This window comes from Vipera berus (assembly GCF_964194415.1).
Source record: "Vipera berus genome assembly, chromosome: 3".
Lineage (NCBI taxonomy): Eukaryota > Metazoa > Chordata > Lepidosauria > Squamata > Viperidae > Vipera > Vipera berus.
The window spans coordinates 34,359,631-34,628,920 of record NC_138204.1 but is presented as its reverse complement, the minus strand read 5'-3'; the positions used below and the strand labels follow the sequence as shown (position 1 = coordinate 34,628,920).

The 269,290-nt window shown below is 38.1% G+C and overlaps 8 protein-coding genes and 1 long non-coding RNA gene across 17 annotated transcripts; 5 read left to right on the top strand and 4 right to left on the bottom strand.

Moving 5' to 3' along the window:
* Positions 1 to 4,553: 4,553 nt before the first annotated feature.
* On the top strand, positions 4,554 to 45,429 carry IPO9 (importin 9). 2 transcript variants are annotated; one of them, XR_014025998.1, is made up of 25 exons: positions 4,554 to 4,979; positions 7,957 to 8,018; positions 9,950 to 10,036; positions 10,262 to 10,463; positions 11,867 to 11,955; positions 13,418 to 13,504; positions 15,199 to 15,322; positions 16,770 to 16,866; positions 17,986 to 18,044; positions 18,403 to 18,554; positions 21,780 to 21,878; positions 22,610 to 22,716; positions 24,430 to 24,569; positions 25,233 to 25,392; positions 25,556 to 25,782; positions 26,352 to 26,500; positions 27,283 to 27,411; positions 29,124 to 29,399; positions 29,594 to 29,760; positions 30,437 to 30,570; positions 34,677 to 34,796; positions 35,395 to 35,496; positions 36,351 to 36,427; positions 37,537 to 37,777; positions 42,966 to 45,429. XR_014025998.1 is itself a non-coding variant. In XM_081324308.1 (24 exons), the coding sequence occupies exons 1-24, from the start codon at positions 4,829 to 4,831 to the stop codon at positions 43,074 to 43,076; spliced, it is 3,108 nt and encodes a 1,035-aa protein (XP_081180434.1). In that variant the 5' UTR covers positions 4,554 to 4,828; the 3' UTR covers positions 43,077 to 45,429. The 2 variants fall into 2 exon arrangements, 1 of the variants encoding a protein (XP_081180434.1); XM_081324308.1 differs by lacking the exon at positions 37,537 to 37,777.
* Positions 45,430 to 47,117: 1,688 nt separating this feature from the next.
* On the top strand, positions 47,118 to 72,268 carry LZTR1 (leucine zipper like post translational regulator 1). 3 transcript variants are annotated; one of them, XM_081324310.1, is made up of 20 exons: positions 47,118 to 47,575; positions 47,867 to 47,929; positions 49,793 to 49,849; positions 50,918 to 50,997; positions 51,413 to 51,521; positions 52,592 to 52,675; positions 53,530 to 53,587; positions 54,104 to 54,243; positions 56,312 to 56,513; positions 57,297 to 57,407; positions 58,740 to 58,832; positions 60,344 to 60,439; positions 61,661 to 61,844; positions 63,781 to 63,950; positions 64,751 to 64,907; positions 66,374 to 66,500; positions 67,006 to 67,155; positions 68,374 to 68,479; positions 69,769 to 69,922; positions 72,070 to 72,268. In XM_081324310.1, exons 1-19 carry the CDS (start codon positions 47,409 to 47,411, stop codon positions 69,919 to 69,921), a joined length of 2,307 nt encoding a protein of 768 aa, XP_081180436.1. In that variant the 5' UTR covers positions 47,118 to 47,408; the 3' UTR covers position 69,922; positions 72,070 to 72,268. The 3 variants fall into 3 exon arrangements, with proteins under 3 accessions (XP_081180436.1, XP_081180437.1, XP_081180435.1); XM_081324309.1 differs by having other exon boundaries at positions 47,120 to 47,575; positions 69,769 to 69,849; XM_081324311.1 differs by lacking the exon at positions 58,740 to 58,832 and having other exon boundaries at positions 47,119 to 47,575; positions 69,769 to 69,849.
* A 5,765-nt stretch (positions 72,269 to 78,033) lies between these two features.
* On the top strand, positions 78,034 to 119,924 carry MMP24 (matrix metallopeptidase 24; the record flags this gene model as incomplete). Of its 2 annotated transcripts, none has more annotated exons than XM_081322446.1 (9): positions 78,034 to 78,156; positions 92,802 to 92,950; positions 95,260 to 95,376; positions 102,585 to 102,889; positions 110,742 to 110,903; positions 113,284 to 113,498; positions 115,290 to 115,428; positions 116,843 to 117,109; positions 119,369 to 119,924. In XM_081322446.1, 9 exons carry the CDS (start codon positions 78,034 to 78,036, stop codon positions 119,704 to 119,706), a joined length of 1,815 nt encoding a protein of 604 aa, XP_081178572.1. In that variant the 3' UTR covers positions 119,707 to 119,924. The 2 variants fall into 2 exon arrangements, with proteins under 2 accessions (XP_081178572.1, XP_081178571.1); XM_081322445.1 differs by having other exon boundaries at positions 78,034 to 78,189.
* Positions 119,925 to 122,280: 2,356 nt separating this feature from the next.
* Positions 122,281 to 133,782, bottom strand: EIF6 (eukaryotic translation initiation factor 6). 3 transcript variants are annotated; one of them, XR_014025803.1, is made up of 8 exons: positions 133,579 to 133,782; positions 132,804 to 132,889; positions 132,139 to 132,168; positions 131,267 to 131,442; positions 129,549 to 129,725; positions 128,642 to 128,823; positions 127,872 to 127,963; positions 122,281 to 124,456 (listed from the first exon to the last, which is right to left on the bottom strand). XR_014025803.1 is itself a non-coding variant. In XM_081322615.1 (7 exons), exons 1-7 carry the CDS (start codon positions 133,683 to 133,685, stop codon positions 127,954 to 127,956), a joined length of 768 nt encoding a protein of 255 aa, XP_081178741.1. In that variant the 5' UTR covers positions 133,686 to 133,781; the 3' UTR covers positions 122,281 to 127,953. The 3 variants fall into 3 exon arrangements, 2 of the variants coding, with proteins under 2 accessions (XP_081178741.1, XP_081178742.1); XM_081322615.1 differs by having other exon boundaries at positions 122,281 to 127,963; positions 133,579 to 133,781; XM_081322616.1 differs by lacking the exon at positions 132,139 to 132,168 and having other exon boundaries at positions 122,281 to 127,963; positions 133,579 to 133,780.
* A 120-nt stretch (positions 133,783 to 133,902) lies between these two features.
* LOC308665024 lies at positions 133,903 to 146,688 on the top strand. Of its 3 annotated transcripts, XR_014025804.1 has the most exons (5): positions 133,903 to 133,937; positions 135,551 to 135,624; positions 143,879 to 144,157; positions 145,594 to 145,735; positions 146,570 to 146,688. It is a non-coding gene; the product is annotated as an uncharacterized lncRNA (long non-coding RNA). The 3 variants fall into 3 exon arrangements; XR_014025805.1 differs by lacking the exons at positions 135,551 to 135,624; positions 146,570 to 146,688 and having other exon boundaries at positions 133,909 to 133,937; positions 145,594 to 146,103; XR_014025806.1 differs by lacking the exons at positions 133,903 to 133,937; positions 135,551 to 135,624; positions 146,570 to 146,688 and adding an exon at positions 143,642 to 143,737 and having other exon boundaries at positions 145,594 to 146,103.
* On the bottom strand, positions 141,774 to 158,785 carry FAM83C (family with sequence similarity 83 member C). The gene is made up of 4 exons (XM_081322613.1): positions 157,951 to 158,785; positions 152,053 to 152,220; positions 149,227 to 149,351; positions 141,774 to 144,187 (listed from the first exon to the last, which is right to left on the bottom strand). The coding sequence occupies exons 1-4, from the start codon at positions 158,470 to 158,472 to the stop codon at positions 143,323 to 143,325; spliced, it is 1,680 nt and encodes a 559-aa protein (XP_081178739.1). The 5' UTR covers positions 158,473 to 158,785; the 3' UTR covers positions 141,774 to 143,322.
* Positions 158,786 to 169,534: 10,749 nt separating this feature from the next.
* Positions 169,535 to 199,232, bottom strand: UQCC1 (ubiquinol-cytochrome c reductase complex assembly factor 1). The gene is made up of 10 exons (XM_081322614.1): positions 198,992 to 199,232; positions 195,617 to 195,718; positions 194,845 to 194,946; positions 192,737 to 192,838; positions 190,691 to 190,763; positions 188,488 to 188,545; positions 184,261 to 184,369; positions 173,785 to 173,862; positions 171,452 to 171,565; positions 169,535 to 169,905 (listed from the first exon to the last, which is right to left on the bottom strand). The coding sequence occupies exons 1-10, from the start codon at positions 199,013 to 199,015 to the stop codon at positions 169,771 to 169,773; spliced, it is 897 nt and encodes a 298-aa protein (XP_081178740.1). The 5' UTR covers positions 199,016 to 199,232; the 3' UTR covers positions 169,535 to 169,770.
* A 14,097-nt stretch (positions 199,233 to 213,329) lies between these two features.
* On the bottom strand, positions 213,330 to 217,411 carry GDF5 (growth differentiation factor 5). Its single transcript, XM_081322798.1, has 2 exons — positions 216,544 to 217,411; positions 213,330 to 215,449 (listed from the first exon to the last, which is right to left on the bottom strand). The coding sequence occupies exons 1-2, from the start codon at positions 217,235 to 217,237 to the stop codon at positions 214,587 to 214,589; spliced, it is 1,557 nt and encodes a 518-aa protein (XP_081178924.1). The 5' UTR covers positions 217,238 to 217,411; the 3' UTR covers positions 213,330 to 214,586.
* A 9,569-nt stretch (positions 217,412 to 226,980) lies between these two features.
* Positions 226,981 to 267,922, top strand: CEP250 (centrosomal protein 250). Its single transcript, XM_081324552.1, has 32 exons — positions 226,981 to 227,203; positions 227,652 to 227,708; positions 229,707 to 229,789; positions 230,123 to 230,288; positions 231,008 to 231,114; positions 231,344 to 231,604; positions 232,619 to 232,715; positions 233,282 to 233,380; positions 235,329 to 235,481; positions 235,597 to 235,775; positions 236,060 to 236,242; positions 236,959 to 237,103; positions 237,946 to 238,092; positions 238,249 to 238,479; positions 238,942 to 239,135; positions 239,588 to 239,715; positions 239,889 to 240,058; positions 241,144 to 241,311; positions 242,661 to 242,795; positions 244,541 to 244,684; positions 245,179 to 245,954; positions 247,244 to 247,403; positions 248,220 to 248,571; positions 254,129 to 254,256; positions 256,569 to 256,689; positions 257,561 to 257,715; positions 260,155 to 262,539; positions 263,069 to 263,197; positions 263,640 to 263,792; positions 265,281 to 265,388; positions 266,455 to 266,502; positions 267,030 to 267,922. The coding sequence occupies exons 1-32, from the start codon at positions 227,021 to 227,023 to the stop codon at positions 267,321 to 267,323; spliced, it is 7,839 nt and encodes a 2,612-aa protein (XP_081180678.1). The 5' UTR covers positions 226,981 to 227,020; the 3' UTR covers positions 267,324 to 267,922.
* The last annotated feature ends 1,368 nt before the right edge of the window (positions 267,923 to 269,290 follow it).

Here is a 269,290-nt window from a genome sequence, read left to right as displayed (position 1 = left end):
GCTGTCGCCAGGGAAGCTTTTGCACAGCTTCATCTGGTGCACTAATTTTATTGTATTCAAATTAGGATGCTGTTCAGATGGCCACTTGTGCCCTGGTTATCCTATTGCTTGATTATTACAATGTGTTCTACATGGGTGATTCTTGAAGACCGCCCAGAAGATTCACTTGTCCAGAATGCAGCAGCACAGGGAATAATAAGCATACTTCAGTATTCCTTTGGAACATCATTGTTTCCGGGTGTAATTGAAGATGCTGGTTGTTACCTATAAAGCACTAAATGGCATATGATCTGATTACTTGAGGAACCATCTATCTCTTCTAATATCTATCTGGCTGCAGTGTCAATCAGCAGTGTTGATGTTCTCCAGGTTCCTTCTATTAAACAATTCCACCTATCAGGACCTGGAAGCCTGCCTTCTTTGTCACATTATCTGTCCTTTGGAATGAGGATCCCTCCCAAGAGGTGAGTGACTTTTCACTCTACTGGTGTTTTATGGAGGGCTTTGAAGATGACTCCTCACCCAGACACTTGGCTAAGAAGGGTGTAGCTATTTTTAAGGAGTGGGTGCATTTGTTTCTGCTTTTGCCATATATTTCTTTTATTTCTATGTTTTATTGTTTTATACATGTTTTTGTGGCCCTCCCAGAATCATCGGAAGTTGGGTCATATACAAATTAAATAATAACTAAAAGAAAAATGTCTAAGAGTAAACCAAGGAGCAAAGATAAAATGGATACTTGCACATAACTAAAAAGCTTTGTTATCCTTTGAAAGCATTGGACTAATTTTGGAGAAAAATTTTTTACTAGTAGATGAGTGCATTTGTTAGTAATATTTATAATCCAGTTGAAAAGTAGTGTTTTTTAAAAAAAGATTTAATTTTTTAACTCTTAAAAACAACATATAATATATATACAATAGGATCAAATCTATGGCAAATGTTAAATCTAAAACCTAAGATGAATGCACTTTTATAAGGAAAGAAATCTCATCAGATGTCGTTCCTAATTATATTAAAGGCTTTGTACTACTATTGCAGCATTTTAGAGCTCAATTTCTCCTGCTTATATTGGATTATATTTTCTGCATCCGTGTGCATGAAATATGCTTGTCTTCTTCCTCTTATTATTTGGTGTCTTCATACTTTATACTGACCTGTAAGTAAGCAGCTTCTACCCAACTGGGACACAAACTATTCAAGTAGCAGCTGTGATCCATTCATCTGAGGTGAAAAGCAGAGATAAAACTGCCACTTAAGAAATCTGAGCTACTAGATTGTTGAGAGCAGGAACTTTCCAACAATGCAAGAAATATGTGAATATGCTAAAAACTGATAAACAACAGAAAAGGCAAAAGATTTAAACCCTGTACTATTATTGCCACACAGGAATACTATTTTAGTCACATCCCCATAAACAACATCTTGGAAAAAAAAATGTAATTTCTAATTTAGAGATTTGTTTCTTCCACAAATTCTATGCACTTTGAAGTGATAGTATTTATGAAAGTGGCTATTAAATATTTTAGAGATTCAGCACTTTGAAAATCCAAGGTAGTCATTCTTCAATTCTATTAATATTTTAGTTCTCAAGCAATACTATTTTTAAGCTGTGATGTCAAGACATCTTAATTTTTTTTAGGGAAAGAAAATTGCTTCTAGTCCTGGGGGGTGAAGGGTCTGGCAAAGGAAAAATCCTATTGCATCAATAAAGAAAATAAATATAAAAATGTACAATCAATATTAGAACATTTTATTTATTCATTTTACCAAGTATTTGATACTCCTAAGCTCTTCCAGAGCAGCACTATTTCAAAGGGAAAACATTAATTTTGTGATCGCTACAAAGAAATACTTATTTGCTTGAGGCAGGATAATACTACTGTAAAAAGTCTCTCTGATTCTCTGTATTTGTGTAAGGGGACACATATTGCAGAATTTTGAATGAACTGCTTGAGTATTGACCATAAGGATGCTGATAAAAAACAAAATTTGAAAGTTATCACCCAATGGAATTTTAGTTTTACTATAAAATCCTTTCAGTGCTTAATCATATCCTCCTGAAATATGGAAAAGAGTTGGGAAAACAACCTTTCTGGAAGGAAGAATGTGTATGAGGATAAGGAGAGAGACATTACTATTTTTACTTTTTTCTTTATAAAATCTTATTTCCTTCAGGAAACCCCTGGATTACTACATCTTCTCAATCAGCAAGAAAAATTAAATGTTAAACATCCATACACCACATACACCATACATTCCATTATGGTTGCTCTCATTTTTCATTTAAAAAAAATCAGGACAAATCAAGAGGGCTACGTAAAATGCAAGTAGATAATAAACTAAATCTATTCATTGATGAGAGTTATTAGCCATCTATATATCTAGTTATATAATATTTCCTCTATACCATGTCAGTCATCATCTGGCTGCAGCCTTCTTTTTGGTAGAAAGAGTGTTTGGGACACTCCCATCTGTATAAGGAAAGCAAGCTCTGATGCTCAAGGAATACGAGGTGTAGCTCTTCTATCCTTATTTTTCAAGTACACAGCATGTACAAGTGGAGCCATTCATTTTCCCACCATCTTCCATATGCCACATTACTTTGTGAAATGGGCAACAGGCAGATGCCAACCTGCAGCCCAACACATCATCTTTCTGCCTTCGACTCAAGTGTGGTCCTATCAGCGCTCTATCATAGCTCACTGTTAATTAGGAAGGGGAAAGGTAAAACTGGAAAGGACATTTTTTAAAAGTACCAGATAATTCAGTCTGAAATAGTTTCATTGCTTATGAAAAGTAATTTTACACATGTAATCTTAAGGCTGCAAATAGCATAAGGAAAAAGAATCACAATAGTCCCATCAATTTAAGCAGGACTGATCAGTAGTCAAATTAGTAACTCATGCTTTACTTTCTGGAAAAATATCAAGAGGATTTCCATAGATAGTAATGTCTTGGGTTTATACTTTGTCAGGCCTGGCCAGCAAGAGAATCACTAATGATGATTTTGGTGACCAAATAACTAAAGATTAAAAAGAAACAGACGCCTCTTTATCATACCAATACCTAAGTTTATCCTATATTCTCTAAGCCATAACCATTATTTAGAAATCATATTAGCAAGAATACATAACACCCAAGCCAACACCAAATTGTACCATGGTTTGTAGTGATGTGCAATCAAGAGTCTGTTTTATTGCTAGTCAGCTGACGTTCAAAGTTTTGAAATGGGCCTTTAAAACACGACTTGCGAATTAACACTGCAATTTTATATAACTTTATATACAGTAACTACTTTGGAATAGAGCCATATAATTAAGGTACCAATCTGTCTGAAATGCTGTGTGTTCCTTTTTTTTATTGTTTTCAGGCCAATTTGTAAGCAAAGGGAAGACATTTCCCTGTGTTTAAAACACAAGTCTGTTCAGGGTTGGAATATAGTTCCAGTGTAAGACTTGTTAATTGGGACAATGGGAGTTATAATTCATCTAAGGAGAGGACCTCATGTTATAGAATTCTGAGGTAAACAAACGGACAATTTTTTCAGTGGGCTACTGAAAAAGACCAAAATAATTGGATCCCACATAGCTTCTTAGATTTCAGTTTCTGACAATTGATTTAAACAATTGTTAGGCCGACATTAAGTAGGGGTCGGAATAAAAATGCTTTTAAACCTCTGCCTACTACCAATGTAGCCAACAGGCCCAGCATTCCCAGGTGATCACTTCTAATCAGAGGAAATTTTGCTCAGCCTATGAATTCGATTAAATGGGTCTGCAATTCACTATACGCACACATCCTTAACAGCAGCTTTGTTACAATCAGTGTCTTTTACAGGTAGTCCTGGACTTATGAACACCACTGAGACCAAAATTTATAGTGCTAAGTGAAACATTTGTTAAGTGAGTTTCACCCCATTTTATTACCTTTCCTGCCTCAGTTCTTAAGTGAATCACTGCAGTTGTTAATAACAACAGTTAAGTGAATCTGGGTTCCCCATTGACTTTGTCAGAAACTCACAAAAAGCTGTTCACATGACACTGCAACTGTCATAAATAAAAAACAGTTGCCAAACGTTTTAATTTTGATCACATTGACTACATGGATATTACAATGGTTGTAAGTGTGAAAAATGGTCATAAGTCACTTTTTTAGTGCTCTTCTAACTTTGAACAGTCTAAATCAGGGATCTTCAAACTTGGCCCTTTTGACTTGTGAACTTCAACTCCCAGAATTCCTCAGACAACGTGCCTGGCTGAGGAATTCTGGGAGTTGAAGTCCACAAGTCATAAAAGGGCCAAGTTTGAAGACCCCTGATCTAGCTAGCACAGGGGTAGGCAACCTCGGCTCTTTTGTGACTCATGGACTTCAACTCCCAGAATTCCTGAGTCAGCTGACTCAGGAATTCTGGGAGTTGAAGTCCATGAGTCACAAAAGAGCCGAGGTTGCCTACCCCTGAGCTAGCATATTACCATGCAATAATTGGTGGAGAGCCGTTTTCGAGGCAGAATAAAAAACTCGGGCGATTTTTAAGCTCTTTTTAATGCGCATGTAAGAGCCTCAAGGGGCGCTCTTCAGGAATCTTTCCGGCTCTGATTTTTGCAGGCGTCGCTCTCGGAGAGCGCGTCGTTGCGGACACGTTTGGCGCGTGGCGGCACCACCCGCGACCCTCCGGTGCCGCCTCTTTTTCTTTCCACATTCTCTCACTCTCTCTCTCTTTCCTTCCCTCCCTCTCTTAATCTCTCTCTCTCTCTCGCTCTTCCACGGGGCTTCCTGCGTGCCTTTCCTCCCGCCCAGCGCGGGGCAGCCTGGCGGATACGGCGGGATGTCGGGAGCGGTGGCGGGCGGCGGGCCTGGACCCGTGGCTCAGGGACTGAAAGAAGCCCTCGTGGAGACCCTGAACGGGATCCTCTGTCCAGTACAGGGCGTCCGGGCTGCAGCTGAGGAGCAAGTGAAGGTGCTGGAGGTAACGGAGGGTAAGTATACCGGAGCTGGAGGTACTGTCTGGGCTCTAGGACAGAAGGCCGCGGGGTCCGGCTGTGGGCTTTGGCCTTCTGAGCCTCGAGTCTTTGCAGTGGTAGCTGACCTCCCCTTTTTACTTCGGCGAGGACAAATGCTGTTGCCTCAAGCTAGGGTGGAGCGAGAGATCCCCGTTCGGGGCGCGAGTGATTCCTGAAAGGGAAAGTGAAGTGAGGGAGAACTCGCCTCTTTTTTTTTTTGGGGTTCCGGGTTCATTTCAGGATCCGGTAGCCAATCATTTCTTTTCCCCACAATCTTGGAAATAGCAGGTTCCTATTCCAGTTTTTTCCCCCCTGAAAAAAATTGTCTTAGATATTTATACAGTATGCTTAACTTGGTAACTGAATTAGCCCTTTTTCTGGATTTGCATAATATCTTGAATCATAATCTTACGTTGATCTGGTTTGCACGACACACTAAGCCACAAAAGAAACGAGCTAAGGTTACACTAACCCCAGATCTCTCATACAACCTGCATTTGTATAACCAAGCTGCCTGCCTTCCCGTTAATTCATCCCAATTTATATCCTAGAACATTCTACCCCGTTTGCATCTGATAAAATGAGATATAAAAAGTTAGCTAATTTAACTTTGCCTCTTAATAAAATTTGTTAGTCGCAAAAACTGTTGCCTTCCAATTCCCAGACTAAACTATTGTAACTAATTAAAGAAACAGAAAAAAATCCTAAAATTGCAGCATGATGTGTGTGCAAACACATATAATAGAGGTAGATGGAACAATAATGAAGTTGCATAGTGTCCCTTCCATAATACTGTACACATTGTTAAAGACATGTCACGTTTCCATTTTTATTAGCAATCTGATTGTACAGCATGGTGTTTTTATGTAATGGCATAGCATAACCACAGAAACTTTGGTATATCTAATTTATATGTTCACAACAGCTATCAAATGGTTCTGCTATTTCTAACTAGGTAATTTATTTTTTTGAGCTGTATGTTAAATATATTGTATTCGCTCACTAAATTTACATTTGTATTATATTAAAACTAGAAATACAAGTATAAATACATTATTGATAACTTGCTCCAGCAGTTATAAAGAACTTTTCAGAATGCATGACATGCATTATCTAACAGATTGGTTTACTGTGGGATAAAAACGGGAATATCCATTATAGGAGTCCAGTGATGGAATTAATCATCCTCCAAATGCTCCCTGAAAGACTTCAGTTTTCACAATCACTTGGAAAAAATAACAGGAGACACTTACCTGTGTGGGGTAGGGTGCAGACACATTGGCTGCAATTGAAACACTATGTACTATCCTCTTAACCTCACAAAAATGGGGAAATGCTAGTCATTTCTTTCAGATGGCACACACTAGATAAATCAGTTTTACTCAGCCTGAAGGAGCCAAGTGAAGATTGACAAACCTTGTACAAATGCAGACGGTGACAAAATTTTCCATGATGTAAAAAAAATGTGCTGTGTTGTTTTTTACCTTACTCATTACTTGGTATATTTAAAACCAATAGAATAAATTAAGCATAGTAGTAGTAATTATTTGAGGAAAGAAGGAGACATTAGTCTATGTATCAGAATTAAGTATATGGTTTGCTTTTCATTATTGAGTGTGAGTATTCCTGAAAATATGATTCTTGAGATTATTTGTTCAACAAAACAAATTTGTTCAACAAAACTTGTGTGTTTGGTGATTCATGCATGCAGTTGTTATCCTTATTATCACCTGATTCTTTTTAAAGAACAGCAGTTATAGAACTGAATTATTCTTTCAGAGATTTTATGAATAAAAAATGATAACATAGTTGTGAAAATTGTAATATACTTAGCAAATAAGATCAAAATCAAAAATTGTTTTGGATATTTATAGTTGATTTTACATACAGTAGTCATGCTGGCCGCATGACCATTGAAGTGTCTGAACAGTGCTGGTTCCCTTGACTAAGAAATGGAAATGAGCACAATTGGACAGCAATTTGATTATAGATTTTAGAGCTTTACTAGTTTGTCAAGAATGTGTTCCTATGATAGGACCTATATGGCTACACATTAGCTATCTTGAAATCTAAAAACTATAGGATAATTACTGATAACATATTCATAATTTTAACATGAATTTCAGCAGATTATTGTAAACACTTTCAACCAGGAAATAATCCACTTTGATTTGTTTTAATTTGGGTTTTTCTGTTTTCTATGCACTCATGTAATAAGAATGTAGCAATACAATTTTAAAATTGGAGGAATTATTTATTATGTGCTTTTGTTCTTTGGTTGTAATTTTACTATATTATTTTTTTAAAAACTCTGATAAAAGATCTACCCTTGAAAGTCAGGGTAAACACCAAATAAATGAAATCTATATTTAGAATTACATTCTCAGTGAATATATGTACTTGCCCATGAAGTACCATTTTTTCCTTTTTTCTAAAAGCATATGCTTTAAATATAGAGCCTTAATATGCACTAAAAATACCACTAGTCCAATACAATTGCAGGATGTCCATTTGGGAAAGACTGGGTAAGAAAATTCATTACTGCTGCTGTTTCATCTCAAGGATTGATTATATAGCTTAGGGGTTTTTTTAGTTAATGACTGTGGATGTTATATCATTGAAGATATTTTTTCTTTCATGATTTGTTCAGCATTGAAGAATATTTCCTCACGTGGGAAAGCATTACTTTCCTTAAATAATTCATAGATACTGTTTCTATTCTGTTTTCTGTAAGCTTTCTTTATTGTCTATGAGGTGAAAAAAAGTCATACGAACAATAGGGAACAGTCATAAAATCAGACAAAAACTGTAGGGAATGAATTGCATAAATAATAAAGAGTGGGTTGTGAATAAAGTCATTATACTATAATTTCTTTACCATTACATGACCCATGAATTGATGGTGCTTTATTATTGGTCCTTAGGGTGTCGATTTTTATTTTTTCCATTTCAGAATTTGGTGTTCATTTGGCAGAGTTAACTGTAGATCCCCAAGGCGCACTGGCTATTCGTCAGGTCAGTCATTCCAAATAATCAGTACAAAAGATTTAAACAATTTATATATTGAACAATTTTCTGTGTATTAGTGCATTATGCTAATAGCTAAAACTGGAGAGAATGAGTTGATTTCTTTGCACTATAGGTTCAGTCTGGGCAAGCAAGGCAATTTCACTGTCCAAACTAGTACAAATCTGTTTTAATTTGGAAAATATTTTTTTAATAAAATAAAAATAAAGCTTGTATAAAATGAAACCAAATAAATGCTCTAGCCCAACATCTGTCTGTCTGTCTATCTATCTATCAGCTGATTAATATGGCCACTCATCTCACGTGATTCGGGTAGCAAGTTTAAAGCAATAGTTAACCCTCTAGATGGCAATGCCAAAGATAAAAGAAAAATAACTCACACAAAGAGTCCTGCCAGTAGAGTTTACCTAATCTCCTGGGTCAAATGCTTTATGGAAGGTTAACAGGGCCATCTGGATTTCTGGAGGTTCCACAAGGCAAATGCTGTCACAAGGAAGGCACAACTCCTAAGTCCAACATATTGGCACTGTTGATGGAAAAGACCTGGAGCCTTCCCTACTACGTCTGGTGGGGTGAGCAGAAATAATGGGAGATAATAATAATAATAATAATAATGATGAAGAAGAAGAAGAAGAAGAAGAAGAAGAAGAAGAAGAAGAAGAAGAAGAAGTTGTTGTTGTTGGAAGGGACCTTGGAGGTCATCTAGTCCAACCCCCTGCTCAGGCAGGAAACCCTATACCATTTCAGGCAAATGGCTGTCCAGTCTCTTCTTAAAAACTTCCAGTGTTGGAGCATTCACCGCTTTTGGAGGCAGGTTGTTCCATTGGTTAATTGTTCTAACTGTCAGGTAGTTTCTCCTTAGTTCTAGGTTGCTTCTCTCCTTGACTAGTTTCCATCCGTTGCTTCTTGTCCTGCTTTCAGGTGCTTTGGAGAATAGCTTGACTCCCTCTTCTTTGTGGCAGCCCCTGAGATATTGGAACACTGCTATCATGTCACCCCTCACCCTTCTCTTCGTTAAACTACACATACCCAATTCCAGCAACCATTCCCTATATGTTTTAGCCTCCAGTCCCCCAATCTTCTTTGTTGCTCTTCTCTGTACCCTTGACATCTTGTCTTGACATCTTTTTTACATTGTGGTGACCAAAACTGGATGCAGTATTCCAGGTGTGGCCTTACCAAGGCATTGTAAATTGGTATTAGTACTTCACTTGATCTTGATTCTATCCCTCTGTTAATGCAGCCTAGCACTGTGTTGGCTTTTTTGGCAGCTGCAGCAATAGCCAATCCCACAAATAGCCTGACCCAAAATATGCTGGCATTGCTCAGGAGTCAGTTTCCAGAAAGCTCTGTTTAGACTTAGTTTAACTCACAGTTATGTGTCATACTTAAGACTTTCTTGAATTAGAATTGGCAGACCAGAGTGAATACATTAGCTCACATTTAAATGGTTAAGGTAAAATTAAATAGGCTAGCTAGCCCCTTAAGTATAGGGCTACATTTCGTTACAATAAAAAAATCTTAATGTCAAGTCAGTCATATTAAAATACAGATATGAGACAATAGACAATTGTTATCAATAAAGTTCAAGCATATAAATATTCTTTCATTTAACTATGTAATAAAGAATTTTTAAAAATAATTTTATATTAGCATTAAATAAATCTTTGTATGTGTTTGTAAAAGGTTTCTTGTCTCTGTCAGCTTCAAGTTATATCTTGTTTCATGATATAATGTAATGCAGTCTTCTGGGCAGGTATAATTTGTTAAATAATGACTAATATTTACTTTAGAGCCTAAAAAGCAGCATTCCTATGTAACTAAAACCAGTCATGTCTGTTCTTTGAATTTTTGAAGAAATGAAAGATCATATGAAATAATAAATCTGGGAATCTTTATTCTATTTTTTTTATTCATAGCTAGCATCTGTGATTTTGAAACAATACGTGGAAACTCACTGGTGTTCGCAATCAGACAAGTTTAGACCTCCTGAAACTACAGAAAGGGTAATGCCTGTTTTTAAAAATTTTATTATACAATTCCCAAGTGCAGAAGAAGAAAGAAAACTGTATTTCCTTTTTATGCAGTTTAAAGGACATTTAAAATCAGAGAGCAATGTTTCCTTAGGACACCTTTTTCCAGGTATTTAATAATCTTTGATTAGTAATGAGATGGCAATGTCTGTTCTGGGCAGACATTGTTTCTAAGTTCATCTCTTTTTTCCTCCACAGGCAAAAGCTGCCATTAGGGAACTGCTCCCCAGTGGATTGAGGGAATCAATTAGCAAAGTTCGTTCAAGCGTTGCTTATGCAGTTTCAGCAATAGCACATTGGGACTGGCCTGAAGCTTGGCCTGAACTTTTTAATCTCTTGATGGAAATGCTGGTCAGTGGGGATCTAAATGCAGTACATGGAGCTATGCGGGTGCTTACAGGTATTTGTGTCTTATATGCTATTAGCTGGATAATTCTACTACCTTGGCTTGGCTTTTTGCTTTGATTTTTAAGATAGAAAATACTTCCTATTTTGATGTAGTTGTAGTAAAAGTACACAGTACAGTGTTTTTAATATAAACAAAGATTTTTGACACTCTAGCCTTTTATGAAAGTTGTGCAGTATTGGGGTATATAATTATCAACAAAATATGTCATTGCATTAAATCATTAGGAAATAATATTTTCCTTAATAGACGGTCACTAATTAATCTGGCATTAGATATCCAGTGTGACATGATCTTTATTTCTACAATTGAAACAAAAGGAAAATGGCACTGGAACTCTAGAAAATCTGCCTCTGTTGGATCACGTTGTGTCATTTGTATGTCAGGGATGGGAAACATTCAAATGATTAGAACACAATTTGGCCAAAATACTGTATTTCATTTCCTTTTCAGATTTAAAAGGTTGGAAGTGGTATGGAATGCAATTTGTGTGTGTATATGTGTTTATGTGTTAAGGATGGGGATGGAAGCAGTTTTACTTTCAGAGGTTTCCTGATCATATTCCCATCCTTAAACTCTTAAAAATAGTGATTTGGAACAAGTTGTATAGGTTAGGTGGGCATGAAAAGCCTCCTATTTTTCCTTCATTTAGGAAGGAAGAAACAAAAAAAACCCCATCTGCCTTTGAAATTTAACTAGATTTTATCAATGTGTTAATGGGCTGTATGAGGCTTGTATGTTAGAGATTGCTAACCCATGATATGTCTGTTCAAAAAATGATTTTTTAAAACAATGTATCAGATTACCGTATATTAATAGAAATTATACATGTTAAAAATTGTATCTAAGAAACCAGGATGAATGACAACTACTGATGATAGTGGTTCATAGACTGCAGTTCTTAGTACCTGAGAATGTTCATATCAAATATAATAGTCTGTGTAAATCTGTTTTACGTTAACCAGGAAGCTGATGGCTATAAGAGAATAGTTTCACCGCTCTTTTATGTAAGAGATTCAATACATAATAATAAATTATGGATATATGTCTGGTTCTCATGAGGCAGATAATGAATCAGTTCAGTTAGAACTCTTTAGCTTGGCTATATGATTTTCATTGTGCAAAAAATGCATACATGTATGAAGATAGATTTGAACCATACAAGCCCCCATCTATAATTTCAAATAATGGAGGCTAGAAATACAGTAAATTTGTTATTTAGAAGAGCTAGATTACAGGTAATTACAAAGGAAAGTTTTATTCTTTTCTTTGCCCATTTGGGCATAAATATACTATTAAAATGGATAAACAGCATAGAAATAGGGTGTATTCCTTGAAAATATGTCAGGGAAACCATAATTTAGCTATGTTATGTGTATATGTATAATATCTTGTAGAGTTCACTCGAGAGGTAACAGACACACAGATGCCCCTTGTTGCTCCAGTTATTCTTCCAGAGATGTACAAGATTTTTACAATGGCTGAGGTATGGATGAAAATTGTTTTCTTCTATGTCATAGGAATAACATAAAATGTTAACATGTCTACATTTACTGTATTTTTAGTGATACGTCCTTTGAGAGTTCTTCTTGTCCTATTCAGATCCAAAAACAGAATATCTCCAGTAAGCATGAAAGGAAAAGGGCTGTGGGTAGACATTATTGACCAGACTTCACTAACCATTCCAACAAACATTTGTTGATACTGTTCTGAGGATGATACAGTTTAATCCAATTTATACTGTAAAAAAGAAGAAATGCGTGGATTACTGAAACAATTTTTCCTTCTGTTTCCAACAACAAAATGGGTTGATAGAGGCTTCTGTGCTAAGGTCCAAGCAGTAGGAAATCTATATGTGCATAGCCGTAGACTATGATGAAATCCAGTGAGTTCAGTTATTCTTGATCTTGGGTAAATATGCTTGGGATACAGGTAGTCCTCAGCTTGTGACCACAGTTAAATCCAAAATTTCTGTTGCTAAGCAAAACATTTATTGAGTTTTGCCCCATGTTATGACCTGTCTTGCCCCGTTTGTTAAGTGAATCACTGCGGTTACGTTAGTAATACAGATGTTAAGTGAACATGGATTCCCCATTAACTTTGCTTATCAGAAGGTCGCAAAAGGGGATCACATGACCTTGGAACACTGCAACCCTCATAAATATGAGTCAGTTGCCAAGGACCTGAATTTTGATCATGTGACTGTGGAGATGCTTCGGTGGTCATGTGAAAAATGGTCATAAGTCACTTTAAATGGTCACTAAATGAACTGTTGTAAGTTGAGGACTGCTTGTATTTCACTTTCTTATTCTTCTCTATGTATAAATGGTGATTAGAGAGCATCACTATCCATGGAGACTCTACTAATTACATTTAGGAGGATTTTCTTGAATGCTCATTCACATGAGGAATTTTCATGGATATCCTGATTAAGGTTTTGAGAGAAAATCTCTCAGAACTTTAAAGCACACAGTAGAATCCACCTGCCTTTGTCACAAATCATTTAGTAGATCCCTTTCTTTTGTGTGGGAAAAAGGTGCAGGAACCAAGTTATAGGATAACATATATATGTTATATGATGCATAAGACTAATTTGCCACAGAAAGCCACAAACGTTTTCTTTTTTGTAAAATCAGGATACCAATTCTGAAATAATTTAACATCTCTGATTAACTTAATAAATCAAATCTTTTCAACTGAGGGTGTTATATCATTTGGTGGTTTTTATGAAAATAAAAAGTTATATTTAAATCTAACAAAATTAGGTTCTGAACAGATTTTTTTTTAAAGCAAACTGTTTTTGTTAGAAAACATTCTGATAGGTATTTAAGGGATTACATGGTTGTAAAAGGGAATATTAAGTAACAGTAAATATTGGGAACACAATTCCTATGAATACCCAGGCTTTTTCACTTTTTTTTTTCCACTTGTTACTTTTTTATTCTTAGGTGTATGGTATACGTACAAGATCACGTGCTGTAGAAATCTTCACCACTTGTGCACAGATGATTTGCAATATGGAAGAGTTGGAAAAGGTAAATTATTAATTTCCTTATATGTAACATTGTGATACCATAAAAACTGGTAACATGATCAAGAGTGCCTGTAAGTGTTATGATTGAAAAATATTTATATCTTAATCACTAAGTCACTCAGATTCCTCTGTTTTGTATAAATCAGCTTTGGTAAAATATATTTATGAAACAGTCAACCAAAGAAAACTTTTAGCTTAGGTACTAGCAGTTTTTATTGATGTTAAGTGGTGTTTCTTTTAATTTACCATTAAGTTTAGTCTAGTGGTTAAGGAACCAGGTTACAAGTCAGGAGACTGTGAGTTCTAGTCTCACCTTAGATATGAAAGCCAATCATTGGGCAGTCACTCTTTCAGCCCAGCTCATCTCACAGGATTGCTGTTGTGGGGAAAATAGGAGGAGGGAGTATTGTGCCTGTACACTGCCTTGAGTTAATTTATAAAAATAATAAAATATAAAATATATAAACTATAACAATAATAGAAGTGGGACATAACTAAATATACATATAAAACAAACTTCTCAGTTGTAATTTCTAAGATAGGCAACTATATTCTGGGTTTTCATTCTGAAACCTATTTATTAAACTGTTTACAAATGTATAAACTGATGCACAATGTAAAACAACATAAAACACAACAATATAAAATTCCAAACAAATCATTACACTAATGTAAACTTGAGATTAAAAGTCTGGGATTACTATTGCCAGATTTACTTGAATACAGTTGCCAGGTATTTCGGCGTGGTTTAAGTAAGTGATCTGAACTCTATTTGAAATTCTTGTATTTATTTAATTCGTTAGCCACCTGATTCTGATAGAATCTGGATAGAGTACAAAGCTAGAAAAAACACAAAATAAAATAAAAAGCCAAGAGATAACCCAGACTGAATAATATTGTAGAGAACAAAAATGGGCCCTAAACGAACCATAATACACCAGCTCCAGGCTTGGAACCAAACTCATGTTTTCAAAGCTTTCTGGAACTTTAGGAGAGAGAGTGTAGTCCTTATCTCTGGGGGATACTGTTCCAGAGGGGGACCACAACAGAAAAGACACACTTTATCTGTCCCATAAGATTACATGTTTAATAGAGAGGACATAGAGGGCACCCCCTCTGCTGGAATTACAGAGCACGAGCATATACGATTAGAGACAAGAGGTCCCTCAAGGTATCTACAATCTCATCTTATTATCTATTCTAGAGATTTCGGGTACTCAGTTTCTTCTAAAAAAACAAGTTCAGTAAAGGTTTAATTAAAAGCTATTTGAGTCAGTGTTCTTTATTTTAAACATGTATGTTTTTCTTTGGACTGATAAGATTTTTGTGCTCTGGGAATTATTTTTGTTTAGTAGCATTTGTTGAATAATGAGAGCATCCAGTTTATGTAGATGTAAGGCCTTTGCAAGAACCATTTCTCCTGGTTTCTTAATATTTTATCAGCATAATTCTGATTTCACAGAGCGACTTTCCAAAATCTTGTTTAGTCCCTAATAGTTATTAGTTGGAGGCTTTGAGTTTATGTAAGATACTTGAATGTCAAGTAAGGGAAACTTATGGGATAATGTGTGACTTTGAAAATCATAATAATTATATTCAATTATATTTTCCTATAGTAGAGATATAAAAATGGAATTAATAAATATTGAATCTTCCCTTTTCATTTTTGAACTAATTATACTTTTTTTTTGAAAGGGAGCAGCCAAAGTTCTGATTTTCCCTGTGGTGCAGCAGTTTACTGAAGCCTTTGTTCAGGCCTTGCAAATGCCCGATGGCCCTACATCAGATAGTGGACTTAAAATGGAAGTTTTAAAGGCAAGTACAATATCTGATTGTATATGAGTTTGAGGTTGCCATGAGCAACATAAATGAGGATTTTGCATATTCTTGTCAGTGTAATTTCAGATGTAACAGCAACATTGGGTTTTATATAATATAATATGAACAAAGAATAATAGGAATTAATAACACAGAGATACCATTGATTTGAAACAAAAAAAATCACTATAAGAAAAATTAGAGGAAAACGTTTCGTAGCATGAAAATATTTCTTTTGGGATGAAACATGAATATCTTATCATAAAATAATATTACTGGCAAATGAATTAAATAAATCTGGGCATACAGTCTAGACCAGGGGTCCCCAACCTTGGCCATTTTATGACTTGTGGACTTCAACTCCCAGAATTCCTCAGCCAGCCATGCTCTAGCCCAGGGGTCAGCAACCTGAAACAGTGAAAGAGCCACTTGGAACCGGTTCCCTCACAAAAGGAAAAACTGGGAGCCACAAAAAATGTGTGCACATGCGTGTACATGCGCGCATGCGCAGAACAGGGTTTGACTGAAGAGTGGAGCCAAGGCGAGATATGCACGTACCCTGCATATTTGAATTGATTGGTTGAACTTTTTTAGTCCCACTTTTTTTTGGGGGGGACTGCACATGGCAGAGGACTGGGAGCCGCAGGAGACGGCTGAAAGAGCCACATGCGGCTCTGGAGCCGCGGGTTGCAGACCTGTGCTCTAGTCTAACCCTGTGCTCAGGCTGGTTGAGGAATTCTGGGAGTTGAAGTCCACAAGTCATAAAGTAGCCAAGGTTGGGGACTTCTGGTCTAGACTATTTATTGTACAATAAACATAAAAGCATAAGAACATATCATGTCAATCTAGATGATTCTATATTCTAAAAGTCCCCTTGTGTATTGAGAATTGTTAATGCATAAAATTGTTAGAGATTTTATGGAGACTCTTCAGTAAGTTTCTCAAGAATTAATAAACCTAACAACTTAGTTGTGCACAGAGCATCCACAGCATTCTATATTAGATCAAAATGACAAGTACATGGTGGTAACATGATGCAAATCCTGACCTTATGCACTTGCATCCTTATATCTGATGTAAATAAGTAACTTAAGGTAGTCATCATTTGCCTTCACCCCAATGTGGTCACTTACTACTTGTAATATAACATGCCTATGAATATGTGTATCTATATTCATTTATTTAACAGAGGTTGGTTATTAGTAATGTGCAAAATACTTTGAATTTGTAACACTCTTGGTTGGTTTTCAAATTCAAAACAAGTTGCTGTGATCATTCCTGAAGTGTGCTTAGTTTTGCATACATCCAATGGCTACTATATGGCAGAGGACTTTTCTGGAAAAGAAGAAATATAAATACAGTGGCAGAGTGGTGCTTAAAGAAAAATGGTAATATTATATATGGAAGCATTTTATTCATTCTAACACTGTTTTTCTTCTTCCAGGCAGTGACAGCTTTAGTAAAAAACTACCCAAGACACATGATATCTTCTATGCAACAGATTCTTCCTATTGTTTGGAATACACTTACAGAAAGTGCAGCCTTATACCCTTTTTGCTTTGGTTTGCAATAAGCACGAATTTCTTTAAAAAGAAATTAGAAGTGGGGAGGAGAGAAAAGTTGAGAGATACTGATTTACAAAAAATATTTCAGCAATATAGTTTAGAGATTATAAATTGGGTATGTCTAGTTTAATGAAGAGAAGGACTAGGAGTGACATGATAGCAGTGTTCCAATATCTCAGGGGTTGCCACAAAAGAAGAGGTAGTCAAGCTATTCTCCAAATACCTGAAGACAAAACAAGAAGCAATGGATGGAAACTAACCAAAGAGAGAAGCAAACTGACAGTTAGAACAATTAATCAGTGGAACAACCTGCCTCTAGAAGAGGCTGGACAATTGGACTGGACTGGACAACCATTTGTTTGAAATGGTATGGGATTTCCTACCTGAGCAGGGGGTTGGACTAGATGACCTCCAAGGTCTCTTCCAACTTTGATTATGATGATTATGATTATTATTATATCCCTTGTGACTTAGTGAATGCTGCTTTTCATGGAAGGCTGCTGTTAGCCTTCCATGTTGATAGTTACTAATAGTTGATAATATCTATAAAAGTTGATAGATACCAAATTTCATAGCCTGGGTCTCATCAGGTAATATTTCATAATAGAAAGAACCTGAAACATACCTCTGCTGTAACTGATGAGACTGAAAGATGTAATCAAGGAGAAGGTTGAGAGAGTTGAGTTGAAGCTGAAGGCTGATATTTTTTGATAGCTTAAATGAATACATGGTATATTTTTGCTGGAAAGTAAAATATGATTAGGTTGATATTACTACTTTTAGACTCTATTGCACTATTGATATATTTAGATCTTTTTAATAATGGTTTGTACATAGAATATTTTGCACATTTTCTAATGTTGATAGTCTCATTTATAATGTATAATGTTTCAGAATGATTTGCTGATAAAAATAAATACTTAGGAGAGGGCAATTTTTTTCCTGTTAGTTCAGTTGATATTCTTTTTATTGAACCTTTTTTAATAAATGAAAGTTTGAATTGTTCACTATCTGGTTCTCTTTCATAACAGATGAAATAATTGCATTGCAATCTAATTGTATGGTAGCTATATTTATTTTCCTTAATTTACTCAATTACCTATGTGAGAACAGAAGTAAATTATACAGAAGAAGTGGAAGATCCAGTGGATTCTGATGGTAGGAAAACTCTTTATTAGAGATGTAATGAAAATGAATATTTTAAAATATACTCCTTGTAAAGAAAGAATAGCAGACTTTAATCGATGCTTTGAGTGGTCATACAGAGAATAAATTGGCTATAGATATTTTGAATGTCAAATGGTTTCTGATGTAACAAATTTAGATTGCTTTAATAATTTTTCTTACATATATTTTGGGATATTTTTAATATTTTAAATGTGAGTAAAACACTAATGAAAAATTAGTTAAGCTATTGGCAATAGTATCAAATTTGAATTATGTAAAATATAATTGTCAGATACTGAAGTAATGTTGAAAGATCTTTAATTTTTTTCATATAATTTTTAAAATTTAGGTGAAGTTTTGGGCTTTGAAAACCTAGTTTTCAGCATATTCGAGTTTGTTCATGCTCTATTAGAAAACCACAAGTTTAAAAGCACAGTGAAGAAAGCATTGCCTGAATTGATATATTACATCATTCTCTATATGCAGATAACAGAAGAACAGGTAAGCACATTTTTCATATTTTATATTGTAGAAAATTGGAGAGATGAAGGGAACGTTTAATGCAAAAATGGGCATGATAAAGGACCAAAATGGCAGGGACCTAACAGAGGCAGAAGAGATGAAGAAGAGGTGGCAAAATTACACAGAAGAACTATACAAGAATGAGCTTAACGTCCCTGATAATCACAATGAGGTGGTCACTGACCTCAAGCCAGACATCCTAGAATGTGAAGTGAAGTGGGCCTTAGAAAAGCTGAGCAACAACAAAGTTAGTGGAGGTGACAGTATTCCAGCTGAGCTATTCAAAATCTTAAAAGACGATGCAGTAAAAGTGCTACACTCAATTTGCCAGCAAATTTGGAAAACTCAACAGTGGCCACAGGATTGGAAAAGATCAGTTTACATTCCAATTCCAAAGAAAGGCAGTGCCAAAGAATGTTCAAACTATCGCACCATTGCACTCATTTCTCATGCTAGTAAAGTTATGCTTAAAATCCTACAAGCTAGACTCCAGCAGTATGTGGATCGAGAACTACCAGAAGTACAGGCAGGATTTCGAAGAGGCAGAGGAACTAGAGATCAAATTGCCAACATACGCTGGATCATGGAGAAAGCTAGAGAGTTCCAGAAAAACATCTACTTCTGCTTCATTGACTATGCTAAAGCCTTTGATTGTGTGGATCATAACAAACTGTGACAAGTTCTTAAAGAGATGGGCGTACCAGACCATCTTATTTGTCTCTTGAGAAACCTATATGGGCTGCCAGAAAGAGGAGGGACTCAAGCTATTCTCCAAAGCGCCTGAAGGCAGGACAATTTAATTTAATTTAATTTAATTTATTAATATTTCTATACCGCCCTTCTCCCGAAGGACTCAGGGTGGTGAACAGGGCAAAAATAAAAAACAGAATTACAAAAGTTAAAAAATAATTAAATACATGCCCACTAAAAAAACAATTAATACATAGTAAAGAACCCCGATAAAATACAATAAAAACCCCACCAATCCCCCATCAGGCCAGGCCGGCTTGTTCGAACAAATATGTTTTTAGATCGCGGCGAAAGGAGCGAAGATCGGGCGCCATCCGGAGCTCAACCGGTAACTGATTCCATAGTACCGGGGCGCCCACAGAGAAGGATCTCCCCCTGGGGGCCAGCAATCGACATTCTCTGACCGGTGGCACCCTGAGGAGGCCCTCTCTGTGGGAACGCACAGGGCGGAGGGAAGTTGATGCCGGCAGCAGGTGTTCCCTAAGGTACTCCGGACCCCTGCCATGTAGGGCTTTGAACACCATTACTAGTACCTTGAATCTCACCTGGAAGACAACTGGTAACCAATGCAGCTCACGGAGCAGAGGTGTAACATGGGAGTATCGGGAGACTCCCAACACGACTCTCGCGGCTGCATTCTGTACCAGTTGGAGCCTCCGGGTGGTCCTCAAGGGAAGCCCCGTGTAGAGAGCGTTGCAGTAGTCTAGACGAGAGGTCACAAGCGCTTAGATAGGGCCGCAACTGGCGCACCAGGCGAACCTGGGCGAAAGCCCCCCTAGTCACAGCCACTATGTGATCTTCCAAGGTGAGCCGTGAATCTAGGAGGACTCCCAAGTTGCGAGCCCTATCTACGGGGGGTAATAGTTCACAAGAAGCAACGGATGGAAACTAACCAAAGAGAGAAGCAACCTAGAACTAAGGAGAAACTTCCTGATAGTTAAAACAACCAGTGGAACAACCTGCCTCCAGAAGTTGTGAATGCTCCAACACTGAAAGTTTTTAAGAAGAGACTGGACAGCCATTTGTCTGAAATGGTATAAAGTCTCCTGCCTGAGCAGGGGGTTGGACTAGATGACCTCAGAGGTACCTTCCAACTTGTTTTTATTGTTGTTGAGATGATTGGGGCATGGTATAGCTTGGTTGTTCTGGGAGGAGTTTGAGCCTATAGGTTTTGAAGTGAATAGGTTCCCTGGGGCTGTGAGTACACCCACCTATCTACCAGATCCATTTCCTTCTGACATCCTCTCCAAGAGCAATAGGTAAGATAAAATACAAATAGAAACTAAGCTAAGAAAATTTAAAACAAGAATTGGAGAAAGGAAGAAAAAAAGTATGTTTTCTGACTTTTCACTGTAAAAAAGTTACAATTGCAACCTTTTGCTTTACATTTCTAAATGATTTCAAGCCATTTCTATAACTACAAAGTCAATCTAGTTGTGAAAACCTAAAATCACTGTTTCATTTTTTTCAGTTTGGTATTCCAGAATGCAATAAACCAGACAATCTATAAATTAGAGGAACAACAAATAATACAAATAATAACAATCGCAAGTGGAATACTTACAAAAATGTTTAATAAAACTATCACTATTGTAGTTTTATGTTATAACTCTGGACTCCATTTGGTCTTATTACAAGGATATCAAATTATATAATCTATGACCAAAAATAATTTTTAAAAATTAAATCAGTGAAGTGCCTGGAAGGTACAAATATTGTTCTGACAAACATTTCGTCTAACAGTTGGTAGCAGCTTTTCCCATAGTGGCTGACATTGGGTGAGATTAATGTTTCAGCCAGGGAACTATTTTGTTATACCTTCCTTTTTCAACTGAAGTTCTTGGGGTCTGTTATGATTATAATCTTCAGAATTAGATGGTACCAAACCCACCATTCATGCTGATTAGGAAGTGTGGAAGTTGCATCCATTTGGTAGGCTAGGAAAAGATTGATAGACTATATTCTTTCATCATGCATCTTTTCTGAAAGGTAATACTTCATATTTGTTGTAGTTCATAAAATATTTTTTCATTGATATGATTAAGGGATAAAACTGAATCCTTCTAATATAAGCACTCTTTGGTTAACAATTGAATTTCCATCATTAAGCAGTGCAGCATCATTTCACTGTTGCTTAGCAACAGCAATCCTGGCAGTCCCTGTTGCCATCATTAACCGAATCACACCTGGTTGTCAAGCAGAGACATACCCTGATCAAAGCCATGGGGGTGAGCTGTGAACTGCCCATATTTTGATTTCATGACCATAGGGCATTGCAATAACTGTAACTTCAGGAACCCCATGTAACTACCATTCATTCAGCACTGCTGTAACTTTGAATGATTATTAATGGTCATTAACTGAGGACTACCTATATGTGGTAGTTTAATTATGTGTAATCTTGTGTAAGCAAAGGTATTTATAAATTATTGAACTGCTATGATTGCTTTCCAGATAAAAGTCTGGACTGCTAATCCGCAACAATTTGTTGAGGATGAAGATGATGATACATTTTCCTATACAGTTAGAATTGCTGCACAGGACTTGCTGCTGGTAAGAGAGAATTTACAATGTTTTGAAAAATATAAACCAAGAGTGGGGAATTTATGGTTCTTCAGATGTTGAAATATGTTTCAAATATGTCATTTGACCAATGACAATGATGGCCTGTGCTGATAAGAAGTTGGAACCAGTAATAAGTGGAGAACTGTAGGTGTTTTTTTTGATCTACACAATAGTGGCAAATGGGAAATGTTTTTAATAAGTAATATATTGTATGTGACTTGACTCTGAATGCTTGCTGCCTGAGAATGTGTGACTTGTATGCTGTTTTATAAGAGCTACTCTGCTCTCATGTTTTAAGTTGAAAGTAGAACGAAGCAATTAATGGATAGTTTAAAAGACATAAATGTTATGAAGGACAGAAAGCCCGCTTAATAATAGAACTATGTTTATTTAGCATTTATTCTTTTTTAAAATGTGTTCCTCACTGTTTTGAAAATAAGATACACACAAATAGTATTAGATTGCTTTCAAACTCTTCTGCTGTTTCATATGTTGAGCTCCATTCTATTCCCATTCTTGGCATCACTGTAGTTCATGTGAATATCTAAAATATTTCAAAATGCTAGGAAAAGGACAATTTTGTTGGTATTTTTTCTTAACTAGATTGTTTTGAAGCTATTCGCTATAACTGCTAACTTCATTATCAACAAAGAATAGTGATATGAAGGTTCCCTTTACCTTTTCTAGAAAATGTGAGCTATTGTCATACTTCTGTATAGGCGGTGGCAGCTGATTTCCAGAATGAAAGTGCAACAGCTTTGGCTGCTGCAGCTACAAGACACTTGCAGGAAGCAGAGCAAGCCAAAAACACTGGTGCTGAACATTGGTAAGAAAGCAGTTTCTACAGCTGACAGTATCAGAATATTTAATCCATAATGAAAACAAACTAGTACTATATGCACCTTATAATCAAGTTAGAAATGAAAAATCTAGAATTAGAGTAGCTGCCATCTTGTTGATCGTTATGAGTGATTCTGAGACACTAATAAATAAGCTATTTGCAAGGCAGAATAAATGTTAGTTTTCTAGGTACTATTTGCTTAAATTACAGGAAAGTAAAAATCACCTGATTTATTATCATTTTTCATATTCATCAGAAGCTAACTTTTCTTCCGTAGAAGAAGGGCATTGGCAATAGGAGATCGTATAAATGCTGCTGGAGGATAATGATAATAATGTTGGTGATACAAGATTCCATAAAACTCAGCTCTGATATTTGTTTAACAAAATAATTATACAGGTTTTGTTACATAACAGTCAGCAAAAAATGCAATTATAAATAAGGTTGGTCATTGATTAACTGTCAGTTTGCAACCTATTTTGATAACGGCTATGCTGTCAGTTTCTATGAAATCAAGATTTATTTATTTTTTGCTTTGTTTTTCCTACAAAATAGTGAATTCTGTAAGCAGTGGCTGTTGTAATATCCACTTACTGATTCGCTCTGCAGGAGTAACAGAAACATAAATCTATGCTATAGATCTCATTTAGTTAAAGACTTATATTCTCAATTGTCTACCCTTTCCCTTAGTTCTCTTAGTTATGTGCTAGATTTGAAAGCATGCATATCAGAACAGAAAAATGGGATTTAAGATGAAAATGGAAATGAACCTTTATGATCATCATAATGATCCACACCATATGGTAAAATCCACCAAATCTATGGCATATTTGTTATATTTACTGTTCCTAAAATAATCACAGGATATGATACCGTATGTACATACAGTATATAAGATATAGAACATGTAAAGTTTGACCAAGAGTCAGTACTTGTCTTATTGCCCCAGATAATAACTGGTGTTTCCCTGGTTCAGTGCCATTGAGAATAATTACAAAGAATATTATACGTTAGTTTCTTTAAATAAGAAGTTACTTTCAATAAATATTTTTGTTTCAAATTTCTATACATAAATATTCTAGCTATATTCCACTATTGATCAGATAAGCCAAAATACTTTTAAATCTTAAAGCATTTGATGGTGGCTACCAACTTGGCTGGTTTCAGAAAAGAGTTGGACTAATTCAGGGAAGTTATGGGGTCAATGGATATTAGTCTTGATAGCAGTTTGATGGCCTTCTGGGTAACTACTGTCTTCTTTATGCAGTTGGCTGGCCAATATGACTAGATGAGCCAGAGATCCAATTCAGTATGACACTGCTTATATTTTTATTTCTTGTTAATTTAATTAAAGTTACTACTAGAGAAGATTACCACTGATACATGAAGATAAATAGTAAAACCAATTCATATGAAAATAGTATTTATACTAATCCAATATACAAATTACCTGTTATAGAGTTAAGTTACCCTTATTAAACTACACCTCTAACAAACCATATCTCAAATATTCATCAGAATTGTTAAATAATATAATGAGCTATATAATAGCTCATATTTGGAAATAAAATTGTACAACCACAGTATTATTTGTGTTATGTATGGTAACCCAACTATTTTCTTAGTTTCCTTTTGCTTTTTTAGTTATCAAGTTAGAAAATTTAATATTAGAAAATTTAAGTTATTTATTCCTTGCAGGTGGAAGATACATGAAGCTTGCATGCTGGCTCTGGGCTCCGTCAAGTCTCTTATCACAGACTGTGTAAAAAATGGAAGGATACATTTTGATATGCATGGATTTCTAACCAATGTTCTTCTTGCGGATCTCAATTTGTCAGGTACTTATGGTTGCCTAAAAATAATAAAAAATAGAAATTCACAAATCTTTTCAAAGTAATGTATAGATTTTGGATAAATTTTATGAGAATACTTGTGGTTATGGACAAAATATTTGGCATTTAGTAGGTGTGAGTACTTTTATATAGAAACATGATAAGATTAATTCAGAAACATTCTTCCAGACATAAAATCAGATTTACAATTATTTAACAAAAATTTCAAAGCAGAAAAGGAAGTCATTTCAACTCTGGTCTGCAAATAGAAGCTTGTTTTGATTCATTCAAAGCCCTGGGAACATTACAAATGTCTTCCCTTTGTGAACAATCAAAAAGTAAGGAATACTAACACATTCTTGGTAACACAGTGGTATCTTGTCCTTTCTTTTATATCCATAGAATAAAAATGATCATGTACATTCATTAATTTGCTGCAAGCTGCACTTGGAGAATTAAAGAAGTAAGCTGTATTACAATGTAAATCAGGTTTGCACACTTCATAGCACTAGGCTACAATACCTGCCACGTTTATGGGTAAAAAGATAACTTCTTTTTTACTGTCTCCAAATATGTAAATGTCTCACTAATATATATAGGGCCTGTTATCGAATGATAGTTTGAGAGAGGACTACAATGGCAATAACATTTTGGTTTTTTTCCTTATAGTTTCGCCTTTCCTTCTTGGTCGTGCTCTGTGGGCAGCCAGTCGGTTCACAGTTGCAATGTCTCCAGAGCTCATCCAGCAATTTCTACAAGCAACAGTCAGTGGCCTTCATGAAACGCAACCTCCTTCTGTACGAATTTCTGCAGTAAGAGCTATATGGGGGTATGTAGTGCAAGACCTGTATTAGTTGATCAGTAGCATAATACCATAATTTAATTTTGAGAATGTATAATACTTAGAATGGTGGAGACATTGAACATATGATTGTAAGAAATGTGACAATTATAATATTATAATTTTTCTTCTTAAAATATTTTTTTCCTAGCTACTGTGACCAACTGAAGATTTCTGAAAGCACCCATGTCCTACAGCCTTTTCTTCCTAGTATCCTTGATGGATTAATCCATTTGGCAGCTCAGTTTAGTTCAGAGGTTCTCAATCTTGTGATGGAAACTCTTTGCATTGTCTGCACAGTAGATCCAGCTTTTACAGCAAGTGTGGAGAACAAGATTTGTCCCTTCACCATTGCAATATTTCTGAAATATAGTAATGGTATGTGCTCAGACGTGCTCTTGATTATGATTACAGATGATTATATTCGAAGAATGCTGCTGATTTCAAATATTTTTAAAGAAAGAAATTAGACAGATATTGGTTTTTTTCAGTATTTTATTAAAAGGTCATAAGGATATCTGTCTTGGTTAAAAAAAAGCTTATCAGAAATATTATGAAGCTGATTTATAGAAGATAGCTGCTTTTTCTTATGCTTGTTTCATACTGTGACAAGTAGCATTTTAGCACTCAGAAAACTGTTCAAATGGTGAGCAGAGCCAGTTTCAGAACACCCATTTATTAGAAGGAAAACTGATAAACTGCTCGTTTCTTGGTGCCCAGGATGCCCTCTATTTTTTATCTTTGCATTTTTTCTGAATACTATTTGAACAAAACAGTTGGCTGAAACCACCCAGCAGTGTAATATTCTAAGAACACAAATGAGTTGTGTGTTGGCCAGAATACTTGTTAGTAGATAGGATGATGCTAGAGACTACTTTTTCTTAGTATAACATGATGATTTTACTGAGCTATTTCTTTTTAGTAATTGAGATTATTTCTTTATTTAGATCCAGTTGTTGCTTCTCTTGCCCAGGATATTTTTAAGGAACTAGCACAAATAGAAGCCTGTCAGGATGCAATGCAAATGAGATTAATTCCAACTCTTGTCAGTATCATGCAAGCTCCTGTTGATAAAATTCCAGCAGGGCTTTGTGCAGTAAGTATACAGACATTTTTCTCAAAATATAAAAAACATTTATATAGCCTGACTACTGATTTAAAAAAATAAATATTTGTTCTTAAATTCCTAATGAAAAATACATTAAAGCTGAGATCCTGCACAAGGCCGAACAATATAAGTATTAAAGAAGCTTATATATTCCAGAAGTCTAAAATGAAATTCTAATTAAAGCAATTAATATAATCTAGTATAATGCTTAAATTAATGGCAAAAAAGACAGTCAAGGAATAATTTGGCATTCCATAGTTACAATTAGCAATTTACAGGCTAACATAGTTTTAAGTAATTTCTTGGAAACTTAATATATTAATTTAAATAAAAGATGACAAGTGAATTCAAAGTAAAGGAACAAAAGTGCAGAAAATTTAAAAAGTTATTCAGTTTAATGAAATTTTCCATTTTAGCTGTAGATGTGGAAAGCAGAAAAAAATATTTAGTTACTTTAAAATATTTATATAGCCACTTGTCTTATAACTCTGGGCAGCTCCCAAAATAAAAATAGAGACTCAGTATTCCACAAGATTTCTCATTGAGGCAAGTGAGCAAGACATTCAGAGAAAAGCTGAAAACAATATGAATCTTCTTACCAACCAAATAGTAGGAAGGTGGTAGAAGTGTCATCTTGAACAAGTTGCTTCTAAGTTGCTTGCTCATTAGTTTTAATTACTGTTGAATAAACTAATTGTACTATTGTACCATATCATCTCCTCCCCACACCAGCTCCTTAGTTCCTACCTCGGATTTCTTTTCTTTTTCAGACTTCAATAGATATATTAACAACTGTTGTAAGAAATACTAAACTACCCCTTTCGGACCTCTTAATTTTTCAAGCTTTTCCAGCGGTGGCTCAGTGTAGCCTGCACACAGATGACAATGCTACCATGCAGGTAATGTTTTGTGGGTGGCTGTTCATACTGATTAACATGGAGGGATTAGTTGACTTCAAATGGCAATTGATTCCATTAATGAAATTTAAATGGCTTTTTAATTTTTATTATTATATTATTTAGACACAAAGCAAACTTTCACAACTGAAATTTAGTTTTTTCTAAATTTTGCTAATAGCAAAAAAAAAATTACAATAATAGCATAGGTATCTATGCAATGGGACTGACAAAAAAGGCAATGAGCATTGCAACAGCACAGCACAAGCCTCAGCCTATTGTACTTGCATCTTGACGTTGGATGCAAATATGTAAATTATGGTGTGCATTATCATGTCTTAATGTAGTTTTCATTATTTCTCATTCTTACAACACTTAGGAATGTTACCAAATTTTACCTGTTTTGCTCTTTCTTTTTTGGTAATTGGTTTGCTACAGTATCTGCCTGACTAGATATAAGAAAGTGGAAAATTGAAGGTTGATATATGGCTGAGAAATGCTGTTTGTAGACAGGCTATTTAATTTCAGATATACTTTGATATACTTTGAACAAAATTAATAATAAACCTTTATTGTCAAAGTACAACATGTGTACATTGAGATTAGCTGAGCCTGCCCCCGTGCTCTCTCCCCCCAACACACAGTGACAACAAACCCTCCATCCTACCACACCATGTGAACCAACTACACCACACACCGGCCTCCCAAGTCAATTCTGCATAAGTTCACAGAGATTATATCCCATTTAAAAGCCTAACAGCCCACGGATAAAAGCTATTTTTCAGCCTGTTGGTACGGCTAGCTATACTCCTATATCTCCTACCGGATGGTAGGAGAGTAAAGACATACCGTCCAGGGTGTGAGTCATCCCTGAGAATCTTCCTCACTCTTCCAAGGCAACGAGCCCTGGCGATGTCATCCAGTGGTGTCAGGGGACAGCCCACAATGTCTTGTGCTGTGCTCACTACCCTCTGTAATACTTTCCTGTCCGCGGCTGTCAGACCAGCATACCAAACCACAATACCATACGAGAGGACGCTCTCTATAGTAGACCGGTAAAAGAGGGTCATTAGCCGTTGTTCTACCCTGTTCTTCCGCAAGACCCTAAGAAAGTGAAGCCTCTGTTGGGCCTTTCTAGCCACCTGGGTTGTGTTAACTTTCCAGGTCAGATCTTCACAGAGGTAGATTCCCAGAAATTTAAATTTACTTTCACTAATCTTACAGCAAGGAAAAATAATTCTTGTTTGAGCAAAAAAAATGATTGATCAAATGTGTTTCTTTAAATGCAACAAGCATTCTAGAAAACATAAATTCTGGCTTTATTTCTTTATGTACCTGTTTCTACAATGCCTGCACTTAAATATAACTAATGTCTATGAATAACGTTTTCTAAATGATGCCTTTGGTCCAACCGTTTGGATCATCATAGGAGTTAATTTCATCCTCTAGATGTTTAGATTGGGAGTCTAAACATTGTAATTTTCCAAGAATTGTGCCAAATAAGGATTATTTTCTCTCAGGCTTAGTATCCTAGATCTTTACAGGGGTTTGTGAAAAAGCGAAGCAGAGTAAAGTCATCTGAAAAGATTTCTTGTGCTTTTTTTCCCTTTGATCACCAGTTATTATTTCATCCTTTGGGGTAAGAAGATGTTTTATTATAACATCTGAATTCTTTCCAGAATGAAATATGTGCTTTATTATTATTGTTTATTCAGAATGGTGGTGAGTGTTTACGTGCATACATCTCAGTCGCTCTGGAACAAATTGCACAGTGGCATGATGAGCAAGGCCACAATGGACTGTGGTATGTGATGCAGGTGGTGAGTCAACTTCTGGATCCACGCATCTCAGAATTCACAGCTGCCTTCGTAGGCAGGCTAGTTTCTACATTAATTTCCAAAGTTGGGAGCGAATTGGGAGAAAATCTGGATCAGATTCTCAGAGCAATTCTTAGTAAAATGCAGCAAGCAGAAACACTCACTGTAATGCAGGTAAGGACATTCTAAAGCAGATGAAAACAATTGGAATATTTAATGATAATTATCAAAATAATTGTATGCACATGCTCTACATATAAAATTGATATGCTATAGATATTTTATTCATGAGATTATTTCTTAGAAATTATCCAAAAATAAGAAAATAAATAGAACTTATAATTATTTACTTTTAATTCCTTTTGCAGTCTTTGATCATGGTATTTGCTCATCTAGTTCATTCTCAGCTGGAACCACTACTAGAATTTCTTTGTAGTTTACCTGGACCAACAGGCAAGCCTGCTTTGGAATTTGTAATGTCAGAATGGATGAGTCGACAACATTTGTTCTATGGACAGTATGAAGGGAAAGTCAGGTAGGGTTTTCTGTCATTGCAGTCTATATTTCTATAGATTGGAGCAAGTATATAATTGTTTTTTAAAGAACATAAGAAGTAAGTGTAAGAAGTAATGCATTTTATCTTAATTTTATTATAATGAACTGTTTAAGGCAAATTGACCTTATATGTAATTTACAGTCCTTTATATACTGTACAAGGATTTGTACCTTGTTTAGAATACAAACATCTCTTATATAAAGGAGTGGGAATATACCCATCTACAGTTGCAGAGGGCTGCATTTTGATAAGCATTCAGCCCACCCATTCAAAAAGAAAGTAGAAGTGTTGTCCTGTGTTGGCTAGTAAACTTGGTAGTAGGGATTTCAAATTGGGTGGGAAAGGAAGAAACACTCGGGGTTATGGAAAAGCATATTTGAGAGAAAAGCCAAGAGATACTCAGAGAACAACACACATACAGTCATATGGACAAAGTCTTAAAGTCTTGCCTAAACTTTGTTTTTAAAATGCAGTAAAATAAATAAATAAATAAAAATTATTAAAATAGTTATATAGGCTTTCATGATATACGTCCTATTAAATATTTGGTTATACATCCAAATAAAATGTGTAAGTCTTCTCTTATGCTTTTACATATATGTCTTGTAGGTAGGATAGTTCTAAGAATGAAATATATTATTTTTAAAAATTTCAGTTCTGTAGCTCTATGTAAGTTACTCCAGTATGGTATCAATACAGATGACAAGCGCCTCCAAGATATCAGGGTAAAAGGGGAAGAAATATTTAATATGGAAGAAGGTATACGTACACGATCAAAGGCAGCCAAAAGTGAGTATTTGTATCTGAATCAACAGGATGTATCCTTAAAAGTAATTTTAATCTTTTGTTACCTTTATTAAACAATTAGCATCAGGTCCACTTTGTAACTGGTACCAAAAATAATTTTTTCATGATAAATTCATCTGTTGGAATTTTGGATATAGATAAGAAGACAGTTTTCAGTGAAAATTGGGATCTTCTATTCATTGTTCTTTAAAATTTGCATACAAACTGCACTTTCCAATAAACAAATATTTATAAACAAATATTTTAAATATATTATTAACAAATATTTATAAAAGCTAATAATGAGATTTTTAATTTTATAAGAATAAATAATTCTGAACACTTAGAAATAGGTTCAAATTTCATGAAAAGCAATGTAACTTTTTGACAGGAAAAAAAATATTTTGCCATGTGTGTTACTATTTTTCTGAACCAACTAAACTATTGTGTACTGAATACCTTATACAAAATATTTTTTTAAAAAAAATTATGCCCTGCTATGTTCTGAAATATGTAGCCTGCAAAAGGTTAACTTAAGAGACAAATGGTTAAAGAGTGATATTGACAATGTTTGTTCAGACACAGTAAATATTAACTTTTAATAACAGATATAACAATGAGTGTAGAAAGAATCTGCATAAATAGATAATCCTTATTTATCAACTATCTCATATGGCAACCATTTGCAGTTTTCCCAGTGATAAAAAATTAACTGCATGGCCATCCTCGCATTTACAGACTTTGCAGATCTGTAAACCAAAGGAAAGCTGAAGTACCGTATATACTTGAGTATAAGCCGACTCGAGTATAAGCCGAGACCCCCAATTTCACCCCCAAAAACTGGAAAAAGTTGGTGACTTGAGTATAAGCCGATCCGCCGTTCTGCAAGCCTCCGCCGCCGGCTGCTTCGTTCCGCAGCGGAAAGAAGCAGGCAGGCTGCTTCGTTCCGCAGTGGAAAGAAGCAGCCTGCTTCGTTCAGGCTGCTTCGTTCCACAGCGGAAAGAAGCAGGCAGGCAGGGGGCGGAGGAACGGAGACCCGGCGACGTTTGGGGAGGTTTGGGCGCCTCTCCAAATATCCCCAAACGTCGCCGGGTCTCCGTTCCTCTGTGCCCTGCCTGCCTGCTTCTTTCCACAGCAGAAAGAAGCAGGGAGGCAGGGGGCGGAGGAACGGAGACCCGGCGACGTTTGGGGAGGTTTGGGCGCCTCTCCAAATATCCCCAAACGTCGCCGGGTCTCCGTTCCTCTGTGCCCTGCCTGCCTGCTTCTTTCCACAGCGGAAAGAAGCAGGGAGGCAGGGGGCGGAGGAACGGAGACCCGGCGACGTTTGGGGAGGTTTGGGCGCCTCTCCAAATATCCCCAAACGTCGCCGGGTCTCCGTTCCTCTGTGCCCTGCCTGCCTGCTTCTTTCCACAGCAGAAAGAAGCAGGGAGGCAGGGGGCGGAGGAACGGAGACCCGGCGACGTTTGGGGAGGTTTGGGCGCCTCTCCAAATATCCCCAAACGTCGCCGGGTCTCCGTTCCTCTGTGCCCTGCCTGCCTGCTTCTTTCCACAGCGGAAAGAAGCAGGGAGGCAGGGGGCGGAGGAACGGAGACCCGGCGACGTTTGGGGAGGTTTGGGCGCCTCTCCAAATATCCCCAAACGTCGCCGGGTCTCCGTTCCTCTGTGCCCTGCCTGCCTGCTTCTTTCCACAGCAGAAAGAAGCAGGGAGGCAGGGGGCGGAGGAACGGAGACCCGGCGACGTTTGGGGAGGTTTGGGCGCCTCTCCAAATATCCCCAAACGTCGCCGGGTCTCTGTTCCTCTGTGCCCTGCCTGCCTGCTTCTTTCCACAGCAGAAAGAAGCAGGGAGGCAGGGAGGCAGGGGGCGGAGGAACGGAGACCCGGCGACGTTTGGGGAGGTTTGGGCGCCTCTCCAAATATCCCCAAACGTCGCCGGGTCTCCGTTCCTCTGTGCCCTGCCTGCCTGCTTCTTTCCACAGCAGAAAGAAGCAGGGAGGCAGGGGGCGGAGGAACGGAGACCCGGCGACGTTTGGGGAGGTTTGGGCGCCTCTCCAAATATCCCCAAACGTCGCCGGGTCTCCGTTCCTCCGCCCCCTGCCTCCCTGCTTCTTTCTGCTGTGGAAAGAAGCAGGCAGGCAGGGCACAGAGGAACGGAGACCCGGCGACGTTTGGGGATATTTGGAGAGGCGCCCAAACCTCCCCAAACGTCGCCGGGTCTCCGTTCCTCCGCCCCCTGCCTCCCTGCTTCTTTCTGCTCTGGAAAGAAGCAGGCAGGCAGGGCACAGAGGAACGGAGACCCGGCGACGTTTGGGGATATTTGGAGAGGCGCCCAAACCTCCCCAAACGTCGCCGGGTCTCCGTTCCTCCGCCCCCTGCCTCCCTGCTTCTTTCTGCTGTGGAAAGAAGCAGGCAGGCAGGGCACAGAGGAACGGAGACCCGGCGACGTTTGGGGATATTTGGAGAGGCGCCCAAACCTCCCCAAACGTCGCCGGGTCTCCGTTCCTCCGCCCCCTGCCTCCCTGCTTCTTTCTGCTGTGGAAAGAAGCAGGCAGGCAGGGCACAGAGGAACGGAGACCCGGCGACGTTTGGGGATATTTGGAGAGGCGCCCAAACCTCCCCAAACGTCGCCGGGTCTCCGTTCCTCCGCCCCCTGCCTCCCTGCTTCTTTCTGCTGTGGAAAGAAGCAGGCAGGCAGGGCACAGAGGAACGGAGACCCGGCGACGTTTGGGGATATTTGGAGAGGCGCCCAAACCTCCCCAAACGTCGCCGGGTCTCCGTTCCTCCGCCCCCTGCCTCCCTGCTTCTTTCTGCTGTGGAAAGAAGCAGGCAGGCAGGGCACAGAGGAACGGAGACCCGGCGACGTTTGGGGATATTTGGAGAGGCGCCCAAACCTCCCCAAACGTCGCCGGGTCTCCGTTCCTCCGCCCCCTGCCTGCCTGCTTCTTTCCGCTGTGGAAAGAAGCAGGCAGGCAGGGCACAGAGGAACGGAGACCCGGCGACGTTTGGGGATATTTGGAGAGGCGCCCAAACCTCCCCAAACGTCGCCGGGTCTCCGTTCCTCCGCCCCCTGCCTGCCTGCTTCTTTCCGCTGTGGAAAGAAGCAGGCAGGCAGGGCGCAGAGGAACGGAGACCCGGCTTCGTTTGGGGACTTTTGGGGAGGTGCGCGCGCACCTCCCCAAACCTCCCCAAACTTCGGCAGGTCTCCGGACGGCGGTGGCTTGGGAGAGGTGAGCGCGATCCCGGAAGCTCCAAAGCCTCGGCCGCGCACAAGTCCTCAGTAAGTTTTTTTGTTGACTGGAGTATAAGCCGAAGTGGAATTTTTCAGCCCAAAAAGTGGGCTGAAAAATTCGGCTTATACTCAAGTATATACGGTAAGTTTGTGAGAACAGTTTCTCTTAGCGACCTCTTCACCTAACAACAGTTTCCAGCCCCACTTGTGGTCGTTAAATGAGGACTACCTATAGCCAGGTAGTTATTGTCAGGATCCCAGAACAATAGGTTCTCTGATCCTGTTGTATTTATGTGTGTTTGTGCGTGCGCACATGCATACATGCATGTGTCTCCATACGCCAAGACAAGTTAAACTACTGTTAGCTTTATAATAATAATAATAATAATAATAATAATAATAATAATAATAATAATAATAATAATAATAATGATGATGATGATGATGATGATGATGATGATGATGATGATGATGTTGGAAGGGACCTTGGAGGTCATCTAGTCCAACCCCCTGCTCAGGCAGGAAACCCTATACCATTTCAGACAAATGGCTGGCCAGTCTCTTCTTAAAAACTTCCAGTGTTGGAGCATTCACCACTTCTGGAGGCAGGTTGTTCCACTGGTTAGTTGTTCTAACTGTCAGGAAGTTTCTCCTTAGTTCTAGGTTGCTTCTCTCCTTGACTAGTTTCCATCCGTTGCTTCTTGTCCTGCTTTCAGGTACTTTGGAGAATAAAATTATAAAATATGTATTTCGAAAACATAATGCGGAGGCTTATGAAACATGGAGCACTTCTTTAACTGATTATGAGAATACTTTTTGCATTGTGCTTTTCCGAGAGTTCTTAATTTCTTTTAAAAATCCTCAATTTTTGGTATCTTTTAGATCCTGAGCGCTGGACCAACATTCCTTTGTTAGTTAAAATCTTAAAGCTGATAATAAATGAGCTTTCAAATGCAATAGAAGCAAATGCTTCTCGACAGACTGCTGCAGAATGGAGCCAAGGTACTATGTTGCTAGGTATCTTCTGATCCAACTTGCATGGAATACAAGTTTGGAATTAGTTAGGTCCAAATGCTACTCAGCCATGTCTGTTGTATTGTTGTGCTGATAACTTTCAAGACTAGTGGTTATGGGTTATGGGGATTACAGGAGAAAAGAAGCTGGTTATGGTGGTTACGGAAGAAAAAGCTAGAATATAAATTTAATAAAATATATAAATATGTGACATGTTGCTGTAGTACATAATGTGAACAATGTTCACAACATTGCGTGAGTACCAACAGGATGTGAGCAAGGTTGCAAAAAGAAATTACTGTATTGGGCATTCAGATTAGTATTCATGTGTTCATAATGTGAACTCTTCCTTTTACAGTCTCTTTTTAAAAAGTTTCCCTTATGTTCTGTCATTTTACTGATTTAATGTACTGTAAACAAAAATGTTTACAGTAAAGGAATCAATTTTCAGTGGGATTAATAGATTATTACAATGTTTAAATAAAATGTACTTGGGGATAAAAATGTTAACATTTGTTTCCCAGACAATATTACATAAAATTAAATAAATCTGTTCTGCTAGTTAATTAATTATTTCAATTAACAGATGAGTCCAATGATATGTGGGAAGATCAAGAAGATGAGGAAGAAGAGAATGAAGGGTTAACAGGTCAGCTATTGTCAGATATTCTTGCCACCAATAAATATGGTAAGTGAAGCAGTTTTAAATTTGTGAAAAGCAAAAAAAAGCTTATTAAAAATTATTTTGAAATCAAAGCAACAATAATGTATATGACTAAACTGTTAGGACTTGTTTATTCCATATTTCAATAAAATAATTTCAGTATGGGTAACTAGACACATTAGTTCCATTTCTAAATCAGTTCCAAGAAACACGCAAATTGAGCAACTCACCCATGATGTCTACATATACATTTTTTGAAATAAATTATGTTCAAAAGATAAATAGTAAGTGAAGTGGCTGACCTATATCTGGACAAATGAATACTTTCATGACTCAGTGGTTCTGCTTGCAAAAAATATTTCTATTTAGCATGTTAAACAGAAAGTTTGGCTAGGATTGTTGATAAACATGATGTAGGAATTCATTCTTTTGTATTAAAAGCAGAAGCACTGAATCATGTTTGTTTCTTATTTTATCTACTATTTCTGAGAAATAAACTTTAGAAGTAGATTGAAAATTGGATTGGAGAAAAGAGTTTGCAGAAATGTGTATGCTTCTTACTGTTGCACTGTTTTAGGAATGGAAATAAAACTTTTGCTATTATGCCATAGGCATGGTGATCATGGATATGCCACTTTTATATATATTGTTACTGTTAAATAATAGATGGTTAAATAAATAGAAGAAACAGAATTCAAATACATTCATTGTACAATTTGGAAATATAATTATTATTAATTCTGGTCTGTTTTGTTACTGATTTATTCAACCTCTAAAAAGAAACAGCAGTTTATTGTAGTGCAAAGAAAGTATAAGAAATTTAAGTCTTCAGTTCTTTAAATGTGCATCAAATTTACTTTGAAACATGTGTTTGACAGATGAAGATTATTATGAAGATGATGATGAGGATGATCCAGATGCATTGAAGGATCCTCTGTATCAGATAGATTTACAGGTGGTGTATCTTGCAATCCAACTTTGTTGTGTATTCATTTGTACTTTGAAACTTCACTGCCTAGAAACGGGTGTCAAACTGCTGGCCCATGGGCTGGTTTCATCATGCCAAAGCCGCACCCACCCCATTCCCAGCAATGCAAAAAGAGTCGCGATACGTCGCGTCACGTGATGTGGTGAGTTTGACACCCGTGGGCTATAATAATAATATATATTATTTATCATATCTGTTTTTAAAGTGGTATCACAAATGGATTATTTAAAGCAACACCATGATAAGGAGCAGTATCATTAATGAATCCAAAGATATTTCATAGTATTTACAGTAAAAGGCAGAGATAGGACAGTGCTCTGTTATTCTTTAAAAGTAAAGCAGTTTAAATCTTGTACCAAAAAGCAATTGGAGAGCCCTTTCTAATGGTTGTGGTAACTAAGCCAAGAAAAAGTGTTATTCCGAATGCAGTGAGTCTGCACTTTAGGACTCAGGATTGCTTAAAATCAGGTATTGTAAGGCCTTGAGTGTTATTTGTTATTTTTAGATAAGGGAGTTAAACAAGAATCAAATAGCCTAGATTCAAGAGGCTCATTAGCAAAATAGAAAGATGTATCGATATATTATATAATAAAAATCATATGTAAATGTTTAACTTTGCAGCTAATGAGGAATAATAATAATAAAGTTGGAAGGGACCTTGGAGGTCATCTAGTCCAACCCCCTGCTCGGGCAGGAAACCCTATACCATTTCGGACAAATGGCTGTCCAGTCTCTTCTTAAAAACTTCCAGTGTTGGAGCATTCACAGCTTCTGGAGGCAGGTTGTTCCACTGATTAATTGTTCTAACTGTCAGGTACTTTCTCCTTAGTTCTAGGTTGCTTCTCTCCTTGATTAGTTTCCATCCATTGCTTCTTGTCCTGCCTTAGGGCGCTTTGGAGAATAGCTTGAGTCCCTCCTCTTTGTGACAGCCCCTGAGATATTGGAACACTGCTATCATGTCCCCCCTCATCTTTCTCTTCATTAAACTAGACATACCCAATTCCAGCAGCCGTTCCTTATATGTTTTAGTCTCCAGTCCCCTAATCATCTTTGTTGCTCTTCTCTGTACTTTCTAGAGTCTCAACATCTTTTTAACATCGTGGTAACCAAAACTGGATGCAGTATTCCAAGTGTGGCCTTACCAAGGCATTGTAAAGTGGTATTAATACTTCACGTGATCTTGATTCTATTACTCTGTTAATGCAGCCTAGCACTGTGTTGGCTTTTTTGGCAGCTGCAGCACACTGCTGGCTCATATTGAAGTGATTGTCCACTAGGACTCCGAGATCCCTCTCACAGTTACTACTATTGAGCAAGGTACCACCTACTATACCTGTACATTTGGTTTTTCTTGCCTAAATGTAGAACCTTACTTTTTTCGCCATTGAATTTCATTTTGTTAGATAGCGCCCAGTGTTCCCTTTGTGTAAAGACAGATGCAAAAAACGAGTTAAATAGTTTTGCTTTCTCCCTGTTGCTTGTCACCTTCTTGCCACTTTCACCCACTAATGGACCAATCATTTCCTTCACTTTTTTCTTCTTTTTTACATGTTGAAAGAAGCTTTTTTTGTTATTGTTGACTTTGGTCGCAAGCCTTAGTTCAATTTGAGCCTTAGCTTTCCTCACTTCATCTTTGCAGGCTCAGTCTATTTGCTGATATTCTGACTTAGTTATGTGCCCCTCTTTCCACTTTCTATACTTGTCCTTTTTATCTTTCAATTTGGCAGAGTTCTTTATGCAGCCACGCTGGTTTCTTTTGAGAGCTGTTATTTTTCCTCTTCGATGGTAATGTGCTAGACTGGGCTTTTATTATCTCACTTTTCAAAATTTCCCAAGCTTCTTGATTTGTTTTTCCCTTGAGGATTCTCATCCATGGAATCCTTCTCAAGCCCTCTCTAAGTTTATTGAAATTAGCTCTCTTAAAGTCCAGGACTCTAGTTTGACTGTGTTCTATTGCTTGTGCTTCCATAATGTTGAATTCCAATATTGCATGATCACTTCCTCCCAAGGTTCCTCCCCTAGTTCCCTTCTCTACTTTTTGGGAGAGAAAGTTGTCTGCTAGGTTTGTCAGGAATCTGTTTGATCTTCCACTTGGTGCGGAGTTTGTCTCCCAGTTGATGTCAGGGTAGTTAAAGTCCCCCATTACTATTGTGATGTGCTTCCTACATACCTTAGTTAGCTGACTAGCAAAAAGTTTATCTATTTCCTCTGTTTGGTTGGGTGGCCCATAGTATACATCTATGGCAATGTCATTTCCCCCCCCCTTTTATATTGACCCAAATGCATTCAAGTTTACAGTTTTCATTATTGTTGTGCTCTATTTCTGTAGAGATGTAGTTATTCCTTATATAGAGGGCAACTGCACCTCCTCTTTTATTTGGTCTGTTTCTTTTAAATAATTTAAATCCCTCTAGCTGTGTGTTCCATTTGTGGGCTTCATCCCACCATGTTTCCGTAATGGCAACAATATCATATCTGCCCTCATTAACCTGAATAGACTTTAGTTAGAAAAGAATTTAAATAACCTTGAGGATAATTCAATTGAGCTTCTTTGACTTCTTTAGGATTGAGAAGTTATATAGAGAATCTCTCCCCATCTTAGGCATGGGAAACCTCAGAAAATCTTCTACCTTTCCCTTCTCTGTATTCTCTTTCATTTGAATGTTTGCTTATTAATTCTGGCAAGTGTATTGATAATTTCACATACATTTTGGTCTAGTGAGTAAGGCTCCAGGCTAGAAAGCGGAAGACTGTAAGTTCAAGTCCCACATTAATGATGAAAGCTAGCTGGGTGACTTTCGACCTATCACTTTCTCTCAGCCCAATTCACCTCACAAGGTTGTTGTGGGGAAAATAGGAGGAGGAAAGTTTATTAGATATATTCGCCACCTTGAGGTATTTGTAAACATAATAAAGGTGGAATGCAAAGAAATCTTAATATTGGACCTATTGCAGATAAGAAAATTTACATTTATTCGAATCAAAAGTTTCCAAATGGAAGTTAGTTTATTCTATTCTGTTGAATTTTAAGAAATGAATAAAATGTTTAAATAGCATATACGTAATTCTCAGAAAAAGAAATGCAAGAAAGCAAAATGGCTGTCTGAGGAAGCTTTGCAAATAGCTGAGGAAAGGAGGGAAGCGAAAGGCAAGGGAGAAAAAGAAAGATACGCCCAATTGAATGCAGAATTCCAGAGAATAGCTAGAAGAGATAAGAATGCCTTCTTAAATGAACAGTGCAAAGAAATAGAAGAAAACAATAGAATAGGGAGGACCAGAGATCTTTTCAAGAAAATTGGAGAAATGAAGGGCACGTTTAATGCAAAAATGGGCATGATAAAGGACCAAAATGGCAGGGACCTAACAGAGGCAGAAGAGATTAAGAAGAGGTGGCAAAATTACACAGAAGAACTATACAAGAATGAGCTTAACGTCCCTGATAATCACAATGAGGTGGTCACTGACCTCGAGCCAGACATCCTAGAATGTGAAGTGAAGTGGGCCTTAGAAAAACTGAGCAACAACAAAGCTAGTGGAAGTGACAGTATTCCAGCTGAGCTATTCAAAATCTTAAAAGACAATGCAGTAAAAGTGCTACACTCAATTTGCCAGCAAATTTGGAAAACTCAACAGTGGCCACAGGATTGGAAAAGATCAGTTTACATTCCAATTCCAAAGAAAGGCAGTGCCAAAGAATGTTCAAACTATCGCACCATTGCACTCATTTCTCATGCTAGTAAAGTCATGCTTAAAATCCTACAAGCTAGACTTCAGCAGTATGTGGATCGAGAACTACCAGAAGTACAGGCAGGATTTCGAAGAGGCAGAGGAACTAGAGATCAAATTGCCAATATACGCTGGATCATGGAGAAAGCTAGGGAGTTCCAGAAAAACATCTACTTCTGCTTCATTGACTATGCTAAAGCCTTTGATTGTGTGGATCACAACAAACTGTGGCAAGTTCTTAAAGAGATGGGAATACCAGACCATCTTATTTGTCTCTTGAGAAACCTATATGCGGGTCAAGAAGCAACAGTGAGAACTGGACACGGAACCACTGATTGGTTCAAAATTGGGAAAGGAGTCCGGCAAGGCTGTATACTGTCGCCCTGCCTATTTAACTTATATGCAGAGCACATCATGAGAAAGGCAGGGCTAGATGAATCAAAAGTTGGAATTAAGATTGCCGGAAGAAATATCAACAACCTAAGATACGCAGATGATACCACTCTAATGGCAGAAAGTGAAGAAGAACTAAAGAGCCTCTTGTTGAAGGTGAAGAAGGAGAGTGCAAAAGTTGGGTTGAAACTTAACATTAAGAAAACCAAGATCATGGCATCTGGCCCTCTCAATTCCTGGCAAATAGATGGGGAAGAAATGGAGGTAGTGACAGATTTTATTTTCCTGGGCTCCAAGATCACTGCAGATGGGGACTGTAGCCAAGAAATTAAAAGACGCTTGCTCCTGGGGAGGAAAGCCATGGCAAATCTAGACAGCACACTAAAAAGCAGAGACATCACCCTGTCAACAAAAGTGCGTATAGTCAAGGCTATGGTGTTCCCAGTTGCAATGTATGGCAGTGAAAGTTGGACCATAAGAAAGGCTGAGCGCCAAAGAATTGAGGCCTTTGAACTGTGGTGCTGGAGAAGACTCCTGCGAGTCCCTTGGACTGCAAGGCGATCAAACCGGTCAGTCCTAGAGGAGATCAATCCTGACTGCTCTTTAGAAGGCCAGATTCTGAAGCTAAAACTCAAGTACTTTGGCCACCTAATGAGAAGGAAGGACTCACTGGAGAAGAGCCTAATGCTGGGAAAGATCGAGGGCAATAGAAGAAGGGGACGACAGAGAATGAGGTGGCTGGATGGAGTCACTGAAGCAGTAGGCGCGAGCTTAAATGGACTCCAGAAGATGGTAGAGGACAGGAAGGCCTGGAGGAATGTTGTCCATAGGGTCGCGATGGGTCGGACACGACTTCGCAGCTAACAATTCTCAGCTTACAACCATTACTATGACCATAATTAAATCTGGAATTACAGTTGTAAATCATGGCAATCGTTAAGCAGATAATCCAATTTTATGACTTTTTTGTGGTGATCATTAAGTGAATGCCATGATCGTTAAACAAATCTATTTCATCCAATGGGCCATTTTTGCTGGAAACTGGCAAAAAACACCAAAAAATGTAGTCATGTGACTCTGGGACGCTGCACATGGCCATAAAGATGAGCTGGTTGTCAGGCACTCATAATGCAATCAAATGACCTGTGTGTGTGTGTGTGTGTGTGTGTGTGTGTGTGTGTCAGAACTTTGGAACTGAGTCATGAATACCTTTTAGGGTATCTATCATAAGTTAAATGAACACTATCTGTATTGAAGAAGAAAATACATACAATAAAGCAGTAGAGAGATTAAAACAGAGAACATTGAAAACATTTTTACATTTCTGGGGGGAAAAACCAAATAGGACATCATAGCAGTGTTCTGGTAAATGATTTGGAAAGAGAATCTAGGGAAAAAAACACCTGAGCAAGAAAATATCGTTATTCATGACTTGCCTCCAAGAACAAATACTATGGAAAAGAATTTTACATTCCCTATATAAATTAACCAGAGATAAGTGTTCTTCTGAAATATAATCTTTCTTTGAATTACAACAGGAAATAGACTAACAGTTAACATTATTCCAAAGCTGATGAGATTGTTCTCTTGACACTACTCATATTTTTCATACACTCGACTGAAATTAAAGCTATAACCCTGGGCACAGTTTGAACTGAGTTTCTGATGCAATTCAGAATAAATATGCTCTGCATTACAGATAGTCCTCAACTTACAACAGTTCATTTAGTGACTGTTCAAAGTTACAACAGCACTGAAAACATTATGTATGACTGTTTTTCACACTAAAGACTGTTGTAGCATCCTCATGGTCACATGATCAAAATTCAGATGCTTGGCATATTTATCATGTTTGCAATGTCCCAGGGTCATGTGATCAACTTTTGTGACCTTCTGACAGGCAAAGTCAATGGGGAAACCAGATTCACTTAACAACTGGGTTTCTAATTTAATAACTGTGGTAAGAAAAGTCATAAAATGGAGCGAAACTCACTTAACAAATGTCTCTGTCAAGTTTCCGACGTATGGAATGTTATTGCTTGACAGTCTCACTAAGCAACATAAATTTTGGGCTTAATTGTGGTCAAAACTAAAGGAATACCTATATTGAATAAGCAGATACGCTGCCATTGACTGCAGGTGATTGAGATTAAGTCAGTTAATCAATCCCAAACTAAAAAAAGTTTGTTGCAAAAATTCTGTAGTCATTCTTGAACAAATGTTAAACCCATATTTTGATTCTGCTTTGTATTTCACAAATCCTTTGACAACTTTAATAAAAACTACAACTCCATTACCCTGGATTAATTATGATGTTTTCAATTAAGTATTAACCATGTATTTCTCTTCTATTCAGGTATTAACAATGTATTTCTCCTTCTCCTAGGCTTATCTTACAGAATTTTTATGCCAGTTTGCCCAGCAGCCTTGCTATGCAATGTTCTCAGACCATCTCAATGAAAATGAAAGAAGAGTTCTTCAGACCATTGGCATATAAATCCAGAGTATCTTGATAAAATCTAGGCAACATTTTCTGATTTAGTTCACATTTTTGACCTAAACAGGGAATACTTCCTTTATTCACAAAACATTACAAATATGATTAATCTTTATTTGGAAGTACTGCTTGTGATTTAGAAGGCGACAAAAGGCAAATATGCATGGAGTTTCGCATATTGAATTCACACAGTGGGAACACTATTCTTCTGATAAACTTTCCAGTTTGGCTCTAAAAAAATTTCCTCTACTGAAAAGGCACTTCACTGACACTTTTACAGCACAGTTTAATGAAATGAGGAAGGAGCTGTTATCACTAGCTTGTTTATCTAGAAATTGGAAGTTTGTCCTGCTTCACACTTTTGTTACGCAGGGTATATTATCGATCTAACCAGATGACTTTTTTATATAGACATTTGGAATGAAATGGAATCTGCTTCCAGTCCAATACTTTGAATTAAAACCTGGAAAAATAAAAATGTTAAATTGTTTCCATTTATAGAAAACCCTTGGAGTTCTAACATTACATAATTCTGTAATAAAACTATCATGCACCCATATTGAGCAGAATTGCTAACTCAGTTCCTGTGGTTACTGATGACTTTTGTTTAGAAACCAAACTTTTTTATATGAAACTGATTGTTTTTAACTTGTTTATTTACTTCATGAATCCATTTCTCCAATACTGTTTGCTTTGTTCACACAGGATTATACAACTGGCTAAACCATAGTTCACAAATTAGTACAAATATTTTTTATAGGGTAGTAAAATTAATATTGCTAATTACTCTAAAAGTCAGTATACCAATGCATCTCCCAACACCTTTTTGCCTTTTTCTCCCTTTTTGGGAAATGAAATAAAAGTATTCAAAAATAAATTGGTATTGTCTTTTTAAAATTCAGGAAAGAAAATGGTATCCACTGAGAATGCTGTATTTCTGTATACATTTGGAATGCAACTTTCTGCTTAATGTGTAACATTAATTAATCTATGTTAATTTCAAACTGCTTGAAGTGTAATACTATAAGAAATTTATTTTTGTGAAATGCCAATTACATGAATATTTCTGGCTCATCAAAAAGCCAGGACTTGCACAGAGTTACAGATAGTATATCCCTGACTTCCTTGAGAAAGATAATATGTATGAAAGTATCTTAAGTATTTCCCTCATATGAATGAAGTAAATCTAAGGGAAGCTAATTTTTAGCATACCATAAATTTAGCCCTAAGAAAGTTTCTTTAATGATTTCTGCTTTAGGATGTTTAATATAATTAAATTGCTAATATATTTTTATGTGGACATTAAAAGAGAATTCTTGTCCATTATCACTTGAATTAGAACCCTTTTAGCTTGATTGGAAATGTTATTTATAATGATAATTTAGAAATACCTTTTAACTTGAAACTGAATTTGGAATATTATATTTTAGGCAAGTAATAAATTATCTGATGTGCTGATACTATTTTTATAGGACATTTCCAAAAAACTATGACATAAATTATTATTTTTTTGTTTCTATTCTCTCAGCAAAATATTTGGTCAAATAGATAAAATAGATACCTTAAGCTTTTTTCTTCTCAAAGTGGACAACTTGGGAATTTTTAATGCAAAAGTCCAAATATTATAAAATCTTTTCAATTTAAAATTGTCTGCCCTTTTACTCCCTAATTTTCAGAATTTCAAAAGTATATCCATAAATAACACCTATTTTAAATAAAAGAATAGTAAAAATAACTTTTCATCTTGGATCTGAAGTACATAAATGTATATATTAAAATCATTACTTAAGGATAGCAGAACAAGTTTCATATTTATCATTTAACCTTACTAATATAAAAAATTTTATTTATTAAGTTAATTACCTTTATTTACTAAGATGGACATAAGACTACCTCATTATTGCTATAATATATACTGGATACTTGAATAAATACATCAATCAAGAAAATGCAAGCAGCTTCCCCTTTTTTAAAATTAATAAACTATACTGTTTAAGGAAAATTCTTGATTTCATATACACAAAGCAAATATTTCATTTTATCAGAAGTAATTTTAGATACTATAAATGTACAAACATTGCCCTTTATTCTATATGCATAGATCATACCAGTACATTTAGGTGTTTAAATAATGAGAAAAAATGGCTGCACCATTCATAAGATTACATCATTGATTCAGGTGGTCTAGAAAACTATTTTAACTATCAAGTCCAGCTTCTGTTTCTACATACCCAGTAAAGTGAAACTCCCCAGCTCTGAGTATTTGGTTGTCTTTTACATGTACTTTGTAACTTGATGCCTTGTCAGTTTCCTATGCTGCTAATTGAGTTGTCATATTAAAACAAGTTGTGGGTGAATACATTTATTCCTTCTGAGTTCTATAGTGCTTCTGAGTGAGAAGTCTGCAATTTTTGTCCCATAGGTTGTTTCATACATAAATAGACTTAAGGATAGCTGTGTACAAAGTCTATATATAAAATAAACGTATCTACAGAATGTATACTTAAGATGATTTGATAGCTGTCGGTAAGGATCAAGACTAACAGATCTACATAGAAAAATATTTATTTGTTTATTTGTTTCAATTTATATACCGCCCTTTTCCCAAAAAACTCGGGGCGGTTTACAGGGCAAATTAAAACAGTGCAATGTACAAATTAAAATAAAATTAGATTAATAGCCCCAAAACAGTTTAAAATTTAAAACCATTAAAACCCCTTAGTCCAGGCCGGCTAAATCAAATAGCCAAGTTTTTAGGACCCGGCGAAACGAAGGAAGGTCGGGGGCAATCTGGAGTTCCACAGGCAGCTGATTCCATAGGGCAGGCGTGCCCACCGAGAACGCTCTCCCCCTGGGGATCGCCCGCCGGCACTCCCTGACCGGCAGGACCCTGAGGAGGCCCTCCCTGTGGGAGCGCACAGGACAATGGGAAGTGGATCCTGGCAGCACGTGCTCCCAAAGATAATCCGGACCCATGCCATTTAGGGCTTTATAGGTCATATAAACATATGACCTATAAAGTATAGAAAAAGATAAGTAAGCAAACAGCACAATATTGATTGCAATGTCTAGTGTCAACTTGGTTTTTATCGTTTTCTGGCCTAATTTATTCATAGTTTTACTTTACTACTGTTTGATGAAAAACATTCCTGGGAAGAAATGTCCTTGGGCTTATATACCTTATTGATGCAAAATATGAAATTCTTGAATGTACAATTTTTGAGAACTATCAGGGGTTCTAGCAAATCCCATTTCGTTTTCTTGAAGAAAGCTACACAAATAATAAATACATGTCCATGCTGAATCCATTCACCATACTTTGTAGTGAAAAGTAGTAGGCACTCGTGTTGTAAAAAAAGGTATAGAGGGAGATATCAGTCAAAACATAGATAAATTAGTTATCTTACTTGTGATCATTCCCTTTAATTTCTGTTCAAATTGTCTTTTAAATGCCTTCATTTGAAAAGTCAAACTAAGTTTTATGTCTTCACAGTCAACATGGTCTTTGGCATCTTTTATAAAAGTTGAGAAACTGAACTGTTTCTAATAGTTTAGTCTATTCTATTCTATTCCCATAATTCTCTATTCTATTCTATTCTCATAATTCTCTATTCTATTCTATTTTTATTCATTTTCTATTCTGTTCTGTTCTATTCATTTTCTATTCTATTCCCATAATTCTCTATTCTATTCTATTCTATTCTATTCTATTCTATTCTATTCTATTCTATTCTATTCTATTCTATTCTATTATTATTTTTATTCATTTTCTATTCTGTTCTATTCTATTCATATTCTATTCCAGTGCTTTTTTTGTAAAAGAAAAAGGTGCCGGAACTCACACACGTCATACAACCCACCTTGCCTACCCTACAAAGTTCCATCCAAAAAAGGTGCTGGAACTCCGTTCTGAGCGTTCTATGACAAAAAAAGCCCTGCCCCCTCCTATTTAACAAAATGCTCTCTTAATATTGAAACGACTATCGTTATACGTTCATCCTAGGCTGCCTGAATCACAATTTTACTATATAGTTCACAAGCTTTTTTTTTTTTGTCTTGAACGTTTGGCTGCCGTTGCCACGTTACAGCATAATTGAAACACATACTTCGAAAGGACATATGCGACTCAATGATCAGTACCACGTATAATTAGAACACAAGCTATAAAACGAAATGATCACCCTTGAAAATGCTACCCCAGGAAGCATATGGCATGCTGGGAATTGTAGTCGGAGTTCCGAATAAGACTCGGTCTCGGCGGGGCCGTGGGATGTCGGGAATTGTAGTCGACGTTCGGTCCTGGTCGATGTCCTCGGCAGCAAAAGCCGGGCCATGGCGGCTGCGGCCAACTCTGGCGGGCGGTCCAAAGTGGCGCCCAGCGTAGATTTTGATCATAGCTGCTCCGACAGCGTCGAATACCTGACTCTGAACTTCGGGCCTTTCGAGACGGTGCACCGGTGGCGCCGCCTCCCGCCCTGCGATGAGTTCGTCGGGGCTCGGTGAGGCGTCTCTGGGGATCTGGGGTCTGCGGGGGGCTCGGCTTGGTGTGGGGCTGAACAGCTTGTAGGAGCCACCGACGAAATCCCGGACCGGAGGGCAGTTTAGGGCAGCGTTTCCCAACCTTAGGAACTTGAAGATGCGTGGACTTCAACTCCCAGAATTCCCCAGCCAGCTATGCTGGCTGGGGAATTCTGGGAGTTGAAGTCCACGCATCTTCAAGTTCCTAAGGTTGGGAAACGCTGGTTTAGGGAAGGGATGTAAACCAAGGTTGTCTTCTCTTTTCTTTCCAGCCGTAGCAAACACACCGTGGTCGCTTATCGAGATGCCATCTACGTCTTTGGTGGGGATAACGGGTGAGTCTCCCGACGTTCCTCCTTTTGGTTGTAGCCCCTCCTATGCCCCCACACAAAACAAATGCTGGCTCCTTTTGCGTTTCCCCGCTCCCTAACATGGTTCACTTTAGTAAGAGCACACATAAAGTTTTTTCCAGACAAGGTTTTCTAAGATAAGGATGCAGAGATTGTGATGGGAGTAAAAAGGATTATTTAGGAAATAATGTCCATTATGCAATTCTTACCATGATAAAGAAAAGAAAGAAGCAAAGGAAACTGGAATGTTTACAGTGATGGAGGTTCCTCTTAAATATTGCCTGTCATGAAAATATTGCTAGGCAAGCACCTTCTTTTCTCACTGCATATTAAAAACAAGTGTGGGCATAAAAAGGCAAACTGGACTTGAGTAGTTTGCAAGAGTATTTCTAACCACTTGAAACTGGGATGGGAATCTCTGGATGTTCTGGCTGCAGAATCCCAAAGGATTACATGAGGTGACTGGAATTTCTTGTTTTTCTTTGAAGATCTGGATGACTGAGAATCTCCATAGACGTCTGGATGCAGAGGTTTCTCTTCTCTGTTTGAGATATGTTAACTCTATTTTGCCTGCTCCATGACTTTCTCTTTAGGAAAACACTTAAGGGGCCAAAGACAGTGAGGATCGCCTTGGAATGCCTAACTCATTTCCCTTGAAGAATGCCATGGCGTACCAAAAGTGATGAGTACATCTATAAGCCTCCTGGCTTTTCCTTCCACCTTCCCCACAATCTTTCTCCTCAAGAAAAGGCTGGGATAAACCATCTCACTTTTATGTGACTGACTCTATGCAGCTTGCAGTAAAATACATAAAATGCATAATATGAAAAATAAACCAGTCATCCACACAGCCACTAGACTGGCTCTATCTTATGCGCAGGGCCCAAGTCTTAGGCACAGGAACCAGGTTTTCAAGGTCTTGAAAAAATGTGAATATAATTCAACGGACTGGAAATTGTGATCATATCCAATATATCTATGTAATATGAAAGCTAAAAATTGTGACAGGAATATCCAAGACGGTCAGTCAGTCTAGAATATGAACAGTCTATCTATCTGAGTTTCCACTTAAATTGGAAATTTATTTAATTTAATTTGTATACCGCCCTTCTCCCGAAGGACTCAGGGCGGTATACAAATTAAATTAAATAAATGTCTCCATTCAACATGACAGTAATAGATCTTTAGCTAGAATATATATATATTGTTTCAGAAAATGCATGCTTAAGGATTTACCAACATATAAAAAATTTCTGAGGTCATCTCAATGGGAAGGGTCAGTGCAATAGCAATTTTATTTACATCTACTTTGAATATGCTTTACATTGTCTAGTGCACAGTGGTTGCTTTTATGATTGTTATAAAAATAATTCCTATATAATTTGCAAATGAAAGAACTTTTGTTAGCCCTGAAAATATAACATTTGAAGATACTAAGATAAATTTTAGTAAAAAGGGGTTTATGTCATCCTACTATTACAGCTTTCAAAGAAGGGAATTTTAGTGTTATTACCAAAAACGTAGTCTTTACTGAGTCAGTAATTTTCAAACAGATTATTAAAAGCATAAATAAGACATTTGCTTGAGGCATTTAGGAAACAAGTATGAACAAGCAAAGTTTTAAGTTATAAATATTCTGTTTCTATTAATTATATTTATTTGTAAAATTTATTCTAATATAATTGTCAAAGAAGTTACTGTTTTTCTCTCATTTGATTTAAAAATGGTTAGAAACCAAATAATAGGTAGATTTTAGCTGAGTAAATTTCTTTCATCTATGAAGGTTCTTTAATAATATTTTTGTGACTTCTGAATATACATTTATATATTGCTTTCCTTACTTTGAAGGAAAACTATGTTGAATGACCTGTTAAGATTTGATGTGAAGGATTGCTCTTGGTGCAGGTACATTTCTATTTTTAATAAATGTCCCATATTACCAATATTTGAATGAATTAGAGCTTCTGAATATTTGACAAAATGAGAAATTATTTTCATGATGGCAATATACTTTATTTTTATGTTCTGATTTGGAGTCAAAATAAGTTAAAGTCATGTTAGAAAGAGAAAAACAATTTTGAACTTTTTAAAAGATTTATAGAATGAGCATGTAACTTTAAATATATTTACTATAGTTTGTTGTAACTAAATATATTCAGGATTGTATGTTTTATAATAGTAAAATGATAAAATATACTATCACAGAATTTTATCAAGTGCCCAAATTTCTTCTGAACAAATATTTAAGATGTTCATAGATTATATAGAGCAGGGTTGTGAAACTCACAACGTCACATGACGTGTCGCGACGTATCCCGACTTCTTTGCCATTGCTGGCAATGGGGTGGGCACGGTTTCGCTATGATCCATTCGGCCCACAGGCCAGCAGTTTGACACCCCTGATACAGAGGAGCAATTACATATAACTGGCAAATTCATAAAATATGTAAGAATGTTGCTAATTTAAATATGAAATACGGTGCTCTACCTACCTACCTACTTAACTATCTTATTCCAACCCAGTAAAATTATTTTAGTAGAGCTGGAAAACAGGCAAAGCAAAGTATCTACACCTTTGCCCTTTTGTAGACGGTGGTGGCTTCCAAAGGAGCTACAGTCATTTGGAAAAAAAGCACAACAGCTTTAATATTTTAAAAATATGTGCTTCATACAGACTGCCTTTCATCTTTCAAAGGATGTCTGTATCTCTATTTTATTACTAGTGTTGTTAAGTGAAAATATTTCCTTTGTTCTAAGATGTAAATTATGACCTCCAAAGAACTTTTTTGTTATATGGCAGGCAGTCTAAAAACCCTTGCTGATCTATACTTGTTTTGTTTTGGCCACTTTTGCTATGAAAGACATTAACTTAAAAATACACACAATCAACATTTACATGTTTTTTCATTAAAGTACCATATTAACTAAACCTTTTTTTTATTTCAACGTACTGTTGTGTGTTGTCCTGCATAGGGCTTTTACTACTGGGACCCCACCAGCACCAAGGTATCACCATTCAGCAGTAGTTTATGGAAGCAGCATGTTTGTATTTGGTGAGTTATCAGAAGGCTAAATTGGGTTCTATGCATAATTTGGAATCTTGGTGAATTAACATGAGGAGTTAACAACAAACGTATATAGCACTGACAGAAAAATAATTGATAAATGTTATCATAGAATACTTTAATGATTGTCAATAAGGTCTGAAAACAATATGGAACAAGATAAGCTGACAGCACAAAAACAGTGCAAGAATCAGACATAATGCAAAACATACCAGTAAATAAAAAATCAATATAAGTTACACAATATAGACATGACAAGTTCTGAATATCATGTATGTTTCTTATGAACTATAAAAGCATTAATTGGTTTGCTTTATGTAACCATATTTATTGCCCTGTTATAAGTAATAAGTTATTATTAAATTATGCAAACTGTCTCTTTTATAATAAAATTAATATGTAGGTGGCTACACTGGAGATATATATTCCAATTCCAACCTGAAGAACAAAAATGATCTTTTTGAATATAAACTTGCAACAGGCCAATGGACTGAATGGAAGATAGAAGGAAGGTAAGAGTGTATGTATTACTATATAAACCTGTAAAAAGTATAGAACAGCACTCAGAGTAGTAATTTTGTATATAATTATGAAGGCTGCAAAGTATCTAGAGATTTCAAAATTTTGGCCTTGTCAGTTGATAAATAGTAATAGCATTAAACTCACTATGGTAGCAGTCTTCTTTCAATCAAAAAAAATCAATAAAAGGCAGGAATCAGTGGCTGGTTTTGCAGATAATTCTAAACAAAGGAACAGTTGCTTTTTTTTAGTCAGGATCCCAAATCAAACTAAAACTAAAAAAACAGGCTGTTAAAATGTGCCAGCTCTTTATATACTTAGTAGGTAAACCTAAAAAACTTGGCTATTTGATTTAGCCGGCCTGGACTGAGGGGTTTTAATGGTTTTAAATTTTAAATTTTAAACTGTTTGGGGGCTATTAATCTAATTTTATTTTAATTTGTACATTGCACTGTTTTAATTTGCCCTGTAAACCGCCCTGAGTCCTTCGGGAAAAGGGTGGTATATAAATCGAAACAAACAAATAAATAAATAAATAAAACCTTACTTCTATAGTTGACGTCACTAATGTAGAAAGAAAAACATTCAATTAACTCTTGCTTTTTTTTCTTGACAAGCAACTGTAACTGAATTACACTTTGCTTAGCCTGAGGGAGGATCTGGAGTTTTTAATGTGTTGGTTTGTTTCTGCTCTCATTAAACTACAAGTACCAAAATCTAGAGATCTAAATTATTTATCCATCTATCTCTCCATCCATCCTAAGCAGTTCTGGCCAGCTAACATAAAATTAGAAGAATAGTAAGGTAAAACAGGTAAAACATATGTTCATCTTCAAATCTAATATATATCATCCAGATCAGAGATATTGTATAGGTTTGTTCCAGTAAAAAATTCTTGTAGCATGTAGCCAAATAAAGTATATGGTGTTCTATACTAAACTTAGCTATTTCCCAAATAGTTACATTTTGATAGTATTCATTTAGGTATGTAATAATCAGCTTTTATCATACTTGTCTAACTGTATTATCAGTTAAGATACTGGTAAATTTGTCTTTATTTTAGATTACCAGTTGCCCGGTCAGCTCATGGTGCAACCGTCTATAGTGATAAACTGTGGATCTTTGCAGGATATGATGGAAATGCACGGTAAGATACATTATTTGTCTGAAACTATGATTATTTTTATTAATAATTATAAAACCATTCATTTTTAAGACTCTTGATATGATAGGATAAAGATATTTACTTACATGCCTTTATTAGTATTTTAATTTACTGTTGTTTTATTATGATATTCAGAAACTGATAATTAAGAAGGCCTAATCTGTTTGCAATTTATCAAGGAATTTAAATGAAATAAATTGTATGAACTTTGTTGTTCTAACATATGTTTCTTCATTGGAAAAACTTGTTTCCATTTTCTGGAACCTCTTTCTCAAGAAAATTAATTAGTAATAATATATACTATGTAGCGAAACCTATTTCTAAAGACTATAATAAGTTCTTTACTGTCTCCCCAACTTTCCTAATCCAAAAGAAATTCATGGGGGGGTATTAGGAATACAGATGATTGAATTTTAAATGTTTGAATATATTTTAGGAGCTTGGAATCAATTCCTTACGCTAAAAAAAATAGAACCTCTTTCAAAAAGCTCCTTCAGATTTTCCATGAATTAATTTCCCCATATGGAAGAGAAGATGAGAAATAATCTTTGACGCATAATCCACGCGTTATGTCTTGGAACTCTAGCTATGACAATTGCTTATAGTGAAGATGAATGACAGGGATTATTGGCTGCACATTGTACTCCTTTTGGCCCCCAAATCCCAGTCTCCTTGGGATTACTGAACTTTGGCTTTTATCATTTTGAGCTGTTAGGGAACTTGTAATGTACAGTTCTAATATCTCTTAGGGCCTTGGATTGGAAATTTTCCCTCAGATAAAATAGATTGTGCTGTTACTGTTACATTCCTAAAAGGTGTATTTTCCTTCAATACAGATTAAATGATATGTGGACTATTAGTTTACAAGACAGAGATTTAACATGTTGGGAAGAGGTAAGAAAACTGACTATTAATATCTTAATATTGTTAAGTATTGAGTTAAAATATAATTCCTCAGTGAGAGTTGAGGTTAATCTATTTGAAGATGTACTGGGAAGGGGGAAATAGATATTGCTAATTCAACAGTTGTCACTATTTTCAAAACACTTTTGAACAAAGTTTGGCTGTATAGTGCTAACTCTGTGCAATTTTTTATATTTAAAATATATTGTTCCTGCTGGATTGTAACCTTGGGTAACTAAGATTGAAATCCTCATTTTTAGGCATAGGCTTATTAAATGTATTTTTACTTTTGGCAAGGGTACACAGATATGTAACCCAAATTGTTGAGCTTTCAGTACCTGGATTGAAAAAGTTTAGTTCCTGTTTATTTTTGATAGTATGAACTAATCAATACATTTCATTCTTCATACTAACAATGATTCTATAATATATAGATCTAGAGAAATACTGAGATTGCAGGTTTCAACACAAGACATTTGCAATTTATTTTGTGGTGTTGCTTTTCAGATTAAACAGACTGGTGAGATTCCCCCTTCATGCTGTAATTTTCCTGTAGCTGTCTGCAAAGAGAAGATGTTTGTTTTTTCTGGCCAGAGTGGAGCAAAGATTACCAATAACCTTTTTCAGTTCGAATTCAAAGAAAAAATGTATGTATGAAACATAACTGAGCAAAATCAAATAAGTTAATAAATGAGTATCACAGGTATATCTATAGAAATGTTTACTGTAATTTAAATTCAAAAGTTCTTGAAAATTGATTTGGAAACCATTCCCCTGATTTTATCTGATGTTGCTATCTTTTTATTCTAACTTCTTTGTATTGTTGTAATGCCATTGTGTTTTTATTTTTGTTCTATATCTTAAATTACAGTTTTTTTCTTTGTAATATGCCAAGAGTCATTTTGATTTCAGTAGCGTAGAAATATGTCTAATAAATACATTTCTATAAGGTATAGCCAGGAGGAAATTGTCAGTTCTGAGGGAAATAAAGTTCAATGGAAACATTGAAGAAAACGCTACTGAAAATGAAAACCAGGAGAGGGCTCTGAGAGAGGTGTGTGTGTATGTGCGCCTTCAATTCTGTTTTTGACTCCCGGTGACTGCCTGGACAATCCCCTGCACTTTTCTTGGCAAAAGAGTTTTTGGAAGTAGCTTGCCATTGCTTTCTTCCTAGGGCAGACATGTCAAACACAAGGCCCGGGGGCTGGATCCGGCCCGCGAAGTGGTTTCATGTGGCCCGTGAAGCCATCCTGGAAACAGTGAGGGAACGGCCCCCACTGCCTTGGCCCTGGCCCAGAGACCCTCCTTCCGCCAGAGACCCTCAGATCTGTCCTGCCCAGGCCCCCATAGGCACCCTTGATGCGAACAATGTAGAGCTGGCCACGCCCACCCAGTAGGCCATACGCACTCTAGCCACGCCCACCCAGTAGGCCACACCCACCCTGGCCACACCCACCCGGCCCCTTGAGGGCAACCACAATGCTGATGCGGCCCTCAATGAAATTGAGTTTGACACCCCTGTCCTAGGGTGTGAGAGAGTAACAGGCCCAAGGTCGCCCATCTGCCTTTGCGCTTCTGTGGGACTAGAACTCAGTCTCCCAGTTTCCAGTCCAGTGGCTTAACTGCAATATCAAACTGGGTCACAGGAGTAGACTATAGCATTTAGTTTAATTGAAGTAATACTGATTACCGTATATACTTGAGTATAAGCTGACTCGAGTATAAGCCGAGACCCCCTAATTTTACCCCAAAAAACTGGAAAAAGTTATTGACTCGAGTATAAGCCGAGTATAAGTATAAGCTTGGCCCCTTCTTAGCAACATACCTATCTATATTCTGTGCCACCACGAGCCGCTCATTGACTCTGGCAGTATCCCGGAGCTGGCTCGGCCGCGGTTCGCAGGGTCCGCTCATCAGGCTGCCAGGCTTCCTGGTAGCACATCCCGCAGGGAAGGTCTGCTAGGGAGGCGGCAGTCAAGCGTTGTTTCCCTCCTCGTGCGTGTGTGTGTGTGTGTGTGTGTGTGTGTGTGTGAGAGAGAGACCTGCGGGAACAGCTGGTAGAGGTGGCGGCAGTCCGGCGTTTCCCCCCCTCATGCATGCGTGCATGTGTCAGACCCGCGGGAATGGCTGGTAAGGAAGCGGCGTCCCCCCCCTCCTGTGTGTCGGGCCCACGGGGCTTGACACACAGAGAAACGCAAATGCTGGACTGCCGCCACCTTTACTAGCCATTCCTGCGGGTCTGACACACACACACACACGCACGAGGGGGAGAAACAACGCTGGACTGCCGCCACCTCTGCCAGCCCTGCAAGCCTCTGCCGCTCCCTTCTCTCAGCAGCCTGGCCCGAACGAAGGGACAGTTCTTTTTTTTTGTTCACTGGAGTATAAGCCGAAGTGGATTTTTCAGCCCAAAAAGTGGGCTGAAAAATTCGGCTTATACTCAAGTATATACGGTACTTCTGTGTTTCTGTTGTTATATATATTAAAGCAATAGACCTACATGGATTTAGCTTTACAATTTATTATTATTCAAATATGTTAGAATTATAATTTTATAATAATTATAAAATCATTATTATAATAATTTTCCTTTCTGTGAAGCGTGACAATTGTTGGAGGAGTTGTTGGGCCTGGATGCAGCTTAGTGTATTCCTGGTTTAGAAAACGAAACTAAACATTCAATTAACAAATACCGTTTGTTTTTTAAAATATCAGTTGGACACGAATCCCTACCGAACACTTACTCCGGGGATCTCCACCTCCTCCCCAAAGGAGATATGGTCACACTATGGTTGCTTTTGATCGCCATCTATATGTGTTTGGTGGTGCTGCAGACAATACATTGCCTAATGAACTTCATTGCTATGATGTTGACTCTCAGACATGGGAAGTTATCCATCCAAGTCCAGATAGTGAGGTAAGAATATAATTAATTGCCCTTAATTATCTTTGCAAAATCTCTGATTTAACAAATAGATTTCATATATGAGAGAAATAATTATAAGGAAAAAGGAATAATAAAAATAGTATAAATGCTGTTATTAAACATGGAACAAATTACCACTAGAATTGAAAAAAAGATTATGTTACAGCTTAGGAGGGGAATAAAAATATTCACTCAGGCCCTTTAACATTTTAGAGTTTCAATGCTGAATATGTTAAATTTTTAGTTTAGTTTTTTACATCTTGTTTTAATGTTTGTTGTTTTATTGCACTTTTGTAAGTTTCTCAGATTCATTAAGGAAATTGATGCTATGCAATGTGTGGAGTGTATATGTGTTCGATTGGGGCTGTTCCTGGGTAAAAAGGGCATTTAAATCACAGCTAGTCTATTGGTGAGAGGTGGAGCATTGTGAAGTGGTAAACAAAGTGAGATCTTCACCCATAGGGGATATATCTACTCTTTCTTATGACTAGTAAGATATTAAGGGATCTGACAATTTTCTCTGGTTTTCTTTGTCTGTATTAAAAAGACACTATCCTTTTTAAGCATGAACTGACCAATACATAGTATATCTATATATGATAGTGGCTCAGCATATGTGCTGTATTTCCCACACAGTTGTGTTGAATATTAGGCCTTGAAAACTGATTTTAGACCCAGAAAATATTGGTTACAGAGCACCAGTGAAGAAAACTGAGTTTGAGGTTGTGCACTGTAATATTTGTAAAGGGAATATTTTGCATTCTTTGTTTCTAGTTACCAACTGGAAGACTCTTCCATGCTGCAGCTGTTATCTGTGATGCCATGTATATCTTTGGCGGGACAGTGGACAATAACATTAGAAGTGGAGAAATGTATAGATTTCAGGTAATATATTGAAAGCATTGGTCATCAATTAATATAAGAAGATAAGGATTATTACTTTAAATTTTGACAGTGAACAACTTTTAAAATATTTTTAGTGTTTAGTATTTGCCTCATAGGAATAATAATAAATCAAATAATGTCAGCACTATTAATATTGTCTTCATAGAATTCTGTTTTGGACCATTACCCTTTGATCAGGAAGAGACTGCTACATCTTATATTGATTTGTAGGGAGATATATAAACATAAAAAAAATATGGAATATAATGGAAATGTTTCCTTCTGTCTTTAGCTAGTTGAGGTCTGATGTACAGATTGAGAACAATGTTAACTTGTCACAGAAACAAGTTAAAGTGTAAAGCATCGAGATCTAGCAGAGTTATTTTCATTCACAGAAATTTAGAGTCCAGTTCACGTGATTTCATATTTGAACTAGTGTTCTCCCACCACTTTTCAGGCCATTTTTTTTGTGTAAAATTGAGTAGTTTTTGACATTAGGTAAAGGTAAAGGTTCCCCCGCACATGCGTGCTAGTCGTTTCCGACTCTAGGGGTTGGTGCTCATCTCCGTTTCAAAGCCAAAGAGCCAGTGTTTGTCCGAGGACGTCTTCTGTGGTCATGTGGCCGGCATGACTAGACACCAAAGGCGCACGGAATGCTGTTACCTTCCCACCACAGTGGTCCCTATTTTTCTACTTGCATTTTTTCGTGCTTTCGAACTGCTAGGTTGGCAGAAGCTGGGACGAGTAACAGGCGCTCACTCTGTTACGCGGCACTCGGGATTCGACCCGCCAAACTGCCGACCTTCTGATCGACAAGCTCAGCATCCTAACCCACTGAGCCACCGCGTCCCTAGTTTCTGACATTGCAAGCTTTCTAATTTTATTCCTGGGTCTTCTGAACAGTTTGTGCTGTAAATTTCTAATATTTCATATATATTTCTTTTCCATGTAGAGTTGCCTCCATATGGTTGTGTTTCAAGAAACCACTTATGCTACTATTTCCTTTCCTTTATCTTATCTCATACTATTAGTTTCTTTCTCATACTATTTATTGCCCATTTTCTGTATTCTTCATAACATTTCCTGATCTAAGAGGAAATAATATCAATATGTATGTATGTATGCATAAATTAATTAAAGTTTTTCATTCTATTTCTTATGAAAATGTTATAGAGCAAATGGAGTTAAATCTTCTAAATAATGGACCGTTATATTGGTTCAATGACATAAAAAGTTAATAACATTTATGTAATCTGTTCATGCCAAACTATGGTTCGTAGCAATAAAACTTCCCATTTCAGACTGTAACATAGCAATAACTCTTGATTTCAGTTTTCTTGTTATCCAAAATGTACTTTACATGATGACTATGGAAGACTATGGGAAAACAGGCAGTTCAGTGATCTAGAATTTGTGCTTGGGGAGGTAAGTGAATTTTAATGACATGGCTGAAAAGGAGATATATGTCTACATCATCCGTTATCTATATACTATGTACTTCGTTTGTTATTTGTCAATATGGTTGTATTAACTGCTGATAAGGGGCTTGGAAAGTTGTCTAGAGGCCATGCTGTGTTTGATTTCCCTATTATTTTGATAAAGAAAAGTTGTACTCTACTTAGTTTATGCAAGCGTGTAATAACATTGGAGAGCCAGAACAAATTGGTGGTATAAATTCCAGTGTGATATAGAAAAATAAAGTCAGTGTTGATATTTAATCTTAGAGATCACCTACTCCAAGTTCTTGATCAGTGTAAGATTTATCATGCAAAATGTTACAATGGCATACCAGACAGACAGACTTCTAACGTCTGCTAAAATGCATGTAGTGAACCTGAGTTCACAACTAAAGCAGTTTGTTCTATTGCTTCAGAGCTCCTCTTATTAGGGCAGTGATCCCCTTTGCGGCTTGGCAGCCTGGCTGGGAGGAAGAGAGGGGAACCGGGCCATGTGAAGAGCAGGCCGGTGCACACATGCATGTGCACAGCTCAACTTGCGTGAGTGGCAGGCTGGCGGCACATACATGTGCATACAGCTCAACTTATGCAAGTTGAGCTATGTGTACGTATACACCTGTTGACCCGACGCTTGTGCAAGCTGAGCTGTGTGTACATGCGTGCTGGCCTGCTGTTTACGTGGCAGGGGTTGGGGATCCCTGTATTAGGGAATTTCTTCTAATGCTTAAAAGAAAGATGAGAAAGTGAAAAATGTGTTTTATTGTCATCTTTGCTTTTGAGACATGAATAAACAGCTAAAGACAGTGGTTTTCAGAACCTTAAGAACAGATACTTCTCCAGTGCCAATATAGTTATTATCAATCTTGATTCCAGAGGAATGTCAATGAGATAGTTACTGCTTATATACATACCATAGATGAACTGTCTTGTTGGTTTGCTATATACTCTCAGCCTGTATAGTACTCATTTCCTTGGCTTTGTAATATCTGTTCATCCACTGGAAAAGTGAATTTTTCTTTCAGCCCCTGTCCATAATTATCAGAGAACATAAAGAAATGCAAATTGTTTCTCTATATGTTTAGAGTTCAAGTGGTTTTATATTCACACAGGCTACTGCATTGCAGGTTTTTATTCATCATTTCTCTAGTTTGCGTCAATTTTATTGCTGCTATATTAGATGAGAACTGAGTAGAATTAGTCCTCTTGAATATAGGGAGGATACTCTCTCAGAATTTTTTCACAGTTGTAGAAGCTTCCTAAAATAGATCTTGTGCAGATACAGAACCTATATGAGTGACTGCCCAAATGACCATTCATAGTGAATTAATAATTGTAACCAGTCTTTTTCAATAAAAATAAACAATGTTTTTTTATTCAAAAACTGGCTAAATTTCCAATATATATATAGAATTTTGTAGGATTCAGTGATCAGTACAATCCTGCTATTCTTTTTCCATGCTGTCTCCCTACTGCTGACAGAAAGAAGAGAGGGTCCGAGGGCATGCAGTTATTGTCACAGCTCGCTGTAAATGGCTCAGGAAGAAAATTACACAGGCAAAAGAAAGGCTGAAACAGGTATGGTTTATTACAAATACTTATTGGATCCCCATTTTCCAATTTAACTTCTGGGGTAAATGAGGCCAACATGTACATTCTTGAATATTTAACCATAAAAATAAGTTAGAATAAATATGTTTGTTTGCAGCAATCGGCTCTCCTCTCCAAGAATAAGTCCATCAGGCCATTTGTTTGTGGTTTCTTTATAGCAATATATTACTGTAACAAGCACACAATAGCTAAAGTTTAATGATTATGTTCTGTCGTTAACTCCATTCACAGTATATTTTGATACATGAGACAAATGGATAGGAGGTTCACAGGCCACTAATATTTAGATTTTAGGAAAAGAGCTGCAAATAGGTGCTTTCGTGTTAACTAGTCAAATCTGTCATGATTAATCCAATGGCATTCAATTTATTTATTTATTTATTTATTTATTTATTTATTTATTTAATTAATTAATTAATTAATTAATTAATTAATTTTTTATACTGCCCTATTCCCGAAGGACTCAGGGCGGTTTACAGGGCAGCATAAAATACAATATAAAAATAGTATAAAATTAAAATAGATTAAATTAATTAAGCCCAACAATTAAAACAATATTAAAAACTAAAACCCCTTCAGTCCAGGCCTGATAGATCAAAAAACCAGGTTTTCAAGTCCCGGCGAAATGAACGCAGATCGGGGGCGGTCCAAAGTTCCACCGGTAAATCATTCCAAAGGGCAGGCGCGCCCACAGAGAATGCCCTCCCCCTGGGGATCACCCACCGGCACTCCTTAACCGACGGCACCCTGAGAAGGCCCTCCCTGTGGGAGCGCACAGGACGATGGGAAGTTGATGCCGGCAGCAGGTGTTCCCTTAGATAATCCGGACCCAAGCCATTTAGAGCTTTATAGGTCATTACCAGCAAGTAATCTAGAAGCGATGGGTGATTTCTTTTTTCAGTACCTACAGCAGGATGTAATATTTGGGTAAATCTTAAAATATATACTGTCATTAGATTTAGTTTGCCATTTGTATTAGAATATACCTTAATGTTAATAACCAGGTAAAGCAAAAATAACGGCAAATTTATTTAATGCTTATGTACATGCAGGGCTATATAAATAACTGTGTAACTTGTTTCATTTTGCAGCATTATTTGGCTTGACTTTTGTTTGTTTATTTTTGTAAAACTTGGATAAGCCTAACTTTTAGATAACCTTAACCCTAACTTTTCCTTCTTTTATTAGAAATCTAAGCAAGAGGTTAATGAGGAAGGACAAGAGATGCCCCAAAAGGAAATGGCAGGCAACAATGCGAAGATGGGTTGCCTACAGCCACTGCTGGAAGTGACAATCCGAGAAGCGGAAGCTCAGCCCTTTGAAGTGCTCATGCAGTTCCTTTACACGGACAAAATCAAATACCCACGCAAAGGTAGAATAGTAGAATTGCTTCCTAAGAAAAGTAGTGCATATTTTCTCTGTCTCTTTCTTGAATTCATCTTTCTAAGAAAGAAAAAAATGTGACTAATGACAGAGGCTTAGGATACCTAAACCATATGCAAATTTCATGCAATCGTCATCGGTGGCAAATTATGATACGCTTATGCCTGTCTGACGCAGAAAAGATCAGAATATGGCTGTGCTTCTGACGTGTTCCCAACATGATTTGTGAAACTTTGAGCAAAATGTGCATTAGAAATCCTCAGCAATCGGGGGTAATAGCTGCCCACTGAAAGGTGCCTTTCCCTAACTTTACAAGAAATATTTGAAGGAAATATTTAAGAACCTTACATTCTTAAAGTTCTTAAAGAAAATCTTAAAAAATATTTAAGAACCTCCAGCAGCAGACTGAATATTGAGGCTGTGAATTTTCAGCTGAGATGTGTTGAGAATTTGGGCCTTTGAGCTTAAAGGGAGATGGAGTACCAAGGAATAAGAGGAAGAAAAAGGAAAGAAAGGGTGAGGGCAGTGTCTGTCCAGGAGATAATAAGCCAAGTGATTTCCTATATTACACTATTGAACAGGAAAAGGTAAAGGCTTGAGCAAAGTACGGTAGTTATTTTATCACTTCTTATTATCCCTCCCTGTTTGTGTTCCCCAAGCAAATAGCCTACTTACAGAGCAGAATTTTCTGATCAGATTTGTAAATGATAATTTTTAAAAGCCTATATGCAGTACCAGAACATGTGCTTTATAGGCCGGTGTTTCTAGATTAAGCTAATAGCTGTCCAGCTTAAAGATTCATCTTGCAAGACCTTTATTGTGACCGGGAATCTAGAGAACTACTACTGATCAGAATAAAGATAGTGTTTGACTTAACAACCATTTGTTTAATTGTGGTCCAGAATTAACAACAGCCTCAGAAAGGTTGCTTTATGACCCACAAAGCATTTCCAGATGTTGCAAAAGGTTGCACCCTTATCCCCACAGTCACATGATCACAATCAGGATCCTTGGCAACATGCTCGGACTTAAAACTAGTTGCCAAACTCCATGTGTTCATGTGATTGTTATCTGCAGTCTTCTCTGCTGATTTCCCTCTGGGGGTTGGCTGAAAGAGCTGCCTATCGAGAAAAGATGGACTCCTTCGGTGGGGTGCAGGAACAGAGCTGAAGGAGATCCTTCCCAATGCCAGAGGGGAGCAGGCAGATCTTTCAGCTAGCCCCCAGAGACAGGAGACAGGTTGGGTTTTTAAAATTAGTTTTTAACTTAATTATGTATTGATTTTATGGGCATGATGTTTAATTGGTTTTTAATGGTTTTTTAATTTTTGTATCTGGTTTTTTATTGTGTATTGCCCTGTTCACCGCCCTGAGTCCTTCGGGAGAAGGGCGGTATAGAAATCAAATTATTAAATTAAATTAAATTAAAAATCCAAGAAGAGTTTAAAGAGAGCACCGAAAGATGCTGCAGTGCAGACCCTGGCCTCCCAGGGCCTCCACCACCCGATGAGATACCCTGTGCTACACTAACGACCTGCACTATCATTTAATGACCATAACAGGGAATGCAGGGATTGTGGTCATTAAGTGAGGCAATTATGCAAGTATTAATGGACTGCCACAACTTAGAATTGTAATGGGCAGGCTCCATTGCAATAATAGGTCGAAGTCTACCAGAACTCAGGGTGATACAGATATCTCGTCTTCCATCGCAATGTTTTCATCTTTTTGTATTTTATTGCTCTGTATTGCATTTCTTAACATAAAGGAACATGCATGCTTTAATAGCATTTTAATGTAGGCCGAGCCTCATTATTGCAATATTAATACTGGGAATCAAATAATTTTCTTTCCTGCCTGCTTCCTCACCTGTCACATTCTTTGCAATATGTGCAATGAATTTATTTTTTTGTTATTGTTGCATAGGGCATGTGCAAGATGTTCTGCTCATCATGGATGTGTACAAGTTGGCACTTAACTTCAAACTATCCCGACTGGAACAACTCTGTGTCCAATACATTGAGGCTTCAGTAGATCTGCAGAATGTACTTGTAGTATGTGAAAATGCAAACAAACTTCAGCTGGATCAGCTGAAGGTAGGTTTTTTGCAAAATTATAGCCTGTGGTTAAAGCTCTGGCTAGAAATCAGGAGATTGTGAGTTCTAATTCTGCTTTGGGCACAGAGCCAGCAGCGTGACCATGGGTCAGTCACTGTCTGTTAGTGTTAGGAAGTAGGCAATGCAAACCACTTCCAAGTTGTGTGTATGTGTGTGTGCGCGCGTGCGTGCGTGTGTGCACATGTGCGTGCAGAATTAATGAATTTTCATGTATAAAACTCTTCCATTTTAAACTAACTTGAAAATTCTAGTACCAGGCAATCAATTTTCAAGTACTTTTCTTGAATGAAACCACCCATTCTTGCCGGTGTTTCAGCTTTTTTCCATGTATCTGTAAACTATGCAAACTTGAATTATTTAAGGGAGATTCCAGTTCTATTGGAAAATAAAAAGTAAATGGACCTGATCCTATTGGTTAAATAAAATAGAAAAGTAGGTGTTGCAACTAAAGGAGAAGGTATGCAAGCCAATATTTTCCCGATTTAGAGAGACTCTGTTAAAGAACATTGGCAAGAATCAAAGGAAAAGCGATAAACTGGCTGTGTAATTTCTGAATTTGAATCTTTCAGAATTAGCTTCTATAAATATTGCAGAGTTAACTGTAATGCTTGCAAAACTGATCATTTATACTTTACTATATTGTAGAATTTTTATTCTATTATATTGTAGAATTTTTCTACAGTTGTTTGAAATTGTAGAAAAAATGTTCCAAACATGATTTTCTTATGATGTAGGGCTATGTATATGTACTCATATACGCATATATGCTTTTTTTTTAGGAACATTGTCTGAATTTTGTGGTAAAAGAATCACACTTTAATCAGGTAATAATGATGAAAGAATTTGAACACCTTTCTTCATCTTTGATAGTAGAGATAGTACGAAGAAAACAGCAACCTCCACTTCGAACACATTCTGATCAGCCTCTTGATATTGGTAATGTATCTTCCATCCAAAGTGAACTATGGTTTTCAGGTTACAGTCTGTGTATAAATTATAGAAGTCTGAAGTACAAGATAGAATTAAAATCCATAAATGTTCAGTTTTGAAATAAAATGAATTTGAACTCGTAAGTAAGATTCTACATAATTTTGTAGGTGGGGAAAAAAGATGGATGATTCTAGATCTTAGGATGACCAATAAAATAACCAATAAAAGATAATGTTTGGAGAAAGATGTCTTCATTTTTAACCTCCCATTACTGTCTCAGATAAATGAACTGAATTACAGTACAGCTGTTCTACAAAGTGTAAGCTAATCAACATTCATTATATACTACAGGTAGTCCTCGACTTATGACCACAATTGATATCATAATTTTGATCTCTAAGTGATGCAGTCATTAAGTGAGTCATCATGTGACCAGACCTGATTTTACGTTACTGCAGTTGTTTAGCAAATCATGTGGCTGATAAGTGAATCATGCAGTTGTTAAGTGAATTTGACTTCCCCCATTGACTTTGCTTGTCGGAAGCCGGCTGGGAGGGGTTAAGATGACTGCAAGACACTGCAACTGTTATAAATGTGAGTTGCTTGCTAAGTGCCTGAAGTGCAATCATGGGACTATAGGACCATAAATTTGAAGACATAACTCACTTTTTTCAGTGCCATCAAAACTTCAAACTGTCCTTAAAAAATGGTAATAAGTTAAGGAATACCTGTAGTAGCACCTACATGTATATAGCTTGTCTAACTGCCTCTTATTGCTAAAACTGATATGGTGGTCTCTTTAAATTTAAAGCCACAGCATTTTGCAGAGTGATAATGACAATCCTTCAGTCATTCTGTAGGAGGAAAAAATGAAAATGTGTTTTTCATATTTCCAATTATATTTTCCAAGTATATGTGCTAATCTCTGACACTGCTGATTATGATGATTTTGCTTGGGATGTAAAAAAGCTTATCACTATGAGAAGTAATTAATATTTTGCCAATTAAAAATTTTCAAACTTCCCCCAGGGTATTAGATTTCTGATGTTCAGCTTAGTAACTCTACTGTGCAGTAATTCATATCTGTTGACTATTTTCCTTAGCTAATAAATTTGTTGTCTCAGAATTTAGAAAGAATACAATAATACCTTGTAGCTTACTTTGGCTTTAAAAAAACGATTCAGGGAAACAAAGAAATTGGATAAAAATCTTCCTGGTAGAAGGCAATTGCAAGTCAGTTCTACATTATTGCCAAGAAAACTACGTGAACATGTCTATAGTTAGTAACTTGACTTGGGGAATTTGGTACCTTAGATTATCAAATATTACAAAATTCCTATTGATCTTCCTATGGCATTGTATTGAACTGAAAAGGTGGATACCATACATAATTGCAAGTCATTTGTAGCTGTTCTGATGTAATTAAGTCAATAATTTTTAATGTCTTGGCAAACCTTTATGTTCCTGTGCAGGAACCTCATTGATTCAGGATATGAAAGCCTATTTGGAAGGTGCTGGTCTAGAATTCTGTGATATCATTCTACTATTAGATGGTCATCCAAGACCAGCTCATAAAGCTATTCTTGCAGCTCGCTCTAGGTGTGTTTTACATTTTAATAAACCATGATACAAAATGATACAGATGTTAAAATATAATTTCTTATTTTGGCTTCTTTTTATTGTAAGATAAAAATTTGGCTGAAGCTTGCATGACTCCCAGCTACTCTGAACAGAAGGAGACTTCATTATTTTGAATGCAGAATTTTTATTGATATATATATATATATATATATATATATATATATATATATATATATATATATATATATATATATAATGAATAATTTTATTTATTTAAATTTATTATTTATTCATCTATCTATTCATTCATGCATGTTTCTGAATTTCCCATCTGTATGGTGAGTATGAATAATATTGTATAAAACCCTTGTGAGTTTAAAAACACTGTAAATTGTTGCATTTGAGAAACAAAATTTTTAAAGAAGCATTTTAAAATGCTCCAGTATTTCATTCTCTTCTCTTTATTTTATTTGTTGAACAACCAACCAGTGACACAATCTGTTTCTTCCTTCCCCCCCCCCAGTTACTTTGAAGCCATGTTTCGTTCTTTTATGCCAGAAGATGGCCAAGTTAATATTTCAATTGGTGAAATGGTCCCAAGCAAACAAGCATTTGAATCTATGCTACGATATATTTATTATGGTGAAGTGAATATGCCTCCTGAAGATTCCCTGTATCCTTTATCTGGTTTAATATGTTACTCATGTTAGGTATTACAACAGAGATGCTCAGTGTTTTCTAGCTGAGGGCACACTCTTTCTATATGCCAGGGATTACAAACCAAAATGAGTGGTGCCAGGACAAAACCCACAGTAATTACAGGTATCTTAATACTCTCCAGATTTTTTTTTTACTATTTTTCCCTTTCATTACATTCAAAATTGCAACTTTAAAATCTGTAGGGATTGTACCCAAGGCTTAAAAGACTAACCTGTGACTCATTTTGTACAACTCTGGATGTAGAATTATATACAGGTTAACTTATAATATTTGGTAATAAATATCCTGAATACGGATTCTGTGAGTCATGTAGAATAGAATAGAAGAGGACAAATAAATATTTACTATAGAGATCCTGTTTTATGAATGTTAACTCCAAAGTTAATAACAGGATCTTTTTTCTTGTCAACTTGTCCCTAGTCTACTAAGACTTGATAGCTTTAAAACAGAGGTCATCGACCTTTTGGGCACCAGGGACTGGTTCTGTGGAGAAAGGTTTTTCCACAGACCGGTTTTGTGTGCTGCCTGCATTCCACAAATGGGGCTTCGCTTATTTGTGCGGACCGGTTCCTGGCATGCTGTAGCCCGGTACTGGTCCACGGACCAGGGGTTAGGGACAGACCCCTGCTTTAAAACACTCAATAGTTACAGGAAGGAAATGGAGCCTCCATATTTTCATTGTTCTTCCTGTTGGAAAGCTCTTTGTCTCCTGAAAATCCATTTCTAGTAGATTCTGATTCCTACTGAAAATAGAAGAAGCATCATCACAGTCAGATCTGGAACCAGCCCACTAATTTTCCACTATTCAGATTAAAATTCCTCAGGCAAGGAAATAGATTCTTGGTGGCTCATCATAAGAAATAATCTTCTACCAACACATCAATTCTGGGTTTTTATTTTGCTTACACCATCTCCTTTCTGTATATTTGGGTTCATGGAGAATTGGGAAACAGCTGCTGCACATATAATTTGGCTGAAATGGCAGCAGTGTGCATGGCCCAGAGCCAAAGATAATTTTCAGTTATCCAGCTGCAATTATAACAATAACACACTAGAGAGAATATAAGCAGAGGTCAAATCTTTGTTTGTCCTTATTGCTATTCTGCTTCGGTTTATGGTACTTGTATCTTTATAATATGAAACACGAATTCTCTTTAACTGTTTTTTTTAGCTACCTTTTTGCTGCCCCTTATTATTATGGGTTCTATAATAATCGTCTTCAAGCATATTGCAAGCAGAATTTGGAAATGAATGTCACTGTGGAAAATGTGCTTCAGGTAATTGCTATTAATGAATCAATTTGGAACTAATTGTAATTATCTCAATATACTTTTTCTAGGGAATAATCAGTTGAAAGTTCCAAAAATAAGTACTGCAGAGTTTGCAAGATAGGACTGTATGGTCTGATTGGTTTCTAGATTTATCTCTCTCTATGGTCTACCTATCTCCATAGTCAATATAGAGTTCAGTGCATTCCTTTTTTGGAGTTATTGACTACAAAAAATATATTACAAAAATATACAAATATTTAATATATCTTAAAATGATGATAAAGAATATCCATATTTCCTTATTAGGAAAAATGTGGTTCATTCGTTAAATATTTCTAAATATTTAATTGTAGTGAATTACCAATTCCCTTTTTTCTTTACTGATTTTATGCAAGAATGGAAGGTAAATTATACATTGTGTGGGTTATAATAGTGCAGTCCCCTTTCATTGATATGAATCATCTCAAATCATGGAAAATGGCCAATTGGCAAACCACCAGATGATTTCAAATTATATAGGACAAATCTCAGTATCTGAATGTCCCCATGCTCTGAAGAATCCCTGGGAGACCAGAGCCATCATATATTTCCCCAATAGTGTAAAGCTGACAAGTCATTAAACTAGACCCTGCCTTTCAAAATGGTGCATATTCATTATCTGGTTCTATGTTTTTATGAAGCTCAAGGATGCTAAACTTCTGTAAAGTTTGTTATATGTGTATTTAGTAAGGCTGTAAGAGGTTTGGTTTGAAAACAAAATATGGTTTGGAGAACATCTATAGGCATATGGCGCTTGTTGGAAATATAGTTAGTCCTTGATTTATGACTGATCACTTAGCAACTGTTCAAAGTTTCAACAGACCACCTAAAAGATACTTATGACTCAGTCCCAAAGTTATTTCCACGGTGTCACTCCTGCACTCATTCACTCTGACCACTGACTACAGAGATGCTGCAGCATGCTGCCCTACCACTTTTTTTCCTCCCCCATTCTGCCCTGCTGGTCCCCCACAGGCACTGGGCCTGCTTTGCCAACCCATTGGGTTCCACGCAGGCCTCCCCACTCTGTCACTGATCGCTCACGTACTTTTTGGAGATCTCTAGAGCTCAGAAGGTCAAGTAGGAAGGAGCACAGGCTGCCCCGTTGCTGGGTCACATGGCACAATTCCACAAGTGGCTGTTTTTTTCTCAGCAAAAAATAACACTGGTAAAGCTCTGTTTTCCTTTCTTCACTAGACACAAGCCTTAGCTTATAGAGTCTTTTTGATGCAAGAAACTTGTTTTTTTTTCTTCAGATTTTAGAGGCAGCTGACAGGACCCAGGCACTGGACATGAAGAGACACTGCCTATATATCATTGTTCACCAGTTCACCAAGGTTGGTTGGATGTTTTCTGGGGTTCTGGGCATCTGCTGTCCTCTTTCACTGCCATGGTTGAAAACAGCTTAAGGTAGTCCTCATTTTCATTCTTGTTGCTCCCTTTGGATTGTTTGCTATGCATTTTTAATCTGCCTTGATTAATCTTCAGTGTTCCTTACCCAATGTCTCCCTTTAAATGTTTCCTGTTCTTCATTCTTCTGTTAGTATTGGTCTTGTAATATATTGATACATATAAGTGTGTGTATGTGTATAATATTTATATTTAATTATTTATAAGAAGAATACGTGTCCTACAATTAAGACCGTATTATAATTAAATTACATATTACATTTACATTGTTTACAAGTATGAAATTAATTCTAGAGAATCCAAGAAGAGTTTAGTTATATGTTTCTTTTCTTTTTTTTAAGTGTATGGTGTACATAGCCAAGGAAGCCTGCAGTGCTTTTTAACCACAGAGTAGTTTTGGTAGCCTAAGATTGCTACCGTAATTCATTTTGTTCGTGCATGTGTGCTATCCACAGTACATGCTGGCTTGTAATTTTTGGGAGGATGTCAGGTCATCTGTCTTCTGCTGATCTCACCTTGCATCTAGGCAGGTCTGCATGAAACATTGCTAGTTTTTCCCACCAAAGTGCCACTTTTTTATCTTCTTGCATTTTTACATGCTTTAAAACTGTTATTTTGGCAGAAGCTAGAAGCAAATGACGGGAGCTCACTCCACCAGGTGGTCCTGTGGGCTTGAAGCGCTGGAATGCTGACCATCTCTGGCTCACAAATCCATGTCTTTAAGCCGCTGTACCACTGCACCCCTTTATGTTTCAATAATAGCAACTCTTACAGTAGCATAACTCATCTATGCAATATCATAATCATTACATTTCAAGGTCAATTTTTATACTTTGCATACCTGGGCAAAGATAGGAAGAGCTCCTATGTTTCATTAATAGCAGCTCTTCCTGTCCTTGTCCAGCTATGCAGTGTATAAAATTTGACCTTGAAATGTAATGGTTGTGATACAGCATAGACAAGTTATATCAGGGCTTTTCAACCTTTTCACCCATTGTACCACTTTTAGGATATGGCAACATCTGAGTACCATGCCTAGCAAGGTGTCAAAAACTTGATGACCAAAAAAAAAAGGAAAAAAGTGATTAAGTACAGGTAGTCCTTGACTTACAACAGTTCGCTTAGTGACTGTTCGAAGTTACAATGACACTGAAAAAAGTGCCCCCCAAGTCACAGCCGAGCAAGACACCTGCCTGCCTGCCTGGCCGCGCTTTTCCTCCTGTCTGAGGTTTTCATTGTTGTGAGCATTTCTGTTGAGGATTGGCAGCGAGGATGGGGTGGGGGGTGTTTGGTTTTTATTCCCCCCTCCCCCATCTGCTGGGTGGTTGCAGCAGGTTTTGGTCACTTCACATGACCCTGGGACACTGTGACCGTCATAAATATGAATCAGTTGCCAAGCATCTGAATGTAAATCACAAGACCCTGGGGATGCTGCAACATTCCAGCTGATCGGCGCTTCTTCTGCACTAAGCAGACGTGCTGGGATCCCTGGCGCTTCCGCTGAGCCCTGACAGCCCTGCAGCTCCAGCCGTCTCTCGCTCAGGCTTGTGCAGTGCTACCACCGGTTCAGCTCATTTCCCTCCCTCGCTACCACATTTTTAGGATGGTCGCATATCACCTTGTAGAAATATTCTGTAATAATACACAGATTGATATTTGGGAAGTCATCTTCTTACTAAATCCAAACTATATTTCCCTTTTAAAATTAGAAATTGGCTTTGGAGATTGGATTTATTGTATTTAGCTAAATTTTTAATTATTTAATTTTTTAAGCACTATAAACATGTTAATATTTTAAGATTTCATCTGTTAAAAGCCATTGTTTAAACTTCTTTTCCATTGATTTTAGTTCAAGAATCTCATCACTAGTTTTCAAAAGCTACATCTTGCAGAAATGAGAACTAGAACAAAGCAATGGAAAACCTTAAATGTTAACTGTGTCTTCTCATTATTGCTACACTTGCTTGTTTCATGGAAGGAAAAACATGTTCCATTACATTAGTTTTCTGTATAAATAAATAAATAAATAAATATTAAGATTAGGTTTATTATGCTCAGTTGAAAAAATAAAATATTAATTTGTACAAAACATATTACTGGATTCATGGTAATAACTAATCATTTTCCCTTTATCTCATCTGTTGAAGGTATCCAAGCTGCCAAATCTTCGGTCTCTCAGTCAACCTCTTCTACTTGACATCATAGAATCATTAGCAAATCACATATCAGACAAACAGTGTGCTGAGCTTGGAGCAGATATTTAAGATTTTGTTTATTCTGCATCTTGCATATTTTCTTCTAAGAGATTACACTCTTCCTATCTATAAAGATATTTAATATCAATAATATACTTTCGATTCTTGTCAGAACAATGTTGCTAAATTGAATGCAGTCTCTAAAAATCGGACACAACTGAATGGAACAAAAAAATATTACGCATGCAGACATATTGGGATGATTAAGGTATAAAAAGCAAAGGAATACTGTTCTTTCCAAAAACAAGTTATGCAGTGAAACAACAAAAATATTCCTCTTTCTTTAGCATATAATGGCTTCTTTTGACAATCTACATCCAAGCTATATTATTTTAAGATGACATCAAAGACTTTCTTCAGAACACTGAACTGCCACCCCCTTTGCAGCACTTGCCTCTTTATGTATTTCCTAAAAAGTGTATTGTACTTTTATTTATTTTTATATTATGAGCCTCCCAGAGTCCTTTGGAAGTTCGGTAATTCCTAAATCAAAAGAAATGAATTGTAGTAAATTTATGAAGTTACACTGGGTGAAAATATAGACATGGAATCTTTAAAAAGTCTTTTAAAATTAACTACATATTTCAAACTCTCTTGTTCTACATTTAATTTGAAACATTCACATAGACATTCAGTTGGATAGCATACAAGTTTAATAAATCATCATCATCATCATCATCTTCATCATCGTGGAAAACTCCTTATCAGCCTACTAGAGTATGTTTTAAAAGATGGATTCATATATCAACTAACCCAAATGAGTACATGTTGTGCAACTATGCCAACACAAAACAAATTACTTTATGATATAACCTGATAGGGGAAACTAGTCAGTATGTTCATAGTACTTAATATTTTCAGAAAAATTATCTGAATTGCCAAGCTGTTTTTCTCTAGGTACTTCTATAGATCTGTTTATTCTACTTCTATAGATTTGTTTAGAAGGGACGCGGTGGCTCAGTGGGTTAGGACACTGAGCTTGTCGATCAGAAGGTCGGCAGTTTGGTGGATCAAATCCCGAGTGCCGCGTAACAGAGTGAGCGCCTGTTACTCGTCCCAGCTTCTGCCCACCTAGCAGTTCGAAAGCGCGTAAAAATGCAAGTAGAAAAATAGGGACCACTACGGTGGGAAGGTAACAGCGTTCCGTGCTAGTCATGCCGGCCACATGACCACAGAGACGTCCTCAGACAAGCGCTGGCTCTTCGGCTTTGAAACGGAGATGAGCACCGCCCCCTAGAGTCGGAAATGACTAGCACGCATGTGTGGGGGAACCTTTACCTTTACCTTATAGATTTGTTTATTAAACCTTCCTGAATAAAACAACTTCAGTTTTCTAAAAGGGCATATTTTATGGGGGGGAAAAATACTTGTTTCTGTTTTGTTTTAGCTTACCAGAAGCTCAACAACTACAAGCAGTCCTTGACTTATGTCTCTTTGTTTAAAGAATGGTTCAAAGTTTGCAACAGTCTTGGAAAAAGTGCTTGAGAAGCACTTGGATAGTCAATGAAGAACGCCAGATGTTGGTGAACTACAGTCACTGGCTCTGCTGGGGCTACTAAGAGACTTCCACTTTTTTTTTAATATAGAAGCTCAGTAAGTTGCTGTAGCTGGAACAATTTATCTACTTTACCCTTGCTCAAAAACAAATACTTGCTGTGAAAATGTGGATATTCTACTTATGTTTGTCTTAAGACTGATTATTTGATATGATTCTTAATGGCTATTCAGCAGCTATTATAATTTTCTTCTTTTCTGTTAAATATTATGTTCTTTATACATCTAATTATGGATATACAGTATGTGTGAAAGAGCATATATATTTTCTGCTATTCATTAAGAAAATCATATTTATCTACATTCATCCAAGAACAAATGTCTCAGAACTAATAAAATAAATCCTATATTGATTTTACAACTGATGGCAGGTGATGAGGTGAAAGAAATTATATGAATTAATAGCAGTTTCTTCATAATCTTAATAACAGTGGGCTAATGGAGCAGTGGGCTAATGCCTCCTTAAGTAACACCAGCTGCCTGCAATTAGTGCAGGTTCGCATCCCACCAGGCTCAAGGTTGACTCAGCCTTCCATCCTTCTGAGGTAGGTAAAATGAGGACCCAGATTGTTGGGGGCAATTAAGCTGACTTTGTAATAATGCCGCTTGGGGGGGGGGTGTATGAAAGCCCTAATAAGCAGGCATATACATAGAATGAAGGCTACTGCTAAGCTTGTAAGCCGCCCTGAGTCTTCGGAGAAGGGCGGGATATAAATGGAATTAAAAAAAAACAAAAAAACAAGGGAATGTCAGTATTGGTATTTTAACTACTAGCATTCTGCTTATTCAGACACGTCTACACTTAAATCTCAGTTGGTCTCAGTGATAACTTTCAACTAATTTTAAACATTAACTAATTTTAAAATTATGTACCTTTAATTAGTTAATTAAAATATATGCCTACTGTCTTAAAACCAAACTCTGGGTGGCTCACAACCAAAGCATAATGTATTTAAACAGTAGAAACAAAACAAAAATAAAGCTAGGAACAGAAGAAACTGGCACTACAATCAAACTTCCCAATGCAGCTCACAATAATATCTAACTTTGACTTCACCCTATTCCAGGGGTAGGCAACCTCAGCTCTTTTATGACTCATGGACTTCAACTCCCAGAACTCCTGAGCCAGCCAGGCTGGCTCAGGAATTCTGGGAGTTGAAGTCCATGAGTCATAAAAGAGCCGAGGTTGCCTACCCCTGCCCTATTCCAATGCTTGAGGGAAAAGCCAGCCCTTGAGTGCTTTGTGGGAAGTTAAAATGGTAGGCTTTCAAAGGGAAAAGTGTTCCATAGGGCAGGGGCTGTGACAGAAAAGACAGATTTTCTATTTCTTGCAAGATGGTAACAATTAAGAGACTTGGAGCACGCCTACTCTATCTGAACTGATGGGATGGGTGGATATTGTCAGGGCAAATTAGCCCTGTTACATTTTATATATATAATTTTTATTAAAAACTTTTTTTAAAAAGTTAAAAACTAATACAAACTATAAAATAAGGAAGAAAAGAAAGAAGAAAAAGTACAAGAAAAAGGTTAAGGGAAAATAGAAAAGATAAAAACGAGACTTCTGATATTCTTCACAGCAGTTATAAGCACAATTATATTTTAACCTCGCTCTCTAAAGTTACACCGTGATATTTTTTATATAATCTATCAAAGCATAAATCACAAGTTCATTTTTTTCATTTTTATACTAAGTCGAAAAGAGTTCTCCAGGCATAGGCTGAGATTCATAGGCTAAGATTATAGAAAAGTCAATACCTTAGTGCCCAATGTGGAATCCTCTTCAATGTCTTGTATCTGCTGTGGCGGTCTCATCTGTCATTGTCGCTTCCATTTGCATTCTCTCCAAATCTTTACATTTTTCCAATCTTGCTTTCAATCTGAATCTCTGCAGTTTAAAAGTAAAAATCACTCTTTCCAATTTACTGGACCTAAATGGAATTTCCTTCTGTTTAAGTTTGTCAGAAAAAGTACTCAAACTGGAATTTCCTTAAGTAAAATTACATCTGTAATTCGTTTTGTGGTTTTATGTTTTTTTCAAAACACAAACACCTGCTTTTATTTTAGAAACGTTGCATTAATACTAGCAAACTTTCTAGTGGAGGGAGACGCAAGAACACAATCTTTGCTGTTCATCCTTTCAGCTTTCTGTACCATCTCTCGCACTGCTGCAGCAAGTTACTTTTCATGGGCACACAGAACTGCATGAATGAATTGCAGAGATGGCCTTTCTTCTTCACAGAAGAAGAATTGTAAGTGCTTCTATAAGGCAATCCATAAAACTGCAAAATATGGAAATCATCATTTTTGACTATAATCAATTTAGTACAATATGTGCCTTATTGATTGAGGAAAGAAAGGAATTCCCATGCTATAATTAATGTTCTAAAAAGGAAGATAGCTGGAGCTTTGTCCATTGCACACTACAGATACTATTAATTTGGAAGTCTGACATTCTTGGAATTTCATTTCCCCAGGATTTGCATTAACACGGACTACGTTGACTTTGCCCAAATGTAATTTTCTTCATGACTACATGTTGCAATCTCAGTCACATAAGTACTAATATCTCTCAGAAGTAACATATTAAGAAGAAATATTTGCAAGGTAACAGCCTGTTAAGATGGCATTAAATATATTAAAAGTAAACTATTACTTTAAACATGCAGGTTGTTTTACAGTAGTTTTAAAGTAAAATTTAAGTATTAAAAAAAATCTAAAATTACACCCAATATCTATCTCAACATTCAGGTAAGCACGTTCATCTTTTTTCTAAATACAAATTTTTCATGTCCAAAATTATTTTTCAATTATTAAGTAACAGATGAAGTGGATTTTCTTCCATGAAAGCTTATACCGTTATACAGCATTTAGGGTGCAATAATATGGTCTCAGCCTTTGTAGGTTTAAGTTAAAGCATAATATCTGTGTTAAGAATATCTGCATTTAAACTCAAGTTATGAATACCTATAAATACCTACACAGGGCTAAATACTCTCTTCTTATTTATTCAGTCAATATGCTGGATATATATTGAGGAAGGTATTTACAAAAATAGCATGTTTCTAAACCTGCAGGTAGGAACATCAGTAACCTGCACTGTGCTGATTAACTACTGATAGCTGAAATTGGAAATGAAGTTTTAGTAAGAAAAGTGGAGCAGTGAACAAATGGGATTAATGTTAAATATAAAGAAGACCAAACTACCATAATGACAACAGGACAGTACAACCTTGGAAATGACAGTTAAGATATTGAAAGTGGTTGATAATTTCTGCCTTTAGGATTGCCTCTCAACATAAAAGAATCAGTAGTCAAGTAATATGCTACAAACCAGCATTTTGTATGAGGTAATGGAAAAGATTATTCAAATGTATCTCTAGATAGAATTATGCAAGCCACAGTGTTCCCTGTGCTACTGTATGGAGGGGAAAGTTGAAGACAGTTGTGGCAACAACACAAAATGAAGTTCTCCTTTCCAAGAACAAAGAGACTGTTTAGTTTTTTCAGAATTAGCCAAGGTTGGCTAAGGGCTTCTACTTGCTGTATGCATAATAAAAAAGCAAACATCTTCACTATTGGCTATGCTGCTGTGCCATGGCATCTCAGAGGAATAAGATAATGTTTTGACTTAATTTTAGCTTCTCATTTCCTAGAACCGAAGGGGCAAATCTTTATGATTAAACTTATTTCAATGGCTCTACTATCATAATGATTGTCATAATTAGGAGCATTTGGGAGACAAAAAAATTTCTTAACAATTTCAAAGTAGTGAAAATGTCGATCATGAATTTTGAGGCTGAAGCTCCAAGCAGGTGGGCTTGATAGGAAGCCAAACCACACAGCACCCTTGTGTGCATCGAACTGAGTCTGAGCTGATGATTGAGTTTGCCTGTACAACTCACCATATTGCAGATTGAAGCCTTTAATTTCATCAATTCAAAAACTGCGTATTGCCGCCCCTACTTTCAACAACAACTCCTAAACGGTTTCCTGCCCATCGCAATCCGCATATCCAAGCTAACTTTTCATCTGTTCAAATCAACCGGTTCTTTTTTTGCTGCTGTTGCTGGGAACTGCGGGCGCCCATTCAGCCTTTTGCCGTCGTTTCTTTTACACCTCCAGCTGGCATAGCTTCCTCTCTTTCGCCACCCCAACTCCTCCCGCCCCTTCAAGACTTTTTGTTATTACCTCAAAGAACTGAGCGGGGTTGAGTTGCATCGCATCCTCATCCCACCTCTCTGGCCGAGGCGCATGCGCGGTCGGCCAGGCCCTGCTCTCCCTGCCTGAGCAGGTGCAGGGATGGGCCCCGCTATGGAGCGGAGGCAGCGAGGATGCTGCGGAGCCCCAGCCTGGGGGTGCCGTCGCCTGCTGCCCTTTCTCAGCGCCCTGCTCTGCGCTTGTGGAGACACTAGCGTCGGTCCGGTAGGGACGGGGAGCAGCGAGCTGCCAGCTATGGTGGGTGCTGTGAGGGAGAAATAAAAGGAGCAGGGGGCCGCCCGGAGAGGCTTTCCATTGCGGTGGAGGGGAGCGCAGCCGGGCGTCGCCTCCCCACCCCAAGTGGTCGCAGCCTGCCCCGCGCAAGATGCTCACCAAGCTGGGCTGAAGAGAAGGCAGGTTGAGTCATCCCTAGAGATGGGCGATGGAGCCATCCATACCAATTAGCCTTCTGTCTGGTTATCAGGGAGGGGTTGGTGAAGATGTTCCCCCTTTCTCTGCCAGCGTGGCTCTTTCCTTACCTAAATGAGGGGGGGGCAGATCGTAGTGCCCCAGTGCTTTGGTGGCGGGCGGCCGTCTTCCTATTTCTCTCTGTTATAAGGAGGAAACAGGGAAAGCGGGGAGAAACAAGGACAGGGAATATTTGGTTGGGTACCACCGTCCTGAATGGGTTGGAGGACTTTACACAGAGGCAGTGATGCAAAACAGTGGAGGGTTGAGTGACTTTCTCCCAGTAGGAAACAAGTGATGATGATACTGCAGGTCAAGGGAAAGCTCAGGTAATTGAAGCTCAGGGATTCAGGGAAAGTAAAAGCGAATGATTTCATAGACATATGAACCAGACAAATGGGCCATTCTTGGTGAGGTGGGGAGGGGTTGTAGTTCTGCTAGACTGAAAACATTTCCTATATAGCCTTAAGGGTATGCTTCCCGTTTTCTATGGATTGACCTGCCAATATACAGTATCACTGTATCTACATATTATTGAAAGAGTTAGTATTGCTTTGTGATTAGCAGTAGAAAAAAACACAAAAAGGAAATCTAGCTATGTCTTCAGATAGATTGGGTTTTTTTATCATTACTGATGATGTGCTGATATAGTAATATTTCTGAGGTTTTCTGCAAGCTTTGATGACATTGTGTGAGACTGCTTCCAGTGGTATCAGCTCAGACAAACAAAAACCATGATGTGAATGCTGCTATTGAAGATATGCAGTGGGAATAATGTCACTTATTTATTAGATTGTTAGACTGCCTTTATTAGTTTATAAGTTACTCAAGGTGGCAAGCATGCATAATGCTCCTTTCCCCTCCTGTTTTCTTCACAACAACAATCCTCTGAGGTGGGTTGCGCTAAGACAGAGCAAAATTCAGCTTTCATGCAGAAGATGAGACTAGAACTGAGAGTTTTCTGACTTCTACTCCAGCGCCTTTACCACTATATCAACCTGGCTATTAAGAAATAAAGGAAGAGTTAGTTACTAAACACCGTTTGTATCACTTGGAAGTATACATTGATAGCACACATTTTTAATGTTTTGGACACCATGAAGAATTTTGTTTCTATTCTTGACATTCTTGAATATGGTAATTTTAAGGTGGTATACATTTATGATGGATCCCATAAATAATAGGAAAGAATAAAGAAAGTCCATTTCCTGATTTTATTTGTATCCTGCCCTTATTATTTTTTTTACAAAACTCAAGGTGATGAGATATCCAACACACCTTCTTCCTCTTGTTTTTCCCACAACGACAACCCTGTGGGGTTGGTTGGGCTGAGAGACAGTGTCTGGCTCAAAGTCACCCAGCTGGCTTTCATGGCTAAGGTGGGTCTTGAACTCAAGGTCTCCTGCTTTCTAGCCTGGTGCCTTAACTACTATTTCCCTTGGCTCTCTTAATAAACTAAGGAAATATAACAAGTTACAGAGGAGTGGTGGCTGGGCCATCTAACTTATATGTAATTCTTAATGCACGACTGCATTTGTACGACCGAATCTTCCCATGGAAGCTGATGCTATGCCCAAAAAGTCTTGCAGTATGACGTTCAGTAAACTTATTTTGAAACTAAAGAAACTTCCTAAAACAGTTTGAAATAAATATTTGGCAGGAGAAAAGATCTGCTGCTCAGAAAAGGTGATTTTTTGTAGAAATGCCAAGTAGTTACTTAGATCACATCTTTTATATTAAATAAAAAAGACATTCTTCTGTTAGAATAAGAAACAAATACTGTAGCTATACAGGTAGTCCTCAGCTTACAACCAGAATTGAGCCCAAAATTTTGTTGCTAAGTGAGACATTTGTTAAGTGAGTTTTGACCCATTTTACGTCCTTTCTTGTCACAATTGTTAAGTGAATCATTGCAGTTGCTAATTTAGTACCACAGTTATTAAGTGAATCTGGCTTCCCCATTGACTTTGCATCTCAGAAGGTTGCAAAAGTTGATCACATGACTCAAGGAGACAGCAACCGTCATGGCTTGGGTCCGGGATATCTGAGGGAACACCTGCTGCCGGCATCAAGTTCCCTTTGTCCAGTGCGCTCCCACAGGGAGGGTCTTCTCAGGGTGCCGCCGGTAAAAGATTGCCGGCGGGTAATGCCCAGGGGGAGGGCCTTCTCAGTGGGGGCGCCTGCCCTTTGGAACCAGCTGCCAGTGGAGCTGAGGACTGCCCCCGACCTCCGTTCATTCCGCAGGGACCTGAAGACCTGGCTCTTCGAGCTCTCTGGCCCAGGCTGAGAATTTTAATTTTAATTGGGGTTTTATTTATACAGGGATAAATTTAATCTTTTTAAAACTTGGTCTTAACTTTTGTATTTTTGGTTTTTAATTACCCTGTAAACCGCCCTGAGTCCTCCGGGAAAGGGCGGTATATAAATGTAATAAAATAAATAAAAATAAATAAATAAATATGAACCAGTTGCCAAGCATCTGAATTTTGATCATGTGAGCATGAGGATGCAATGGTCATAAATGGATATAATTTTTTTAATCTGTTTTTAACTTTTGTATTTTTTGTTTTAGCCACCCTGTAAACCGGCCTGAGTCCTTCGGGAAAGGGCGGTATATAAATATAATAAAATAAATAAATAAATAAATAAATAAGTATGAAAAATGGTCATAAGTCACTTCTTTCAGTGCAGTTGTAACTTTGTACAGTCAGTAAGTGAATTGTTGTAAGTCAAGGACTACCTGTACTTGATTTAGGGGGAAAAGTGCTGATATATACTGATTACAAAAATGATTTTGTAATGATGCTTTATATATGTGAGGGGAGAAGGTAAATGCTATCATTGATGGTTTAGATATGCCTTCAATATGCTTCTTGAAATCTAAATCTTGAAGAAGCCATATTTTGGCCCTTTTTGATATGAATGGAGTATATTAAGCATAAATAACCTAAATACAAGTAGTTCCCAGTTTAAGAATGAGTTCTGTTTCCAAGGTTTGTGTTTAAATCAGATTTGTATGTAGGAATAGTATTTTTGTATGATACCGTATAAGTAGTGTTGTAAAATGAACTTGAACTATTTTGCGTTTAACTTGAATCACTGGGTATTTAACTAGAATTTTGATACAATAAGCTCAATTCCTAACTATGGGTCTTCCTTTAAGCAGAACGTTCTTAATCTGGAGACTTGTATAAATACATTTTTCTGGATGGAAATAAATGATTCTACAAGCATAGAAATTGCTTTTCCAGTAATAGTTTTGAGTGACAGCTAACTATATTCACACATTTAACCTCATACATACAAAAATAAATCTAAATGGTTTGGATATTTGATATGGAGAACTATCAAATGAGGAAGAAAAAATACATAAAATAAATGCTATATTTTTACTGAAAGCTATAGTGGTTATAGTCTAAGAATTCTTTTCAGGTAGCTGGCAGCACACATTTGAGTGATGCTGTTACACATCAAAAAACATTTTAAACATTTGCTACTTGAATTCTAGAAGCAGCTGGTCTTCCTTTAATGCAAGACCTAGGTAATTTACCAACTTAATTTGATAGTATATTGTGGAAATTTTCTCTGGAACACAATTTAAAGATGGCAATATTTGGATGGATTAGCTCTGGATTACTGAATCCTAGTTTGTAGAACCTTTCTCTACTACTCATCTCTGCCACTTACTCTGCTAAATTTACTCAACATTCAGGTGTAATCTCGTCTCCTATTGTTTTAGAGAGGTACCATGTTATAGCCTTTTAAGAAAAGCATCAACAGTAGAACCAATAGAAATGAGAAGTGAATACATTGCCTAGGACAGAGGTCCCCAACTTTTTGGGCACCAGGGACCGGTTATGTAGAGAGAGATTTTTTCTGCGGATCAGAAAAAATGGGGGGACCAGAGGAGTTGTGGTTTTATGTGCTGCCTGCATCCTGGACTTTTCTTGTTTGTGCGGCCCAGTTGATGGCATGCCATGGCCCAATACCACTCCATGGACTGGGGGTTGGGGACCCCTGGCCTAGGGAACATTACTGAGAAGAGCTTTATACATTGGATTGTGAGAAGAATTGGTGAATGGGGAGATTGGATCCTGCAACATTATCCTGGGACACACATTCACTTTCATTTGTGAATGTATTCTTTCTACAGCTTTAAATTGGACAGGGTAGAATCCATATAGGTTGGCATCTTTCTTTTCTTGCCTCTAGAAATGTTCAGATAAGCTCCATAAGTACCTTCAGGAAAATGTTATGTTCAAATACACTAAAACACATTTTCTACTGTAGAGGATAGCTGACTTTGGAACACTTTCTCACAGGAAGTTCAACTAGAACCAACTATGCAAATCTTTTCACACTTGATCAAGGGATTTTTATTTACCAAGGCACTTTAAGCTGATGTGATTGCCTCCACCTTCATTATAGTTTGATAATATTACTACATTTGTCTGTAGTAATAATTGCATGAAATACTTTTAGCAATTCTTCAGATTCAGTATCCAAAAGGAACTTTGGAGTTGGAGACACAAACGTAACTCTTGACTGTGTCACTTGAAAGTTGCTAGGTCATTTCCTGGGATTCCATAGTGGTTTTAAGGTGTTGTAAACAGGTGCTGAATTTGCACTCCCTCAAGCTCTAAAACACTTTCCGGAGATTGAATCTGAAATACTGTAGAGCCCTAGCAATTAGCCCTTGGTGCTGTTTTTGTATTCATTTGTTAAGTAATGTACTTCTTGTAGATTGAAGCAACAGATCAAAGAACATACATTGAAATTGTTTGTCTACATTAAAATTAAATAGCATGCAACCTTTGAAATGCCCGAGAAGCATTTTTATATTAAAATCAATGTCAGCCACCAATTGTGCAAGTTCTCCCACTTAAAAAGATGAGAGAGGCCTGTAATTTTCATCATAGGTATACCTCAACTATGAGAGACAAAATGGGGGGAAAGAATCCAGGAAATCACATTGTAGGATTTCTAACGAATTTATTTGCAAATTATGGTGGAAAATAAATATTTGGTCAATACCAAAAGTTCATCTCAATACTTTGTTATATACCCTTTGTTGGCAATGACAGAGGTCAAACGTTTTCTGTAAGTCTTCACAAGGTTTGCACACACTGTTGCTGGTATTTTGGCCCATTCCTCCATGCAGATCTCCTCTAGAGCAGTGATGTTTTGGGGCTGTCGCTGGGCAACACGGACTTTCAGCTCCCTCCAAAGGTTTTCTATGAGGTTGAGATCTGGAGACTAGCTAGGCCGCTCCAGGACCTTGAAATGCTTCTTACGAAGCCACTCCTTTGTTGCCCAGGCGGTGTGTTTGGGATCATTGTCATGCTGAAAGACCCAGCCACGTTTCATCTTCAATGCCCTTGCTGATGGAAGGAGGTTTTCACTCAAAATCTCACGATACATGGCCCCATTCATTCTTTCCTTTACACAGATCAGTCGTCCTGGTCCCTTTGCAGAAAAACAGCCCCAAAGCATGATGTTTCCACCTCCATGCTTCACAGTAGGTATGGTGTTCTTTGGATGCAACTCAGCATTCTTTCTCCTCCAAACACGACGAGCTGAGTTTTTACCAAAAGTTCTACTTTGGTTTCATCTGAGCATATGACATTCTCCCAGTCCTGTTCTGGATCATCCAAATGCTCTCTAGCAAACTTCAGATGGGCTCGGACATGTACTGGCTTAAGCAGGGGGACACGTCTGGCACTGCAGGATTTGAGTCCCTGGCGGCGTTGTGTGTTACTGATGGTAGCCTTTGTTACTTTGATCCCAGCTCTCTGCAGGTCATTCACTATGTCCCCCCGTGTGGTTCTGGGATTTTTGCTCACCGTTCTTGTGATCATTTTGACCCCACGGGGTGAGATCTTGCGTGGAGCCCCAGAACGAGGGAGATTATCAGTGGTCTTGTGTGTCTTCCATTTTCTAATAATTGCTCCCAGAGTTGATTTCTTCACACCAAGCTGCTTGCCTATTGCAAATTCAGTCTTCCCAGCATGGTGCAGGTCTACAATTTTGTTTCTGGTGTCCTTCGACAGCTCTTTGGTCTTGGCCATATTGGAGTTTGGAGTGTGACTGTTTGAGGTTGTGGACTGGTGTCTTTTATACTGATAACAAGTTCAACCAGGTGCCATTCATACAGGTAACGAGTGGAGGACAGAGGAGCCTCTTAAAGAAGAAGTTACAGGTCTGTGAGAGCCAGAAATCTTGCTTGTAGGTGACCAAAAACTTATTTTACCGAGGAATGTACGAATTAATTCATTAGAAATCCTACAATGTGATTTCTTGGATTCTTTCCCCCCATTTTGTCTCTCATAGTTGAGGTATACCTATGATGAAAATTACAAGCCTCTCTCATCTTTTTAAGTGGGAGAACTTGCACAATTGGTGGCTGACTAAATACTTTTTATTTTTGCTTTAGGCCATAATACAGATCTGTATACATTTATTGTAATGGAGCAATGCATTTTACATTTTTAGATGCTGCACACAATTGTTACTTTGAAAAGCATGTATCTTTCACTACAGTATCTGTGAAGCCGCCGATGTCAAAAACACCTATACAGTAGATTCTGTCCAATATAAAGTTGCATCATAATCCTTCCCACACAGCAACTGTGAATTTGAACTACCGGTAATATAATTTTTGGAGAGGATAGATTTTTGTACATTAGATAATTATTTTCAATGACATATCTGTCTGCAATGCTAGCCGAATATCCTTTTTCATGGTATTATGCTGGCATAGCAGTCAGTACTGTATATTCCAAAGAGACTTGTCTGCTGATGCAGCAAGTATTAGGACTGGCTTGTTAGTCATTGAGGCATACAATCAAAAATGCACTGTGCCCAGAGTTTACATTATAGTTTAATTATTTTAATAGCTATAAAACTGAAATGGTTGCAAACCAGTAGAATATGTCCTGTTCAATCTGCTGACCAGTTCTGCTGCTGACTAGCACTTTGCAGAAAAAGAAGTTGAAGAAAATATTTATATATTACAGATTGAAGAAGATAAGCTTTAACTTGGGAATTGCTTATGATAATTTGTATATTTTGGTTTTAATCCATACCTGACTATGAGATAGGAAATCCCTGCATCTGATTTCCCCTCACTTAGATACAAAATCTTTATTCTTTTGATCATGTGCTGTATAAATGGTAATTATGGTGGTACAGTTTATGAAAAACCTTTAGATGACTAGAATGATGAATGTGAAGGACCTTGCTTTAGACATCAGAATTGCTGTTTATACTTTATAATTGTCACTCCTTAGTTTTTAGAGAACTATTTAAGGTCTATTCATAGTCTTGTGAGGATTTTAAGCTTTTGACCTTTAAATATCAAACTCATAACACAAATAGATTTATAAATTTGTGTTTGTTTCAAAAACCATTTGTAGTCTACTTGAGTTGGGGAGAATTACTGTTGTTCAAAAGTAAACACTGAGCTCCTTTAGGCACACAAACTAAGATATTACCTATAGTTATTATTACAATGTCAAATAAAACAGCACAAATATTATGATCCATGTATGAATTTTTAGTTCATGCATACGATTTGCTATGTTTGATCAAGATTTTAACCTGATTACCACTCTACTTCATAATTATTCTAAAGTATTTATTCAAATAAATAAATAAATGATGGCAGTTCTTATTTTAATGATGAAAAATGGAAAGCATATCTATAAATAATTACAGTGATGTAATTTCTTTGCATTTTTCTATAGTTTTACAATAGTTTGGGGTATTTTTTGGAGTCTTGCTGACTCCTAGTGACTGCCTGGAATAGTCCTTGGAATTTCCTTGACTAGATTTTTTGAAAGTGGGTTGCTGTTGCTTCTTCCTAGGGCGAGAGAGAGACTGGACCAAGGTCACCCAATGGGCTTTGTGCCTATGGTGTGGCTAAAACCCCCAGTCTCCCAGTTCCTAGCTTGGTGCCTTAACAATAACACCAAACTGGCTCTATATTAGTCCACAAGTTTACAATTCTTCTATAGCTGCATCTTAGGAAAAAAGCTTGGGACTGTAATGTTTATTTTCTTTATAGTAATAATTTAAATAGAATAAAGTAAACTCTTTTTTGTAACTCCTAGATTTCTGGTTTTAAGATGACAGCCGTAAAAGTATTTTAAATACACATATACATACATACATACATACATACATACATACATACATGATCGTTAAAACAGACTATTACTTGATACCAAAGTTCAGTATTAATAAATGAGAATAATTGCTTTTAGATACTTAGCATCCTTGCTTCTATCTTTCCCAAAGGCTGTAATAAGACCTTGATATTGCATTTACTACAAGCAAATTAAAATGCTTATCTTAGAATAACATGCTTTTATTATCCTTTGTAGGGACAAATAAAGCTCCTTCTCCATTATTTCTAAATGGACAGGTCACATATAAGGAAACTAAAGTAATATTCATAAGAGGATACTCTATGATGGGGATGTTGTGACTCAGGGTCAGCCTGTGGGTCCGGCAGCCGGCTCAGATGTCTCGGATGTCTCAGATGAGGGGGAGGAGGAGGGTGTGGAAGACGAACTGGCTGATGATGGCTTGGAGGCTTCGCAGAGCCCTCAGCCGGGGCCCTCTTCTCAGCTGCGTGAGCCCGATAGTGCGGAGGATGATGACCCACAGCTGGCCCTGTTCAAGGACGCCCGACGCAGGAGGCAGTTGAGCAGGAACAAACAGAGAAAGGCTGTGGGACTTCTCGGGAGGAGGCACAGGGAGGCCACGCCCTGAACTCTAAATAAAAGGAGTGTTTGGGGAAGGGCTGGTTGCTGAAAGCAACCCTTCCGTTTGAGGATTCAAGTTCCAGTGTTTTTGTTTCTTGTTTGAGTAATAAATCTTGGCAGACGCTTTTCAGCCTCAGACGCTCTCCAGTCTCTACTGTTTGAACAGGGGTTTGCCTTATTGCAAGGCCGGTAGCAGGCTGGTTCAGAACAGGGGAAGTAACCAGTCAGCAGTTTAAAGGACCTTATAGAGGACAGAGTGTCTTTGTACATATGAAAAATATAAACTTTAACCTTATAAGGAAGAACATACATTAAACCAAGGGGAAGTGGATACTTTGTCTCATCCATAACTACTTTTGTCCCTATAGGACAGATCCAACAACTGTCAGATCCAACAATTGTTGCTGAATAAATATTTCTGAATAAATATTTCTCTTTATTGGTTGGCCTCCGTTACAAGTAGTCCTCACTTAACGACAGTAATTTGGACTGGAATTTCCATTGGTAAGCAATGCAGTCATAAAGTGCAATGTCTATTTGTGACTATTGTAATCAGGCTTTGTCTAAGGAACAAGCTTTCTTTTGGGTACTGATTTCCCTGTAAATTTATTGGAAAAGGATTTGCTTTGTTTTATTGGGAATGGATTTGCTTTGTAAGCCTGGAGCATTGGTGTTTTTAGCATCAAAAAGGCTTGTATTTACAGTCCCAGAGAAACACCCTTATTCAGATCTTGCTCTGATCTCTATCCTGGCTTCCCTTCCCTTTTTTGTTTTTTATCCCCAGTATATATGTTCTTTTCTTGGCTTGGTTGGATTTTGATGTCCCTGGATTTTAGACCTTGCTTTTGAAGTTCAGCTTTTCCAGTCTATTCTTTGAACAGATGCCTCTTTGCCCTACCCCGATTATTCTTTATTCTTTACCGTGCTTAGCCACAAGCATGTCTGTGTTCATCCTCATGGTGACTATCTTCACCCAGTGATGTATTATATTTACAAGTTAGATCTGATTGCTGTTGGCTTTCCACCCCATCTTTGTGCTGTTCAAGCTGTGATCCTCTTCATGGACAAATTCTCTGATCTTCTTATGGGATCTGCCTAATCATATATGATTCCCCATAACTTTTCACCTACATTTGTCCTTGACTCCCCAAACAGCTGAGCAAATTGGAAATAGCATTCCTAAACTCTCCCATTCTGCTATTAATTCTTCCTCCCATAATCCCACCTTCCATTTACATCCTCGACTTACTACTATTCATTTAGTGGCTATATGAAGTTATAATAGCACTAAAAAAAGTGATTTACAATCTTTTTTCAGACTTACGACAATTGTAGCATCTCCTGGTCATATCATCAACATTCAGACATTTGGCAACTGATACGTATTTATGATGGTTGCACTGTTATAGGGTCAGGTGTTCACCTTTTGTGACCTTCTGACAAGCAAAGTCAGAAGCCAGATTCAGACTCTGCCTTAACAATTAATTTTTAAGTGAATCTGGCTTAACAATTAATTGTTAAGTAAATTAATTATTAAGTGTTAAGTGTTATTAATTTAATAACTGCAGTGATTTACTTAACTGTGGCAAGTAAAGTCATAAACTGTGGCAAACTCACTTAACAACTGTATTGCTTAGCTATAGAAATTTTGGACTCAACTGTGGTCATAAATCAAGGATTTCCTGTACCCTATCTCCTGCTGAAAGTTTTTCCACTCATGATCGGTTTTTTATTGCTTATGAACTTCTTCCTCACCCTGATATTCAGTAAAACCCCACTGCAAGTGCTGATTTTTAATTTTATACTTACGTCACTTCTTGCCACACTCCCCCTGGGAAACAGGGTGCTGGATATGTGGGCATGGATACGTGGGTATGTACTCCTTTTGAATGTGTTAAATTAAGTTCTTTGCTTCCCTTTGTTTCTGCTCAAGTTGGTGAGTTACATGCTGTGACTTAAGCTTGTCTTTTAACCTCTAGTTCCTCTATTAATATTTATACAGATAGCTGTTACTGTTTTGAAACTATATCACTGTGGCCGTCTTTGCCAAAACCATGGGTTTCTCACATCCTCTGGTTCTTTGATTCAGAATGCTGATTTGTTTCCATTTTACTTAGGCCATTCTTCCCTCTGCTGCTGCTGATATTAAAAGGCCATTCTCAATGGCAATGAACTTGCTGATTCTTGTGTTAAATATACTGGTCTCCTGTGGTTTCCATACCAGGTACTTTCCTACCTCTTTTTTTATCTTTGCTGTCTGCTCAAAAACTGGACCCAGCCTGGAAGAACTAGATGCAAACAGCATATTTTCCTAGCCCTCAGAGAATTCTTCGGGCTCTGGATGGTCTCCTGCTAGGAACGACTGAAATACTTTGCTTAAAATTGTACTACTTAGTGTTTATTCCAGGACCATTAAGAATATAAAATCTTCAGTTGTGCTTATTAATGAGCAATTGTTTGATTATTGTCAGTTATTTAGGGAATTTGTATTATTTATTGAATACCAGTCGAATTTGATGGGCAAAGCAAGGGGCGTTAGAATTTGTATCTTTTCCCCAGCTGCAGCTAAGAATTTTTTTTATATTTGAAAGGGCTTCTTTTGCTTTCACCTCTATAATTTCATCATAAGTAAATATTTTCTTCTTAGCAGATATATCAAAGCAGGGATGTTAGGGACAATAGCCAAATACCAGATATTCTTCATAAAACTATAACTATTGTGATCTCCCTAGTCAGTTCTTGTTTTTTATTCTTGTGGCCCAAATTGAGGCCAAAGAAGCCACAATATGAAGCAAGACAGTCCTTCAGTATTGCTGAAAGCTCTGGGTTGCAAAAATGACTAGAGTTTGAAGTTTTTGCATCTCTTTGCTGTTGTCTGGTGGGTATTTGGAGTTTAAATGCAGATCTGGTCTCCATTATACTAAATATTTATTTTTGAAGTTATCTATGCATCACCTGATTTGGTTAGGTCTATGAGGGTTACTTTGCATTTTTTGTTATACATTCTAGTAAGGGTCATTTGGGGTGTGTACCAGTGTATTAGCACATGGCATTGTGGTGTAGCTTAAAATGTTATTTTCAAATCTAAATAAAAATAGTGCAATATCCCTTACCTTGACGTGTGATTAGTCAGGACAGATTTTCTCCTACAGTACGAGTGCATCTGCTTGCTACTAAGAGGTAAGGAAGTATATAAGCAGGTCATTGATAAGATACCTTTATGTTCTATCAACCTCTTATTCTACACTATTTTACCGAGAAATAGATTGAATTTATTTAAGTTGTGGTCTTTCCCAATGCTTGACAAATCTGCAACCAATCCAACACAAAGATTTGCAACTATTGTATATTTTATGTTGGTGATGCTTTTTATGGAAAACCTAGGTAATGATATCAATTAAAATTGCTAAGTTCTCACACCAGATTTGATGCAGACAAAAGGCATTATTCCTGTATAAGTAGACGGTATTATAAAGCTTGAGAAATTCCCAAGATTCTCAGAAATATAAAACAGTATTGCTGGGGGAGGGAATGGAAAAATTTTTGGATTGGTGCAAAGGTTTCAAAAACTGCCCAGTGAGAAATAGGTATGATCAACGGTCATGGCATGCTATTGGCATTGCTGATGGAAAGGAAGTTATAGAAATTTGGGAGGAATAGAATGGGCTGTCTTCCATCCCTGGAATCCTGAAAAGAATGTTTCACATTGCAACACTGGATTATAGTTGCCATTTCTTCTGTACTATTACCAGTGTTGATTGAACAGACTGTGACTTCGTATTATGAAATAGGAAGGGTATTATAAAATGCACATGGATGAATTTAAGAAATTTAAGTGCATTAGTGGGAAAATTACACTTATCTCCCTGCATAGGTTATTATCTTACCTTCATTTTTCCAGGCACTTGTTGAGACCTTGGCTTTCTGAGAGAGAGGGCAATTTGGAAGATATATGTAGGGAGATATGGCACGGGATAGGGAAAGATTAAGTGCCACTCACTCATCTTCAAGCTTTCTTTTTTTAAAAAAAAACATTCCTCAGCAACTTTTGCAGAAATAGTTTGCCATTGCCTTCTTCCTAGAGCTGAGAATCACCCATCTAGTTTTCATGCTTAAACAGAAGTTCTAGACAGGACTAGAATTCACAGTCAACAGGTTTCTAACTGAGTGTCCTTAATCACTATATCAGTGTTTCTCAACCTTAGCAACAATAAGTTGTCTGAACTTTAATACCCAGAATTCCTCAGTCAGCAATTCTGGGATTTATTTTATTTTTATTTATTTTAATTCCATTTATATCCTGCCCTTCTCCGAAGACTCAGGGCGGCTTACAAGCTTAGCAGTAGCCTTCATTCTATGTATATGCCTGCTTATTAGGGCTTTCACACACACCCCAGCGGCATTATTACAAAGTCAGCTTAATTGCCCCCAACAATCTGGGTCCTCATTTTACCTACCTCGGAAGGATGGAAGGCTGAGTCAACCTTGAGCCTGGTGGGATGCGAACCTGCACTAATTGCAGGCAGCTGGTGTTACTTAAGGAGTCATTAGCCCACTGCTCCACCAAGGCTCTTAGTGGGAAAATTATTTGAAATCCATCCATCTTAAAATTGCCAAGGTTGAGAAACACTCTACCACGTCAAACTGGTTCTTGAATATAGTCTTAAACAGTCTTAAATATTCATATTTCAATCTATTGTTTCCACTTTTGCTATATCTTTGGTCATATCATACCTTTTGCCATGGTTTGATCTAGTATGCCTTCTTAGTGCTGATTTATTTAGCGTATGGCTGGTCAAACACAGAATTAAAAGCACTTCATATTTACAAGTTAGAACAGTTAAAACAATTTTTTTTTAAAAAAGAAGCAATTATAAAACCTAAGAGGAAAACAGAAATAACATTTCAGAGTTTAATGTTGAGTTTGGAGATCCAGTCAGTAGCTGCCGTTGTTACGCAGAGGAAGTCCTTAAAATCTCCTGGGTATCTTCTATTAGTGCATTCCCTCACTATATGTTGGATAGTCTGTCGGGGAGCCCCGCAATCACATTGTGCTGAAGGTGTCTTTCCCCATTTATACAGAGAATCGGCACACACCCCATGAGTCGTTCTAATTCTATTATATGTCACCCATATGTGTCGGGGTAGATTAAATCCTGGAGGTATACTGTTAGGATTAATATGCTCAGAAATATCTTGGGAGGTATAGCTACTCCATGCTGATGTTTCTCAGCCAAACCACAGTATAGAAGCCACAGTATGTGAAATGCTCTCTTGGGAGACTTTATATTTGGAAAAATGTTGGACAAACTAAATCTGTAGTCAATCATATTTTTATGCATAAAATATCATAGCAACTAAAACGAGAATTGTGTACAGATAAAATATCTGAATTTGCATACACAACCAGAAATTTAACAATGCCTGTAAAGTTGGTAGGACATCATCGCCTTTTGCAATTATTCTTGTCCTATACTTATCCTCATATGTTTAAAAAAGGAAGAAAGGTGAATACATCAATTGCGAATTCATGTTTCAACTAAAAATGAAACAAGCCAAGTGTGTGTGTGTGTGTGTGTGTACTGTTAAGTTGGGCTATTTTTTAAATGTGGTTTTCCTTTGTCTTATTTTCAGAGTTGGTTAAAAACCTATGGTTATCTGCTTCCATCTGATACAAGAATGTCTGCTCTGCTCTCAGGAAAAGTTATGCAGTCTGCAGTCACCACTATGCAGCAGTTTTATGGGATCCCTGTAACAGGAATGTTGGATCAGACCACTATTGAGTAAGAATGATTTTTGCAGATATTTGAAAATAATGTTCTTGCCCAGACCATTATCTATAGCATCATGAAACTTTAAAATGTGAGGCTGATAAATTTGCTTGGCGTATGCATATACTCTAAGAACGAATATGGTTTGAAATCTGAGTCAGATTGGCAACCATATCTCTTTCATCACTTAAATCAACATTCTCAACCTTGGCAATTTTAAGATGAGTGGGCTTCAATTCCCAGAATTCTCAGCCTAGGCAGATGTAATTAACTTCACATCCCAAAGAATTCATCTAGGGATTTCTATTGATTTAACAATTGGTTTAGCAGATACTGCATAGGTCATCAGATAAAATGGGGATAGAAATATATGCTATATGTAATGGCGCTAGGTTTTAAATGTTATTGTATATGTGTGCAGGTATTATGGCCTTATACTATAGTCATTCTGTATAAAAGTAGACCTTAATTAACGATCCTCATTGGGACCAGCAGCTTCATCACTAAGTAAAGCAGTCATTAAGCAAAACACCACACAACAGCCCCGCTTAGCAACAGCAGTTCTGACAATCCTAGTTGTGGTTGTTAAGTAAGATATCATATACAACATGCAACCTCCTGCTGGCTTCCTCCACTGACTTGCTTATCTGAAGCCAGCTGGGAAGGTCACAAATGGTGATCATATGACTGCAGGATGCTGCAACTCTTGTAAATGCATGACAGTTGCTGAATGCCTGAATTGTGATCACCTGACTGCAGGGACGCTGTGACTGTCAAAAGCACCATCATAACTCTGGGAGTCATGAAACAAATGGTCATTAACAAGGATTTTCTGTACACAGAAGTACTATGTGCGTGGAACCTGGTTTGCATAAATCCCACAAGTATCTTTTTTTCATTTCCAGCTTCCAGTATATAGTACAGAAGTAATTTTGTGATTCCTTAATGAATTGATGGTCTCAGCACAATGAATATATCTGTCAACATCCAGCTCAAGAATCCATATTAAACTCCAGGTTTATTCTGTTTCCGAAAATCTTATTGTTTATTGAATACACTGCATGGTAATGTCAAAGCAAAACTTAACTCTGAGGTTCCAACACCAAATCATAGACTTAATAATTTTCCCAGCCAAACCTCCAACGTCTTACATAGTCCATATAAACAAGTTCACTTTGTTATAGGAACCATCTGCTTCAAATCCACACCTGTTATGGTGTCCTTGAAAAGGTTTCAGGCCCTCATGGTCTTCAGCAGAATCGTAGAAGTTTCGTTTCTCCATCTAACCCACTCGAAAGCAACACCTCCCCCCTTACTCTAAAGGCAAGTTGAAATGCAGAGCCACATAGCTTCCAAAATTTCATCCTTGACAATATCAGATAATGTTTTTACTGTGCAATCACACAATTTCAAAAAAATTTAGGGGACTAAGATTCCATTACCTTCTATTGCAGCCTTCCTGTTTTCTCCATAGTTTTGTCCACTGAAAATCCATTATGGAACAAAATAACTCATTATGGACTGGTTGCTAATCCACCTGAAAGTATTTTAACATTATAAAATGTAATGCAGATAGTCCTTGACTTACAACTGAAACTGAATCCAAAATTTCTGTTGCTAAGTGAAAAATTAGTTAAGTTAGTTTTGCCCCATTTTTTGACCCTTCTTGCTACAGTTGTTAGCTGAATAACTGCAGTTGTTAAGTTAGCAACACAGTTGTTCAGTGAATCTGGCTTCCCTATTGACTTTGCTTTTCAGAAGGTTACAGAAGGTGATCCTGGGATATAGCATCTGTCAGAAATATGAGTCAGTTGCCAAGCATCTAAATTTTGATCACTTGACCATGGGGATGCTGCAATAGTTGTAAGTGTGAAGAATGGTCATAAGTCACTTTTTCAGTGCTGTTGTAACTGAATGGTTTTACTGAACTGCCTGTAACTATATACAGTGAAACAAAGCTCTCTACTGCCACACATGGTTGAAGTTCCAGAGATGGAATTTTTCACTTTCTTTTTAGAGGAAGAAATTTTGACATAGCTGATACCTTGTAGTCTTTTCCAAACTAACTAGCTCCAAAGTTCAAACTTACTTCTCTAACCAATGTCAAAATTGCCTTTTTAATCTCTTTTGGTATACTTTCTCTAGACTGGCCAGAACTTTAATCTACCTTGACCAACAGATAGGCCATCAAGCATGTCCAAATTGATTGGCAATCTATTTTCAACTCTGCTAGATACATCAAAAAAAGAGGCTGAAATGGCTCAAAGCCCTATTTTTGTACCATATATTCCTGACTCATCAGGAATCTTTTTACTTTCTAGGTGGATGAAAAAACCTCGCTGTGGTGTTCCTGATCATCCCCATCTAAGCCATAGACGAAGGATTAAGCGATATGCACTTACTGGACAAAAATGGAGGCAGAAGCATATTACCTACAGGTATAACCCAACATGTTAACAATTTAGTGGAGTTTATACTTTAAATATTATGCAGTCCCACCAGCCTTGGCACTGATTCATATTCCTTGCTCAAGGGGAAACTTGACTGGGAATTCTAGATAGTATAGTCCCAATACATCTGGAAACAAACATTTTTGAATATAATTTTTTTATAATATGTGAATTTGTTTATGGATGTAAAACTTCAGTTCAGTGACATAGTCTTTTCAGTGCATTTTAATAATAATAATAATAATATAATAATATAGAGGGAGAGAGAGAGAATTTTAAGGGTTCTCTTCTGAGCAACTTTCAACTGGTTCTGTTGGTTCTTGTTTTAAAGTAAGCTTCAAAATTGTTTTATTTTATCTACATTTTAAATGAAAGCTGTTACAGAATGCATTGCTCTTTGCTTTTTTTGGTCAAAGATTGTATGTTGTTATTCATTTAGTTAACTAGCTTACTGTATTTAAATTAGCTGATTATACATTTTAATTGAATTTGTGTGATTCCTACGTAAGTTGATTTGAGAATAGTAGTCTTGAAAATATTTTAAATCAAAAGAAAAATAAATTTTCTTCACAAATTGATTTTCAACATGGGTTTTGTGAGATTTTGCAAGTTGCATAAAAGGTAGAATCTATTTATTTTAGGGAATAATGAAACAGATCTTTATAGCTTAATATAAGATTTTTTAAAAGCTGTTTGATGTTACAAATAACAATGAGTAAGCTACATGTATATTCAGTCATCTGTTACTTTTATAGTATATCATCATGATATGTGCTGTTGTCATAATTAGTAAAAGCTTGAAGATCAGGTTTGATCAACTGATTTTGTTCAAAAGACAATGTCACAATGTGACTCTTCCTTTTCTTTTTAAAGTTCTTTAATGTTTTATTTTTGCTATCTTTGATTTAGTGTCTGACATGTTATTCTTTCTAAATATAACTCAAAGATAGCTCTTTTCTCTTAATTTATTCCAGATTTGCAAGACAGAACTGATTACAGTACCAAGTCTCCTTCGGGGAAAATGCTACACGTTTGTCTGTCTAAATCAGGGGTGAGCAAATATGGTTCCTTTATGACCTATGGACTTCAACTCGCAGAATTCCTGAGCCAGCATGGCTGGCTCAGGAATTCTGGGAGTTGAAGTCCACAGGTTGTAAGGGGCCATAGCTGCCACCCCTGATCTAAATCAATGTTCCTCAACTTCAGTATGCTGGCTGGGGAATTCTGGGAGTTGAACTTCACACATCTTAAAATTGCTGAGGTTGATGAACACCGATCTAGGCAAGAGAGAGCCATTACATAAACATACTATAACCACTTGCTTTCAAGGGCCCTCACCACCACTGTTCATTCAGGAGAAGAGAGAGAAGAAAATATTGAGTTAAACACTTGAGAAAATATATAGAAGTCCCAAACATCTTTGCACTGCAGTGCACAATTAGCTATTGTCAGGGTGGCATCACTCTTGCTTGCAACAAACATTTAGATCTAGTCAAGCAGCATCCACTAAGGGGGGGAGGGGGGGGAGAGACCACTGATTTGCTCTCAATTCCAGGAATGAAAGCTGTCCACCCTATTAATGTTCAAGTTTAGGACTGGTTGAATATTTAGAAAATACAAGATGAAATTTTTCTTTCTGCATAGCTAAAATTGCCAATTTAGGCAGTTTTAAGTGTGTGGAAAAACAGTACGCAGTACTGTTGTTCAGTTCATAACTCAATGGACATAATCTCACCATGTTTGTTATTAATTGATTTTTTTGGACCTTTTATCAGTACCAGTGTTATCAGTACCTAGCCACTTTGTCTTTTGTCAGCCTCTTTTCCAATTGTTTTAAAGTATCAGGGGTTTCTTCAGCCTTTACATTAAATGTCCAAAATATTTAAGCTATAGCTTCATAGTTAGGTCTTCCACTGAAGGATCTGTGGTTACATCTGCTATAACTGAACCTTTTGTTGTTGGTCCAACAACAAATACCTTGTTGGTCCAAGATATTCTCTAGCAGTACAATTCAAAGGTATCCTTTTGATTTATCAACCTTTCTGACAATTCAGCTTTCACAGTCATTTGTAATAATTAAGAAAAACATAGATTTGATAACATATACTTTGGTTGTCATTGGGTTCTATTTTCATTTGAATATTTTGTCTAGGCTTATTGTAGCCTTCTTCCAAGTAGCAGGTGTATTGTTTCTTTCACCATCCCTGTAAAATGTTGAGCCTAGGAAGATAAAATTTGTTACCGTTTTAACTACTAAAACTAATCGTTTTCCTCCTCATCTTCCTTTTTCTACTTGCATTGAATTTTGATTAGTGACATAATTTAGGGGGATATATATATATATATATATATATATATATATATATATATATATATATATATATATATATATATATATATATACAGTGCAAAAGCTACTCTGATTATATATATATATATATATATATATATATACCGTATATACTTGAGTATAAGCCGAATTTTTCAGCCCACTTTTTGGGCTGAAAAATTCCACTTCGGCTTATACTCCAGTCAACAAAAAAACTTACCGAGGACTTGTGCGCGGCCGAAGCTTTGGTGCTTCCGGGATCGCCCGCACCTCTCCCAAGCCACCGCCGTCCGAGACCTGCCGAAGTTTGGGGAGGTTTGGGGAGGTGCGCGCGCACCTCCCCAAACTCCGCGCCTTGCCTGCCTGCTTCTTTCCGCAGCGGAAAGAAGCAGGCAGGCAGGGCGCGGAGGAACGGAGACTTGCCGACGTTTGGGGAGGTTTGGGCGCCTCCCCAAACCTCGGCAGGTCTCCGTTCCTCCGCGCAGACCTGCCGACGTTTGGGGAGGTTTGGGCGCCTCCCCAAACCTCGGCAGGTCTCCGTTCCTCCTGCCGACCTTTGGGGAGGTTTGGGCGCCTCCCCAAACCTCCCCAAACCTCGGCAGGTCTCCGTTCCTCCTGCCGACCTTTGGGGAGGTTTGGGCGCCTCCCCAAACCTCCCCAAACCTCGGCAGGTCTCCGTTCCTCCTGCCGACCTTTGGGGAGGTTTGGGCGCCTCCCCAAACGTCCCCAAACCTCGGCAGGTCTCCGTTCCTGTTTGGGGAGGTTTGGGCGCCTCCCCAAACCTCCCCAAACCTCGGCAGGTCTCCGTTCCTCCGCGCAGACCTGCCGACCTTTGGGGAGGTTTGGGCGCCTCCCCAAACGTCCCCAAACCTCGGCAGGTCTCCGTTCCTGTTTGGGGAGGTTTGGGCGCCTCCCCAAACCTCCCCAAACCTCGGCAGGTCTCCGTTCCTCCGCGCAGACCTGCGCGGAGGAACGGAGACCTGCCGAGGTTTGGGGAGGTTTGGGGAGGCGCCCAAACCTCCCCAAACAGGAACGGAGACCTGCCGAGGTTTGGGGACGTTTGGGGAGGCGCCCAAACCTCCCCAAAGGTCGGCAGGTCTGCGCGGAGGAACGGAGACCTGCCGAGGTTTGGGGAGGTTTGGGGAGGCGCCCAAACCTCCCCAAACAGGAACGGAGACCTGCCGAGGTTTGGGGACGTTTGCGGAGGCGCCCAAACCTCCCCAAAGGTCGGCAGGTCTGCGCGGAGGAACGGAGACCTGCCGAGGTTTGGGGAGGTTTGGGGAGGCGCCCAAACCTCCCCAAACAGGAACGGAGACCTGCCGAGGTTTGGGGAGGTTTGGGGAGGCGCCCAAACCTCCCCAAAGGTCGGCAGGAGGAACGGAGACCTGCCGACGAGCCTTGGCCACACAGGGTATTCCTGTGTATTCAGGCTTGCAAAATGGCGGATCGAGCCTCTGCTGGCGGCAGAGGCTTGCAGAACGGCGGATTGGCTTATACTCGAGTCAATAACTTTTTCCAGTTTTTGGGGGTGAAATTGGGGGTCTCGGCTTATACTCGAGTCGGCTTATACTCAAGTATATACGGTAATCAGAATATATCGCATCAGAATAGCTTTTGCACTGTCTTCTTTCACCTTCACCAAGAGATTCCTTAAGCCTTCCTCATGTATACTAGCAAAGTGACATCAGTATATTTGAGGCTGTTATTTCTCCTTGCAATATTAATGCTAAATTCCATTACTTCTAGTCCAGCATATATTGCGCATATAACTTAATTAAACAAGGTGACACTTTAAAACTGTACCATCCCTTCCCCATTGTGAATAATTTAGTTGCCTCATATTCTATTCTAACTGTTGCTTCCTGATTATCATGCAAATTATTCAATAGATCAATGGGATGGCTTGGTACATCCAAGATAGTTTTAGGACTATCTATAATTATCCCCTTCATATAATCAATAAAGCAAAAATTAGCATCTTTTAAGAACCTTCTTTCCTTTTCCGTTTTTCATCAGATGTTAGCAGTGTGGTCTTGGATGTTCCTGCCTCTTTTAAATTAGGCTTATACATCTGGCAGCTCTTGTTGAAATATCAGTTACAAAATCTCTATCCTTTCCTTACAGGCAAGGGAGAGAGCCATGGTAGTTAAGCAGTTTGAGCTTCCTTTGACACTGTTTTATATACATATACATATACATATACATATACATATACATATACACATATACATATACATATATATGAATAAAAATGGATGATTTTCAGTTCCTTGGCTACTGCTGTATTTTCTGTACAGTATTTGCTTACAAACCATGAAATACTTTAACTGTAAGATTTGTAAGTTTTTAAACAGCTTTGCTACTTTGCTACAGCTTTGTTGGTAGTGATGTTTTCAAGGGCCCATTTAACTTCATTTTCCTGACTATCACTCTCTAGCTCAATGGTCAAACTTTTTTTTTTGATTCGGGGATTTTTTTAATACAATTATTCTTTATATTTACACTATCTCTTCTTTTAGCCCTATTTGTCTTATATTGTGCCTATTGTTGCATAAAGGTTTTCCTGTGATTTTCTTAGTAAATAGGAAATAGAGTTCTTTATTGGCCAAGTCTGATTGGACATACAAGGAATTTGTCTCCGGTGCATAAACTAAATCTCTTGGTCTTTCCATTCCATTGTTATCCTCAATTTCCTTGCAGTGCTTACAATATTTAGATACAGCTATTTGCTCTTCTCTTGAATATAATATTTAGTTGGGCAATTTTTCTTCTCTCTGTGTTGCCTTTTGCTTTTTGCCTTTATTCAGCTATTTTCAGTGAATCAACAGACAGCTGGAGGATTCCCCTTCCAGTATCATATTGTCATTGTCCTGGTCGTAAATGTCTGTTTAGTTTTGTGGGAAGAATACTGGAGGATATTTGTCATTTTCTTATTCAAAAAATTGTTTTTACTCTGACCCTCCTGGGAATGTACATTCCAGTGATAAAACTCATAGTATATTCATTGGGATATGCATCTCCATTATAAGATAAATGCGAGACACAAGCAACCAGAATAGCTCCGAGGTTTAGGTCAAGAGATTTCTTTATTGTTTACAAGAATCTCATCAGACTGTCTGCCTTCCCTTGGGAAAGCCTGAGATAGCCCTAAGTATTTGATTGCATATGCTCCCTCCCCTTTATGGAGTCCAGGCTGGAATATCTCTTAACTCCCCCTACCAGAGCCTCATTCTTTTCAGTCATTGATTCCACCACGGATAACAATCCATGTAGGAAAATGTAGGACAAGGGATGTTTAGGAATTCTAATGTCAAAGACAGTTAAAAGGCTTTAGTAAGACAGTGAAGGGATGGATCAGATTACTTTGATTTCTTTGGTTAACTATTGCATTTCTTTATTTTTTATGTTTTCTACATAACACTCCAAAAGGAAGTATGTATGTCAAAAGCAGCATACTTCTCAATGCATACTCACTATTACTTGTAAACATGAATGAGGTATTGTAGTTAGCCATATGGAAACTGAATGTTAGTCTGCTGTATAGGTTTCTAATCAAGCAGAACTGTTCTTAATGATGTTAAAACCCTTTGAAGACCTCTGTATGGTAACTCCATACAGAGTTGCCAATTCCTCCTTTTTTTTTAAATTACATTTATATCCCGCCCTTCTCCGAAGACTCAGGGCGGCTTACAAGCTTAGCAGTAGCCTTCATTCTATGTATATGCCTGCTTGTTAGGGCTTTTACACATACCCCAAGCAGCATTATTACAAAGTCAGCTTATTGCCCCCAACAATCTGGGTCCTCATTTTACCTACCTCAGAAGGATGGAAGGCTGAGTCAACCTTGAGCCTGGTGGGATGCGAACCTTGGAATGTCCTTGCATGTAATCAATATGCATAATTTTATTTCCCTTTAACCCCAATATCTTTGGTGTGTTGTGAATATTTAGATCTATAAGAAAGATTTGTTGTCCAGTTGCTGAATAACTTAAATTTACAATTAGGATTCTAAAATATCTATGCCTTGTACTTGGTTATCTAGATGATGTTATAGATACTCCAGTATGAACATGATGATCTAATGATAACAAATAATATAACAGCCTTCTCCATTTCCACAGTAGTCTCAGAATCTCAGATGTATCTTTTTGATACAATTAAGTATGAATAGATCAGAGCCGAATAATTACTAGATAAAAGTTGACAAAACAATTCTATAATATATATTTATAATATAATATTTTGTCTTCAATATCACATTTATGAATTTGAAATGGTTTGAATTAAAACCTTTTACACATTTTTACTTTTCTGTGACTCCTTGTATAAGTGCCATTTATTCTCTTTTCCCCCCCTGATAAGAATGGGCTAGTTAAGGGCCTGTTTATCCATACAAGGAATCTAATATTGCTTTCAGAATCTATAGTAAATATGTGGAAGGTTGAGCGTTGTAGTAATTTTGTTGAGTAGCCTTGTATGTTCCAAAATTTTAGACTTGAATCCTTAGGCACCCTTCAACCATACTGGTTTAATCCAGTGTTTTTCAAACTTGGCAACTTTATGATGTATGGAGGTTAACTCCCAGAATTCCTCAGCCAGCAGGGGATTTGAAGTCCACACATCTTAAAGTTACTGAATAGAAATTCAGTACCATATTTCATATTGTTTTTACATTAAAATATTTGGTAAGAAACAATAAAAAACTGTTAATCCATAACTTCATAACTGAAATACTTTCAAACAATATTAAAAAGTTACCAAATTTATTGTTGCAATTGTACTAACCCAAAACTTGAATGAAAATTTCTCATGTAAAAAAACAATCATTTTATAAGTTTTAGATATGTTCTTCTTCTCCTTCATACAGTGTACACAACTACACCCCCAAGGTTGGAGAACTTGATACAAGGAAAGCCATCCGACAAGCATTTGATGTTTGGCAGAGAGTGACTCCACTTACTTTTGAAGAAGTTCCTTACCATGAAATAAAAAGTGACAGAAAAGAGGCAGATATCATGATATTTTTTGCTTCTGGTTTCCATGGTGATAGCTCTCCTTTTGATGGGGAGGGCGGATTTCTAGCTCATGCTTATTTTCCTGGACCAGGAATAGGAGGTGATACTCATTTTGACTCAGATGAGCCCTGGACACTGGGAAGTTCTAATCATGATGGTAAGAGGCTGTATACGTTAACGGTATAATGCTATAACAGTAGAAGAAAAATTTTAGAAGATATTCTTGATAAGGTTTCAGACTTTCACAAGGAAAGAAGTACCCTCACTCTTATTATAATGGGATTTCTGATATGAACACAATCCAAAAGTTGGGAATGCTGATGGATAAAACCAGAAAGAGTCTTATTTGATTGCAGTTGGAAAGAAATATAACAAATAATTATATAGCATTCAGTCTTTCAGGCAAAGTACTGTTGTGATGGGAGTTAGTTAGACATAACAATTCAGGGGCTTTTGAAATAGGTGATGATAAAGAAATGGGGTTGGAGAACGGGAGGGAAAGCTTGCGTTTCAAACTAATTGGAGAATGTGATTTATGACTGTTAATTAGAAGAGGGGATTGTGCTTTGATACTATGTGTTTAGGGGAGGGGAATTCAGATTTCGGCTTCAACCATGTATGTGCCAAAGCTATGCTACTCGAATAAAGATTCTTTGTCTGAACCATGACAGCTATATTCATAGATTGCTAAAAATGTACAAAACCATGGTTTTATTCCCTAGAAACAAGAGCAAAGTGAACACGTAACTCCAACTGACATAAACTGTCAAACGTATGATGTGATGAGACTAAATGACCAGTCCCTGATCTGTTCATGATCATTCAGAACAATTATTTATTTAGGAGAGTTGGTAAAACAATTGTCCATTGAAATATATTACTTGTAATTATTAAACACTTAACCACATAAGATGCTTTAATTGTTTTTTAAATTTCAGAGGCAAAACTATATGTGATACTAAATTCATTACTGAAAACATGTTTATTACTTATTTAGTAAGTGGAGTCAAGAACTGCAATTTTAATTCAATAGACTAATGAGTGGGTCCTCTTATTTTTTAAGAAGAACATTATATGTTTCAAATTCTGTTATAAAAAATCCTTCCCATCAATAGGGGTGGTCTGTGCCTTCCTTAATCTTGGGTTCTCTACCAGAGGTCTAGGAGCGTGAAGGCTCTGTTCAGGATCTTTAACTATTCTTGAGCCACTCTCCCAGCTTAGGAGTCACAATCCTGAGTGCTCCTACCACTACTGGGAACACTTTGGCCTTTTCTTTCCACATCCTCTCCATTCCTCCTCCAGGCCCTGGTACTTCTCATGCTCCTTCTTCCTGATGTTGCTGTCATTTGGCACAGCTACATCTGGTCTTTGTCTACTAACACAATATCTGGTTGATTGGCCAGTACTTGCCTGCTTCTCTACATCTGGAAATCGCACAGGATCTTAGCCCTCCTATTTTCCTCAAACTCCTGTAGGATCTCCAACTTAGACTTAGGAGGATGCAGCCCACATTCTGTACACCCTGCCACTATCTGTTGGACTGCCTCTGGGGCCTCTTTGGCTAGTTTGACTGTCGGTCCTATCTTGTGTGGTAGATCCGTCTTCTATGGATCTGCTGCTTAGTGCCTGTTCTTGTGCTGCTATGATCAGTGCCTCAGTGCTGTCTTACCCTTTCCAACCACTGGTAGAATTTCCCAATGTCTGCCACTTCAGCTATGTGTCAATGGTACATTCCTAGCAGGATCTTGTCTTGTCATGGCACTTCCTCTGCTAGGTCTTTTCCCCACATCTGCTGCTTCCTCAGACATTCTCTCAGTAGCTTATCTTTGGGTGCCATCTTACTGATGGATACCCTGGGGTTCATTCATGACAGTGGCTTTGACACTCACCAGACCCCAGCTGTCCTCCTTCTGCCTAGTGCAGTCTCTGGGTTTTGGACTTGGGGTGGAAATCTCCATACATTGTGAGGAGCTTCCAGGTTTTCACATTGGCAGCTTTCATGTCCTTCTTTGCCCAGCTCACTATACCAGCAAAATAGCTGAGGAATGGCATGTTGATGCCATGGATCTTGTTCTTCCAATTGAGCTGGCTGTTCTGTCTTATCCTTTGGTGGTAATTGGATGTTGCTGATTTCCTTGCCTCCTCGTTGTGTTTCCTGTGGATATCAAGGCACTTATAATGATCTGTATGTGTGCTATGTGATCCACTGGTTTATTCTTTACAGGAATACATACCGTACTTGCTTGTCATTCTAATGGGATTTTCTCTGGGAAGTAGAGTCTTCCCCATCCCTTGGAGAGTAAGCATATGCAACCTCTACAAATATTCATGATTCAGAAGTCACTAAGGAAAAAAAAATACTTAGTGGTAGATGTTCCAACAAAGCTAATCCTACATGTCCATTATGCATGGTATGATGAACAAGGAAAATATTGTCCATTTGGATCTGAAAGTTCGATATCAACCTCACCCCCCCCCAAAAAAAAATCTAATTTGGAGAAGCAGTACCCTATAGTTCTCCCTTTCCAAAAATGCTGGGCTATAAATATAGTTAATTTTTTTTAACAATGCTTCTGTGTAAAATGTTCTCTAATTGTGCTGATTATTTTGGAAATACAGATCCTTTATATCCCTAGTACAAGATTCATTTCTGTAATAACACAGTATGAAGTCAGCCACCCTGTGAGACTGTTACATAGCACTGGTGAAAAATAATTGGACTTACAGTGTTCAGCTGTGCTGAGAGTGCTAGAGCAAAATAGATTCTTGATTGTTTCTGGGGTTTAAAAATTATTTTAATAAGTCTCTTAGTTTCTTAATTTCTAAGAACCATATTTGTACTTCTAGTTTCATTTTAGATATTTTCCTTTTTTCGTGTTAACTTTTATTTTGTATATTGAGGTTGTCTTGCTCTTTTATAGATGAAGAAAGTATATGTTGGAGATGTGGTAGTTTAGAAGCCACCTATTTTCACATGTGGGGGACTTGTAGAAATATAAAAGCTTTTTGGATTAAAATTTGGTGGAACATTCAAAAGATTTTTAAGAGAAAGATAAAGTTTTCTCCGCAATTGTTTTTATTGGGTATTGTTGTAGATTGTGATGTTAAAGAAACCAATTTGATGTTGAATATGATAACAGCAGCACGGTTACTGGTGGGACAATATTGGAAGAAGGATAGTTTGCCTACTATAGAAGAATGGGTGCTTAAAGTTTCGAATCTTGCAGAAATGTCTAAGATTTCTGCTTACTTGAAAGATCATTCACAGGAAAGATATATTTCAGTTTGGAGGAGATGGATAGATTATATTCAGAACAAATATGGGACTAAAAAGTTCCGTTTAGCTTATGAGTAGATTTTAGAGGGATATTGTTATTGGTACTTTGTATGTAGTTATGTTAAAGGGGAGTTAAAGCACATTATGAATTTGGTTAATTGTATATTATGCATAATTTTTATTTAGAATATGATTATTATAACTATAATCCTGTATTTAGCTCTGGGAAGTGGGGGGGGAGTGGGTGGGTTTGGGGTGGGGGGGATTTGGGGATATATTGTAAAATCTTGTTTTTGTAAAACACTTTAATAAAAAAAAGAAAGTATAGAATAATAATAATAATAGGTGGGCAGGGAATGTTGCAAGTACATTAGATGGGTGATGAAGAAAAAAGGGATTGAAATAATAACTGAAGGACAGTGAAGAAGATGCACTGAAGATACCAGAAAGGCTTACTGAGTACTGGAAAGACCAAACTGGCTCACAAAAAAGATCAAATGAAGAACAGAAAACAGACATGGCAAGACAAGGTATTACATGGTTAGCACATTAAACAAAATAGCAGGTAAAGCAGATAACGAGACGTAGCAATGGCTAAGGGCAGAAAAGTTGAAGAAAGAGACAGAAGAGCTAATGCTGGCTGCACAAGACCAAGACTTAGGAATAAATGCACACAAAGACAGAATTGAAAAGACAGAAACCGACAGCAATTGCCACCTCTGCAAAGAAGCTGAACAAACAGTAGACCGCTTGGTTAGCTGCTACAAGAAGATCACACAGATTGGCTACAAACAACTGGAAGATCTGCAAGAAATACCATTCGCCTGCAAGCAAGAGCTGGTGAGACCACGAAAGTAATAGAAGTAATAGAAAGTAAATAGAAAATGAGAATTTCTATAGAAAGTAATAGAAAATGAGAATTCAAACAGACAAGCACCTGCCACATAATACCCCAGACTTAACCATTTGTCAATAAGAAAGACAAAAAGAGTCAGGATAGTGGATGCGGCAATACCTAGAGACAGCAGAACAGAACTGGAGAAGATAACAAAATATAAAGACTTGCATTCATTCAGCAACCATTTGAAATTATGACAGCGCTGAAAAAGGCCATCACAGAATCCCACCCCTCCCCAGTCACCTGATCTGGTGCTTGGCAATTGACTGTCACCCTAGTTTCAGCATCCTGCAGTCACGATTGTCAGGGAAGTTGGCAGGAAAGGCCATAAATCACTCCCGTTAGTTGCTTGCACCCTCCCTTGCTGGGAACACTCACCCCTGGCCCCACCACACTCATGCTGCTCCTTGCTGGCCACTTCTGCACCCTCCCCCACCTGGCAATAGCCACCCCTGGCCCTGCTGCACTTGTGCCAGCTGTCACTCCTTACCTGCCTGCCATCCTGGTTGCAAACTGCCTGGAGTTTGCTTAATGACCCATGATCCTCACTTAACACTGGCAAAGGGTGGTGCTGGAATTGCTGTTGCTAAGCGATGTGGTCATGCCACATCACGTTTTATAACTGCAGTACATACAGTGGAAATTTTGATCCAAATTACTGTCATTAACTGTGGACTACATGTAAAGTGCTACCTGAATCTCTATGTCAAGTACACAAACAACTTTCTGCCCTAAATAACTTTGCAGAGCAAGTCCTTTCAGAGTTCTTTTTTTAAAAATTAATAATGTAAAGGGGTGTGTGCCCTTTTTTTGAAAATTCTGTTGTGTGCTTTGATCATTGATATACAGGCGCTTTTTTCTGCTTTGATCTTTAATATACAGACTCTTATTTGGTGTAGACATTTTGCAAGGGAGAAGAAGAGATCAGTCAAGATGCTTTAGATTTCTTCATTGCTATGTAATATTGGATTTCAAAATGCCCTGCAATCATACTAGCATATTATAGAATTCATTAGTTCATTAGACAATTGAGATTGCAGAAAAACTTGACACTTACAAAATCAGATGCTTTTAAATGTTTCCATCTAGATGAATATTTTTATTGTTTGTGGAATCTTTGTGGATCCATCCAAAACATTATTTCATTGAGCAGGTGCTAGGCAGAATTTTCTGATGGATACCATTTGGAAAGTTACATTTGAAAGCCCTGCTATAGAGGCAAAGGACCATTTTGTTAGGTTTAGGGACACAGAAAAAATGGATCCCTTTGGTCCATTACATTTCCTATGCATTGAGTTAATGATGTGAAGAAGCCTATTAAAAATTTGGTAAATTAGATGGCTGTCAGGGACTGCCAACATTGTAAATGACTGCCAGGAGTGGCAAGATGCCCCTTGTCCTGAACTATATTGAACTAGGAGTTTATGCTTATATATGCTTCAGTGGTTCTGCGTCCCTAAATCTAAGCAAGTGTAGATTTATAGGTTGCTTTGAAATAAAAACAGGTATATTAGCACTGTTTCTTTTGAACACTCCATTTGAGCATTTATCTTTTAGCTTTTTTATTCATACTTAATATTTTCCTTTTCTATTGTATTTGATTGCATGTGCATGTTTAAAACATGTATGCGTTATACAGTAAATGTTTACTACCCTATTAAGTAAGTAGTTGTTTATCATTTATTCCAACGTCTGTCTCCCGTCTCACGTTTCCTTCATATTTGTGGTATTTCAATATGCTGCACCTAGATTAGAATCACCTAACTCCTGTTTTCAACATATTATTAATTTATTATTAATTTTATTTGTATACCGCCCTTCTCCCGAAGGACTCAAATACATTATACGAAGAATTGGTAGCTAACCAGACTTTTATTATGATAGCAAAAGTTCATATAGCTAAATAACAAAAAAGTTATAGGCATATTAGAATGGTTTATACTGATTTTATATAATTATACTTTTGGTATTATTCCTATTCATACCAGGGACTGATTGTATAGCCTGTTATTTTTTTATTCATTTTTAAATTTTAAAAGTTTGATCTCACCTATTTACTATATGCTGAAACGTTCCCAGATACAAGTTTTGAATTAGCAAAATATATGCAGAATTTCCCCCCCCCCTTTTTTTGTCAGATGGTATTTCCTGTTGTGTCTTGTCTGCCTGTCACTATAAAACCTAACGCCTTAGCTGTCCCTGCAGTTGGCTGGATAGAGTTGAGAAGAAGTAGCACCTGAGAAGAATGGGCAGGAGGCAGTGGTTAGGCAGCATTGCCACCAAAGTTAGTAACAAGATATTCTTCTTCCTCTTCCTTAGGTTGTGTGCATCCTAAGGAACCATGGCAGAAGTTTTCCAAATGGCAGGCATAGTTCCAATCATTATACAAATAATAAATACATTGCACAGGCATTCCATAAATAATATTCATATTTTAATATTTCTCCAGTTGCAGCATCAATACTGGACAATAGTTGCCTGTAGATGAGATAGACAGCACATAAATCTAATGAATAAAAATAAGTAAATGAATATGTGCAGCCTTGCCATTTAGGATCTCAAGATAATTTCTTACAGTTCAAGAGGTAAAATTAATAATACAGCAATGGAACAGTGATACAGAACTTACATAAGACGTTTGGTGACAATGGCACATATACTATTAAACAGAAATACTTGTATGCAAAAAACATCCAAAGGACAATTATATTGATATGTTAATTGAAACATGATTCTCATTTTTTAAAGATGACAAGAAATAAAAAAAGTGCTATGTTCCACTGTTTTTATTTTGGAATACATAATAAAATTAAGAATAATAATGTAATAGAGTATATAGAGGTTGTTGGTGTTTTTGTGTGTTTAGTGCTTACTTAACCTTTAAAAATGCATATTTTATTATTCTTAAATTTGTTAATGAAAATTATTTTCTAAAAGATCTAGATAAGTTCTTTCATTTAAGAAAATCCTTCTGCAAACTGTAAAGATACAATTAATCTGCTAGAGATCATTTGCAACAGAGTATGTGTTTTATACTGGATACAATGTAGATATATGACCTCTAGCTCTATATAATTTAATGCCTTAAGATACAAAATAAGAATGAATGCCTAAAATTAAAATAAAAAATGACTTGGGGCTCTCTTCTGGTATTGTAGGATGTCCTCTTTATTCTAAGTGATACTATATTTTTCCAAATTCTGTCTGGATTTGGGGCATACTATTTCATATTTTGTCTTTTTGGACTGTACATTGCCTAAAACTGCCTATTTATGCTCTGTGTCTTGATAAATAATAAACAGAAGACACTTTGACCTCTGAAATTCTTTTCCCTCAGATTTACTGTAGATTTTACAGTGTGATACAACTAAAGCCTTTGGTAGCTTGGTCACATACAATCAGCAGCCTTTGCAAAATCTTGTTAACAAGAATCAAATTATCTTTAATGAATAACATTGCTCTGTGGTATGCTTGCTAAGAATGATGGAAGTCATAATTTCAAAACATGTACTGGGTACCATATTAGAAAATTGTCTATGAACCTGAACTGATTTGTGTAGCTGATACTGTTTTTGATATTGTTGCCAGGACTATTGAGATGATATTGAGTCAATTAAATACACAAAAATTGTTAATTCTATTATACGAGCAGAAACAGTATACAAAAGGCACAATAGATATTGCAATTATATTCAGATGTAGCCTGAGTTTCTTTGTAAAGCCATAACTGCTATACCACTATAATGTTGAGATAATAAGACTTTGTGAATCATGTGATTGGAACTCTTGTCCTATTAATACAGAAGCTAACAGTTACATATTTTCCCTCTATAGGAAACGATCTTTTTCTGGTTGCAGTACATGAATTGGGTCATGCATTAGGCCTTGAGCATTCCAATGACCCTAGTGCTATTATGGCTCCTTTTTATCAGTACATGGAGACACACAACTTTAAGTTACCCCAAGATGACCTTCAAGGAATTCAGAAGATCTATGGTAAGATAAATTCAATATCCCATAATTTCAAATGGTTTTTAATAATTATGTCAAGCTTTAAAGAAACCTCATGATACTTCAGCCATTTCTGTTTCTTGGCTTGCCTACAGATCCAGGGGGGAGGGGGAATGAATGGAATGTCCATTTGCAGGCGTGAGCTGTGAAGTCTGGGAATCAAGGTCATTCAGATTATTTATGAAGTAATGAAAGATTTCTCTCACAACAATTGTCTGATGTTTAATTGGGGAATGTGACTTGCACTGTCAGGGGAAATGGAAGTTTCTATACTTTTAATTTACAGTTCTGGTGCCAATTTAGCCAGAGTGGTTTTTCTATTCATCAGTGCCGATAGGGTGTGCTCAATAAAGTTGTATATTAGAGATTGGAATGTCTCAGCTGTGCTTACTTCATTGGGATCATCAGTCAGAACCTTGACAAATTAAATTATGAAGCAGAATTGTGATTCTGAAGAGTTGGGGCATTTCTCAAATTTGTTTCATGAAGTTTACTGTGGGAAAATTATCATTTAAAATAGCTTCATTTCTTATTACCAATATTTAATGGGCTAAGGCCTCCTAAGACATCCATTTTACCTCTTAAATTGATTTTAGCCCCTTCAGAAGAAAATGTAGTTCTCTTGCTTGCCTGCTCTGCACTGCTAAGATATCATGTACCCCTGGAATATCCCACCACTGAAATAAAGACATGTCTTCAGAAAACTGCTTAGGCATTTCAGACTTCAGATTCGTTGTTCAATTTAAAATGGTGTCTTTAAATGTATTCTATTTTGATATGAGCAGAGGTTCCTTCAATAAGAAATATGCAACAATTACTCAACTATTGAGCTGGCTGCAAATGAAGGCTGCCTCTATGAATGCATCAATTGTAAAGAAATGACATTTTCTCAAGTCCAAACAAGCTGTTGTTGGTAGCATGCTCTTTCACCACTACAGCAAGGACAACTATTGAGTATAAACAATGAAGTAAAATGCAGCGACTGAAATGTCACAAACATTTATTGACTAGCACATGTAACATTACATATGGCAAGCTTGGCACCCTCTGTCCTTATCTTATACCTGTGCCAACTTTATCCCAAAAAATGTTTAGGCTGCATATGTCAACAACAGTCATGCCAAGGAATAGAGTTTTAGCACCATTCCCCACAGAGTTTCTTTCACAAGACTGCATTTCTGTTTCTTGATCCTTTCTCTCCTCCCTATTTTCATGTAATCACTAAGAGTTCCCTTCTGTAGTATTAGAACAATTTTCTCTTTCAAAGCAATAAAGAAAAGAGCAACAAAAAAGAAAAGCTTTAAAAAGATTAAGAGCTACAGCTTTCACCATGTTACCACCATGCTTTGTATCCAACAACCTTTGTGTAGCAAATTGTTGAAGTCTGCAGGGTGAAAGGCTGGAATTCCCAACATTGCCTTTCAGAAGCCCTGATCCTGCTCTGGAGTCATGGCCTGATAGTTTCTGCTACGACTGCTTATTTTCCAGAGAGCTTCACCCATCCCACCTCCAATTTAGAAGCCCAATGTGCTTGAGAGACAGGTCTGTTCCTCCATTTGCTGCCCTTCTGCTTAAGCTTTTTTTTTTTAAAAAAAAAAAAAAAAGCTTTTTCACTTTAAATATACAAAATTACAAGCATTTCATGGAAGAAGATAAATTACGAGACATGCCTAGATCATAGTAGTACCAAACCTGGGAAATCAATTAAAAAAGAAAAATACAAAATAAATATAATGCTCTGGATATACCACAAATTGGCCCTTGTCTGCTGTAAGCAAAGCACTCTTTCCTGCATCTCTCTGCCAGTATCTCCACATCTCAGTACCCTCAGTCCATTCCAAAATTATAACTGAATGACAGCTTGCAGTACCAGGGCAATTCTAGCTTGCATTAGTGTGCAAATGCACTGCCAGGTTGTAGCAATCAAATATAAACATGTCCCCTCAGCACTGGAGTGACTCATAACCCAATAAATATCTTCTCCACACTTGCAAAAAAATAATAAAGGGCTTTAATTTTTCATGAATGAAGGCAAATATACGTGTCCCGGGTAATTTTTATTTTTTTCCAAGCCTTACCCACATGTCATCTGCAATGCATTCCAAAGCAACCATAAAAGGGTTGCATCCGTTGATAGACTAATAGCTAAAGCACTTTATGTAGAAAAATTCAATATTGTTGGTAATTATATTATCTAAAAGTAATTTGCTGCAGGACACTGAAAATTATATTGCAGTTGTAGACAAAAAAAATATTTTGATAAAATCTTTAGAAAAACATGCCCAAGCTGTCTGACAACGTTTAATGTAGTGGGGAAAATACTCCCAACTGCTTTTCGGTTTCCCCCCCTCCTTTTGTTCCTTAGGTCCACCTGCTGAGCCGCTGGAACCCACCAGACCTTTACCAACCCTTCCTGTCCGCAGAATCCATTCACCTTCAGAAAGAAAACATGACAGACACTCACGGCCTCCCAGGCCTCCTCTAGGGGACAGGCCTTCTACTCCTGGCAGCAAACCCAACATATGTGATGGAAATTTCAATACTGTGGCTCTGTTCCGAGGAGAAATGTTTGTTTTCAAGGTAGGAAGAACTGTTCTCGAAGTGTGGTTTTTATTAATCTCTATATATTGCAAAGGAGTGCCTATAATTGATTGCCTGTCAACCAAGTCATTTGGTGTTTTGATATCACTAATCTAATTCAATAAGGACCGAGTCGCAATGCATTTGCCTGCATTCTTTGTCTGAGGAATTACTAGGATACTTTGCTATAGCCGGTGACACAATGTATTTCCTTCTCAAATATTTAGATGACCTAAATTTAAACATTTTTAACCTAAAATGAGGATTGTTTTCACATTGTTTCCAAGAATGTGCTGTGTTCTGTTTTTGGCATTTGTTTTATGTAGCAATTTTTTGCCTGTCAGAACTCTAGTCCCTGTGAAGTTGTTTCATAAATGGGGCCTAGATATATCCAGGGCTTGAGGATGGGTTTTGTAGCAAGGCAAGTATATTCTGACATTTTGCTCTGCAAACTTGAGAAGTAATGATGCTGTGCTTTATATCAAATTTTCTGAAATGATTAGAACGTATTTGAACCAGAATAGTCCTCTTATCTATCAGAAAAACCTCTATTTTCTAATTAATTCCTCACCATTCGGTCATTTCTAATTGAAAAATTTTGTATCAAATGTTTTTCTAAAGCAGAATGTTAAACCCTAACAAAACAAAGGACCATATTGTGCTGAGTTTAGTATCACTGATATATCAAATTGTCTTACATCAGATTGCTTGCACAAATAGTAACAAGTTTGCATTTTTCTCTGTGATTTGAGAAAAGCAAAATTTTACAAGTACCATTATATCCTATCCCAAAGTGCAAACATTTTACAGTAGTGATACTCTATATCTAGAATTTATATCATAATGTGTAAATCTGCTGAGTAAAGCAGGATGTATCATTAAGCTGAGTAAGCTGTAAAGTCTAAATGGATTTCCTGCATCGGTTTAATTGCAGAAAAGGAAAGTGATTGTTGCTTCTTTAAAATGTTCTGTTGAGCTGAGTATTTGGCTGTGTATCATAAGAAAGAAACATTGGTCATGTGTATAGATAAAGATTACATATCTAGGCCAATAGGGATTCATTATATTGAATGAGATGATAGCCTAAGATGCTAATATTTAGGATTGTTGCAGGTTTAATGTTTCTATGATATTCTTTTAAAAGTCTTTTAAGAACACATTAATGTTTTATGTATCTGTTGCTGTTTCTCTGTATTTTTAAATATTGTCTTAAATATGGGTTTTTATATTGTTTAATATTGTAAACTTTTATTGCTTTGTGTCCTGTTCTGAATTTCTGCATGTCTTTAAGTAAAAAGAATGGGAGTGGAAGGAGAGCAAATTGGTGCATCATTTGATACTTGATTTGAATGTAAAGATGAACATAGAATGTAGAAAAAGAAAGGATATGGATTTGAGATGGGTTTCTTCTGGATTTCAATGTTATCAAGTAATCTTGGTGGTGGGGGTGGGAAAGACTGGAGTCAAGAGCTAGTTCTATTATTAGACAGGGTGAGATAGCCTGTCTTAAGCTTTTACTTCTAGGGAAGGAGAGAGGTATTGATGTTAGAAATAATATAGGTACCCAATAATATAAGTACCACTCTGCTTTTCTGGAAGTAAAATTCCACTCATGCACAGACAACTGGATTGGCTTTGAGTCCTATGCATCTCACCCTGCTGCTGTGCCTCAGGTAACAAAATGTCTTGCAGTGCTTTTTTAAAGAATACAGTATAAAACCTCTTTCACTATTTTGTTTCCTCTTACTGGAATCTGAAGTATAATCCTAGGAGGTTGTTTTCTTTTGTTAGGACCGCTGGTTTTGGCGTCTTCGTAACAGTCGAGTACAAGAGGGTTATCCCATGCAAATTGAGCAGTTCTGGAAAGGGCTCCCAGCAAAAATTGATGCTGCCTATGAAAGATCTGATGGAAAATTTGTTTTCTTTAAAGGTATTAATATTTTTATCATGTAAAATACAAACAGTTCTACAATAATATGAATATTATTAAAACAGATGCTAGCACACACTGAAAACTTGGCCTTAATACATTTTTGTTCAATTTTTCATCTTTGCTGATTTTTGAATAATCAAGAGACTAAAGAAGATTCGTCATTCTAAAACATAATTTTAATATATATAAGAAAACATGTATGAGAAATATAATTTGTAACTGTAGAAATGCATGCATTTATATGTATATTTTCTTTTACCTTCAACATTTCCAAACCAGGCAATACTTGGTCAACATCTGTGAAAATATAATCAAGTCTTTTCAACTGCAATTTCCTCCTCCATTGTTGCTGAAGGAAGAACCCCATAGATAGCAATTTGCCAAGGAAGATAGTCTCAAAGGCCTTTGTTTATATTTATCTTGCCTTTTCAGATTAAACTAGTTTTCTTTGTTTTTTTATTATTAAGCTATGTCTCAGAGAACCTTCAGTTTTCCATAAACTGCTGTCAGTTTGGTGTCAATCTGCCATCTTCTTAAAATATTGATTGTATAGTATGATAAGCAAAAACAGTAATGTAATAGAAAAATAAATAGCGTGTGTTGCCTTGCAAAATTTGGAAGAATGAGTTGCTGTATTGAGAAAAGCACAGATCATGAATTAAGGAATTGTATTCCCAAAATGCTCTGCAGTAAAATGGGTATGTAGAAAGTTCTGTCTAGTTTGGAGTGGAAATTGAGCAGGGCTCTCGGGATAGAGAGAAAATAGATTAATGGAAGTAAGGGCAGTCTTTGTTGACCAGGTGGTGACTGATTCAGTATGGGTTTCTTTAAATTACATCTTACCATACTGTTAATGGGAGAGACACTTGTCCATCTCCTCAGATGAGACCTGTCCAGAATGGTTGAACCTCTGACATAGTTCCTATTTTCCTCAGAGCACACAAACCCGATCAAGGTATTTTTATTATTTAGAAAACTTGATGATATTCAGATGTTTTTATAGAAAGTAAAAACCTAGGCAAAACGTTCTTATTGCTAAGTAACTTTTTTTAAAAAAAATCTGTTCTTTAGATAATCATTCTTAGGGAGACAGTCTTTAGCATAGTCCATATTTGCATCAGTTTTCGGAATTGTGGATTGTTCTCTAGAAAACTTTTAAAATTTCCAACCCATTGCAACCACACAGTCAACTTTATAGAAGGCAGTTTATCAACTGCAATTTGCTACTGCCCAACAGATTAAGCTCTCTGGCTGATTCAGCTATCAAAAAACCCTTTTGAATCAGAGAAGGAAAACAGTGAAAAATTGTTGCACATTATTTTCTGAACTTCTAGGATAAAAAAAATAGTTAATGATTTAATTAGCTCTTAGTAATTATATATTATGTATGTTCTTTTCTCCTCAAATTTAGGAGATAAGTATTGGGTTTTTAAAGAAGTGACAGCAGAACCAGGGTATCCGCACAGCCTAGTGGAGTTGGGAAGCTGTCTTCCCCGGGAAGGGATTGACACAGCTTTACGGTGGGAACCTGTAGGCAAAACATACTTCTTCAAAGGAGATAAATACTGGAGATATAATGAAGACAAGAGAGCAACAGATCCAGGCTACCCTAAACCAATCACTGTGTGGAAAGGGATTCCACAAGCTCCACAAGGGGCTTTTGTCAGCAAAGAAGGCTGTGAGTATAAACATGTTGTATTTGGTTCAATAGCACTTAATGTCTTTTTTTTTTACTAAGCAAAGATTCCTGACAAGGCAATACATACCGTATATACTTGAGTATGAGCCGAATTTTTCAGCCCACTTTTTGGGCTGAAAAATTCCACTTCGGCTTATACTCCAGTGAACAAAAAAACTTACCGAGGACTTGTGCGTGGCCGAGGCTTTGGTGCTTCCGGGATCGCGCGCACCTCTCCCAAGCCACCGCCGTCCGGAGACCTGCCGAAGGTTGGGGAGGTTTGGGGAGGTGCGCGCGCACCTCCCCAAACCTCCCCAAATGTCGGCAGGTCTCCGGACCTCCGCACCCTGCCTGCCTGCTTCTTTCCGCTGCCTGGCTGCCCTACGATGTAACCCGCTTCATGATCGAGTGCGACGCCTGCAAGGACTGGTTTCACGGCAGGTAACACAAAGCGATCGGGCCTTTCCTCCCCCCCCTTTCCCTCCCCCCTCCCGCTCTAGGGCAGAGATCCCCTTCCTGCCGTGAAACCAGTCCTTGCAGGCGTCGCACTCGATCATGAAGCGGGTTACATCGTAGGGAAGCCAGGCAGCGGAAAGAAGCAGGCAGGCAGGGCACGGAGGTCCGGAGACCTGCCGACGTTTGGGGAGGTTTGGGGAGGTGCGCACGCACCTCCCCAAACCTCCCCAAACTTCGGCAGGTCTCCGGACGGCGGCGGCTTGGGAGAGGTGCGCGCGATCCTGGAAGCACTGAAGCCTCGGCCGCGCACAAGTCCTCGGTAAGCTCCGGGCGGTCACTTGCTTCGCGTCTCCTGAGGGAAGGGGGGGCGACTGGAGCGGACGTGTTTCCTCGCCTGCTGGGCGCCGCGATTTGCCCGGGGAACGCGCGGGCCCCGAATGGCAGCGTGGAGCGAGGAAGCGGACAGCCAGGGCTTCCCCGAGAGCCGCGGCCACACAGGGTATTCCTGTCTATTCAGGCTTGCAAAATGGCGGATCGAGCCTCTGCTGGCGGCAGAGGCTTGCAGAGCGCGGATCCAGCCTCCGCCGGCGGCGGAGGCTTGCAGAACGGCGGATCCCAGCCTCGGCTTATACTTGAGTCAATAACTTTTTCCAGGTTTTTGGGGTAAAATTAGGGGTCTCGGCTTATACTCGAGTTGGCTTATACTCAAGTATATACGGTATTCTGTTCCTGGAAATTTTGGCTAGGTATCTGATTTGCTGAATCCTGTATTTCAACTAGGCTGGATTGATTTCATTAGTGAGCTTTCTTCTGACCTTAAACCATGTGGATGCTTATTCCTATCCTCATTTTTCTTTGTGATGCAAATGAAGGAAATATAATTTTCTGCATGTAGGAAAACCTAAATAATTGTTGCTTTTTACTGTCTTCTAAAGTATGGCTAATTTTGCCATATACAAAATTCTCTACTTTATCTCCACCCTTACTATGCAGATTTTATATACCCTCACTGCAGTAAAGCATTTGATAAAATACTCCATGACATGCTGATTAATGTAACAAGCTAGTTAAGTGTGGGTTGGATTACAGGTCAATTATTGAATTATTGTCCTGTGTTATTGAATTACTGATTTGAAAACTCACTGTATTCCGAACTGCGTTCAAGGTTGTATTCAGAGCACTCAGGAATAATTTCTCATTCAACTATGTTCAGTGGAGTGTCACAATCAGTTTGGGGTCCTCTATTTTTCAGAATTTTATTATTTGATTGAGGAGCTGAAGTAATACATCAGATTTGCAAATGATACAGTACTGACTGCAGTAGTTAATAGTCTAGAGCTAGACTCTAGAGGAGAGAAGGAAAACTTAAGATTATGCTGATAGATTTGAGAAATGGCTGAAAGTAAAAATAAATCTTAAAAAGACAAGTAAAACGTTCTTCACTTATGAAGCAAAAATCAAATGCAGATGTGTACAATGAGGGATAGCTACCTTGTTAACAATAGTCACAAAAAAGATTTTGGAATTGTTGATTGCAGACTGAATTTGAGCCAAAAATATATTGGCTTACAAAGATGTCAAATTCAATTTTAGGCTGCATCAAAAAATGCAATTACCAAATCATAAGTAATCATTCCACTCTATTGTTTATTAGGCTCTACTTCAAAATTGTGCCCAATTCTGGACAGCAATTTGTCTGGGAAGCTTCAATTTGGATTCCTATACACAATGGCCTAAATGACTGATTCCAGTTCTGTGATTCTAGTAGTGCATGAATGGAGTAATTTCTGCTTTCTTTTTCAGTTTATACTTACTTTTATAAGGGTAAGGAATACTGGAAATTTGACAACCAGAGGTTGACTGTGGAGCCAGGGTATCCTAGGTCAATTCTGAAAGACTGGATGGGTTGTAACCAGAAGGAAGTTGAACGAAGCAAAGACCGACGCCTCTCTCATGATGATGTTGATATTATGGTAACTATAAACGATGTCCCTAGCACCGTTAACGCAATTGCAGTTGTGATCCCCTGCATTTTATCTCTGTGTATCCTTGTCTTGGTATACACAATTTTCCAGTTCAAAAATAAAGAAGTCCAGCAAAGCGTGACATACTACAGAAGACCTGTCCAGGAATGGGTATGACAAGTTCAGTGGCTCATTTGGTTCATGAGATGATGATGATGGGCTGCAGACATTAGAAGGCGGTTTGATGGATAGCCTGCCAAACAACTTCTTCAAGAGACATGAGTCAGAGAATTCTGGGACTGAAAACAAAAACAGAAATCAACTAAACCCAGGTGGCCTTGCACTATGGAGCCGCTTTCCTTCTGACTGCCTCAGTGCCGTGTGTCTCAGTATGACATATTTGACCAACCCACTCAGTGAGTGTTGGGAGACCTCAAGAGAAGTTTGCTTCAACCTTTTTTCAATTCACGTGAGCAATCTTCTTCAGTGCCCTCTTTTAAACCCAGCATTTGCCAGTGTAGCCAACCACCTGTTGAGTCTTTTTTTCTACACTTGCCTCATAAAAAGAGACAGTTCTGTGGGTCACAAAAGGAACATTTCAGTACCTTCTGAAGAGGACATTCTGAGGCTTAGTCATTCTGAAAGATTTTAATTTATTACAGGATCCAGGCAATTACCTGAATACCATTTTTTCCAATACCTGCTGGTCAGATGTTTTGTACATTCATGGTAATGTTTCCACTCTTCAGCAACAAACACAAAGAGCTCTTAAGAGGTAATTTTGTGTAGACCACAACTTTAAACAGCTCTAATCTCATTTCAGATCACCAAAACTAACAGAAATGAAATTTCTGAATTCAACTAGTCTGCAAGACTAAAAAATTGAATTTACAAACACCAATGATGTGAATGCAGACCTTAATGATCTTGTTTTTAATAACGTGTCATGTAATAAATATTTAAATGTCATACTACCACTATTTTAAGTTGGCAACAATAAATCGTTACCATTATAAGATGAAATGTATGTTCCATGATATTTTCACCCATTTATATGAGAGAAAATAAATCACATATTCATTAGAATAGTAAAATTTGTAGGTAAGTTTGCAATGGGGGCTTGGTTTGCAATGAGGAAAAGAGTGATTTATTTTAAAGTAAATTTATTTTAAAGCTTGTAAGTTTAAAATTTGGCAGTGTAATTAAGTCACTGTTTATTGACATTAATATATTTAAATAGAAGGAAAATAGGAGATGCAAAAGATAACTAAGGGGGAGGTAAAGGCCTTCAAAGGTTTAGGGTTAGATAAGAGCCCTGCCTGGCAGTATCCTTGGCTTCACCTGCAGCCTGTCTTCCCTACCTACTCTTGGGTGTTGCTGCCTGGAATGGGACAACTTGCTACAGGCCCACTCGCTGCAGAACAGTGCAACCATTCCATTTAATTATTTAAAATAATAAAAAAGTATTTTAATTTTTGTCATTCGCATTTCATTTTGTCCCTGCTTTTGCATCCTTTCTTTAATGATTCTGTTCCACAATTTCTTCTATATTAGTGTAACTCTTGTCCCGCAGCAAGTTGCCCATGCCAAGTTTTTCCACACCAAGTTGGCTGCGGCAAGCCCAGAGATTCAAACACAGATTGAGGGAAGTAAGAAAAGGAAAGTGCTAAAATCAATGGATAGATGGGTTTGATTGAATTTTTAAATTTAAGATGTTTGTTTTGGTTTTATACAGCATTTTATTCAATATCTTTTAAGTTGCCTAGAGCAGGGGTTCCCAACCCCCGGGCCATGGACTGGTACTGGGCCGCGGCATGCCAGCAACCGGTCCGTACAAACAAGCAAAGCCCCATCTGTGGGATGCAGGTGGAATACAAAATCACACACCCCCCGGTCCATGGAAAAACTTCTCTTCATGGAACCAGTCCCTGGTGCCCCAAAGGTTGGGGAACTCTGGCCTAGAGTCCCTGTTGGAGAGATGGGTGGCATATAAATTTGACAAATAAATAAATAAATGGATAGGCCAGATAAGTGGAAAAGAGTGGGAAAGAGAGGCAGGCACACCAGTCTTGCCCAATTCAGCCTCCCAGTAGGCCTTCTCTGGAATTTGTCTCAGCCAAAACCTATAAACCTATAAAATTGCAGGCATTCAAGCAAGAAGTTATAAGGCAGTTTCATATTCAGTACAAGTATTTTGTTTTCAGTAGACATCTAAACAAGGCACTCCTAAACATGGGTGTGTTGGATCCAATCCATGAGGGACGCTGAATGGGCTATTCTGGGATTATGGAAATCTCCCCAAGCAGCTTAACAATTTATATGAGCAGGTTCTCTCACATGGAAGGTAGTATGATCTTCTTTTCAGAAATCTTTCTTACTCCAGCCAGAAAAGTTGAACTAAATGGTGGCTATACAATGCCAATTCTGTCCAGAGAATAGGAATATACAATCCAGTAGCAGAGTGAAGCTGTTTCCAGATTTTGTGATTTTTTTAAGCAGATCCTCTGCAATTAAATTGGCAAGCTTTTAATGAATGCAATTCTATTGCTTTCAATCTTTCTACTAGGCAATAACCAAATAAAGGATGAAAAGGTGCATTTTTTTCCAAATTTTCACTGATTCTATTGTATAAATCCACTCCAAGCTGTATTTTTTCAACTGGGCTCAAACATAAGGCTGAGCTGGAAGAAAAAATGATTGAACATTATTCAAGAGAAAAGTTAAAGAAAACATATATGGTAAAGATTAAATACAATATTTCACACATAGGTATTACAGGAAAAAGTAGAATGGATAACTAGTTTGTTCTTGAAATTGTTAATTTTGTCTCAACCCCAGCACTGAATTAGTAAATGTTATACTAATTTATATATATATGTTGTAACTGAGAACATTCCAAATATATTAGTTTTAAGAAAATCAGTGATATTTTGAGAGTCCAGGAGGTCACACTATAGGATTGCAAAGCATTTCTTTAACAATACAGATTAAAAGCCAATGGTTTTTAGGTGAAGCATGTCGACTTAGCCTTAGGGCTAAAATACATTCCTTTTCTGCATTCAACATGAAATGCAGTACAGAATGTATGTGATAGTAATGTGCTATTACTATGTACTAAATTGGTATGAGGACTCCATTACTTTGTAAGATCCCAGTCCCTTACTTGAACTTGAGATACCATGTCAATCTAATCAGATAACCCAAGCGGAGACTTCTTGATCAAGCAGCACTTTATTTGATCAAATCAAGCAGCAGGGTGGCCAACAATCTGGAATGCTGGCAGAGTTACGTCCAGAAGTGCCACACCTTAGAAATGGGTAGCAGTGCTTTATAAACGTTGTTAGCCAATGAAAATCAGACAACAGAGCCATTACATCATAAGACAGACATCAATCATTCCTGTACACTCCCTTAATCCCTCCTACAGTACATCGCACCCATGTACATGTTTCCCACGCTTGCATGAGATTTCCCTGGTGCAAAAGCTGATTACAAAAAGCAAGAAAGCAATAGTTAAGACTAAGCAATTTCCCTTGGTTCCAGAACCCTTCAATTTCAAGCATATGACAGAAACGCAGGTTAATAACACATGCATTTTCAGTCCTAATAGCCAAGGACTTCAGCCACTTCATTGCAAAGACATTTTAAAGATTTGAGCAGAGTAATACCCTCTTATGTTGCAAATGTGAACCTTGGTTTTAGGCTTGCTTATTTATAAGATTTTACTGTACCCATTTGCTATTAAGTAATCTTTCAATGTATTTCTAGACCTATATGAATTGATTTAAACATAGCTCCTACTTTAGAATTAATCCAATTGAGACTTAGAAAATGACCATAGCAATTTTTTCATAAAAAATTCAGAACCAGCTTAATGGTTATTTCTTTAGACAATTTATAAAGTGGGTAGGATTGAACTTGATCACTGAGAAGCCAAAGATTTCAAAGTCCACCACACTCAAAACTACTAAGGTTACTAGAACCGTATTTCTGTTGTTTTTCTCCTTTCAGCTTGATTTTTTTAAAAAAAATGTTTTCCAATTGAGTTTAATGCCAAGTTATTAAACTACAGTGTTGGTTAATAGAAATGTATACCAATTTGATATTGCTTGGGGATCAAAAGTTTGTACTTCTCTTTTTGATATTTGTTGTGAGTCCTCGCCTGCCAGCAGATCCGGCAGCCAAGTCAGATGCATTGGATGAGGGGAAACGGTTGCCTGGGGTCACATCGGAGTCTGTGGAAGGCTCTGAGGAGCAGGAAGACTCAGGGCTAGATGTGACACCAGGCCCATCTACTCACGCTCAGGCAGAGAGACAGCTGGGTTGGGGGCCTAAATTGAGCAAAGACGAAGAGCAGCTGGGGCCTGTTCCAGCTGCACAGATGTGCAGGGAAAAAAGGTGTGCAGGACAGCAGAAGACGGTGGGGCAGCTCTCCAAGAAAAGTAAAACTCCAAGAAGCCACGCCCTGGCTGCATTATAAAGAGGAGAGACGTGGGAGGGGCTGGTTGCCGAAGGCAAATGTTCATGCTACGGCGGCTTTGTGCTTCTCTCGTTGTGTTTCTTGCCTCAGGATTCTTGGACATTTAACCAGGTTTATCGGCTTTATGTGTGTTTGAGTGACTTAAACCTTGAGCATTCCAGCTGAGAACTCAAAGAGACTAAATCTTGGTCGTTTCAATAGCTAAAGGACTGGTTGGAGTTTTGTTTCATAAAAGTTGTGTAAAAATAAAAGGGGTTTATCTTACCAAGTCCTGCCCTGTTCAGTGCAAAGGGGTTTTTCCTCGTGAGTAAGCAGTTGAGTAGTATTCACACAGGCTGGGACAGAACAATATTGGGTTTAGTATAACAGAAGTATCCACAGTGGCTAGGATAGTGTTGAGGGGTCACATCTCCTTCCTTCAGAATCCAGGTGTACTGAGAATTACTGCTGCAATTTATAGAAATGGATAAATTTCATCTCAAGCCTTACATCAAATAATACTTTATATATTATGGTTATGCTTGGTTTATAGTTCAAACTCAGATTATTTCAGCCTTAGTATTTTCTTCTTTTGATCATATAGGACTTAACTAGACATTTTCTGTTTTTATTGCTGATATGAAAAGGCTTGCACGAATGTCCCATGCCAGCAGCTAAACGTTTCTTCAGTATTACTCCATCAGTGATCTTGAAATATTTTTCCTCCCCTTAGTTTTGGGCCCAGATTAAAGGTTTGTAAAATAACTTACGGTAATTCATTCCTACCTATATGGTATAGCTGCAGTTATATAACAATATAGGATGCAAAAGTACTGCTGTTATCCATTTCACAAGCCCCCAAAGTGGATGAACCTAGTATGTATCTTGTCTTATTTATATGGAGAGGGACAGAGGGAGCTAAATGGATGCTCTAAGCCTTGTAGTTTAGGTTGCTGTTAAAAACATTGGAGAAAAAACCACACAAATATTGGAAGCCTGACCTTACTGTTAAGAATATGCACTTTTGCATGCCACACACCAGATTTAACTATTGAGCTAACAAAGGTTGCACGCGTTTACTGTCATACAAATTAAATTCTCATGAAATCAAAGACCAATTTATTGAAAGAATTTATCACTTTCAAAGGGCTACCATTCTGTTAAAATTCATTTTAAAATAAAATATCTGTACCATATCATTAAAACTCTTTAAAATCTATTGGAAGGCTGATTATCTCATTAATGGTCGGGGAAATCTGTCAGTTTCTAAGGTGCAAGTTCACCGTTTGTTTACTACCATAGCAAAAATGTGAATTTCAGTTGTGCCTTTCTACATATTATCCACAAGTAGAGCCAAATGATGAAAACAATATCTCACTCTGTAAATTCCCATTTAAAAATACAAACATTTCCCAGATTATGTACAACCTGACTTACATAAACTAACCTTTATTGAACATTTTCTTAATGCATATAAAAGTCAATTTTGCACAGAATACAAAGTAGTATAGCATCCAGATGAACACACAACCTGTGCAGTTATGCAAGGTTTTTCAGAACAGTACATAAGTTGGAGATTGGGTAGAAGTCACTGGACTTAGTAGATTCAGTAATTAGATGCTATGGTTTATGTTGCAGCCTTTAATCATGGTCAAAGCCTTCCTTGGGTGCAATATAGTTAGCAAACTAGTTGCCTTTCTTGGTATTTTAATTAAAGAATTGCTATATCTACAAAGCACAACTGCACCTCTGGGAAGTCCCTGCCCCTATACTTTCTCCAGTTCTGCTGCCATCCCAAACAGTGCCCACACACAGCCACTACCTTCACCTGGGGGGACTGCAGTCTCTGCTGCCTTGCCCAGCACAGAACGTGCTGTATCTCACCATTCCATCCTACTGCACACTGCACAATCTGCAGATTGTTGCTCCTTGTGCTGTGGCAAATGTGGCTTCTCTACCTGCACTCAGCCCTGGCTCCTCCACTGGCTCTGTCCTGCTGCTTCCTCCTGGCTGGGCCAGGCAAACTCCCTTCTGCAGATGAGATGCTGCCACCCTGCTGCGCTCACTGTTCATGGCCTGAATCCGAAGCATCAGCAGGAGGAACACAACGAAGGTCAGTTGGGGTGAGAGGCAACAGAGATAGATAGCACAGTGCAGGTAAGCCAAAAGAGCAGAGATAGTGGGAGAAAGGTGAGAGAAGAAAGTTGAAGCAAAGGCAGTTTTGCATAGGGCAAGAGAATGTGACTGTGGGACCCTGATAAGATTGTAAATGTGGGAGAGGCACCAAGTACCCAAAATTTGATCACATGAGCAAGAGTGCTGCAATGACTGGAACCTCGAGGACCAGTTTTAACTACCATTCATTCAGCATCATCATAATTTTGAATGGTCGCTGAATAAGTCAAGCAAGGACATAAGCAGTACATAAGTTGGAGATTGGGTAGAAGTCACTGGACTTAGTAGATTCAGTAATTAGATGCTATGGTTTATGTTGCAGCCTTTAATCATGGTCAAAGCCTTCCTTGGGTGCAATATAGTTAGCAAACTAGTTGCCTTTCTTGGTATTTTACTTAAAGAATTGCTATATCTACAAAGGAATTTTTTATTAGAAAAGTATAAGTTAACTTGTTGCCATCCTATAAACTTACACTACTAAAAGTCTATATTCAATTATACTGGCTGTGAGTTAAGTCTCTCAGCTTCTCTCAGCAGTATCAAAGTATGAAACACACTTATGAATCAAGAGAACAAAGGTCAGTTTTGTTGAGAGGCTATGCAATAGGCAGCAGTTGGAGGCTAAGAATGCAATATTTTTCATTTACCTCCAGCTCACCCTATTCTTTTATCTGTGTGTCATGCATGAGCTACACTTAGAACAGATGACTCAGAGTCAGTCTGATCACTTCCAATCTTACAGAACAAGTATCACTTCAAATGGAAGATACGAGGCGGATTCTGATAAGGAATACATAACCAGTGATGACAGTTTTTATAATTTTAGTGTATGTTTAAGACATCAAACTATGATACACTAATTTGGTAGAGCACTGATGAAGCAAAAATGGTGGCCTAGCATATTACTTAAATTCGATAACAGTTCTTGTTGTTTCAAGTCCACCTGAATGTCCATACCACTTATTTCAAGATTAACTGTGTTGACTGTGACTGTGTTGCTATCATAAAATTTCCTCTTCCAAATAATATAATAAGATAGTTTTTGTTGTTATAACAATATAACAAGAGAACAAGCACTTTCTTGTTTATGCAATAACATTGTAACCTTGGCTTTAAGACATCGGAGCACTATATTTTGATAATAAAAGATGAGCATGAAGGCATCAGAAAAAAACGTTTCAATTAAATCTATTATTTCCTGATAGAAAAAAAGACTTTCTATTAAAGAACAGATATAGTTCTCTTTGGCTTTTCAGTGACTTCACATATGGACAAACCAGATTTTATTTGCATAACCTCCTAGAAATCTTACTGAATGTTTGGTTTTGCTGAAACATTCCATAGATTCTTTCAGCCCCTTAAAAATATTATGTTCTGGATACAGAATGATGCACGATGGTAACATGGTCTTGTTGGCTAAGTGAATGCTATCTTGAAAACCTCTAGACTGAAACCACACAAACGCCAGCCACTTCTGAACAGAAAACAATCAGCGTTCTTCAGGTGGCATTCTGGTGAATACTGGGGGGAAAATAATCCTTTTCCTTATTGTGATTGCTTGTATTAAGTTCTAAACATCATCTCATGAATAAATGAAAGCAAAAACAAAACAAAGGGACATATTTTTTTTTCTTGTTCCAAGTCTGGATTGCCAAAGGGAAGGGAATTTAGAATAATATACTTTTGAAACTATGATTGTAGTAGAGACCTCTTTCTTGGAGTGGAAGAATTTGCTTGAGTAGTCAAGATCACAATTTGGCATTTCACACCTGTAGTGTTTCTGGAGCATATTATGTCAAGCTACAAAAGGGAAAAGAAATGATTAGCAAAAAAACAGACTTGAAGGGTTCCAGCTTTACTTTCATGCTTGATCTATAAAATCAAAGTCCAACTGAAAATCAGTACCCCAAACTAAAACTAAATGAGATGCATATAAAGATTTCAGCATTTTACAACCAAGGGCATTTACAACTCTTATAGCTTTCTATAATCTAGTGATTGCTATTTGTGCACTTCACAGCCAGCTTTTGACAAGTGGAGTCAATGGAGAAGCTGGCAGTAAAATCTCAAGTCACAATCATGTGATGTCTCACTTAACAATCACATCACTTAGCAATAGAATTGTTGATCCCTATTTTGATTATTAAGTGAGGGCTACTTGTAATAATAATGCTGAACTATTTCTGTCCAGTTGACTTAACATATCATGTCAATGCAATTTCCCCACTGGTTTTTCACCTTTACCAACAATTAAGCACTATATGCTCTTCCTGGGAGCAGATACAAACAGGTGGAAATACATTTATATATTATTAATGAGGAAGTAGTACTATACATCTTCTCAGAGTGCTGAATTTCTTGGGATTTACAGAAGATTGGAAACATAAGACGACTGAAGAAAGCCATTACTAGTACAGTTATATTCTGGCTACTATCAATTGCTAATAATTTTTGAAAGTAGATTAATGTCTGACTTACCTGTCAATCAAAGAATCTCTCATAGTGGTAGCAATGGTACTTGGCTGCGCTTCATTAAGTTTGAAAACACTCTCAATAACAGATAATTCCGTGCTGGTTGTATCCAGGCCACAGAAGGCACACCAATCATTCACAACCATTCCAGCTGCAATCACTTCACTGCCACGGTTAACCGTTCCAGCCTGGTAAGAAAGATAACTAGTGCCTTAAGAAATTCTTTCTCATGCATATTATCAGGTCTTCTTGCTTAAGGTTGCATGAATATAAACCTTATTTGCAATATTTAAATAGATCAGAGGACCAAGCCTTCAGTAGGCATGCATGATATTCATGATGTTCAAAGTCAGTTTTCTGAATTTTCCAAACCATGCATTATGGTTTAGTGTTATGAACCCAGCCACTCTGGCTTATTCAATAAATCATAGTGAGAAATAGCTCAGCAAAATGTGTGAAACACAATTACCATCATTCCCATGGATATATCATATGCTATTAAATACAAGTAACACAACTATACCGGGTGTATTTTTCAATGTCTTCCCACTGGCATTGTTCAGCTAAATGTTCACTGCTCCTAATTTTATGGTTCATTTAGGATTAGGCTTTAATACCTCATGCGTATTTGCAAATAACTGTTTTGTTGTCTATTTCTTGATGCTATGACGACCACATAAGACTATTTAATCCAAAAGGAAGTTGAAGGAAAAATATTGAAACAATAAAGAGATTCCAAAGAAAGAGACCTCCTGCACTGAGTTAACTAAGTTGTAGTGGCATACAGATGGATGAAACTGTGGCCAAATACATTCCCAAGTCATAAGATGTTAAAATTGTATTCTGTAATTTGGCTCAAAATATAGTTTAAAGTAACTGAACACTCCAAGATTTGAACAGAAAGAACATTTACCACAAGGGGGACTTGCAACAATGAAGAAAGCTCATCCTGGTCTTCTATAGATGTCTTCGGGTGTACTAAGCCTCCCTGGTTGCTGAACGCACAATAACTTCCCACAAGTACTTGGTCTGCTACTGTCTGTCTAAATACTTCGACTTTTAGTACATCAGCTAAAATCTCTTCTGTCTCCTGTAGGGGGAAAAATGACATTTAAAATTAGGGTTGTTAGAACACATTTATCTGATTTTAAATAATCATCATTATGCTTTCATTGCTTTTATCCCCAAACTTCAATAGCATTAAGCATAGCCAATCAATGTTTTTTTGTTAGCAAGAAAGGCCTAATTAATTCATCTTGAAATAAAAGGCATTTGCAAGTTAGAATAAAAAAGTTTTTTCCCAATAATAATCTGACTGGAACAGACTTTGCTGTCTAATCTAAAATGGTGCTTTTGAAAGATGGCTGAGGAAGAAAAAACTAACAGAAATGCCTTGAAAATGCCATAGTTGCCTCAGCTGGATGCACCCTTCCTCCTGTAGGAGTGGCTCCAACATGCACCTAGAGCAGAGTTCCCCAACCTTTCCAGGTTGGCAGCTGTGGGGGGGAGGGGGAAAGGGGATGATTTTGTGGGAGAGGCAGGTGCAAGCTTGTAAGGCGCCCTGAGTCTTCGGAGAAGGGCGGGATATAAATGGAATTAAAATAAAATACATGTGCGAGCTCCTACAATGTTTGCGGTGACACGAGCATGAGTGGGACTACAAGTGCCCACAACAAGGCTCACGTGAGTGAGGCTGCAAGTGCCTGCAACAAGGCTCCTGTGAGTGAGGCCATGTGCATGCACTGGCTGGCCACTCACATGGCCCATTAGGCCACAGCCCGGTAGTGGGCCATGGCCCACAGGCTGGGGACCCCTGACCTAGTTGGCCTATTGTAGTTGTTCTAGAAGCACTTACATTGAGAGCTGCAGAGCACAACTGCACCTCTGGGAAGTCCCTGCCCCTATACTTTCTCCAGTTCTGCTGCCATCCCAAACAGTGCCCACACACAGCCACTACCTTCACCTGGGGGGACTGCAGTCTCTGCTGCCTTGCCCAGCACAGAACGTGCTGTATCTCACCATTCCCTCCTACTGCACACTGCACAATCTGCAGATTGTTGCTCCTTGTGCTGTGGCAAATGTGGCTTCTCTACCTGCACTCAGCCCTGGCTCCTTCACTGGCTCTGTCCTGCTGCTTCCTCCTGGCTGGGCCAGGCAAACTCCCTTCTGCAGATGAGATGCTGCCACCCTGCTGCGCTCACTGTTCATGGCCTGAGTCCGAAGCATCAGCAGGAGGAACACAACGAAGGTCAGTTGGAGTGAGAGGCAACAGAGATAGATAGCACAGTGCAGGTCAGCCAAAAGAGCAGAGATAGTGGGAGAAAGGTGAGTGAAGAAAGTTGAAGCAAAGGCAGTTTTGCATAGGGCAAGAGAATGTGACTGTGGGACCCTGATAAGATTGTAAATGTGGGAGAGGCACCAAGTACCCAAAATTTGATCACATGAGCAAGAGTGCTGCAATGACTGGAACCTCGAGGACCAGTTTTAACTACCATTCATTCAGCATCATCATAATTTTGAATGGTCGCTGAATAAGTCAAGCAAGGACATAAGCAAATGCTCAATCAAAAACGTTAAAGCTTAGCTAGTGCAAACATGATTTTTAGTACTAAGATTTATTTTTATATTTACTCTGTCAATGTCTGGGTGGGCAAGTGCTACGTAGTCATTGCATGCAGTGACATTGCCCAATGCAGAAAGACGTTCTTCCACCCTCTGGATTCGCACTGAATCAGGAAGGCAGTTTCTGATATGCTGAAGTTCCTGGTCAGTAGTATTGTTTGGGACTAGCAAACCATGTCTGTTACCTAAAATATAGAAAAAACTGCCTTCAGTTCCAGTCTCCAACATTCTATGCCATAAAATAACTCGGGACATGATGAATCTAATCAATGCTGTTAAAGAAAACAGCATCTGACCTTGTAACAGTTTACAGTACAGCCAGAGTGGGTTTTTTGACAAAATACACCAACAGCACAAATGGAAGCATATACAGTATTTTTCCATGTATAAGACACTATTTTTTCCTGCAAACACCCTGTTCAAAAATCAGGTGCATCTTATACAAGTGCAGGGTCTTATACACAAAAAAATAATGGTAACCTCTGCAGCCCAGGGCATGCCTGTGTGAGTTCTTTACATGCCGCTGCCACAACGCCTAGTGCAGGAGGATATCGCTGGCCCGAGATGCCACCTGGTGCTGGAGGATTGCGCTGCCCCAAGGATGCCGCCGGTCTCACTGAAGCCTTCTTCTATGATCCGTTTTTCACTGGCGCAGCTTGGGCTGAAGCCATAAGGGGCCCCGGGAAGCCGCCTCAATACAGTGATTGATGGCTGAGGGGGTGGGCGTGACTAAGCCCACAGAGCGCCATCTGATTGGAGGAAGTCACCTCCCTTGTGTGATGGTACCAAGAAGTACCAGTAATTGGGGGGCGTCTTATACAAGGGTACATCTTATAAATGGAAAAATACAGTGTATGAAAAAAGAACAATATCCTCCTTACCTATCACCTCTCTCACCTCTTCCACTATCACTGTTGGCATAAAATTGAATTTAATAAAAGTATTATAGCTGAACAACAGTAAATGGGAGTGGGCAATCATAATAAATTTAAATAAAGTTGGTTATTATATTATTTCCATTTGCACCTCTTACAATAGATTAATATAAGATTTTGAAAAAGGCAGTGATGAGAACCCCCCACCAATCCTCCCTATTTAGTCTCTGTAGGGACTTAGATAATAAGTTTCTCCATCTTCCCAGAAACTGTAGTAATCAATACAGTGAGGGCCCATAGACTGAATCCAAATTATATGAAGGATTTCCCTTAACATAAAAAAGATTGTTGAATACAAGTTCCCATAATATTAATGTTGATGTTTCAATTCCAGAGCCTGGTATCATTATTAAATGGTAAGCAAAAACATTTAACTTTTAAATGTTTTCTAATGATCTCACTGAAAAGTTATCAGAATAAACATGAACTGAACTCAACAGTACATATGGATTTTATAAATGAAGGGTACAATAGCAGCTTGCCTTCCTTTTCTGAAATATTACAAAACTATACAGGCAAACTGCTTGTCAAAATATATTAAGGCTAAACTGGGATGAGATTTCTACAGTTAGGAAAACTCAAAAGTAATTTATACGAATAAAACAGCTCACCTACACACATTCTGCCAATGATTCGACATCCAGCAATAGAAGCATGAATTACAGGAATGGTGTCAGAAAGCTCCCCTTCGAATACACTAAAACACAACAGAGTAAGATTAAATAAATATGCAAGGAAGGTCATGAAGTTCAATTCAAACATACTTAAAAGAGCTAGATTTTCAAAAAGTTTAATAAAGGAACAAGCTGAAGAGCAGTAGTCTTACTGAATTCTTGTGACCTAACGTATTCATAGGGTGAGTAAGTAAAAGGACAGACCTTTACAGGTGCTGATCCCTGACATAGCAGTCAGTACTGTAGGGAGGTTGGAGAGTCCTAATATTGAAATCTCCTCTCAACTATGGGTGTCACTGGGTCGTTTTTGTCTGCTCGGTTTCGCCCAACCCAACCTGTCTCAAAAGAGGCCGAAAATAACGACGACAGAACGAAAAAGGGCCCAAACATGCTCTTTCAGTATAAAGCAAGGGTCTTCAAACTTGACCCTTTTATGACTTGCGGACTTCAACTCCCAGAATTCCTCAGCCAGCATGCCTGGCTAAGGAATTCTGGGAGTTGAAGTCCACAAGTCATAAAAGGGCCAAGTTTGAAGACCCCTGGTATAAAGGAAGACCGCTACAGCCTTTCCCACTTATTCTTCTTTCAATGCGACTCAAGGAAGAAGCTGCACTGCAGCAAAGGAGGGTCCCCGATGTGACGCGGCTAATCAAAGCAAATCCGGGCTAAGGAGGAGAGGAAGAGAAAACAGGTCGAGCTTCTCTATGATCACCTGTAGAAGCCCTCGGAGCCTCCGATGGCCACCAGGCAGTAGGCGTTGGTGAGCTTCGCGAAGCAGCCGATCTCGTTGTTGTTCTCGAAGCTCGCCCGGACCGCCATAACCGTCAAAGAGCCGGCAAAAAAAAAAGAGAAGGAAAGGCAGAAAGGGAGCCAACGAGACACGTGGTCAGGCCTCGACGACCGTAGCCCGGAAACCGATAGTGACGTTATTCCGCTTGTGATGTCATGCCGCCTAGGTTGATGCTGATTGGACGAATACAACCTGGCGCTGGCTCTGGTTTTTCTTCTCTTCCCGGAAGCTCCCTCCCACCAAATTGCGAAACGATCCCGGGGCCTTGAAGGGGTTATGAGGTAAGGCGACAGTTCTGGACTGAAGAAACTCCGGGCACCGCTGGATGAGAGCGAAGAGGGTGGAGCCTTTTTACTCCACCTATAGAGGGAGAGACTCCTCACAGACGGCCAAAAAAGATGATGATGCTGATTAGATTTTTATCACATATACATAGACACACACCATATACGTAGACCAGGCCTTTTCAACCTTTTCACCCATTGTACCACTTTTAGGATATTGCTCAGTGGGTTAGGACGCTGAGCTTGTCGATCAGAAGGTCGGCGGTTTGGCGGGTCGAATCCCAAGTGCCGCGTAACAGAGTGAGCGCCTGTTACTCGTCCCAGCTTCTGCCAACCTAGCAGTCCTAAAGCACGTAAAAATGCAAGTAGAAAAATAGGGACCACTACGGTGGGAAGGTAACAGCGTTCTGTGCGCCTTTGGCATCCAGTCATGCCGGCCACATGACCACGGAGACGTCCTCGGACAAGCGCTGGCTCTTCGGCTTTGAAACAGAGATGAGCACCGGCCCCTAGAGCCGGAAACGACTAGCACGCATGTGCGGGGGAACCTTTACCTTTACCTTTAACATCCGAGTACCACCAGCTGCCTAGCAAGGTGTCAAAAACTTGATGACCAAAAAAAGGAAAAAAGTGATGGAAGTACAGGTGGTCCTCGACTTACAACAGTTCGCTTAGTGACTGTTGGAAGTTACAATGGGACTGAAAAAAGCGCCCCCCAAGCCACAGCCGAGCAAGACACCTGCCTGCCCGCCCAGCGGTGCTCTTCCTCCTGTCCGAGGTTTTCTTTGTTGTGAGCATTTCTGTTGAGGATTTGCAGTGGGGGTGGGGTGGGGGGGTGTTTGGTTTTTATTTCCCCTCCCCCATCTGCTGGGTGGTTGCAGCAGGTTTTGGTCACTTCACATGACCCTGGGACGCTGTGACCATCATAAATATGAATCAGTTGCCAAGTATCTGAATATAAATCACAAGACCCTGGAGATGCTGCAACAGCCGTATCAGTGCCGAGCTCCAGCTGGAGACTGGCGCTGATCCTGGCGCTTCCGCTCAGCCCTGCAGCTCCAGCCTTCTCACTCAGGCTTGTGCAGTGCTGCCACTGGTTCAGCTCATTCCCTCTCCCACTACCACTTTTTCTAGGATGGTTGCATACCACTTGCCAGGTGCCAAAGTACCACAGGTGGTACACGTACCACTGGTTGAAAAGCCCTGACATAGACATGACACGCACTCAGATACAGACAGACACATACACAATGTATATTATGTATGTGTGTATGCATTTATTAAACTTAACCACACAGCTTCCTCATTTTTAATACACATATATGAAACAACAATTTATATATTTGACATATATAGATACAGATATATATGTGTGTGGGTGTATGCGCGCATGTGTATAAATTTATATGCCCAGACAATAATATAGTGGTTAATAATATTTATGTATTGGTCAATGTGTGTGTGTGTGTGTGTGTGTTATGTTTAACACCTAATGGGAAAAGCAGATAACCTTTTAGAGAATTCTGCTAGGAGAATTGTTGGTACCAGCAATAGCAATGAAATGGGGGAAGAGAAAATGATGTTAATAGGAAAATGTTTTTGTATTCTAGTTGGTTGTGCCTCACCACCTTGTAACCATATGCTTGGCCAAAGTGTGAATCCTTTGTTTCTGATGAAAACTAAGGTACTGTTTTGGAAGTGAAACTTCATCATTGTAAAATATACTAATATGAACTTGTAATTAATTAACCAAGATCATGGCATCCGGCCCTCTCAATTCCTGGCAAATAGATGGGGAAGAAGTGGAGGTAGTGACAGATTTTATTTTCCTGGGCTCCAAGATCACTGCAGATGGGGACTGTAGCCAAGAAATTAAAAGATGCTTGCTCCTTGGGAGGAAAGCCATGGCAAATCTAGACAGCACACTAAAAAGCAGAGACATCACCCTGTCAACAAAAGTGCGTATAGTCAAGGCTATGGTCTTCCCAGTTGCAATGTATGGCAGTGAAAGCTGGACCATAAGAAAGGCTGAGCGCCAAAGAATTGAAGCCTTTGAACTATGGTGCTGGAGAAGACTCCTGCGAGTTCCTTGGACTGCAAGGCGATCAAACCGGTCAGTCCTAGAGGAGATCAACCCTGACTGCTCTTTAGAAGGCCAGATCCTGAAGCTAAAACTCAAATACTTTGGCCACCTAATGAGAAGGAAGGACTCACTGGAGAAGAGCCTAATGCTGGGAAAGATCGAGGGCAATAGAAGAAGGGGACGACAGAGACTGAGGTGGCTGGATGGAGTCACTGAAGCAGTAGGCGTGAGCTTAAATGGACTACAGAAGATGGTAGAGGACAGGAAGGCCTGGAGGAACATTGTCCATAGGGTCGCGATGGGTCGGACACGACTTCACAACTAACAACAACAACTAATTAACTTGGAACTTACTCATTATTTTCTGTCTCCATCATGACTCTCCATACCAATCATTGAGAAGGTGGCTGAAAGGGCCCTTACTGTGTCAGAGTACTGCAAGAACTGCCTGGTGCAAACCTTGTATAAGCACGTTTGATTTGGGTTAGTTGACAGGTTTAAAAAACTATTGTAGTTCAGTGCAAAGGAGGGCATGTAAAGCTCTCTATGTGTTATAGGGACTTTTTTTTTGACCTGCATTCAACAGAAAGGGAACTTGAGCTGTTCCTAATGCCACAGAATAATGTAGTATCCACTGAATGACACCCTTTTGCTGGGTTTGAATTGCTGAGTTTGCATAACAGTAAACTAAAATCTTCCTGACTAGTTTGGGATCAAATGTGTTGTGCTAACTAAGCCATTCCTTGGCCAAACTGAGGAGACAGGTTTGGGCTACAAACATACTCTCCGCAGTTTGTTGTTGTATTTATGTAAGTTTGATAATCTATTAGCTGGAGGGAAGGGTGTCTTTTATTCCCAATTGCCCCTTTAAATCAAACAGTAAGTCATCTGCAGCACCTTCCTAGCACAAGTTACTTCATTGTGCAAATAATATACATTGATGTAAATACCAGAGAAATTTTGGTGGATTTTTTTTTTGGCTTGCGAAATCCACTGTATTACAGTCCACTTTCACTGTAAACCCTCATATAGTACAACTGAAGTTGTGTTTGCATGATGCACTAAAGTATTGTTGTTGTTAGCTGCGAAGTCGTGTCCGACCCATCGCGACCCTATGGACAACATTCCTCCAGGCCTTTCTGTCTTCTACCATCTTCTGGAGTCCATTTAAGCTCACGCCTACTGCTTCAGTGACTCCATCCAGCCACCTCATTCTCTGTCGTCCCCTTCTTCTATTGCCCTCGATCTTTCCCAGCATTAGGCTCTTCTCCAGTGAGTCCTTCCTTCTCATTAGGTGGCCAAAGTATTTGAGTTTTAGCTTCAGGATCTGGCCTTCTAAAGAGCAGTCAGGATTGATCTCCTCTAGGACTGACCGGTTTGATCGCCTTGCAGTCCAAGGGACTCGCAGGAGTCTTCTCCAGCACCATAGTTCAAAGGCCTCAATTCTTTGGCGCTCAGCCTTTCTTATGGTCCAACTTTCACTGCCATACATTGCAACTGGGAAGACCATAGCCTTGACTATACGCACTTTTGTTGACAGGGTGATGTCTCTGCTTTTTAGTGTGCTGTCTAGATTTGCCATGGCTTTCCTCCCCAGGAGCAAGCGTCTTTTAATTTCTTGGCTACAGTCCCCATCTGCAGTGATCTTGGAGCCCAGGAAAACAAAATCTGTCACTACCTCCATTTCTTCCCCATCTATTTGCCAGGAATTGAGAGGGCCAGTTGCCATGATCTTGGTTTTCTTAATGTTAAGTTTCAACCCAAGTTTTGCACTCTCCTTCTTCACCCGCAACAAGAGGCTCTTTAGTTCTTCTTCACTTTCTGCCATTAGAGTGGTATCATCTGCGTATCTTAGGTTGTTGATATTTGTTCCGGCAATCTTAATTCCAACTTTTGATTCATCTAGCCCTGCCTTTCTCATGATGTGCTCTGCATATAAGTTAAATAGGCAGGGCGACAGTATACAGCCTTGCCGGACTCCTTTCCCAATTTTGAACCAATCAGTGGTTCCGTGTCCAGTTCTCACTGTTGCTTCTTGACCCGCATATAGGTTTCTCAAGAGACAAATAAGATGGTCTGGTACTCCCATCTCTTTAAGAACTTGCCACAGTTTGTTATGATCCACACAATCAAAGGCTTTAGCATAGTCAATGAAGCAGAAGTAGATGTTTTTCTGGAACTCCCTAGCTTTCTCCATGATCCAGCGTATGTTGGCAATTTGATCTCTAGTTCCTCTGCCTCTTCGAAATCCTGCCTGTACTTCTGGTAGTTCTCGATCCACATACTGCTGAAGTCTAGCTTGTAGGATTTTAAGCATGACTTTACTAGCATGAGAAATGAGTGCAATGGTGCGATAGTTTGAACATTCTTTGGCACTGCCTTTCTTTGGAATTGGAATGTAAACTGATCTTTTCCAATCCTGTGGCCACTGTTGAGTTTTCCAAATTTGCTGGCAAATTGAGTGTAGCACTTTTACTGCACTGTCTTTTAAGATTTTGAATAGCTCAGCTGGAATACTGTCACCTCCACTAGCTTTGTTGTTGCTCAGCTTTTCTAAGGCCCACTTCACCTCACATTCTAGGATGTCTGGCTCGAGGTCAGTGACCACATCATTGTGATTATCTGGGACGTTAAGCTCATTCTTGTATAGTTCTTCTGTGTAATTTTGCCACCTCTTCTTAATCTCTTCTGCCTCTGTTAGGTCCCTGCCATTTTGGTCCTTTATCATGCCCATTTTTGCATTAAACGTTCCCTTCATCTCTCCAATTTTCTTGAAAAGATCTCTGGTCCTCCCTATTCTATTGTTTTCTTCTATTTCTTTGCACTGTTCATTTAAGAAGGCATTCTTATCTCTTCTAGCTATTCTCTGGAATTCTGCATTCAATTGGGCATATCTATGTTTTTCTCCCTTGCCTTTCGCTTCCCTCCTTTCCTCAGCTATTTGCAAAGCTTCCTCAGACAGCCATTTTGCTTTCTTGCATTTCTTTTTCTTTGGGATAGTTTTGGTTGCTACCTGTTGTACAATGTCGCGAACCTCTGTCCATAGTTCTTCAGGCACTCTGTCTATCAGATCTAATTCCTTAAATCTATTTGTCACCTCTACTGTATATTCAACAGGGATATGATTTAATTCATACCTGACTGGCCTAGTGCTTTTCCCTACTTTCTTCAGTTTAAGCCTAAACTTTGCAAGGAGAAGCTCATGGTCTGAGCCACAGTCAGCTCCTGGTCTTGTTTTTACCGACTGTATAGAGCTTCTCCATCTTTGGCTGCAGAGCATATAGTCAATCTGATTTCTGTGTTGACCGTCTGGTGATGTCCATGTGTAGAGCCGTCTCTTGGGTTGTTGGAAAAGAGTGTTTGCTATGACCATCGTATTCTCTTGACAAAATTCTATCAGCCTGTGCCCTGCTTCATTTTGTACTCCAAGGCCAAACTTGCCTGTTATTCCAGTTATCTTTTGGCTTCCTACTTTCGCATTCCAATCCCCCATGATGATAAGGACATCATTTTTTGGTGTTACTTCTATAAGGTGCTGTAGGGCTTCATAGAACCGGTCAATTTCATCCTCTTCAGCACTGGTGGTTGGGGCATAGACTTGGACTACTGTGATATTGAATGGTTTGCCTTGGATTCGAACTGAGATCATTCTGTCATTTTGAGGATTGTATCCCAGTATTGATTTTCCTACTCTTTTATTGACTATGAAGGCTACTCCATTTCTTCTGAGGGATTCTTGCCCGCAGTAGTATACCTGATGGTCATCTGAATTAAATTCACCCATTCCTGTCCATTTTAGTTCGCTGATACCTAAGATGTCGATGTTCAGTCTTGTCATCTCTTGTTTGACCACGTCCAGCTTTCCTTGATTCATGGATCTTACATTCCAGGTTCCTATGGAGAAAAAATCTTTACAGCATCGGACTTTCCTTTCACCACCAGACATATCCACAGCTGAGCGTCCTTTCGGCTTTGGCCCAGTCGCTTCATTCTTTCTGGCGCTACTAGTACTAGCCCTCTGCTCTTCCCCAGTAGCATATTGGACGCCTTCCGACCTGAGGGGCTCATCTTCCAGCGTCATATCGTTTTGCCTTTTGGTACTGTCCATAGGGTTTTCATGGCAAAGATACTGGAGTGGGTTGCCATTTCCTTCTCCAGTGGATCACGTTTTGTCAGAACTCTCAGCTATGACCTGTCCGTCTTGGGTGGCCCTGCACGGCATAGCTCATAGCTTCATTGAATTACGCAAGCCCCTTCGCCACGACAAGGCAGTAACCCATGAAGGGTTACTAAAGTATACACTAGCCAAATACTTTTTAGCTCACTCTACTGAGTAATCAGTTAAAGCAGTGTGTTATGCAGACTTACAGCATTGGTTATATGACTAAAACTCCCTGTTTTCGACCCTGTAATCCCTTAATTTGAACTAATCAAATATAAATGTATTGTGTGAAAATAGGCTTACACTGTATGCAAATAAAAATTCACCTCATTCCTGATAAGAGTTATAAAGGAAAAGGAGAAAATGGACAGGAACCATTAAGTTAAAGGACAGCTAATTTCAAATGTGGATTAATTTATGCTGATCAGACTATAGCCTTAGGCTTTACAACTTTTAGTTCACTTGTTTTGGGTCAAGAGCTGCATGTGGACTGATGTGTATCGGTCATACTCCAAAAATTATTGGGTGGACTAATTTGTTTTGAGTTCATGTTCTTTAATTAAAATTTGCTATAATGAATATAATTATTTCCTAGTCACTAATTTAATAGGACTGTGCAGTGCTTTAAAGTCTGCATCAAAAGGATGCATCTGCCTATAACTACACACCTTAAAACTACTGAGGTTGAGAAACACTGATCTAGAGTTTCACAGCCCAGTATAGTATCCCTATTATTAAACAAAAAATGGCTTATCACAGTGTGAATCCTACCTGTGAATTCATGATTTGGGAGGCAGGTTTGCTTTTACAATGAATTTGGAGAGAAATAGTTGGAAGTTTCCACAGAGTACAGATAGTCCTCAACTTACAACATTTAGTGACCATTCAAAGTTACAACGGCACTGAAAAAAGTGACTCATGACTGTTTTTCACATGATCAAAATTCAGACACTTGGCAACTGGCTCATATTTATGATGTTTGCAGTGTCCCGGGATCATGTGATCACCTTTTGCGATCTTCTGACAAAGTCAATGGGGAAGCCAGATTCACTTAACAACCATCTTACTAACTTAACAACAGTGATTCCCTTAACAACTGTGGCAAGAAATCTTCCCATCTCTGCTAAGTCTACCACTCCCAGTCCAGCTGGTATAACTAATGCTGAAAATATGAAGATCATAGTTGTCAAATTTGCAGAGCACTTGTGCAAGTTTCCCACATTGATATAAAGATCGAACTTTCCATGTTGCAATTTGTGTTGTACCTTCTGCGCTAAAAATCAATATAGAATCAGCTGTTGGACATCCTTTCAGCTTTACTCCAATGCTATCATACCACGGTATGACACCCTCATGCTGTTGTTGCTGATTATGATCATCATGGTCATGACAGTCGCTACGATGACTAAAGACTTTAAGTTTGCTTGCTGTTTCTTTAGTAATTTTTAGTTTTATGGGGTAGGAGTGCTAACTCTATGCTCAACCCTCCTCACTTTATCTGGACTTGGGACTGGCTGGGTTACCTCAAAGTATCTACCACTTTATTTGGTAGATGATAGTTAAACAAATCATAACATAGTGGTTAATAGAATGCTGTTTATTCCAAAAGCACCATCAAATTATACATTGTCAAAGTTATGATTAACCAAAGAGAGAAAGAGAGCAAGAGAGGAGAAGAAGGAAGAAAAAGGAGTCCTTCTCTTAAGGCATTTATACATTAAATTGCTATTGACAGAACTACCAGTTTTTGAGATTAAAACAATGTTAAATTTATTATTTTAAAAAAATCATAGCTTTCCTTGTGACTTCTTCATGAAATCTCAAAAATCTTGATTAAACTAAACTCCCTCAGGAAGCATATCAAATCTTGATTTTCAGAAATAACAAATGTCAGTGGTGACAATTTGTTTTTCCATAGAAAGTAAGATCAATTAATTAAAATGTTTAACTCTGTCATATACTTAAGCATTCAAAGAACACCATCTTTGAGTTCAGTGGACTTCCAAGAATATCAATTTGACTGGACAGAAAATGGCTTCTTCTTTTGAAGTTACTTATTAGGCTGGAAATAAATTGAGCTGGGCTTTGATCATGTAAAATTAAAATCTGATTGACCATTTATTTTGAATTACAATGATCTATATATTCATGTATGTAAAACATATATGAACAAAATTAACACAATGTATCTTAATTAGTTTTCCAGTTTGTAACCAAAATTCCAAGACACAGGTTAATACTATTTATGTTATTTATCATGATATAATGCAATCATTACATTATTAACATTTCTTTTGTACCTGCCAAATCACTTTTTAGATTCTTTGTTGAGGCAAAGAGATTACATTTATTAATTTCATATAGTTAGTGTTTTGAGATTTAAACTAAGATTTGCATTTGACAGGTCTTTTCCTATCTCTATCATGCTTGCAACAGAAGGAAACAAGTGAGGGCTTTTTTTCCTATATCAGAGTGGCTGTAATTTGGATCCCTGTATTGAGTATGGTGTACTGATCAACTGAATGAGCAGCAATATTAAAAAGAAGTCAGGAATTATGTAATATGATTTCTGCAGCTTTATTTTCTGCTACTTTGGTAAATGTGGATTTCTTATAGTTCTGTCTTAAACAGAATTGCAGAATAATCCACAGTGGGCAATTGAGATGTGTGCTTTTATCAAAGAGATGCATTATAACCTCTCTACCAACCCATTAAATCAAATTGTTTGTACTGTACATTATATATATATAATAACAATTTTATTTACACAGTTCATCAAATTGTTTAAATTGGTATGTTCTTTCCCTCTCTCCTCCCAGAGCTATTAAACTGAGAAATAGCATTGTTCCAAACATGCCCCTCCAGTATTTCAGGAATTCTAAATTATGAGGAATGAGGAATCCTCATGATGTCCGTGAGGCAAAAATACCAGCCAATGTTTTCAATGTTCAAAATGTATATCCTTTCAAATTAACTCTAGAGGTAAATAGTAACAATCTTAAATCTCTTGCACAGTATGTGATTATTTTACTGGCTTTATTAAGCTTCTTTAAGCTTTTCAATATTTTTGAGCTAAATCTGATGTATTATTATAGTTTCAATCCACATTTGACTTGAGATCAAATAGTTTTTTTAGATTACATTTCAAATCGACTATGAACTACTTTTGATTTTGATTTGTTATAGCTGGTAATCAGATCCAACTTGCTGTGACCAAGAGTCATCCTTTTTTCATTCCTATTTATGTTGCTGTTGTTCTCCATTGGCGTATCCTCAGAGACATCAAGGAATCTAGAAACTTTGCCCTTTATCTCATAATTTACAGTTTTAGTGGGATTGTTAATGAATTCTAATTTGTTGTATCCATGAGTTACTGGTTTGTCATCCTTATGTAGTTTGCTTGCATTTTCAATTGGTTGAGTATAAAGGAACTTCTTGTTATCATTTGTTCCCACATTCTCAGGAGGATGTCCATTTCCTATGTTCTCAGCTAATATCGGTGAAGATACTGATAGCAAAGATGTCTTAAGCTTCAATAAATTGGAAGCATCAGTGAGTGGAGACTTTAATTTATGTAATATGCTGCAATTAGAGTCTGGCAACTCTCTGGGCTGGTATCTCAAGTCATTATGTCCCAGTAAGCCTGAAGTGTTTTTTCTTGTTTCACCTGGAGTTAATTCCTTCTTTTCACAGAATACATTGGAAATTAATTGGTTATGATATGGTGATTTCTTGATGGTCACGACGCTGGAATTTGAAAGGGTGCTTGGCGGACTGATGGCTTCATACTCATTCCATTGAACGTGTTTTAAAATGGGCTCAAGTTTCTGCATGTTCTTGTAAGGAGAAGGTGTGGAATTTTCAGCAGTGGGGATTCCAAGATGATTCACTGATCTAGATTCAGCATATATACAGCGGAACTCTCTGTCAAAATCATCAACAATTTTTCCTTTGAAGTGCATCACTAAACAGGTATGTACCTGGCTGCAGAGCCATGTAAAACTGAAATGAAAAGAATTCAGGAACACCATGAAACATCGATATATAATTGTGCACATTTAAAATATTGAAAATTCTTTGGACAATAATATTCATTTACAACATTAATACAATTTTAAGTATGTTTATCAGAACATCTTTAGCACTATTGCTGCAATACAACAGTGTACCAGCATTACTGTTTTAAAGCATTGAGAAAATAGTAAGTGGAACAATTTGATGATCCAAATCTTAGATTATTGTGTGTGTATGTTTATATTATGTTAGGCAATAAATGAAGGTAACACCTGAGCATGCAAACAAGTTATTATAGTTAAATTGTTATAGACAATCATTTAAATGACAGACTCATAAGAATAGCAAGGAATTAGTTGCAAGCTAATTATAGATTTCATATTTATGGCTCAAGAGGAGGAGATCTGTAGCCACCCAGTTTGACACGCTTATTTAGACAAGACTTACAAAATAACTCAATTCTTGAGCATTTAAAAATGTTACAGAAAAATAATTTTATTAATCTCAGAAAAATATAATCCTTGGCAGATTTTTAATCAAATTATCAGTGATATCTAATCTTAAAATCCCTTGAAAACAGCACATCCGACTATCAACTGCCTACTGGAATCTTTTTAAGCTGTTTTGGGATGAAATATTGCATATACCAAGATACTTTGAAATGACCTAATATGGTAACATAGTATGGAGTTGGCAAGCTTTCTGTAAGTAAAGAAGGAGGACAAGGGTATAGCTGCTATGAAATATTTGTGTTGGTAAGTCAAAAGTAGACTGGGTGGAAGAAAGGCAGTGTGCATTATCAATCAAGGAAGTAGATTTAGTTGCAGTTAAAGCGAAGAAAAATCATTTCCCTTCAAAATATAGCTAAAGGTTTGGCAACTAAGGCAAAAATAACAGCAGGTTAACTAGTATATTACATAAAATATTGTGCTGTTGTGCTGTATCATTTCTTGCAAGTAAATGTACTGACTGGATGAGGTGACGCTCTCCCAGGCAGTGTTGATTCATGATCTGGGGATTCTCCTGGAACGGGGCAGTTGGAGAAGGAGAGCTTTCAAACAAATATGTCTAGTGTGCCATTTCGAGGTGAGGAGGCACTGCTCATGATTACATGCATCCTAGTCATCTTGCAGTTGGCCTATTGTAACACACTATATATGGGGCTGCCCTTAAAGAGCTTTTGGAAGCTTCAGCTGGTCCAAACTGCAGTGCCGCATATAGCATTGGGTGCATCACAGTACACCAATCTATTACTGCTGCTGTGTGAGCTGCACTGACTCCTGATAGGCTTCCATATCTAATTAAAAATGTTGGTTGTTACTTTTAAACTCGTACATGACATGGTGCTGGGTTACTTATAGAACAACCTATGATGATTTCCCCTGTCCCATCAGATCTGGAAGAGGAGAGAGGCTCCAGGTCCTATCCGTGAAGCAGTGCTTTAGGAAGCATGGCTTCTTTGTCATGCTCTCTCCAAGAGATATGCACAGCCCCAAATCTGTTGGTTTTCCAAAGGCTGTGAAGACTCCTCACCAGGTACTAGGGCCCAACTGTTAATAAAACTCTGGCATGCGGATATGGGACATGCTGGCAATGAGCTTTTTATAGGGACCTTAACTTGATTTTTTAAAAATTGATTTGGACTATGTCCGGGGTAGGCAACCTCGGCTCTTTTAAGATTCGTGGACAGATTGGGTGGAGTTGAAGGGAAGGTGAACATAACAGGGCAGGAGAAGCTTGATGTCCTGGCTGTCAATGTTTGCATTGCCTGCATTTTGTTTGAACTGTCTCATTTATTGGAACCATGACACTGGCCTAATAAAGACAATCAGGAGTACTGATTATGCAGTGCAGTCATGTGATATTTTACCTAGTAATTGTTTGCTTAGCAATAAATTAGGGCCATTAAGCAAGGACTATCTATATGCTGCTCTCAGTTCAGTTCCTTGGAGCTAGTACAAATAAACATGTAATATAATAATTAGGGGGATCAAAATTCCCTGGGATTTATTTATTTCACTTTAAGGATGTGTGTGTGCCTGTGTGTGTGTGTATGCAATGTATGATGCACTCCTGTGCTTGTTTCTTGGGAGTAAATGCCAATAGCACTTAATAGGTTTTTATCCTAGAATACTTTTCCCTAAGCATATTCTTTCTAACTATTGAGATTTCCGCTTCTACAACCTTCAGTTGACTAGAAAATTATGAAAATTCAGAATCTCTGAAAATTATTAGACTATGTGTTTAGAGTTAGAGTTAGAATGTGTTTTTAAAATTGGATTCCTAAACTGTTAGAGACATTTTTAAAAAATTGTTTAAAAGAACTGAACTTGTTTTGTATATGTTTTAATCATTTTTTTGTACATTTAGAAATAGCACATTCACCATTTGCAAATTTCCTTTCCTTTCAAATGAAACAGAAGATACACAGTTTTGAGAAGCACTAGAACAGCCTTAGACACCTGACCGATCAGAAGGATACAAAGCACTATAATTTTAAATAAATGTAATTTAAATAATTTAAATAATTTGCTACATTCGTTTAATCTGGTGTCTGAAAGGCATGGTTAAAAAAATCAAGTTGCTAGCTGCAACAGGGCAATAAAAACTCTGGCGTCTTGGCTTTTTTTAAAAAAAAAACCATACCCTGCAATCACTCTGAATTAGGACATATTAGTCCCAGAAATCTCTAGACCAGGGGTCGGCAACCGGAAAAAGGCAAAGAGCCACTCAGAACCGGTTCCATCACAAACACAAAAAAGTGGGAGCCGCAAAATGTGCGCGCGCGTGCATGCACGCACGCGCATGCGCAAAACAAGGCAAAACGTGCACCAGCCCTGCCCCCATCCACCTCCAGTATGGATGGCTCTGCCAAAAGAAAAGCAGCCGAAGCAAGCCTCCCATTGAGAGAATGGGGCGGCGGTGGCTTGCAAAACGGCGGATCCAGCCTCTGCCGGCGGCTTGCAAAACGGCGGATCCAGCCTCTGCCGGCAGACACGCTTGCAGAATGGCGGATCAAGCTCGAAGGAATCAGCTGCCGGTGGGAGCGAGGCGATCTGTGCGGTCCCGTGACAGCCAGTCGGGCAAGCAACGCGAAGAGCGGCAGGGCTTTATTTTTGCACCGTGGAGCTCCCCCTCCCCTTCCCCCCAAACTCCCCCTCCCTCCCCCTCCTCCCCACTTCCCAGAGCTGAATACAGGGTATTAACCAGCGGCGGAGGCTTGCAGAACGGCGGATCCAGCCTCTGTCGGCGGCGGAGGCTTGCAGGCGGATCGAGCCTCCGCCGCCGACAGAGGCTGGATCCGCCATTCTGCAAGCCTCCGCCGCCGGTTAATACCCTGTATTCAGCTCTGGGAAGTGGGGGGGGGAGTTTGGGGGGACACAATAAAAGTACGATACATCAATAAAAAGATCCAATTTGATTTCCCCCCCCGCCACACACACACACACACACACACACAGGTTGGAGACCCTCCGACGTGGCTTGGGCACCCAGAGGCTCCCGCTGCCCCCTTTTCTCCACCGGGCGAGAGAGGCAAAACGTGCACCAGCCCTGCCCCCATCCACCTCCAGTATGGATGGCTCTGCCAAAAGAAAATCAGCCGAAGCAAGCCTCCCATTGAGAGAATGGGGTGGCGGAGGCTTGCAAAACGGCGGATCCAGCCTCTGCCGGCAGCGGATCCGCCGTTTTGGAAGCCTCTGCCGCTGGCAGAGGCTCGATCCGCCGTTTTGCAACCCTCCGTTGCCGGCAGAGGCTCTATCCGCCGTTTTGCAAGCCCCGGCGACGAGAGGGAAGGGGGGGAAGCGCGCACAGCCCCGGCGACGAGAGGGAAGGTGGGGAAGCGCGCACAGCCCCGGCGACGAGAGGAGCCAACGGGGGCGGGCGGGTGAAGCGCGCCTTTCGCTCGGCGGGGCTCTCAGCCCCGGCGACGACAGGAGCCAACGGGGGCGGGCGGGCGAAGCGCGCCTTTCGCTCGGCGGGGCTCTCAGCCCCGGCGACGACAGGAGCCAACGGGGGCGGGCGGGCGAAGCGCGCCTTTCGCTCGGCGGGGCTCTCAGCCCCGGCGACGAGAGGAGCCAACGGGGGGCGGGCGGGCGAAGCGCGCCTTTCGCTCGGCGGGGCTCTCAGCCCCGGCGACGAGAGGAGCCAACGGGGGCGGGTGGGCGAAGCGGCCTTTCGCTTGCCGGGGCTCTCAGCCCCGGCGACGAGAGGAGCCAATGGGGGGTGGGCGGGCGAAGCGCGCCTTTCGCTCGGCGGGGCTCTCAGCCCCGGCGACGAGAGGAGCCAACGGAGGCGGGCGGGTGAAGCGCGCCTTTCGCTTGCCGGGGCTCTCAGCCCCGGCGACGAGAGGAGCCAATGGGGGGCGGGCGGGCGAAGCGCGCCTTTCGCTCGGCGGGGCTCTCAGCCCCGGCGACGAGAGGAGCCAACGGGGGCGGGTGGGCGAAGCGGCCTTTCGCTTGCCGGGGCTCTCAGCCCCGGCGACGAGAGGAGCCAACGGGGGGCGGGCGGGCGAAGCGCGCCTTTCGCTCGGCGGGGCTCTCAGCCCCGGCGACGAGAGGAGCCAACGGAGGCGGGCGGGTGAAGCGCGCCTTTCGCTTGCCGGGGCTCTCAGCCCCGGCGACGAGAGGAGCCAAGGGGGGGGCAGGCGGGCGAAGCCCCGGCGACGAGAGGGAACGGGGGGGGGGAAAGAAGCAGATCTACTTACGTTTTACTTCTTCCTCTCTTCCTCCACTCTGCCAAGTGCAGTAAAAAAACAAAGGTTTGTGGGTAGCCCACAAACTGTTTGTGGGCGGTCCCACAAACCAACCAATCAATTTAAACTTTTCAAGTTTTTTTGTGAGAAGTTTAAATTGATTAAGTTTTTTTAGTACCACTTTTTTTTTCAAGAGGGAGGAGGCCTGGGAGCCGCATGGGACGGCTCAAAAAGCCGCATGCGGCTCCGGAGCCGCGGGTTGCCGACCTGTGCTCTAGACAAACAAATGTCTTTGCAAATGACATGATTCTGAAGTATACTTGTAATGTCTCACCTGTAAGTGCCTGCAAGTACTTGTTCACAGTCTATCAACACAAATTTCTCAAGGGCTTGTCCTGTAAGCTTCTTGCCAGCTTTACTATAGTATGTATCTCCACTTACAGATCGTATACGCATATTCTAAAATAATAAGAAAAGCATATGAAAGATTAAAAAAATACTGCTGACATTCTATGCAGAGCTTATATATACTTTAACCCTATGAGTGAATGTGAATGTTGGAATTAATGGCTGTGAAACATACCAAAATCAATACTATGTTAATGTTAAAAAAATATTATTGTAAAATCCAGTACTGATGCTTCGTTAACTCTCAGTTTTAACCTGTTTTTATAATTTCTTCTCGGAAATCTCTTGTAAATTTCAATGGATATAAAATTGCAGTCTAAATTACGTATATCAACTATAATGACTGCAAATGGCATGACCAGCGATTTGCCTTGTTTTATTAGTTAATGTATTGGGAGCAGTGGACATAATTTGGAATTTTGCAAGTTTGATATGGTCTCTCACAAAATGGTTGTTAAGATTGATGTAGCTAATCACAAAATGTCCATCTATCAGAAGGAAAACTGAGCACCATCTGATTTTATTTCCTAAGAAAGTTGAGGGGGCTGAGGAGACCCCTAGATACGTTGTTGGAAATTTAGGTTATGCTCAAGATGGCACTTCACTTTGTAGCGTGTGTGCTTCCCCATTATTTTTAATTAAAAGAATCAGAAAAATGAAATTTGGTAGCATAGGGTACTTGGAAAGCACTAAGCAATATGTGGGTGGGCACGTAGTAGACTGCTCAGTCTCTGATGGTGAAAAATTAGAAACCGGTATCATTTCAGTAATTTCCAGCCCTTATTTCAATATTTGAAAGCTCTAGACAGGGGTATTAGGCAACCTTGGCTCTTTTATGACTTGTGGACTTCAACTCCCAGGAGTTGAAGTCCACAAGTCATAAAAGAGCCAAGGTTGCCTACCCCTGTTTTAGAAGAATGGAAAATTACTATACATTTACTGATAACAGACGAAATGACAGTAAGTTCCATATGGCGGGGGTTGGGGTGATGGAATAAGATACTCTTGCAGAATAGAGTACAGGCAGTCCTTGAATTACGACCATAATTGAGCCCAAAATTTATCTTGCTAAGTGAGAAAATTGTTAAATGAGTTTTGCCCCATTTTTACAAACTTTCTTGCCACAGTTGTTAAGTGAATCATTGCAGTTAAATTAGTAAAACAGCTGTTAAGTGAATGTGGCTTCCCCATTGACTTTGCTTACCAGAAGGTTGCAAAAATTGATCACATGACCCCATGTGCACTGCAACTGTCACAAATATGAGTCAGTTCCCAAATGTCTGAACTTTGACCACGTGACCATGGGGAATGCTGCAATGGTCATAAGTGTGAAAAACGGTCATAAGTCACTTTTTGCAGGGCCATTGTAACTTGGAACGGTCACTAAATGAATTGTTGTAAGTCAAGGAGTTAGTAGTTAGGCTTATATTCACATTGAAAATGCCATAGTTAGCCAAGAGGAAGATATCCCTGAATTAAACATAACTCTTGCTCAACCAAAAACAGGCTGAACAAATATGCAGCATAAATCCTAATCTGAAATAATGCTTCGCTTCCCACCCTAAATCTATGCTCCAGAAAAACAATACCAGATATTCCTTTTCCCCTGCAAACACATGTATGGGAGCTCTGTATGTGTGTGTGTGTTTGTGTGTAAAACAACTGTACTTGATTAAAATTGTTTGTAAAATGCAGTCCCCTAATAACAAAATTAATTGATGCCATTTGCATATGCCAATCATTTTCACTCTCAGGTATAAATAATGTTAATGCACACACATTCCCTTGCCTTTTTAAACAGAAACAGCAAACAGAAGCAACTAGAGTATAAAGGGTAAATGGAAGTGATAGCTATTTTGACTCTTTTAACACACACACACACACACAACACACACACAACATACACCTGTAGATTCTCCTGGTCTGATTGAATACAATCTCATGCCCAGGGCATCTGTCTCTCAATTTTGTTGAACATCAGAAGTAAATTTCACTCCATTTGTAACATTTAAAGGTGGCAAGCCTTGATTTAAGCAAATGTGACTTATGCTATCTTTAATTTTGCCTCAGTTGACCATTTAAAATAATAGGATGAAAGCAATGTACTTTTCATCTCCTTTACACTGAAAACAAGGCTAAAAGTACAGATATCTGTGATTGTTGACTGCTTTCCTTCAGTAATAAGGTTCATATATTAACTTCAGGCACTGTTTTGCTCTGGGCTTTTGTTTGTTCAACGTGTACGTGAAAGGCAAAGGTTGGGCATATGATATCTATCAGCACATAATTTTTTGAAAGTAGATATTTAAATTTTTTTACTTGCACCATCCAATTGCACCTTATGCTTCAGCCATGTTGTTTCACATGGAAAATGGATTATAATTCAACAATCGTCCAATAAAGGTGTATTACTGATGTCATACCACAGTAAATATGCTTCAGAAAGCATCCTGGAACTGATATTTGGTAAGAGAATCATTACAGATCCCCAAACAGCCAATAGTCTATCAAGAAACCTAGGAAGGAAGGAAGACCTTATACTGCTATTGTTATTGTTTTTGTTGTTGTTGCCCTTGGATTTCAATTATTGGCCTTAGATGAACAAACCAACCCATGTTCATCTGAGTGAAAATGAAAATGATTGAAATAGAAGCAGATTTAAAAGTGTCTTTTTTCACTTTCATGTTTCATTACATCATATTTTAATATTGACATTAAGTAAAAGAAAAACGAAAACTGATTGAAAACATACCAAAAAATCATCCATGATGACCTCCATTTTATTGCACATTTCTGTAAACTCCTTCAGGTTTTTTTCATCCAGGATCAGATAAACAGGAACATGACGTTTGTTTGAAGCTTCTATCAGATCACTGAGTATTTCCATATCTGTGAAGTGATCCATCACAATTGCAATCACCTGCACAATTTTAGGTAGGTTGGGATAAAATGGAGAGTAGAACAGAAGACATTGTCAAAAGATGATTAGTGGATTTGACCTATTAAATAACCCATATAAGACCCTTTTTAAGTGATTCCAGCTGCAATTTTTTAACCTTTCATCAAGGCTTCTCTGAGTAAATACACATAGAATTGCACTATTGATTTGTTTTAATAAAACAAGAAGGGCAAAAACAGTTAGCATCTAAAGTGAGAAGGTCAGTTTTGAAACACTGTTCCATCGTGCTTCCTTACTAGTTATTATTTCTGAATCTTTTTCCTTTCTTCACTCTGTTTTTATGGAGAATCCAGAGAAAATTATGGGCACATGATTGCATTCCAGAGTTGCTGAGCTTCACAATATACAATATACAATCTTTTCCATCACAGAGAATTGTGAGAAGCTGTAATCTAGTGACACTTACCCCTGTATATACCTTATGTAAGTACTTTGCATGTTACAGACTGGTAGATTTGTTCCATAATTGCTTTCCGTATCCATTAACATTTTATAATGATGATGTTCCAGGTGACAGAATTCCAGGAAGGAACCAAGTAATTAATCTCTATTATAAATCTTGATTACCATGAAGTGTATGTATAAACTGGGAGTGCACCTAATCCTTCTACTCTTTTTACATTTTCCTGCTGCTTTCTCTCTGACAGCAGAATGTTTCCATGAAGAGTTGATGGAAAACTTGGCTACGAATACAGCAGAATGGGGTGGCAACATTTTGAACATATTACAGTGATGTAAAAGATGGGGAAGCAGTTGCCTTGGGGCCCAGAGGCCACTGGGTTGCCCTTTGCCTTCCACAGACTTAATTAGATAGTCAGGAATGCAAAGGAATGAGAGGAAAGGAAATAAATATACCATGTCTGAGCTGCAAAAATCCAGATGCCCACTAGCAAATTCTCGATTTTGAGAGTCTTGCCTTGGGGTCCAGAGACCCTAACCCTTACATCTCATTTTAAATATTTGCCTATGTTGAAAAATATCTTATCAACTAAGAAAACATCTCAGAGGACAAAGGGTAGGTTAACTTTGACCTATAATGTACTTGTTTTCTATTTGCAAGGAACTTCAAATGTAGTTGGAGCACTCAGAAGTGGCATCTCTTTTGCAATTTAAAATGATCTAAAGTTATCCACTCCAAACACACTAACCACATAGAACTACTTTTAATTACTTTTCAAAGAATAATTTAGGCAATTCTTTGACTCTTGGGCTTCTAATACGGCACGACAACACCATTGTGGTGCATAATATCCTATTTGAGGTTGCTTAAGTTTCTTTTTTTTTTTTTTATTGAAAAGTTTTAAAATACAATTTTCCTTTGAAAAACCCCCCTTCCCCCTCCCTCCTCCCCTCCCTACCTCCCCCCCTCCCCCTCTCCCTCCTCCCTCCCCTGCCTCCCACCCCTCTACTTCCCCTCCTCCCCCCCTCCCCCCCCCCACTTCCCAGAGCAAAATACAAGGTATATATCTAAAAAGCAATCATAAACAATCATATACTAACAATTATAAACTCTAAAATCCATCACTCTCTAGCTTATATAGAGTAAACCAATCCTTAACAATACTAAATATGTATAAAGAACTAAAATAAAAGAAAACTAGCATCATTCCCATCTATGTTCTTCCACAATTCACTATTACCTAGACATATTCTCACTTACACATCACAAGCACCAATCCCTATTAACCTCTCTAGCCAAAATAGGCTGAGGTTGCTTAAGTTTCTTGACCTACCTATGTTTTTTTAGAATTTTTTTAAAATTAAGTCAGTATTCTATAAAACAGAGTGCCCATCTCAAACATTGTTCTTACTTTAAAACATGTGTCTGTATTTTACACTGACCCTAGTGGCATCTTTTAAAACCCATATGATTTGTTTGGAAGATGCCTATCCACCTCCTTTTAGGAAAAACTCAGAGTGAACTGAAGTAGGAGAGAGCCTAGTTGGGTTAGTGGGAGTGGCAGAAACTAGTAAAACTTCAGTGTTTACCTTCTGTTAAATAAATATTTTGACATTATCCGTTCCTTTCATGCCTCTTATTTTGTAAGACTTTCCTGTGCCATGTTCTCAGAAAACCACAGGTGCCCACTGTATCCAAAAAGTTACACATTCCTGCTCTGAAGATTTGATTTCAGATTCTATCAGAGAATAGTCTTTACTTCAAATTGATGAAACCCTGTTTATTTATCTAACTATTCATTAAGGCCTTTCGATTCCGTCTGCTAAGACTGAAGATGGTTTACATTTAGAAAGTAAAATCACTATCACACCAAATTAAAGTGTGGCAGCCTTTTACCATCTGTGCCAAAACATCCTGGAGAAAAATTAGGATTGCGGTGCTTTCTCCAAAGCAAAAGTTTATAAGCATTTCAACTTTTGGGAGGCATCCTGCCCGCTCCCTGCCTCTGGGGATCACACCCTCTCTGAAAGAATGTACAGAGCAGCCCAGATTTAGCTAAGAAAGAGAATCCTATAAGTCAGGGGTGTCAAACTCAATTTCATTGAGGGCCACATCAGCAATGTGGTTGCCCTCGAGGGGGGCGGGGGTGTGTGGCCAGGGGGGGCGCGGCCTACTGGGTGGGCGCGGCTGGAGTGCGTATGGCCTACTGGGTGGGCATAGCCAGCTCTACATCATTCGCATCAAGGGTGCCTATGAGGGCCTGGGCAGGAGTGGGACAGATCTGAGAGTCTCTGGCAGAAGGAGATGGGACCGGGGCAAGTGCCAAGGCATGGTCCACTGGAAGAGCCTCACTGTTCCTCTCGGGCCATGCGGGTGGGCTGGATGGTGGCGTGGAGGTCAAATGCCCAGCCCAGCCCTCAAGCACCTGGGGCACTAAGCCCAGCCCCACTTCCCCAAGGGGCTGCCCAGCTGCACTTACCTCCTCCTCAAGGCTGCTGCTGCTGTGCTTGCTCTCCTTAGCCAGGTTGCTCTTGATGGGTATGAGGGCAAAGTCAAGAGGGAGACCCACTCCCTCTCCATCTGAGGAGACCTGGCTTTGTATCCAAGCTTCCTTAGCAATAGGATGGGAGACACCCCCCCCAGGATAGGCGGAGGGGGCAAGGGGGGGGTGAAAGGGCAGCAGGGCAGGACTAAGGCAGGACTTCCCTCAGATCCTCCCTCCCCTCCCTTCCTCCCTCCCTTCCTTCCTTCCTTCCTTCCTTCCTTCCTTCCTTCCTTCCTTCCTTCCTTCCTTCCTTCCTTCCTTCCTTCCTTCCTTCCTTCCTTCCTTTGAACAGAGTGGTGGGAAAATATTTGAGATGAGGGAGGGAGAAAAACAGGCAAGAAACGCAGCTGGGGAAGTGTCATCCTTTGTGAAGAATGAAGAAGTGCACCATTGCCTGGAAGTGGCCAGCACATGGCCCTCGCCTACTTCACATATCTGGCTTGGTGGGCTTTGGGGGAGGGCACGCCATGAGCAGCGTGAGAGTCGATGTTACCTGTGCAGTGCTGCCCAGCCCCCAGCCTGCCCGGTTTTGGCAGGCAGCAGGGCGCTCTCCTCACAGTGCTGAGAGGCTGAGCCAGGTGGCACGAATCTGAAGAGAACTGCAACGCTGCCCAGTCCCTAGACTGTCTGAAGTAGGCAGAGCCATGTGCTGGCCACTTCCAGGCGATGGTGCATCTCTTCATTCCTCACAAAGGGTGATACCACCCCAGCGTGCGCCTAGGGGGCAGTGCCAACGCAGCACAGGCCGGTCCCTCGCTGTTTCCAGACGGCCTTGTGGACCTAAGACTGAATATATTTCAGCATAGATGACCACCACAAAATTGTACATTGGCTCCCAGCCAGCCTGGGCTGGGGCCAAGGAAGTGGGGGCCGTTCCCTCACTGTTTCCAGGATGGCTTCGTGGGCCACATTAAACCACTTCGTAGGCTCCTGGGCCTTGTTTTTGACATGTCTGCTATAAGTATTTGATCCATCAAGTGTACTGGTTTTGGTATCGGCATTTATTCTGCTTTGTTTTGATAGGCATGTCTGTCAGCCCTATTACACCCCCTCCCCCCAAACACACACACATATTCTCACCCTGTGTATTTGAGATAAATTTGTTGGAGTAAATTAACGGATAGGAGAAATATATTCTAAATGCCTCTTTTATACAGAAAGCCTTTTTCAAAAAGAAAAAATATCCCTATGTCCTTCCACTGGGCATTTTTCTTCATCTGGTTTTGAATTATTCAGAATTTCTGAGAAAAAGCCATTTGCAAAACATAATTATTATATGATAATGTTTAAAGTAATTTCCCACTTATTTTATGCAGTATTCTCAGACTTTTAGTTGCAATGTATAGTATTAGCCTCAAATAGTATTTTTATTATTTTTATTTTAAACTAATTTTGTTGAGTAGCTTCCAACATTGACTGAATGAAAATCCATTTTATTAATCTGAATAAGAATGAGTTCCTAATAACTCTATTTGAAATTCAAATTTTACACATCTCTTACAATTTTCCATTAAATAATTTCAATAGGAACACAAATGAATAAAGTAGAATATTTGTTTTGATATAACAGTCTCCCTTCCACATATGCTTCCACACATTCACACAGGAATATTTTGGGATGATTTCTATACAAATATACACCAGTTTGGTGTAATGATTAAGACATCTGGCAAGAAACTGGGAGACTGTGAATTCTAGTCTCACCTTAAGAACAAAGCCAGCTGGGTCACTTCCTTTCAATTGTGGGAAGGAGGCAATGGCAAACCACTTCTGAAAAACTTTGCCAAAAAAATTGCAGGGACTTAGTTCAGGTAGTCCCTGGGAATGGGACACAGTTGAACTAAAGAAAAAAGAAATCACACAGATGTACTGAAAGAACATACATATGTGTGTGTTCTATGTTCTATAAAATATGCCAAAGTGGGGAATCTATTTGGATTTTGAAGAAAATATCTCGGAAAACAAAGAAAAGCAATCTGACTTCTAATTCATAGACTTTTCCTGGGAAAGTCACATTGTATGTATTGTTTTCCATGTTTATTGCTCATCAAAGTACTCCTTCAAAGTACTTCTTTGTTAAGCCTCAGCCTCTGTAGCAAGGGCTGCCAAAATGAAGGAACAATAGCTAGGTGTGACTATGGAATATTTTTATCTAACACCTAAGGGCTATACCTACTTTAAATTATGCAGTCATAAGCATTTTCCTCATAAAAATATGGAAATTCTGGTTCTAAAACAAAGAGCATATTACTCCTCTGATCTTTGTATAAGATATCCAGGACATGCTCAGACTCCTTTGCTCCATAACTGTGAAGTTTAAATTCTAAAGCTGCTATGATTTCATTTTAACAAATAATATCTGACTTAATCATTGGGCCATCAAACAATGTTCTGTTCTTAAAATTCTTTGAACAGTCTTCAAAATAAAAGGTGGCCAGTTCTGTTCACTTGTTATTGCGAACATGTTCCAACATAGCTCAGAAAACTAAGAGTCAAAGAACAAAGGAACAAAGAGTCATCTGCATAGCTCATTTCTTTCTGCATATATACCATTTGTTAAATATAAAACTCATGCTAACATAATAAAAATAAATCCAGCAAGTAGTACAATAAAGGTACATGCAGAGTAAGAATTTTTAAAAAATTAAAATGGGAGCCAGTAATTCAATTTTTTTAATGTATTTTAAAACCCACACTGATTAGCTTTGTCTCCTCTTTTTAATTGCCTTTAAAATGTTCTACTTACTGTCTTGGCCTTGCTTATTAGAGATCGAAGTAACTCCTTCACACTGTTTGCCTTGTCCCTTTGGAAATACAAGCTGACTTCTGTTCGATTGAGCACTGTGACAGAAGGCATCATTGGCCAACCCAGCTCCAGGTGAGGGGGGTCAGTATCAGTCATTAATGGGAAGTATGTCCCAGATGTGACCTCAGAGAGAAGAGATTCCCTATCCATGCTGTCAGCTCTTGAGAGTCCTGCCTCTAGCCCCTTCTTTGGAGATTCTGGGATGCTTTGGATGTGCTGGCTCATGTAAGCCATGTCCATTGTGGACAGGAATGGTAGTTCTTTTTCTTTAGCGATGACTTGCAGATAGCCAGCTTCTCCTTGTTCCAGAAAGGCATCCACAGCTAGCCTGGCGGTCTCACTATGCTGTAGCATTGAAGGGCTGGCTTCTTTCTTCCAGGGCTTTTTCAGATCTTCCAGTCGATTTTTCAGTTGCCCTGTGCTCCCTTGGGAATTCCCAAGGCTTTTTGAGAACCAGCTCATGCCTCTAGAGCTGGGTGATAAAGCACCACAATCCTTGGTGTTACCTTGTCAGAGAGATATTCTGGGCTCGAAATACTGTCTTGACTTTATAAATCCTTGTGATTCTGCAATGAAGATGTCGAGATGAAGAACAGTCACAATGAACAATTTTGTTTTATTTCTAGTTTTACTTCTGTTTTTCTAGATATCTCCCTGTTCCTAGGGAGAAAATTAGCTCAAAATTCTAATTCTCATGGCTTGTTTTGATGTTGTCTTCCCTATAGAAATGCTAAGAAAAGTTTCTTGCATCTTCCTTATAGGAACTGCTGCTTTTAGGTATGCTTCCTCAAGCAATAAGACTCAGTTACGTTGCCGCCCCAAAGTGATTTCTCTCTTGCAGTCAAAGCACTGAAACCTGTTTTGTAAGTTTTACTGCTTTGAGAGGAAATGGGAATGTTGAAACTTGTTCCAAGATCAATGTGGTTTATGCAATAGCTACAAATATGCATAAATATTAAAACAGTGTAATAACCTGGAAATAAGATGAAAACTGCTATGAATTTTTAGCACCCATTCTGTTCTTCTACTCAGGTACTCAAAAAGAGAATCGTCAGTGCCACAAGACTCTGCAAATTGCTTTAATTCAGGGCAGAGAAGTCTTTATTCATAATGCCCCAGGTCCACATTTTGTTGAAATGCAACAGAATGTCATGGAGGATTAGGTTGTTTAACTTTAAATCCTCATGTAATTTTCCTACTCTAATTTGCACTCCTATTTGTCTCCTATATCCCCTGCTTCCCTATATCTGTATGTATGTGTGCATAGAAAGTAGGACTGTAGGCATAATAGAGAGATTTGTGGAAAAATAATAACAAATTTTTATAAACGACTTTAATTTTAAATTTGTATTAATTTTATGGGCATTGTTTAATCATGTTTTAATAATTTTAATTTTTGTATCTAGTTTTTATGTATTGCCCTGTTCACCGCCCTGAGTCCCCTGGGAGAAGGGCGGTATATAAATTAAATTAATAAATTAATAAAATAAATAAATTTAGATTAGGAAACTTAGATAGGAAGAAGGGATTATGATGCTTTCTGGATTAAATTTTCAGCTTCCACCAATGAGGAAAACTCAGGAGCCCAAGCGTATTATTATTATTATTGTTAATAATTTCTCACTATTTTTACCAGCTGCCAGGGGCAGAGCTGGGAAACAGAAATTTGAGTGGATTGGTCTTTACTGAATAAAAATCATGGAAGCTGTGTGCCATTTGTTTTCTTAGTTAACAATTTAATGTTTATATGAATAACATTGGGTAGAGTGAATAATAGTTAAATTTTTTCACTAGACTAGGATTTGAACATTTTGCCTTTGTCCTACTAACTAGGATGTTTGTTTAAGTGTGAATGTGTTTAGCTCTATTGACCTTCGGCCAGTCACTTTCTTTCAGTCCTAGGAAGGAAGCAACGGCAAACCACTTTTGAAAGCTTTCAGAAGAACACTGCAAGAACTTGTCCAGGTAGTCCCTGGACAAGTTGGACATGACTGAATGAAAGAAAAAAATGATATGGGAGTCCAGGTTTGCCCAAAATTGTAAAAGTTGTTGATTTAAGAGCTTTAAATTCTAGCTATATTTGAGCTAGTTATGTTTCCACAGTATGGAAGAAAATGCATTCTGGTCACTCTTGGAGATATATTGTTTCCTATCATGTATGCCAAGCTTGACCCCGTTTCAAATTAAGTTCTGATTAAAGCTACTGAGTATAGAAGGGATGAGCTAGTTGCCATATGGTGTAAATATGAAGCAACTGAACTTCAGATGGGCAGAGCTAGGTTTTCAAGAAATTGCCATTGACTTTACCATGTGTCATTATGTTGTGTGGGTGGTTGCTCTGCAGTACTTATTAAGATGATAGAGATAGCTATGGATGACCAGCCTTTGTCAATATGAAAATTAGTCTCTGGAACAAAAGTTTTGAGGGAAGCAATAAGTAGTTGAGTGAATACCATTTTAATCTTCTCACTCACTCAGAGTTTGAAGGAAAATGGGTGTTTGGACTGCACTATGGTGGAAAAAAACAATCTAAAACTCCTTAAACCCAAATAGTCTTTTTCTAACATTGTGTGGCAGCTGCACAGGCCTAATAAATCTATCTTTCTGAATTAGACCCCTTGTATTGATAATTTGCATGTATCCCCATCTAGCCTTTTCTTGGGCTACAACTCTCATCCCCCACAAGCAGTAGGGTTTTATGTATTGTAGAATTGTGCTATCTTCATGATTGACTCAGATTGCTATCATATAACAGTGGATATCTTTTCTTGCTGTTTCATTTATCATAAGTAAAAAAGATGCAGAAGTGAGAAAGACTTGGCTGGAAATGCCTGTTGGGAGATCTTACTAGGATTTAAGTCACCTGTACTAAATTATTGATTATCTCCCAAAACACTCTGATTGGGATAGAGTGGATACTGCTAGGGACAATAGAAGCATCTCAAGCAAATAGCACAATATGTTGAAGAAGCATTAATAGGCACAGTCTTTAAAAGAGAAGTGAAGGACGGGAGCAATCAAGATTCTTAAGTATCATGAGCATTGTTACACAAAGTAGATAATTTTTAAAAAGCAATATTTTCTGCATTACTTTGACAGAGATATTTCTAGATGCTTGTATATTTTTGACTAGGAAAGGCCACTACAGCAATTTAGAAATGACTTGAAGAATGAAGAGTTATTGTATTAAATCATTAAAGCTCCTATGAAACATCACATCTAAACTCTAACTGGAGCCTTCTCCATTGTTTTTGATCCTTGTATCCTAAATAATTCCAAACAAACAACTTTTAATAAAATCCATCCAAGAACCAGTATTTATCCCTCAAGTATTTTCATATAAATTGAGAAAAGTTTTGAGTTGCTTGACTTTTATAAATATGATTAATAAAGTGCCTCATGGGCAACATACTTGGCCAGAAATTAATATAATATGCTTATTGAATAATTATACTTGTCTCTACACAAGATGTTAGACCAGACTCAAAATTTCAAAGGCAAGGCTGTGAGTCACCAAATCAAAGAGAAGGAGAGAAGCCTTGGAGTTTTATCTTATAGCTATTGTCTGTCTAAGATTAGAAACAAGCAAAACATCTTATGAATGAGTACCCTGGATGAAGCCAGCCAGAGTTTCAAGCATGTTTCATTCTGTTCTCTAGCTAAGAGGTGAAATATAGAAGAGGCAAGTAAACTTAGGAAAGAATTAATTGTTTCACCCACCCGCTCTTTACAGGAGACAGGGTTTTTCGCAGGGGTCTTCAAACTCGGCCCTTTTATGACTCATGGACTTCAACTCCCAGAATTCCTCAGCCAGGCACGTTGGCTGAGGAATTCTGGGAGTTGAAGTCCATAAGTCATAAAAGGGCCGAGTTTGAAGACCCCTGTATCTACAGCCTGTCCAGGGTTCTGAAAGTTCTGCCTATGACTGCTCTTCATGTCTGATGTGCTTCTGGACTTTGAGTGACTACAGTTCTAAGTTGCTGTTTGTCAATTTCCTGGTCTTACTAGATACCAGTAATTCCAGCCTGCTACCAGACAAGCTTTTTTTAAATCAAACTTGGACACTGTCTCTTTTTGATTAATAGCTTGTGTTGATAATCAAAAATTGCAAACAAATAATTTCGTCTTTCATAATTTCATCAGGCCAACTATCAAGAATTAAATAATATGCCAATAAGGAGCTGCCAAACAAGCTAACAACAAACAGTCCAAAGAACCTCCAAAATCATTGGCATCCACACTGACAGGGCAAACCCCGCTCCTTACTAGCACTGATGATGTTATCTAGTTGGGTAAAGAAAGTTCTGCAAGAGAACAACCAAGGTCAAAAAGCACCAAGGACCCCTCATTCAAACCTGAGCTAGAAATATTCTTCTTTATCAATTTCATCTTTGCTGAATTGAGTGCATTTACTTGTAATCTGAAACTTAAAGGGGTAATTTTATTTTTTCCCCTTGAGCAATCTATGTTTGTTTGCAGTTCATAACATTTCTCTGCCAAAGCACTTCCTCTTTCTTTGATTAATTGTTTTTACCTGTGGCCTAAAAATTTAAAGATAAACATTTTCTTTCTTTCTTTCCTGACCAAAACTTGCGTGAGTAGGATGAGGAAGGAGGATGTTTTTTTCACTTATAACATGAAGTTCTTCCTTTTTTTTCCTTTCCCAATAGACAGACTGTCCACTTGGAATTAAGATTTACAGATTCCCCCTTTCTCTTTTAATGGTGTGACTCTTTAATGAGTTATTGAATTTGGTAGAATTTTTTTTTAAGTTTGGGTTTGTTATGATTTAGTCCCATGTCCTTATACTTACTTATTCATAGATATAACAGCAGTTGCATTGGGAACATTAAGGATTATTATTTGCAATCTTTTGTGTCTTAATCATGTAATTGAAGAGAAAGTTGAACCAACGTGGAAGGATTAATTTTCTTTTGGTAATTTTCTTTTTTTTAATCATGTGAATTTTAAATTTCCTGTTTTTGGGGGAAATGCCCCTTCTTTTATGTATATTGTTATCTTCTAGAGTTGCTCTAGATGTGATTGCTAAATTATTAAACTGGACCTGGTGTTTTATTTATATGGCATATTATCTAATGAAATTTCATTTGTTTATTCCTTTGTTAATTTTTCAGCTTTTTTGCTTATTTTGTCTCTAATACTTTAAGTATTATTGAAAGCAACTATCTCCACTCATTTCAGCATAGCTTTAGGATTGATTTGGGGAAAGAAATAAATGGCTTTCTTAGTTCAGTCGACTTTTGTGAGGAACAGTATACCTGAAAGTTCTGTTGGCCTCCTGTCATTTTTAATACTATCAGGTATGGGATCTCACTAAACAGCCTTGTTAGGAAGGGAACATGTCACTTTTGCAGTAGCATGAATCCATAATAATAATAATAATAATAATAATAATAATAATAATAATAATATTATGTTGGAAGGTACCTTGGAAGTCATCTAGTCCAACCCCCTGCTCAGGCAGGAAACCCTATACCAGGGGTGTCAAACTCGTGATGTCACATGACGTATTGTGACAGCAATTTTTCCCCCATTGCCGGCAATGGGGTGGGCGCGGTTTCATCATGACACATCCGGCCTGCGGGCTGGCAGTTTGAAAACCTTGTCATATACCATTTCAGACAAATGGCTGTCCAGTCTCTTCTTAAAAACTCCCAGTGTTGGGGCATTGACAATTTCTGGAGGCAGGTTGTTCCACTGATTAATTGTTCTGACTCAGGAAATTTCTCCTTAATTCTAGGTTGCTTCTCTCATTGATTAGTTTCCAACCGTTGCTTCTTGTCCTGCCTTTAGGCGCTTTGGAGAATAGCTTGACTCCCTCTTTGTGGCAGTCCCTGAGATATTGGAACACTGTCAGAATATCAGTGTCTCAATATCAGAAGGTCCTAAAGATATTTCTTGCCCATATAAATTGTTGCTAGATCACTGCCTCCTATCTGTGAGGTCAGAGTGTCACTCTACTGAGATGATTCAGTGAGCAACATCTCAACATTCGGTCCGTAGAATGACCTATTTCATCAGTTTGTGAGAACTGTGCCGAAAGATTGAAAAATATTTGGAAGTTAATATGTACCATGTACTAGCAAAGGACAGAATTCTCTAAGATGACTGGTATTTTAATTATTAATCATTTCTTTTTGACTGAATAATAGAAATTCTGTGAGCAAATTACTTCAGACTAAAATAAAATCAATAAATGTGCACTGTGGCAGAGGTTTTGGAACAAAACCCAGCCTCTATTGCTAACTGAAAAAAAATACCTGTATGTCACATTGGCAAACATATTGCAAATATATTCCATATTTGCTTTATTTTAAAATGTAAGAAATACAGTACTATCAATTGTTTCATCTGGGTTTCCCCCAATTGAGTTGAGTCTTTCAAGAAGCTTAATGACTTTTTAACTGCAAGAGGAAATACTTTCATAACCAGATTATGAAATAAATATATAAATAAAAAATGTTAATTACCTAAGTATAGGAAACCAAACTTTAAAGAGGAGCACCTGTCTGTATAAACAAAGAGGATGATATTTACTGACTTTACTCCTTTGGTGCTACAATAAAGGACGTGTGTTTGTGCCAACATATATCTTTTAGTCATAGTTTAGTGTTTTGTGTGTTATATTTAGCATTTTAATGTGCTAAGTATTCCATTACTTTGACATGCTTTGCCAATTATCCTCAGCAAGGACATTCCAAAACTAAGGTAGTACACTGGGCACAGCATCCTAATAATACTTTTGTTTAATGTTGCTTTGAAGATTAGACTGGATCTAGAATTTCAGAATGCTCAGTGGAAACTTATTACTTCAGTTCCCCAAATTCCTTCACTTTGTAAAGGCAACATGTTTAGAAGGAAGATTTTTGGATTCTAGTCCTGACTCCCAGTTAAAAGCAAGTAACCTCCTGGAATTTACACTTGGACTACCTGACCAAGATAGGTAGATAATAAATAAATAGATAAAGGTTACATAGCTAGAACAGAGACCCCTGCAGAAAACATGGCTTTAATTCAAACAGCATCAAGCATTTTTTAACCACATAATAGCAACCCATTTCCTAGGCTATTTCCAAGATCTGTGCATTGTCATTTTATTCTGTCTTCTAAACTTCCATGTGTTTAGCTCAGTGGGTTAGGACGCTGAGCTTGTCGATCAGAAGGTCGGCAGTTTGGCGGTTCGAATCCCGAGTGCCGCGTAGCAGAGTGAGCACCTGTTACTCGTCCCAGCTTCTGTCAACCTAGCATTTCGAAAGCACGTAAAAATGCAAGTAGAAAAATAGGGACCACTCCGGTGGGAAGGTAACAGCGTTCCGTGCGCCTTTGGCGTCTAGTCATGCCGGCCACATGACCACGGAGACGTCCTCGGACAAGCGCTGGCTCTTCGGCTTTGAAACGGAGATGAGCACCGGCCCCTAGAGTTGGAAACGACTAGCACGCATGTGCAGGGGAACCTTTACCTTTACCTTTAGCAACCCATTTCCTAGGCTATTTCCAAGATCTGTGCATTGTCATTTTATTCTGTCTTCTAAACTTCCATGTGTTTAACTTAAGAAAAAGTCTGCCACTCTCATTTTTTTCTAACCTGGCAATCCACTACCACTCACTGAGAACAAATGATGACCGTATCACACTGGATGTCTTTTTATAGTGAATTTGTTTTTGATGCTGGTCACTTTAGTTGACAATAATCAGATTATGTCTGAGGTCTTCCTTATACATGACATTTAAGTCCTGGTGAATGTAACAAACAAGAACCAACTTAAGGCAATTGTTTTGTGCAGTCGCTTGCGTTGGGATGGTAACCTTCTTCCACTTATTAAAATTTGGAGAATTTTTCTGAGTAAGAGTAGAACTGTGATTTGGGTCTAATTAAAAATGATACTTTACTGGAACATGCGTGAAACATTTAACTAGCAATCCAGAAGTCTGGCCAAAAGAAGAAGCTGGTTTTGAAAGATACAGGGCTCAGAATTAATCCTGAAATGCTCTTTCTAGGGTTTATTTTGTTCAAGATATTCCATAACTCTGCCATCTAACTAGCTTAGCTTAGGATGCATCAGGCACAAGGAACCAGAAACAACACAAGGAGCTAGTCAGAATGGTATATTTATTGCTACTCTCCCTTTGACATGAATCTCACCAGACTAATGCACTCACTACAGAAACTACTAAACACTGAAAAGCTTTAGGACAGATCACCTTTCAGCCACTTCCTCCCCATCAGTAATTCAAGGCTAGTTAGCCATTTCACTCCACCTTAACTCAGGATTAGTAGTATTAGGCTAAGCTTAGCCCTAGGAAAGAGGCAATGGCAAACCACTTCTGAAAAACCGTGCCAAGAAAACTACAGGGATTCATTCAGGGAGTGTCTGAGAACTGGACACAATTGAGTGGAAGGGGAAATTGTTTTAATATTCAAAATGCTTAGTAATGCTTTCCAGTATACTGAGACTCATGTGGGTATTATCACATAGCCTGTGTTCATGGGTAATAGGCAAGGAAATTGAAAATTTTCCTTCTGTTTTTCACATTTATGACCATTGCAGCATCTCCATGATCACATGATCAAAATTCAAATGCTTGGCAACTGACTCATGACAGTCGCAGTGTTCCATTGTCATGTGATCATCTTTTGTGACCTTTGCCAAGCAAAATCCATGGGGAAGTCAGATTCATTCAACAACCGTGTTACTAACTTGAGATTCACTTAACAACTGTGGCAAGAAAGGTCATAAAATGGGGCAAAACTCACTTAACAACTCTCTTGCTCACCAGCAGAAATGTTGGGCTTAATTGTGGTCGTACGTTGAGGACTACCTGCATTGTAAATTCCTCCACACCAACGCAGAAAATATTACATAGCAAACTTTGTAGATTGCGGTGTTGTTTTGTAAATCACTCTTGCCTTCTATTTGCATTCCCTTTTATAACTATTAAGATCAAAAGAATACTGAGCTGTCTGTCCCTAATCTGAATCTGCTGGTAAGTTACAAACTAATTTTTTCCATAAAAATATTACCAAAGTGACATATTGCTAGGTTAATGACAGCATATGCCATTGGCTTATCTCTCCCTGTCCCCAGTCCTGGTGTTGTCTTCCAAGAATCCTACTATACCTAAAAATACCAACAATAGTGGGACAACTGTCTGAAATTGTGACCAAGCCATCTGTGGTCATTTTGGGGACATCAAGTAAGCTGAAGCGACATGGATTGCTCTACCCTTCTTTTTGTAACACTCAAAAACAGTAAAATCCTTTTTGGCATTTATGTGAACCTATTTATCCCTAAATCCTAAAGAACTTTTGGCTCCTGGATGGCCACCAGATGGCAATATAACTACCTACATCCTTTTTCTTTTCTTTTCTGTGAACAGGAAAATTCTAAATTGTTTTGGAGCTAAAAAACTTGTAATCAGAATATCCCAATCCATATAATAAGAGAGATACCATTTACCGGTATATACAATCTAAGGCCGAGTGTTCAAAGTTCAGGAAACCTTAGGCTCTGTATGGTCCCAGGTGTACAAAAGAAACTTCAAGGGTTTTGGTTACATATTCTGCATATCTATTTTTTGTTCAACTTCTATCATACCTTTAGTCGAAGACTTTAAGGCTCCATAGATAACACTTCCTTTTCCAAATTTTCCCCACTTCAGTTCTGTGTAATAGACTAAGGTAAGAGAGTTGCTGGCGCAAAGTCATCCACTGAGTTTCCATGATGGATTTGAATTTGAATTTTCTCAATCTTAGTACAGCATTTTAAATTACCACACTTAACTGTTCATAAATTGTTCCAAGACTGATACATCAAAACCCACTTCAGTGTTGACCAGCACCAGCTAAAGACAGCTCTGAACACAGGAAGGGAAATATTTTAATATTCAGATTAAGAATTAATGTATTCATTTTATTCATTTTTTGTGTATTCACAGAGCAGGAAGAGACACAGTAAATTCATTTAAGTACTTCATTTATATTTTAAAAAAATAATCACCTAATTCTTACAATGCTAAGCCTTGCTTTATAAATATAGTACAGCCATAATAAATTGCAAGGTATTAACTCTCACATATACTCTGCATAGCATTTTATACCTAAGCTGTATAGTACAGCTTGCAACAAAGGTATAAACTGAGGAAAAAGTGCCTAGTTTGTAATGTTTTTACAAAAATAGAACGTAACTCATCGCTTCATTATAGATTTAACTGAGTAAGCTTTAGTTAGAAAAAAATAATTTAAATGTTTACGCTTGTATTTAGTGGGTTTAGTTTTTGGACAGAAAGAAAATTGACCAATACAACAATAGAGCATCTGGAATGGCACATTTGCCCCTTTCAGCATAGACAGTTTTGCAAATGGATTTATCTTCCTTTCCATTCATTAACAGATACATTAGTGAAAATTCAACTCTTTCCAAAGCGGTTCCAATAATACGTATTAAAGGAGCAGATTATGTTTCTGAACTGAATTACAGAAGGTGGCTCTCTTTTTTAAATAGAGTTTCCATTAATTTTCTTCACTCAAATAGAGCATCTTCTGTATTGGCTATTTACATGATCACCAAGAGCAAAATATATGTAATAACCCAGTAACAGCATTGTGTGCTAGAAATTGTATATTAAAATCATTAAACTTCTGGAAAGAATTGGTCATTTTCAAAAGTCTTGCCCCACAGTTCATGTAGAAAAGTACAATAGCAACTCAAGAGCTTTTGGAGAATATATAAGAACAGAAGGGCATTGGCAGAACCTTGATCATATATTATGCAATTGTAATCTGATCATTACAGGGGCTAAAGTAATTTGACCTTTTTTCCTCCTCCTACAAGCCCTAGTACAATCACCCTTTTAAGATAACACTAGGTGAAACTTCAGTAGGGATTACTTTTTCAAAGCATATACTAGCTTCAACAAATAAGCTTTTTCCACAATTAGGGAGGGAAGATATAGATTCCATTTCCCAGACATCAGATTAAACCAAGCTGATTTTATCTGCATTTCTAAAACAATATGTAAATCATTTATAAATACTCATTTAATAGTTACCTCTGGGCTGATTGTGAAAGCTATGACTCCTACAAGATCATTAAAATGTTCTATTCTTGAACTGCAAAATCAAAGTAATAAAGTGTTCCCCATTATATATATTACCTTGAATATATATGATCTGAGATGGCAAATAGGAAACAATACCTTAAGAAACTTTATTTTAATCCTTGCAATTCCCAAGATAACATTTGCCTAGAGACAGGCAATATTTATTCAAAAATATAGTAGGAATTTTGCCTTTTTTTCAGGCTTTGCAAAAGAGGATCATAATATTTGGCCAACTGATCCTCATCTTTCCCGATAAGATAGATTATTTTTCCCACAAAAGATATCTGAGCTGATAGGACCTGGGGATAATATAACTGTAAAAGACTCCATAAATAAATAGTAGCAACTATATATATATATATATATATATATATATATATATATATATATATATATATATATATATATATATATATATATATATATATATATATATATATATTACTAAAACACCATGGTATTTAAATTTATTAGAATGTATAATTACAAAAGAACAAACTCTTAATCACTTTTTAACATAGCAGTACAGCATTTATTATGCTTTTTTCTAAGAATTCCCAGTTACTGCTTCCAGGAATTGTTCCATGTATAAAGATAATATACACAACAGCAAACATTTTCTGGTTGGTTGATAAGGATTCAAAGTCCTTCATCATTATATACTGGAGAAACGGGCTTTACAATGCTTTGTGGATTAGGTTCCATAAGGGGGCGCCAAGTCACTTCCCCAGACAGCAGCAGGTCTTCTCCTGACAGAGCATCCAGATGCTGCACCTGATAATCACAGCAAAATATTGCAAGTCACTTACAGATATGTTGGAAGGGTAATTCCTCCTTCAGGTTACTGATGGAAGATGGGGCCAAAGTTAGACATTAATAGTAAAATCAGACATTTAAAAGATGATGTACAATGTTTATCCAAGAACAGCTGTTTTCTACACAGCAATTGTAACACAGTCAGCAAATGGGCCATATCCTATTATTTCCTGAAATATAATACTTGTTTAATGAGTGCTCCAGAAAGAAAGAATAGGTTGTCTTTGTTATTAAGAATATTCAAATGCAATTTATCGCAATGTGGCTTCAACTGGTTGCTCTACTGAAATACTCTAGTTTTGTTATAGTACAATTCCAGAGGTTTTCTTGATTATCAGCAGCTTCTCTAAGGGTAGAGGTCTGAACACCCCACTAAAAGTGTTCTTCTTTACACTTTTTGAATTTTTCCCCAACATACAGGGATTCTATTTCCAGTTGTTTATTTACTGGTTTAATGTACATCTAATCTTTCCATTATAGGGATGTGGTGGCTCAATGGGTTAGGATGCTGAGCTTGTCGATCAGAAGGTGGGCAGTTTGGCGGGTCGAATCCCAAGTGCCGCATAACAGAGTGAGCGCCTGTTACTCGTCCCAGCTTCTGCCAACCTAGCAGTTCGAAAGCACGTAAAAATGCAAGTAGAAAAATAGGGACCACTACTGTGGGAAGGTAACAGCGTTCCATGCGCCTTTGGCATCTAGTCATGCCAGCCACATGACCACGGAGACGTCCTCGGACAAGCGCTGGCTCTTCGGCTTTGAAACAGAGATGAGCACCGGCCCCTAGAGTTGGAAACGACTAGCACGCATGTGCGGGGGAACCTTTACCTTTACCTTTAACCTTTCCATCAATAAATAGCATACAAATGGGTTGCCATGTGCTAAATAAATACTAAATGGTTAATAATATATTTTAAAAAACCAACTATGTACCATTAACCATAATTAAAGAAATGTTATTAAAATAGCACCAGTTCAGTTTCAGAGGTGCTTCACATATGGGAATATGAACACATACTGTAGGTTTTTATTAAAGCAGCTGCATCTGTTTCAAAGACTGCAATTGCAGTAGAAGAAAGCTCCTCAGAACCGCTGTGCAATACTGGAAACAGATGTAAAGGTCTTGATAAGCTGCAGACAGGGATTGCTGAGAAACACCAAGTTCCTAAATAGCTCTTCCCAATAACAATTCCCAATTAACAGAATTCCATTAATTTACACATTAAATGCGTGCTAGAATAAAAACTTTTCAGCCTGCCAGAATATAGCAGAAAGGCAGCTAACATGATTTCCCTTGGATGTGAGAAGTCAAGAACTTTACAGATAAAGGACAAAAGCTGATTTCTGAAAATTGCTGTAAGAAGCAGAGTGACTGGGATCAAGGCATGTATTTTGGAGACACAATATTATAGTTATCAAAAGGAAAATCAAGAAAACTTAGCTTCTTACCAAACATGACCTTTTTTCATGAAATAGTAAAGGAACCTACATATTCTGTGCTGCTTACCTGCTTGCGCACATATTCTACCATCATTGCCAGCTGCCTAGGATCACGGCAATTTGTTTCAAACAGATTTCTCCAGATAGCTGCTGCAAGTACATGATCATCTGAGAGTATTCCCTAAAATAAATTTTTAAAGAAGATGCTCTGATTTTCTTTAAAAAGCTGTTATTCTTATAGGACAATCCTTTACAGCAAAGGGGCAACTTATGATTTACCAGAGGCTTGTTGTAAAGAAGAAATGACAGACAGAAAGAACAAGCAAGCAGCATAGCATCATTTAGAACACGGGTGTCAAACTTGCCATGTCACATGACATGTCGCAATGTATCGTGACTTTTTTTGCATTGCCGGAGCTGGGGTGGGCACAGCCTCCATATGATGCAATTGGCCCGCAGGCTGGCAGTTTTGACACCCCTGATTTAGACCATTCCAATCTTTTTTTGTAGGTAACTCATGAAATGGTTTGTTGGTGTCTGCTGCTAATGGCAGTGGGAAATATGCTATCTCAAACAGATTGGCTAGGAGGAAATTGGACAAGGCTTTCATAAAAGCCCTCAACAACTGTATTAAAAACCTTTGGCTTCTTACAGCAGAAAGTAAACATTTTGCAAACGGAGTCATTGATCTCTCATTATTTTCCTCTTGCTTTTTTGTTAGATTTTTTTTATCCCATATATATTATTTTTTAATAAATAACTCAAAGCAGTAAAGAGACCTAACCAGCAACCCTGTGAGATGAGTTGGGTTGACAAAGAGTGACTGGCCAAAGTTAAACAGCTTGTTTTCATGCCTAAGGCAGGACTAGGTCTCCTGGTGTCTTAACGTTAGTCTGGTGTCTTAAAGTTATAGAGGATGAAGGATTTGTTGCAGACTTGCCACACTTGAAATCTCTGATCATGCTTTATTTCCTATCTTCTCCTAGCTATTTGTAAATACACATGGACTGCTAAATAGAAAGGTTATTACTACCTTGTTCATTTTCACCTCTCTAGGAAAGACCAGAAGGTCACATACAGTGTGCACTACATCCCAGAAGAAGTTGCCAAATCAGCCCATTTGAATAAGATATTTCGTAGTCAAAATATCGTTCTTTACATTTTTATTTATTAGATTCCTAAGATACATGTCACATGACTCAAAGAAGTGTAGTAGAATTGCATAACCAGAGAACACACCAGGTCTCACAAAATTGCAGGTCTTCAATGGACCTGGAACATGTCCAAGAGGGGTTTTATCATCTTAAAATGCACTGGGAAGCCAAACAGCAGCTTGCCCAGTAGAAATATGACAAGAAGGTGCCACAATCACTTAATTATTTGCAGATTCAGGACTACTTGTAGCTTTTGAACAGTCTTCAAGGGTAGCCCCATATAAAATACATTGCAATAGTCCAAAGAAGAGGAAACTAAGATGTGGATAACCATAAAAACGGTCTTAAAATCCATTCAGGAAAGCTGGACAATCCCCAAGAGTGGGTATATCCTGAAGCAATAGCTAATTTATCTTGGTATGGTCAAATCTACCTCTCTAGACCCTAACAATTTCTAAGCACTTCAACAGAAGCCCTTATTTGCTTTATTAAACAGAATAAAGATTATTTTAAAAATATTTAAAAAGAAAATAAAATAATAAGGACATAAAATAATATTGTGTGGTACAAGCTATAGAGAGGACTGCAGAATGTGTAATCAATCTGTGGTTAGAAACAAGACAGACACAAGGACATCCAGGCAGCAGATTCAGCATCATGATGGGTTTATTCAGGAGCATGTATTAAAACAAATACAATTTAACAACAAAAAAGTTAAATCTCAAGCAAAATATGAACAATTTGGTATCAGGTTCCCAAAGAGATGCTATAGATGAGAGACAGAGTGGATTCCTCTTCACCTAATGTTCAAGTAAAGACTAGACAGGCATCCATAAGGGATATTTTATTTTGGATTTCTCTAATACACGGGTGTCAAACTCACCATGTCATGCAACGCGACGTATCACGACTCTTTTTGCATTGTTAGCAATGGGGTGGGCACGGCTTCGGTATGATGAAACCGGCCCGCAGGCCAGCAGTTTGACACCCCTGCTCTAATACAAGGAGCTGAGTTTTATGACCTAAAAGGCTTTTCCAACTTTGTAATCTATTATGGTTTTCCAGTGGCCACACCACATTCTCCTAGCTTCATTCACCCCTCACCAATAGCAGATATAGAATATTAGGAAACATTAACAAACATTCAGGGCATTTGACCACACAACGAGACTAACTCATGTTAACACAGATAGATTTTTTGTTTCTGTTCTCTGCATATTTAATTTTAATTTAACTGTTACATTACCTCATCATATCCAAAAATAGATGCATAGAAAACTTCTGTCAAGGTTTTCAGACTTCTTCTTAGGATAAGAGAATTAACCTGAAAAATAAAAGCAATGCTGACTTAGAAGTAGGACTGGTATAAAAGGCAAAACAGCACAAGAAAGCTAAGTCTCTTGCCTACCTACTTGCTTGCTTTAGATAGCACAGAACATAAAATTATATAAATGAAAGATTTGTAATGTATAGAAGTGAAGGATACCTGTATAGACACTTGAGTTTATTATATGTATGGACAGTACACCATATTATTAAAAAAACCACAATGTAGCAGCAATTTATCAAGTACGAAGCTCCTACAACCGATTTCAGGGAACTATCCTAACTTTCTATTGTGATTATCAGTTCTACAAGAGAAGGAAAAAAAGACACAAGCAAATAAATATCATAACTAGCTGATCTCAACACAGTGCTAAACAAATTACACTAAATAAAATGCTGTAAGACATGCAAAGCAGGATTTGGCTGTTTAACCCATAAAAACTGCACAGCCCATCAGATGCTATTGCTAAACACAAAGAAAAGTCATGAACAACACCAACAATCCAATCCCTTGGATAAAAGCAAGGCATTGTAGTTTCACTAGCAATAGCACTTAGACTTATATACCACTTTACAGTGATTTATAGTTTACAAAGTCAGCCTACTGCCCCCAACAATCTGGGTCCTCATTTTACCGACCTCGGAAGGATGGAAAGCTGAGTCAACCTTGAGCTGCTCAGAATCGAACTCCTGGCAGTCTGCAGAATTAGCTTGCAATACTGCGTTCTAACCACTGCACCACCATGGCTCTTTAGTGAGATCATTTGCACATAGTTTTTCAGGAACAGGCCTGTAATCACTTTGCCTTCAAAGAACTAATTAATTCAGGTCAGTCTATTAAACCTACACTTTATATAAAGGTAAAGGTAAAGGTTCCCCCGCACATGTGTGCTAGTCGTTTCCGACTCTAGGGGCCGGTGCTCATCTCCGTTTCAAAGCCGAAGAGCCAGCGCTTGTCCAAGGATGTCTCCGTGGTCATGTGGCTGGCATGACTAGACGCCAAAGGCGCACGGAACGCTGTTACCTTCCCACCGTAGTGGTCCCTATTTTTCTACTTGCATTTTTATGTGCTTTCGAACTGCTAGGTTGGCAGAAGCTGGGATGAGTAACAGGCGCTCACTCTGTTACGCGGCGCTCGGGATTCGACCCGCCAAACTGCCGACTTTCTGATCGACAAGCTCAGCGTCCTAACCCATTGAGCCACCGCGTCCCACCACACTTTATATAGTCTTCCATTAAACTACTCTTTCATAACTTTAAAAAAATAGTTCATACTTACAGCAGAATCATAAAAATTATTTTATCCAAGTGATTTATATTTCCATTTACACAAATTATTACAATTCATATACTTTACCAGCCATCACGGGGCTACTAATAAATATTTAATGAAAAAGTGCTAAAAATCATAAGGTTAGATGATGCCTGCAACCTCAATAATTACTTACATTTTTACCAACTATATAAATTATGTCATTTTCACCCAACCACAGTTGTTCTTTAAATGCATGCTCAAGACAAAGGTTTTTGTCAACAGAATATGCTTCTGAATAAACTGTATTTCTGTTGGGGGAGCAGCTCTCTTGTAACACACCCATAATAAATTACCCTTTCATTTTAAAACAAATTCTATGAATTATAATATATTTACCATGCTTCTTTTGTGAAATAAAAAGGTTACCATAAGGATTATTTAAAACATAATACAAATATTAGAAGAGGCAAAGAAAATAATTGCACTTTATACCGTATCCCTTGCATAGCAGCTTTAAAGCAAAAAAAGGGGGATTAACTTTAAAAAGAATTATTGAGATAACAAAGCTAAGCAAGCATGCCAATAAATAAAAGGATGAATCTTACACTGAGAAGGGGGTGTGTACCCTGGATAAAGCACAATTTTAAGAGGGCTTCCTCATATGGAGAAACTCTATGGTTAACTCTAGAGATACAGTACTTCATTAAAGAAAATAAACTTAAGAGAGGACTTTTTAGAACAATCTGTCTCAATCCTATCTTCCCAGAAATGCAGAAATCTCAACCTCAAGGTTTCAACAATAATTATATCTTAAATTATAATCCTGTCTCAAATGTTATGAATAGTGGAAGACTTATAATTGCTAATAGCCACATCTTATTCTCCTGCAAAACAAGCCCTGCACAGATCTATGAAGACCAAAACTTGGACTGGAATTACTTCCATATTGGCTTTTGATCAGAGTAACTGAAGAATCTTAGCAGAAAACAGGCAATCATTCTAGAAGCCCATAAGTTTTCTGAAGGCTTCAGATTAAGGGCTGTGCCCCAAATCCCACAAAAATATAAATTAAGCACAGATGCATTAAAGGCCACTGAAATCTATGGCTCAAGATTACTTTCAGAAGGTATACAGTGCAATTTTAGATACAACTACGCCCAAATGAGTCCAACAATGTTTAACTTCCAGATAAATATGCATAGCTTAGAGCTTAAAAATTGTTCCCAGATTGTCAGAACTAAGGAGTTAAAAGATACTCATTCCAAATGTGCTAAGATTCTTAGTTTTAGATATAACATAGGAAAGCTATCTTTGAAAAGATTCCTTCACTGTACTCAAGAGATAATATTTAAACTATGATTAATTAATAGAGGAACAAATACTGGATGTACATGCTTTCTGCTTTTTCATACAGCACAATCCCAAGAGGACTTTATTTCAGGGTAACGTTCTGATGAAAATCATGATTAGCTCAAATATGTTTAAAACAAGCCAGATTCGAATCCATATACAAAAATGGTTTATTTCAAGGAAATCATAATTGTAACTAATCACAGTGCACTGTCATTTGGATGTTATGCTAAACTATAGTTAATCAAAAACAAAAGCAAAGTCTTCTTGTAGAAGAAAAGAAAGGAAGGGAAAGCACGTACAGCTAAGGCCCACTTCATTCCTCTTGTTACAATCAGCAATTGGTTATACAGCAACGGCTAATTTGAACATTTCAACATTTTCATCCAACATACAAAGATATACGGTAAATACACTTGATTGTTAATTATCCTTCTTTTTCCCCAGTCCATCTATTACTAATTTCTGACACATTTGTTGCTATTTATATATATATATGGATTTCTAGACTGAGGTTTTTTTTTAAAATGAACATTTTAATTATCCATAAAAGATGGCATATATGTTACAGGATTTTTAACTTTTCCCACATCTTTCAAAAGTAGAGGAAGAGAATTCTGCTTCTTCAAGGGCTTCTTTTACACAAGGCATGCCTGCCACAAAACAGTTAACAGTAAAATATTTTCTTGCCAATATTTTAAGAGTGCAGAAGGTTCCAAATTGCTGGTAAAACAAACAATGCCAGACTGTGAAAACTCCTGGCTGCCATGCTCCTTGATATTAACAAGAGTTTCTTTATTGCTGTAACCTTTCTGAAGTGAATAAAAATTATTTCTCTGCCCTAGTTCTGCCCTCCAGTAAAAGGAAAAAAGTGAACCACAAAATGTTACAGAGTAAGTTGACCAGAATTCTGGAGAATTCCAGTCTTAAACATTTATTTATATATTATTATATAAATAGATTGCTCCTCAGTTGTAACAGCCAAATTGTTCATCAATACCGCCAATACTGTCTTTGTGAATTCTAAGAGGTTTGCGCATTTCTATTGATGGATACATATACAAGGGATACTTTATGCCAAGGTTTTCATCCAATGTCTCATTGAAGTAGGCAAATATTTTTTCTTTCTAATATTAGGGAGAGGGGGCCACTTATTAATTGACACAACCTGAAACACTATTGGGAGACAGCCAGTCTTAAAGGTTTTTATGGATTTTCTAACCTTGCACATTTAGAACACAATCCAGTAACTTTTTATTTCAATGAAGGACAATTGAGAAGAGCCTGTTTCTATAAATCAATGGATTAGCAAGATTCTAAATGAGACAAACTGAAAACTATACTTTTTTTCCTGAGTGAAAGTTTTGATAAGATCTGAGGTCTTGCATAAAGCTGAATGAATTGTATGCATCTCAAAATAGGCACCAGAGTAATGCTGAAGAGAAGGACATAAAACTGGTATGGATCACTTTGACCTCAGTTGGGTATTGACATTATCCTAAGATAAACAAAATATGGAAGTACACATCAGTTAAAGAAAGGAATATAAGGCAATATTCTTTTAACAACCGAGATGGGAAGACCATTTAGAATTTAGAAACAAAGAAGCATTAATTTCACAAAACCTCAAAATCAAGTGGTGACTATTACTCTTTTGGGGTATGGCATATATCTGAATAAAACCTAGTCAGATATGGGTACCAGGGTGGTCTTTCAATAGACTTTAGTCCTCTTTATAGCTTGGTTAAGAGAACAGATGAGAATATCAATATTTGAGACTGGACTGTAGGAAAAAGTTAGGGTTAATACTGTTCTTCTGTACTGCTTACCTTTCTGCTTATTAGCATGTCTACCAAAACCTCTACCTAAACACCTCTCTTATTATGGGAATACTTTTGGATTCTTCAGCTGTTAGTGCTAGGAGCTTTCAGTTCCCATGTCCTTAGAGTCAGGAATGGTTTAGGAATTCACAACATCCATGGGTCTGTCTTAAATGTCCTGTCTTTACTTTGGAATAGATGGTTTGTAATTGGAAAGTGGACATCATGATTACTCCTTGGTCATAGCCAGACCACACTCTGGTAAATTTATAGTTCATTGGCACCGTACCACTGCAATTGATCCACACCAAATCTGTTGCTCTAAGGAATTTTCTCTAGCAATTTTATAGTCTCAGCAACTGGTCAGTCTCTGGAATTCAGAGAAAAGGGTACTTAATGTGACTGCCCTGAAACAGCCTCTTTCCACATCTTGAACCTGGGACACTCTTGATTCACTGAGAAGTTCCGGAAGGTAAACTAGCAGAAACAAAACCTATAGTGCTAGTGCCAATAAGATGAGGAGTGAATATTTTATGTATGGGACTTTTAGACTTCAGTTAATATTTCACTATTCCAAGAACATACAAAATAAAAAATAAAAAAAACAATGTATCTTGATACAACACTCAAAGTGTCACATCCCTTTCAGAATTACAATCTGTTCCCCAAAGTCATGAGGTACAGGTATCTATAATTAAACACATTTTCAAAAGACTATAAGCAACAAGGTCACTCTTGCCTCTGAGAAGAGCACTTACAGAAAATGCTTGCCTCTGTGTTCCCTCCCATCAAATGCAAACCATCAGAAACTACTCTATGTTAGAATACACTGAGTGGGCAAATTCTAACTGAAATAGGCAGCCCTGGAGATAACATTCAATGTTTCACAGGGAGAAAGAGGCATTAGATACCTTATCCTAAAAAAACATCTGACTAGAAAGTACTAGTCTCCAACCTTCATTTTTAGGGAAGTTCTTGTGAAAGTTAGCTCATAGACAATCTTGGATGATATGGCTTACCTTGAACTCTATACTTGGATTTCAAGCAATTAGTAATTCTAATTAAATTTACAGGTTCATTTTCATTATACAATTTGTTACTTTAGACTTTTGTTATTTTGGGCATCCATGAACTTCAGAACATATTAACTGTAACTACTACAACTGGAAAGGACATCTTCTGGCCAAACAGGAAAAGAAAAGAAAGGGGTGGAAGTTTTCTTTTAGTTACTTGCAGCCAGATTCTTTCAGCTTTACTAGTGCAGTATGAAGTAACTTTAGTAAACTTCAAGTCAAATCGAGTTATAATGAGGGAAGGTAAGAGGGGCTACCAAGTATAAATAGCTCTACCTAACATAAAACAAAGACTTCATTGTACTCCATGTGCAGAATCAATACATGAATTCAAGAAACACTTCAATGTGTTTCTGGAAAAGGAGGGGCCTGAGTGGTCTGGAGGAAAAGCAGGAAGGTAGGATTAAGATAAATTAAAATGTGGTTGGCACATTGGGCTGGATGGCCCCTTCCCGCTCCTATCATCTTGTACAATTTTTAAAGCAGGCTCAGCTACAAATCAGGATTTTATACTGAACAAACAAGTCTTAGATGTAGTGGGATTACAGTGTCCCTTCAACTTGAGAGCAACATTTTGTTTAAAAAAATGTTTATTTGCCACAAGGAATATTCATTTCAAAATCTGATCTTCACTCACATTTTCCACAAGATTTAAATACTCCTTAAAAATTTTTAAAGAAACGAAGCTCAGGAATAAGTAAACTAAAAATGGTTTAGATATCTCAGCAACATGTAGTTTTGCTTCTTTCTGTTTGATATTGCACAAATCAATTTATATGTAGGTATTATTCAAAATTTGTTTTGATTGTACAATTTTAGATGACTCTTCATGTGAGTTTAGAAGCATTTAGGAGAGTAATTTTATTGAAAGTTAGTGAACTGCACGTTAACCCCTGGAAAAACAAGAAAAAAGGACAAAAGTAGAGAAAAAAGATCCATTCTTTAAATCCAAGTTTTCATTTGCTGCTGAGACAGTAAGAAAATGAATTAACATATGTTTTTTATTGTGTGTAGAAAGTATGAAGTCAAGGTTCCCCAAGGAATGATGGGAGACCACAAGATAATACTACAGTATTATTACTTACTATACTTGGTTATGTAATTAATTATTGACTCTAAAAAACATACTTTGTTATGTAATTAATTATCGACTCTAAAAAACATACTTTGCAAGTTCAGGTGCTTTTCAGAAAGGATGTCATCTATATACATAGTAAAAATAAGCATCATGGAGAGAATGTATCCCAAGATCAGGAGAAGGAGCAATGATATCAAATGTAGTTTCTCCTACTGGTTTCTTGGTTTCCAGTTACAGCATTGACGACATAGGCTTCCAAACAACAAAATCAGAAAAAAATAATTTCTCAAATTGTAAGAATAACTCCTTATATGATAGTAAAAATGGGCAATGGTGTGGACTCAAAAGAAGAGACCACAATAGTACAGAAACTTGCTAAAAGAACCTGCTTCTGAAATAAATACATTTAAAATGGGTGTGCTATGCCTGTTTTGTATAAGCCTGAGAACCCAAGCAAGTAACTACAGTACCACTTGCTCCAAGGTAAATCAGGCTGAACATCTGGTAGGAATTACAGATTCTTGCGTAAGATATTTCTAAAGATGTCTAAACAGCTTTCAGAATCATAAACCACTAAAATGTTGAGAGTCTACGCCACAAGTTATAACATAAAGGCAATAAAAGAAAAACTGGAATACAATGAAAAAAATAGTCTGGAAAATGCTCCCATTTGGTACCCAAAAAAGAGGTCTGCATCATCTTTTATTGAAATGACTGAAAAATAACTGAGGGAAAATCAGGGGTTATGCTCTACTTAAGAGAATTTATTTTTATTTATTTTAATCCCATTTATATCCCGCCCTTCTCCGAAGACTCAGGGCGGCTTACAATTTAAGCACAAACCAATGTGCTTAGCAATTTACCAAAATACTTAGTTCTAGATCAGGAAATGAGCAACTTTTTGAAACTGGGACTTCATAATAGCAGAGGGGAGAGTTGCTATGGATTCACAATGATTCAAGGTAGGCAGAACATCACTTACTTCATGGGTGTCAAACTCGCCGCATCACGTGACGTGTCGTGATGTCTCGAGACTTTTTTTAACACCGCCAGAGCTGAGGTGGGTGCGGCCTCCAGATGATTCAACCGGCACACGGGCTGGCAGTTTGACACCCTAACTTACTTGAATAAGGCCATTTAAAGATATGCTGGTTTTTGTCCTTTTTTAAATTATGTGAAGCAGGCATTAGAGCTTATGGTGTCATTTTTCTCCCTGCTTCAACAGGGAGATACTGTCAATTTTGAGGACTGCAAAACACAAATACAGGGCCAGGTATATTTTTGATAATTGACTACTTTGCTTTACAACAGTAAATGTAGACTATGATTTCAGGGTCAATGGCTCTTGAAACCATAGATGTAGCCTTCAAAAGAGTTTTCTTTTGTAACAAATTATAATTTTTATTGCCAGAAGAACTGATGTGATTGGAAAGTAACTACATTTATGTTAACTAAAGTTAATGGTAAATTAAATCAAATGTAAAGGTAAATTAAATGAAACTAATTTTTCGTTCAGGCTGATTCCCGAGCTTTTTGAGTAGAGCTTTCAACCCATCATTTAAAGGCTAAATGTGGCCCTTGTTTCAGAAAAAAACCCACTCCACTCTTGTACATCACAACTCTAAAAGATTTCTAACTTTCATTTTCTCATAACCAATATGTGCAAATTTACAGCTTACTATGTAGCTCTCTGTTTCATATTTTTATATAGACAATTATACGTTGCTTAATGGAAGTTAGGCATAAGCTGTTTGTAAAATTCCACCTGCAGCAAACTGATTCAAGCCACAAAACCTTTAATTAAACATAACCTTCTGTTTAAATTGAAATGGAACATTATGACCACCAGCTTGGAACAAGATGGGATGATGAGAAGCTAACTTCGAAGTATGATTTAATATTCTGGTTCTCAAGCTGACATCCACTATATATCCTTATTTATATGGAATATAAAAATCATTTTAAAACTGTAATGCAATTCAAAAGAGAAATATAAAAGCTCAACGCATAAGCAAAATATTCATGTACATTCAGATAATAAAATATGATATGATTACCCATATGCCTACCTTATTGAGTCACATTTATTAATATGATGATGGTGGTGATTGAGATGAGTGTTGTTTTTCATGCAGCAGTTTATATATTTACATTTTACAAAAATAAAGCCCAAGTTTTGGCTCAAACTCACAAAACTGAATAGCTGGCAGTTTAGACAACTATGTCTGTAAATTGCACAACCAGAGTGAAATTAAGTTATTTTTAATGATGCCTAATGTTATAATTAACACTTTAAATCACAGTATCAAATTAATTTTTATGCTTTTTTAAAACTTTGGTAGAAAAATCAGAAGCGGAAAAATTAGATAAAGAATACCGGTTGGCCAAAAAACTGGACACACCTGGTACATAATCAACAAAATTAACTTCAGGTTTTAGGGGCAGCAGAATAAAATTTATATATGAAACCTGCCAGCACCAGTAGAATTGCTGAGGCCAAAGGCTTTCTTTCTGTTTTTACAGCTGCTTCAAGTTTTGGTTCCCTCTTGCCAACAATCAAAAGTGCTGAAAGAACCCAGGTTAAAGGGTTCCAACATTTTGCAGCTAAGATTCATATTGCAACAATTTTAACAGCCAGTCTATGAATTAATATACTGTTTAAAACTAGCAAAAGCATAAGTTGGAAGTGAAAATGCAGTAGGCTGTCTTGATTCAAATCATGATGTATGTTCTCACATTGGTAACGCCAAATAGCAAGTTGTAAAACTAAAGAAAGTGTCCATATCTCAATCTATAAGCATATATCATTTCTACATTACTTACTGTAATTGACTTATCATATTTAGAAACTGATCATTTTCCTCATAAAGCAACTCTATGTATACACTAGCTGTGTTACCACAACATGTAAGTTTGTTGTAGCATTTTACTTGCTTTTCCAAATTACTTTCTTGATTTTGTTTTTTTCAGCAATGTTATTTTTTAAAATTATTCCAAAGTTTGCATTTAAAGAAAGCTTCATTGAACAAATGTATATAGCTGGACCTTATATTTCCTTATGGCATTTATACTGTTAAAACTACTAACTATGGCTGTATAATAATCAATTTATATTGCAGTGTACATGCATGAAATTAATATCTGTAAATGAAACATTTCTATACTTTGGCTTAAGTTTATGAACTATAATTTCTTTTAGCCTGGAATGCATCTTTAGTTAATTTTTACTCTTTAAAAGACAGATATTCTCCCTCTGCTAGAAATTCTTCAATCTGGACATAAAAAGTGAATTGTTCCAAGTTAAATAGCAAGTCTTTTTAAAACTAATATTATGAGTTATTGAGATTTTTTAAAAAATTCAGAAAATACTAACCTAGTTTGTATTGTGAGGTAACTTGGGCCATGAAAAAATGACTGGCCAAGGTCACTCAGCTATACGTTATTATTATTATTTTCATGTAATATTTAGGATTTCAAGTTTAAAACAATCTGGACTTTTCTACTAGCAACATATTTCCATTTCTGTGATAATACTGAACATAGCCGTTGTGCCACATCCACTGGTGGGGGCAGGGGGGAGAGAGACATGTAGAAAAGGTGCAGGGCTTGAGCTATGATGATGCAATTTGCCAATCTGAGTAATACTGCTGTTATTCATACCAGACATTAGCCTCCAATTTTTCCTCAGATACTTCTCCAATATACTTTTATATGTGTATTCTTGAACAAAATAGAATGACGACGAAACATAAGTGAATGTATATGAATGTATATACATGTATATATGAAAGTATATGAATCCATATCAAGAAATACTCACTCCCATAACCTTCCCACGTTGCTCAGCATCTTCCCACATAGCATATACTATATAGTAACACATGTATTTTCCTGCTCGTCCCTCTTGCTTCATTCGTACTAAGCACATCCTAGAGGAAAGCAAATCATTTTTTAAAAATACAGACACATATAAAAATAAAGATGGAAAATATATTGAAAACAATATATACAAATTTCAAGAGAATGGTAAAAAGTCTGATTTTTAAGAGTATAGTATATAGAGTAAAATCACTTTGGGATATAAAGTAATACAACTTCCGGTAGAGTATTCCACAGCCACAGCATTTTACAGATCACAGGAAAGTGACTGATTAATTTATATTATCCCTTTTAGCTCTTTTCCAGCTATAGGGCTGGAAAAAAGGGAGCAGAGAAAACCCATTCAGAATCTCACTTTTAGACACATGTACTTAGAACCCCAATAGTTTTCAACTAATGTTTAATCCCAGACAAATATGTGTTAAGACTGGAGCCACAGATTCAATTCATTGGAGTCAATATTCAGCTAAATCAGGCTGTCTCCTAAAATGAGAATACATAAGGTTACTAGATATCTTTTGGTACAAAACTGGGAACAGTATCAATTCTTTAAAATAAAGAATCAATTTCTTTGAAAAAGAGAGCAAATCCAATGTTTATATCAAGTACTTTCAATTTCTGTGTCAAAACAATGTCACTCTTGAAACTGACAACTCAGTGTATTAAAAAAGGTACTGGTTCTGCACGGGTTATTCTAAATTTGGGATTCTGACAGTATTTTGAAAGTACTGTGTGAGTGGTAACATATGCAGTATAGACGCTTAATTAAACTAGCATGAACCACAGGTAAGAAATACAATTCAAATGTATAATAGCTATTTTGCTTTTTTGTGGCCCATTTTTATAAATTTTCAGAGATTGGCAGCTTTCAACTGGAGCACAGTTCTGCCATAAGATACCAGCTAGCTGGGGGGGGGGGACTGAGGCATACAACTACAGCTACTGTGCCCAATAACCTATCACTCCTCCAATTGCCATGTTTAAAAAAAGGGATTTGATGAGGAGTCTGAACACAGTATCTATCAGTAAATCTTTAAAATAGTTCCCTGCTGCACAGTCCTGAGAAAATAAAGGTCTCCTTTAAAGAGCTGCAAATTGGTGATCCTATGCACTCCTGAAACACCTTTCTGGAAGCAAAGACAAAGCCTTACATAGTCCTAATAAAAAATAAATCACAGAAATTAATGCAATTATCACAGTCTGGAATAAAAATCTACACTAATTTCCAGCCTGCCTTTAACCCAATGCTTGAAAAGTTGCAGTGGATTTAGATGCATTGTGCTGTCACACAGCAATTTAGCAACACTTTGAATGAGGTCATGGAAACTGGAATGAGTATCCCATTTATAGTAGCTGCCACTTGAGATTAAAATGACAAGAGTTTCTAGCCAGATCAACACAGCTGCCAAAACTTTTATTTTTTTATCCCAAGGCTACGTTTAAGCATTCAGTTAATATCTGTATAAGTTTTTGAAATTTTCTTTACCCATTTATTAATTTCTTAAATGAAGGTCCCGCTGCATTATCATAGAGTTTAGAAACCAGAGTATACTTGCTTTACCCATTTTCCCAAATTCATACTTCATAATTTACATAGCTTCTCAATTCATAAACAAAAATTTTATCATTTGCTCTAATACTGTTTCTCTCCTTATACCTGACAAATCAATCATTGCTGCATATATCAATGTATTTTCTTTTCATACATTAGCCAACCCCTTTCTTCAGTGAATTCCAGGCAATCCTGAAACTGAAGCCCTGGGCAGACCTAGGTAGCAATGCTACTAAGGTTGAAACTGGACTACGTGGCATGTGTTACTAACTTCCTTCCATCACTCCTCACTATCAGCCATGCTTCCTGGGAATCTAGGGAGTTAACTGGTAAAGGACATTTTTCTTAAAGCTAAAGTTGTATGCATCGCCAAAATTATTTTGATTCTGATAAATATAATACTGTATGGCATAACATGAAATACTGATTTTTTTTCTAAAACAAGTACAGATTTTTAATTCACATATTCTTATGCTTCCTTCATTATAATAAGGATATCATGTTGCCAGTGGTGGGATTCAGCCGGTTCGCACCAGTTTGGCAGAACTGATACCTAATTTTTTGTTGAGTTCGGCGAACTGGTTAGGATCATCTGTCGGTGTAGAAACTTAAAAAAATGGGAAACGTCATCTAGGGAAAGATACACTACTCTGGATTCCTTGTAACATTCTGGGAATGTCACAAGATAAACTACCTCTGCTTTTCAACAGTGATACAAGTAAAATTTGACCAGATTTCCTCCAGAGGAGGTTAGGAGTTTCTCTTGGGGATGGTGGCATCTTCAGCCATGCAGTGAGACCCGGAGCCACCCGTGTTGAATGTTCTGATCCAATTCCCTTTGTTCCCGCTTTGTACTGGATTCAATCCCACACTGCCCCTCTGTAAAACTTAGAACACTTGTAGACAATGCCACACCTCTTTATGCAGGGAAGGCACACACCTAAACACCATCCCCATGAAAGGACCTCCAGAGCCGCCACGGCCCACCCCCTCCCCCTCCTCCGCAGGCTGCCCCTGAGCTTGGTCCACCAGGAGGAGGTTTCCACGGGAAAGGATCCAGCCCTTCGAAGCTGAGCCAGTGCTGTGCTTCTGAGAGGAGGTGGGGGCCGAAGCTATGTAGTGGGGGCAGGATGTGCCCATGGATGCTGGAGGGGGCTCTACACCGCCGCAGTTCCCCTCCCCATCTCCCCTTTAGGTGGGGGCCAGAGCGCCAGTAGGAGAAGGAGAGGAGGCGCCACAGCAATTCGGAGCAGCTGCCTCAACTGGACATCTCTACCTCCCACTCCTATCCCTTGGCCAGGGCGCCTTTTTTCTTTTCCTCAGCCATAGTGTCCTTGGTCCCATTGCTCCCTCGATATTACCCATTCTCCACCTTCTGCTACCATTGCATCTGCCCCCTCTTCCTCTTCTCGAGGAGCCTTTAATGGCTCGGACTCTCCAGTGAATGCCACCCGATGTTTACACCGCCAGTAGCTGCCACAACAAGCAAAAAAGCCCAAGAGGAGTGCTGTGTATGGTGAGGGGGTGCAAGACTTAGGAACAGATGCTTCATTTCTCTAGTTTCTCGATTGGTGCATACAGAAAAGGGGGTGAGGCCACCAAGTATTAGCTGGGGTTGTAGCAGACAACTGGTTGTTAAATTATTTGAATCCCACCACTGCATGTTGCTTACTTTAACCTATCATCTGTTCTTAACTCATTTTTCAAAACAAAATAAATTGCAGCGACTTTGCTGTTGCCCACCTTGAAAAATATGAGAATAATCAAGGCATTATTTTTACAAAAAGGTTCATACTAATGTTCACTAACTTGAGAACTGGTATTGCTAACCTACATAAGAGGTAATTTTAAGTAAACTAGAGAATTGAATTTATATGTTTATGAAAACAGAAAAGAATAGGAATATTCTTTTCAAAAGTCACAACAGTTTTTTTATGGTAGCATATTACACTTAAGGTTTTCATTAAATATATTTAAAAATAAACATAAGCATTTTTTCCAGAAGTACATACCAAAAACATTTATAAATGTAAAACAATTTACATCTAGTGTAATTAGTTTCTAAAAAGGCAAACCACTGGAAAATAATGATTCCTTCCTTTACATCATTATTCTATCACTCTGATCTTCTCAAGCACCTAACTTTAGATGAAAATTAGGTTTGTCTATTTATTTTCCTTGGATGGTTATTTAACTAATGAAGGAAAAAATCACTTTGAGGTGTTAAAATATTCCACATGAAACCAATTTGGCACTCACGTAATCTGTAGGTAGGTTTTAGAGGGAAAACTGTAAATGTCAGTGCTATAATTTCTTAAAGGCTTCTGACAACTAGTAAGTCAAGTCACCACAAGTTCTCACAATTCAAAGAACATTTACATAAATGTGAGCTTTTCCTAAAAAGAAATAAATAAAAGACCTTTCCATTCAGGCTGAATGAAGCTTTTAAAAGAAAGATTTCAAACTAGTAGAGTGAAGAAACTATTAGAAATAGCATGTTGAACTGTTTTTTTTAAAAAAATCTGGCATACATTTAACATGGTTTAGCCAAGTGATAAATTCCTTTTTCTCGATACAAAAGTTGTAGTAAATGTAATTGTAAAGAGCTTTACTTACCAGACATGAAGCTGTACTATTAAAAACCAAGAGTTGAAAGTGTCAGGGATCTGTAATTCTTAAAAATGAATGTGGTGAGTGCAAATGTATTTTACTACTTAAAACATTTAAAAAGATACACTAATTGGCCTGCATACACATCTACTCTGCACATACAAGGAGGAAAAAAGTCTTTATATATGTATGCACATACCTAAGGTAATTCTTTTTCCTAATAATAATAACAATAATAACAATAATAACATAACAATAATAACAATAACAATAACAATAACAATAATAATAATAATAATAATAATAATAATAATAATAATAATAATAATAGAGTTGGAAGGGACCTTGGAAGTCATCTAGTCCAACCCCCTGCTCAGGCAGGAAACCATATACCATTTCAGACAAATGGCTGTCCAGTCTCTTCTTAAAAACTTCCAATGTTGGAGCATTCACAACTTCTGGAGGCAGGTTGTTCCACTGATTAATTGTTTTAACTGTCAGGAAATTTCTCCTTTTCTCCTTAGTTCTAGGTTGCTTCCCTCTTTGATTAGTTTCTATCCATTGCTGCTTGTCCTGCCTTCAGGTGCTTTGGAGAATAGCCTGACTCCCTCTTCTTTGTGGTAGCCCCTGAGATATTGGAACCCTGCTATCATGTCACCCCTCATCCTTCTCTTCACTAGACTAGACATACCCAATTCCAGCAACCGTTTATGTTTTAGCCTCCAGTCCCCTAATCATCTTTGTTGCTCTTCTCTGTACTCTTTCTAGAATCTCAACATCTTTTTTACATCGTGGTGACCAAAACTGGATGCAGTATTCCAACTGTGGCCTTACCAAGGCATTATAAAGTGGTATTATTAACACTTCACCTAATCTTGATTCTATCCCTCTGTTAATGCAGCCTAGCACTGTGTTGGCTTTTTTGGCAGCTGCTTGTATTTAAGTGATTCTCCACTAGGACTCCGAGATCTCTCTCACAGTTGCTACTTTTGAGCAAGGTACCACCTATACCTGTGGTGGCGAACCTATGGCACGCGCACCACAGGTGGCACCCAGAGCCCTCTCTGTGGGCACACGCGCCATCACCCCAGTCCTAGGCCTTCAGCTTTACGCCTCCGCCACCGTGTGCAAAAAAAAAAAGGTTCAATCAATCAATTTCAACTTCTTGCAAAGCTGGAATTGATTTATTGAACTTTTTAGTCCCACCCTGCCTGCTGTTACCACCGCAGCCACGACTACCCAATCGGCCATGCCCACCCAATCAGCCATACCCACCCGGCACCTGACAATACTTAAGTGGGTTTTGGGTGGCAGTTTGGGCACTCAATCTCTAAAAGGTTTGCCATCGCTGACCTATACTGTATCTGCGCATTTGGTTTTTCTTGCCTAAATGTAGAACCTTACTTTTTTCACCACTGAATTTCATTTTATTAGATAGCGCCCAATGTTCCAATCTGTCAAGATCCTTCTGTATCTTAAGCCTATCTTCTGGAGTGTTGGCTATTCCTGCCAGCTTGGTGTCGTCTGCAAATTTGATGAGTTCCCCATCTATCCCCTCATCCAAATCATTGATGAAGATGTTGAAGAGCATTGGGCCCAGAACAGAGCCCTGGGGCACCTCACTACATACTTCCCTCCACATAGATGCAGTTCCATTAAGGACCACAGGCTGAGTACGGCCAGTCAGCCAGCTACAAATCCATCTGGTGGTGATGCTGTCTAGCCCATATTTTTCTATCTTATCAAGCAGTAGGTTGCAGTCTACTTTATCAAATGCCTTACTGAAGACCAAGTAAATTATATCCACAGCATTCCTCTATGTAAGCCTATAAAACCTGAGAGAAGCTGCAGGAGATCAGAGCTTTAGAGGAATTGGTGTTGGTGATAGTGGTGGTGGTAGTGATAATGATGGATAAAATTATCCATGTATATTAACAGGGTGAGTCAGTATTTTAATATTTGATAATAGGGAATATGTTGGGCTCTGCAATTTGTCCTTTGATAAACTAGTACTTTGTGACAAACCACATGATAGATTTTAAGCAATGTGGTATAAAAACAATTTTTGTGCATATCATATAATTATCATAAAATCACTGGGCATTACTTAACATAGGTATTCAAAGTCAACAATCTTTCTAGGCTGTAAGCTATCCTATTTCTATCACAATCACAGGACAGCAAGAAGAGAGAAGGATGAAGAACTTACCGTTAAAGAATTCTTCATAGTCTATTTTATCCACGCAACATGTATACATGCGTAGTGCTGCTATTCTAATTTTCTGAAGAGAAAAAACAATTATATTATTTCTATTTTTCACTAAAGAATCTTCTGCAAAAATACACAAATGTTCCTCTTTATTTTGAGATATTCACATTTATATATCATTTATTATTAGCTAAATGTGAATTATTTATTAAACCAATTTATAAAGCTGCCCATCTGACAAACAGCAAAAGGGCAGCATACAAAATAAAAACCAAATTAAAAGGATTGTTGCATCACAACATATTAAATTAGTTACATAATTTCATTTAACAATATTCAGCTTAGAATAACTTAATTAGAAATACTTCATTTCCACTAACATATGCTTTCAAATCTATTTAATCTCTAAGATATTTAGCTTCACAGTCTAAACTGAATTTAGGAGAATTTTTAATAATTAACACTGGGTTATAAAGCATTATCAATTCCATGCCATTATATCAACAGACCAGGCAAGGAAATTCATAATGCATTTGCGTAATTGTATTTAGAATTCATTCATTCAAGCTTATATTTTTTTCTATTTCAAAGATGCCAATTCTTCATTGATACCATTATCACAAAAGTAGAAGGGTCATTTAGTTATAAATGGGCTAAAGGGCCACCTTAACCTCAGTACAAGAATCCAAACTGAAATATTACTTAATTGGAATGTGCTTTCCTGTAACTTCAGAGCATTATTCTTTATCCTGTAGCCCAAGGCTAGATCAATCAAGGACTGTGTAGTGAATCCTGCAGTGGGCATATATTGGACTTGCTAATCTCCTAAATTCCTTCCAGCTCTATGATTCAATGGTAGTAAACATTCTTAGCTTTATCTGAAACATCCTGTCAGGTACTTAAAAAATGGTGTAATCTTCTCAAGAAACAATAAGGTATGCTTAGCCTTTCCTAAAACATCTTAAAATAAACCATGATGAGATGGTCATATAAAAGTACCCTATTGCTCATGTATCTGTAATCTGTGATTACAGATATTGCTAGGTAAATTGGAAATTTTATTATGCAGCATCAACACATAGGTACACAGAAATTTAAAAAACAACTTTTAAATAAAAAATATGGATGATGCTACCTAAAAATGCATTCCAACTATTTCTGGGGAAAACTGTAACAAAACATTACCACTGTATTTGAGTTTAACTCTACTCATTAATTAATCACATCCTCTTTTTAACACTCCTTTAATAAACAAACAATTGAGTAGATCTTAGTAATAAAAACATCACTTCTTTTCAATGCTTTTTGCAGAGTTGGTTGAGCATTTGGTTTTTTTAAAAAAATTTAATTTAGAATGTCCTTTATTTTACTTGGGGTCTTTACTTTTAAAAATAAATTTCCTTATATAATAACTTGCTGGGTTACAAGAAAAGAGAGATGCAAAGTACTAATATGACATGTATTCCAATTACACCATAATCATTCCAAGCACCGAATGATCATGTTTTATACTCTTCTGAGCATCTGCTTCAGTTTCAGAACTTACAGTTGAAACAGCCCATTTCAAATTCAAAACAATCATAACACATTTATAATGTATACTACACTATCATTAACATAGCAAGGTTTATATAATTCTTTTAATCGATTTTAAGTTTTGTAATTGTTGTATCTGTTTTTAAAAAAAACCTTGTGAACCGCCCTGAGTCCTACGGGAGAAGGGCGGTATATAAATTGAATAAATAAAATAAATAAATAAATAATAAATAAAAGGCACTCAAGGATCGCTCAAGGGATAGAAAAGAATAAAAACATTAACTCAATCCATACGATGTTGTGTCACTATTAGACATGCAGAAAATATTCAGCCAAAATCAGCATTTTGATCTTCAAGTATAATAGCTGCAGTCCTATAATAGGATTATTTTATAAAATACAGTCATCACTTCTCTGGACTAGGAATTTGGTATTCCAGCAAAATTTAGACCGAATATAAGTAACGAGTTTATAAAGAAGAGGATCAAACTTAAGAAGAAAAATATTTACCCATTTTCTATATTTTAGTGGTCCTGTAAATCCCATAGCTTCTATTATTTTTGTGAAAGTGCCTACTTTCTCTTCAGATGGCTGAGCAGAACTTCTAAAAATCTATAATAAAAACAAAAAGTTGTAAAACTCACATTTTGATTCATAAATTTTCAGTGGCAGTTCTGAATTGATAGAATTTTTTCACATTTTCCCCCCAGACTATTTTTGTAAAAATGAAGCAAAAAGATACTTTCTATCTACCGGTATATGTTGAATCCAATTGATGTAGATCCCAGAGAGGTACCATCTGTGTTAATTTCATTTATACCTCTTTACTGCACAAGCCAAATCCCAATTAGCTAAGAAATAAATTGAAACTGGCACAAGTAAATAGTACCCATCATTCTTTATTCCACACTCCACAGAGCAGACATTTTGCTTTTGATGTATGACTTAACATAAATTGATATTCTTTGAGAAAAAAAGAGAGAGGTACCAATACTTTTGGCCATGTCTATACCTCAATATAGAAGCAATGTACTAAAATGGATAAAAAATGTTTGTCATATTTCTCTTCTCCACCAAAAACTATGTACAGATAGTACTCTACTTATGATCATAATTGAGCCCAAAATTTATGTTAAGCGAAACATTTGTTAAGTGAATTTTGCCCCATTTTGTGATCTTTCTTGCCACAGTTGTTAAGTGAATCTAGCTTCCTCATTGACTGTGTTTGTCAGAAGTTGGCAAAAGTAGATCACATGACCCCAGGACACCGCAACCATCATAAATATGAACCAGTTGCCAAGCATCTGAATTTTGATCGCATGACCACAGGGATGCTGCAATGGTGATAAGTGTGAAAAACGGTCATAAGCCACTTTTTTCAATGTTATTGTAACTTCAAACGGTCATTAAATGAATGGTTGTAAGTTAGACTACCAGTATCATTTAAAATTTCACATTAAATAAAGGAAACAGTTTGTTTATAACTTCACAAGATGCATTTCTAAATACTTCTGGATTATTAAAGTTATCTAGATCATACTTTCTCACTGTATTAATGAAAGAATTTATTTAAAAAGTAGGTGGCTTATAAAACTCCACATTTCCAATAGCAGTTCTGCTATTACTGATGGGAAGGTAGAGAATTTATATTTTCTTCCTGGGTTTTGTAGATTACCCCAATCTAGAGACTCAGAATGGTGTTAAACAGATTTTTAAAAAATCAAGTACCATTGAGTAAAAAAGAATCTCCCTAAGTGGAAGCCACAAAACATTTAAGTTTAATGGAAAAATAAATGTGTGTGATGTAAATTGGTGTAGGTGTTGTTTGTCCACATGTTGCTGAGTCATGGTATGGTTTCAGACTATTTGATTGGCTGGTTGTTGTTGCTGGGCCATACTCCTTGGTGTCTAAGTATAGTCTGTGTGATGCAAATGGTGTTTGCTCATTTGGTTGCCTCTGAGTCATGGTCTGGTTTCAGGTTGTTTGGTTGGCTGGCTGGTCTCATTTCTTGTGGAGGGCTGTGATTTTTGTTGCTGTGCGGTGGGGTGCCTGTTTGTTCATTTTTAAATGCTGCCTTCGGAATTGCAGTTGCAGTAGTTCTTTTGTTCTCAGTGGTTGGTAGAATGGGTTGGTGTCAATGTGCCTGTTTATTGACTTGTTGGTGGAGAACCAGGTTTCTCTTTCTCTCCTTGATTTCACTTGGGTTTACAACTATGGAAATGAAACATGTGCAACCAAATCGCCAAGCTTGGTGATCAAACCAACAGCCCAACTATGAACCCAAGCTACGAATATTCAAACACATTTCATCCCTGACTCTGTCTATACTGCTGCTTTTCATCTTTATAGAAATCCAGATGCCTCTGTTTCTAGAATGAGCAAACACTGCTCAACCAGAATCAGAAATATTGCATGAACAGCCCTTACAGTTTCCTTATGAAGATCCAACAAATAGGGGAAACCCCCTTGAAAATTATGCTGCTATATAGGTAGCTTCTATTATTAGGTACACTTCTCCTACACAAATCCAGAAATCTCCAGATCCAATAAGACCACAAGCATAGCCCAGTGTATTCGAACAGCATAATTGTAATGGAAAACTTAGCTTTGTCTCGACCTTTGTGTGATGAAATGTTCTGTTTGGTTGTTTTATGGTCCTGATACTTTGTATTAAATCACAGCAAACTTTGGTTAACTGAAACTGGCCATTGTTGTGTCTCTGATAAAAGAACAAAAAGAAAAGGGCATAAGTATGCAAAAAATAATGCAGAAGAGAAATATTGTTAGCTTAAGAGATAACATAAGCCTGAAAGTTACATACTGGAGTCAACCAATAAAAGTTGAGATCAGGAAGGTCTATGAAGCCTTAAAATCTATACAAGTGAGCCATTACTAGAAATATATATTGAATACGAAACAAACCCTCAGTAGGCTCACAGAAACATTATCTTTTACCTTGTTATCCAAAATTATATTATCTCCACTTCCAATTGACTAAAATTCTCATTTTTTTTAAATTGAAGCCTCTCTAACTCCTACATTTCATCTTAATTCCTATTAATATATCCTTTCCTAACCACTGTAACATATACTTTTTTAGTTTTATGCAATACTGTCACATGGTTCAGTTGTTTAGCTTATAATAAAGAACAATGTTCTGCAAAGCATAGCAGATAAAACTGGTCTTCAGGAATGATAAAGGCAAACAGAGTAAGTTACGTCAGGTTCAAATTATTCAGCAGATTAAAGGTATAGAAAGTACTTCTTTCAACATTCCCACAAAATTCCCACACAGTATAGTAGTTCCCATTCTTGCAGCTGTACCTGTAAAAACATGTTATCCAACAATTTCCATGGAGAATTCTGCCCCATTATGGTTGAACTCCTACCTGGAGAGAAGCATGAAGCAACCTGCCCCACTGCTGTTGAGCTAATGTTGGTATCAATCCGTTGCATAATGAAATCCAATGAGGTTCTCTAGTACAGTGTATCTAGAAAAGGAAAATAAAAAAGAATGTATATCAATGGTCATTCATTTGGAACAGAATTTAAATTCAATACATAGCATACAGCTTAGTATAAAATATAAATGTACTGGTCTTTTGAAGATTCTGAATTTCCTGAGTATACCATATGAATTTTCAAGATATTTAATTACAATTCAAAGTGACAAATTATTAGTCAGATTTGTATTCTAGTAACTTTTCAGGGTATGGTTAATATTTTTAGTTTGTGGGCTTTGGGCATGCATTTACCTCTTGAATCTCAGAAAAAAACATGTCATCTTTTTAATGGAATAGCATGCATTGATACATGACAGTAATTATATATTCTGCACTAATATCCATTTACATTAAGTAGAGATATACATGTATTCTATTGTAGTACTGATATGTGCCTAAGTCATCCTGGAATATCCTCTCAACAAATTATACCCTAAAAGGAACACTCATTATACATTCATAGTACTATTAACACTCATAGTAATTTCATAAAATTATAATTTATAGTTTATAAATTATTCAACAGGTTTTCAATAGATGTATAACAGTTGGTAAATTAAGAACATTTCTAATTTCTATTCTAGAAATGCCACTGAACTTGGCTCTTATCTGTATTCTATAATGTATTATATTTTATAGTGCTATAAAACAATTTGTGAAAAACTATTACAGTATGAGAAAATTAAAATGAAGTATATACTAACTAGTATAATTAAAATGCTATATCACCATTAATAGTGATAATCAAAACAACCCTCCAACATACAGCTTCCATGTAAAAGCATCTTTAAGGATGCAATATCAATTACAACCAGCTACAGCTTGAGCCAGAATATCTCACAATATAAAGCTAAACATAGTCATAATTCCAGTGGAAAGATAAACAGTCACAATACTGAATATGAAAAGACTTACTTCCATTAACTGCAGTATTAGGAAAAGTATAGAGAAGCATTTGGATACAACAGATATTAACTGAGGCAATTATAACTGGATCTAAGTGATTTACTTTAATAAAATTGTTCTTTGCCTTTAGACTGTGTCATGGCACATCTCACTCACTAATAGATAATAATAATAATAATAATAATAATAATAATAATAATAATAATAATAATAATAATAATAATAATAAAGTTGGAAGGGACCTTGGAGGTCATCTAGTCCAACCCCCTGCTCAGGCAGGAAACCTTATACCATTTCAGGCAAATGGCTGTCCAGTCTCTTCTTAAAAACTTCCAGTGTTGGAGCATTCACCACCTCTGGAGGCAGGTTGTTCCACTGGTTAATTGTTCTAACTGTCAGGAAGTTTCTCCTTAGTTCTAGGTTGCTTCTCTCCTTGACTAGTTTCCATCCGTTGCTTCTTGTCCTGCTTTCAGGTGCTTTGGAGAATAGCTTGATTCCCTCCTCTTTGTGGTAGCCCCTGAGATATTGGAACACTGCTATCATGTCACCCCTCCCCCTTCTCTTCATTAAACTACACATACCCAATTCCAGCAACCGTTCCCGATATGTTTTAGCCTCCAGCCCCGTAATCATCTTTGTTGCTCTTCTCTGTACCCTTTCTAGAGTCTTGACATCTTTTTTTACATCGTGGTGACCAAAACTGGATGCAGTATTCCAGGTGTGGCCTTACCAAAGCATTGTAAAGTGGTATTAGTACTTCACTTGATCTTGATTCTATCCCTCTGTTAATGCAGCCTAGCACTGTGTTGGCTTTTTTGGCAGCTGCAGCACACTGCTGGCTCATATTGAAGTGATTGTCTACTAAGACTCCGAGATCCCTCTCACAGTTACTACTATTGAGCAAGGTACCACCTATACTATACCTATGCATTTGATTTTTCCTGCCTAAATGTAGAACCTTACTTTAAACTTACTAGGTATTTATACTACATATACTGTAATATACCTGCCTTGCAAAAGAAAGATTAATGTTCATATTTCTTCTAACCTTTTAATGATTATAGTTACTACAAGAAGGTCCAAGCAACCTAGAACTAAGGAGAAATTTCCTGACAGTTAGAACAATCAATCAGTGGAACACCTTGCCTTCAGAAGTTGTGAATACTCCATCACTGGAAGTTTTTAAGAAGAGACTGGACAACTACTTGTCTGAAATGGTGTAGGCAGGGTTTCCTCCCTGAGTAGGGGATTAGACTAGAAGACACCTCCAATGTCCTTTCCAACTCTGTTATTCTGTTTTAATTTTTGTATTTTGTTTTTTAATATGTATTGCCCTGTTCACCGCCCTGAGTCCTTCGGGAGAAGGGCGGTATACAAATAAAATTAATAAATAAATAATAAATAATAAATAAATATATATGCAGGCACTATTGAGCAACTAACAGGCAAACGGGAGAATCAACGCAAAAGTGCTTACAGGAACATACAGACCTGAAAAGAGTAATGGGAGTGCCAAACGAATGAAAAAATCTCCATTGACATTTCCAAACAAAAACGATCAATGCTCATCAGTATGACAGAGGTATAGACTTAAGTGTGTTAATTTTTATGACAATTAATGTTCAGCTCAAAAGTTCTTGCCTTGAGAAGGAGGGTGGGGATGGATCTCTTTAGCCTACCAACTAAACCTCGTGAAGGTTATGAAATCCTCCTCCTCCTTTTCCTCCTCCGCAAAGGTTATTTCATAGCCACAGGACTCCCACGGGGACCCCCCCCCCACACACACACACAGTTCTGAGAACTCCGGGGATCACACTTAGACAAGCAGCCCCCTTCTCTGCTCCGACTCGCAGCTTTCCCACCATCGGGGGTAGGCAACCTCGGCTCTTTTATGACTCATGGACTTCAACTCCCAGAATTCCTGAGCCAGCCAAGCTGGCTCAGGAATTCTGGGAGTTGAAGTCCATGAGTCATAAAAGAGCCGAGGTTGCCTACCCCTGCCCACCATGAAAACGATCCCTACGGCAGTGTTTCCCAACCTTAGGAACTTGAAGATGCGTGGACTTCAACTCCCAGAATTCCCCAGCCAGCATAGCTGGCTGGGGAATTCTGGGAGTTGAAGTCCACGCATCTTCAAGTTCCTAAGGTTGGGAAACGCTGCCCTACGGTGTGGACTTGCCATTCATATATCAGGTTCTCGCTCTCGACCGAGCAACAAAGGCAAACAGAGCAGCCCAGGCAGCAACCCCGCCAGGGAAGCCTCCGAACATCGGGCCATCCGTTCCTCAGGAGCAGCGAGCCGGCCAAGTTTGACGAAAGGAGCCTCTCACAAACAGGTCACGCACCCCGACTCACCACGACTTTCACCAGCGCCGCCATCTCCCTCGCGGGACGCGCTTCCGTTTCCGCGGAACCTCCAAGTTCTTCCGTTTCTCCGCCGGGCAAAGCGAGAAAGGCGCGTTCTGGGGGGGACGGTCCTAGACAATGGCGCGATGGAAGCGCGTTGCCGCGGCGATTCTTCTAGAACGGCTTCCTCCGCCCGAGCCCTGAGGGGAGCTGAGCTAACAATCGCCGCGCTCTCCTCAGCCACCTGGAGGCCATCTGGGCGAGGAAGATAGTTGTAGCGCTCCTTGCATTTCTGTGCGGACGTGGTTTCCTATCCCTAGTTATCCTAGATCAGCTTGCCGATGCCTGCGGGTGTAAATCGTGCCCCCTCCCCCGCCCTTCGAGATCGTGGGGGGGGGGAGGGAAAGAAGAAACGGGAAGGGGGTTATTCTAATGTGCCTTGTGCCATGTGCTGTTCTGGCTTGAAGCCGCCAGGAGGAAAAGAGGATTCCTGAAAGAATGTGTAGAATACTATAATAATAATAATAATAATAATAATAATAATAATAATAATAATAATAATAATAATAATAATAATAATAATAATAATAATAATAATAATAATAATAATAATAATGATAATAATAAAGTTGGAAGGGACCTTGGAGGTCATCTAGTCCAACCCCCTGCTCAGGCAGGAAAAGTTATACCAGACATGTCAAACACAAGGCCCGGGGGGCCGGATCTGGCCCGCGAAGCCATCCTGGAAACAGTGAGGGGACGGCCCCCACTGCCTTGGCCCTGGCCCAGAGACCCTCCTTCTGCCAGAGATCCTCAGATCTGTCCCACTCCTGCCCAGGCCCCCATAGGCACCCTTGGTGCGAACGATGTAGAGATGACCATGCCCACCCAGTAGGCCATACACACTCTAACCACGCCCACCCAGTAGGCCACGCCTACCCGCAATGCTGATGCGGCCCTCAATGAAATTGAGTTTGACACCCCTGCCTTATACCATTTCAGGCAAATGGCTGTCCAGTCTCTTCTTAAAAACCTCCAGTGTTGGAGCATTCACCACCTCTGGAGGCAGGTTGTTCCACTGGTTAATTGTTCTAACTGTCAGGAAGTTTCTCCTTAGTTCTAGGTTGCTTCTCTCCTTGACTAGTTTCCATCCGTTGCTTCTTGTCCTGCTTTCAGGTGCTTTGGAGAATAGCTTGACTCCCTCTTCTTTGTGGCAGCCCCTGAGATATTGGAACACTGCTATCATGTCACCCCTCACCCTTCTCTTCATTAAACTACACATACCCAATTCCAGCAACCGTTCCCTATATGTTTTATTTTGGTTACGAGCCTAATAATGAATAAGTCTGCCCTGGATGCAATGAAGCAAGCCCTGACGCCTTTTAGATGGGTCATTGTTTAACCTGGTCCTAGTTTGGTTTTCTTGAGAACGTTGGGTTTTGATCTTCCATCTTCGCTTCAGTCTGAGGCTGCTGCAAAAGGTCAAGGAATAAATGGAGTGAAGAAAAAGTGGGGAAATTCTAAATGGAGTCAAGATCTACGCAGAAGATTGCTAGAATAGGCACACCTGCTGCTGATGTAACTATTCTAAACATCCAATGTACACAACAGTTTGTTTAGTGACCATTTGAAGCTACAGCGCCACTGAAAAAAGTGACATGACCGTTTTTCTCACCACCATTGCAACATCTCCATGGTAGTGATCAAAATTAGGATGTTTGGCAACTGACTCATATTTATGACGGTTGCAGTGTCCTGGGGTCAGGTGATCATCTTTTGCAACCTTCTGACAAGCAAAGTCAATGGGGAAGCCAGATTCACTTAGCAACCATGTTACTAACTTAACAACACTGATTCACTTAACTGCTGCAAGAAAGGTCGCAAAATGAAAAATCACTTATCTCACTTAGCAACAGAAACTTTGGGTTCAATTGTGGTCATAAGTCAAGGATTACCTATAAAAGAAAGGCTGCATCACATGTTATTTTTCGTGTTGCAGGAACTTCCTGAGCCCAAGCCTAGAAGTATGGGCTTGTGGGAGTTATATTCTAGCACAGGTGGAATATGTCAGGTTGGAAATAATTGCTGCATATTCTTAGTTAAGAATAAATTTTCATTTAATGAGGCTTACTTTCAAAAGAATCTCCCTGTAGTACTGTGTCCATTAATGAGTTGAAAGGAAGCCAGGTTTCCTTCTCATACTAACTTGTGGTTTTTAACCATGATTTGTGGAATATAATTAGTTTCACGTACCATGCTGTCATAAACTATGATTTACAAGCCATAATGACTGAGTTCACATGCTAACCCAACACCAGATAACTTAGTGAGATGTATATCTCAAGCTGTGGTACAAAGCAAAATGAATCCATATTTGTCATACTGTCATGTGTCTTCCAAATCAAATAGTTTATTTTGAGCAGATGTGATCTTTCCCATTTTTTTCTGAATCAGTTTTGCAATTTCCATGTTTGGGAGGACATAAACGGAGCTCATGCTGGTTCTAATACTGTATTGTCACAGTGTTGTGACTAGAGTCTTTTTCTCATGTATTACAGTGGTGTGTGCATGCCCACGTGGGTTAGAACTTGCAGGTAATATTGCAGGAAGGTAATATTGATATCTTCCAAATATAAAACCAAAAGACAGGTAATTCTTTTTGTTTTTTTCAGTGAGCACATAGGTTGTATTTGTATTGTATTTTGCTTAAATGTGGTTAGTTGTGTCATAGCGAATTTTATATAAGGAGCAGCTGTATCTCCAGCCTGTCGCCAGCCAGCTGGGTGCACCAAGCTCGGGCCTCGGGGAGATGGAGGCCGAAGGGGAGCAAGAGCTGCGGCTGCCCGGCTCCTTTGCCTGAGGACGCGTGTGGGGAGAGGCACTGCCTGGCTCAGTAAGCCGCGGTCCACCCACAGAAGATGGAGGAGGGCTGGCCACGGATGGGCACAGCGTTGCCCATGGGGGAAAGTTGACCAGCCCCAGTCTGGAGGGGGTGGGAGAGGCCAAGGGAGCCCAAAGGGAGGCATCCCGGCGCGCCTGGGTGGCCGGTGATGGGTTGGAGAGCGCCGGATGGCAGCAGCTGCCTGGGACGAGTGATAGGTGGGGTGGGCATTCCTGATGTCCGCAGGGGAAGAAGTGGTGAGGTCGCTCCATGCCCAGCCCAGTCCAGGCATGGCAAGTGAGGCAGCAGCCCCATGTGTGTCCCTGAGCGCGAGCGTGCCCCCGCCCTGCCAGGCAAGCAGAGCCATGGGATCTGTGGCAGAAGAATGCAGGTGGGCAGCGGAAGGCATGAGGAGCCCCGATCCCAGCACAGCCCCTCCTCACTCTCCTCCCCCCCTCGGAAAAGCTGTGGGGCTCAGGAGCCTCCCCCCATGCCCCGCCACCCGTCCCAGGGAAGAAAACCATCGGAAAACACTTCTGTTTTAACTTTTTTTCCTTGTCGCTTTTTGGAGTTTTTATCCTGCTTTCGTGAGACAGCAGCATTTGGGAGGGGGTGTAGCTGCCCCCTTCCCCTCCAAGCCATCAGCTGAGCAAGACACCCTCCTGCCCACTGCCCCACTCACCAGAGACCCCCTGGATCTCCCCCAACCCTTTCTGGCTCCCACAGGAATCTCTCCCCAGGAGCAACATCGAGCTGGCCACGCCTACCCTGGCCATGCCCACCCAGTCTGCCATGACCACTCTAGCCATGCCCACCCAGCGGGCCATGATTCAAACGGAGAATTGTCCAAAGGCAAACAACATGATTCAAACCAAGAATTTTCACAGGGAAGGCAAACAGAACATGATTCCATGAAACTTGAGTCCTTTGCAAATGGCTGCCTTCAGCCTTCCCTTTTTATTATGCAGCCCCAAGGCATGGCTTCTCAATGCCTTCTCTTCTGCCCTTGGAGCCGCCCCATTGCCTCCCTCTGTCCTACTCTTGTTGCCTGTCGGCGTTTGCGATCGTCTATGATGTCTTTCAGCTGGGTTTCAGCCTGAGCACGAGTGGAGGGGCCAGGCTCTTCATCAGATTGTAAGTCCTGGAGCTCATCAAAGCCTTCCTCTGACTCTGAGGGCTCTCCAGGCCCCTCCTCCTCCTCCTCCTCTGATTCCCCAGACTCAGCTGCCAGGTCCACTGGCTGGCACGGAATCACAACATAATCTGATTTATTATAAAACATCCTTCCATACCTATTTACAATGGTTGGAGATTTGTGATTTAGTCCAGGTCTGGACACACTTAACACTGAAGGTGAAGGTTTGTTCTCTGAGCTTCATTACCAGGCTAGGTAACATCTTCAGTGGCGTTTAGGGGATGTCTGTATCAGTGTTCTTCTGTTTATAAGGGCTTCAGGTATGAGTGTGTCAAGTGAGGGTCTTGTCATGGATCAGGTATGAGTCATCAGAGAGAGGCTTGTGATGGGGAAATTACATCAGGTCAGGGTCATTGGAAAGTGAACTACTGGTGGGCAGGGTCTGTTGTGGGTTGGTGCTGTCTCCTGTTGGCTGTACAATTGATTTGGATTCTGAGGGGTTCATAGGCTGGTTGTAGATCAATGTGTCTGTTGATAGAATTGCCTGTGGAGTGCTAGGCTTCAGTGAGCTCACAATTGTGGCGGTGGTAGTGTGGCCAATGATTTTAATGTTGCTCCAATCGAACTGGTGTTGTTTGGTTTTGGGATGGGTAGTGATTAAGGATTTGGGATCATGGCATTTGACTGCTAGCCGGTGTTCGTTATCTTGTTTTTTAATTGATGTGATATTTGTCCCACATAGAAATGGTTGCATTTATTACAGTTGATTTTGTAGATTACATTGTTTCTTTTATCCTTCTGTGTCTTGTCTTTGTTCTAGATAATTCCTGGCAGAGTGTGGCTATGGGTTTGTAGGTTTGTCATTATTCCTAGCAGTTGGAGAATTCCGGAGGAATAACTACAGCTCACAAACCGACAGCCTCTCTCCCCTCCACAGCAGTTCACCTTCCAATGACCCTGACCCGAAGTAACCTCCCCATCACAAGACCCATCACAAGCCTCTCTGATGACTCCTAACGGACACATCATAAGACCCTCACTTGACGCACCCACAACTGAAGGCCTTATAAACAAAAGAGCACTGACACAGACATCCTCTACATGCCGCTGAAGATGTTACCTAGCCTGGTAACAAAACGTTTGGAAACCAACCCACAAGCTCAGAGAACCTTCACCCTCATCCTATACCCGAGCTACAGATATTCACCACTATTGCAAACACTTAATGCTTTCTAGCTGCTTGAGCTACAACTCCCAGAATCATCAGTACTGAAGAAAACACAATTGCTTTTTGCAACTGAATGGAGAAGAATGACAGCTTATTCATTATCTCATCCAAATCCTTATGAATGAGCCTACTCTTATTACATATTTTCTGGGGAATTCTAATATTTACGCATGCTTAAAAGCCTGAGCACAGACTGTTGGGCCCACTCACTTTAACAGGTTACCTGACTGTAACACAACTATTTAAAACTGGAGGTAAATGATTATAGAAAGTCTATTCAATGGCAGACAAACTTCTGTATTCCATCTAAATTAACTTTTGATCATATGGCATACAATACAAAATTAAGGCTGAAATACCATCACAGAGGAAATGTTTTCCAGATTTTCGTGTTCTCCGGCTAATATGCAAGTGCAATTAAAACAGATCCTGGAAATACAGAATACAGTACCTTATTCAAAGCTTGTTGTATGAGCTGAACTCCCTTCATTGATAGGTTTCCAAAACACACAGCTGCAATAATCTTTATCCAGGGTAAGGAATAAATTAAGTCTGAACACCTCCTTTACATATAGTGTGTACAGTGTGCAGAGATGTACGCTGTATAACCTCTTATTGGTAATGGAAAGCTAAAGCTGGCAGGAATGGAAAACCAGCCCAACCAGCAAAGGTTTTCTCTTTTCAACAGCACTCAGATGAGAAGCAATATGTAATTAAGTAGCTGAATTACTCTGATGCCTGTTGCTGTAACAATGTCTGCTGAAGTCGTCAAACTTTCCAGTTAGGCATCATGCCAAAACATATTCAGAAATTGACAGGGAGGGATGAAATAGCCATAATATCATGCTGAGCAAGTAGCAGCAAACAGAGCCTCCACAGATGATCAGCTAAAATAAATAAATGTGCTATTCAACAGGAGCAGTAGGAACCATTAGACTGAAAGTCAAAGAAACTTTTCCACTTCTTCCTGTGATATTTTCTTCATCCTTATACCGTACATCCACTCCTGAGATGGAAATTTGAGGACAGATTCTTTCCATATAATTTAGTAAAATTTGCAGTAGTGACCTCTGCCCAGATACATTTTTGTTTTATCATTCCCAGCTGCATTGACCAGGGAAACAGACAGAAGAAGCTTGAAAAACAAAGATACCAACATTCTTAAAATATATAGCATGTTTTAATCAAATTTAATCACACATGTCCAAATTTATAGATAAAGTAGTTCAAAATTTCACTGAAGAAAGTTCAGGCACTGCATACTTAGAATTAAGCATGCATAGCAATATGATGAATTGCTCATTTATTTAACAGGAAATATCTATAACGCAACGATAAAACTTAGTTTGATCTCAACATTCAGTTTTATTTAATGCTATTCAAATCATCTAGTTAACAGAATTTCAATAATTTTAATTTTTGGATTTCCATTAATAGAATAGTCTAGGTGGAGAGCAGAATATGAGATCCAAGTTGCATGTGACCTATTCAAGTCTTGGGTGTGAGTCTCAAGAGCATCTCTAAAATTGGTGCCAACTTTAATTTGACAGAAAATGAAAATTATTCAATACAAGGGAAATTATTATTATTTATTCTGGCTTTGCCTATGGTGTCCCAGTCCTGCTCACATTCTGGGGTGCAGTCTCCAGGCATTGATTTAAAAAAGTTGAGAATCTTAACTTAGATACTATATATTGCCCAGAATCATTTAGGCCTATAAATAAATACAGCTATGTCTAACAAATTAACCCAAATGTTACTTAAATAAAAGCTGTATTAATCTAAACTGTAGTAAGTTATAGCAGTCAACATACCTTAATGTCACTAGGATAATCAATGTTTGGAAATACAAGATCCCTTCCTCTCAGCAACAAAGAAAATCCTACCTATAAGTTTTCTGAACACATCTGGAATGTTGACCTGTCTTTGACCTGACTCAGCAGGGATCTTCTTATATAAGCACGTCGTCCTTTGTTACTCTGCCAGCAGTTCATGAAGTCATATTGTGAAAGTGACACAGACAGGAGCCTCATACTAAAGTCACTATTGGAACAAGGGAGCTAATTTTAAAATTTATTTTAACCAGGATTTTCCTTCTGTTATTTGGGACACTAAAAACTAAAATCATTGTACTCTTTTTGACAATAAAAGGTAAAGGTTCTCCAGCACATGCATGCTAGTCGTTTCCAACTCTAAGGGCCGGTGCTCATCTCCGTTTCGAAGCCGAAGAGCCAGCGTTTGTCCGAGGACGTCTCCGTGGTCATGTGGCCGGCATGACTAGATGCCAAAGGTGCACGGAACGCTGTTACCTTCCCACCGTAGTGGTCCCTATTTTTCTACTTGCATTTTTACGTGCTTTCGAACTGCTAGGTTGGCAGAAGCTGGGACGAGTAACAGGCGCTCACTCTGTTATGCGGCACTTGGGATTCGACCCGCCAAACTGCTGATCTTCTGATCGACAAGCTCAGCGTCCTAACTCACTGAGCCACCGTGTCCCTTTTTTTTTTTGACAATAATCAAGTTCAAAATATTTGTGTTAATGAAGAAAGGTGCACATATACAGTATAATCTCCAGAAATATTACTAATATTTAATGGAACTATTATGGAAAAGTAAATAGTGAAGCAACTGTCAAGGTGAACATCAAAGCACAGAGAAAAAGATAACAGATTTTGATGCTGTGAGCAAGTTATAAACAATTCAAGAAGTAATAGGATTTCTCAGGACACAGTTAAGTGACTTTTCTTTTCCAATATTCACATGTCACATAACTTAAGAAGCCCCTAAATTCTCTTCAAAGGCTGTAGTGAGTCAGAAGCTGCTAAAACAGGAAAAGTCTAGGAAATTTCCCTCCTAGGTATTGTCCAAAGTTAGCAATGTATGTATACTTTCCTGGAAATAAAGTACAATTGCATAAAATGGTACTTCAAATAGGATAGTTGACATTAATGAAGAAGACTGGCTTTATTGAGCCTGGGGTTCAGCAAAGAGTCATGCTACCTAGGTGGAAAAGCAATATTGAATTGAAGATTTGATACAAGTGATGTGATTCTTAGTGATTTTTGAAATGTTCTTTTATTGAAAAAAATCAGAAAATAGAGCAACAGGTTTTTATATGATCTAGATATAATTGGATATTAAAGGATTAGTTTAATTTTATATTATATTAATAGCATAAGGATTTTTCTTATTTCAGTTTTAATACATTTTAATCACCATGATTTATTTCTTTTTTGAAATAACTTTCTATTTTATAATATTAATTCTTTAAATAACTATGTAAATTCAATTTAATCAATGTAACATCTATTTTAATTATTATTTTATTATTGTTTACTAATATAAATGATATATTTTAAATACCTAAATATTTAATTTATTCAGTTTTAAATTTATAATTTAATAATTTTTGATACTTATATTTGGTTATTAGAAGTATTGGGAAAATCAGAGTCTATACATAACCGTAACTGCAGTAGCCCAAACCTTTTAAAATTCTCCATTTCTGTGGCCTTGTCAAACTATCCATCAACTAAGTAATTAATGTTTGAAAAATCAACTATATTTGAAGATCAGTAATAATTTAATTCAATCCACTGACTGTGCAACCATAAAAATTCTTAAAGTAAGATATGCCAAAACCACAGACTATTTTTTTCTAACAAAAATTCTATCATAATTGGTTAGGATGTCATAAAACAGTATCACTATAAATACTTCTTATTATGTGAGGGTCAAGGCTTTTTATGTTTCTTTAAAGCAGCTTCAAATAGCCTACATACTGGGTTACTGCAACTTTCATATAGCTGTTATATAAATAATCATATTTTATATAGGAAATGACATAACCATACAAAAGTACACATAGAGTTTAGGCACATATTCAAACACTAATGGCAATGCATTGTTTTAAATGGCATACTTGCATGTTTACCCATTCAACCCAGTTCTCATATTTTAGCCAAATACAACAAAAATTATTAGCCCATATTTGTCTGATAGCATACTACTTATTTAAAATCTGAATGTTCAAAGACATACTTGGGATAGAGAATAACTTTAGAAAGTAGATACAAATGAGGCATTTTCTATGAAAAATAAGAGAGAAACCTGCCATAGGAAAGCTGAACTTTTAATCAATATCATTTTACCACTCTTCCCCCCCCCACCAATGTTTACTGTTCAATAATAATGCCACGTCCCTAGGGGAAAGCAGTATAGTTGATCATAATAATAATTTGAGATGCCAGTCTTCCCACTCTCTATTAAACTATAAGTAGCTGAGAAAGTTGTTAGGAAGAATTCAAGAATACGTTAATTTTCATTGTAGGGTTTTCAAAACATAATCTCTGCTGAATCCAGCTAATGGTTCATCTAGATTAGGTTTTTCCGTCCATTTTTGTATATAATTTTTATCAAGGATTTTGATTATAATAGTAAAAAGTAATACAAACTAAACTTAAAGAGAAAAAAAGAATAGTAAATATAAAAAATTAAATTAAATTAAATTAAATTAATAAATAAATAAATAAATAAAAGCTGCAACAAAAAAGGAAGGGAAAATGATGAAAAAAGAAAAGAAATATATAAAGATTGATTTTCATCTTTCATTAAAAGTATACACAAAATTAGTAAATCTTCATTCCATATCACATCCCTTCTCTACAAGCAAATCCATTAAGACATCAACTTTTCAATCCTGGTGTCAGCAAAAAGTCTGTAAAGGATTGCAAAACCTTGAAAAAAAGTCTTAGTTTAACATTGATTAAATATACCAACTTTATATTCCTTTTACTTCTAAAAGTCTTGATCTTTAGTTCATTCAAATATTATCATACGATTTTATTCTCTTTAATTCCTTACACTAGCATACAGAATTCTTCAAGGGTTGATTCTTTTGTTGATCCAATAATTTTTCCCCAGGTCATTCCCTTGGTTTGTGTGTCCTCTTTAATTTTTAAAGCTTCAATCAGTTACTTTTGTATATCTTTTTTCCAAATCCTTGTCTTGGATTGTCATTTGTAGTTTCACTTTTGGTACTTTCTCTATCCTATCAGACAAAATTTGCTCCACATATGTCATTCCCTTATTAACATTTTTGGAGATAATTTATCCATACAGTAGAATCTGACATCATGGAGTTCCGTTTTGCTGACGCAGCCGCCATGGAGGTCTGGAAGTCGAGCTCCGTCTTCCGCATCTAGTTTTGCTTCTCTGGGGGACCCTGGAAAGGGTCAAAAGTCACCCTGTAGAGGTGACCAGCAAGGAGGGGGTTCCCGTGGAAGGGTAGTAGCCCTTCAGCTCGTTCCAGGTCAGCCCTCCAAACCAGCAGACAAAAGACCGGCTATAGCAATATTGCTCGTCCCTAGGCTGCAGACAGCCGAAGTCACATTTATAAAGGAGGCAGGCAATTTATAAAGCAGCATGGATGAGACTGGGTGAGATCTACCGCCCTAACTATCTTTTTTACCTTCATAAGCTGCTTAAAGTAGTTTCCCTCCTGTGGAGAGGGAAGGGAGATTTTATCTCTCCCTCTAGAAACAGCGGTGACTGACTTTCCAGGGGAGTTTTTAACGTTGAAAGAATAACTTGATCCAAATTGGAATTTTGTTTTTCAAAGTTTGTGGACTAAAAGATTTTCTACTCTTACTGAAGATTTGGGTTTTTATTTATCAAAAAGAAGCAAAACTGAAAAGATTATTTAAAAAAACTTTGGATTTAAAAGAAAACTTTAAATGGTAGGGATGACATCTTGTGGCTAAACCTGATACTTCAACTTGTTATTGCTTAAAAGAGACTTGGCCAGTAGCCCAGACAATATATAACATTCATTTACCTTGAGATACCAGCTGTGAGAAGCTGAGCTGAGTTCCATATTCAGTGATTTATTTTTTTTTTGCATTCTCTGATTGTAAAGCTTTTAGCCTAATACACTACTAGGAAAATATGGATGAAGATCAGGAACAGATTCTCTCTATGCTGAAAGGAATTCATCAAGCTATTCTTATTGCCACTGATGAAATAAGAGGTTACAGAAAAGAACAAGGTCAGCCCAGATACACGAACTCAAGCTTTGATTACAAATAAAATTCAACTACACAGAATATAACAGAAAAAGTGGAACAATTAAATATTATGACAGAAGATTCAACTGATCAACAAACACAGTCAGTGGAAAACCCAGAAAAGGGACTGATAATATGAAAAAAGGAAAAGACTTTCTACATAAATCAGAAGGAACATGAAGATCAAGAAGAAAAACAGACTAAAGAGAAGATAAACAGTTCAGGACAACTACATCAAGATGGAAAAATAGACTATTTGTTAATCCTCTCAAAAAATGGCGACCGGATGGTTTTTTCCTATGTCAAACAATATATATAACAATACAGGGAGATTTGTTTGATGACTCAAAAGCATGGAAATGGAAGACAATTTGGCAAAGAAAGAAAGCTAGAATAAGACTGAAGAAAATTGGGGTTTTTACTTACTCATGAGAATTAAAATAGAATACTCAAATAGATATGTACTTTGTATATTAGATATTGTTATGAGTTGAGATAAAGAAAACTGGTTATTTAAAACTTAGAAGTATAAATATTAACAGTTAAATTTGAACATTGATTTGCTTATAAAGGTCAAATGTAAAGGTAATTAAGATATATATAAGCTAAAAACCTATTGCTGAATGTAACAAATATGTTTTTACTTAGCAGTAATAATAAAAATTATTAGCTTAAATATGAGATAGTAGATATAAAGAGAAAAAGAGGAAGTATTACATTTTGAAATAAGAGAAAATTGTGTTAGTAAATTTAAGATATTTGGAAATTACTAGAAAATAAGAATATTATATTGTATTAATTAGTTGTTGTAGATGGTGAGAATTCAAATAGATAAGACGTGTATCCTGAACATTAGATCTTGTGATGAATTGTGATAAAGGGAATTGGGGTTAGTTAAAATTTGAAAATTATAATATCAAATGTTAAATTTAAACATTAATGGGAAGTTAAAAAATGGGAAAAACTAACCAGGACATTGTTTAAAAAGATTGAATGTTAAAATAACTAGATATGTACGTATAAACCAAAAATTATTGATAAATGTAAGAAAGTTATTTTTTATTTATTTGATATAATAAGAATTGTATTAATTTAAATATGAGACAGTAAATACTAAGGGGAAAAGACAGGAAACATTTAATGTAATAGTTTGAGATCTGTACTAAAGATATTTGTATGTTATTGAATTATTGACCAACCCAGCTGCCACATTGCTTTTCAAATATTTAAGTGTAAAACTAGAAAATCAATAAATTACTTTTTCACTTATTCATTTTGAAGCTAAACTCACTCAGAGACTTTTTAGATCTGTAATTCTAATAGCTTTATGATAGTTAATAAGCAATTTCCAAAAGTGATTAGAAAGTGAGGTTGCAAACTTAATGTCCTTTGAAAGGCTCCACTGAGATTGCAAGCATGATGGCTAATTCCTTTGTCTTCCAGCACCCAAACCCATGGACTGCTATCCTACAGTCTCCTTGCAAGGAACAGTTATCTGAAGCATATGTAGTGGATCTTCTGTCTTCTACTTACCAAGAAATATTCCAAAGAACCAGTCTATTCACCAGTTCTTTGGTCTTTGGCAGGGTTGTCAGTTCCATGTAATTCATGCTGCTCTGTGCAAACTAGGATGTTTAACTAAAAATATACTATTGCCTGCAAACAAGCAAAGAAGAAGATTAGTTCTATCAGATTCCAGTACATTACACTTCACTGCTTGTTGTTTAACTTGGATGAAAAGTGGATGTTGCTGAGAAATAGAAGGCCATTGGAATTAGAAGCACATGATCTAAAATTTGGATGGTAAGGACATCTATGGTATATTAAAGCTGGGATCCCCAACCTCCAGGCCACTGGAGGTGAGTGGTAGGCGAGTGAGGAAATGGAAACCACCCCTCATGGGTTCACAGTGAGTGAGCGAAACAAAAACCATCCCTACCCCCAGCCCGTGGAAAAATTATCTTCTACAAAATTGGTCTCTTTGGGGACCACTATATTAAAACAAGGGTAATATAGATTTTATGTCTGGTTGGGGGCCACTGTATTAAAGCAAGGTTAATATAGATTTTATGTCTGGTGGGCTATTCTTAATCTATAAAATAAATATAAGCCTAGGTTGTGCCTGAAAATACCTTTGTGCTTCTTAGCACATGAAGTGTTTTATAAATGATAAATAGTAAAACATAAATGGTTATCTTGATGTATTAGAAATTTCTGAAGAGGATTGTAAAATAAAATTAAGAGGTTTTGACAACAGAAGGATATACTTGTCAATGGTTTTCTTATATACAATTAACAGAAAGGTTTAAAGTGGATAAAAGTTTTTATGGTTTTGAACAATGCAGGTTTTGTTTGAAACAGAATTATGTACAAATGTTATTGCTACAATGTATAAACTTGAAATATGAGACAGAAGAACAAGTAAAAATGCACTAAAAGGTTTGGCTACAATATACAAATGGACAGTGGGAAAATATGTAGTTGAAAGGATTGAAATTTACATTATATTGTAGCCTTAAAGAGAATTTTTATAAAATGATGTATTGTTGGTATTTGTCATTAGAGAAATTGTCTAGAATGTATAAAGGCACTTCAAATTTTTGCTGGAAAGGTGAACAACTTGAAGGGTCATTTTATCATGTATGATGGACATATAAAAAAGTTTGGATACAAACAAACAAATTCAGGAGATTTTTGAAAACTAATGTACAAAGACATTTCTTTTGGGATTAATGGACAGACAGCTAGAAAAAAGCCATGGAACATGAGCCAAAAATGCCTAAGTCTATGGAAATTAATAGACTCATGCACACAACAGATTTAGAATATAATCATAGCGTATATAGTCAAAAGGCAGTAGTATTTAGGTCCAGAGTATAAATGTATAAGATTGCCTCAACTACTACTTTATATTTCCCAATAAAAGTACTGATCATGGTATATATGTGTGTTTTTGATAGTTTGCAGTTTTTCAGAGAATATTCAGATAGCAAATAAAACCATGCATTCTTAACTTCCATTAGTTTTAAAGAGGGCACTCAAAGCACAGATTTAATAAAATTATATTTATAGTAACTATGTCATCTAGATATCTAACACCCAATAATTTACTGCAGTTTAAGATTATAAGCATTAGAGTGCAGCATGATTTATAAGCAAAACAATAAAACACTAGTGTTCACACACTAAAAAGATCAACATTTTAAAAAGATAACATGGAAATAATATACACTGAAATAAACATATTTGCTTGCAATTCTCTAATTCCACATATAATATGTACAGTTTAAAACCAAGTCAGCATTCTATTAAATAATTCTTGCAAATATACAGTTCTAAATATATGAAATATTTCTTAAAACTATTAGATACTGTTATAACAGAATTAAAGAAATAAGTTTTTTCCCCAAGCAAATACAAGATAAATATATTGGACAATAATGGGCATGGAAGATCAGTTGTGAAATAGTTTAATATTATTGAGCTTAAAAATGTGTAAGAAAATAAAAAGGCCCATTGTAACACTATTTGCTATTTGGGTCAAAAATATTTATCAGATAAAAATGTTTGTGCCACTGAAGTGTATTTGAGTGGTTAAAGAAGATTGGCTACTACCTTCCAGTAAAGAAACCTGCTTCAGGGGAGATAAATCAAGGCAAAAACTGAAGTCTAAATAATGCAGCGCACACTTTTAAAGTGTGGTTGCATTATTTCGTACTGTACATCAGGCAGCAAAATGTATTGGGCCAGCACTGATTTAGGGAGTAACAAATATTAAAACATGACAAATTACAGGATGGCACTGCAGTCCATTTTTCATGTTGTTTGTTTTATTAATCTATTCTATTTAGAAACATACGTGACTCATACCTGACCTCAAAGTACAGTGTGGCAACTACTGTCCTGGTGGTAGCAACCTGACTTATGATTTAATGTGATGGTTTGAGGACATACATCCCACAAATATCTGTGTGCTCTATTGACAGTAGCAAGTGTCTCTAGATGTGGCCCTTGTAATATTGTAGATATAACTAGTATAAATAGGAATAATTTAAACATGTGACACCAGGCCGCTACAGTTGCTGCTTTAAAAAATAATAACTCCTTATTACAACTTGTAATAAAGAAAGATAGAATCCTTGTGGAAGTTGTAATAAAAAAAAGCTTGCCAACATTAAAATGTCACTATTGTCAATATAGAAGGCTTTGGATGATTTTATTATGCTGATCATCTATAGGCTCATACTTTATTTGTCTTTTATTTAAAAGTAAAGAAGATAACTGCATTTGTGCTGCTATCTACAACCACATGACTCTACCACCATATCTTCATATTGTTTATAAACTACATTATTAGCTGAATCAGTAAACAAAACGCTAATAGGGCTCAGCCTTGTTGGAACACAACAAGTGGGAGGTGTTGATTCTGGATCCATCGAGTTCATTAATGTTTGGATAACTGCATGATTGGTGGGTTCTAGATGAGATCGAAGAGGAAATTCACAAAGTCCTTCACAATGATATGCTTCATATTCAAGAGGAGCTATTATCCAGTCATCCCAACCCATATCCTTAAAATTCACATGGAGTAGTTTTCTGCTACACTTTGCCTTCAAATTTTTGTTTGGTCGTTTTCCTTGTTGAGTTGCTAGAGGAGCCCTTCTCTTTCTTCTTTGACTGAATAGGTACTCATAAACAGTTTTGTCGTCTTGACCAGATCTGGCTTTTATTTCATTGAAAAACAAGTCTCTTTTCTTTGTTCTACCAAATACTAAAAAAAGAGCCTTTTCATTGACTTGCCTTCCTGTTCTATTAAATCCCACAATCCTTAAATCAACAGGCCTCTCCTTTTCAAAAGCCTCCAGTTCAAAACACAAGTTATTAAAGTTTTTAAAGTTCCTAAACACTTTCCAAATGTCAAACACTTCCCATTTTGCTGTATCTATGATGTTGACTGTTCGAGACTCCAAGACAATGGATGCTTGCCTGCTTGCAGAGCAACTGGATAGCTTCACTTGACAAGTTTTCTCAGGAGAATAAGGCTTCCAGATATCAGCCTTTTTTCTTAAAATCCGCAATTCTGCCCCTAGTAAACCATCTTTCTCTAGTGCGCTGATGTCAAAAATGTATTTTTGCTTTTTAATTGGAGCTTGATCATCTAAAGAGAAAAACAGAGAGAAGTTCAAATATTCCTTAATAGAAATGTGTACTACTGTTTAGTTTCTCCCAGCACATGTGCATAATGAGTTTGGGATTAATAAAATGGCTTTATGGGACTGTTAGAAGTTAATATCACATGGAGATATATTGGGCCAATTCTTCAACATTTCAGAGGAGAAGACAGTTTTAGACGCTACATGTAACCTAATTAGAACTTAAATTCCAATAAAATACATTTGAACCTGAACTTCAGATTAAACCTTTGTGCCTATGATGTTCTTTTTGTTGTAGTAATACAATATGGGAAGCATATAAACATATGTGACTATGTAGTGGTTATATTTTAAGATAGAAAGCACAGAGCATATGCTTGTGAATGATATTTTTAGTAACTGTTTTCCTTCAAAGACACTTGCCAGGAAAAGAAGTTTAAGCTTAATGAATAATGACATATATTGGATTTAAACATTCAACTTGGAATTTCATTCAGACAAAACTCTTTCTTCTTTGAGTATATTTACAGATAATAGATAAGTTTCTCTATCATGAGTTACAGTCCTGAGTTGTACACACTACTCATTTCAAGAGTACTTGTACAAGAAAAATCAATTACCAACATGGGAATTAAAAGAAAATTCATAGATTGCTGTGGGGCCTATGAGGAGCTAAAAAAATGTAGACAACCTCCTTTGATCTTATAGTCTTTTTATTACAGAAATATTGCCTCCTACTTATTTTATAATATTGAATTTGAATTAAACCTATATCTGAATTAGTTTCATTCTAAGGAATTAGAAATAACCAGACAGTCCCTCTTTGCTAATCTGTTTTTTTCTGAAATAGAAAGAGACAACAGGAACAGATTATTCAGCTTTTATTCTATCATATATATAGTATTGTGTTATAAAGTGATGACAATGTTTTATGCAGAGAGGAAAAACATGTCACAATACATTCTGAAAATTAGTATTTACCTTAATACAAATATCAAAATCTGACACTAGAAATGCTCTTAAAAGTATCCATTTAGGATCAAAACAGCTGTGATTAGCAAGGTTTCCTGTCCTTCTGCAAATAGATGGATTTTCTTACCTTGTCCCTTGTCTAGGAAGCTTGTAATTGTATTGGCAAGTCCCATCTCCAGTTTTAGACTTCCATTTATATCTTTCCGTTCTGCATCAGAAAGAGCTTGGTATAAGGCAAGCATATATTCATGTGGTATGACAGCCGGAGGTCTGAATGCCTCTTTAGATTCCCTTTGGGTAATAGGTTCTTTGATTGTTTTGGTTTTGTAGGAACTATCTGAATTTCCTGTGCCAGATTTTTTCACTGGAGCTTTAGGGCCAAAATTCTGAGCCTTTGGAGTCACTGTCCTTATTCTTGGTTGTCTATTTGAAGTAAGTCCGTCCTGTTTTTCTGTATTCCTTGCTTTAGATAGAGTCTTCTTTGAATTGTCAGTCTTTGCCAAGAGACTTCCAGCTTGAGCAGTATTGCTTCTTGTTCTAGACTTGGAATTGCCAGCATTATATTCATGGCTCCCTGTTCTAAAAGTGCCTGTCCTTGGCAACGGGTGCCTCTCTTTTCCATCTACTTTAGACAATCCTAATTTCAAACCTAGGTTACCTTGATTTGCTTCAGCAGGATTCAATATTAAGGAAATGAAAACCAGATAAAACCAACTGAAGTGCCAAAGCAATATAGAAGGAAAGTACAGGATTTTCATCCTCTGGTCTTCCTTTGAATGCCACCAAATAAAAAATTGAAAAAGGTTCCTCTGGTTTGGCATAAAAAATAAAATAGATTAAAAGGAAAAAGGAAAAAGAGCTTTATTTTCAATATACAGCATTTCAAATCAATTTGTGTAATATCTGTATCCAGTCCCATAGTGGAAATGCTAATATGTTCAATTTGCTGTCTCCTGATTTCTGCCAGCAGTTTATTCCTAAAAAGAGAAAGTTAACCAACCCCCTTTCTTCCTTAAAAATGACTAAAAACTTGAAGGACTCTTGTTTAAATCTGAGAGGAATGTTTTTTTCCAAGAAGGAAGAATGGCGTAATGCTGCCTCTGTGTTAAAAGTTTTTTAAAAAGTTTTGAATCCCTTCCAGTGAAAATATTTCACACACAGAAACCTGCAGGTGCTTAGAAATCTTTTACAAACTTGAACTCAGGAATTGGAAGTGGAATTCCAACAAAAACCTATTTAATTACTCTCTGATGTCATGCTGTCTAAACTAATTTAAGTGTGATATATTTCTTTTAAAAAGTCTTCTTTGCTTTATGACTCATACTCAGCTTTATGTTAAACAACTCAGTAGGACTAAAAGTGTATAGAATATGGACCTAAAAGTGGTAACATGTTCTGTATTATTAGCCTTAAGTGAACTCTTCATTTAAATGGAATTAAAATTTAGAACCAAACAACATCACCTAAGATAGTCATATGATTCTTTTACAAAAACAGGTAAAAATACATTTGTAGTATGCTTTAATTACATATGTATTGTATGCAGTTCTAAACATAGTATCTCTGGTTTATTAGCAGGTGACTGAAAGAATTAAAAAACAAATGTGATAGCAAAGCCTATTGCATAAAAAGAATTTTTAAACATTATGAACAACTGACAAAGAAAATAAGAAATTATGAACAGTCCTACTTGATGTCTGAGAAGAAAATATTTTCTTATATTGCATTTTAGGATTTATTATTTAACTTCTCTTTGTAAAGCCCCTGAACATCCAATGTTAAAGCAGCAGTGTCCCCTGCAGGAATTAGGAGCCATATGAAGATAAAGCACCAAATAATCTCAGTTATTCAACATTTAATAACTAAATTCTGATCAGTTTTTTTAAAATAAAATTCTTTACCGATCTATATCTCCGTAATTCTGATAATGATAGTTAATGAGTCAGCTTGGACTTTTTTTAGAGTGTAGAAATATGCAAGCTTCATGTCATTAACTATATTTTGCATAAAAAAGAGCATCATGAATGCTTAATTAAACATGTAAAAATTGAGCTTCTTGGGTGATTCTGTTATGTAACAAATGCGTGAGGATGATATAAAGAACTTCTTGTACTTTTGCAAATATTTTTTTAAAAAAAGTTTTTATTGGTTTTTTCATACAATTCAGTAGTGCTTGTTCAACAAACGTGTTATCTGAGTTTATCATTCACTAATACAGATTTAATTCCAAATCCCTTATTCTTTTCTCCAGCCATTGATAAAATAAGTCCCAAGTTTGATAGTATTATGTTTCTTCTTTTTCTGTCAACCTCAAAGTAAGTGTCCATTTCTGCACAATCTAGTATTTTTTAATTATTTCTTCCTCTGGTGGTATTTCTTCATTTTTCCAATATTGTGCGATTCTTGCTGCTGTTATGTTAAATCAAGTATATACTTTGTTTATCAATCTTTTCTGGCATTATACCTAATAAAAAAGTTCAAGTTTAATATCTACATGTTTTCCCAACATCTTTTCTATTTCTATGTATTTTTGTCCAATATCTCTTTGCTTTAACACATGTCCATCATAGTGATAATTACCTGACTTGTGTTTATATTTCCAACATTTATCTGACATATTTTTAAACATTTTTGCTAATCTTGCTGGTGGCAGGTGCCATCTATGAAACATTTTATATAGGTTTTCTTTGTAAGAGGTTGACATTGTCAATTTATAATTTCTTTCCCACAAGTTTTGCCCACAAGGGAATTAAAGATTTCAAAAATTTTATATTATATCCAAAATTCTTTGCCCATGTTATCATTGTTTCTTTTACTTGTTCATTTACCATTTTCAAATTCAATAAAAAGTTATATATTTTCTTAATTAATTTCTCATCAAAGGTTAATAATATCTGATCAAACAAGATCTGTTCTTTATAAAATCCGTACAATTTAACATCTTTATCATATCTCACTTGCATTTGTAAATATGCCCACCATGATAGATCAATACCCTGATTTTCCATCTCTTGTTTAGATTTTAAATTCCCTTCAGAATTTAGAATATCTTTATATGTCTGTATTTTCTCAAAACTGATTAAATTTTCTCAAAACTGATTAAATTGTACAAATGCTTCCATTGTTGAAAGCCATCCTGGAATTTGCAAGTATATTTTACATTTTATTTTTTCACATAATGCATTTCTAATATAGTGGTTTTGAAAATATTTATTTCGTTTGGGCCGACCACCATTGGCTCCAAGCTCCCAAGGCTTCCTTCTTCGTCGCCTCTCCAGGGCAACTTTCCGATCCCTTGAGGTCCCAGAGCAAAATCGGGCTAGGAATCCGGAGCTCCGGTTTTTTTCACCTGTCTCGTCATGACACCAAACCGGAACTTTTGCAAACTATTCTAATTGCTGAATCATACCCCAAAATTAGCTGATAGCAAAGTTTTAGTTCTATGTCCAGCAAGTTCTAATTGAGTAAAATATACACACGCTTTCAAAACTACAGTAAACACATGAACCTATGACTAAGATGTGAAACAAATATGTCCTTGTTAGCATATCAACCCCCTCTTTCTTAAGTTAATTCATGGATGTGGAATATATTACTCACAGATGTCACAAATCATGGTGGGGAAATAGATATGAGGAGATCCATGTAAGTGGATGAGTTTGTAACGTGTATCTTTCTATAATTAAAATATATATTTAATTTAACATTGATTTAATTTCACTGGCTCTGGGTTGATATAATTCCTAACAACATGCTCTCAAACCTCGTCCGGAGAGCAGGAGATTCAAGCAACCGAGACGAAAGCTGAGTTTCCAAAACGGTTTAATGAGCAAAAGCAAAAGCAAAACGATCTCAATGGCGCAGTCCGTGGAACGATGAGGTGGTAGCGTGTCGCACTCTCGTTCATTAAAAACGTCCAACAGGTCGGAGTATTCACGGGGTACCTGAGCCTCTTGTGCTAATTCACCCGCACAGACCCTCTCCCGTTCCCCCGTGTGTAGTGGTCCCAAGAATGCGTGCTCTCGCGGAGGCTGTGGGCCCAACCCCAACCGGAGATGGCGACTACCCCCCTCCCACCAGATCGTAGGACCCCACCGATCCAACCATGTAAGCCCCAGTATAACTGCCTCGGTCATAGAAGGCACCACTATAAACCGCAAAGTCTCCCAGTGATCGCCCATCTCCAATCGGATCGGTTCAGTGACGTGAGTAACAGGTGCCCCCCCCAAAAGAGACCCGTCCACCTGCTGAAAGCGTAGCGGGCTAGATAGTCGCTTCACCGTGACTCCCAGCCTTGCTACCACCGCTTGGCTCACTAGGCACCGTGTGCTACCTGAGTCAACGAGAGCTTTAAATGCCGTCCTCTGACCGGTGCGGGGACTGACCAGCACCACAGGGAAAACAAAGGGACAAACCGGAGCACATACCATTGGATCTTCGTCTAGATCCTGTTCCTCTGGACTCTCGTACGGTGGAGGCTGTGTTTCTACCGGCGTCTCCACCCGAACAGGAACAGTTGGTCTGGAGACATCTCCGCCTAGTTGGTGAGCGGCCCGTGTCCGCTCCATGGATCTCCAAGTTCCGGTCCCCCGTGCTGGGGAAGCAGAGGGGGCTGGCCTGGCAGGAGGCAGAGGGCAATCAACTGCCCGGTGTCCTGGCTGGTCACATCTGAAACACCTCAGAACGGCCCGCGCTGGCTGGGAGGAAGGCCGTGTAGACGCTGCTACAGATGGCTCTGCCACTTTCGTCTTCTCGGCCGGCCGTCGGCTTCCAGAAGGAGGTTCAAACCGGCCTCGCACGTCCTGTAAACCCACGTCCAGCTCCACGGCCACGCGGTACCACTCCTGCAGTCGTGCTGGAACGCCGCGGACCACACAAGCTCGACGGAGAGCCCCGTCCATGCCAGCCCTAAAATGGTGGACAAGAAGACGCTCCGGCCACGAACGCAACTTCCCGGCCACCTTACGGAACTCCCTCACATACTCCAGCGCAGATCTGCCTCGCTGCCGTAGAGAAAGGATGTCGGCTTCGGCCCGTTGCACCCGAGAAATGTCCTCGAAACGAGCCCGTAACGACTCCAAAAACAGGCCAACATCCCCGAGCTCCCGAGCGTGGTCACTATATAAATCGGCTGCCCAAGCCGCTGCCTCCCCTTGCAGGCAAGCTGTTACTGCCACCACCATAGCCCTCTGGGACACATAAGCCTGGGCATACTGGTCCATATGTCCTATCACCTGACCCAGGAACATCGCCAGGCGGTCAGGGTGGCCATCATAAGTAACTGACAAAGGTGGAGGTCCCCATACCACTCCGGGTCCCCACGAAGCCACTTGCGGGCCCAGCACAGGAGAGGCTCCAACTGGCCGTGTTGTCGATTGCCCGGGCCTATCGTCCATCCCTGACCACATCCCTGTAGCACCTCGCCCGAGGCCCACAGGAGCAGAGCCCAGACCAGGTTGGTTCAGGTGGGCTGGCGCATCCAAAGGCGGAGCCCCGGCAGGGGACCAATGGCCCGGCTCCTGGCCACCAGCCTCCCCGAACCTGGTCCGCAGAATGTCCATAGTCTGGTTACCAGGGGTGGTGGAATAACTCCACTCGTCCCCCTCGTCCTCCACAAGGCAGCGCTCCCTCCATACTGACGAAGGACCCCTCAGCCGAGGTTCGTGGGCCTCCTCATATCCTCTATGGCCCAGGGCAAGACCCGGCCTCCTCCCTCTGCCGAGGCTCTGGGCCCCTGCCTCCCTTGGCCGCTGCCTAGGCCGAACCGCCGGAAGCACAACCTCTCCGACATCCACTGTCCTGGGGGAGGCTGCACCAGCCCCAGCCCCCATCTCAGGCTCGACCTCCTTTTCCGAAGCAGCCGCCGAGGCGGGCCCCTGCGATCCCTCCGCCATACAACTCACCCACTTGTCGCTCGGAAGGGAAAATGAAAGGGTGAAAAACGCTGGCTTACTCTCAAACCTCGTCCGGAGAGCAGGAGATTCAAGCAACCGAGACGAAAGCTGAGTTTCCAAAACGGTTTAATGAGCAAAAGCAAAACGATCTTCAAACGGAACAAAGCCAGCGTTGGCTGCTACCCGCATCCAACGCTGTTAAATACACACTGCATGTATACACCCACGCCCCACCCAGCCGCACCCACTTCCGCCCCTTCCCTACTTAACTCCCGTTTCCCCCAAACACCTCCTTTTGCGACACGCCCCACCACCCGGCACCCTCTACCTCCCAGGTGAGTCCTCTCACGAACGCCAGTCTCCACCCCCACCCCCGTCTCTGATCCCGCCACCTTCCCTCCTGTTGCGGACACACCTCTACCCTGCTGTCCGGCCCCCCCTTGGAAGGCTGTCAAGCCCCCAGTCCGTTCTTGCTGCAACCGAGCTTTGCTGCTGAGGGCCCCGCCCGCCAACGCCGCAAGGCCCGAATTGCTATTCGACCTGGGCCCATGGCCCTGCGAGGCCACCATAGCCGGCAGGGCGAAGCTGATGTCAGGTTCCTGTGAGGCCTCCGTAGCAGGCAGGGCGGGGCCAGGCTGCTCCACGCGCGTGCGCACAGTCGGGGCGTCTGCCGGCTCGGCGGCCGTGTGTGGAGGCCGTTGTCGCTGCCGCAGCTGTTGAACACTTTCCCGATCCGAGCCGGCCCGATCAGAAGAAGCAGGGGCGGAAGAGACCAGCGCTGGTGAGTGTCGCGCCCGTGGTGCCGCTGGGCGTCGAGCCCGCGGGGCGCGACACATGCTTCTTGGTTTGAACCAAATGATAATTGCAATTGCGCTTAACAAAGCTTGGAGAACGGCTGATATAATTTTCTTTTCAAGAAGCGAGTATGATGATACAAAAGATACATTACTAGATTTGTCACTGTCCTTTCCCTTAATATGTAAAGATATGAGGCGGGTTGATTGGAAAATTAGACCGTGAAGGCGGTCTTTTTTGTGCCATATTCCACCTTTTTGTCCTATATTCCCCTTGCCCAAAGCTATTATGATTAATACCATCACTACCATTTGTTCCAGCATCTGTGATCCAGAATATTTATTATAATATTGCCACACATACCAATTATTAATCCAAAGCAATTAAAGTATTTCTCCAGTTTCCTTCAGAAAATTGTCTTCTTTCTCGAAAGACATTATCACTGATTCCTCAAGTATTTTATGAAAAATAAATGCAGATGGGAAGATTATTCCTGCAACTAATAGTTCATGACTCTGATCAGAAATGTTTAAACATTTTATGTCAAATATTCATTTTCATCACAGCAATACATTACTCTAATGGCATAAGAAAGCATAAGCATAATTACCATTGTACAAACAGAAATCTTAGCCTTAAAACCACTAATGGGCTACAGTATGTAGTTTTTGTGCTGATTCAGCGAATTGAAAATTGGGCAATATTTCCAAAATTAAATTACTGTGTATTTCAGCAGTTTAGAAAAGGAGAAATAAAAGTTTGAAGCAGGGCCCAAAGTATTATCCCAATTTTAGGTAATACATTTTCCAGGAAAGAGGTCTATGTGCCAAATATTGCAAATTTTAAAAAAAGTTGTGTGACCATCTTCAAAGAAGTACTGAGTATCTTTACTTTATTTTCATAAGAAATTAATTTATTTCTTTTTCAGTCATAGGAGTGAGGGCTTTTTCAACTCCTGTGGTAATTTCCCATTCCCAAAACATGGTACAAAATGGCAAAGATAGAGCAAATGCCTTTTATACAATACCATTTCCAGGAGAAATCAGTCAAACAACTAAGTGAAAAATTTTAACAAGTTAAAAGTTATTAGCCAAACAAGATACATTCCAAGTGGAAAATTGGAGACGGTAGAGATAGTAATGGGATGAGAAGAAGCTTGAAGAAAATGCCAGTGCTGAGCAGTTGTCTATCCCGAGATTAGTGTTTAATTAGTGCTGCTTCACTGTAATGCCATTATTTCTATGTTAATGAATTAATATGCTTCGTTGCATATACCAGATTCAAATCTCCAAAACAACGTTCACTGGATGATTCTGAGTTAGTAATTCTTTGCCAACCTTATCTGCCTCGGTTCTGTTGTGAGCCTAAGATAGGTGGGGTCATGTATCACACCTTTAAAAAAGCAGGGGATGCATGTTATTCTTTAAAAATGCTACAATAAATCTGGATTAGTCTTGCACGTCACGTTTCATACCTGTAGAATTGTTATTCACTTACCACTGCATTCCTGTATGTCAATTGTACAGGAATTTTTGTAATAAAATAAAAATAAAAATTCAAAAGTTTTACTTAGATTGTCTTAACATAGTCAGATACGGCTAGAAAATGACTATTTTAAATAGCATATTTTAATATAACTTTTTTAAAAAATTATCAATTATATGAACTATATGCAGGGTCTCATACCTGGAGTTCTGCATTTGGAACTTATTTGTATGGTGCATAACTGTTACCATATAGAAACATTTCTCAGCAGGCAATAGAATATTCCCGAAGAAAGATAAAAAAGTCCCCAAATACATATAAAAACACTGTGAAGTAAATTGACATAAATCTTTACCATCTATCTCTGTGTCTTATCTGGAATGTAGTGCTAGTAAATTTATAGATGTTATAAAAGATGAAATCTGTAAAACATGTTGGTTTTGAGATGAAAGATGCAGTGGTTGTTATGATTTGCAGACACTCTTTTGCAACAAATTCTAGGGAGGGATTTTGCAAATTGACCTCGGAATAAAGATTGTAGAATGCAGAACCTGAAACTATTTCTACTTTACCGTTATATAGTTGTCAGTTCTGTTAGAAATAAATAAGAATTGTTCTTTTTTATTAAAAGCCTTTTATTATTTGAAATCATAATATTTGACTTTAAATTAGTTCAGTGAACTAATTTCTTTACCTACAGATAATACAGTATTATTTCTGTTTAATAGAGCCTTAGATTTAGAATATAAAAAATGAAATTGCTTTTTGTTCATCAAAAGCAAAATACAGTAACTACACACATGAAGCATTTAATCATAGTTTTATTCAACTGACTGAAATTTCTGGTTCCACATATCACACTAATAATGTAACTATACACTCTGGACTCAAACAATGTCCTTGGCTAACATATGATTATCTAGTTTGTGGTTTAATATACAAAGTGAAACAAACGCTGAATATATACTGCTCAAAAAATAAAGGGAACACTTAAACAACACAATGTACTGTATTTAATAGTAGGATGTCTTATCTTGTGTTCCCTTTATTTTTTTGAGCAGTACATAATAACCCTTCAAAAAGACCTTGATGCTTTGGATTTCCAACATTCAACACAATTAAGGAACCTTGTTATTTTAAATTCTTTGCATACTGTAGTGAGGGAGAATGAAATTAGGCATATTGAGAGAGGCAGAAGTGATTTAAGGAAAATCTCAGCCCTGTCACGCAAACATTTATCATTTTTCCAAGCAAGTTCAAACTCATCATTGTACCTTGGTTTCAGTTGCCATTTCTGCAAGTGGATTTTAATTAATTTACTCTCCAGATTAAGCATCAAAGATATCTTGCTTCCTTGGAATTAGCTAAAAAGCAAGGCTACTGGGTTCTCCTTACAGTCTAAGCGACTCCCAAGAGTCTTCTTCAACGCCACCGTTAGAAAGCACTTAAATGACATGGGTGACGACAACACAAGTCAAAGGGGGGTGGGGGAGAAAGTGCATCAGGAAGAGAAGCAAATCTAACGAGTAGAAAAATAACAGGAATAGGAGGACTGGAAATAAAATCTTTTCCTTTCTACCTTTTGGTCTTCACAGAATATATCATCTTACCAGAAGATATACTAGCAATTTTAAAATACGTGCTATGTTGACCAATTAGAAAGAGGTAGGTGTTTTTTTTAAAAACAAACACGTTCATCTTCCCGCTGTTCTGCATCAGTGTCATCTTCCCTTTGAACCAATAGGAGGCAGCGGAGCAGTACAGAAGCGGAGCTCAAGGGCTCATGGGTAATGTCGTTTTTCAAGAGCAGCTTTAATTACAACCGCCTTGAAGTGAACTCTATTTCCCACAAGTCGCTTCTGGCTATATGTATCTCGCTCCTGCAAGCAAGCTCGGAAAGTTACTGCACAGCTGATTTGCAGTTTCGGGCCTACTGCTTTTTCCCCCTCCCTCCCTCCCTTCGCCTTACCTGCTCGCTGCTTCACAGGTGAGGAGGACCAGAAAGGCAACTGCATCCTGACTTCTGGGTGGGAGGGCTGTTCCGGACATTACCTGAGATCCACGCTCAGTGGCATTAGCGAGCCTGGAAATAAAAGTCTTGCGGTCCCCAAGGTCATAAGAATTTATACGAGTAGAGCCGAATGTTGGGTTTGTTCTCGCTGTGAAATCTACGGATGAGTTTAGAAATTTAGAGAAGTTAGTTTTTGTAAATACCTATTTTTTTTCTGTTTCTGTGCCCAGTACACGCCTGTCATTTTTCATTCGTGTACTGGGCACAAAGCAGACCAGTTTCTGTCCCGTGTATTTTACCTATTTATCTGTTTAAAGAATGCCAAAACAGTCGTGCTCGTTATTGAAAAGGCTGTCAGAACAACTTTTGCTGCCAGAGGAGAGGAATCGATCTTGTTCATATAGATTTTGTTCTTATAGATGGAAGAAGAGAAAACACTAAAGAGCATGAAAATACAGAGGGACTTTTTGTTGCCAGAAGACCAAATAACAGTATTACATCAGCAGATGATGGAAAACCGTGCATCCTATCATCAGAAACTACAAAGTTCACAAGAAGCACAACACCGTCAGGCAATACTTGTTCAAAAGCTACAGGCAAAGGTAAAAAAGCCTTTCTGTTACCAGTGACACCCAAAAGAAAGTGGTGATGTATCTTCTTAGATGCATAAATAAATAAGAGTTAACTGAGGTGATAATGGTGCTGTGCAAGAATGGAGGAAAACTTTATTGAAATTCCCACTCAGTTAAGCAACTTGTGGGTAATTCTATCTTTCAGTTTAACCTCCCCCAGAATACAATATGTGTGAGGATAAAATTGGCAGTGGCAATACTACTTTCAATTGCTGAAAGAAAATCAGGATATAAATATAAAAGATACATTTAAAAATTATTAGCCTGTGCTTGAAAATTATTCTAAAACTGGAATTTATAAGTGAATATGTGTACGTAAGAGAAAACATAGAGAAAGTGTTAATTGATAACAAATGTGAAACTGTTTGAAGTGTGTCGTAGCACACAAAAAGATAAACACTAATTTTTTGTTTGTCAGGTTTTGCAATATCGAAATTGGTGCAAGGAATTAGAAAAGCGTCTGGAATCCAACAGTGTGAGTAATATTGGAAGTGACTACTGTGATTTTTGTAATTATGTGTTACTAGCAGTGTGCCATGCGAAAGAGAGGAGGGTGTGTAAAGTACATTTTATGGAATACTTGGTGCTCTCTGAGCTTAGTTGTTTACTTGCAGATGTTTCATTATCTGATTAGGTAACATCAGTGCTAGTGACTGTGGGGTTTGCTCCTTCTTTATGTATAGAAGCTTGCCCTTCAGCGTTGTGGATTTTTTCCTTGATAGTACCTTGATTACAGTATTGCTTCCCCGCAACTGATACTTGTGGTCCTTGACTTACAACCATAACTGGAACTAAAATTTCCACTGCTAAGCAAGATGGTTACTAAGTAAGTCACACCTGATTTTATGAACTTTTTTGCCACAGTTGTTAAGCAAATTACTGCAGTTAAGTGATTCACATGGTTGTTAAGTGAATCCGGCTTCCCCAATTGATTTTGCTTGTTAGAAGCAGTCTGGGAAGGTTGCAAATGGCAATCACATGACTCCAGGACGCGCCAATTGTCATAAATACAAGTTGGTTGACAAATGCTTGGAAATTCCTCAAAGAACATGTTTATTGGTTACAAAGTATCGGCTTGTCAAAAGGGAAACCAAGTCTGAAGACACACATAACAGTACCCCAATACAAAGTTAAGAAATCCCACTCCTAAGCTTATGCAAGCAACTACGTTCTCCAATACATCTTCTTGGCAGACTTTTCACGAAATGCCCAGCCTGCAGTCTCGGGAGCAGCCGATGACCTTGGTTCCCATGGGACAAAAGTTTATTTAGACTAGTGAAGCACCTGGCAATCCCCCCTCTCTCCTTACAATGTGTCAACTGAAAATGAATAAGGAAGATAGCCGCAGCCATGCTCATTTGACAAGTTGACAGAAAGAAAGAGTCTCCTGCAGGGAAAAGAAAAAGCAGGTTAAGCATTCCCTCAAGGCTTGTGAGGGTATTTATCGTAAAACTTCTTTATCAATCTATCTGCTTTCACGTTTGTACATTTCACCCATGTAGCTTCCGAAAGGGGTTAATCTTTCCACTGAACAAGGTATTGTAACTTTCCCTTGTACAACCTAGAATCGAGAATACATTTTATTTCATAATGTGTCTCCCCCTCCACCACCATTGGACCTGGTGGCTTCTTTGGGACGTTTCAATAGACTGCAGTGAAACACAGGGTGAACTTTCCCCAACAATCTTGGTAGTTTCAGTTCCACTGTGACACCTGTATTGTGATCATATGACCATGGGGATACACCTACGGTTGTGAGTGTGCGGACTGGTCATAAGTCACTTTTTTCAGTGCCATTGTAACTTTGAATGAGGACTACCTGTATCCAGGTACTGAATCATTATCAATATTCTCCCCTGAAAGTCCTGGTAGAGGAGATCATTATCCACATCTAATTGGTGGCTCATTGGGCATCCTCAAAATAATTCTCCTTTTCTTGTATTCTTACAAATATGTTCTTGACTGAATTCTCTCAAATTTCTGGGTATCAGTATGTGAGTGCGCTTCCTTCACATATGTGCCATTCCCTGTTAACTTTTGTCTGGTGTATTCTTTTTGAATAAGTTATACCTTCCTTGCTTGCGTTCAGTTCACGAATTTCATTTTACCAGGTTTCAATAATATCTTTCAAATTGTATTTGCTTTCCCCCCCCACTGAAAACTTTGTCTTCGACACCATATTCAGTGCATTTCTATAGATCCCCTGGAATCCTCAAGTTATATATTTTGACCTATTCCTTCTTATACTTTTATGCTTTGGGCCTTTCTACATCCTGAATATCCCTAACCAGTCCTATTATCAGTATTTGGCATAGCACACTTTTCTGGAATCTGATAACCATCTCCACTTCAGAGCCATGCATTTATTTTACTTGTAATTAAATTAATATGGCTTAGTACTATGCCACTGATTATCCATTTGATCAGTGTTTTATAATCTGATGTTTAATTAAGACTTTACTTTCCCACAAAGGATTCTCATCCACATCTACGGAATCACAAAGTAGAACAGAGTATAGAAAATGTATTGGTTCATTTGGAAGAAGAACAGCAGAGGTGAGTTAAACCTAATTGTAGAAGTGTGTTGAGTAACAGTACTATTACAGTAAAGACAGTCCTTGCTTTGTGAAGTGACTGATCACAGTTACAAAAAGTAACTGAAAAAATAATTTTACATCCATTCCTTGCATTTATGACCTTTACTGGTATGTAAAACAAAAGAAACCTGAAAATCATAAGCACAATTGTGGTTTCAGTTAGTAACTGATTCACTTAATGATCAAGTTGTCAGTCCCAATTTTGGTTGCTAAATGAATAGTACTCGTACTGATGCTAGTTCATCTTCTCAGAATCATGTTTATTTGTTTAAATTATTACTTTATATATCAGATGTGAGAATTTGGCTAGAGTGAATATCTTGCTTCGGAAACACTTGGACAAAGCCAATGAAGTGAATGAGGCACTCCAGGAAGATATCAATAAATTGACAGATGATTGGACAAGAGCTAAAACTGAGTTAGAGCACAAAGAGAGTGAATGGCACAAAGAACGGGAGGTAAGAATGTATTTGTAGGAACATTACAGAAAATATAAGGAAAGTACGGTAAATTTTTACTAGAAAGTTTCTATTCCAGTTAGATAGAAATTCCCCATGCTTCACCTTGAACAGATATTTGCTGATATAAATTAAGAAAGTTGGTAAATATTGTAATGGCACTAAGGGTATAAACCACAGGTCTGCAACCTGCGGCTCCAGAGCCGTATGCGACTCTTTCAGCCGTCTCCTGCAGCTCCCAGTCCTCTGCCAAGTGCAGTTCAAAAAAAAAAGTGGGACTAAAAAAGTTCAACCAATCAATTCAAATATGCAGGGTAAGTGCATATCTCGCCTTGGCTCCACTCTTCAGTCAAACCCTGTTCTGCGCATGCGTGCATGTACGCGCATGTGCACACATTTTTTGCGGCTCCCAGTTTTTCCTTTTGTGAGGGAACCGGTTCTGAGTGGCTCTTTCACTGTTTCAGGTTCCTGACCCCTGGTATAAACAGATGTATGTGATACTAGCAATCTTTGGGAAATGGGAAATGAGTGCTTTCCTTTCCTTAATAATCTATCAGCTCATAGCCATATCTTCAAAGTTGATTCATATTACAGAAAAAGAATAGTAAGGATAAAGTTTATGAGCTTTAAAAAGCTTATATTTTTTCCTTTGAAAAAGTGTATACCAAATTACTATTGTGAGATAAAACAGATTATTTTCCATTTGTTGTTGTTTCTAGCTGTTTGAACACTATCGGCAATCTGAACATGATCGTATCCTTGGCATTTGGCGGCAAGTGGTGAAATTACGTCGGCATTTCTTGGAAATGAAGACAGCAACTGACAGGTGAAGAGGAATGGATTCTTCTATCAGTTGAAATTGTATACTAAATTGTATGTGGAAATGTCCTTTTTCTGTATATCAATGAAAGAATTATGACCTGTTTCCTTCACTGCTGTATAGGAAGGAAAATTCTTATCTAATCCATCTTCCTGTGAAGACTTTCATTTTACCAGAGGCCGAATTCCACTATCTACAGATCAGTAGAATATAGTATTATTTATTTTTATTCCAGGGATCTGTCTGAATTAAAAGCTGAGCAAGTGAGGGTTTATGGCTCTATATTGATCAGTTGTTTCCATGTGAGCTCGGATGCACAGTTTTGGGAGACCAAGAATTTGGAAGAGTCAGTCCTAAGATGCCAGCTTCAGGAACGGCAACAGTTTGCTAAAAAATTAGAGAAAATGAATATGGAGAAAGAAAAATACCAGCAAGCAAAGGCAATTGGAGCATCACACGTCAAAGGAGATTTTGCAAAGGAAGATCTTCAGAGCAGGTAAGTTCCATTTAAAAGGTCTCACCATTTGTAGTTCTTTATTCAAATTGCACTGGCTGTTAGTGCCAAGATTTTCTCAAGGAAGATATTTTTGTTGCAAATTGTAGTAGGAATTAATTATACCAATTAACAATTTAATTAGTAGGGCAAATTGGAAAGATAAAGCTAATAGAGTATGGGTGTGCTATAGTTATTCTGTTCTTTGTAAATTGGGTTATTTTGTTTTTATTATTTTGAACAAAGAGAAACTCAGTGCACAATAAATCAGTGCTGGATTATGTTGTACAAGGACAATCAGCCTAATATGAATGATCAAGAAATATATTCATACTGATATATGCCAAAATTTAGCTTACATGAAGGAGAATACAGTATATTTCTTCATAAATTTTGGATACTGTACTTTGATGTATTTGCTGTTGGCCCAAATAAGTAATCAATATGATTCATTCTCCTTTGGAAAAAATGCAGATCATCTGATAATTATGATGTATGAATAAAGAAGATAAAAATGCATGGCTTTCTATATACAAGCTATATTTTAAAGTAATAACATTATGGAGATTGGAGATGTTTTCTCTATTAAAAGTCTGTATGTAAGTAGACTCTTGGGCCACTATACCACAATTAGTGATATATTGGAGAGGGAACTTGGTTTCCAGATGGTTGCATTTAATTCCTGTAGGACTAGTCTGAACGTATAAAAGTTCTGCTTTCGCACACAGAAATTGGATACAGGAATCCTCTTCGGCTTTGGAAAGTCTACTGATTGTAAATGGCAACAAAGATTGTAAAGGTGTTTTGCTTTTTCAAGAGATATTGTAAATTATGTAATTAGATTTTTTTAAAAATGGGGACTCTGCTGAGAAGCCGGGATTCCTAAATGCATAAAAATATGTGCAAGATTCACGTTCTCACATTGAGCTTTCAGGGACAATGAGCCACTTATAGAAGCAGCAAAATAAAATTCTGTTAGCCAAAAAAAAAGTCTAAATATTGCTGTTCTCTTTTCAGGGTGCTGGAGTTGACTGCTTTGCTTGAAGAGTCTCATAAACAGAATGAAGAGAAGGAGAAGACAGTGAAATCTCTAAGAGAGACAATAGAAATTCAGGTATGTTGTCAAGGAGTTAGAGAAAATCCAGTGGAAGAGATTCAGTTTCTTGGTTTATTACCATTTAGGAGACTTTCCAAAGCCAAAATGATATGCAGTTCCTTGACAAAAACTCAAAAGTTGTACAGCTTGCTTCATATAATTTTAGTGATAACTGCTTTCACAAGTTAAATGCTGGATCACAAGATGTTTTAAAAAGAAATGTACTATTTGCTACAATAGTAATGCCTACTGTTTATATAATTATGCCATAGGAATGGGAAAACAGGTTTTGCGTTTATAAAGCCAAAATTAGTTTGAAAACATGTATGCAATATGTATACTGAATATCAATTTTAATAGCTAGTTAAAAAGTACTAATTTCCCAGTACTGCTCTGGAATCCTACAGGTAGAACTCCTTTTGGTATGTTTTCATATGATATATTCTGGCCAGTGAGATATGTCCATTGCAGTTTTATTGATATGTTGTCAATCAGTATTTCTCTTAAATTATGTTCTGTCCAGGTGTTTGTGAGGATTCAGATTCTATAAACAATGATTTAATTCTAATACTTTATTTTTTCAGAAGGCTAGTAATTTGAAGATAGATTGTGACCAAACACCAAGCAAAGATATCAGTGAAGAGATCTTTTCTCTGCAACGTGTATTAACAGCAATTACCCAGGTAGGTATAATTGGGATATCTCTTCATGATTCTGTTACTTTTTAAAATATAAATTAAATATCACATTCTGTTGCCTAGAAGTACACATTTGGACACTGAGGAGCATACTTTTTAGCATATGGCTGGCCTTTGTCCACTCATTACATGGCCAATCACAAAAATATGTTTATTATACTGTAGGCATTACATTTCAGACCCCCAATTTATAAAATATAGAAAAGCTTTACGCAAAAGATTTGCTGTATCCTACTTAGGGATATGTTTGTTTTATTGATTTACAATAATTTTTATGTTGTCATCTCAGACTATAGGGGTTCTTAATAACCAAATAAACCCCATAATTTTAAGTCAAATCAAAATAATATTGCCCTCCAAAACACAGCTACTTCCCTGTATTAGCAGATTACTTATGCCTCCCTCCACCACCACACATCAAAACCTGCTGAAGAACATGGTATTGATATTTTTCAAAAGGACAACAAAGAAGGTTTCAGCCTTAGTTCAAGCATTCCCTATTGAAGGAGCTTTCTCCCCCCCCCCCTTACTCTTGACTTTTGACGAGGGAGGACTTCTTTCACTATCCACTTGGCTTTGCAGAGTGGTCAGACAAATTTTATCTCGCTTACCCTGGTACCAAAAGGTAACAGAGACCTGAGCCATAAAAAGCTTTGTAAGTAATAATCAAAACTTTGAATTGGATCTAGAAGCCTTCTGGTAACAAGAGCAGCTTCAGCAAAATTGGTGTTATTTTGCTGTACTTGTATTACATAATCAGCAGAGTCCAATCAGAGTGGACTGTCACTCATTGGAGACTTTCAAATAGATTGGATAAGCATGGTGCTGGACTAAATGACTTACAAGATCCCTTTTATGTTATATTTTCTGTTATTCCACAAGAGAAGTTAAATTGTTGGTTATGGATTTCTTATGGGTTTAGAAGGAAGACAATGCCTATCTAAATATATTGGAAATATGTTCATAAAATTGTTTTGTATTTAATAACAAAGTAATCATGCTGTATTATTACTTTGAGACATCCTGGAGACGATGTTCCATTGTTTCAGAAAAATCTTTATCTTGCACTATGTGATGATAGTCATTTAAATGGGAGTTGTTTTATATTCCACCCATTATGTAAGTCATGACTTGGGAAATACAGACACTCTCATTACATATTATTTGGGTTTACGGTATTTGGAGGAGCAGTTATTAAGGCTATTTTTGTTCAATTGTACATCTCCAAAATTCAGCACTGACAATAGTGTCATTATTCATAGAGCATTTGCTTATAGATCTACATAATCAGGCTGTTACTCCACAATCTCATGAATTGCAAGTTCTGCTATGCAAGTTAATTCTTATGAGCAGTACACAGCATATGTGTGGATGTCAGATGTAACAGAGATGTCCTAGTCTTGCTTCAGCTTGGTAAGGTTCCGTGCAGATAGAAAGTATGAATAAGGTTAATGACTTATCCATTGTCCATTAGAACAGACATGTCAAAAACAAGGCCCGGGGGCCAGATCCGGCCCGCGAAGTGGTTTCATGTGGCCTGCGAAGCCATCCTGGAAACAGTGAGGGAACGGCCCCCACTGCCTTGGCCTTGGCCCTGGCCCAGAGACCCTCCTTCTGCCAGAGACCCTCAGATCTATCCCACTCTTGCCTGGGCCCCCATAGGCACCCTTGATGCGAACGATGTAGAGCTGGCCACGCCCACCCAGCAAGCCATACACACTCTAGCCACACCCACCCAGTAGGCCACGCCCACCCTGGCCATACCCACCCGGCCCCCTGAGGGCAACCGCAATGCTGATGCGGCCCTCAATGAAATTGAGTTTGACACCCCTGCATTAGAATCTTTCACAAGAGTAGAACCTATGTAGGAGATTCTAGGTAGGTGATGGTTTTAATATGAAAAACTACAGAGTGATATTGGTTTGGATTTCAGGCCCTTATTATTGAGAATGATGCAACAATTGGCATCAGGCAAGTTGAACAGTATGCTGACCCTTGTGATATCACGGAACCGAATACTGGTGATTCAGATGGCACCTTTCTTCTTTTACGTGATGTTCTTGCTAGGAGACGAAATGAAGTAGAGGTAAGAGGGCTGTTAAGAATACTACTTTCTCCTATAAAAATTTCAACACTTGATGTTTGTAAATATTCACTCTCCATTTGGTCATTTATTTTCTTGTTTTTTTTTTCTTTTGCAGCAACTGAGGCGACAGCTGGTGGAAAGTCAAGATTCTGCCACTGCTTTGGAAAAACAACAAAAGCAACAGGAAGAGCAGTGCAGCTTCTTAAGAGATAGATTAGAACAACTGGAAGGCGAACGAGACACATATGCAAGCCAGCTTCAGCATTTACAGTCTGTACTGGAGACTTGCCGTAGGTATGCATTATGTTAGCTTTCTCTAGCTTTAAAATATCTTCTCCAATTTGCTGCCTTTAGATGTGTTGAGTTTGCAATTCCTGGAATTCTTTTGCCTTTCCTGATTAAGAATTTTGAGAGCTGTAGTCTCAAAATATCTGGGAGATGCCAGTAATTCTTTAATATATTATACTATTAATTATTTATATTAACATTTACCTTGTGTACCTGTTCGTTGTTGCCATGTTAGTTATTCATGTCCAGCAGTATAAACAACTATTTAACTGGAGGCTGCTGTTTCACAGTGACCATGAAACCCTGGAGAAATCTAGAAGAGAACTGCAGCAACAACTGGAAATTTTGGAACAGGAGGCCCAGCATTTACGCCAAAGTAACACAGAGCTACAGCTGAAAGGAGATATGGCAGATGGAGAGAAAGAAGAAAAACAGGGTGAATTGGAGAGGCTAATGCGTGAGAGAGAATACATGTGAGCTTTTTTGCTTGTTTTCTTTACACATTCTCCAAAGAGCAATAATTTGCTTTAAAAAAATGACCTGCTGCCACATTATGCATTTTTTTTACTGTAACTTTTCTCATTTATTCTATTGGAAGATTAATTTTCTATTAAAAATATATTTATCTAGTTCTAGTTGTGGCTTTAACTTAATGTTTTAGTAAGATAGTGATAGTATTGACTAGATTACCAGCCTTATTGTCAGATGAAACATATCCGGAAGAATTAGGGTAGAATATAGTCGGTTTCTGCACATTTTGGCTGGTATTCCACAAAAAGCAATTAAACCTTTACCCACGATAGTCCATGTAAGCTACCTTGCAAGATAATATATTTTTCCATGTATATTTAGATTATGTATATTTAGAACTTTTTAGAACTATCCAGTATATTTACACAAGCAACAATATTCAATATTGTTGAATCCTGGAAATAAGTAAGCATCTTCAGTTTATAGATAGTTTAACAGGAAAAAAGATTAGAGAGCTCTTTCTCTCTATTCCCTTCCACGTACTGTATTTGAGTTTTGTAAATTTTGTGTACTACTGTGAGTGAATTAGTAGTACTTTGGCTGCAAACCAGCTTTCAGTACTCTTAGAACAGTTTTCTTAGGACAGAATATGAAAGATGTACCTCTGTTTTAATAGAAAAAATACATGCATAGTTTCCTTTAAAAAAATCTTTTTCAGTCAGGAAGACCAAAATGCTCTTGAAGAAAAGCATTCATTATTAAAAAATGAATTGATAACTATGAGAGAATCATTGGAAAAATCTCATCTTGATGGAGAACTGATGAAGCAAGAAAAATATGAACTTGCTTCAGCATTAGAGCAGGTACCATTAACATACTTTTCTTACCTTATGTTTGAACTTAAACTGGAAATGTGTAAAGTATAAATGCCATATTAAATGTTATGTACTGTACCCTCTGCATTTATTAACTACTTTCTTTTCTAATGACTTGATTGTTAGGCATTACTTACAAAGTGACTAAGTGAACATTGGTGTGAAGATCACTGCTAGCTGCTGTCTCATTCAGATAGTGTTCTCTCATAGAGTGCGCTCTCCTCACAGGGCTGGAAGATTGCTTAAACAAGCTGTCTCTTCTTGTGCTGATTTTCTCCATAATGCAGTGCTTCCTTAAAAAGTGCTAAATGCAAGTTAACAAGCTCAGCTCTGTGACCTTAATTAGTTGATTAGAATCCTCCTGCTGGCTGCAGTGCTGCCTGAAACTTACCGGAGCTTAATTAGTATCACACTAAAAGTTTTTTTTTGTTAGGCACAAAATGTGGTGGTAAATGCACTTATTGGTATGGTGAAGACATTAAATGAGGAATGGCTGTAATGGTCAGGCTAATAAAAAATGTAATTCATGTTATTTATTTCCTGAGATTTATACATAATTCCAGTTAATAAGACTTGTATTCCCTCCTTATAATAAGTGGGTTAAAATATATAAACTTGTCCTGTTCTATGTATGTTAGGCATAGAAGTGTGTTATCACACAGAAGGCAATTACAACACCATCTTTTCTTCTCCTTATCCCCAATGCTACTCACAAGATTAAACTGTTTGCCCATAACTGGATGAGCAGAATTTGGCACATGTTCAAGCCACTGTATAGAAATTTGTCATAGTAATTGACAGATGTTTGGTTTTGTGTTTCATTCTGTAAGGCTGAAGAGTCTCTTGCAAAGTTAACCAGTGTGCACAATAGGCTGAAGGCAGAAACTGCTAACCTTCATGATACAGTTACAAAGATGAGTGCCCTTAATGAAGCACTAGCACTGGATAAAGTGAGCTTAAACCAACTAATTTTGAAGGTAAGAACATATTCTAGATAAATTGTTTTATGCTGAACGGCATGTAGTATGAAAAGAAGGGATACGTTAATTCAGTGACTGTGCTCAATTCAGAATAGAAAGAAGTGTTTCTTCAAATTAAGATGATCTTTATTGTTGGTCTTTCATTACATTCAGTTAGAGCAAGAAAACCAGGCTCTCTTGGACAAAGTAGATCACGTGGAAAGAAGAGGGGCTTCCTTGCAAAAGCAGCTTAACCAGACAGAAAGAATAAATGAAGAATTAAATGCAGAGAAGTTTCGCTTGGAAGAGTTGCTGCATAAGGCCGAGGAGTTGCAGGAAAGCTTACAGAATGAGTTGAGAGTATTAACAGGTGAAAAGGAAGAGGCAAATGAGAAGCTGAGTCAAGTGAGTATTAAAAGCGTACCTGCATAGATATATATAAGTAGCATTGTTTCGTATGGCAGAGGTCGAGGGCTGGGGTAGAATCAGGCAGGAGCTCAGCAAAGTAATATGCTAATGGGTGGAAGAAAGCTGGCCTGGGGTGCCAGAAGTTTTCATTGTAAGGTTCCCCCCCCCCCCGTTTTTATCTGTTTTATGAGTTGTCCCGAGTAGTAGTTTGTAATATGGGCAAGTATATAAAGTTCTTTAAATAAATAAAGATGAATAACACAGTTTAGAATGAAACATGTAGTAAATTTTAGCATTTGTTTTATCCCAGTAGGCAGTATACAAATTTTTTATGCATATAAGTAAACAAATAATGAAACCATGAATAATGAAACCATAAATATTTCCCTTTTTTAGTGTGGTATCTATTAATTGGGACTATTTTATGCTAGACATATATTTTTTTTTTGTTTCTTGTAGGTTCATCATCAGAATGAAATATATCATACTAATTTGGAACAAGCAAATCAAGAGCTAATTCATACAGGGGAAATGCTGTCCAAGGCTTCTAGAGAAAAGGAATCACTAATGCGTGAAAAAACTTCTTTGGAAGTACGACTAAAAGTTGTTGAGAGAGACAGACTGACTCTTACAGAGCAGGTGTCAAAATTTAGGTAAGAAAGTGTTGGATGAAGTTTCTTAATTATTTGAATAAATAATACTATATTTTCATAGTAATCTGGATTCTGAAAAAATCTTTGAATCTCATAATACAAATCTCTTGTATTAGAGATAGTTCTGCCCATGTAGAAAGCAACTTAAGAAATATGTAGCAGTTACATTACTCAAGCCTTATCCATGTTTTAAATTATGTATATAATTTGTCAGATTTGTCAGATCAAACAATCAATATAGTGCATGCACAAAAATGTGTGTTCTTTCCAAATATTAGCTATCTGGTATTAGCTTGACAAATAGATACTTACTAAAGTTATTATTGTTTATATGTATCAAGATTGTAGCTGGAATACTTCAAATGTAACATTTTTTTCTTACTGTATCTTTCAGGTTTCCTACAAGAAAGGGAAGAAAGACTAAATGCCAATTTTATGTCTGTATCTTGTAGGTCAGGAAAGGATCTTTTGGAATCAAATCTCTTCCAGGCTCAACAGCAATTATCTCAACTAGAAGTTACCCGAGATCAACTAGAAATGAAAATTCAGGCAATTAGCCAGGCCAAAGAAGTGTTACAAGGTGAGAAATAGTTGGTGTTTTCGGGAAACAGTAGAATACTTATATTTTCCTTGGTTAATGGAAAATGAGATTCAATAGAAATTCAATATTGAATTTCTGAGTCCTTCGGGAGAAGGGCGGTATACAAATTTAATAAATAAATAAATAAATATCTTGTTCGCTTATTATTTCAGGAGAAGTGAAATGCCTTAGGGCTGAGCTGGAAGCTGCAAAGTTAAAAGTTGAACAAGAGAAAGAAGAAAAAGCACAGCAGCTCTCACAGATAGAGCAGAAGTACCAAGAAACCCTCAGCCACTGCTACACTGTACATAAAGAAGAAATGGACACACTCTGTCAGAAGCTGGCAAGCATTTATATAGTTACTCTGTCATTGATTCAGTTTCTTACATGATTGTTATACCTCATACTAAATTATACAACCATTTTTTTCTTTTCTGTTTTTTCTTTGTTCTGTTTCATCTCAACCTAGGTATTCTCTTTCTGGTCAATTCTTTTTTTTTTTTTGTAATTACCGTATTTTTCGGACCATAAGACGCACCGGACCATAAGACACACCCAGTTTTTAGAGCAGGAAAACAAGAAAAAAAATTCTTTCTCCTTCTCTCTCCCTCTCTTTCTCTCTCTTTCTTTTTCTCTCCCTCCCTCTCCCATTGTCCCTTCCTTCCTTCCTTCCTTCGTTCCTTCCCTCCCTCTTTGTCCTTCCCTCTCTGCATTAGAGCAGTACCCGCAGAGGCGGCCCTGCAGCCCGGCTTTCTCTTGCAGAAAGCAAGCTGAAACGGAGCGAGGGAGATTGCCAGAAATGCGAATCGGCGATCTCGCGCTCCTGCAAACTCCCTCGCTCGGTTTCAGCTTCCCTTGCTTCAAGAGAAAGCAAGCTGAAACGGAGTGAGGGAGATTGCCAGAAATGCGAATCGGCCGATCTCACGCTCCTGCAAACTCCCTCGCTCGGTTTCAGCTTCCCTTGCTAAAAGAGAAAGCAGGCTGAAACGAGGCAGATTGCAGCAGTGCGAGATCAACCAATTCGCATTCCTGGCAATCTGCCTCACTCCGTTTCAGCCTGCTTTCTCTTGTAGCAAGGGAAGCTGAAACCGAGCGAGGGAGAGTGCAGGAGCGCGAGATCGGCGTTTCTCAGCACGTGCCGATTCGTGCTCCTGGCAATCTCCCTTGCTTTCCACTTCCAGAGGTTGGGGCTGGCCATACGGATCGCCTTGGGACCATAAGACGCACCCTCGTTTCCCCCCCCCTTTTGGGAAAAAAGTGCCTCTTATGATCCGAAAAATACGGTATATGACATTAAGGTATAGCAGCTTGTCTTTAGTAAACTCATTTCAAATCTTTGCTAAAGGCAGAACATTTGCTTTAGTGGTGAAAGAAGACACCATTCTTTTTTCTCTATGTATTTATTAGATTTGCCTGATGTATTTCTAGGAAAATGAACGTGACTATCACCAAATAAAATTGGAATGTGTTGTCAAGGAGAAAGAAGAGACTGAAAATGTCTGTGAAAGGAAGCTGTTGGAACTGCAGCAGAAGATCACTGATATTCAAACCCATATGGAAGATGAGCTCATTAAAGCTGAAAATGCCAAACAAGAGGTAGTAGGACTTGTATTAGAATTTCTTTCTCCACTCTTAACACCGTTCGTTGTTTAGACTTCATTCCCCCAAATTCTCTTGCCAATATGGTAATTGCTGAGAATCTACATATCAGGAAGATTGTGCTTCACCCCTTTTGTTTTTCTCTTTTACGATATTATTTATGACTCCAGTATACTAATGTGAAATATTATCGCTACTAATTCCTCTTTATTGCTTTAGATATTAACTTTTTAAAAAATTACAACTGTATACCTTCCAATTGGCTGTTATTTACAGACATACCTTTCACACATAGGTCTGCCTATGTTAGGTGTATATGTGTGTGTGTATGTATATGTATACACATATACATATGCATACATATATATATACACACACACATATATGTATATACATATACATATACACATACACGTGTGTGTATGTGTATATGTATATTTGTTTTCTGAAGTTTTTATATATATGTGTGTGTGTGTGTATGTATGCATATGTATATGTGTATACGCATACATACACACATATACACCTAACATAGGCAGACCTATGTGTGAAAGGTATGTCTGTAAATAACAGCCAATTGGAAGGTATACAGTTGTAATTGTGTGTGTGTGTGTGTGTGTGTGTGTATGTAATAAGAACTCTTGAGGATATTGAAAAATTTTTAGTGATCAAAATAGAATTATTATGCAGAACTCTGATTTTAAAAAAATCAAGATAGTAAAGGGATAATCTTTTGCTTATATATTTAAGTATATTTAAAACTTTCACGTTTTATATATCTTCTGTGCTGAATTTGGTCTCACAGGTTTTAAAAACTATTTAAAATTAGTTTCTGAGTAATATTCCGTTTTATGCAGTGTGTTTCTAAAACACATTTATCCCTGATTAATATCTGGGAATCTAATTTGAGCATACTTTACTCAAGTCTAACTAGGCGGCCTGGCTTCAGGTTATTATGAACTGTCAATTTTTACTATGATACTTCTGGCTTTAAAAGGTCATGTATTTAATGGATCCAAATATATGTCTATGTAATTCAGGAGTTGTGAATGCTCCAACACTGGAGGTTTTTAAGAAGAGACTGGAAAACTATTTGCCTGAAATGGTAGGGTTTCTGCCTGAGCAGGGGATTGGACTAGAAGACCTCCAAGCTCTCTTCCAACTCTGTTATTCTATTCTATTCTATTCTATTCTATTCTATTCTATTCTATTCTATTCTATTCTATTCTATTCTATTCTATTCTATTCTATTCTATTCTATTCTATTCTATTCTACTCTATTCTACTCTACTCTACTCTACTCTACTCTACTCTACTCTACTCTACTCTATTCTGTTCATTTATAGGCTCTTCTAGAAAAAGAGAATGAAAAGAAATCGTTACGAGAGGAAATCTTCCAAACAAATGAGAACCTTGCTAATACCTCTCAGCAGCTGGAATGTCTTCATCAGGAAATGAAAAAGCTTGAAGAGAGGGAACAGGTAAGAATAAGCAGATTAGTGAAAAATACTGTGAAATCTTCCAAGAATCCAGCTCAGAGCAATATTGGATGTATAAAAACTACTCTTTCAATGATACAAGACCCTCATTTGTCTTCCTTATTGTATAGAGCCCAGGTTCCTAGAGATTATATGTGAGGGCTAGCAACCCTGTACAGGCTGGTGGATACATTTGGAATTTTTGGAATATGTTGCAGATTATCTTGCAGAATTGTTGCCCTAGGAAGTGGCTATCCTGGTGTGTTTAGCACTGCAAATTTACCATATTTACCAAAAGGCTTCATCTTATATCCTCTAGCTTCCAGCATACTCTGTATAGCCTTAGCTTATTTTTTATTTTTTAAATATGGCTGTAGGGTCCTCCTTGGGAGGCTTTTTTTGTGAATTAAGATGGTACTGAAGTTAGCATGCTGTCTTCCAGTTTGTGATGGAGAAAGAGCTTGATGGATACCAAGGGAGATATCTGCTGCCTAATGGAATTCACAAACATTTAGCAAAAGAAGGTAGATGCTGAGAAAGATTCAAGGCAAATCTTGGTGCATGTGAATTAAAACCAATCTATGGCCTATCTCGTGGTAGTGACAATGTCTTTCTCTGCCACCATAGTATCAGCATAATAATATCCAACAGACGTTTTTTAAATAATAACTTAGTTCAGTTCTAGGTTTTGAAATGATGAAAGGATGCTCTTGACAACCTACTCTAACAAGCTTATAGTATATTTTACTAGCAAAATTGCTGTTAAACCAACTGCATCCTTCCTTATTTATATTTTATCAGGTTTTTATCTTGCCCGAATCATAAAATGTCTCTTGTCCACTCACACTAATAAAAACCTAAAATATCCTAGAAATGCATTATATCTATCACAAAACAATACATGAAGTTAAATTCCAAAATCCCTCTGGATAAGCTTTACCTTAAACTTTTTCCAGATCCAGAAGTTGGAGATAAATGAATTGTTTCATAGGGCTGGCCCCATCATGAAAAAAAACAGGTTTCAGATCACCTAACCTCTTGGAAATGGGAGACAACTGGCTACCTCTGCTGGCATGATGGAAGTGGTTGGGCCCACTCTAGTGGCAAGTGATGAGAAAAAAAATTGGGGGGCTTTTTATTTTGGGGTTTTGCAGAATGTGTAATCTAGCTCAGTGCAGTTCTTGTTTGGACATTTTCCTTTTACAAATCTACCACTGTTCTGCGGCCAAATTTTGATAGTGTACTTGAAAATAAAAAAAACAATCAGATTTAATTGTTTCCATATATAGCCATTATTCTTCATAAAATGTGTATAAGCCATGGGACAGAATAGATTACACATTACTTCTTAAGTAATAGATCTCACCTCTTACAGGTATCTCGTTCACGTTATTCATTACCATAGATGTACATATAATTTAGAATTCAGATATACAAGTAGAATTTATATAGGAGAATATAAGGCCGGATGGCACTATTTTTGAAAGTGTATAGATAGATTTTATATTGTTTTAATTTTTTGATGATTGTACACTGCTCAGAGCCTATGAGAATGGAGTGGCACAGTAAATCAGTCAATCAAGCAGTACATACTTCTGAATCCATATGCATCCATGAGTATATACTCCTAGATTGTATAAGTATCTAGAAACTTAATAAAAGAAAGATGTTATTATAGAAACTAAGCCTGGATATGCACAGATATAGATTAAAATATTAAATCCCAATTATTACGTATTTATTGGCAGAGTAATGTACAACTTCTGGAAGCTAAGCTGAAAGATACCACACATACCGTGAAAACATTAAAAATAAAGCAGAAGGAGGAAATAAAATCTCTCAAAGAAGAAATAAATGTCCTACTTAATCAACGAGACAGTTTACAAAATCAGGTGATTTTACTTTAACCCATTCTTGCCTTGTGTTAATATGCAGCCTTTCTGAAATTGTAATGGGAATTTATGGGTGTAGCTAAAACTGTGCTTTGTTAACTTTTCCAGAACATAGAAGGCTGTGCAAATTAGAAAGACAAACATTTCTATAAGAAATATATGTATTGTTTTAAGAAAAGCCAGGTATTTTGGGTTATGTAATAAGACAGTGATTCTGGTAGCTAACTTCCCTTCTGCCAAATTTATTTTATTGTTCCTTAATGGTGTAATGTCACCATTGCACTGCTACCATTTCTGTTATGATCAGACAAATACTGAGATCTTTAAAAAGCTCAGGTTGATATTAGTTTATCTTGAGATGTTTAAACCTGCAGCATTATCTCTTCGTTTATGGTGAGTCATAATGTACCATCTTTACACTTGTATGTAGTATAATGTGTACCATTGTGTTGACACTTGTGAAAACTATATAATCTATGATTCTCTCTTTTAAGATACAAGAATTGGAGTTCCAACTGCTGGCCTCAAAAGATTCCTGTAAACTGTTTAACCAGGAGGCTCAGCAACATTTAAGAGAAAAGCAAGAATTGTCTGAACAAAAGGAACTTGAAGTGTCACAATTACAGAAGCTGCTAGAAACAGAGAGAAAACAGAGAGAGGAGGTCATACAGCAGAACATTAAGTGGCAGAGACAGAAGGAAGAGTTGGAACAAAGAAACACAGAACTGACAGCTATGCTGCAAAGTCAGTGGGAAACTGAAAAAGACCTAAACCACAAGCTACTAGGAAAGCAAGAAGAGGTAGAGCATCAGCAGACCACCATTCAAGCCCTGGAAAGAAAGCAGGGTCAGTGGGAAAAGGCGGAGCTTCAGAATTCTGAGCTCCAAAGGCAATGGGAAGAGGCCAAATCTCAAATTAAACTGCTGCAGAATCAGAAAAGGGACGCCGAGCTTCAGAACAGGAATCTGCGGCAACAGAAAGAGGAGGTGGAACTTAAGAACGCCAAGCTGAAAGCTGTATTTCAAAGGCACCAGGAGGAGGCAGAACAGGAAAGTGCCCTGCTTCAGAGCCATTGGGAAGAGGCACAGAAACGCTGCTCAGAGTTGCAGAGTTGGAAAGAAAAAGTTGAGCGTCAGAATGCAGAATTTCAGGCCCTTCTTCATAACAAGCAAGAAGAAATGGAAAGTAAGGATACATGTATGAAGAAAGAACAAAACCAGAATTTGCAGCTGAAGGCAACGTTGCAGGCTCTGGAGCATGAACGAGCCAGGTAAGCACAAACTGCAGTAAATTGTAAGTGGAAAATAATGATCTCAGAGAGAGTTACTTTTTGCTGATTCCCTATAAATATTCAATGATTGTGTGGATGTACAGATTTTTTTTTAGAATGCCCTTGGTGAAAACCTCTCTTAGAAAAAGACAAGATAGTCCTTGTTTATTCCAAAAGAGTGTTTTGTAATTTTACTGTATATTGAAAAATTGGCAGCTTTTTATACTTCTTAAAGCTTAGCTTTTATAGTCTGCATTATTTGACTAATTGTTGTAGTATCCTGTCAGGAATATTGCTGCCATATAATGATTGCAGTCCTTCCGAGGTAGGTAAAATGAGGACCCAAATTGTTGGGGGCAATAAGCTGACTTTGTAATAATGCTGCTTGGGGGGGGGGCAAAAGCCCTAATAAGCAGGCATATACATAGAATGAAGGCTATTGCTAAGCACATTTGATTTGTGCTTAGATTGTAAGCCGCCCTGAGTCTTTGGACAAGGGCAGGATATAAATGGGATTAAAATAATAAAAAATTTTTTTCATGCATCTGTATCTATTAATGCTGGTATGATCTCCCTTGTTTTTACATTACATTGTTTACATTAAGAGAGATGATCTCTTGGTAGTTTAATCCTATATATCAGTGATGGCGAACCTTTTAGAGACCGAGTGCCCAAACTGCAACCCCAAACCCACTTATATATCGTTGGGTGCCGGGTAGGTGTGGCCCATTGGGTGGGCGTGTCTGCGGTGGTAATGGCAGACTGAGTGGAACTGAAAAGTTCAATCAATCAATTCCAACTTTGCGAGATCTTTTTTTTCCCGTGAGTTGAAATAGATTGATTGATTGAACCTTTTTTTTTGCACACAGCGGCAGAGGCCTAAAGCAAAAAGGTTTTATAAAACCCAGCTGAAGGCCTAGGACTGGGGCAACGGCGCGTATGCCCATAGAGAGGGCTCTGCGTGCCACCTGTGGCACGCGTGCCATAGGTTTACCACCACAGCTATATATTCTCCCAATTATGTTGCATGAATAATTTTTGTACTGGTATCTTCTTTTACAGATACACACTGTGTTTGACACATTTTTGTATAATTACTATTTTCTGGCATATATACTTAAATTTTGCCTGTATATCATAATTGTGTGTACCATTTATGGTACATTTATGTGTGTACCATAAAAGAACTAAAACTGCATGATGATACCATCTATGGGAAAGAAAACTGGGTTTTTGTACTTAAATATGGTTATCCTACAACTGAAATCTTGCTTTTTTTTCTGCTGTAGCTTGATTCTCTCATTGGAGGAAAAGGAATTCAGGCTGAAGAAACTGCAAGAGAGGGATGATGGTCATCAGGATGAAATCACCAAATTGAATAGTGCCTTACATCAAGCAGAAAAGATGCTTGCTGAGCACAAACATGAAGAGCAAGAATTCATTAATCAGGTATCATTAAACAGTTCCTTTTTATTTTTCTCTTTATTGCCAGATCTATGTTATCGACGTACACGTACTAATGTTTAGAATAAAACCTGCTTCCAGTATTTTATTTTTTTTCTAATACATTGGCCTCTTGCTTGCATTGTTCGGATTAACCTGGCTTAATTTTTTCCTTTACTTGCCTAAAACTGATATAATAATATGTAATGCCCTACAGCTAGTCTTTGATTTATGACCCTTCATTTAGCAACCCTTCAAAGTTATATTGCACTGAATAAATGGTTACAAGTGCTTCTCAGAGTTCTGGCCATCCCAGTACCCCTGCGGCCATCTGATTGGAATCGGGATGCTTGGAAACTTGTTTGCACTTAGGACTGGTGGTCAAGTACCCCTCGCTCATATGATCAATATTTGCAATCTTCCTTGCCAGTTTCCACAGAAAGTCAAAGGGAGAGCCAACTGATCACTGGGTCACTGGGGTAAATTTCCCCTATCTGCACACCCTCCCCCCAGCCTCTCTACGACAGGAAGTTGCCTCACCTAAAGACCATGGGATTCAATTAAAAACAGTAACCAGGACTGCAAGCACTGGTGTCACTAAGCAGTGTACTTACACTCTACGACTGCATCCTTTAGTGATGGAAATTCAGGTCCCATTTGCGCTGTAAATTGAGGTCTATATTTGTAATAATATACCATGCTTATTCCTTTGTGTACTTAAATTAACTTTTCCAAGTTTGTCTTTTATTTTGCCTAGGAGGTATTTATTTATCTTAGAGTTATCCTTGTTCCTGTGTCCAAGTTTTGTTGTTTTTCCCATAGATGGAATCACTCAAGCAGATGATGGTACAGAAGGAGGCAACTTTGATAGCTCGTGAGGAACAGCTAACTCAAGATCTGGAAGTTTCCCATGCAAATGAGCAGCATGCCAAAGACACTATAGAAAAGCTGGAGGCTGAAATGTCCCAGTTGCGCTTAAGCCTATGTAGCACAGAGAGTAGGGCAGAGGCACTGGCATCTGAGTGTCAGCGTGTTTGTTCAGTTCATTGGGAAGCTCAAGCTCAGCTGATAAAACTACATTCCGTACTTCAGTACATGCTGTGTAACAGTCCTGAGCCAAAGCTTAGAGGGCATGGAGACCAAAACTTTTGGAGTTCATCATTCCTTAATAGAGGTAAGTCTGAGGAGCAAGTGAATGATCAGTATGTTCTTTACAAGTCATTTTTTAACCAAATATCACAGTCAGAACTCTGTTGTAGTAGAACTATATTTGGGAGGGGGGGTAAAGCAGAATTCTAAGACTTGCAAATTCCTCAAAGAACGTGTTTATTAGTTACAAAGTATCGACACGTCAAAAGTGAAAACAAGTCTGGAGACACAAGTAACAATTCCCTAATACAAAGTTAAAAAATCCCATCCCTAAATGTGGCATCAGCCAAAAAGTTCTTACCCCCAGGAAACTATTTTAAAGTGAAATTAAAACAGTTGAAGTACTGAGCCCATTGAACTTGTTTCAGAGATAATTTACAGTGGGTTTTCAGAGCCTCCAAATTTTTGTGATCAGTCCGCACCTCAAAAAGTATCTCTTCCCCTTCCAATAAGTGACACCATGTCAGTAATGCCCAATGAACTGCAAAAGCCTCTTTCTTCCAAACAACCCACCTCTTCTCAATGTCAGTTAATTTTCGGGAAGTGTAAGCACAAGGTTGTAAGTCCCCTCTGTGGTTTTTTTGTAAGAGAACGGCACCCACAGCCACGTCACTCTCATTGGCTTGAATGATGAATTCTTGTTCAGGGTCAGGGTGCTTAAGGACTGGTTCAGCTGCAAAGAGAACGTGGCCTGGCACTCTAACGACCATTACAATGGCTGACAAGGTCAGGGTTTCCCCCCTCCTTTTCCTGTTTTGAGTAAATTGATTATTGGCATGGCTATCTTTGTGAAAGAGGGAATAAACTGACGATAAAAGTTGGCAAACCCCAGAAAACTTTGAAGCTGCTTGCGGGTGCATGGGGGTTGCCTTCTAGTACCGCTTTAACTTTGGCAGGGTCCATCTCTATTCCCTCATTTGAAATCCGTGTCTGGTGAAATTCACACTTTGACTGCTTTGCATACAGTTTGGCTTTTAACAGTCTCTTTAACACCTCACGGATGAATTTGATGTGTTCATCCATGGTTTCGGTGTAAATAAGGTTGTCATCAAGATAAACCAAAACTCCCTTGTATAAATGATCATGGAGCACTTGATTTATCAATTACATAAACACAGCGGGGACCCCCTGCAGTCCAAAAGGCATCACTTTAAATTGGAAACTCCCCAAAGGGCAATTAAAGGTGGTTTTCTGCCTGTCCCCCTCCTTGATCCGGATCCGGTAATAAGCCTCTCTTAAATCCAGCTTGGTAAAAAAAATTCCTTTAGCCAGGTGGGCTAACATGTCCTTCATCAGGGGGAGGGGGGGAAACATATTTTCTATGCTGACCTTTAAAATCAATGCATAATCTAAGAGACCCATCTTTCTTCTCCTTGAATAGCATGGTAGCAGCCACACGTGATTTGGCTGGCTGAATGAAACCCCGAGCTAAGTTTTTATCAATGTACTCTCTCAGTTCTTTCATCTCTCTGGGTGTCACAGAGTACATCTTTGGTGTTGGGAGCTTGGCACCAGGCAGAATTTCAATAGCACAGTCCCTAGCCTGGTGTGGGGGGAGGATGTCACATTCCTTCTCACTAAACGCTTCAGCCAAATCATGGTATTCTGTCTGGACCAGTTGAATCTCCGGCAGGTTTTTGGCTACAGTCTTTAGGGTTTCGTTGATGGCAAGTGTCTTTGTTTTATCATCACTGCCAGGTCTGTGGGGGGGGGGGTGTCCTGTCCTCAGTCTTAATTTACACATTCCTTCCTCCCACCAGATGTTAGGACATCATTTATCAAGCCACGCTAGCCCCAAAATTATTGCTTCAGTCATCTTCAGAACCACCACAAAATGGATGATTTCCCAATGCCGACCCATTTCTAAACACATAGGTTCGGTTAGGTGCGTGGCGGGAGTACCTCCGATGAGTGAACCATCAGCTTGTTCAAACTTCATGGGTAGAGGCAGTAGTTTAGCTCGGATGCCCAGTTTGAGTACAATGGGTATTTTAATTAAGCACTGAGTGCACCCCGTGTCTATTAGGATGTTCAGATTCATGTGGGCCCCTGTTTTAGGCACTACTCGCCTGGTGGGAATGGCAAAAGAGGGAATGGGCTGACTCTTCATGGGGTCCTCCCTGCCTTCCTTGTCACTGTCATATGGTGCCGGCATCTGCTGTGGCTCGAATTGGAGCTTGGCAGGAGGGGAGGCTTCAACACCCAGGTCCTGATGGGCCCAGTTTGTTTTTTCTCTTCCCCCTCTGGGAGCTCTTTGCGGTTTTGCAGTGGCGACCGATGCGCTCCTGGGTTGAGGGTGAGGAGCTGGGCACTCCACAGCATGGTGACCCATCAGACCATACTAGTAGCACTTGATTGGAACCCTGGCTGGTGCTTGGGAGACGCTGGTGGCTGCAGTGGCTTGGGAACGTCGGCCATAAAGGTGTTTTTCCTAGACGCATAGCGAGTTGGGTTCGGTGGTGCTTGACTTTCTGGGGCAGTCCCACTCAATGTCTAGCACCACCACCATGTGGTACCACTCACACAATAGTTAGGAAAACCTCGAATGATGCAGGCTTGAAGCAAGTCGCGATCCATCCCCTGCTTGAAGTAGTTGATCAATGACTGTTCTGGCCCCTGCCCCAGCCGACTAGCAACTCTCCTGAATTCACGAACATACTCCTTAGCAGGGCAACCTCTTTGCTTAAGATGTTGGATTTCTTTCTTGGCCACCAGGGCTCGGGATTCATCTTCAGAATGACCCCTCAGTTGCTCCATGAATAGATTAATGTTGTGCAATTCAGGAGCCCCTTCATCATGGAGGCTGATCACACAGTTGGCCGCTTCCCCCTCTAAATTTGCCGCCACAACATTCACCATCATAGCCCCATCCAGGTAGGCATAAGCCCACACCTAGTTTAAGAAGGTCAGTTTCTCAGGATCCCCATCAAAGGTGGACTTGATGGGAGGCGGCTCGAACCTTTTTGAATTTGAATTTTATTGAATTTATATACCGCCCTTTCCCGTAGGACTCAGGGCAGAACCGCCTGTACCTGCACTTTGCGGAACTGCCTGCACCTGCTGCTGGGCATGGGTGGCTTGCTGGTCCTGGGGACGTGGCTGAACCACTCTCCGGACTTCTCTTGGCTGGGCTCCAGGACTGGCATCCCAAAGCCACGGCAATGGACTTGGCTGGGATACAGAGCTTTGTATCATAGCTGGTTGGGGGATGAGCGAAGCAGCAGTTGGGCTGGAACTCCAGTGGTGGGGGGGAAGAGATGAGTAGTTGTTGGCATTGCCCCCCATTGCCCCTACCTCCTGGGCAACAGGAATCATATCCTTTACTTCCAGCCTGCCGAACTTTTCCTTCAACTGTTTGAGCGAGGGGCTATGGACTGCAGACTGAAATCTCCACTCTCCAGAATTGTCCCATCCCATCGACCGCTTTCCTTTCTTGCTGTCCGCAGATGAAGAACCCTGGGACAGCAGCAATAAGAACTCCTCTCCAGCAGTTACAAGAGTGCTCCTGTGCTGAGGGGCAGCCTCAGCTTGGTAGAGGTTTGTTAGGGCTGTAGCTACTTCCTGCAGTACCAGCTTCCCAGGTTGGATCAACCTGGTTTTGGGCCGAGCTCTTGTCAGTGACGCCTCCTCAATGGCTGGAGCTCCAGCCTGCGCTCTGACAGCCTGAGTCCTGTTGCGGTTAGCAGCGGTTTCAGTTTTCTCCTCCATCTCAAGTCTTCGCCGAGTCTTCACTGCTCTCCCAAAAGTAAGTGGGTAGACAGTCGGGGCCCAGCACCTTGAAAAACAAAGTTTTATGAGACTTGGTCTAATGTCAAAGTTCCAACAGACAGATGAATAAAGCCGAACTTCGAGGCTTGCAAATTCCTCAAAGAACATGCTTATTAGTTACAAAGTATCAGCATGTCAAAAGTGAAACCAAGTATGGAGACACATGTAACAATTCCCCAATACAAAGTTAAAAAATCCCACCCCTAAAACTAAAAACTAAAAAATGGAATTAAAATGGAATTAAAATATGCAAGCAACTATGTTCCCCAAACATCTTCTTGGCAGGCTTTTTACGCAATGCCCAGCCTGCAGTCTTGGGAGCAGCCGATGACCTTGTTTCCCACAGGACAAAAGATTATTTTGACTAGCGAAGCACCTGGGCAACCCCCCCTCCCTCCGATCTATACGGCAACCAAAAATGAGTAGGAAAATAATGGCTGCAACCATGCTTATTTGTAGAGTTGACAGTGACATATTCAGAAGATAGGGAGAAAACATGATGCTTATTTTTATATCAATAGTATAAATTGCTAATCAATAACCTTTATAAACTTATGTAATTCATGTCTGTTGGCTGTCTAGGATATACAAGGTAGAACTGACTTTTTTGAAAAAAAAAATGGTTTGTAATAGAACAAAATAAAGAATTGAAGGTTGCTGGAGTCGGAGCCTAAAGAGTCCGAGTATTAAAAAATCTTCTGGTTCAAAATTGTATGTGTATTATTTCAATATTTGTGTGTATGTGTGCCCCTTCAAGTCAGTGTTGACTCCTGGTGATTGCCTGGTCAAGTCTGCAGTTTTTGGCAAGATTTCAGAAGTGGCTTCTGAATGCCTTTGTCCTAGAGCTGAAAGTTAGAATGGTGCAATTTTTATAGAAGGAAAAACAACTGTAATTTTTAATGATGTTTGATCATTACCTACTTGGAAGAGCAATTAAAATGAATGATATTGGCTTTTGAATAGATGATAGATAGATAGATAGATAGATAGATAGATAGATAGATAGATAGATAGATAGATAGATAGATAGAATAATAGTGACCTTAACTCCAGATCAAAACATTTTAGCTACATATTTTAAATTGTGTTTATTAGGGATATGCAAATCCTTTAAAAGAAGTGCTTTTCTGCAGCTGCTTCAGAAATAGCTTCTGGTAATCCCTGTCTGCATAGGTATCCACAGCTACTTCATTCCCACCCCCCTCAGTAAAAATGCAGCTGTTTTAATATGTCAAAGAGAGAAGCTTTATTTGTACTATGTGTTGTGAAATATAGGATTAAGAATTTAAGTATTACTTTTATATTGTGTTTGTACTGTATAGTGCCACTGTATTTTTATTATTCATCATGCAAGGTCTATTTATATAAATGGTTGTTTAGAACTTTTTAAATTGAATAAGTAAAAATCAGAAAAGCAAGGTTGGGATTGCAGAGTATAAGTTTTGGGTTCTGAATTACTGCTTATGATTAAACAAACAAACAAACAAATAAAGTATGATGGCAAGATCTGGCTACAAACTACATTGGATATTTGGCTCATAGACTGTGAAACACCAACTAAGGCATTAAAATTATTAGTTTATATGAAATGTAGGCCAAATGGATGCTCTGACACACTTGGAAGCTATCTGGTTGGTGAAAGCAATATTCCATGTTATAAGAAACTGTAGATAGAAAGCAGTGCAGACCCATGTCAGTTTCAGATCTATCACAGTAGATAATTTGACTTTTAAAGTTTTATCTAGGTTTCCCTTTCTTTCTAATTAATAACCCTAACCTGAAGGTGCAGTTACCAAACAGGCTTATTTCTTCAGAACAAGATAATCTGAAAGAACTGGCTTTGTCTCCGCCTAAGGACAGTTCCACAGAGATTACAGCAGAGAGAGTAGCAGAAGCACTTCAAGACTTGCGGCAAGATCTCTGGCAGGCTCACCTTGAACGGGTAACTTACTTTTTGATTTATGAATGTGTCATCATTCTTTGGGTTTCTTCCAGGCATTTTAAAGGAGACATAGTAAAACTTTTATAAACGTATTGTGATAGCGGCATATTATCCAGCACAGTATTCTTTAAATCTTTTTCTTAAATGAAGGACACGTATAAATAGTTGCTGCAGAAAACATGTGCTGATCAGTTTCCCTTGGGCATCTCCCTGGCCACTAAGGAATAGACTCATGGACTAGATAATCCGGTATTATTGTCTGCCCAATGCTTTTCCTTATATTATTAAGTTAAAAATGCATAGTTTAGTTTAGTTTAGTTTTATTTGATTTCTATACCGCCCTTCTCCCTAGGGACTCAGGGCGGTTCACAGGGCATATATAAATAACGATACAAAGGTTAAAAGGAAATTAAACCAGTGCCCAGTTAAAAACAACAATAATAAAATACTAAAAATCAATTTAAAAACCCATATTCCCCCATCAGGCCAGACCAGCTAATTCAAATAAGTGGGTCTTCAGCCCGCGGCGGAAGGATCGGAGGTCTGATGCCGTCCGGAGCTCAACCGGCAGTTGGTTCCATAATGCCGGAGCGCCCACAGAGAAGGCCCTCCCCCTGGGGGCCACCAGTCGACATAGAAGCATAGAAGTCTCTCACTGGCTACCGATAATCAAAATAAATAATTTAACTCTCTAAGGAGTAAAATCCAAATTAAAACACTTAAGAAGTTCATTTATATTCTATCTTGTTAAGTGCTGTATAAACCTTGACAATTATTAGGACATATCATGGCCTTATATTTCAGAAGCTCAGCAGATATGTATCAATTTACTTAATATAATGATTGGCTTTTTACTATACTGATAGGTTGCTATTAATTCCTTAAGAATTGAGGTAGATGGAAGTAAAAAAAATGCAGTTAAGGGCATAGCTAGTAGTTCAGGTAGTTCTTGGTTAATGGCCGCTTGTTCAGCAACCATCTGAAGTCATGAGAGCACTGAATGAGTGGTGGTCATGACAGGCCTTCAAAAATCTGGTCATCTGAGACTTGTGATCTGGGTGCTTGACAATGAGCTACATGATTATTGCAATGTCCTGTGGTCATGTGATTGTGATTTATGACCTTTCCTGTCAGCTTCCCACAAGCAAAGTCAATAGGAAGGTTGCAGGTAAATTGTGGTTGCAAGTGAATTTTGCCCCATTTTACAACTGTTCTTGCCCCAATTGTTAAGTGAATCACTGCAGAGTTGATAAGTTAATAACCCGGTTGTTAGTGAATCTGGCTTCCCTATTGACTTTGCTTGTCAGAAGGTCACAAAAAGTGATCACACAACTTTGGGACACAGCAACGGTCATAAATATGAACCAGTTGCCAAGCATCTCAGTTTTGATCACATGATCATGGGGATGCTGGAAAGGTTGTAACTATGAAAAATGCTCATGTCACTTTTTTCAGTGCTATTGTAAGTTTGAACAGACACTAAATGAACTGTTGTAAGTCAAGGAGTAAAGGTAAAGGTTCCCCCGCACATGCGTGCTAGTCGTTTCCGACTCTAGGGGGTGGTGCTCATCTCCGTTTCAAAGCCAAAGAGCCAGCGCTTGTCCGAGGACGTCTCCGTGATCATGTGGCCGGCATGACTAGACACCAAAGGCGCACGGAACGCTGTTACCTTCCCACCGTAGTGGTCCCTATTTTTCTACTTGCATTTTTTACGTGCTTTCGAACTGCTAGGTTGGCAGAAGCTGGGACGAGTAACAGGTGCTCAACTCTGTTACGCGGCACTCGGGATTCAACCCGCCAAACTGCTGACCTTCTGATCAACAAGCTCAGCGTCCTAACCCACTGAGCCACCGCGTCCCTTTTAAGTCAAGGAGTACCTGTATATAAATTCTTTTGCGTAATAAATCTGAAGAGTTTCTTGGATAAGAAGCGAAACCTTTTCAAACCTTTGAAACCTTCCTTCAATACCAAGGAAGTCCAGTTTCCAGTTGCTTTGGGACACTCAAATTATGTATTTTCCAGTACTTCTATCCTGGCTAGAATTGTATTTCTGAAGATTATAAAAAAAGTCAAAAAAAGATGTAACAGACAACAATATGGAAAAGTTTATAAACAGGCCAGATGAAGACAGAGGATACAATTTTAATGTGCAGTTGTGATGTATAGTTTGCAACATGCAGTGTTTCCCATGAAAATGTAATGTATAATTTGCTGCATGAAAATTTCTATTATCTAAAAAAAATCTTTTTATAAAGCTTTCTCTATCTCAAGCATATCTATAGCATGTGTTGTATTTTTTTATTTTTTGGCAGGATGAAGCAAGGAAGAATTCTGAGAAGTTGAAACAAGAACTTACTGAGAAGGAAACAGAAAGGGTACGCATTAATGCCAAAGCGGAAGAGCTGCAAAAGTGGCTGACACAGTGCCAAGAAGGTACATCATCTACCTTTCTCTGTGATAACCCAAAGATGTGATAGTTTCCCTAAACAAGAGTTCAGGGATAGAGAAAACCTTCAGTGGCAAAGCAAGCTCTTTTCATTATTGTACTTGTTATGTCAAGCTTAGTAACAAAATCATTTCCTTATATACGGCAATACTGAATATAATATCAGAAGGACAGAGACTCCAGCAGATGTAGGAAATTCAAACCATCTTCTCTGATGACTTTTAAGAAAATCAGTTCTTAACAATAGTTTTAATAAAAAAATTAGTAGTTCATTCTGGAGCTATTTTTTCCAAGAAATTTTCATAGATGCTTTCTTTTCTTGTCCCTTGATATTTCATACTGAAAATGCATTGATATTTTAGAAATTATTTTGAATAGTAAATTAGTTAAGGTAAAGGTAAAGGTTCCCCCGCACATGCGTGCTAGTCGTTTCCGACTCTAGGGGCCGGTGCTCATGTCCGCTTCAAAGCCGAAGAGCCAGCGCTTGTCCGAGGACGTCTCCGTGGTCATGTGGCCGGCATGACTAGACGCCAAAGGCGCACGGAACGCTGTTACCTTCCCACCGGAGTGGTCCCTATTTTTCTACTTGCATTTTTACGTGCTTTCGAACTGCTAGGTTGGCAGAAGCTGGGACGAGTAACAGGCGCTCACTCTGCTACGCGGCACTCGGGATTCGACCCGCCAAACTGCCGACCTTCCGATCGACAAGTTCAGCGTCCCAACCCACTGAGCCACCGCGTCCCTCTAAGTTAGTTACTAGCACCTGCTAAAATACCCCCCAAATTGCTTTCTTGTTAGAAAAGTCACTATTATAATGAATGGAGGGAGGGTTTATTATTTCTTTTTTTTTCATTATAGAAAAGAACGTAGTTGAAGGAAGACGCAGCTCTTTAGAATCTGCCTTAAAGTTAGAGGTCATTGCTTTCAAGGAAGAGAATGTGAGTCTACGTGAAAAGTTGACCAGTTTGGAAATGAAACTTGAAAACACAGAGAAACAAAGAAAAGGCTTGGTGGTAAGGATACCAGACATTTTCTAGGTTCAATATCCTAAAATTTGATAAACTGTTGAAAACATTTTTTCCTAAGGGAGTTAATTTTCTTTCACGTTGTGATTTTATAAAGGGATAGATGGCATATAAATACTTGTTTCTTACTGTCTATTGTGACTATATTTCTCTTCTAAGTTTCTTTTACAGCTTTTGCACTTTTGCAGAAGCACACACTTTCTAATGTACGTAGTAGTAGTTAGAGCAGTAACCATTTTCTGGTCCATCTTTTCTGCTTCTAGCTTGTTCTCTTGTATTAATCAGGGATGGAATAGCTCTTGATAAATTAGAAATATGTCACAATTAAATATTTAAGAAAGTTAAATTGTTATGGGAAAAAAAGTTTTATTTAATGGACAAGAAAGTTATTACTCAAATTCTGAATTACTAATAGGATTTCATGAATCATCAAACAGAATTACTTGGATTTCCATCCAAGAAGCAACAGATGGAAACTAATCAAAGAGAGAAGCAGCCTAGAGCTGAAGAGAAATTTTCTGACAGTTAGAACAATTAAATCAGTGGAACAACCTGCCTTCAGAAGCTGTGAATGCTCCAACAGTGGACGTTTTTAAGAAGAGACTGGGCAGCCATTTGTCTGAAATGGCATAGGGTTTCCTGCCTGAGCAGGGGGTTGGACTGGATGACCTTCAGGGTCCCTTCCAACTCTGTTGTTGTTGTTAAATTATGCTTAACCATAATTTAAAGATTTTCTCCATGTGCAGGTACTGGCTGCCCAGTAGTAAATATTTTGAATAGATAACTTATGTACCGTAGTTTCCGGCGTATAAGACGCCTGGGCGTATAAGACGATCCCCTACATTTCCTGTTAAATTATAGGGTTTGGGCTATACTCGCCGTATAAGACTACCCCTCTTCCAACGCACACCAAATAAAAATTAAAAATCATCAGATTTGATTTTAATATGGTAATTTTAATTCAAATGCTTATGACATGCAGGTGCTTAGTAGGAAAACTGTCACTTATAAACATAAGGCTGTTTGTCATCAAACATGTAAACATAAAACAGTGCAAGTGGATTAAACTATAATAATAATAATAATAATAATAATAATAATAATAATAATAATAATAATAATAATAATAATAATAATAATAATAAGAAGAAGAAGAAGAAGAAGAAGAAGAAGAAGAAGAAGAAGAAGAAGAAGAAGAAGAAGAAGAAGAAGAAGAAGAAGAAGAAGTTGGAGGGGACCTTGGAGGTCATCTAGTCCAACCCCCTGCTAAGGCAGGAAACCCTATACCATTTCAGACAAATGGCTGTCCAGTCTCTTCTTAAAAACTTCCAGTGTTGGTGCATTCACCACTTCTGGAGGCAGGTTGTTCCACTGGTTAATTGTTCTAACTGTCAGGAAGTTTCTCCTTAGTTCTAGGTTGCTTCTCTCCTTGACTAGTTTCCATCCATTGCTTCTTGTCCTGCTTTCAGGTGCTTTGAAGAATAGCTTGCCTCCCTCTGCTTTGTGGCAGCCCCTGAGATATTGGATCACTGCTATCATGTCACCCCTCACCTTTCTCTTCGTTAAGCTACACATACCCAATTCCAGCAACCGTTCCCTATTTTCCTAATTCACTTTTTCACTTTTCCTAATTCACTCTAAAGCTTTCCCTGCGCAGAGCCTTAAATAACACCAGCTGCCTGCAATTAGTGCAGGTCCTTCCAAGGTATGTAAAATGAGGACCCAGATTGTTGGGGGCAATAAGCTGACTTTGTAATAATGCTGCTGGGGGTGTGTGTGAAAGCCCTAATAAACAGGCATATACACAGAATGAAGGCTATTGCTAAGCACATTGATTTGTGCTTTAAATTGTAAGCCACCCTGAGTCTTCAGAGAAGGGCAGGATATAAATGGGATTTAAAAAAAAACCCAAATGGGAGATCCGCTCCAGGTTTTCCAGCCAGCCCGCCCAGTTCCTGAGTCAAATGTGTCCTTAGAGGTAAGCCGCTGCTCTGGCTGCTGCCTTCCCCACCTGCCTTTCAAGTTGGGATATACTACAGCTGCTCTTCAACTTTAGAAGGAAAGATGCCCAGACCCCAGCCTGTAAAAAATCACAAACTGCAGCTTCTTCTCCAATTGGTCCCGCTTTCCCTGCGCAGACTAAATGGGAGATCCGCTCCAGGTTTTCCAGCCAGCCCTGTCCCTAAATTTTCAGCACCCGGCGTATAAGACGACCCCTGACTTTTGAGAAGATTTTCATGGGTTAAAAAGTAGTCTTATACGCCGGAAACTACGGTATGCATGGAAATGATATGTTTTATCAAACATTTCATTTTTAAAAAATGACAAGCATTTTTGTGCAAGATTTACATTTGAATGAATGTTGTCTCTGAACAGTAGAGTTCTGGAATAACGAACAAGAAGAAAATAATTCTTTTTGCATTTCAGAATGAGCGGGGCACCTTACAAATGACTAAAGAAAAGCTCACACGGGAGTTGGAGCTTCTTCAGGAATCAGTGAAAGCTTCAGAATTTCGAGCAAGAGCCATGGAAAAGATGAATGAGACCCTGGAGCAAGAGCTTCAAACAGCTCTCTCCACTCTCAGAAATAAACATGAGGACGTTGAGACTCATCAGAAGAGATTTGTGGCTTTGCAGAAAGAGGTAGAGGTAGGAAGAGCACTTCAGGAAACTGTGGATCAGCTCAATGTTACTGTAGAAAAGAGACATGAAGAAATAAAAGACCAGCTACAGCAGATTAGGGATTTAGAGAATCACAAAGAAATGCAAAAGGCTGCTTTAGAGCATCTCACTAAAAATCTAGAAAACAGAAGCAAAGAAATTGACTTCCAAAAAATGCAAATTGAAGAACTGACAAAGCAAGATAAGATGCAAAAGGCTGATCTCAAGAAACTAAATCTAGATCTAGAAGAGGCTGTTCAGACTTTGAAATCCCAACAAGAAAAGCTTCAAAAACTACAAGAGTTATCAGAAAACCAAAAAACAATAATTGAAAGCCTAACTCTGAATCTGGAGGAAAAAATCAAGGAAGCTAACATCAAAGAGGAGAAAATTCAGACTATGGAACATAATGAATCCACACAAATTGGAGCTTTGCTGAAAGATCTAGATGACATGAAAATAAAGATGAATGAAAAAGGTTGGGAACTTGCATCTCAAAAACAGCTACTCCAAGAATGGGAAGAACAGGGGGAAAAGCGTGAGAAAGCTCTTTGTACAAGCCTAGAACACATGAAAGCCATAATTAAGGACAAAGAATGGGAAATAGAATCCCAGAGGGAACAGATATCCATTTTCCAACAGCTTGAAGCTCAGAAGGAAGAGCATCTCAGTGAGCTTTCTGAGAAGCAGAGGCAGATGACGTTGACTTTGACCCAAAGAGAACAAGAACTCAAGGCACAAAAAAACCAAATGAAAGAAATGAAAGAAGAAATGGAAATAAAACAAATGGCTTTTCATGAACATATAGCCAAGACACAGGCAACTTTGGAGGAAAACAACAGAGAATTGGCATTCCAAAGAAAGCATGAAGAAGAATCAAAAAGCCAGATAAGAGTTCTTCTTGAAGATATCCACTACAGCTCAGGACTGCTGAAGGAGAGAGAAGGTAATGCAGAGTTTCCAGATGAACAAATAAAGCAACAGAAGAAGCAAAAACTACAGGAAACAACTTCTGAAATGCTGGGACAACTCAAAGTATTCTTTAAAAGGCGAGAACAAGAAATTGAGTCCCTGAAAGAGCAGCATGAAAAGAACACACAAGGGAATGTAAAGCTAATAAAAGGATTGCAAGCAGAACTTCAACAAGCAAAACAAGCTTTAAAAACTGGAGAATTGCAGATCAAATATTTAAAGGAGAAGAACCTCCAGCAAGTTCAACAACAGGAGGCACGGACAAAATTTATCTTGGATAAACTTCACCTCACCAGGTCTTCCCTTCATGACAAAGAAAAGGAAGCAAAATCCTTACAAATGTGTATCAAGGAACTCTCAAAACAGAAAGAGGAAGTACAGCACACTGTTTTAAGTCTACAGCAGGATCTGGATAGGATTAATCGGTTGAATGCAGAGAAAGAAGAAGAGCTTAGGAAGCAAGCAGAACAAATTAGTAAGTACCAGGCTAAAGTAGAAGCCACACAGAGAGAACAAAAAAGTAAGGAAGAGCTTTTGCACTATCAAGACAAAAATGAGCAAGAACGTGAAAAACATCCCAGAGAGCAAGAGAAATTGCTTGATAAAAAAACCAAAGAGATAAATTGTCAAGATGAGAGAAGTCAAAAACCAATGAAAGGTGAGCCTGAAGAAAAGCAGAAGCACCACCAACTTATAAAGAAGAAAGATGTTGAGAATGAATTGCAAAAAGGAAAAATTGAGCAACTAGAAGAGAGACTCAAAGATAAAGAGAAGGAATTACTAACCTACAGTGATCAGATAAAGCAAATAATCTCAGCTCTGAGATTGCAGGATAACAAAGAATACAATTTCCATAGCTGTATTGAGAAAATTTTTATGTGGAAGGAAGAAGAACTAGCTCAAAGGAAGGTTATTAAGGAAAAAGAACAGTGCTTGCAATGGCAGAAGGAAAAGATTGAACATTTGGAAAATGAGAAAATGATAAACGGACAAGAATTGAATCATATGATAGCTGTTCTAAAACAGACAGAGAGTGGTGAGATAGAATGGAGGCAGAAAGCACAGAAGTTGGATCTGACTCTTGCCCGAAGTGAAGAGGCTATCAGAATTTTAAAGGAGGAAATGGCTGTTACACAGAGCATGGTTTCAGAAAGAGATATGGATAGGCTTCATCTCCAGGTATGCATTTCATCTTAAAATGCATGCAAACTGTTACAGGTTCAGCATGTTTTATAAAGCACGTGAGCAGTAAAGTTATATTTTAAAAATTATATCTATCATTTTTATTCTCTTTTAGAGATGCACTGTTTATATTTTTAAAGGGAAAGTGGTTTAAAATGAAATTTTCTTGGATTCTTAAGATGTAAATAATAAATGAGGAGAGACAGGGAGAAAAACCAAGAGGCTATGAGTTACTGTATCATTTACACTCACTTCATATGAGCTCTCTAATAACATAGCTATAATCTTTCTGAGGAGTTTGAGTGTGGATTCAACTATTAACTGTTTGCCATATATTCTGCCATGGAACATCCTGATTCTAGAAAAGACTCTTCTGGATATGATTTGACATTGAAATGTGCATTTTAACTTTGGAATGTTTTGTCTTGATGTCAGCACTGTAAATGACATATTCCAGGATATGTTCATTTTGTAAGAAAACATTTTGCAGACCCAAATAAGCAGAGTATTATTTATTTTCCTGTAGGAACAATTGGATACAGCTTTCAAAACTCTGAAGGAGGCAAGATTTATTATTGAAACTCTGGTGGGAGTTACTGATCTGCTATCCAGTGAAAACGATGTACCAGGGGTACAGCATAATGAAGCTGGAAAGGTGAGATAAAAGAATGGATATGAAACATGTGAGATAGCAATGTGTCATATAGAAGAGCAAGATGTATTCGAATTTTCATCAGGTTTTTTTGTACCTTAAAGTATAACTTCATTATAATTCTATATGCCTTTTTGCTTCCCATTCTATGTCATATTATGTAGTAATAAATTAGCAAGTATTTTAAGTTTAGTCTTTATTGATTTTATTCCAAATGATTAACAGTTACTCCTATAGGAACTGATGCAACTGACATATCTAACTTAAGCAGTTTATTGCTTAAGATTCTGAAATTTACAATAGCAACATATGAAGGTTTCTTCAGAAAAAGTCATGTACTATCCAAGGGACAAAATCACCCTCATTTGTGAGTGACCGCCTCCTATTTTTTTGTATCCTGACTTTATATTCTTCTTTTGTACTGCACCATTTTTGTGTCATGCAGGCTTTGAAAAAAGAGGGACAGCTGACATGGATGGCTGAAAAACAACTCTTGTATAGGCGTTTACAACTTCTGCAGCAAGCTGTGGCCAGTTTGGAGAATGATAAACATGGTTTAGAAAAGCACAATGCCCAATTAAGAGATGCATTGCAAGAGGTAAGCTTTTCTGAAAAGGTAAAATAAGTAAGGTCAGCATTATTTTTCAGTGCAATGTAATCGTATGTTAGCCTTCATTATACAGTGATTGGTTAGAGTAGCTCTTTGTCCTATAATGTGATCAAATTAATGATTAAACTCTCTCATTGAAAAGCTTCTGATTAAACAGTGAATGTGTAAGACAATGCACTGTTATGTTTTTATTGAATACAATGAGTCAACCTTTACTGTGTTCATAAAAAAGGTAATGTGAAGCCCTAAGCTCTGATAAAGAGGTAAATTGAGTCATATATTTTTAATTAATGGAAGCGAGTCAGGCCCTAATGAAAAGAGTTCTTTGTACACCTAAGAAAAATAATTCTCAATGCTTAAAAGGACTATAAAACCATTATGGGAGACTATGGACCTCATCAATACAGACAGACAGACAGACAGACAATAAATGGAGAAAGTCTAATGTTGTTACCTTACCCATCTCAAGTTTGCCAGAGATCATTGAACAGACTATGGGGGGAAAAATCTGCAGACAAGTGAGACACAAATAGAATTTTGGGATTAATAATGAGAAATATTACATCTGCAGAAAATAAAATACTATATTGAAACAAAAGAACATCTTCCCAAACATGAAACTTAGCAGTTGAAAGTATGATAGTATGCTTTGCAGTCTCAAGACCTTGATGGATTTCAGTTTGCTGGTCATTTACCAAATAAATATTATTGAGTAATGAATTGCTTTCAGTTGATTGAGGAAGTAATGGATTTTGGATTATATCAATGAATTTTACAGGAGAATGTCAGGGTATTTGTGCATAAGCTGAAGAACAGTAGTTCTGAACACAAAGTAAATATGTAAAAACATGGCTGAACCAAAAGTAATTCATTTTTGAATGGGAGGGCTAAAGCCATGATTTAACCCAACACAAATGTTGTAGTATGACCTCAAGAAGCAGTTCATGCAAGACAGCCCAAGTATATTGGTGAGTCAAAGAGGAATGGGCTAAAACAACTCCAAGCCAATGTATGGAAGATATCTATGGGCACAATATACTCTTGGTTGAAAGAGGGAGCCTGTGTTTTTAAATCTAAAGCTTCACATAACCTTCTCTAACTATCTGGTTAATATATTCAATAAAGAATGATACAACATGCTGTTTTCAGAATCTTTTTTATCTATTAATAGGATTTAGATAAAGCTCTAATCTTATAGATCACAGTACTAGTTTATAAAGGTTCACAAACGTACCTCACAATGTAGTTAATAAAATAAAACCTGCTCACTCTTTTTGCTGATTTCCTAAGTTTTACTGGGTGGTGACTACTCTTTTACACATTACCTATTTTCAGAAATTTAGGGCTGTTCACAATTCAGTGTTTGTACTTGGTATTCTTTGTCTTATTTTCAGTAATTTGCTCAATGTCAGCAGTCAGGATTAGCCAGTTTTACCTAATTTAGGATAATGGTTTTATCTCTCTTATCGATTACAGGTAGAACATGAACGAAGGAAACTGAAAAGGAGTCATGGAGACTTTTGTCTAACTTCTGAATATTCACAAGCTGACTCTGGCTCACAAAAGACTCTTTCCATTTCAAAGGTTTGAACATGCGTACACACATTCATACATACATACATATAAAACTTTTATGCCACCCATGTCACCAAAGGCAGCTTACAATCATTAAATAAAAATGCTGCATAAAACAAACAGATCTTAAATTTAAAACTAGTTAAAATTAAACTGACCAAGTTGAAGAGGAAGGGAGCAAAGTGCATATGGGTAGGAGGTGGTATGTTATCTAATCCATTGGCCACCTACAGAATGATGCACCCTCATTGGGGTCGCAGGTCAGTCGACGGAGCTATATCTTCAAGTCCTTTCGGAAGACCAAAAGGGTGGATGCAGATCTCACCGTGGGGAGCACAATGTTCCCCAGGAGCCACAGCTGAAAAGGTTCTTTGTCTGGACCCTGCCCTCCCAAATTCCTTGATGATGGAATCTGACACATGCCCCTTCTGTCAGCATGGGTAGGGCAGGCTAGTCTCATTGGGTTGAGACAGTTCCTCAGATATCCTGGATCCCTGCTCTGAAGGGCTTGGATATTTTATTATCGGAAGTTGTACTTAAAACTATCCATTATTTCCTTCCCTTTTGCTTTTAGATAGTATTATATTTAACTAGGGGCACGATAGCTCAGCAATTAAAGACTGCTGCGCTTGTAATCTGGAAAGCTGACCACCTGGGTTCAAGACCCGAGCACCGCACGACAGGATAAGCTCCCATTACCTGCCCCAGCTCTTGCCCAGCTAGCAGTATGAAAGCATGCAAAGGCAAGTAGATAAATAGGTACCACTTTGGTGGAAAGGTAACAGCATTCTGTGCACCTCAGTGTTTAGATATGCTGGCCACATGACCACAGAAATGTCTTTGGATAATGCTGGATCCCTTGGCTGAGAAACAGAAATGAGCACTGCCCCCTAGACTTGGAAATGATTGGACAGGGGAAACCTTTACTTTTATATTTAACTAAAGTTTATAATTGTTGGGTTGAACCTGAATAATTGAAAGAAAATCCAAGCTGTATAAATAATTTTCTCTTCCTAAATAATAGACTTCTTGAAGATAAGTAGCTGATTTGAGTTTTCTCTCTCTTTCTCTCTAGAAGGAAACCCAGGTTCTCCGAAAGCAACTGGCAGAGTTACAAAAACAGGTGTGTAGTTTATAATTGGAACTACGTGTCTTAGAACTGCTTTTCTTACCTTCCATTGTTGGAGAGCTGCACCTCCAAAGTAACTGCATTTTTAAAGATTCACAATAATCTTTGTAAGTAATGACCTTAAAGGACAGTTTAAAGTAGAAAATCCCAGTCAGAACAGTTTGGGACATTTTGTGTTCAAAATCATTTCGTACTTCCCTAAGGAATTCTGATTTATTTATTTTTTTTAAAAAAAAATCAAAATATTTTTATCCACGTCATTTGAATAATTCAGTTTTTGCTGTTAAATGCACAATGCATTGCTATGAAAAAATGTAAATTGTGCACCATCAAGTCAGTGTTGATTATTAGCGATCACATAACATTTTCTCAGAATTTATTAGTAATATTAGATATGTTAAATAATAAATCTAACAGTTTTACTTTACATAAGATACTGTTCCTTGTGCTGAAAATTAGAAATTAAGTTCTTCAAAGGGAAATAATTCATTAGTTCTTGATGTCATTTGTTCTTGTTTTAGGTTTTTGTTCTACAATCACAGCTATCACTAGAACGGAAGCAGAAGCAGAATTACATCACCAGCTATACCAAAACAAATCAAGAGCTTTCAGATTTACATCAAGAGCTTGTAAACTCTTTAGCTGTTGTGGCTAGGAAACCTGAGGCAGCTGTTCTGGAATCAGAGACTCGCAAGCTTGATGAAACCTTGAACAACAGCTTGACATTGAGAACTGTAGTCTCAGACAGTGTCTTATCTGGAAAACATCTGGCAAGCTCAACACCGAAAAGTGTTCATCAGAAGCCCACAAGGTAGCACAGCAGTGGCAAAAGCAAGAAATTACAGAGGCTCCAGCACAAGCAGAGTTTAAAAAGTTGTTGGTATGGTGGATCCTTCTTCATATTCAGCTAGCCTTGATTTCCAGGGTCTATCTGCTAGTTTTGATCCTTCAGAAATATAATTCCAGATTCTTTGGAATCAGTGAAGATCATCTCAATACAGCCTGAGAAAAAGCAAAAGTAGTTGAAAGGTTGCATACCAAGTGGCTGAAGATACGCAGTGTGAAAATTTTTGGACATAACAAAATTCAAAGCCAGTGTATTAGAACTAAACAAAGAAACCATTTCTGATAGGAAGAATGGAAATTCATTCCAGGAAAAGAGTCCTGAAAAAAACTAAAGACATTTAAAAGATTTCCCACTTTTTTTGTATAGACACATGGGACAGTACTTGAGAGAGAGAAATCTCGATCTAAAGTCATTTTGGTTTAATAATCTTATTGATAGAGATATCATTTCCTAAATTATTGTACAGCAATTTGGTATAAGATATATCTAGAGGGTTTTTCTAACATTTTGTACTAAACAGTTTTTATAATAAAAATGCATTTTATTTTTTCTTTCTTTGCTCAAATATTTCATATGAAACTTTTCTGCTTTTTGAGAATGTGGTGGATAGATAGATAGATAGATAGACAGACAGACAGACAGACAGACAGACAGACAGACAATATGCATGCATAGCCATCATCTACAAAAACCTCGAGGTTTATGTCAACAAGGACTATATAAGACACATACCATTGTAATTAAAATAAAAGATAAAAATAAGTACCAAAGTAATAAATTTAGTTGTTCAGTTCTCAAGTATCCCCTGGAACTACAGTAATCCACTTTTACCAACTTCTAGAAGGCCAATCCTGTACTGAAAGTACTAAGTTAGATGTTACAACTAAGAAGAAATGTCTGCAAAACTGACTGCTTCACATCATGAAACTTAAGAGATTACCAAAAAAAGAAGTTGTTGGAGCGATGAGACAGATGGGTTGCTACTACATAGAGTTGTTCCTGAAAGTACAGTAGCTACACCAATTCATAATGGAGTTTATGCGTTAAAACCAGGAAGTGAAAACAGGCTGATGACCTAACAGAAAGGAGGAATTATCACTAGCATTTTGGAGAGAAAGAAAAAAGAAGGCTACTGAAGCCAAGATGCATTTAGGCAGTTTAGATGTTGAAAATTTACTGATTCCAGAGTGAATTAAGTCCACTGAAGAGTTCTAGGGTAAAGGAAAGATTACTGAAAATAGGAAAGGTCCAGATTTCAAGGGTTCATTCCTACTTGACCAGAGGAGCAAAAGCCTGAAAGTTGCCAGCTAAGCTCTTGGTTAACTCTAAACAGAAGAGGATTTAGGGATAGTTACAAAGCTGCAAGCGTGAATAGATGCTGCCTTGTTAAAAGAAAGGTTACATGGCAAGCAATGAAATAGTTAATTTAGGGAATGCTCAAAAGTTTTTTTAAACTACATACCAGTATGGGCTTGTGCTCTACCTCAAATCCTGCTATGCTGACTTATTGTGGTAGGAGTTGGGGTAGGGTTCCTGGAAAGTATGAGTGAAGAAGCAGTAATGTACATCATATATTTATACTCCCAGCAAAGTCAGCGAAGCTCATCCCAGCTATCCAGTTAAAGGAAGAAGACCCATATATCGGGCAGAAGCTATACAGAAGATGTTGGAGGCAGATAACCACTTTAGTGACAATGGTAAGCAACCATCCATAATGTGGAAGAAATCAACGGTACACCAAAAACAGACAAGTGGTTGACAATGTAGTACTGGATGATAGGCCCTTTAGGTTGGATGGCACTTGGCATACTACTGAGGAAAAGCAGAGATTGACATGACATGGCTAGATAAAAGCCTTCAGAATTTCTAGTTACTAATGCTGCCAGGCAAGAAAAGAAAATCCTAAATTGTTAAGGGAATTGCAGTAGGAACATG

What these genes read in the sequence shown, in the direction of transcription:
- IPO9 (XM_081324308.1), top strand. Translation starts at nt 4,829, where the DNA reads ATGTCGGGAGCGGTGGCGGGCGGCGGGCCTGGACCCGTGGCTCAGGGA. An exon ending in CTGCACAGGACTTGCTGCTG is followed by an intron (nt 21,879 to 22,609) that starts GTAAGAGAGAAT and finishes ACTTCTGTATAG; the next exon opens with GCGGTGGCAGCTGATTTCCA. An exon ending in AACACTGGTGCTGAACATTG is followed by an intron (nt 22,717 to 24,429) that starts GTAAGAAAGCAG and finishes TATTCCTTGCAG; the next exon opens with GTGGAAGATACATGAAGCTT.
- LZTR1 (XM_081324309.1), top strand. Translation starts at nt 47,409, where the DNA reads ATGGCGGCTGCGGCCAACTCTGGCGGGCGGTCCAAAGTGGCGCCCAGC. An exon ending in GATGAGTTCGTCGGGGCTCG is followed by an intron (nt 47,576 to 47,866) that starts GTGAGGCGTCTC and finishes TTTTCTTTCCAG; the next exon opens with CCGTAGCAAACACACCGTGG. An exon ending in ATTTAACATGTTGGGAAGAG is followed by an intron (nt 53,588 to 54,103) that starts GTAAGAAAACTG and finishes GTTGCTTTTCAG; the next exon opens with ATTAAACAGACTGGTGAGAT.
- EIF6 (XM_081322615.1), bottom strand. Translation starts at nt 133,685, where the DNA reads ATGGCGGTCCGGGCGAGCTTCGAGAACAACAACGAGATCGGCTGCTTC. An exon ending in AGAGGTGAGAGAGGTGATAG is followed by an intron (nt 131,443 to 132,138) that starts GTAAGGAGGATA and finishes TCTATATTTTAG; the next exon opens with GTAACAGACATGGTTTGCTA. An exon ending in TGTTGCAAGTCCCCCTTGTG is followed by an intron (nt 128,824 to 129,548) that starts GTAAATGTTCTT and finishes CTTTCTTACCAG; the next exon opens with GCTGGAACGGTTAACCGTGG.
- FAM83C (XM_081322613.1), bottom strand. Translation starts at nt 158,472, where the DNA reads ATGAGCTGGTTCTCAAAAAGCCTTGGGAATTCCCAAGGGAGCACAGGG. An exon ending in TAATAAGCAAGGCCAAGACA is followed by an intron (nt 152,221 to 157,950) that starts GTAAGTAGAACA and finishes AAAATTGTGCAG; the next exon opens with GTGATTGCAATTGTGATGGA. An exon ending in TCATCATGGATGATTTTTTG is followed by an intron (nt 149,352 to 152,052) that starts GTATGTTTTCAA and finishes TTATTATTTTAG; the next exon opens with AATATGCGTATACGATCTGT.
- UQCC1 (XM_081322614.1), bottom strand. Translation starts at nt 199,015, where the DNA reads ATGGCGGCGCTGGTGAAAGTCGTG. An exon ending in CGGCGCTGGTGAAAGTCGTG is followed by an intron (nt 195,719 to 198,991) that starts GTGAGTCGGGGT and finishes TTCCTTTTCTAG; the next exon opens with ATACACTGTACTAGAGAACC. An exon ending in TGCTTCATGCTTCTCTCCAG is followed by an intron (nt 194,947 to 195,616) that starts GTAGGAGTTCAA and finishes TTCTTTTATCAG; the next exon opens with AGACACAACAATGGCCAGTT.
- GDF5 (XM_081322798.1), bottom strand. Translation starts at nt 217,237, where the DNA reads ATGCCAAACCAGAGGAACCTTTTTCAATTTTTTATTTGGTGGCATTCA. An exon ending in CTTCCTAGACAAGGGACAAG is followed by an intron (nt 215,450 to 216,543) that starts GTAAGAAAATCC and finishes TTTTCTCTTTAG; the next exon opens with ATGATCAAGCTCCAATTAAA.
- CEP250 (XM_081324552.1), top strand. Translation starts at nt 227,021, where the DNA reads ATGGAAGAAGAGAAAACACTAAAGAGCATGAAAATACAGAGGGACTTT. An exon ending in TTGCTTCAGCATTAGAGCAG is followed by an intron (nt 237,104 to 237,945) that starts GTACCATTAACA and finishes TCATTCTGTAAG; the next exon opens with GCTGAAGAGTCTCTTGCAAA. An exon ending in TTCATCATTCCTTAATAGAG is followed by an intron (nt 248,572 to 254,128) that starts GTAAGTCTGAGG and finishes TTATTTCTTCAG; the next exon opens with AACAAGATAATCTGAAAGAA.